Raw genomic sequence first — 214,779 nt, forward strand, 5'->3', positions numbered from 1 at the left:
ATATGTATTACACTGATTTGTGTGTAACGAACAAGAAAAAAAGACACACACAAGCTTTGTCTGTTCTCTTTTGGGTTCCCCTGTCTTGAGTAAAGACAACTTCAGCCTTAATTCAGGTGACAGAGTTAAATACACTGACAGACAGCTCTTAACACACACAAACAACAGATCCTTTTTATTACTGTCCTCAGCAGCGCAGGAGGAGACAAGCTTGCAGTTACTGCCTGTGTGACTCAGGGCCCTGTTATTGTTAATGAAGTGGCAGCAATTTCAGCTTCTAAGAATTTTGTCTTAATGAGACTTTTACAATCTAACTGATAGAGAGGAACCAGAATAACCATGAAAAGACAGTTTGCTTATTTTGCTTCTTGTGAAATAATGTATCCATCAGTATAGAGATGCCCTCAGCCGTGTGATCTGCACACAGTGGATCATCAGGTCTCCTTCAGATTTAAAGACACTTTCTCCCACAGGAGCCAGACTCTCGCAGTGTGAGAGCTCTGCACACGCTCACAGCTCATCTCAGCCGGGCTGGGCCTGTCTGTCCTGACCAACCCAGGAGAGCCCATTTCCACAGGTCCACCTGCCCAGTCTCTCCAGTCATATCAGAACACATCCAGAGCATCTGGACCGGTCCTGTCCACACTGTAATGTCCACTACACGCTGGCCACACAATACTGACACTTTCTGAAGTGTTTTCTTTATTTTTACCTGCTGCACACAAACAAGCGCCAGTGACTGCAGACGAGTTCAACCCAAACCAGTGATGTGAACCTGTGACTGCAGGCATCACGTGCAAACTGTACCAGAACAGTGGAGAAGAGGACAACGGGTTTGGTTTGATTAATTAATCACTCAGTTTTATCTTTGTCACTGAATGCCCTGGGTGTCTCAGGACAGGCAGGCCCAGTCCAGCTAAAATCAGCAGACTGAACAGAACTGTAGTTTACTGCAGTGAGCTTCCTGCTGGTGTGAATCCTGATACACACTCTAGACACCTGCATCTGTACTTTCATCTGAGAGAGGAGTGAGATACAGATCATTTCATCCTGTCTGTCTGCTCTCTGATCCACAGCTGATGTGACTCTGGACCCCAATACAGCAGCTCCATGGCTCATCCTGTCTGAGGATGGGAAACAAGTGAGAGATGGAAACACACGACAGGATCTCCCTGACAATCCAGAGAGATTTAATACTGTTGTCTGTGTCCTGGGAAAGGATGGGATCACCTCAGGGAGACACTACTGGGAGGTGGAGGTGGGGGAGAAGACTGACTGGGATTTAGGAGTCGCCAGAGAGTCCATCAACAGGAAGGGGGAGATCACACTGAGCCCCCAGTATGGTTACTGGACTGTGTGGCTGAGGAAAGGGAATGAGTACCAGGCTCTTGCTGGACCCTCAGTCCTCCTCCCCCTGAGCCAGAAGCCCCAGAAGGTGGGGGTGTATGTGGACTATGAGGGGGGACAGGTCTCCTTTTACAATGTGGACAACAGGTCTCATATCTACACCTTCACTGCCTCCTTCACTGAGAAACTCTTTCCATACTTCAGCCCCTATCTTCATCAGAGAGGTACAAACTCAGCCCCACTGATCATCTGTACTGTCAGTCACACAGACTGAATCAGCACATTGTCTGATTCTCTCTCCTGGAACGTAAATCATTTAGTCTTTTTCATTTGAAATTGTTCTTCTGTTTCTTCAGTGTTGTTTTCTCCACCCACTGCTGGGCATGTCCACATCTGCTCTCAACGCTACTCGTTCAGTCACCAGAAACAACATCACCTGTGGGAGGGGCTCTCTTGGAAAATGAAATTATTACTCGCTTGTGTCAAACTGTTCTGCTTTCTACTTTCAGTCCATGTCATTGCTCTATTCTATTTGCTCTGCATTAATCATGTCTTTCAGTAAATCAGTAAAATTGAGTCACAGGTGTTTTCTTTATCTCTCACCTGTAAATTCTCCAGATTCATGGCTGACTAGCTGGGTCACCATCAGACACAGACTAACACGTCAGCTGAATGCCAGTCGCTTTCTACATGATGGACATTGCTGCTTCACTGTCATGGCCTGGACTCAGATAGAACTATTTCTGTATTAAATAAACTCTGAAATTCTGAATATTTGACATTTGGTCTTCGTCTTCATCTTCATCATGATATAACATCAGCAGCTATATCACCCTGAAACTCACACCTGTCAGCCTCCTGAAGCTCAGCAGGTGTGAGCCTGGTCAGGTCCTGGATGGGAGACTCCTGGGAGAGGTGTTAGTGGGGCCAGTAGGGGGCACTCACCCTGTGGTGTGTGTGGGTCCTCATGCCCCAGTACAGTGATGGGGACACTGGACTGTAAAAAGGTGCTGGCTTTCGGATGAGACGTAAAACCAAGGTTCTGACTCTCTTTGGTGATTAGAAATCCCAGGGTGTCTTTCAGAAAGAGTAGGGGTGTTACCCTGGTGTCAGTTAACAATGACCTGCAGCTGCTCTTTACTTCCTGAACTGAGTCAGAACAATCAGAACACCAGCAGACACACTGACCAGCCCCACCAGGACCAGGACAGGACAGCCCTGCTGCAGACACACTGACCAGTTCTGGACTGGGAGTGGACAGGCTCACAGACACACTGACCAGTTCTGGAGCGGGAGTGGACAGGCTCACAGACACACTGACCAGTTCTGGAGCGGGAGTGGACAGGCTCACAGACACACTGACCAGTTCTGGAGCGGGAGTGGACAGGCTCACAGACACACTGACCAGTTCTGGACTGGGAGTGGACAGGCTCACAGACACACTGACCAGTTCTGGAGCAGGAGTGGACAGGCTCACAGACACACTGACCAGTTCTGGACTGGGAGTGGACAGGCTCACAGACACACTGTCAAGTTCTGGAGCAGGAGTGGACAGGCTCACAGACACACTGACCAGTTCTGGACTGGGAGTGGACAGGCTCACAGACACACTGACCAGTTCTGGACTGGGAGTGGACAGGCTCACAGACACACTGACCAGTTCTGGAGCAGGAGTGGACAGGCTCACAGACACACTGACCAGTTCTGGACTGGGAGTGGACAGGCTCACAGACACACTGACCAGTTCTGGACTGGGAGTGGACAGGCTCACAGACACACTGACCAGTTCTGGACTGGGAGTGGACAGGCTCACAGACACACTGAGCTGCAGGACAGCAGTGCTGTAAAGTGCCTCCTGTTATCAGCCCTCAGTGCTCTTGATAAAGTCATTTCCATGTCACTCAGGTTGTCTGTGAAACAGCAGCTTCAGCAGAGCTGGTAGCTCTAGCAGCTGAGAAACACAATAAACACAAAATACAATATTGTTACAAAGGGGGACATGAAAATGATGAATAACAGGAATTGACAGAGTGGTTTATTCAACAAGTAAAATAATTATCATAACCCCCAAGTTGTAAGTGATTTCTCTAGAACTGGGGTTCTTAACCTGGACGTCCTGACCCCCATGAGGGTCACACAATAGGCAGCAGAGACAGAATCAACCTAAGGTCAACACACACACTAGAGTGATAAACGGGACACGTCCGCAGATTCAGGGTGTTTACACATCAATGGACAGTAACAGAGGTAAACAGTTCGCTGTTGTACACACCTGCAGGGTTCAGACTGTTTCCACCAGCAGGGTGACTCAGTGGACCCAGCGAGGCCGCTACATTCATTCCTATCGGTGGGCCGTGACTGTGTTTATATTCGTAGAGCTTTCTTCTTCTGCGCAAGGTAGTCGTGATGAGCCCAGCAGTGGAGCGGTTTTAATAGGTGAGACTGGAGGAGTGAGAGCTGAAGATAATGTGGAGAAACGCACAGCAGAAAACAGTGAGAAAATCTGACGAACAGTCCCTAGAGTAGGGATTCACACCGTACGGTTTGTGGCGAAGTGTTGGCTCAGGAAAGCCTCAGGCCCTCCAGACTGCTACACCACCTGCAGACCAGACACTCAGCCTTGCAGTCTAAACCTGTTGAGTGTTTTGAACGAAAGCTACAGGAGCTGAGAGGCCAACAATCTGCCCTCCAAAGAGCTGTGAACTGTGAGCCAGAAGCCACTTCAGTGTCTTTCCTCATAGCTAACTGGACTGCCCAAACTGGGAAGCCACACGTTAGGTGGGACTTTTTCCCTACTGTGCGCTAAGGAAACGGTTTCACTCCTGTGTGGGAAAGTGCTGCAGAGCAGCTGGCAGTGATACCAGTGTCATTGATACCAGTGTCATTGGTACCAGTGTCATTGGTACCAGTGTCAATGATCCTGTGTCTGACCACATTGGGCGTATGGCAAGAGACGTGGAAGAGCAGGTGATCTCTAGGATAAGATCTAGTGTGTAGTTTTCTTTACAACTTGACGAGACCACTGGTGTCTCTGGAGATGCACACCTGCTTGTTTACACCAGACTTGTTGAAGAGGGAGACATGAATGAGGACTGTTTGTTCTGTTGTCCTCTTCCCGAGCGCGCCACTGTATCAACGTTTCCTTCTGCTGGACACATCTGTCCGTGAGCATGAAACTGACTGGAACAAGCGTGTGGGAATCTGCTCAGACTGGCAGAAAGAGGGCTAGTCTGAAAGTACAGCTGGTGATCCCTTCGCTCTGTGTGTGATTGTGTTGTGTAGAATATAGTCGAGAACAGTCAGATCAGTCGCTGTTGGAATAGAGAGAGACATGAATTATTTTTTCATTGGCACAGTTTTGGTGAAAAGAGTAATAATTCACGCACAATGGATTAAACAAATATTTATTCATTTAATTTTTTTTTATTATTTTTAATTTAAATAGTTCTCTCTGCAAATCCAGATGTCACAAAATAAATGTTACTGAGGTATCTTTTACCCAAGAGACCCAAGATCCCTAAGAACACAGAACAGCTCTCTCTCTCTCACTTCAGTCCCATATTTTTGTGTACTTTGCTCCTTCTGGTTTTCCTCCAATCCCACACATTCAGACCAACAGGTTCCAGTCTGGTCTGATCCCACAGCAGCCTTCTCCCCTGCCTGCAGGCTCAGGGAGCTGCTGGGCTGCAGGCTGCCTGCAGGGGCTGGATGTGTCTTTCTTCAGCCCCATACGAGCCCCCGGTGGACCCCCAGGACACTGATACCCACCTCCTCCCCTCCCAGCCACTCCGCTCTGTCAAAAGCACCACTGGCCTGACGGAGGCCCCCACGACCAGTCTAACCAGTTACCTCTTTGTGTGGCTGCCCAGTTTGGAGGGACAGTGGGGTCTGGGTGCTTACAGGACCTATTTAAAGTGGGAAAACAGGGAGCAGGGGGCTCCCAACAGGGCAAAACTGGGGAGTCAGGAAAGCCCTGGGCAGCACTAATAAACATCTGTTATATCTCAGTTCTTACAACATCAGCAATAGAGAGCAAGAGCTCATCAAGAGTCCATCATTACTGAGGAGCTGTGACGTTATAGGAGTTACTGGATCATGGCTGGGGAAGGATGAGCTGGATCAGTACAACATTGGAGACATTTCTTCAGAAAGACACGCTGGACAGAAGGGTGTTGGTTGGGCTGTTTATCCAACCGAACCTGTAACAAGACAGAGGACTGGAGCCAGATGACCCAGGAGTTTACAGCCTATATGGGTCAAACTGGTCGATAGGAACTGTAAGAGCTCAACACCAGCTGTGTGTTACAGATCGCTGCCGCACAAAGGGACACACAGAGCTCACTGTAGGAGGACATCAGGAAGGAGACGTGATGTTAATGGGGGATCGCACCCCTCTCATGTAAATGTGAGACATTTCTTGTATTTGTAATTTTATATTAAACAATATTTTTTAATTAAAATAATTTTATAAATATGAATAAATACTAACTATAAGTTTATATTATTTAAATATTAACTTACTGAAATTTAACATTAATTACTTGTTATTATTTTTTATTTATACAACACTTCAATGAAACAGGTCAGGATGTTTGATCAGTTGGACCAGCCTGTGGAAATGACCTCAGATCTCCCTGACCACCAGTGCGTCTGGACCAGTATTCAGACAAGCTGTGAACTGGGCCCTGTGCTGTGATTCAGGTCTGTAGGATGACGATGTTCTTCACCGTGACACTGAAACTCCAGGATCTGTCACCTGAACTGGTCTGGGGTCACTTTCACACTGAAATCAAGACAAATGCAGCTGAGCTCCTGGGTTTTTACACCAATATGTCTGCAGGTTCTCTGGTCATTTATCTTACAGTCTCTAGATAGAGACGAGATCAGGAGAGCATCACTGATCTCCTCTGTTTCCACCAGCTCTTTCCCAGGAGGTCATTTTAATGAAGACAGAGACCAGAAAGGCCAGTGCAGTTAAACTGGTCCTGCTGGTAGTGTTGAGGTGGGTGTGGACTGTGGAGGAGTGGGAGACAGAAGGAGTCACATTCGATCTGTGGGTTGAAGTGATCTGTCCTGTTGTCTTCAGGATCCCCTCCTGTATCCCTGTCCTCACTCACTGGTGTCAGAAAAGACTGCACAGTCCTCCTCTTCCTCTTCTGCTCTTCTCTTGACTCTTCTCCCTAACTCTTCCCTCTCTGGACACTTGAGGATTCAATCCAGTTCACTCTGTGTCTCCCACTTCTCTCTGCTCACGTTTCCACTGCATCTCCACTCTTCACTCTCACTCTTCACTGAGCACCAGATCTTCACTGGCTGTCCCAGCTGACCGGGTGCAGCCTGTGTGTGAACAGCTCTCATGTCCCTGACATGGCAGCGCAGGTCTGCTGGCTCCTCTCCCCTCGTGCTGAGAGAGCTCCTGTCTGTGCGGATGGGAGACCAGGGGCCTGTGGACTCAGCCTGTGCTCCCTGTCTCTCTCAGCTGTGGGGAGACGATACGCCGCTGCCTCACTCCTGCAGCAGCAGTGCCTCAGCTCAGTCCTGCTTGAACAGCCCCTCTGCTCCCTGCAGCACACTGGGAGCCTTTCATGGGGCCTGAGAAATGAGCCACCACACAGCCATCTGCCCAGAATCGAAGCTGTATCTCCTCAAGCAGCCCTGAATTTCAGACTCCCACAGGCCTGGAAGACAGACCAGCCCTCTAGCAAAAACACTCCTGTTCCTTCCTGCTGGAGCCGAGATGGAGACAGAAACCTTTGCTCTTCCCAGTGGATGAATCAGCCCAGAGGAGCAGGGTATCCTGACAGCTCCTCTCCCTCACTTCAAATCCCTCTTCATCACAGAGCAGAAGACTCACTCGGATCAGATGGGCCTCATTCAGCAGGGTGTCCCCATGAGCAGGCAGTAATATTGGCTCATGCTCACACACAGGCCCAACAGGAGCCTCTCTCACTGTCTCACAGGCAGCTGAGCTGAAGTGAACTCATCTTGTCTGTGAGGCTCCTTTCAGGGAGAGAGGAGCTGCCGTCTCACAGTCTGTGGACAAGGAGAGAGGGGCTCCAGGGTGGTATACTGATATGAGTGTTAATATTCTTATCTCCACAGAAATGTCCTTGAACACAGAGCTGTGAGTCACATGACTACAGCACAACCTGCCGCCACAGCCCAGTTTCCCAGAATCCTCTCCTGCACTCCTCTCTGTGTTTCACTGAGAACAGAAAGTGAAAATATTTCATTACTCTGGTAAACAGGGTGTGAGAGGTGAGGCGAACAGATCGTTTTTCAGATCTAGTTATTAAGAGGCCTCAGATACTCAAATATTTCTTTCAGAACAAGAGAGAGAGGAGCTCAGAGCAGCAGGAGCAGGTTGTCCAGTGTGTAAGTATCCTGTCTGTCTCCGAGCAGTTAACAGCACAGTGTGCTGCAGGGTTAGCTGCTGTCCTGTACACTCAGACAGTTAGTCACTAAACAGACGACTTATTGATGTGAATCATAATCTGATGGTGTCAAATGTTTGAGTTTTCTCCATTATTTCAACGTATCGGATCTGACAGACAAACAGTAAATTTCCTGTCTTTCCTGAAGGTTTCTCTTTCACTTTGTGCTTCCTGTAGTTGAACAGCATCACACTCTGTGAGCAACGACTCTCAACACAAAGAAGATTAAACTTTTCTCCACGATATAGACTGTAATTCACAGTGTGAACGTCCTGTGAGGTGAAACAGGTGAGTCCAGTTATTGTCCAGTAGTATAAGGAGTCAGGAAATACTGTCTGACTGGAATCCTGTCCCCTTGCTTTCTGTGTTAGGCTTCAGCTCACCTGTGACTCCAGACTGGATAAAAAGGAATGGATAGATATAATAATGCTTGTTTTCTATTTACACCAGGTCAGAGTCAGAAAACTAATTCGATTTAGTTGCTGTGTGCTGGAGTGACAGTGAGATCAGTCAGATACAGCAGTGTGTGAGTGATCAGTCAGTCAGGACTGAAGCTGCTGTGTGCTGGAGACAGTTAGTCACTAAACAGACGACTTATTGTTGTGAATCATAACCTGATGGTGTCAAATGTTTGAGTTTTCTCCTTTTTTTCAATGTATCGACTCTGACGGCAGACAAACAGATAAATAAATATATTTCCTGTCTTTCCTGAAGGTTTCTCTTTCACTTTGTGTTTCCTGTAGTTGAACGGCATCTCACTCTGTGAGCAACTTCCGTGAAAACTAGAAACATAAAAGTTTTCTCCACGATCTGGACTGTAATTATCATCCTGTCAGGAAAGAGACAGGTGGGTGTGAACCTGCTGTGAGTGTTGCTGTCCAGGACGCTGTGTATTTCTGGACCTTGTGCTGCAGGTTGAATTCAGGTCAGTAGTAAGTGCTGCTGGACAGAGCAGTGTCACAGTGTTTAACAATGCAGCCTTCCAGCACTGGAGCCCTGAGCCCAGCTCCTGGGCTCTCTCTGTGTGCAGCTTGTACAGTACTTGTCAGGGATGTCTGAAGGGACGAACTGTGGAATGGCATGAGGGTGAAGAGGACCCTTTGCGTGGCGGCGAGACAGGGGTTAGCCGGGCTCAGCTGTTCAGGAGAAGCCGTATAGAAACCTAGGCCCTCAAGTAGCGGACGTGGGGCGACCTGGTGCCAGGCGGGTCTCAGGACATCCGAACCTCAATGCTGAGCGAAGAGCAGAGCAGAAACAGGAAGTAAACAGGCTACACAGCAAGACACACCTGAAAGACAAGAATAATCACAGGGACTGGGAACAGGAGAGCAGCAGAGCGCCCTCTAGGTGTACTGGGCGTGACAGTATTGTTGCCAATGGGGGAACGAAACTGGTGAAGTGAAGATAAGGAACTGGCTGAGAGGCTGAGTCAGCTTGTAAGAGATTCTCCAGAATCTCCCCGAGCGGCTGGGAGAACTACAGGAACATGAATTCTTTGTTCTCTGGAACAGCTGTAGTGAAAAGAATAATAATCCAGGTACACTTGGTTCAACAAATCTGTCTGATCAATGACAATACACACACTACAGCACACACAACAAAACAGAGCTGCTGCCCTGTTTCCTCTTCATGAAGACATGAGCACCTGCTGGACTGGAGCCCTGGCCCTGTGTGAGGAGGACTGAGCTGCGGTGTGTCTGACTGGCAGAGGAGGGAAAGGACAGAGGGAATAAAGAGCTCAGGGAGGGAAAGGCTGGAGCTGGAGCTGGACTCTCTCTCCTGCAGCTTCAGCTCTGACACTGCAGGCTCCTTCACTACAATAGAGAGCAGAGCTGCTGTGCTGAGGACTGGGACAGGTCTGGACAGCAGGCAGCCTGTTCCTCTGTGCTGGAGGAGTGTGCTGAGGATTTAGGGACGGGAGGAACTGTTGAAGAGACACTGTAAGTGCTGCTCTTGCAGGAAGTTGTGTTTGGCGGGAGAATTAACTTTCAGTTTTGTTTCTGATTCAGACTTCAGTTTCCAGAGTGCTGTTCTCCAACAGTTAAAGCTCCCAGTGACTCTCCCAGTCAGTCCAGTCTGGGGTTTCCTGTACGGCAGTATTCTGTCCTGTCAGATGGTCCCTGGGTGTCACGATTGTAATCCCTCCCCAACTCTGTCATGTTGTCATTTGGATTTCCTGGTTTTTGGGTGATCGGACTTTGCCCTGGTTTTCCCTACGGACTCCCTCTGGATTGGCGCATGGAGCACGCCCCCCGAGCACCTGAGCACCTTCGTCACGCCCCCCGAGCACCTGAGCACCTTCGTCACGCCCCCTGAGCACCTGAGCACCTTCGTATCGCCCCCCGAGCACCTGAGCACCTTCGTCACGCCCCCCGAGCACCTGAGCACCTTCGTCACGCCCCCTGAGCACCTGAGCACCTTCGTATCGCCCCCCGAGCACCTGAGCACCTTCGTATTGCCCCCCGAGCACCTGAGCACCTTCGTCACGCCCCCCGAGCACCTGAGCACCTTCGACACGCCCCCCGAGCACCTGAGCACCTTCGTCACGCCCCCCGAGCACCTGAGCACCTTCGTCACGCCCCCCGAGCACCTGAGCACCTTCGTCACGCCCCCCGAGCACCTGAGCACCTTCGTCACGCCCCCCGAGCACCTGAGCACCTTCGTCACGCCCCCGAGCACCTGAGCACCTTCGTATCGCCCCCCGAGCACCTGAGCACCATCGTCACGCCCCCCGAGCACCTGAGCACCATCGTCACGCCCCCCGAGCACCTGAGCACCTTCGTATCGCCCCCCGAGCACCTGAGCACCTTCGTCACGCCCCCGAGCACCTGAGCACCTTCGTCACGCCCCCCAGTTCGTCTACCAGCCCAGTTCCTCTTCTCCTCCCCGTGTCTGTTCACTCCCCTCCGGATTCTGCAAAGGGTCCTGAAAAACACATCATAACACTGGGGGCTCAGGGGATTTAGGCTGGTCCAGATGGGAGAGAGAGGAAGTTTTCTTTCTTCTGCTGTGTTGTTTGGTGTGTGACTGGAGTTACTCACCTGTATTACTTTTTGCTGTTTGTGTTGTATTGAGATGGTGCTGATCTTCTCCTCTGATCGTCTCTGTTTCTGCTCAGGAATGGCCTCACCCAGCAGTGTCCTGTCTGAAGAGCAGTTCCTGTGCTCTATCTGTCTGGACACATTCACCAGCCCAGTGTCCACTCCATGTGGACACAACTACTGTCTGGCCTGTATTAGAGGATACTGGGACAGCAGTGATGTGTGTCAGTGTCCAATGTGTAAGAAGAAATTTCCTATAAGACCTGATCTCAGTGTGAACAGAAGCCTGGCAGAAATCACTGAGCAGTTCAAGAGGACCAGAGTCAGCAGTGATGAAGGAACTTGTTCTAAACCTGGAGAAGTGTCCTGTGATATCTGCACTGGGAGAAAACTCAAGGCTGTGAAATCCTGTCTGATGTGTCAGATGTCATACTGTTCAGTTCACATCCAGCCTCACTATGACCTTGTTAAACTGAAGAAGCACAGACTGATTGAGCCTGTGGAGAGCCTTGAGGACAGGCTGTGTGAGAAGCATGAGAGACTCCTGGAGCTGTTCTGCAGGACTGACCAGACCTGTGTTTGTCAGTTCTGCTCTGAGTCAGACCACAGGACACACAGTATTGTCCCTTTAGAGCAGGAATGCGGAGTGAAAAAGGTGGGTTTATGGTTATATATTAATTAAAAATTTAAACTTAAAAATTAAAATTCATTTAAAATTATTGTGAATTAAATTAGTATAATCACTAGAATATGGATCAGTGGCTATGATCAATACGTTCAGAAACTGATGGTATCTTAGCACAAATTCCCTGGTGTAAGAGCCTGTTGTCCAGCCCAGCATCAGTGTGAGAGTCTGTTGACCGGCCCAACATCAGTGTGAGAGTCTGTTGTCCAGCCCAGCATCAGTGTGAGAGTCTGTTGTCCAGCCCAGTTCAGTGTGAGAGTCTGTTGTCCAGCCCAGTTCAGTGTGAGAGTCTGTTGACCAGTGTCAGTGTGTGAGTCTGTTGTCCAGTTCAGTATCAGTGTGTGAGTCTGTTGTGCAGTGTTTGTGCACCAGCAGCAGTGATTTCAGTGTCTCTGTTCCCCTGTTTGTCCACAGACTCAGCTGAGGAAGACTGAGGCAGAAGTACAACAGATGATCCAGAACAGACTGAAGAAGGTGGAGGAGATCAAACAGGCAATGGAGCTCAGCAATGTGAGTCCTGTCAATCCTTCTGAGTGGGGTACTGCAGGGCTCAGTGCTGGGGTCACTGTTCTCTGCACAGAGAGAGGACACTTAGGAAGACTGAGTGCAAACGCTGTTCTATTCCTGTCATGCCCCACACTCTTCCTCACAAACACTGTTGCACTCCCAAACCCACTGTTTCACAATCTCATTCCCAACTGAACCCATCACATTCCCACAGGCACCAGATTCCACAAATTCTCACTCCCGGACCAATAATCCAACCACATCCCTTTCCCTTCAGTATTTAGAGTTCCCTCACACAGCAACCCTTGCTCACTGTTGAGAAGCCTCCTGCAGAACTCTCTTGTGCGCCTTTCTAAGCCTTTTGATTGATCTCCTGGTACCAAACCTTTGCTCCTGATTTTGGATTTCCCTCGTTACCGGACTCATTGCCTCCCTAATTGACCAAGCCCCTGGATTACGTCTTTTGGATTCTGTGGGATTCACGGTTACGCATAAGGATCCTCCTATTCTACCGATCGGTTCCCTGACAGAGAGGACAGTTAGGAAGATAATGAAAGTCATTATCCAGTTAACGGATGAGATATTCTGTGACCCAGGAGTGGAGTGACCCACATAGTGTTTCCCTTCTTTTTTGAACTGAAATGAATAATATACAAGTTATTAATTTGTTCACTCTCATAATATTTTTTTATTCCTGTTAACTCAAGAAGTCTCCTGGTGTCTCTTCAGAGTTCTGCAGAAAGAGAGATTGTGGACAGTGTGCAGGTCTTCACTGCTCTTCGAAACTCCATTGAGAGAAGCCAGGCTGAGCTCATCGAGCTGATTGAGGAGAAGCAGAGAGCAGCAGAGAGGAGGGCTGAAGGGATCATTAAAGAGCTGGAGCAGGAAATCACTGAGCTCAAGAGGAGAAACACTGAGCTGGAGCAGCTCTCCCACACTGAGGACCACATCCACTTCCTACAGGTCAGCACCCACTGTAGAGAGCAGATACAGTATCTACAGAGAGCAGAGAGTCCTACAGGTCAGCACCCACTGTAGAGAGCAGATACAGTATCTACAGAGAGCAGAGAGTCCTACAGGTCAGCACACACTGTAGAGAGCAGATACAGTGTCTACAGAGAGCAGAGAGTCCTACAGGTCAGCACACACTGTAGAGAGCAGATACAGTGTCTACAGAGAGCAGAGAGAGCTCACTGTGTGACTCTTAGTGATCTATACTGGGCTCTAGGTTTCAGACTCACAGGTGACTTATTGCCTTAGAAGGCTGTGACCCCCCATGACTCTGAGTCTCTCCTGCTGTAGAGTTTCCCCTCCCTGTGCTCCCCTCCACACCCCAAGGACTGGTCTGACATCCCTGTTCACCCTGATCTCTGTCTGGGGGCTGTGAGGAGGGCTGTGTGTCAGCTGGAGGACAGACTCATTGAAGAAATGGAGAAAGTACCTGGAGTCAGTGAGTATTACTGTGTGAACACAGCTTGTTTATGAGGTTCAAAACACCTGTCAATGGCACTCAATCAATCTACTATGAAGAATCAGGTGTGTCTCTTCTTCTCCATCTTTGTTATGAACAGATGTGTCTCACTCCTGTCTCTGTAGAGATCAGGTGTGTGAACAGGTGTGTCTCACTGCTGTCTGTGTAGAGATCAGGTGTGTGAACAGGTGTGTCTCACTGCTGTCTGTGTTGAGATCAGGTGTGTGAACAGGTGTGTCTCACTGCTGTCTGTGTTGAGATGAGGTGTGCAGCAGGGTGATCTTGTGTGTCAGGGGTGTGTTCAGCTGGAGAAAGTGCTGTGTGATGCTGCTCCTCCCACAGTGGAGTTTGAACTGCTCTCTGTCCCTGAGCCTCAGCTCTGCCTCAGTGCTTCACAGTCAGAAGCTCTGGAACAGAGAAAGGGCTCAGACTCCTGTGAGGAGGCTGCTCAGTCACTCCTGTCCTTGTCTTTGTACTGGAGGCAGTGGGAGGTGTGGAGCTGGACTGTGTGATAACAAGCTGGATGAGCTGTCAGTGTCTCTTACAGACCCACAGCTCCACTGGCCAGACAACACACTCCTGTGTGTTACTGTCCTGCCTGAGAGATCAGCACAGCACTACAACACACAACACTGCACACCTGGAGACCAGACTCCAGCAGGAATGTGCTCTCAGCTCTCTAACATCTTTCTCTCTGTTTGCAGAGTTTGAGAGGCTTCGCAAACATGCAGGTGAGTCTGTTGTCACTGACAGGAACTTGTCATTTACAAAGGTCACAGCAGGGTCACAGGGGTCAATACAGGCTCTTACTCTAACAGGGGGAGATGTTGTAACTCCTGCTTTATACACAGCTGATGTGTTTAATGTTGTGAGCAAAGTCCCTCAAATGGGCTTTGTCCTTATCAGGGTTGATGAGGAACTGGACCCCAACACTGTGGCATACTGTGGGGACACCAACACTGACCCATGTCTTGGGGTCCCCAATACACAGATTGAAGACCCCATCACTGTGTCAGGACTGCAGTTCTCTATTCCATCATTGTGAAACAGAGGATTGTAATCCTGTTAAACCTGTAAACTAGAATCTACACTGACAACTAGGAGCCTGCAGACACACAAGACACTGAACACAACAGTCTGAGACAGGAGCTCGAAATTCACTGTGAGAGACTAAGAGGAGAAGAAGGATTGTTAAGGGAGGAAGAGGGTGAAATGAGAGCAGAGAAGAGGGAGAGAGACAGGATGTCTGTCCCTCTGCTCCTCCAGATAGAGGTGTGACAGTGAAGCAGCCGGTCCCACTGAAGGACACCCACTGCTCTCCAGTCCACACTGGACACAGGCACACAGCCTCAGGCACTGGAGGATGAGCTCTAGAACAGACACCTTTACACAGAGAGTGGTGGGAGACTGGAACAAGCTGTCTAGAGTGTCTGCCCCAGTCCTTCTGGTGGGCGGCAGTGAGCTGTGTAGCAGGTGTCAGATTGAAGCAGTAACCCATCACTCTGGGGATGTACTGGAGTCTCCCAGTACTATGGATCCCTAAACACTGGCACACCTCCCTGAAGACAGCTGACTCTGAGCTCCTCCCCTGGTCAGTATGCAGCTCCTCTCGTGAACATGCAGCAGGGTGTGTGGTTTCTCTCAGCACAGCTGAGCTCCTGGCTCAAGTAGAGACGCCATCACTGCTGGTATCTGTGTCTGGGTTGAATGGGCTCTCTGGGTCCAGCTGAGCCAACACTGGAGACTCTGCAAGGACAGCTCTTGCTGTTCAAAAGCACATTGACAGTCTTCACCCCAGAGGGAAGATGCTGCTCTATGTGTGAGAAATATAAGGAGTTCAGCAACGTCAGCAAACTAGGGGTCAAACCAGCAGTAGTAGGAGGCCGGTCCAATGAAACTCCTCACATCCTGAACTGACCGGGGGGCTGGCCAGGAGTTTACTGTGGCTCCTCTTCAGGGCCTGTGGAGACCCCTTCTGGCTCAGAAGCTCCCAGGAAACGAGTCTCTTGCTGTAGGAGATTCATATCTTCAGTGAGTCTTGAGACCTGTCCTCCTCATGAGGTCCCTGACCTTTCTTCACTTGTCCAGGACCTGGAGAATGAGGGTCATCCAGGCACACCGGGCACTCTGACCTGGGCACGCCACTGAGCTCCCTTCCCATCAGCCGCTCAGAGCTGGCTGGGCAGGGCACAGTCCAGAAGGCTGGAGCGTGTGTTGCCACAGCCCCTGACCTCTGGAGAAGGCAGTCTCTGGCCTGACCTCTGGGCACCTCAACTTGCCGGTAGCTGCTGTACAGGTCCAGAGAGCTGAACCAGCGCTACCCTGAGACATAATCCAGCACCTCGTCAGTGTGGCTCAGGGGACAAGAGTCCTTCTTGGTGACGTTGTTGAGTCCCTGTAGTCTGTACAGACCAGCAGTGAAGCGTCCTTCTGCAGGGGGAGATCAGGGCCTGTCAGAGGGCTCGATCTCCCCTGCTGCAGTCAGACCCCGGACTGCTTCCTCTGCCTCGGCTCTCTTGTGGATGGCCAGGTGGGGGGAGGGATGCAGATGGGTCTTTGTTTTGCAAGTGTTGATGGTGCACTGAGCTTTGTGTGTATGAGTGCAGTCTTCCTCTCTTCTAGCAAACGCATCTGCAAACTCTCGTAGCAGAGTCCTTGGTTGTCCCTGCTCTGCCTCACTCAGTCCCTCTTTGCTGCGCTGAGAAAGCTCCTCCACCATTTTGTCTGATTTTGTTGTGGTCTTGAAGGCCGAGCCCCTGTCCTCAGTTTCAGGATGCTGCTCCCTCGCACCGTGGGTCAGTGTCTCCTGGCTCAAGGGGAGTCTCTGGGCTCCCTGCTGTATCTCCATGGTAACTCTCAGCTGCTCTGGAGCTGTTGCACTGGTACCCAGGAGGAGGTGTGGCCCCTCGCTGCTATTAGCTTGAGGGCCACTCGGCATTTCCTGCTGGCACTGCTCTCGAGACGCACGGTTCTGCACAGAGGAGTTCAGTACCAGTGACTCCATCCTCTCACCTGGCCATCCAGGGAAAGCTCTCTTCACTGGTCTGCAGCAGAACTGCCAGGTTCTCTCCTTCTGTAGTCTGTCTGAGCCAGGCGCTGCCTGTAGGAGTTATACTGTACCTGACCATCGTGATCTTCAGCATGAACACACACCTGCAGACTCACACAGCTGAGCCTTGAAGAGCAGGATCACCAACACATGGCTCAACAAATACAAACAGTGAAAACAGTGAGATCTGGAGGTAAATTAATTATTAGTCCAGCAAACTGATGTCGAAACGAGTAAGGACAGTTATTGAGGTTAATAATTCTGTGCAGTAATATCCACAGATGTCCTTCCATCAGCTCTTACAGCCATTCCTGCAGACTGCCTTCATCTAGAACTGACACAAATCATCACTTTTAAAAAGATGGTTATTACAGTATTTTTATTTCTTTAACCTTTACATTTGAATACATAACGCTTATATCTGTTCCCCCAATTTCTGAATATCCCTGCTTTCCCTTAAGAAATACAATTGTAGAGTCACATCACAACAAATAATTAACAAATCTGCTCAATTCACACCCAGATGTGACAAAACACATTTAAGACTTTCAAACTATTTAAATATTTTCTTATTTTCAGTTCTCTTCACTCCCTGGGATATCTGAAAAAACACTGTCGCATACAAGATATTTTACACACAGCTACTAATAAAGATGTATAATAAATTTCATTGTTAATAAATTACTTGTATTAATAGACATTAAAGACATTAATAGATACAATAAAATTAGTTTTTAATAAATTACTCATGAATAAACACATCAATAAAGTTCATTATTAATAAATGTGATTTAACTGGTAAGCAGTTTTAGTTAAACATTACAATCCTTTTCCAAGTGACGGACACATGACTTCCTGCCGTAGTGCTGGTGTTGTTTCCCCTCTATTCTCCTGTGATCCAGAGCTCCGCCTGTCCCACACTGAGCTGTCTCCCCATGTGAAGAGGCGCTGCAAGTCAGTCCTGTACTCCAGTCACCTCTAGAGGGCAGCAGCTCTCACTCTGGGCTCGTTGCAGTGGAGAGCAGGTTCAGCTCGGAGCTGCGGACTGATTTCAGCGGCCAAGTTCGTTGCTCTTGGTCTGAAGTTGGCGCGCTAGTTTAACACGGAGCTGTGTGCTGACCAGGGGCTGAGCTCCAGTTAGTGCGCTGTGTCAGTTCGTTACAACTGACCCACAATGTCTGTTTTTCAGGTTTCCATACGTATTACACTGATTTGTGTGTAACGAACAAGAAAAAAAGACACACACAAGCTTTGTCTGTTCTCACTCGGGTTCCCCTGTCTTGTGTAAAGACAACTTCAGCCTTAATTCAGGTGACAGAGTTCAATACACTGACGGACAGCTCTTAACACACACAAACAACAGATCCTTTTTATTACTGTCCTCAGCAGCGCAGGAGGAGACAAGCTTGCAGTTACTGCCTGTGTGACTCAGGGCCCTGTTATTGTTAATGAAGTGGCAGCAATTTCAGCTTCTAAGAATTTTGTCTTAATGAGACTTTTACAATCTAACTGATAGAGAGGAACCAGAATAACCATGAAAAGACAGTTTGTTTATTTTTCTTCTTGTGAAATAATGTATCCATCAGTATAGAGATGCCCTCAGCCGTGTGATCTGCACAGAGTGGATCATCAGGTCTCCTTCAGATTTAAAGACACTTTCTCCCACAGGAGCCAGACTCTCGCAGTGTGAGAGCTCTGCACACGCTCACAGCTCATCTCAGCCGGGCTGGGCCTGTCTGTCCTGACCAACCCAGGAGAGCCCATTTCCACAGGTCCGCCTGCCCAGTCTCTCCAGTCATATCAGAACACATCCAGAGCATCTGGACCGGTCCTGTCCACACTGTCATGTCCACTACACGCTGGCCACACAATCCTGACACTTTCTGAAGTGTTTTCTTTATTTTTACCTGCTGCACACAAACAAGCACCAGTGACTGCAGACGAGTTCAACCCAAACCAGTGATGTGAACCTGTGACTGCAGGCATCACGTGCAAATTGTGACAGAACAGTGGAGAAAAGGACAATGGGTTTTGTGTGATTAATTAATCACTCAGTTTTATCTTTGTCCCTGAAATCAGCAGACTGAACAGAACTGTAGTTTACTGCAGTGAGCTTCCTGCTGGTGTGAATCCTGATACACACTCTAGACACCTGCATCTGTACTTTCATCTGAGAGAGGAGTGAGATACAGATCATTTCATCCTGTCTGTCTGCTCTCTGATCCACAGCTGATGTGACTCTGGACCCCAATACAGCTCATCCCAATCTCATCCTGTCTGAGGATGGGAAACAAGTGAGAGATGGAGACACAGAACAGGATCTCCCTGACAATCCAGAGAGATTTGATCATTGTGTCTGTGTCCTGGGAAAGGATGGGATCACCTCAGGGAGACACTACTGGGAGGTGGAGGTGGGGGAGAAGACTGACTGGGATTTAGGCGTCGCCAGAGAGTCCAGCAACAGGAAGGGGGAGAACACACTGAGCCCTGAGGATGGTTACTGGACTGTGTGTCTGTGGAATGGGAATGAGTACGAGGCTTGTGATGACTCCTCAGTCCTCCTCCCCCTGAGCCAGAAGCCCCAGAAGGTGGGGGTGTATGTGGACTATGAGGGGGGACAGGTCTCCTTTTACAATGTGGACAACAGGTCTCATATCTACACCTTCACTGCCTCCTTCACTGAGAAACTCTTTCCATACTTCAGCCCTGGTCTTCATCAGGGAGGTACAAACTCAGCCCCACTGATCATCTGTCCTGTCAGTCACACAGACTGAATCAGCACATTGTCTGATTCTCTCTCCTGGAATGTAAATCATTTAGTCTTTTTCATTTGAAATTGTTCTTCTGTTTCTTCGGTGTTGTTTTCTCCACCCACTGCTGGGCATGTCCACATCTGCTCTCAAGGCTACTCGTTCAGTCACCAGAAACAACATCACCTGTGGGAGGGGCTCTCTTGGAAAATGAAATTATTACTGGCTTGTGTCAAACTGTTCTACTTTCTACTTTCAGTCCATGTCATTGCTCTATTCTATTTGCTCTGCATCAGTAATTTCTTTCAGTAAATCAGTAAAATACTGTCACAGCTGTTGTCTTTCTTCACAATCGACTGTCCTGCCAGGTGTAGAGGGTGAAGAGGAAGGTGTCGTGTGACTCATATTGAGTGTGATCTTCACACTGCTCTAACTAGAGAGGGAGAGAGCTGACACCAGACACACGGGTCATACAGGTCTCTGGGTCTTGCTTTGTGTGTTGTTCTCTGTTGTCATTTCTCTTACTTTTCATAAGAATATCTGTGGTTCAGACTTCATCATGGACCCTAGAGGCGATAAGAGAATGAAAATTGAGAGTGTGTGTGTAATTACACAAAAATCACTCAAAGTGGTTACTGTTCAGTACTGTTCTCTACTTAATGATATCTTACTAGGTAAGCAGTGTTTTTATTACTAAAAACACAAACCACAGAATGAAGGAATGTTATTATTTTTCTTTTGTAATTTTTGGGTGAAAAAAAGTAAAAGTAGAGGTGACTTTTCTGAGGTCCGGAACAAATTGTAATTTTTCCATATAAGAAATAATGAAAATACGTTTTTTTTACAGTCTATGAATTTTTGCTACACGGAAGGGTTTCTGGGAAGGAGTTACAGGTGGAAGAAGAGGTACAGCTGTTCGCTCCTGCGTATTCCTCACCCCTTCAGCTCTTCATCCATCAGTCCCTGGAAAGCTGCTGCAGCCCCTGTGATCCAGAAGGCCTGACCTTCAACTGTGTCCTGAGCCCCTTTCCTCGGGGAAAGAGAGCTCCGGGCGAAGTGACAGCGATACAGCGATTCCTTTTCCTCCTTCTTCCCTTTTTTTCCTTTCTGTCTTGCTCATTTTTTGCCTCATTTCCTTTTCATTTTTCTTCGCCGTCGGCTCATCAGCCTGATGTTCCTTTTTGTTCCTCTTGGACCCTTCTCCTAGTTTTCTCCTAGTTTCCTCACCGTTATCAGCCTCCCCTCTCTGTTTCCCAGCTGGGAGCCTGGCTTGTTTCAGCACGCTGCTCGCGAACTGTCCGCCTGTCCTTCTGTATCAAACCCCACTTGTATGTCCTGCTCCTGCCTCCAGCGTTTCTAGATCATCTTACCCAGCACACTGGAACCTGCGCCTGGGCTCCAGCCATCATCACGCTGCAGCAGCACAGCGAGCCCAGTGTCTGTTACTCGTCGCTCTGAAAGAAGGGGATTAGGGCGGGAGTCTGTTCTCAGCTCTGACTTGCAAAGTAGAACTGGACACAGGCAGGTCAGACCTCATCAGCTGGACCGTCCAGTTTCTAATCTGCCTCAGTGTGATGGAGCAAACTGAAGCTCAGTCAGAGCCTCTTCCTTCAGTGCACTGAGCTGGACTCTCCTGCCCTGACTGACTGACTGGACTGACAGGGATCAGCTGACTGGCCCTGTGCCTCACTGGGACTTTCCTCAGGAGAGCAGCGTCAGGTGCAGAGGGCAGGGAGCTGTGTCCCAGCTCAGTGTGGAGTCTCACTCCTGTGCTGTAACATCAGCACCAGCCAGCAGTCTGGAGTCCAGTTCAGGGCTGAGAAGTCCCAAAGACAGAAGGAAGACTGGCAAGGAGTTTGTTAGGTCTGGGGTTTAGTACAGATCAGTGGCTCCAGAGAGAATTCAGTCTTTCAGTGTTGCTGAATTCTCTGTAGTCTCCACAGTGGAGCAGACCAGTAGAGTTTATAGTAGGAAACTGGGAGCCAGAGGGTGAGGTGCACCAGCAGGTCTCGGAAGAGATGTGGATCGTCTCCCAGCGCAGGGAAGACCGGCCGAGGAAGTGTGAGCCCGCCTGAGGGTGCCAGGAGGTCCCAGAGCAGGGAGGGGACAGGCTTCTTCCTGGGAAAGGGAAGACTGGCCACGGGTGGGAGAGCCCTTCTGAGTGGGCCAGGGGCTCCAGGGAGCGGAAGGAACGAGTCTAGAGAGTGGGGAGGAAGAGGAATGGAGAACTCGGGAGTTCAGCAGGAATTAGTCTGTTCCAGCTTTCTCATGGAACAGGGGACTGCAGACTTGTTCCCTGTGGGAAGAGGAGCTGAAGGTCTGTTGGGGAATGAATCCCTCTGGGCAGGACTGGTTTCTGGTCATAGGGTTTGGGAGAGCACCTACAGGTGATGGGGTGAGAGAGTGAGGGGGTTACAGATGTTGGGGTTACAGGTGTTGGGGTCAGGGTGAGAGAGTGAGGGGGTTACAGGTGTTGGGGTTACAGGTGTTGGGGTTGGGGTGAGAGAGTGAGGGGCTTGGGAGTGGGGTTACAGATGTTGGGGTCATAGGTGTTGGGGTCAGGGTGAGAGAGTGAGGGGGTTACGGGTGTTGGGGTCAGGGTGAAGGGGTTACAGATGTTGGGGTTACAGGTGTTGGGGTCAGGGTGACAGAGTGAGGGGGTTACGGATGTTGGAGTTACAGCGAGCGCTCGGTTCTCTCCGAGACGAGAGTGTCTCGTTCCCCTCTTCTCTGCTGCTCTGATTCCTGTCGCGATACAGCGATTCCTTTTCCTCCTTCTTCCCTCTTTTTCCTTTCTGTCTTGCTCATTTTTTGCCTCATTTCCATTTCCTGTGAATTATTACCCACCCTTCAAATAACGAATGCCAACTTCGAAACTAGGAAGAAGCGACGTGAAGAATCATTTGGAAACGTCCGCCAGGTGTAGAGGGTGAAGAGGAAGGCGTCGTGTGACTCATATTGAGTGTGATCTTCACGCTGCTCTAACTAGAGAGGGAGAGAGCTGACACCAGACACACGGGTCATGCAGGTCTCGGAGTCTTGCTTTGTGTGTTGTTCTCTGTTGTCAGTGCTCTTACTATTCATAAGAATATCTGTGGTTCAGACTTCATCATGGACCCTAGAGGCGATAAGAGAATGAAAAAAGAGTGTGTGTGTAATTACACAAAAATCACTCAAAGTGGTTACTGCTCAGTACTGTTCTCTACTTAATGATATCTTACTAGGTAAGCAGAGTTTGTATTACTAAAAACACAAACCACAGAATGAAGGAATGTTATTATTTTTCTTTTGTCATTTTTGGGTGAAAAAAGTAAAAGTAGAGGTGACTTTTCTGAGGTCCGGAACAAATTGTAATTTTTCCATATAAGAAATAATGAAAATACGTTTTTTTTACGGTCTATGAATTTTTGCTGCACGGAAGGGTTTCTGGGAAGGAGTTACAGGTGGAAGAAGAGGTACAGCTGTTCGCTCCTGCGTATTCCTCACCCCTTCAGCTCTTCATCCATCAGTCCCTGGAAAGCTGCTGCAGCCCCTGTGATCCAGAAGGCCTGACCTTCAACTGTGTCCTGAGCCCCTTTCCTCGGGGAAAGAGAGCTCCGGGCGAGGTGACAGGGGCTAAGTGTTTAGATTGCTCAGTCAGTGCTGCCTGCCAGTATCCTTCACAGAGGTCCAGTGTGCGGATATGTGCGGCTTTTCCCAGCCTCTCCAGCACTGGGAAAGTGTCAAACTGGGATATTTTATCAAGTGAGGTAAAGTCCACACAGAACCTTAAACTCCCGTCTGTCTTTGTCCCACAGCTCCGGGACTGGACCGTTCACTCACGAGCGGTCTGTCATGTCCAGTGTTCACAAGGTCTCTCCTTCTTGTCTCACACCTGTACTAGATACACCGGAGCCCTGCGTGTTACGGAATATTAATGAGGACCCCGTGCAGAAAAATCAGGACAAACTCCAGAGGCGTAGTCGATTAAACATACCGAGGTCCGAAAATCGAAGGTAAACAAACCGGTGCAAAAGTACAAAATCAGGAAGCGGAGCAGTAAACAGTGAGGAAGCCGAGAGTCGAAGCCAGTACAATAATCAAAGTACCAAACCAAAACCAGGAGACGTAGTCGGAGAACAAACCAGGGTCAGGAAGCCAAAAACCAAGACGTAACTAATCGCAGAAAGACGGGGTGGCTCTAGCCAGGAAAAACCCTAATACTGAGCACAGGGGAGAGTGTGAGGCAGCCTTAAACAGGCTGGGGGAAATGGGCTAACTGGGAACCGTGCTGGAATGCGAGGTGGAATGACGAGTCCTCCGGGGGCCACATTTCGGCCCGGCCCCTCTTCAGCAGCTCAGTACGGGGTTGTATCACTGCCGTCCTCCCAGGAATATCTCTGAGCAGAGCAAGAGGCGTTGATCACGCCCTGTCCCTGCTCCTCGGGAAGGCGCTCTAGCGACAGTAGAGCTGGGGAATCCTCCAACGTCACTCCTGGGAATACCGCTGGGAAGAGTCTGCTGTTTCAGCTCCCGCTCCGACCCCTCTTCAGTAAATGAATACGGCAAGTTTGCTCTGTCTGTTTCCTGTCCGGCAGAAACACTTCATCAATCACAGGTCCTTCCTCAAGGTGACTCTGCCGCTCTGCGAGGAGGCTGCAGGCGGATGTTGGCGACAGCAGCAGGACTCGCTGAGCTGCTCAGTCCCACCTGCTCGTGACCAGAGACGCGGGCGTACTGAGCCGTTTGTTTTTGCTGGGACGACGACAGGTTTTCTAATGTAAAGCCCTGAAGGTCCTCAGGCTCAGCCCTCGTTTTTAAAACACGACTTCTGAGGTTCGGCGGCTGACAGGGCTGTTCGCTCTCCGATGCCTCTTTCAGGGCGGACAGGGGTCCTGGTGCTGTACGGCCACAGAGCAGTTCGGGAGCCTGAGGCTCCGCTCGCTATGCAGACATTAAATATCCAGTCAGATCCCATCTCAGGCATTTTCACAGCCTAGTTTTCAGGGTCTGACTAAATCGCTCGACCAAGCCGGCAGTGTCTGGGTGGTCATGTGATGTCTTTAATCCCCCAATTCCCAAGAAGGTATACACATGTCCTAACAATGTTGAAGTGAAGTTCGGCCCCTGGTCTGTTATAATAAGCTCATTCATGATCTGCTGGGTCTTAATTGTGTTTAAGGGGAAGGCTGTGGGACACTGGGTCACATAATCATGAATGACCTCAGCGTATCGATTCCCTGTTCTGCTCCTCTCCAGAGGCTGACGCTGGGCCCCGCTCTGTGAGAGGATGACCAGCAGAGGAGCGAGCAGGGCCCTGTCACCATGCTTGATGTTGCCTGTGCGCTGGCGCTCTGGACATGTCTGACAGGACTTATTGATGTCATTGCACCAGCCTGGACAGTAAAATCGTGTGGCAGTTTGAGCCCGGGTTGTTATCTGGCCCATATCCCCTGCCCGGGTACGCCATGGGGAGAGTACGCAGTGCGCCTCTCCCCGCAGGTGAGCTCTTCCTCCTGTTGAGCTCAGGCACAGCGCCGGCATCCTCCCTGGATCTCAGCCTCTCTCCCTGCTCCGTGCCTTGTCCTCTCTTTAGGGTGGTGCAGGTCATCTGCACAGGGAAAGGGAGTGGCTCCAGACTGTTTCTCTCTTTCCAGGAGCTGGTGCTTGCCCCAAGACCTGGTGGTGCCATGTGCTTGAGGGCTTCTATCTGATCATCTGGATGATTCTGCCAGAATAGGTGAACCTTGCTCGAGGATCACTGGGCCTGGTGAGCTCTCCGTCATGTGCCCGTGGCCAGACTAGAGCTCTGTCCACCGACTTTAACAGCAGTGTCTGCCTCAGAGTTCCCCCTCATCTCCATGAATGCCATGAAGCCACTCCTGTCAGGGGAACCGCACCCAGGCTGTTATCAGGTCTGCTCTGATCAGCGACTGTGCCCTGCCAGTCTAAAGTCCGCAGTTGTCCCCGGGATGATATAGTCCCTTGAGTCAGATGACTCAGGTGTGTGACGTACTGTACCCGAGTATCTTCACTGCAGGGACGGGACACTGGGGCCTTTCATGTTCCTTCTGTCTGCACTGTAACACACAGGCACTGCTGCCTTGCTTTCAGGGGCCTCTCATCTGCAGGGCCCTGCCCATTCCCTCGAGACTCTACCCAGCCAGAGAGCGACGGGCTCTGAGCTCTGTACGCTCACATCCAGACCTTTCCTCCTCACAGCCAGGTGAGTCCTGCCACTTGCTCAGAGGAGACGGGGCTCTGCTCTTCAATCCAGATCTTCACATCCTGTGGCAGCACACACAGGACCTGCTCCAGGACGAAGGCATCTTCAGTCTCCTCTTCTGATCATAACTGTGGCTGCAGCACTTGTTCTAGACAGAAGGAGCCGCTCAGAGTGAGTGTTAGCTGAACTTCTCTCTGACCATTGAAGAGTGACAGGTGGCTCTTGGGGTGTGTTAGATATTAGTGAAATGATGGCTTCATTCACACTGTCTGTTTCACTATTGTAATTCTTTAAATTCACTTAATAGGGAATATTAATATGGAATCATGTAACTAAAATAAAAAAAATTGGTACTGTGGCTAAAATATAAAATATATCTAAATGTAAATGTAGCTAAAAACCAAAAGTATAATAACTTATCTGAGTGTCATTAACAACACTGTTACAAACTGGGTCACAAAACTGGTGAGAATCACAAATTAATTGAGCGGCTTAGTCAATAAGTAAAGTAATTATTCAGATCCCCAACTTGAAAGTGATTCTCCAGAATATACCCAAGAGGCTGGTATAATTAGAGGCACGTGAATTCTTTTTTCTAGCAAACTGTCCTGGAAAGAGTAATAATCCAGGTACACCTGGTTAAACAAATATCTCTTAATGATAACAATACAAACACTACACTACACACAACAACACATACAACACACAAGTTACTCTATGTACAGTACTTACAGACAAGGCTTTTCAGAGGCCTAACATCCTAAAAACCCCAGACGTCTATTAATCCTGCTCCTTCAAGAGCAGAGGAGCCACACAGCACAGCAGCTCTGGACAGGGAGGAGCTCCCCTGAGTCTCTGTCCTGAAGTGAGAGAGACCTGCAGAGCTGCACCCTGTCGCTGGGAAGAGCTGCTGCCCTGTTTCCTCTTCATGAAGACATGAGCACCTGCTGGACTGGAGCCCTGGCCCTGTGTGAGGAGGACTGAGCTGCGGTGTGTCTGACTGGCAGAGGAGGGAAAGGACAGAGGGAATAAAGAGCTCAGGGAGGGAAAGGCTGGAGCTGGAGCTGGACTCTCTCTCCTGCAGCTTCAGCTCTGACACTGCAGGCTCCTTCACTACAATAGAGAGCAGAGCTGCTGTGCTGAGGACTGGGACAGGCCTGGACAGCAGGCAGCCTGTTCCTCTGTGCTGGAGGAGTGTGCTGAGGATTTAGGGACGGGAGGAACTGTTGAAGAGACACTGTAAGTGCTGCTCTTGCAGGAAGTTGTGTTACGACAGACGCTGGAGAGTTAACTTTCAGTTTCGTTTCTGATTCAGACTTCAGTTTCCTGAGTCCTGTTCTGCCCAGATTAAGCTCCCAGTGACTCTCCCAGTCAGTCCAGTCTGGGGTTTCCTGTACTGCAGTATTCTAGTTTCAGTCCAGGTGTGTCTGTGTACCAGTATCTCCAGGTGAGTTTCTTCAGGTGTTTTTCTGCTCTTGTCTGTAGTTTGTGTGTATCTACTGTGTGAGTAAATGCCGGTATATACTGTAATTGTGAAGAAGGGCTGTGTTATTGCTCTGGTCACCCAGCCTGTGTGGCCCTGCATTGTGTAACTTGATGGTGTATTTGTTGTAAATTTATAGATATGTGTTTTGTGTTTAATGTGTTACCTGTTGTGGATCCACTAACTTCTTGTCTTGCTATGTTGGGTCAGGTGACAGAAAAAATGCCTGATCCTGTCAGGCAGTACCCGGTTGGTGCAGAATATTTAGCCTAGCCTAGATGAGGGGACAGAGAGTTTTGTTTGTTCTGCTGTATTGTTTTCTGGAGTTACACACCTGTATTACTTTTTGCTGTTTGTGTTGTATTGAGATGGTGCTGATCCTCTCCTCTGATCGACTCTGTTTCTGCTCAGGAATGGCCTCACCCAGCAGTGTCCTGTCTGAAGAGCAGTTCCTGTGCTCTATCTGTCTGGACACATTCACCAGCCCAGTGTCCACTCCATGTGGACACAACTACTGTCTGGCCTGTATTGGAGGATACTGGGACAGCAGTGATGTGTGTCAGTGTCCAATGTGTAAGGAGACATTTCCTATAAGACCTGATCTCCGTGTGAACAGAAGCCTGGCAGAAATCACTGAGCAGTTCAAGAGGACCAGAGTCAGCAGTGATGAAGGACTTTGTGCTAAACCTGGAGAAGTGTCCTGTGATATCTGCACTGGGAGAAAAATCAAGGCTGTGAAATCCTGTCTGGTCTGTTTGGCCTCTTACTGTGAGACTCACATGGAGCCTCATCTGAGAGTCACAACATTGAAGAAGCACAGACTGATTGAGCCTGTGAAGAGCCTTGAGGACAGGCTGTGTGAGAAGCATGAGAGACTCCTGGAGCTGTTCTGCAGAACTGACCAGACCTGTGTTTGTGTGCTGTGTACTGAGACTGACCACAGGACACACAGCACTGTCCCTGCAGAGACAGAGTGGACAAAGAAGCAGGTGACCTTTCTTATTTCTCTCTGATAACTTGTACTAATTACTACCACTTTATACATACAGTGTATGACAATCCCAACATTCCCTCACTGAGCTCACACAGAATGACCCGAATAGACATTAATTTCATATTGACCAGTCCAGTGTCAGTGTGAGTGTCTCTTGTCCAGTCCAGTGTCAGTGTGAGAGTCTCTTGTCCAGTCCAGTGTCAGTGTGAGAGTCTGTTGACCAGCTCAGTGTCAGTGTGAGCCTCTTTTGACCAGCCCAGTGTATGAGCACCAGTAGCAGTGAATTCAGTGCCTCTGTTCCCCTGTTTATCCACAGACTCAGCTGAGGAAGACTGAGGCAGAAGTACAACAGATGATCCAGGAGAGACTGAAGAAGGTGGAGGAGATCAAACAGGCAGTGGAGCTCAGCAAAGTGAGTCCTGTCAATCCTTCTGAGTGGGGTACTGCAGGGCTCAGTGCTGGGGTCACTGCTCTCTGCACAGAGAGAGGACACTTAGGAAGACTGGGAAGATACTGTAATGTCATTGTCCATTTAAATGATGTTTGTGTCTCGATATCAGTTTCCCGCCAGAAGAGGGCACCTCAGTCACAGGTCTGTACCTCAGTCAGCAGGGGAAGGTGTAAACCATCTAGAATTAGATAACCAATCAGACACCTCCGTGAAGCTGGCCCCCTTACAGAGAGCACAAACGATGAAACCCACCTCATTCGTTAGTGCCATGTTTGCGCTGTTAAAAGTAGTTTGTGCTGCTTTCGTTTCCGAGAGATTGTGCCTTGTTTTTCGGGTGATCACGTGACCATGTCTGGTGACTTTCACCTCCAGTGACCCCGTCTGCCCAGTTCAAGTGCCCTGTTACTGGTGCGAGAGGAACAATTCTGCAGTTGTGTTTCTCTGTTTGCTGGAGTGGGAGGCGGCGGTGGACTCATCCTGAAACTCATCCTGAAACTCGGTTCACACCATGCCCCTTCTCTCAATGACTGACTTGATTTCGTGTGATCTTCTCTGTTCTCCTGCAGGTTTTGTCTTCACACCTTTCTTCACCCTTCTGCACTTGGCACTTCCTGAGTGGGCTCTCTGCTCCTCCTGCCTCCTCCCCTCTCCCAGCTTCTGTTCTCCTGTGCTCTTTAATCCTGTCTGCCGTCTTTCTCACACCTGAAGAAGGCTTCACAGACGAAACGTTGTGTTTTTTCTCTTCTCTTTTCAGCCTGGAATAAACCTATTACTTGTTCCTTTACATCTGCAACTGTTCTGATTAGGGTGTGATATCGGTGACAATTTCTAATTTTCCTGATTGCACAAACGCACAGAAGATACTGGTATTAAAACCAAAATCCATTGCCGCCCCCCACCCGGTCACACAGAGAAACACAACTGCAGAACTGTTCCTCTCGCACCAGTAACAGACGCTTGAACTGGGCAGACGGGGTCACGTCACCCGGCATGGTCACGTGATCACCCGACAAACAAGGCGCTATATCTCGGGAACGAGAGCAGCACAAACTCTACTACCTGTATCAACGGCTCAAACGCAGCACTAACGATTGAGGCTGGTCCGGTTCCCCTACGACGTTGTAGGGGGGCTGGACAAGGTCACCCCCTAAAAAAGAAGACTTTATAAATAAGGAACGAGAGCAGCTGGGAAGTTTCTTTCAACGGCTCAAACGCAGCACTAACGAATTGGACCGGTTTGGTTTCCCTTAAGGGGGCTGAGTGGCGTCACGACCGATAAAACAAGGCGCTATATCTCAGAAACAAAAGCAGCACAAACGCAGCACTAACGAATGAGGTGGTTTTCATTGTTTGTGCCGTCTGTAGGAGGGCTGTGCTTACCACCACACCTCCAGCTCATCTGTGATGTGGCCTCTGTAGGCATTAAGAGTTTACTGCTTAGTAGAAGTCTGGGGGGTTTCTGGGTGATTAGGATGTTGGGTCTCTGATACACCTTTTTTGTAAATATTTTAGAGAATAACTTGTGTGTTGCATGTTTTGTTTTGTGTCTAGTGTAGTTTGTGTGTTCTCATTGTAATAAATATTTGTTTACAAGAGGATTATTACTTTCCAGCAAATTTCTGCCAGAGAACAAGGAATTCATGTTATACAGAACAGTTGCGGATCCCAGCCGCTCTGTATATACATGCAAATAATTACTTATTTCTGACATGTCAATATTATTTCATTAATTCCTGTTACCTCATGAAGTCTCCTGGTGTCTCCTCAGAGCTGTGCCCAGAGAGAGATTGTGGACAGTGTGCAGGTCTTCACTGCTCTTCGAAACTCCATTGAGAGGAGCCAGGCTGAGCTCATCGAGCTGATTGAGGAGAAGCAGAGAGCAGCAGAGAGGAGGGCTGAAGGGATCATTAAAGAGCTGGAGCAGGAAATCACTGAGCTAAAGAGGAGAAACACTGAGCTGGAGCAGCTCTCCCACACTGAGGACCACATCCACTTCGTACAGGTCAGCACACACTGTAGAGAGCAGATACAGTGTCTACAGAGAGCAGAGAGTCCTACAGGTCAGCACCCACTGTAGAGAGCAGATACAGTATCTACAGAGAGCAGAGAGTCCTACAGGTCAGCACACACTGTAGAGAGCAGATACAGTATCTACAGAGAGCAGAGAGTCCTACAGGTCAGCACACACTGTAGAGAGCAGATACAGTATCTACAGAGAGCAGAGAGTCCTACAGGTCAGCACACACTGTAGAGAGCAGATACAGTATCTGCAGAGAGCAGAGAGTCCTACAGGTCAGAAATTACTGTAGAGAGCAGATACAGTATCTACAGAGAACAGAGAGTCCTACAGGTCAGCACACACTGTAGAGAGCAGATACAGTATCTACAGAGAGCAGAGAGACCTACAGGTCAGCACACACTGTAGAGAGCAGATACAGAATCTACAGAGAGCAGAGAGTCCTACAGGTCAGAAATTACTGTAGAGAGCAGATACAGTATCTACAGAGAGCAGAGAGTCCTACAGGTCAGCACATACTTTAGAGAGCAGATACAGTATCTACAGAGAGCATAGAGTCCTACAGGTCAGCACACACTGTAGAGAGCAGATACAGTATCTACAGAGAGCAGAGAGTCCTACAGGTCAGCACATACTGTAGAGAGCAGATACAGTATCTACAGAGAGCAGAGAGTCCTACAGGTCAGCACACACTGTAGAGAGCAGATACAGTATCTACAGAGGGCAGAGAGACCTACAGGTCAGCACACACTGTAGAGAGCAGATACAGTATCTACAGAGAGCAGAGAGTCCTACAGGTCAGCACACACTGTAGAGAGCAGATACAGTATCTATAGAGAGCAGAGAGAGCTCACTGTGTGACTCTTAGTGATCTATACTGGGCTCTAGGTTTCAGACTCACAGATGACTTATTGTCTTAGAGGGCTGTGACCCCCCATGACTCTGAGTCTCTCCTGCTGTAGAGTTTCCCCTCCCTGTGCTCCCCTCCACACCCCAAGGACTGGTCTGACATCCCTGTTCACCCTGATCTCTGTCAGGGGGCTGTGAGGAGGGCTGTGTGTCACCTGGAGGACAGACTCAGAGAGGAAGTGGAGAAAGTGCCTGGAGTCAGTGAGTATAACTGTGAGAACACAGCTTGTTTATGAGGTTCAAAACACCTGTCAATGGCACTCAATCAATCTACTATGAAGAATCAGGTTTCTCTCTTCGTGTCTATCTGTGTTATGAACAGGTGTGTCTTCAGTGCTGTCTGTGTAGAGATCAGGTGTATCTTCACTTCTGTCTGTGTAGAGATCAGGTGTGTGAACAGGTGTGTCTCACTGCTGTCTGTGTTGAGATCAGGTGTGCAGCAGGGTGATCTTGTGTGTCAGGGGTGTGTTCAGCTGGAGACAGTGCTGTGTGATGCTGCTCCTCCCACAGTGGAGTTTGAACTGCTCTCTGTCCCTGAGCCTCAGCTCTGCCTCAGTGCTTCACAGTCAGAAGCTCTGGAACAGAGAAAGGGCTCAGACTCCTGTGAGGAGGCTGCTCAGTCACTCCTGTCCTTGTCTTTGTACTGGAGGCAGTGGGAGGTGTGGAGCTGGACTGTGTGATAACAAGCTGGATGAGCTGTCAGTGTCTCTTACAGACCCAGAGCTCCACTGGGCAGACAACACACTCCTGTGTGTTACTGTCCTGCCTGAGAGATCAGCACAGCACTACAACACACAACACTGCACACCTGGAGACCAGACTCCAGCAGGAATGTGCTCTCAGCTCTCTAACATCTTTCTCTCTGTTTGCAGAGTTTGAGAGGCTTCGCAAACATGCAGGTGAGTCTGTTGTCACTGACAGGAACTTGTCATTTACAAAGGTCACAGCAGGGTCACAGGGGTCAATACAGGCTCTTACTCTAACAGGGGGAGATGTTGTAACTCCTGCTTTATACACAGCTGATGTGTTTAATGTTGTGAGCAAAGTCCCTCTGATGGGCTTTGTCCTTATCAGGACTGATGAGGAATTGGACCCCAACACTGTGGCACACAGTGGGGACCCCAACACTGACCCATGTCTTGGGATCCCCAATACACAGATTGAAGACCCCATCACTGTGTCAGGACTGCAGTTCTCTATTCCATCATTGTGAAACAGAGGATTTTAATCCTGTTAAACCTGTAAACTAGAATCTACACTGACAACTAGGAGCCTGCAGACACACAAGACACTGAACACAACAGTCAGACAGGAGCTCGAAATTCACTACTGTGAGAGACTAAGAGGAGAGGAAGGACTTGTTAAGGGAGGAAGAGGGTGAAATGAGAGCAGAGAAGAGGGAGAGAGACAGGATGTCCGTCCCTCTGCTCCTCCAGATAGAGGTGTTACAGTGAAGCAGCCGGTCCCACTGAAGGACACCCACTGCTCTCCAGTCCACACTGGACACAGGCACACAGCCTCAGGCACTGGAGGATGAGCTCTGGAACAGACACCTTTACAGATAGAGTGGTGGGAGACTGGAACAGGCTGTCTAGAGTGTCTGCCCCAGTCCTTCTGGTGGGCGGCAGTGAGCTGTGTAGCAGGTGTCAGATTGAAGCAGTAACCCATCACTCTGGGGATGTACTGGAGTCTCCCAGTCTTATGGATCCCTAAACACTGGCACACCTCCCTGAAGACAGCTGACTCTGAGCTCCTCCCCTGGTCAGTATGCAGCTCCTCTCGTGAACATGCAGCAGGGTGTGTGGTTTCTCTCAGCACAGCTGAGCTCCTGGCTCAAGTACAGACGCCATCACTGCTGGTATCTGTGTCTGGGTTGAATGGGCTCTCTGGGTCCAGCTGGGCCAACACTGGAGACTCTGCAAGGACAGCTCTTGCTGTTCAAAAGCACATTGACAATCTTCACCTCAGAGGGAAGATGCTGCATTGTATGTCAGAAATATAAGGAGCTCAGCAACGTCAGCAAACTAGGGGTCAAACCAGCAGTAGTAGAAGGCCGGTCCAATGAAACCCCTCACATCTGAACTGACCGGGGGGCTGGCCAGGAGTTTACTGTGGCTCCTCTTCAGGGGCTGTGGAGACCCTTCTGGCTCAGAAGTCTCTTGCTGTAGGAGATTCATGTCTTCAGTGAGTCTTGAGACCTGTCCTCCTCATGAGGTCCCTGACCTTTCTTCACTTGTCCAGGACCTGGAGAATGAGGGTCATCCAGGCACACCGGGCACTCTGACCTGGGCACGCCACTGAGCTCCCTTCCCATCAGCCGCTCAGAGCTGGCTGGGCAGGGCACAGTCCAGAAGGCTGGAGCGTGTGTTGCCACAGCCCCTGACCTCTGGAGAAGGCAGTCTCTGGCCTGACCTCTGGGGCACCTCAACTTGCCGGTAGCTGCTGTACAGGTCCAGAGAGCTGCACCAGCGCTACCCTGAGACATAATCCAGCACCTCGTCAGTGTGGCTCAGGGGACAAGAGTCCTTCTTGGTGACGTTGTTGAGTCCCTGTAGTCTGTACAGACCAGCAGTGAAGCGTCCTTCTGCAGGGGGAGATCAGGGCCTGTCAGAGGGCTCGATCTCCCCTGCTGCAGTCAGACCCCGGACTGCTTCCTCTGCCTCGGCTCTCTTGTGGATGGCCAGGCGGGGGGAGGGATGCAGATGGGTCTTGCTTCGCCAGTGGCGATGGTGCACTGAGGTTCATTTGTACGAGTACAGTCTTCCTCTCTTCCAGCAAACACATCTGCAAACTCTCGTAGCAGAGTCCTTGGTTGTCCCTGCTCTGCCTCACTCAGTCCCTCTTTGCTGCGCTGAGAAAGCTCCTCCACCATTTTGTCTGATTTTGTTGTGGTCTTGAAGGCCGAGCCCCTGTCCTCAGTTTCAGGATGCTGCTCCCTCGCACCGTGGGTCAGTGTCTCCTGGCTCAGGGAGAGTCTCTGGGCTCCCTGCTGTATCTCCATGGTAACTCTGGGCTGCTCTGGAGCTGTTGCACTGGTACCCAGGAGGAGGTGTGGCCCCTCGCTGCTATTAGCTTGAGGGCCACTCGGCATTTCCTGCTGGCACTGCTCTCGAGACGCACGGTTCTGCACAGAGGAGTTCAGTACCAGTGACTCCATCCTCTCACCTGGCCATCCAGGGAAAGCTCTCTTCACTGGTCTGCAGCAGAACTGCCAGGTTCTCTCCTTCTGTAGTCTGTCTGAGCCAGGCGCTGCCTGTAGGAGTTATACTGTACCTGACCATCGTGATCTTCAGCATGAACACACACCTGCAGACTCACACAGGTTAAATCATTCTGTGCAGTAATATCCACAGATGTCCTTCCATCAGCTCTTACAGCCATTCCTGCAGACTGCCTTCATCTAGAACTGACACAAATCATCACTTTTAAAAAGATGGTTATTACAGTATTTGTATTTCTTTAACCTTTACATTTAACTACATAACGCTAATATCTGTTCCCCCAATTTCTGAATATCCCTGCTTTCCCGTAAGAAATACAATTGTAGAGTCACATCACAACAAATAAATCACAAATCTGCTCAATTCACACCCAGATGTGACAAAACACATTTAAGACTCACACTAAATATTTTCTTAATTTCAATTCTCTTCACTCCCTGGGATATCTGAAAAACACTGTCACATACAAAATATTTTACATACAGCTACTAATAAAGATGTACAGTAAATTTCATTGTTAAGAAATTACTTGTATTAATAGACATTAAATACATTAATAGAAACAATAAAATTAGTTTTTAATAAATTACTCTTATGAATAAACACATCAATAAAGTTCATTATTAATAAATGTGATTTAACTGGAAAGCAGTTTTAGTTAAACATTACAATCCTTTTCCAAGTGACGGACACATGACTTCCTGCCGGAGTGCCGGTGTTGTTTCCCCTCTATTCTCCTGTGATCCAGAGCTCCGCCTGTCCCACACTGAGCTGTCTCCCCATGTGAAGAGGCGCTGGGAGTCAGTCCTGTACTCCAGTCACCTCTAGAGGGCAGCAGCTCTCACTCTGGGCTCGTTGCAGTGGAGAGCAGGTTCAGCTCGGAGCTGCGGACTGATTTCAGCGGCCAAGTTCGTTGCTCTTGGTCTGAAGTTGGCGCGCTAGTTTAACACGGAGCTGTGTGCTGACCAGGGGCTGAGCTCCAGTTAGTGCGCTGTGTCAGTTCGTTACAACTGACCCACAATGTCTGTTTTTCAGCTTTACATACGTATTACACTGATTTGTGTGTAACGAACAAGAAAAAAGACACACACAAGCTTTGTCTGTTCTCTTTCGGGTTCCCCTGTCTTGTGTAAAGACAACTTCAGCCTTAATTCAGGTGACAGAGTTAAATACACTGACAGACAGCTCTTAACACACACAAACAACAGATCCTTTTTATTACTGTCCTCAGCAGCGCAGGAGGAGACAAGCTTGCAGTTACTGCCTGTGTGACTCAGGGCCCTGTTATTGTTAATGAAGTGGCAGCAATTTCAGCTTCTAAGAATTTTGTCTTAATGAGACTTTTACAATCTAACTGATAGAGAGGAACCAGAATAACCATGAAAAGACAGTTTGTTTATTTTTCTTCTTGTGAAATAATGTATCCATCAGTATAGAGATGCCCTCAGCCGTGTGATCTACACACAGTGGATCATCAGGTCTCCTTTAGATTTAAAGACACTTTCTCCCACAGGAGCCAGACTCTCGCAGTGTGAGAGCTCTGCACACGCTCACAGCTCATCTCAGCCGGGCTGGGCCTGTCTGTCCTGACCAACCCAGGAGAGCCCATTTCCACAGGTCTGCCTGCCCAGTCTCTCCAGTCATATCAGAACACATCCAGAGCATCTGGACCGGTCCTGTCCACACTGTCATGTCCACTACACACTGGCCGCACAATACTGACACTTTCTGAAGTGTTGTCTTTATTTTTACCTGCTGCACACAAACAAGCACCAGTGACTTCAGACGAGTTCAACCCAAACCAGTGATGTGAACCTGTGACTGCAGGCATCACGAGCAAACTGTGACAGAACAGTGGAGAAGAGGACAACGGGTTTTGTGTGATTAATTAAATAATAAACCAATAAGTTTCATTTTGTCACTGAATGCCCTGGGTGTCTCAGGACAGGCAGGCCCAGTCCAGCTGAAATCAGCAGACTGAACAGAACTGTAGTTTACTGCAGTGAGCTTCCTGTTGGTGTGAATCCTGATACACACTCTAGACACCTGCATCTGTACTTTCATCTGAGAGAGGAGTGAGATAAAAATCATTTCATCCTGTCTGTCTGCTCTCTGATCCACAGCTGATGTGACTCTGGACCCCAATACAGCTCATCCCAATCTCATCCTGTCTGAGGATGGGAAACAAGTGAGACATGGAGACACACGACAGGATCTCCCTGACAATCCAGAGAGATTTGATCCTTGTCCCTGTGTCCTGGGAAAGGATGGGATCACCTCAGGGAGACACTACTGGGAGGTGGAGGTGGGGAAGAAGACTAAGTGGGATTTAGGAGTCGCCAGAGAGTCCATCAACAGGAAGGGGAAGAACATTCTGAGCCCCCAGTATGGTTACTGGACTGTTATACTGAGGAATGGGAATGAGTACAAGGCTTGTGCTGGACCCTCAGTCCTCCTCCCCCTGAGCCAGAAGCCCCAGAAGGTGGGGGTGTATGTGGACTATGAGGGGGGACAGGTCTCCTTTTACAATGTGGACAACAGGTCTCATATCTACACCTTCACTGCCTCCTTCACTGAGAAACTCTTTCCATTCTTCGGCCCTGGTCTTCATCAGGGAGGTAAAAACTCAGCCCCACTGATCATCTGTCCTGTCAGTCACACAGGCTGAATCAGCACATTGTCTGATTCTCTCTCCTGGAATGTAAATAATTTAGTCTTTTTCATTTGAAATTGTTCTTCTGTATCTTGGGTGTTGTTTTCTCCACCCACTGCTGGGCATGTCCACATCTGCTCTCAACGCTACTCGTTCAGTCACCAGAAACAACATCACCTGTGGGAGGGGCTCTCTTGGAAAATAAAATGATTACTGGCTTCTGTCAAACTGTTCTACTTTCTACTTTCAGTCCATGTCATTGCTCTATTCTGTTTGCTCTGCATTAATCACTTCTTTCAGTAAATCAGTAAAATTGAGTCACAGGTGTTTTCTTTATCTCTCACCTGTAAATTCTCCAGATTCATGGCTGACCAGCTGGGTCACCATCAGACACAGACTAACACGTCAGCTGAATGCCAGTCGCTTTCTACATGATGGACATTGCTGCTTCACTGTCATGGCCTGGACTCAGATAGAACTATTTCTGTATTAAATAAACTCTGTCATTCTGAATATTTGACATTTGGTCTTCATCTTCATCTTCATCATGATTTAACGTCAGCAGCTATATCACCCTGAAACTCACCCCTGTCAGCCCCCTGAAGCTCAGCAGGTGTAATCCTGGTCAATACCTGGATTGAAAGCTCCTGGGAAAGCTAAGGCTGCTGCTGGAAGAGGTGTTAGTGGGGCCAGCAGGGGGCGCTCACCCTGTGGTCTGTGTGGGTCCTAATGCCACAGTATAGTGACAGGGACACTAGACTGTAAACAGGCACCATCCTTCGGATGAGAAATAAAACCGAGGTCCTGACTCTCTGTGGTCATTAAAAACCCCAGGGTGTTTTTTAAAAAAGAGTAGGGGTGTTACCCCAGTGTCCTGGCCAAATTTCCCCCTGTCCTTTACAAATCATGGCCTCCTAATAACCCCACTCTCTGAACTGGCTTCATCACTCTGCTCTCCTCCCCACTGAGAGCTGGTGTGTGTGAGCAGACTGGAGTATCATCCAGGTGGGGCTGCACACTGGTGGTGGTGGAGGGGATCCCCATTACCTGTAAAGAGTTTTGAGTGGAGTGTCCAGAAAAGCACTGTATAACTCTAAGGAATTTGATGATGATGATGATGATGTAGATTCCTATGTCATGAATGTGCTTGTGATTTCTGTCATCTAACACAATGTTGAGAATCCCAGGCTCTCTCTGTAGGCTGATCAGCTGTCCAGACCCTGTGATTGGAGGAAGACAGAAAACAGCAGAAACACTTGTATTCTGTCCACTTTGTATCTTTGTAACAGTTGTGTCAATTTCAAGGTGCCTGTCCTGTCCCGGCACTGTAACAGGCGCCTGGTCTGTCTGTCAGTGTCCAGCTGTCTGTGGTCACTTGGCCACCCTACTGGGCTGCTTGTTCCAGAAACCTGCTGCTCTCGGTGTTGAGAGGATTGTCCAGCCCTGGTGCTGGAGGTCATGTCTGTCATCTGAGCTCAGTTAACAATGACCTGCAGCTGCTCTTTACTTCCTGAACTGAGTCAGAACAATCAGAACACCAGCAGACACACTGACCAGCCCCTCCAGGACCAGGACAGGACAGCCCTGCTGCAGACACACTGACCAGCCCCTCCAGGACCAGGACTGGACAGCCCTGCTGCAGACACACTGACCAGCCCTCCAGGACCAGGACTGGACAGCCCTGCTGCAGACACACCGACCAGTTCTCCAGGACCAGGACTGGACAGCCCTGCTGCAGACACACCGACCAGTTCTCCAGGACCAGGACTGGACAGCCCTGCTGCAGACACACTGACCAGCCCCTCCAGGACCAGGACTGGACAGCCCTGCTGCAGACACACTAACCAGCCCCTCCATGACCAGGACTGGACAGCCCTGCTGCAGACACACTGACCAGCCCCTCCGGGAGTGTCTGTGAGCCTGTCCACTCCCGGTCCAGAACTGCTCAGTGTGTCTGCAGCAGGGCTGTCCAGTCCTTACCCTGGAGAGGTCAGTGTTTATGCAGCAGGGCTGTCCAGTCCTGGTCCTGGAGAACTGGTCAGTGTGTCTGCAGCAGGGCTGTCTGGTCCTGGAGGGGCTGGTCAGTATGTCTGCAGCAGGGCTGTCCAGTCCTGGTCCTGGAGGGGCTGGTCAGTGTGTCTGCAGCAGGGCTGTCCAGTCCTGGTCCTGGAGGGGCTGGTCAGTGTGTCTGCAGCAGGACTGTCCAGTCCTGGTCCTGGAGAACTGGTCGGTGTGTCTGCAGCAGGGCTGTCCAGTCCTGGTCCTGGAGAACTGGTCGGTGTTTCTGCAGCAGGGCTGTCCAGTCCTGGTCCTGGAGGGGCTGGTCAGTGTGTCTGCTGGTGTTCTGATTGTTCTGACTCAGTTCAGGAAGTAAAGAGCAGCTGCAGGTCATTGTTAACTGAGCTCAGATGACAGACATGTTACATCGATAGGAATGGATGAAGCTGTTCGTCCGGTAAATTCCATCAAGGCCAGGGCAACAAGCACACGAGTTTGAAAGATTATTCCAAACAATTCAGCGCAGGATGACTGGAGAGGCAGCCTTTTTTACTACTAATAAACTTTATTTTATAATACACCTTTAAATGTGGCTTCTCAAAGCACTTTAAATGCTTTTAAAAAAGCACATTTAAAGTGCTTTAAACAAAGCACTTTATTTACTACGCAAAATATTAAATATTAAGAACGCCTGCTCTAGAATATAGTCGAGAACAGTCAGATAAGTCGCTGTTGGAATAGAGAGAGACACGTGAATTCTTTGTTCTCTGGTACAGATTCGTTGAAAATAGTAGTAATTCACGCACACTGGATTAAACAAATATTTACTTTTAAATTATTAAATTTGTATTATTTTCTAATTTAAATCTGTCTCTCTGCAAATCTGTATCATAATAAATAATACTGAGGTATATATGACCCAAGAAACCCAAGATCCCCAAAAACACAGAACAGCTCTCTCTCTCGCAGGGTTCAGATACTGAGCTCCAGTCAGGTTTGGTCTGGATGATCATGAAGTCGGGGCTCTCGCCTGGCGTGAGATCAAGTCCCAACTCCTCTGGACTCCTCTCTCTCTCTCGTGGTCTGACCTTCTTTGTCTTCTGTGAATTTACAAACTTACAGTATGTACAAGCATTTCATAAACTTAATATTTCAATCCAAACCTGAATCCACAAGCTGAGGACGTCTAAGAAAAGCTGCAGTAAGTGTCAGCAATGTCTGAAGAGAAGTGCATGTGATGCTGTAAGCTGATTGAATAAGTATTCAGACATGTGGGCTCAATATTTGTATCTTGGGCACCACTGGGCCACTCCAGGCCTCTGTCTTATTATGAAGCCCCTCCAGTGGAGCTCTGGCCTTGTGCTTTGGCTCAGTGTGCTGCTGAAGTGTGAGTTCAGCTCCAGCCTCAAGTCTTTAGGAGACAGAAACACACTTCAGTCCCATATTTTTGTGTACTTTGCTCCGTCTGGTTTTCCTCCAATCCCACACATTCAGACCAACAGGTTCCAGTCTGGTCTGATCCCACAGCAGCCTTCTCACCTGCCTGCAGACTCAGGGAGCTGCTGGGCTGCAGGCTGCCTGCAGGGGCTGGATGTGTCTTTCTTCAGCCCCATACGAGCCCCTGGTGGACCCCCAGGACACTGATACCCACCTCCTCCCCTCCCAGCCACTCCGCTCTGTCAAAAGCACCACTGGTCTGACGGAGGCCCCCACGACCAGTCTAACCAGTTACCTCTTTGTGTGGCTGCCCAGTGTGGAGGGACAGTGGGGTCTGGGTGCTTACAGGACCTATTTAAAGTGGGAAAACGGGGAGCAGGGGGCTCCCAACAGGCAAATCTGGGGAGTCAGGAAAGCCCTGGGCAGCACTAATAAATATCTGTTATATCTCAGTTCTTACAACATCAGCAATAGAGAGCAAGAGCTCATCAAGAGTCCATCATTACTGAGGAGCTGTGACGTTATAGGAGTTACTGGATCATGGCTGGGGAAGGATGAGCTGGATCAGTACAACTTTGGAGACATTTCTTCAGAAAGACACGCTGGACAGAAGGGTGTTGGTTGGGCTGTTTATCCAAACGAACCTGTAACAAGACAGAGGACTGGAGCCAGGTGACCCAGGAGTTTAAAGCCTATCTGGGTCAAGCTGAACGATAGGAACTGTAAGAGCTCAACACCAGCTGTGTGTTACAGATCACTGATGCACACAGGGACACACAGAGCTCACTGTATGTCTGCAGGTTCTCTGGTCATTTATCTTACAGTCTCTAGATAGAGATGAGTTCAGGAGAGCATCACTGATCTCCTCTGTTTCCACCAGCTCTTTCCCATGAGGTCATTTTAATGAAGACAGGGACCAGAAAGGCCAGTGCAGTTAAACTGGTCCTGCTGGTAGTGTTGAGGTGGGTGTGGACTGTGGAGGAGTGGGAGACAGAAGGAGTCACATTCGATCTGTGGGTTGAAGTGATCTGTCCTGTTGTCTCAGGATCCCCTCCAGCATCCCTGTCCTCACTCACTGGTGTCAGAAAAGACTGCACAGTCCTCCTCTTCCTCTTCTGCTCTTCTCTTGACTCTTCTCCCTGGATCTTCTCCCTAACTCTTCCCTCTCTGGACACTTGAGGATTCAATCCAGTTCACTCTGTGTCTCCCACTTCTCTCTGCTCACGTTTCCACTGCATCTCCACTCTTCACTCTCACTCTTCACTGAGCACCAGATCTTCACTGGCTGTCCCAGCTGACCGGGTGCAGCCTGTGTGTGAACAGCTCTCATGTCCCTGACATGGCAGCGCAGGTCTGCTGGCTCCTCTCCCCTCGTGCTGAGAGAGCTCCTGTCTGTGCGGATGGGAGACCAGGGGCCTGTGGACTCAGCCTGTGCTCCCTGTCTCTCTCAGCTGTGGGGAGACGATACGCCGCTGCCTCACTCCTGCAGCAGCAGTGCCTCAGCTCAGTCCTGCTTGAACAGCCCCTCTGCTCCCTGCAGCACACTGGGAGCCTTTCATGGGGCCTGAGAAATGAGCCACCACACAGCCATCTGCCCAGAATCGAAGCTGTATCTCCTCAAGCAGCCCTGGATTTCGGACTCCCACAGGCCTGGAAGACAGACCAGCCCTCTAGCAAAAACACTCCTGTTCCTTCCTGCTGGAGCCGAGATGGAGACAGAAACCTTTGCTCTTCCCAGTGGATGAATCAGCCCAGAGGAGCAGGGTATCCTGACAGCTCCTCTCCCTCACTTCAAATCCCTCTTCATCACAGAGCAGAAGACTCACTCGGATCAGATGGGCCTCATTCAGCAGGTGTCCCCATGAGCAGGCAGTAATATTGGCTCATGGTCACACACAGGCCCAACAGGAGCCCCTCTCACTGTCTCACAGGCAGCTGAGCTGAAGTGAACTCATCTTGTCTGTGAGGCTCCTTTCAGGGAGAGAGGAGCTGCCGTCTCACAGTCTGTGGACAAGGAGAGAGGGGCTCCAGGGTGGTATACTGATATGAGTGTTACTATTCTTATCTCCACAGAAATGTCCTTGAACACAGAACTGTGAGTCACATGACTACAGCACAACCTGCCGCCACAGCCCAGTTTCCCAGAATCCTCTCCTGCACTCCTCTCTGTGTTTCACTGAGAAGCGAAAGTGAAAATATTTCATTACTCTGGTAAACAGGGTGTGAGAGGTGAGGTGAACAGATCGTTTTTCAAATCTAGTTATTAAGAGGCCTCAGATACTCAAATATTTCTTTCAGAACAAGAGAGAGAGGAGCTCAGAGCAGCAGGAGCAGGTTGTCCAGTGTGTAAGTATCCTGTCTGTCTCCGAGCAGTTAACAGCACAGTGTGCTGCAGGGTTAGCTGCTGTCCTGTACACTCAGACAGTTAGTCACTAAACAGACGACATTGTTGTGAATCATAACCTGATGGTGTCAAATGTTTGAGTTTTCTCCTTTTTTTCAACGTATCGGATCTGACAGCAGACAAACAGTACATTTCCTGTCTTTTCTGAAGGTTTCTCTTTCACTTTGTGCTTCCTGTAGTTGAACAGCATCACACTCTGTGAGCAACGACTCTCAACACAAAGAAGATTAAACTTTTCTCCACGATACAGACTGTAATTCACAGTGTGAACGTCCTGTGAGGTGAAACAGGTGAGTCCAGTTATTGTCCAGTAGTATAAGGAGTCAGGAAATACTGTCTGACTGGAATCCTGTCCCCTTGCTTTCTGTGTTAGGCTTCAGCGCACCTGTGACTCCAGACTGGATAAAAAGGAATGGATAGATATAATAATGCTTGTTTTCTATTTACACCAGGTCAGAGTCAGAAAACTAATTCGATTTAGTTGCTGTGTGCTGGAGTGACAGTGAGATCAGTCAGATACAGCAGTGTGTGAGTGATCAGTCAGGACTGAAGCTGCTGTGTGCTGGAGTGACAGTGAGATCAGTCAGATACAGCAGTGTGTGAGTGATCAGTCAGTCAAGACTGAAGCTGCTGTGTGTTGGAGTGACAGTGAGATCAGTCAGATACAGCAGTGTGTGAGTGATCAGTCAGGACTGAAGCTGCTGTGTGCTGGAGTGACAGTGAGATCAGTCAGATACAGCAGTGTGTGAGTGATCAGTCAGTCAGGACTGAAGCTGCTGTGTGCTGGAGTGACAGTGAGATCAGTCAGATACAGCAGTGTGTGAGTGATCAGTCAGCACTGAAGCTGCTGTGTGCTGGAGTGACAGTAAGATCAGTCAGATACAGCAGTGTGTGAGTGATCAGTCAGGACTGAAGCTGCTGTGTGCTGGAGTGACAGTGAGATCAGTCAGGTACAGCAGTGTGTGAGTGATCAGTCAGGACTGAAGCTGCTGTGTGCTGGAGTGACAGTGAGATCAGTCAGATACAGCAGTGTGTGAGTGATCAGACAGGACTGAAGCTGCTGTGTGCTGGAGTGACAGTGAGATCAGTCAGATACAGCAGTGTGAGTGATCAGTCAGGACTGAAGCTGCTGTGTGCTGGAGTGACAGTGAGGTCAGTCAGATACAGCAGTGTGTGAGTGATCAGTCAGTCAGGACTGAAGCTGCTGTGTGCTGGAGTGACAGTGAGATCAGTCAGATACAGCAGTGTGTGAGTGATCAGTCAAGACTGAAGCTGCTGTGTGCTGGAGTGACAGTGAGATCAATCAGATACAGCAGTGTGTGAGTGATCAGTCAGGACTGAAGCTGCTGTGTGCTGGAGTGACAGTGAGATCAGTCAGATACAGCAGTGTGTGAGTGATCAGTCAGCACTGAAGCTGCTGTGTGCTGGAGTGACAGTAAGATCAGTCAGGTACAGCAGTGTGTGAGTGATCAGTCAGGACTGAAGCTGCTGTGTGCTGGAGTGACAGTGAGATCAGTCAGGTACAGCAGTGTGTGAGTGATCAGTCAGGACTGAAGCTGCTGTGTGCTGGAGTGACAGTGAGATCAGTCAGGTACAGCAGTGTGTGAGTGATCAGTCAGGACTGAAGCTGCTGTGTGCTGGAGTGACAGTGAGATCAGTCAGATACAGCAGTGTGTGAGTGATCAGTCAGGACTGAAGCTGCTGTGTGCTGGAGTGACAGTGAGGTCAGTCAGATACAGCAGTGTGTGAGTGATCAGTCAGGACTGAAGCTGCTGTGTGCTGGAGTGACAGTTAGGTCAGTCAGATACAGCAGTGTGTGAGTGATCAGTCAGTCAGGACTGAAGCTGCTGTGTGCTGGAGTGACAGTGAGATCAGTCAGATACAGCAGTGTGTGAGTGATCAGTCAAGACTGAAGCTGCTGTGTGCTGGAGTGACAGTGAGATCAGTCAGATACAGCAGTGTGTGAGTGATCAGTCAGGTCAAGACTGAAGCTGCTGTGTGCTGGAGTGTCAGTGAGATCAGTCAGATACAGCAGTGTGTGAGTGATCAGTCAGGACTGAAGCTGCTGTGTGCTGGAGTGACAGTGAGATCAGTCAGATACAGCAGTGTGTGAGTGATCAGTCAGGACTGAAGCTGCTGTGTGCTGGAGTGACAGTGAGATCAGTCAGATACAGCAGTGTGTGAGTGATCAGTCAGGTCAAGACTGAAGCTGCTGTGTGCTGGAGTGTCAGTGAGATCAGTCAGATACAGCAGTGTGTGAATGATCAGTCAGGACTGAAGCTGCTGTGTGCTGGAGTGACAGTGAGATCAGTCAGATACAGCAGTGTGTGAGTGATCAGTCAGTCAGGACTGAAGCTGCTGTGTGCTGGAGTGTCAGTGAGATCAGTCAGATACAGCAGTGTGTGAGTGATCAGTCAGTCAGGACTGAAGTTGCTGTGTGCTGGAGTGACAGTGAGATCAGTCAGATACAGCAGTGTGTGAGTGAACAGTCAGGACTGAAGCTGCTGTGTGCTGGAGTGTCAGTGAGATCAGTCAGATACAGCAGTGTGTGAGTGATCAGTCAGGACTGAAGCTACTGTGTGCTGGAGTGACAGTGAGATCAGTCAGATACAGCAGTGTGTGAGTGATCAGTCAGGACTGAAGCTGCTGTGTGCTGGAGTGACAGTGAGGTCAGTCAGATACAGCAGTGTGTGAGTGATCAGTCAACACTGAAGCTGCTGTGTGCTGGAGTGACAGTGAGATCAGTCAGATACAGCAGTGTGTGAGTGATCAGTCAGGTCAGGACTGAAGCTGCTGTGTGCTGGAGTGACAGTGAGATCAGTCAGATACAGCAGTGTGTGAGTGATCAGTCAGGTCAGGACTGAAGCTGCTGTGTGCTGGAGTGACAGTGAGATCAGTCAGATACAGCAGTGTGTGAGTGATCAGTCAACACTGAAGCTGCTGTGTGCTGGAGTGACAGTGAGATCAGTCAGATACAGCAGTGTGTGAGTGATCAGTCAGGTCAGGACTGAAGCTGCTGTGTGCTGGAGTGACAGTGAGATCAGTCAGATACAGCAGTGTGTGAGTGATCAGTCAGGACTGAAGCTGCTGTGTGCTGGAGTGACAGTGAGATCAGTCAGATACAGCAGTGTGTGAGTGATCAGTCAGGACTGAAGCTGCTGTGTGCTGGAGTGACAGTGAGGTCAGTCAGATACAGCAGTGTGTGAGTGATCAGTCAGTCAGGACTGAAGCTGCTGTGTGCTGGAGTGACAGTGAGGTCAGTCAGATACAGCAGTGTGTGAGTGATCAGTCAGGACTGAAGCTTCTGTGTGCTGGAGTGACCGTGAGATCAGTCAGTAAATGAGCTGAATTATCTGTCTGCCCACCAGCCCACCAGCCAGCAGAGATCAACACTTAAGATCATTACCAGCAGCAGATTACTACTGTATTAACAAGCGCCGCCGCACGAGTTAACACACCTGCAATTGCTCTACCGTGCGGCACACCGGCTTATTTGTACCATTCTTACCTGATTCCCGTTGCTCGGTATTGAGTTCACTACTTGTTGCTCTGCCTAGCGTTTCTTACCCCCTTTTGACTTCCTGGAATTCTGCCTAAACCTTTTGCCTTCGGACTTCGGATCTCGTCTCGCCCCTTGGATTGTTTGCCATCTTTGCCTGTTTCGGACTTGACCCTGCAGCCCTCTTTTCGACCACGATCGCGCTTGTTAATAGTAATCCGCTGCTGGTACTGATTAGCTCGCTTACGCGTTGATCTCTGCTGGCTGGTGGGCGTGACACTGTCTGCCTGTGTCTTTCAAAGAGCATTGATCTCCATCAGAGTGTTTATTTCAGAGATGAAGGCTGACCAGTCACAGTGGCTCTTTGTGACTCTGCTGTTTCTCCACCAGTCCTCTGTCTCAGGATCAGGTACAGTGAGACTCTTATTGGTGTTTTAATCAATAACATGAACAAGACCCTCATATCGAAGACTGGTTTCATTACAGTTTCTGGAAACAAAACATCTGAAACTTATAATTTGAACATTAGAACATTTTAAAATCTCTTAATTCTGAATATTCATTGATCAGAACGTGAGGGTGAACCTGTTCTTGCAAGAAGCCAAGACACAGGTTTCAGGAGCTTGACCTGACACCATGATCTACACTCCCACAGCCTTGTGTGCCTCCTGTTCTCAGGTTTCAATGCACTTTCTCATCATGTCCACTCTGGTTCATGTTTGACTGTTAGATAGATAGATAATACTTTATTAATCCCGTAGGGAAATTGATGTGTTACAGCAGTCCAGCCGAAGACAAGCAAAACAGACATCAGAATAGTTATAAAACGTAAGACAAACAAAATAAATAAATACATAGGTGTGTGCAAAATGTGCTGATCATAGTCACTGTAAAAACAATAAAATATGTGCAAAGTGTGCATAGGTTTATACAGACTGATTGTCCAAAAAGTACAATGGAGCAACATGCTGTCCATAGACGAGCAGACGAAGGGCTAACAGTCCTAGCCAAGGGCAGCGTTATACACCCTGACAGCCGCCGGGAGGAAAGACCTGCGGAAACGTTCCCTTGAACACCGTAGCTGGAGCAGTCTGTTGCTAAAAGTGCTCCACTGCCCAGTAACAGTCCCATGAAGCTGATGAGAGGTGTTGTTCATGATGGCTGTGAGCTTGGTCAGCATTCTCCTCTCAGCCACCACCTCCAGGGGGTCAAGGCTCATCCCCAGCACAGAGCCAGCCTTCTTGATGAGTTTATTGAGCCTATTTGCATCTCTTGTCATGATGCTGCTGCCCCAGCACACAACAGCATAGAAGATGGCCGGCGCCACCACTGATTCATAAAAAATGTGTAGCAGTGTTCCACACACACCAAAGGACCTGAGTCTCCTAAGGAAACAGAGTTGGCTCTGACCTTTCTTGAACAGGGCATCAGTTTTACCAGACCACTCCAGCTTATCATCCAGGTGTACCCCTAAGTACTTGTAGGAATGTACGCCTCTATGTCCTCACCCTGGATGGAAACAGGGTTCAGCGGAGACTTATTCCTTCGGAAGTCAAAGATCATTTCTTTGGTCTTGCTGGTGTTAAGCTGGAGATGGTTAAGATGACACCACTCCACAAAATTGGTAATCAAGCTCCTATATTCCTCCTCCCTCCCCTCTCTAATACACCCCACAATTGCAGAGTCATCCGAAAACTTCTGCAGAGGACATGCCTCAGAGTGTACCTGAAGTCAGAGGTGTAAAAGGTGACCAGGAATGGAGCAAAGACAGTCCCCTGTGGAGCCCCAGTACTGCTAACAACCTGTTCGGACACACAGCTCTGTAGCCATACATACTGTGGCCTGCAGGTCAGATAGTCTATAATCCAGGACACCAGGGGAGTGTCCACCTGCGCCGCCCTTAGCTTATCTCTCAGTAAAGGTGCATGGATGGTGTTAAAGGCACTGGAGAAGTCAAAGAACTCTCACAATGCTCCCCGTCTTCTCCAGGTGAGAGTTAGCTCTGTGTAGCAGATAGATGACTGCATCCTCCACTCCCAGGTGTGACCTGTAGGCAAACTGCAGGGGGTCCAGTGCTGTACTCACCAGGGTTCTGAGGTGGTCCAGTACAAGCCTTTCCAGAGTTTTCAATTGGTGTGATGTCAGTGCCACTGGTCTGTAGTCATTCAAGACTTTAGGGTGCCCCTTTTTGGGTACTGGCACCAGGCAAGATGTCTTCCAGAGCATCAGAACCTTTTCTAATCTCAGGCTGAGGTTGAAGATGTACTGCAGCACTGAACCCAGTTGGTCTGCGCAGATCTTTAGCACCCTGGAGCTGACACCGTCAGGACCCGCTGCCTTCCCTGCATGGAGTCTCCTCAACTCCCTTCTGACCTGGTCAGCTGTGATGGATAGGCCGAGGAGGGCAGGGGAAGATGGAGTAGGAGCAGGAGGGATCACATGATGGGGTGACTGAGGACATGAAGAAGGTGTCTGGGGTGAAGGCCTGTGAGGTGAATGGACAGTGGACCCTGTATCGAATCTGTTGAAGAAAAGATTCAGCTCATTGGCCCTCTCCAGGCCTCCCTCACTCTGTTGGCCGCCGGACAACTTGTATCCGGAGATCTTCCTCATGCCATTCCACACTCCTCTCACATTGCTCTCCCTCAGCCTGTCCTCCATTTTCCTCCCATAAGCCACCTTGCTCTCCCTAACTCTCACCTTCAGCTCTTTCTGTGTTCGCTTAGCTCCTTCTTGTCACCTGCCTGGAAGGCTTTTTCCTATTTAGGATGGCCTTCAGATCACTGGTGACCCAGGGTTTATTATTGGAGAAGCAGCGCACTTTCCTGGTGGGCACTGCACTGTCAACACAGAAGTTTATGTAGTTTATGTTAAGTCTGGAGAGCAGCACTGGATTGACTCTGAAGTCCCCTTGCAGTCTCTCTGTTAAAGCTCCTGTAGGTCATGTTTGTCTTTCCTGCCTGTAACACTCTGCTCTTGTCTGTATTCTCTACATTGACTGCAGCTCTTCTCCAGCTGCTGTCTTCCTGCACAGCTTCTCTCTCACAGCTAACATGCTGGTTTCACCTCCTGAGCGTCTGTGATGACAGCTCTCTGCTCTCCAGGCCAGGCTGCTCTCACACACAGTCGCCCCCAGACTGCTCAGCCTGCAGCCCTGCTGTCCTGCTGGAGGATGTGTTTCTCTCTCAGGCTCCAGTATCACTGTCACTGCCCCTCACACACTCTCTCTTCTGGAGACCTGCGGCCCACAGCTCTCGCCCAGCAGACTCAGAGCTCTTTACTCTTGTACCTCAGGAGCTCTGCAGCTCTCAGCTCTTCCTCATTGTCCTGGTAGAAATGAGACGTGTTTAAATGTTGAAAAGGATGACGTACAGGCTTGCTGGCTCACTGTACAGGCCTGAGGAAGAACCAGCCCTGCTGTATCCCAGCTGAAGACAAACACTGGAAACATCCCCACAGCTGCCAGCATCTCTCTCTCTCTCTCCTGCTGGACTGTGTATCAAACACACACTCAGTCCTGGTGGGCTGGGGAGAGCTCTCTAGTGATAAGCATCACTGTTCCAAGGAGAAGCGCTTTTCCTTCTGTCTCCACGGCCTGAGAGAGCAAGCAGTCCTCTCGAGAGGGCAGACAGGCTGTTTATAGAGGAGCCCCCAGCTGGAGCTCATCAAACCATCAGTCCCCTACAGCTGTGCCTCCCTGAGTGACCACTGACTGACAGAGCATCACCCTTCCTTCACAGCTCTATTACACTGAGCTGCTCCTCTGGAGGAGGGAGAGCAGCAGCAGCACAGGGACAGGCTGCTGAAGAGGCTGTACTGACTGGAGAATAACGGCCCCAGAGCTGTTCAGCTGAAAGGAGCTGAGTTTGTAAAATACTGATTACAGTCAAGCTTACTGTGAGGCAAGGAGGCAGAAATCTTCATAATGGAGATCAATTCCAAGGAAGTTGATGACAGGAGAGGGACCATGTTTTATCTGCACTGAATCGAAGCCCAGTGTGTTGTAATGAAACTCAGAGGAAAGAAGCTCCTGTCAGAGAGGCCTGGGAACAGTGAACACTGAACAGAACACAGGAAGGACTTTGCTCAGCTCTCCTGGGCTGGAGGGAGTGAGGAGAGTGAAGGAGGAGATGGACAAGATGAAGGTCTTCGCTTCGTCCAGACTGCTGCTGGAGGGAGAGGGAGCATCAAGGAACTGGGAGGAGCAGGGAGAGGAGTGATCATCCCGAGAGGAAGTCCTGGGCTTGAGGAGCTGGGAGAGCAGGGCTGGACGCAGGGATCTGAGACACTGCTGGCTGTGCTGAGGAGTCTGGGGCATGAAGCTGGAGGGAGCTGGGAAATAGGGACAACCCCTGAGCTGTGCTGGACAGCAGGGGGCAGCAGAGAGAGAAGATGTTGTGCGATACCTGTTTACTGTCCCAGAGGTAGGATGGAGGGAGCTGGGAAGAAACAGAGAGAGAAGAGGAAACAGAAAGAGGAGTATGGGCAGGGTGGTAGTTTACCAGAGAGCTTACCACACAGCAGCGGACTGGACCCCTGACTGGAATTGATTAATCAACAGACACAGAAGGAGACAGAGGACTTGTTTACTGCTGAATGTCAGTACCTTCTTTATAGTCTGCTTGATTAAATTGTTTATTTTGCACTGTAAGATGCTGACTGACCTGTATTTTTATACTTATATACTTTGTGAGAGTGGATAAGGAGCCTGAGAAACCAGACTGGGTGATGAAGCTTCATACAAGATACAGTACAATAGAGCTCATAGAAAACACTGAGGGGTCACTGAGCTGCTTCTCTTCACTCTGTCAGTATGAGTCTCCAGTTTGTCTCAGTGTGTGTCTGTGTAGAGGCTGAGACTCATGTCAGCTGTGTGCTCTTTCTCTTTCAGAGACGTTTCGGGTTGTTGGTCCAGCTGCTCCTGTGTTTGTTTTTCCTGGAGAAGATGCTGTCCTGCCCTGTTACCTCTCACCAGACATCAGCGCTGTGGACCTAGAGATCCGCTGGTTTAGAGATGATCATGATAACTTTGTTTGTTTATATGAAGCTCAGGACTATAACATTGATTTACAGAATCCAGCCTACAGGGAAAGGGTTGATTTGTTCCTGAATGAGCTCACCAGAGGCAATGTGTCTCTACTACTGAGAGATGTGAGGCGCTCTGATCATGGACAGTACAAGTGTATAGTTGTCTCTGGCCATGGAGATGATGACACTGGTATTGACCTGGTTGTGAGAGGTGAGTGTCTTTCAGTCTGGTTTACTGTCTGAAGAGAGTTATATCTGTGATGAGTCACTGATCACATCAATACTCTATTAGATGTCAGCTCAGTCCACACGGTAACACACTCAGTGTCAATACAGCACTACACAACACAGTACACAAGAATACACACTCCCCCAGTCTGCACAGGCAGAGTCTTTAGAGAGACTGAGGTACCTATGTTGTGACGCCCATATAGTAACACACAGTAACACAGTCAGTGTCTTGACTCCTGTCAGCTCCCTGCTGAGCAGCTTCATTATTTCACCTCACCGGGGTGTCTCATCATCTACACAACATAGTACAACACAACTCCACACAATACAGCACAACACTACTCAACACAGTACAGCACTGCACAACTCAATACTATTAAACATCAGACTATGACACATTACAGCACAGCTCAACACAACACAGAACAAAACAACACATTAAAGCACAATACAACTCAATACAACAACCAAATACAGAACTGCATCAAACAGCTCTACACAGTACTATACAAATTAACACTGCAAAACTCACTACAGCACTACAAAACACGACAAACTATTACACAGCTCAGCACTCATCCAAGTGGATCAGTTTCCATCTGTCACGCCCCACACTCTCCCTCGCAAACGACGTTACATTCCCGGAACCTCTGCTTCCCAATCTCATCCCTGATTGAACCCAGCACATTCTCACATGCATCAGATTCCTCAAATTCTCACTCCCTAACCAATCATCCAATCACACCCCTTTCCTTTCAGTATTTAAACCCCCTTCGCACACCTTCCCATGCTCACTATTGAGAAGCCTATCTTAGTATTCTCCAGTGTGTGTTTCCAAACCTTTCAACTGATCTCCTGTTACAAATCTTCTGCTTCCGCCTCTTGTCCTCGCCTTCTGGATTTTGCCTTTGTATTGTTTTGAATATCTCTCGTTACCAGACCCTCTGCCTCCCTTATCGACCCAGCCTTTGGATTTTGTCTTTCGGATTGTCCCTTTGCTACTCTGTGTCCTGTGGGATTCCGGTCACGCATAAGGATCCTCCTATTCCATGTATTGGTTCTCTGACACCATCCTTGTGTTTCTGTGATACTGATCCTGTCTCCTGTAAATACAGACTCACTGATACCTCAACACTCCAGTTCACCAGCTCACAGCTCAACTGTTGCCTTGAGTGGAGAAACTTTAAGAATGATAATATACAGATACTTCAAACTGTTGATTTAAACAAGTCTTTATCATTTCTGTGTCCTGAAATCACAGCACTGAGATAGCATTTTGCTACAGTGGGCTTTTATCAGCTGTGAAATATCTCCTGTTGTGTCGAACCCACAGCCCTGGGCTCCCAGCCCTCAGTGTCTCTCCACTCCCCTGGAGGAGGTCAGACCCAGCTGCTGTGCAGATCAGAGGGGTGGGTCCCTGCGCCTGCAGTGACCTGGACAGACAGGGATGGACATGATGTGACCTCACTGTCCAACAGCACAGTGGAGAGGGACAGTCAGGGGCTCCTCAGTGTCAGCAGCTCCATCCCAGTCCAGCAGGAGTCCAACATCTTCTCCTGTCTGGTCAGGAGTGCTCTGCCTGAGCCAGACTGGGGCTCTCAGCTCCACATTCCCAGTGAGTATTGAACACGAACAGTGGAGCTCAGCTGTCACACACCTGAGGTCTCACACACACCCAGGACATAACACACCTGGGCCACTGGGCACAGCCCAGAATAGGAACTAATGATGAAAGGACTCACCTCAACACTCAATACAAAGTGCTGAATCTGTCACGCACATACAATCAGGTGACAAACAATAACACCACTCTCAATAAAACACTTTCTGTAAGTACTTTATCTAATATTCAGAAAAGAAGTATCAATTCTGAAAGGTTCAAGATTAAATTAAAACAACCGATCCTTTCTCTGCTTTCTGTGTAACTAAAGAATCAAGAACATGAAGTATCTCTCATGCTTTATTGAATCTCAGCACTTGGTTTAAAACATGTGCCTGCAATGAATACTAACTACTTATTACATGTATTAGAGTCAGTCTCAATAAGAAACCTCTTATTTTTCTGTTTTCCAGGAGACTTTTTCCCTGCGTCCTCTGGGTGGATGGTGGCTCTTGTCTTATTAGCAGCTGTGACTGTAGCAGCAGCAGCACTTCTGGTGATCCAGTGGAGAAGAATGGACAGTATGTGCTCATTATAGATGTGTGTCTGAATGTCTGTGTCAGGATGGACTGTAAATGACAGTGTCTGAGCAGCACACCCTACTCTAGATAACAGGACTCAGTGCACAGACACCCTGTCAAGAGCTGTAGATCCCAGCAGCTCAGCTTCTCAGAGTGGGTTATAGAGGGAGATCTACACTGTGGGATGGGTTCCTACTAGTCAGAACCAGAACCGGCCCACAGCAGCTGTCCTTGCAGAGACAGACCCAGCTCCTCCAGTGTCAGAGCTCCTCTGTCTTCAGCTGTGTCTCACTGTGAGTTTCCACCAGTGGAGGTGAATCAGGGTGAAGTTACTCAGGAGCTGTTCCATCATCTATGGGCAACAGTGAACATCTGACCTTCTCCTCTGGGATGGAAACTCAGAGAATCCCAGCACACCCAGGATCTTCCTGCTGTGCTCCTTCCTGATTCTCACCCCCAGGAGAACAGTGCGTTAATGGTTATAGTGACACCAGCACTGTATCCAATACTCCCTAGAAACAATCAAAGTGTCTCTGTGTTTCCTTGTCGATGTAAATCAGTAACAATCTAATACTGTACATCTGATATTTTGTAGATTTCAGATCTGAACTCACTGTTTATCCCACTGCAGCTGTAATCCTAATATTCTGACAGCTGCCCTAAAGGAGATTAACATACAGCATCAAAGACAGCAGAGCTGATCCCTGAGAATCTCTCCTGCTGTGTCTGCACGGTCTCAGTGAGGTCATTCTGGAAGATCTGTACAGTCTCTCAGTCTCCAAGTGCCACAGAGTGAGAGACAGAGTGAGCTGAGGAGAGGAGCTGATCCTCAGTACTGGGTCTCAGTCTCCTCACAGGATCTTCTCCAGCCTGTCTGATACAGCTGCTGGTTAATATATCAGGGTCACACACTCTACTGAACACACCTGTCTAGACTGCAGTCAGTACAGGATCTTCTCCAGCCTGTCTGATACAGCTGCTGGTTAATATATCAGGGTCACACACTCTACTGAACACACCTCTCTAGACTGCAGTCAGTACAGGATCTTCTCCAGCCTGTCTGATACAGCTGGTACAGCAGGAATCAGCTCAGCAGATCCTACTGGAGCTTCACTTCACAACCAGCAGGTCTTCCCCACTGAAACCAGCAGTGTCTGTGTGGGAGAGTCTCTCACACAGCTGCTGAAGGGACAGGTAATCAGTGCTGAGCAGGACCAGGGCAGGAGCTGTTATTTATTACTCTGTACAAACACCTCCCTGAGCTCTTAATGACCAGTCAGGACACAGAGGACAGTGAGGACATCAGAAGATGGAAACACACTGGATTTGCACTCAGTTCTGGAACAAGTCCCAAGAGACAACAATACTGGAGCTGCTGAAAGGCACAACAATTTAGACTGAATCTAGATTGAGCAGCATTAATGATCAGGGAATTAAAACACTGTCCACTGTCTCAGCTCCATCTCCATGACAGGATGGTGTTATCACAGTGTTTAACCAGGAAGACTCCACAGAGAGAAGAGGGTTTTGCTCTGGACTGTAGAGACCCAGTTAATACAGGACATCATCACAGAGCTGCTGTTACCCTCATCGCTCTCACAGACCGGACTGCAGGGTGGGCTCAGTGCAGGAGCAGGGCTGACAGCAGACCCTGCCTGTAGGTGTGTCAGGTGTCTGTTCTATATCACATCTGCAGATCACCCTGTAGTCAATAAAGGAATAACTGCTGTAAATCCACATCACTGAATTCCTCATAACCTCCAGACTCCACTGCTCTGCTCTGTGAAGAACAAGTCTATCTACTGACACAGTGAAGTATTTTGTTTTCCAGTTCTTGCAATTTAAATAACCCAGAATCCACTCTGAGTTCTGAGTAGAGGTCTCTGCTCTAATCTAGACTCATATTCCAGCTTTACTTTGTGTCTGATACTCCTGGTGTTTCTTCAGGACAGGAGCCCTTTGTCAGTGTGAGGTTACTGCTGGACAGGGATGCTTTGTGATGTTCATGCTACTGTAGGAGTCACTGTGCTACTGATGTATGTGGTCTGCGGTCATGACTGTGTCCACTGTGTCACAGTTAGATCTACAGAGAGGATACCTGGAGTCCAGAGAGATAATGAGGTAGTGGGTACATACAGTACACTCTAATCACAGTGAGAATGGAATATCTTTTTCACCACAGTTACCCAACTTCTGTGATTAAACATTACAGAATGGGGTGAGGTGATTCTCATTTACTTTAGTGTGGCAAACATTCTTATCTATGAGAGATAGGAGGGATCAGTTTTGGGGATGTGGTTTCCATTTGCTGGGGGGGAAATACATTACAAACTGAGAGCAGGAGATAACGTCCTTACACAAAGGGTGGTGGGAGGGGGAACAAGCTGCCCAGCCAAGCTGTTGAAGCCGATACCCACTTCCTTTCAAGACACAGCTGGATGAGATACTAACTTCCACTCTGACTGTATGGGCCTCTCCCTTTCTGTTCTTATATCAAGTAAGATGTATAACACCTGTAATGGAGACAATGCCCCAAGTCGTTGTCCAGTTTCTCCAGCTCTATTCCTGTGTGTCTGACTCCAGTGTCTGTGTTTGTTTACAGGGGAGGAGAAGCTCAATGGTGAGTGACTGTGAGATGTGTCTGTATTGTCACCTTTCTGTAAGTGTCTGTAGATTTGATGTTAATTGTATTTGTATAGCTTTGGCAACACTGATGTATTCATTGGTCGTGCCAATAAAGCATCTTGAGTTGAAATTGAATCAGTTAGACTCTCTGTAGCTTCTCATTAATTTTCATTAATCATTAATTAAAGCCATTTTAGCAGGAGTTCCTCTGTAAAAGAACAATAACATAGTTTCTATGTATAGAACAGAGTAAAGAAATGATTTTATGAATAAAATGTGTATATAGAAGAATGTTATTTGTTATGTTTCTTGTCATTGATAGTTTAATTCTGGAAGGTGGTATTTGCTGCCTGTTTGAGTTTGAATATTTAAACTGATTTGAGAGTCATGAGTGACTGAGAGCCCCGATGGTCTAATAATGTCCTCTTGTTTCCAGCCATTCCTGTCATTCGCACAGAGCTGGGTAAGTACCTCCTGTGTCTGTTAGATCACAGAAGTGAAAATACAGATGAGGCTGAGCTGTGCTCTACTGTACTGATATGTGCTGACATGTACTGAGCTCCACTGTGATGAACTCTACTGCACTGATACACAGTAAATCCTTCTCTCTGATTCTCCACAAACACACACATGTTCATTAATCTGTAAAATACTCAGATTTCTGAAATCAATAGAAGCTACAGATGAAACAGATTCTGGGACAACAGGGTCTCAAAGAGGAATTTTCTCTCCTCTTGTCTAAAAAGTCTCCTTTCAGACTGACAACAGTCCATCAGCCCTGTCCTGAGTGAACAGCCTGTATTCTGGACACTGTGGGGTCCTGCCTGTGTCCTGCTGTCACACTCAGTGTCTGTAGTGCTGGAACAACACATCTGAACTGCCTGCTTGTGTTGGGCCAGCTGGGAGCCAGTCTGTGTCAGAATGATGTTATTCTTGAGTCTGTCTGGATCAGGTCTGGTGTGGAGATGTGCTCATCATGGTGTGTGACTGGTCATCTCTCACTGGCCCAGCTCACAGCCAGACATGAAGCAGTGTGAAAACCACATGTCTGTATCTCATCTCAGGGTGTGATACTGGTCACTGTGGGTTCAGGTCACTCAGGTAGTGATACTGGTCACTGTGGGTACTGGTCAGTCAGGGTGTGTGACAGCAGCTAGTGTTGTCCTTCATGACTTTGCAATGAACAGCTTTAAGTATCAGTATGAAATACCTTCAATGGCTTATTGACTGTCTTATTGACTTACTGACTGAGACACCAGTCTAACAGACACAGCTGTTCTCTCTCATTGACACTGTGATCCCCACTGCAGAGGACACTGAGGATCCTGAATCAACTTATTTCACACTGCAGTATAAACTCTAGTATGATATCCGGTAATAAGCAAAATACACTTTCAATACAATAACTTCCTCTTATCTCTCTACAGATGCCATGAAGAGAGATCCCATCCCTAAATCACGTATGTACTGTACACTGTGTGGAAAAACATCTCTGTGTTCAGACTGACACCACTGACTGTACTGATGTCTTATTCCCAATGTGGAGCCCAGTGTGTGTCTGTGATTAACAGTGTCTGTATCTCTGTGTTCAGTGTGTGTCTGTGATTAACAGTGTGTGTATCTCTGTGTTCAGTGTGTGTCTGTCATTAACAGTGTCTGTATCTCTGTGTTTAGTGTGTCTGTGATTAACAGTCTCTGTATCTTAGTGTTCAGTGTGTGTCTGTGATTAACAGTGTGTGTATCTCTTTGTTCAGTGTGTATCTGTGATTGACAGTGCGTGTATCTCTGTGTTCAGTGTGTGTCTGTGATTAACAGTGTCCGTATTTCTGTGTTCAGTGTGTGTCTGTGACTAACAGTGTCTGTATTTCTGTGTTCAGTGTGTGTCTGTGATTAACAGTGTCTGTATCTCTGTGTTCAGTGTGTGTCTGTGATTAACAGTGTCTGTATCTCTGTGTCCAGTGTGTGTCTGTGATCTCTGTGTTCAGTGTGTGTCTGTGACACACAGTGTCTGTATCTCTGTGTTCAGTGTGTGTCTGTGATTGACAGTGTGTGTATCTCTGTGTTCAGTGTGTCTCTGTGATTAACAGTGTGTGTATCTCTGTGTTCAGTGTGTCTGTGATTAACAGTGTGTGTATCTCTGTGTTCAGTGTGTGTCTGTGATTAACAGTGTGTGTATCTCTGTGTTCAGTGTGTGTCTGTGATTAACAGTGTGTGTATCTCTGTGTTCAGTGTGTGTGATTAACAGTGTGTGTATCTCTGTGTTTCAGAGTGGCAGTGGCTGTGCAGTGCTGCAGGTAGGTCTGTCTCCTGGTGAAGTTAAAGACACAGTTCAGCTATTGATTGTTAATACTGATGAGTTTTGAGTCACAGTGAGAAATATACTGATGAGAGAGGAAAGAGAAGGAGAAACAGTGTGAACTGAGGTTCACTGCAGGTTTAGTTTATACTCCTGTGAAGAACTTCAATATCTGTCACAGTGATCATGTTGTAGTTCAGCCAGTGGAATCATGTCAGTGCTGTAGTAATTGAGGTATAACTTCACACAAGTTCCTAAATTATAAACCATTTTTACATTAAGAGAAGCTGATAGCTTGTAGGAGACTAAATGTCATTTAGTATTTAGTATTTTATTACTCAGAGACACAGATCACATTATTACAGTAATTACACAACAGGTGATCACTGATCAATTAAGTACAAGGAAATACCTGTCAAATATCTAATAACAACTTAGACAGCGGTGCAGATTCATGTTGTGATGAAACCAAATACTTGATCAAATATTCCACACAGAGACTGGGCATTAAAATGATCCAATCAAAGTGTTAATTAACATGTGACACCAGGCACACGTCCTCTGTCACACCCTGTTTCTGTGTCTGTAGACAGTAGAATTGAAGAGACAGGACCCAGCGTCTCCCTGGAAAACACTAAACAGCCTCAATCCCCCAGATGAACAGGAGTCATGCTGAGTGTGTCTGAGTGCCTGTGAATACCCAGGCCATAACCCATAACAGACGAGCTGGGAGACTCTGAAGTAGTGAGGTTGTGGAGTGAATAGAGAAATACAAGTGTCTGTGACAGTGAGTTGAGCAGTGTCAGAGGGAGTGTGTGTTAGTGTGTTACTCTATCTGTGTGTGTCCATGTGAGTGTGTGTGTCAGTGTTCATCACTGCCAGTGGAATAACAGAAGAGCAGAGAGTGTTGGGGTCACTGGAGTGTGTGGGTATGCAGGGAACATACAGTAGGAATACAAGTGTGTGATTGTGTGCAGAGCAGTGAGTCTGTATTAGTGTGTTCCTGTATCTGTGTGTGTCAGTGCGAGTGTGTGTTCCTGTTTTACTGTCTCTGTGAGCAGTGTGCATGAATGACACTGTGAGTCTGGGTGTTCATCAGTGTAAGTGCATTTGTCACTGTAAAAGAACCCAAACTATTTGATTCAGATCTATTTTCACCCCTTGAGATGAAGAGACAGATTATAATGACACCAGAAAGAGAGTTAATGTACTTCACAGGTACAGAAATACAAACGTGTGAATGTGTCCCTGTGTTTCTGTGTGAGAGTTGGACTCAGTGGCAGTGTGATCTCTCTATAGATTATATATGGCCTCTGTATGTGACCTCTGTCCTTTGACCTTTTCACCTGTCCACAACACCACATCATACTGGCCATAATAACCCCAGTACTGTCTGTGCTGGACACAGTGTCCAGCAGGGCAGCACAGCTCAGTACTGACCTCTCCTTTCTTCTGTACAGGTATAGGAGGCCCTGTCCCTGACCTGAGTAAGTACTCTGTGTACACTCACAGCTCTGATGGGCTCAGGCCTCTCACTGCCAGTGTGGGGGAAGAGTGTGTGTGGAGTAGCTGAGGGGTATTTAAACTGGGGCACTGGGGGCAGGAAACTCAGAACAGGGCAATTCTGGTGGACCCAGGAAAGACCAGGGCAATATCAAACACAAAAGTAAACACACCTCAAGGAGGTCACTCTTAAATACTTATATATTACTACAATATATATCTCAACGTTCAGCATTACGTTTAACAGTTAAAGAGTTACCGAATCATCCCTGACATCACACATTTTAGACATTTCTTCAGAAAGACCAGCTGGACAGCAGGGGTGTTGGATGGGCTGTGTATCAAAACTAACCTGTAACAAGACAGAGGACTGAGGCCAGAGAGTCCAGACAGTTTGCAGCCTCTATATGGGTGAAACAGGACAGGAGAAACTAGAAGAGCTCATCAGCAGGAGTGTGATCGATCACTGATGAACACAGGGGCACAACAGCTCACTGTATGTGTGGTGTTCACACTGTGTTAAAGGTGATTGGGTAATAACTGGGGATCTCTCCTCCTCTCATGTTAATGTGAGACATTTCCATGGGGATAAAGAATCTGAAATCGATGTGATTACAACAGTTAATCTTTACTGGAGCTTTGTGCTGCCTCCATATATATACTGTGTTCCTGAATACACATATATTCTGAATAGCTTCTGTATCTCTGTGTTCAGAGTGCGTCTGTGATTAAGTGTCTGTATCTCTGTGTTCAGTGTGTGTCTGTGATTAACAGTGTGTGTATCTCTGTGCTCAGTGTGTGTCTGTGATTTACAGTGTGTGTATCTCTGTGTTCAGTGTGTGTGATTAACAGTGTGTGTATCTCTGTGTTCAGTGTGTGTGATTAACAGTGTGTATCTCTGTGTTTCAGAGTGGCAGTGGCTGTGCAGTGCTGCAGGTAGGTCTGTCTCCTGGTGAAATCTTACCCTGTGCTGAGGTCTCTGCTCACTCCTTCATGAGGGTCTACAGGCTGAACCTGGCAGATCCACTGACCTTGGATTTGGGAATAAGTGTGGAAAATCAGGATCACAGTGGTGCAGTGGAGAGCCATGCTGCCTCACAGTGCTGGAGTCCTGGGTTCAACTCCTGGGGTGCTGTCTGTGTGGAGTCTGCATGTTCTCCCTGTGTCCACATGGGTTTCCTTCCTGGTGCTCCAGTTTCCTCCCACAGTCCAAGATGTGCTGGTGTGTCAATTGGCTTTTGGGACAGAACTGGCCCTGGTGTGAGTGTGTGTGTCTGTGTGTTTAGATAATGAATGGTGACATAAAGTTCTAGGTGGAGCTACAATCACAGACACCCCCCACACACAGGTCTTTAACTTAAATGGTGATTTATTGCCCATATCTGACACAGTAACAGGGGAGGTCGATCCTCAACAAGACCTGAATATTGAGAACAAACCAGCAGTAGTAGGAGGCCGGTCCAGTGAAACTCCTCACATCCTGAACTGACCGGGTGGCTGGCCAGGAGTTTACTGTGGCTCCTCTTCAGGGGCTGTGGAGACCCTTCTGGCTCAGAAGCTCCCAGGAAACCAGTCTCTTGCTGTAGGAGATTCATGTCTTCAGTGAGTCTTGAGACCTGTCCTCCTCATGAGGTCCCTGACCTTTCTTCACTTGTCCAGGACCTGGAGAATGAGGGTCATCCAGGCACACCGGGCACTCTGACCTGGGCACGCCACTGAGCTCCCTTCCCATCAGCCGCTCAGAGCTGGCTGGGCAGGGCACAGTCCAGAAGGCTGGAGCGTGTGTTGCCACAGCCCCTGACCTCTGGAGAAGGCAGTCTCTGGCCTGACCTCTGGGGACCTCAACTTGCCGGTAGCTGCTGTACAGGTCCAGAGAGCTGAACCAGCGCTACCCTGAGACATAATCCAGCACCTCGTCAGTGTGGCTCAGGGGACAAGAGTCCTTCTTGGTGACGTTGTTGAGTCCCTGTAGTCTGTACAGACCAGCAGTGAAGCGTCCTTCTGCAGGGGGAGATCAGGGCCTGTCAGAGGGCTCGATCTCCCCTGCTGCAGTCAGACCCCGGACTGCTTCCTCTGCCTCGGCTCTCTTGTGGATGGCCAGGCAGGGGGAGGGATGCAGATGGGTCTTGCTTCACCAGTGTCGATGGTGCGCTGAGCTTTGTGTGTACGAGTACAGTCTTCCTCTCTTCCAGCAAACACATCTGCAAACTCTCGTAGCAGAGTCCTTGGTTGTCCCTGCTCTGCCTCACTCAGTCCCTCTTTGCTGCGCTGAGAAAGCTCCTCCACCATTTTGTCTGATTTTGTTGTGGTCTTGAAGGCCGAGCCCCTGTCCTCAGTTTCAGGATGCTGCTCCCTCGCACCGTGGGTCAGTGTCTCCTGGCTCATGGGGAGACTCTGGGCTCCCTGCTGTATCTCCATGGTAACTCTGGGCTGCTCTGGAGCTGTTGCACTGGTACCCAGGAGGAGGTGTGGCCCCTCGCTGCTATTAGCTTGAGGGCCACTCGGCATTTCCTGCTGGCACTGCTCTCGAGACGCACGGTTCTGCACAGAGGAGTTCAGTACCAGTGACTCCATCCTCTCACCTGGCCATCCAGGGAAAGCTCTCTTCACTGGTCTGCAGCAGAACTGCCAGGTTCTCTCCTTCTGTAGTCTGTCTGAGCCAGGCGCTGCCTGTAGGAGTTATACTGTACCTGACCATCGTGATCTTCAGCATGAACACACACCTGCAGACTCACACAGCTGAGCCTTGAAGAGCAGGGTCACCAACACATGGCTCAACATATACAAACAGTGAAAACAGTGAGATCTGGAGGTAAATTAATTATTAGTCCAGCAAACTGATGTCGAAACGAGTAAGGAAAGTTATTGAGGTGAAATCATTCTGTGCAGTAATATCCACAGATGTCCTTCCATCAGCTCTTACAGCCATTCCTGCAGACTGCCTTCATCTAGAACTGACACAAATCATCACTTTTAAAAAGATGGGGATTACAGTATTTTTATTTCTTTAACCTTTATATTTGACTACATAACTTTAATATCTGTTCCCCCAGTTTCTGAATATTCATGCTTTCCCTTAAGAAATACAATTGTAGAGTCTCATCACAACAAAAAAATCACAAATATGTTCAATTCACACCAGAATGTGACAAAACACACAACCTATTTAAATATTTTTTTATTTTTAGTTCTCTCTTCTCCCTGGAATATCTGAAAATTCACTATTGCATACAAAATACTTTACATAAAGCTACTAATAAAGATATCCAAAAAAAATCAGTTTTAATAAATTACTTTTATGAATAAACATTAACAAACTTCATTGTTTATCAATGTTGTTTAACTGGAAAGCAATTTTAGTTAAACATTACAATCCTTTTCCAAGCGACGGACACATGACTTCCTGCCGTAGTGCCGGTGTTGTTTCCCCTCTATTCTCCTGTGATCCAGAGCTCCGCCTGTCCCACACTGAGCTGTCTCCCCATGTGAAGAGGCGCTGGGAGTCAGTCCTGTACTCCAGTCACCTCTAGAGGGCAGCAGCTCTCACTCTGGGCTCGTTGCAGTGGAGAGCAGGTTCAGCTCGGAGCTGCGGACTGATTTCAGCGGCCAAGTTCGTTGCTCTTGGTCTGAAGTTGGCGCGCTAGTTTAACACGGAGCTGTGTGCTGACCAGGGGCTGAGCTCCAGTTAGTGCGCTGTGTCAGTTCGTTACAACTGACCCACAGTGTCTGTTTTTCAGCTTTACATATGTATTACACTGATTTGTGTGTAACGAACAAGAAAAAAAGACACACACAAGCTTTGTCTGTTCTCTCTCGGGTTCCCCTGTCTTGTGTAAAGACAACTTCAGCCTTAATTCAGGTGACAGAGTTAAATACACTGACAGACAGCTCTTAACACACACAAACAACAGATCCTTTTTATTACTGTCCTCAGCAGCGCAGGAGGAGACAAGCTTGCAGTTACTGCCTGTGTGACTCAGGTCCCTGTTATTGTTATTGAAGTGGCAGCAATTTCAGCTTCTAAGAATTTTGTCTTAATGAGACTTTTACAATCTAACTGATAGAGAGGAACCAAAATAAACATGAAAAGACAGTTTGCTTATTTTGCTTCTTGTGAAATAATGTATCCATCAGTATAAAGATGCCCTCAGTCGTGTGATCTGCACACAGTGGATCATCAGGTCTCCTTCAGATTTAAAGACACTTTCTCCCACAGGAGCCAGACTCTCGCAGTGTGAGAGCTCTGCACACGCTCACAGCTCATCTCAGCCGGGCTGGGCCTGTCTGTCCTGACCAACCCAGGAGACCCCATTTCCACAGGTCCGCCTGCCCAGTCTCTCCAGTCACATCAGAACACAACCAGAGCATCTGGACCGGTCCTGTCCACACTGTAATGTCCACTACACGCTGGCCACACAATCCTGACACTTTCTGAAGTGTTTTCTTTATTTTTACCTGCTGCACACAAACAAGCGACAGTGACTGCAGACGAGTTCAACCCAAACCAGTGATGTGAACCTGTGACTGCAGGCATCACGTGCAAACTGTACCAGAACAGTGGAGAAGAGGACAACGGGTTTTGTGTGATTAATTAATTAATCAGTCTACTCTGTCACAGTTTCTAACTAAATATTTACTGGCAAGGTATGTTCAGAACTGTAGTTTACTGCAGTGAGCTTCCTGCTGGTGTGAATCCTGATACACACTCTAGACACCTGCATCTGTACTTTCATCTGAGAGAGGAGTGAGATACAGATCATTTCATCCTGTCTGTCTGCTCTCTGATCCACAGCTGATGTGACTCTGGACCCCAATACAGCTCAACCCAATCTCATCCTGTCTGAGGATGGGAAACAAGTGAGACATGGAGACACACGACAGGATCTCCCTGACAATCCAGAGAGATTTGATTATGTTGTCAGTGTCCTGGGAAAGGATGGGATCACCTCAGGGAGACACTACTGGGAGGTGGAGGTGGGGGAGAAGACTAAGTGGGATTTAGGCGTCACCGGAGAGTCCAGCAGCAGGAAGGGGAAGATCACATACACCAGCCAGTATGGTTACTGGGTTCTTTATCTAAGGAATGGGAACGAGTATAAGGCTAATTCTGTCCTCCTCCCCCTGAGCCAGAAGCCCCAGAAGGTGGGGGTGTATGTGGACTATGAGAGGGGACAGGTCTCCTTTTACAATGTGGACAACAGGTCTCATATCTACACCTTCACTGCCCCCTTCACTGAGAAACTCTTTCCATTCTTCAGCCCCTGTCTTCATCAGGGAGGTACAAACTCAGCCCCACTGATCATCTGTCCTGTCAGTCACACAGACTGAATCAGCACATTGTCTGATTCTCTCTCCTGGAATGTAAATCATTTAGTCTTTTTCATTTGAAATTGTTCTTCTGTTTCTTGGGTGTTGTTTTCTCCACCCACTGCTGGGCATGTCCATATCTGCTCTCAACGCTACTCTTTCAGTCACCAGAAACAACATCACCTGTGGGAGGGGCTCTCTTGGAAAATGAAATTATTACTGGCTTGTGTCAAACTGTTCTACTTTCTACTTTCAGTCCATGTCATTGCTCTATTCTATTTGCTCTGCATCAATCATGTCTTTCAGTAAATCAGTAAAATTGAGTCACAGTTGTTTTCTTTATCTCTCACCTGTAAATTCTCCAGATTCATGGCTGACCAGCTGGGTCACCATCAGACACAGACTAACACGTCAGCTGAATGCCAGTCGCTTTTTACATGATGGACATTGCTGCTTCACTGTCATGGCCTGGACTCAAATAGAATTATTTCTGTATTAAATAAACTCTGTAATTCTGAATATTTGACATTTGGTCTTCGTCTTCATCTTTATCATGATATAACGTCAGCAGCTATATCACCCTGAAACTCACACCTGTCAGCCCCCTGAAGCTCAGCAGATGTGAGCCTGGTCTGTATCTGGAGGGGAGACTCCTGGGAGAGGTGTTAGTGGGGCCAGTAGGGGGTGCTCACCCTGCGGTCTGTGTGGGTCCTAATGCTCCAGTATAGTGACGGGGACACTAGACTGTAAACAGGCGCCGTCCTTCGGATGAGACGTAAAACGGATGATTCTGTAGTCATATAAACCCCAGGGTGTTTCTCAAAAAGAGTAGGGGTGTTACCCTGGTGTCCTAGCCAAATTTCCCCCTGGCCTTTACCAATCATGGCCTCCTAATAACCCCCCTCTCTGAACTGGCCTCATCACTCTGCTCTCCTTCCCACTGAGAGCTGGTGTGTGTGAGCAGACTGGAGCATCATCCAGGTGGGGCTGCACACTGGTGGTGGTGGAGGGGATCCCCATTACCTGTAAAGAGCTTTGAGTGGAGTGTCCAGAAATGCGCTGTATAACTCTAAGGAATTATGATGATGATGTAGATTCCTATGTCATGAATGTGCTTGTGACTTCTAGATAGATAGATACTTTATTGATCCCGTGAGGGAAATTGCAGTGCAACAGCAGCTTAACACACACAACACAGCCACAGTGTAACGAATTATATAATAATAGTACAATACATACAATACAATACAAGAGTTACTCACAGTCCAGACACACAAGAGGAAACTAGAGCAGAACAGTACACAGAAAATCGTATCACACGTATGAATATAAATATAGATGTAACCATAGATATAAATATAAATATAAATGTATTGCACAGGTCCCTGGCATATATTGCACAAAAGTGGTTGTAAACGGGAAAAAGAAAAAGAAAAAGAAAGAGAACAGATGTAGCAGTAGATGTGTATATGCGTTTAGTCCAGAAACAGGTCACTGTCGCTGTTGCCTCTGCCAAGACGCAAGGTGGATGAGTTGTACAGTCTTATGGCAGACGGCAAGAATGACCTCCTGTAGCGCTCCCTGTCGCACCGTGGATGAATCAGTCTATTGCTGAACGTGCTCTTCATTCCTGCAAGCCTGTCATAGAGGGGATGGGAGAAGTTGTCCATGATGGCCTCTAGTTTGGACACCATTCTCCTCTCAGCCACTACCTCCAAGGGGTCCAGGTCAGACCCAATGACAGAGCTTGCTCTCCTGATGAGCTTGTTCAGCCTGTTAGAATCCACTGCTCTAATCCCAGAGCCCCAGCACACCACTGCGTAGAAAATGACGCTCGCCACCACCGACTGATAAAACATGTGTAGCATCTTACTACACACATTGAAGGACCTGAGCCTCCTCAAGAAGTAAAGTCGGCTCTGTCCGTTCTTATAGATGGCCTCGATGTTCTTAGACCATTCCAGTCTATTGTTGATGTGCACTCCCAGGTACTTGTACGAGTCCACCATCTCCACGCCACTCCCATGGATGTAGACAGGAGTAGGTTTGACCTTTTTCCTCCTGAAATCTACCACCAGTTCCTTTGTCTTTGTAACATTCAGTTCCAAGTGGTTCACCCCACACCACTCCACAAAGCTGCTGACCAGTCCTCTGTACTCCTCCTCCTGCTCACCCTTGATACATCCCACAATTGCAGAGTCATCTGAGAACTTTTGCAGGTGGCATGACTTTGAGTTGTACTTAAAGTCCGAAGTATAAAGGGTGAAGAGGAATGGAGAAAGAACTGTCCCTTGAGGTGCCCCTGTGTTACTCACTACCTGTTCAGACACACAGTTCTGAAGTCTCACAGACTGTGGTCTGCCCGTCAGGTAGTCAGTGAGACTGTCATCTGTCATCTATCACAGTGTGGAGAATCCCAGACTCTTTGCAGGCTGATCAGCTGTCCAGAGCCTGTGATTGGAGGAAGACAGTAAACAGCACAAACAATTGTATTCTGTCACTTTGTATCTTTGTAACAGTTGTGTCAATTTCAACACACCTGTCCTGTCCAGGCACTGTAACAGGTGCCTGGTCTGTCTGTCAGTGTCCAGCTGTCTGTGGTGACTTGGCCACCCTACTGGGCTGCTTGTTCCAGAAACCTGCTGCTCTCGGTGTTTAGAGGATTGTCCAGCCCTGGTGCTGGAGGTCATGTCTGTCATCTGAGCTCAGTTAACACACTGACCAGCCCCTCCAGGACCAGGACAGGACAGCCCTGCTGCAGACACACTGACCAGTTCTGGACTGGGAGTGGACAGGCTCACAGAAACACTGACCAGTTCTGGAGCGGGAGTGGACAGGCTCACAGACACACTGACCAGTTCTGGACTGGGAGTGGACAGGCTCACAGACACACTGAGCTGCAGGACAGCAGTGCTGTAAAGTGCCTCCTGTTATCAGCCCTCAGTGCTCTTGATAAAGTCATTTCCATGTCACTCAGGTTGTCTGTGAAACAGCAGCTTCAGCAGAGCTGGTAGCTCTAGCAGCTGAGAAACACAATAAACACAAAATATAATATTGTTACAAAGGGGGGACATGAAAATGGTGAATTACAGGAATAGACAGAGTGGTTTAGTCAACAAGTAAAATAATTGACCATAACCCCCAAGTTGTAAGTGATTTCTCTAGAACTGGGGTTTTTATCCTGGGGGTCGTGACCCCCATGAGGGTCACACAATAGGCAGCAGAGACAGAATCAACCTAAGGTCAACACACACACTAGAGTGATAAACGGGACACGTCCGCAGATTCAGGGTGTTTACACATCAATGGACAGTAACAGAGGTAAACAGTTCGCTGTTGTACACACCTGCAGGGTTCAGACTGTTTCCACCAGCAGGGTGACTCAGTGGACCCAGAGAGGCCGCTACACTCATTCCTATCGGTGGGCCGTGACTGTGTTTATATTCGTAGAGCTTTCTTCTTCTGCGCAAGGTAGTCGTGATGAGCCCAGCAGTGGAGCGGTTTTAATAGGTGAGACTGGAGGAGTGAGAGCTGAAGATAATGTGGAGAAACGCACAGCAGAAAACAATGAGAAAATCTGACGAACAGTCCCTAGAGTAGGGATTCACACCGTACGGTTTGTGGCGAAGTGTTGGCTCAGGAAAGCCTCAGGCCCTCCAGACTGCTACACACCTGCAGACCAGACACTCAGCCTTGCAGTCTAAACCTGTTGAGTGTTTTGAACGAAAGCTACAGGAGCTGAGAGGCCAACAATCTGCCCTCCAAAGAGCTGTGAACTGTGAGCCAGAAGCCACTTCAGTGTCTTTCCTCATAGCTAACTGGACTGCCCAAACTGGGAAGCCACACGTTAGGTGGGACTTTTTCCCTACTGTGCTCTAAGGAAACGGTTTCAATCCTGTGTGGGAAAGTGCTGCAGAGCAGCTGGCAGTGATACCAGTGTCATTGATACCAGTGTCATTGATACCAGTGTCAATGATCCCGTGTCTGACCACATTGGGCGTATGGCAAGAGACGTGGAAGAGCAGGTGATCTCTAGGATAAGATCTAGTGTGTAGTTTTCTTTACAACTTGACGAGACCACTGGTGTCTCTGGAGATGCAGACCTGCTTGTTTACACCAGACTTGTTGAAGAGGGAGACATGAATGAGGACTGTTTGTTCTGTTGTCCTCTTCCCGAGCGCGCCACTGTATCAACGTTTCCTTCTGCTGGACACATCTGTCCGTGAGCATGAAACTGACTGGAACAAGCGTGTGGGAATCTGCTCAGGCTGGCAGACAGAGGGCTGGTCTGAAAGTACAGCTGGTGATCCCTTCGCTCTGTGTGTGATTGTGTTGTGTAGAATATAGTCGAGAACAGTCAGATCAGTCGCTGTTGGAATAGAGAGAGACATGAATTATTTTTTCATTGGCACAGTTTTGGTGAAAAGAGTAATAATTCACGCACAATGGATTAAACAAATATTTATTCATTTAATTTTTCTTATTATTTTTAATTTAAATAGTTCTCTCTGCAAATCCAGATGTCACAAAATAAATTTTACTGAGGTATCTTTTACCCAAGAGACCCAAGATCCCTAAGAACACTGAACAGCTCTCTCTCTCTCTCTCTCTCTCTCTCTCTCTCTCTCTCTCTTTCTCTCTCTCCCTCTCGCAGGGTTCAGATTCTGAGCTCCAGTCAGGTTTGGTCTGGATGATCATGAAGTCGGGGCTCTCGCCTGGCGTGAGATCAAGTCCCAAGTCCTCTGGACTCCTCTCTCTCTCTCGTGGTCTGACCTTCTTTCTCTTCTGTGAATTTACAAACTTACAGTATGTACAAGCATTTCATAAACTTAATATTTCAATCCAAACCTGATTGAGGCTGAGGAAGTCTAAGAAAAGCTGCAGTAAGTGTCAGCAATGTGTGAAAAGAAGTGCATGTGATGCTGTAAGCTGATTGAATAAGTATTCAGACATGTGAGCTCAATATTTGTATCTTGGGCACCACTGGGCCACTCCAGTTCAGCTCCAGCCTCAAGTCTTTAGGAGACAGAAACACACTTCAGTCCCATATTTTTGTGTACTTTGCTCCGTCTGGTTTTCCTCCAGTCCCACACATTCAGACCAACAGGTTCCAGTCTGGTCTGATCCCACAGCAGCCTTCTCCCCTGCCTGCAGGCTCAGGGAGCTGCTGGGCTGCAGGCTGCCTGCAGGGGCTGGATGTGTCTTTCTTCAGCCCCATACGAGCCCCTGGTGGACCCCCAGGACACTGATACCCACCTCCTCCCCTCCCAGGCACTCCGCTCTGTCAAAAGCACCGCTGGTCTGACGGAGGCCCCCACGACCAGTCTAACCAGTTTTCTCCTTGTGTGGCTGCCCAGTGTGGAGGGACAGTGGGGTCTGGGTGCTGACAGGACCTATTTAAAGTGGGGAAACGGGGAGCAGGGAGCTCCCAACAGGGCAAAACTGGGGAGTCAGGAAAGCCCTGGGCAGCACTAATAAACATCTGTTATATCTCAGTTCTTACAACATCAGCAATAGAGAGCAAGAGCTCATCAGGAGTCCATCATTACTGAGGAGCTGTGACGTTATAGGAGTTACTGGATCATGGCTGGGGAGGATGAGCTGGATCAGTACAACATTGGAGACATTTCTTCAGAAAGACACACTGGACAGAAGGGTGTTGGTTGGGCTGTTTATCCAACCGAACCTGTAACAAGACAGAGGACTGGAGCCAGATGACCCAGGAGTTTGCAGCCTATATGGGTCAAACTGGACGATAGGAACTGTAAGAGCTCAACACCAGCTGTGTGTTACAGATCACTGACACACACAGGGACACACAGAGCTCACTGTAGGAGGACATCAGGAAGGAGACATGATGTTAATGGGGGATCGCACCCCTCTCATGTAAATGTGAGACATTTCTTGTATTTGTAATTTTATATTAAACAATATTTTTTAATTAAAATAATTTTATAAATATGAATAAATAATAACTATAAGTTTATATTATTTATATATTAACTTACTGAAATTTAACATTAATTACTTGTTATTATTTTTTATTTATACAACACTTCAATGAAACAGGTCAGGATGTTTGATCAGTTGGACCAGCCTGTGGAAATGACCTCAGATCTCCCTGACCACCATTGCGTCTGGACCAGTATTCAGACAAGCTGTGAACTGGGCCCTGTGCTGTGATTCAGGTCTGTAGGATGACGATGTCCTTCACTGTGACACTGAAACTCCAGGATCTGTCACCTGAACTGGTCTGGGGTCACTTTCACACTGAAATCAAGACAAATGCAGCTGAGCTCCTGGGATTTTACACCAATATGTCTGCAGGTTCTCTGGTCATTTATCTTACAGTCTCTAGATAGAGACGAGTTCAGGGGAGCATCACTGATCTCCTCTGTTTCCACCAGCTCTTTCCCATGAGGTCATTTTAATGAAGACAGAGACCAGAAAGGCCAGTGCAGTTGAACTGGTCCTGCTGGTAGTGTTGAGGTGGGTGTGGACTGTGGAGGAGTGGGAGACAGAAGGAGTCACATTCGATCTGTGGGTTGAAGTGATCTGTCCTGTTGTCTTCAGGATCCCCTCCTGTATCCCTGTCCTCACTCACTGGTGTCAGAAAAGACTGCACAGTCCTCCTCTTCCTCTTCTGCTCTTCTCTTGACTCTTCTCCCCAACTCTTCCCTCTCTGGACACTTGAGGATTCAATCCAGTTCACTCTGTGTCTCCAACTTCTCTCTCCTCACGTTTCCACTGCATCTCCACTCTTCACTCTCACTCTTCACTGAGCACCAGATCTTCACTGGCTGTCCCAGCTGACCGGGTGCAGCCTGTGTGTGAACAGCTCTCATGTCCCTGACATGGCAGCGCAGGTCTGCTGGCTCCTCTCCCCTCGTGCTGAGAGAGCTCCTGTCTGTGCGGATGGGAGACCAGGGGCCTGTGGACTCAGCCTGTGCTCCCTGTCTCTCTCAGCTGTGGGGAGACGATACGCCGCTGCCTCACTCCTGCAGCAGCAGTGCCTCAGCTCAGTCCTGCTTGAACAGCCCCTCTGCTCCCTGCAGCACACTGGGAGCCTTTCATGGGGCCTGAGAAATGAGCCACCACACAGCCATCTGCCCAGAATCGAAGCTGTATCTCCTCAAGCAGCCCTGGATTTCGGACTCCCACAGGCCTGGAAGACAGACCAGCCCTCTAGCAAAAACACTCCTGTTCCTTCCTGCTGGAGCCGAGATGGAGACAGAAACCTTTGCTCTTCCCAGTGGATGAATCAGCCCAGAGGAGCAGGGTATCCTGACAGCTCCTCTCCCTCACTTCAAATCCCTCTTCATCACAGAGCAGAAGACTCACTCGGATCAGATGGGCCTCATTCAGCAGGGTGTCCCCATGAGCAGGCAGTAATATTGGCTCATGGTCACACACAGGCCCAACAGGAGCCCCTCTCACTGTCTCACAGGCAGCTGAGCTGAAGTGAACTCCTCTTGTCTGTGAGGCTCCTTTCAGGGAGAGAGGAGCTGCCGTCTCACAGTCTGTGGACAAGGAGAGAGGGGCTCCAGGGTGGTATACTGATATGAGTGTTACTATTCTTATCTCCACAGAAATGTCCTTGAACACAGAGCTGTGAGTCACATGACTACAGCACAACCTGCCACCACAGCCCAGTTTCCCAGAATCCTCTCCTGCACTCCTCTGTGTTTCACTGAGAACAGAAAGTGAAAATATTTAATTACTCTGGTAAACAGGGTGTGAGAGTTGAGGTGAACAGATCGTTTTTCAAATCTAGTTATTAAGAGGCCTCAGATACTCAAATATTTCTTTCAGAACAAGAGAGAGAGGAGCTCAGAGCAGCAGGAGCAGGTTGTCCAGTGTGTAAGTATCCTGTCTGTCTCCGAGCAGTTAACAGCACAGTGTGCTGCAGGGTTAGCTGCTGTCCTGTACACTCAGACAGTTAGTCACTAAACAGACGACTTATTGTTGTGAATCATAACCTGATGATGTCAAATGTTTGAGTTTTCTCCTTTATTTCAACGTATCGGATCTGACGGCAGACAAACAGTAAATTTCTTGTCTTTCCTGAAGGTTTCTCTTTCACTTTGTGCTTCCTGTAGTTGAACAGCATCACACTCTGTGAGCAACGACTCTCAACACAAGGAAGATTAAACTTTTCTCCACGATATGGACTGTAATTAACAGTGTGAACGTCCTGTGAGGTGAAACAGGTGAGTCCAGTTATTGTCCAGTAGTATAAGGAGTCAGGAAACACTGTCTGACTGGAATCCTGTTCCCTTGCTTTCTGTGTTAGGCTTCAGCTCACCTGTGACACCTGTGAGATAAAATAATGCTTGTTTTCTATTTACACCAGGTCAGAGTCAGAAAACTAATTAGATTTAGTTGCTGTGTGCTGGAGTGACAGTGAGATCAGTCAGATACAGCAGTGTGTGAGTGATCAGTCAGGACTGAAGCTGCTGTGTGCTGGAGTGACAGTGAGATCAGTCAGATACAGCAGTGTGTGAGTGATCAGCCAGTCAGGACTGAAGCTGCTGTGTGCTGGAGTGACAGTGAGATCAGTCAGATACAGCAGTGTGTGAGTGATCAGTCAGGACTGAAGCTGCTGTGTGCTGGAGTGACAGTGAGATCAGTCAGATACAGCAGTGTGTGAGTGATCAGTCAGGACTGAAGCTGCTGTGTGCTGGAGTGACAGTGAGATCAGTCAGATACAGCAGTGTGTGAGTGATCAGTCAGTCAGGACTGAAGCTGCTGTGTGCTGGAGTGACAGTGAGATCAGTCAGGTACAGCAGTGTGTGAGTGATCAGTCAGGACTGAAGCTGCTGTGTGCTGGAGTGACAGTGAGATCAGTCAGATACAGCAGTGTGTGAGTGATCAGTCAGGACTGAAGCTGCTGTGTGCTGGAGTGACAGTGAGATCAGTCAGTAAGTGAGCTGAATGATCTGTCTGCCTGTATCTTTCAGAGACCATTGATCTCCATCAGAGTGTTTATTTCAGAGATGAAGGCTGACCAGTCACAGTGGGTCTTTGTGACTCTGCTGTTTCTCCACCAGTCCTGTGTCTCAGGATCAGGTACAGTGAGACTCTTATTGGTGTTTTAATCAATAACATGAACAAGACCCTCATACCGAAGACTGGTTTCATTACAGTTTCTGGAAACAAAACATCTGAAACTTATAATTTGAACATTAGAACATTTTAAAATCTCTTAATTCTGAATTATTCAGTGATCAGAACGTGAGGGTGAACCTGTTCTTGCAAGAAGCCAAGACACAGGTTTCAGGAGCTTGACCTGACACCATGATCTTCACTCCCACAGCCTTGTGTGCCTCCTGTTCTCAGGTTTAAATGCACTTTCTCATCATGTCCACTCTGGTTCATGTTTGACTGTTACCTCTGGAGAGGAGCACTGGATTGACTCTGAAGTCCCCTTGCAGTCTCTCTGTTAAAGCTCCTGTAGGCCATGTTTGTCTTTCCTGCCTGTAACACTCGGCTCTTGTCTATATTCTCTACATTGACTGCAGCTCTTCTCCAGCTGCTGTCTTCCTGCTGTAGTGTGCTCTCACGAGGCACCAGTTTTGTAGGGGTTTGGGCATTTACTGGGACAATTATTAATTGTAGCAGTAAATCACGAAATTGATTCTTTTAATGGCCTTAGAATCCAACCATGCGATATAACTCAAACAACGCACACACACAGGTACTAATACACGAGGATACATTTATTAATACATAGAATATGCATATAAACCTAACAGATCTTATCGTGAGGGTTATCAGAATACAAAAGGTATATATTCAATCAGTTACGAAGAGTTACACATATCAAGAGGACATACGTTCAGTATATCTTTCATTTAGACCGTTTCGTAAGTGACCTTGGTTATAACTTCAACATTACATACTCAAAACAAGTACATAACTCTTAGGAATTAAATTGATATCAACTGGTTGGGATAACAATTGAATTCTCGAGCTGTAATGCATTGAAGTTGAATTCTCATCCAATCTCTGGGGATTCAGATCTCCTGCGGGCTCAAAGAAACAGTTGCAGGCTGTTGCTGTCCAATCCGCGCTCTCTGGCTCGGAGCCAGGCTGTGCTGTGCGGCTTGCGACGGTGCTCTGCTGATGCTCACTGACCAGCTAGTTAGTGTTGGCTTTAACTAGCAAAGTTTGTGCACAGGAGAAAAGATGACTGTGGGTCCCAGCAAGTCAGGAAGAGGACCGGTTCGTTCCTGATGAAGAGCTAGTTCTGAATAGTGATTCAGCTGTCCACAGTTCTGACCTTTTCACGAGGCCTGCTGCTGGTGCTAACCTCGGGTGGATCCTCTGGTTACTCTCTGGCAACCTCCGCTCTAGACTCTTAGAACAAAGGAAAGTTCTGGCACTCGACACACTGGCCGTTCCGTGGTTGTCCGGGCTGAGTCTCAGGATGGTCAGCAGGCGCGCTGCGAGGATGTCCTGCCCTTGGGAGCCTTTCTGCTCCTGGGCCGTCCTGCCCTGGAATTCTTCTCACATTCTCCTTTAGAATAGTCTTTCGAAAAAGATCACAGAATTCACTTGGAGCTCTGTGTTGCCTATTTTTACATGGAGGAACTTCAGCTCATTCATTGGCCGAAAGTTCCATGGGCATCAGAGTCCCACGTGGGTTACTCGGCCCTACCAGTCCCTGATTGGTTGATCAAGGTGAGATATGAGTCATTTACTCCTGACACCTAGGAATGCAGTCCAGATGTCCATCTGGCACTACCCAGACAGATAGGCGCCAATGGATGACCATTGATCATGATAGCCAGGCTTAGCTAAGTGCATCCCCATTTGGGAGCTGTCCCTTATCAAAAGAAAACATCTTTAAATCAGCCTGCATGAATAGTTTCTCTGTGGCTGCACCACAGAGATGAACAGAGAGATGGGGCCTCATTTGGGAAAGCACCACAACACTTAATTCTGTCTTATTAACAAGCATTGCTGCTACACTGCACAGCTTCACTCTCACAGCTAACATGCTGGTTTCACCTCCTGAGCGTCTGTGATGACAGCTCTCTGCTCTCCAGGCCAGGCTGCTCTCACACACAGTCGCCCCCAGACTGCTCAGCCTGCAGCCCTGCTGTCCTGCTGGAGGATGTGTTTCTCTCTCAGGCTCCAGTATCACTGTCACTGCCCCTCACACACTCTCTCTTCTGGAGACCTGCGGCCCACAGCTCTCGCCCAGCAGACTCAGAGCTCTTTACTCTTGTACCTCAGGAGCTCTGCAGCTCTCAGCTCTTCCTCATTGTCCTGGTAGAAATGAGACGTGTTTAAATGTTGAAAAGGATGAAGTACAGGCTTGCTGGCTCACTGTACAGGCCTGATGAAGAACCAGCCCTGCTGTATCCCAGCTGAAGACAAACACTGGAAACATCCCCACAGCTGCCAGCATCTCTTTCTCTCTCTCCTGCTGGACTGTGTATCAAACACACACTCAGTCCTGGTGGGCTGGGGAGAGCTCTCTAGTGATAAGCATCACTGTTCCAAGGAGAAGCGCTTTTCCTTCTGTCTCCACGGCCTGAGAGAGCAAGCAGTCCTCTCGAGAGGGCAGACAGGCTGTTTATAGAGGAGCCCCCAGCTGGAGCTCATCAAACCATCAGTCCCCTACAGCTGTGCCTCCCTGAGTGACCACTGACTGACAGAGCATCACCCTTCCTTCACAGCTCTATTACACTGAGCTGCTCCTCTGGAGGAGGGAGAGCAGCAGCAGCACAGGGACAGGCTGCTGAAGAGGCTGTACTGACTGGAGAATAACGGCCCCAGAGCTGTTCAGCTGAAAGGAGCTGAGTTTGTAAAATACTGATTACAGTCAAGCTTACTGTGAGGCAAGGAGGCAGAAATCTTCATAACTGAGATTAATTCCAAGGAAGTTGATGACAGGAGAGGGACCATGTTTTATCTGCAGTGAATCGAAGCCCAGTGTGTTATAATGAAACTCAGAGGAAAGAAGCTCCTGTCAGAGAGGCCTGGGAACAGTGAACACTGACCAGAACACAGGAAGGACTTTGCTCAGCTCTCCTGGGCTGGAGGGAGTGAGGAGAGTGAAGGAGGAGATGGACAAGATGAAGGTCTTCACTTCGTACAGACTGCTGCTGGAGGGAGAGGGAGCATCAAGGAACTGGGAGGAGCAGGGAGAGGAGTGATCATCCCGAGGGGAAGTCCTGGGCTTGAGGAGCTGGGAGAGCAGGGCTGGACGCAGGGATCTGAGACACTGCTGGCTGTGCTGAGGAGTCTGGGGCAAAGAGGGGATGAAGCTGGAGGGAGCTGGGAAATAGGGACAACCCCTGAGCTGTGCTGGACAGCAGGGGGCAGCAGAGAGAGACGATGTTGTACGATACCTGTTTACTGTCCCAGAGGTAGGATGCTGGGCAGACCTGGAGCTGGGCAGGTGGCTTCAAGCGCAGCTGGGGCAAAAGCAGAGGGTTGTGGGGTAGAATATGTGGGAGTGGGCCTGACAGCACGTCTGTGACAGAGACAGAGGGGAGGAGCAGGAGAGAGTAGGACATAGATTATAAACTGAGGAAGACGAGTCAGACAGATCAAGAGGACAGAATAAGAACAGAACAAGAGGAACAGGCAGGACATGAACAGATGGTGAAGAAACAGAACAACAAACACACAAGCTGAGAAAACAAGAATATTTACCTGGAGATTTGAGAAGAAATGTGTCAGGTAGTTTTCTGAGGATCTTGTGTGTAGCTGTGAATTCTGCAGGATGCAGAGGCAAACAATCCAAAATCGTAATCCAGAAGCAAGGTCAGTAGGAGAGCTAGAGATCAGATAACCAGAAATGGCTGAGACAAACTGAGAAGACAATCCAAAAGGCGAGAGACGAGATCGAAAAGGGAAAAGTTGAGTAAAAAAAACAGGAAATCCAACAAGACAAAAACACGCACTAGAAAACTCTAAAGGAGGCTTTTCAATAGTGAGCATGGGTTGGTGTGTGAGGGAACTTTAAATACTGAAGGGAGAGGGATGTGGTTAGATAACTGGTTCAGGAGTGAGAATCTATGGAATCCGGTGCCTGTGGGAATGTGGTTCAGTTAGAAATGTGATCGTGAAACAGTGGGTTTGGGAATGTAATGCTGTTTGCGAGGGTGGGGCGTGACAAAATGGCGAGAGAAGAGGAAACAGAAAGAGGAATATGGGAGGATGGACAGTTTACCACAGAAGAGACACAGGCAGCAGACTGGACTCCAGAGACAGTGGACTTGTTTACTTCTGTCTTCTTACTGTTGAACTCTAACTATCTTCTTCATCAAGGGTCAGCGTGTTGGAATTGTTAATTTTGCACTGTAAGATACAGACTGATTATGAACACAGTTAGATGCTGGATGAGGAGCCTGAGAAACCAGTCTGGGCGATGAAGCTGGGGCAGACAGCTCCTGAAGAAGATGCAGTGGCAGCCCAGTTAATATGAGCCAGGAGCTGAAGAGACCAGCATCAGGGCAGCACATCAGGAGATATTCTGTATTACAGCTAACATCAGGAATAAGATATAACATATATCATATACTAATACACTTTTGTAAATAACTGTAAAGAAGCTGGCAGCTAGAATTTTGTTTGAAGTTTAAACATGACAAATGCAAAAAGAGAGATATACTGTAAAATACTGTATGATGATTATATTTTTTGAGAAATCAGTGTCACAAACTATTATAGCTGGGGTAAAAGTCACCACCAGCCCTGAACCCCATTGTTTTTCAGACAAAATACAGACATTGAAATATTAAAGATAATATTCTTACACCTCCAGACAAACCTCCCCATGTCCAGGTTTCTACTTCAGGACCCCTATAACAGGTCAAACAGCTCCAGTGAACCCGTGAGACAAGACTCTGACTGTGTCTGCAGCTGCTCTGAGAGTCACTGGGACCTCAGCGGGACGTGCAGTGGAGACAGAGACTCTGGACGGTCAGGTCTGGCCTGATGCTGTAACACTCTCTCAGGGTGCAGGAGAGGGAGGAGCACTGATGGGCTGAACAGCTTGTTCTTCTCAACAACGTGTCTGCAGTTCATGGTTCTCTGTGCCAGTCTGGAGGAATGCAGAGTGAGAGATCTTCAGTTTAAACAGTCAGAGCTCCTCTCACTGAGGGCAGAGCTGCTCACTGAGTGAAGCTGAGAATCTGAGTGTCTGAGAATCTCTGGTGTGAGGAAGAGGAGATGAGACACTCACTGATCCTCAGTCCTCCTCTCTGGATCATTAATGATCTGTTTGTAGATCAGTGAGCTACTCTGTCAGTATGAGTCTCCAGTTTGTCTCAGTGTGTGTCTGTGTAGAGGCTGAGACTCATGTCAGCTGTGTGCTCTTTCTCTTTCAGAGACGTTTCGGGTTGTTGGTCCCGCTGCTCCTGTGTTTGTTTTCCCTGGTGAAGACGCTGTCCTGCCCTGTTACCTCTCACCAGACATCAGCGCTGTGGACCTAGAGATCCACTGGTTTAGAGATGGTTACGATAACTTTGTTTGTTTATACGAAGCTCAGGACTATAACATTGATTTACAGAATCTAGCCTACAGGAGACGGGTTGATTTGTTCCTGGGTGAGCTCCCCAGAGGCAATGTGTCTCTAGTACTGAGAGACGTGAGACGCTCTGATCATGGACAGTACAGATGTATGGTGCTCTCTGGCCATGGAGATGATGACACTGTTATTGACCTGGATGTGAGAGGTGAGAGTCTTTCAGTCTGGTTTACTGTCTGAAGAGAGTTATATCTGTGATGAGTCACTGATCACATCAATACTCAGTAATAATAAATAATAACACATTGATAGAGTAAAGACAGTTACTTTGCAGAGCGAATATGCTGAATATGGTATTTCTTCACAGAATTTTCACTGGTTGTAACTGAAATACATTCATATTTTCTATTTCCCTCATTCTAAACAGGCTTCACACTTAAAGATTACAGTATTACACATTTGAGATGTCACAGTCTAATTTCTCTTTCCTTGTCCTTATAAAGAGAAGATTTCAGGTGCTCTTAATTACTGAAATACAGTCCTCTCTTTCTCCTTACCTGAAAGTTCAGCTTTATGATATCAAATTGGACAGAACTGAAACAAACAACTTTACCTTATTTTTAATTCAAATGAAAGTCTAATGGCTGGAGAACAACAGTTACAAGCCAGAACCACACTACACACACATTAACACATTCAGTATCAATACAGCACTACATAACACAACCCAACAGAACACTACACACACACACCAAGTCTGCACAAGGAGAGACATTAGAGAGACTGAGGTACCTGTGTTGTGATGTCAGCTCAGTCCACACAGTAACACACTCAGTGCCAATACAACACTACACAACAGAGCACAACACTACTCAACACAGTACAGCACTGCACAATGCAATACTATAAAACATATCCTGTATATAAAACATAACACATCACAGCACAACTCAACACAGCACAGAACAACACAACACAAAACAACTCAATACAACCAAACTAAGTACTGCATTAAACAGTTCTACACAATATTATAAAATTAGTTTTTTGAAACAAAACTACAAATTAACACTGCAGAATTCAATACAACACAACAAACTATTACACAGCTAAGCACTCATCCAAGTGGATCATGTTCCACACTTATCTGTCTGTGACACTGATCCTGTCTCCTGTAAATACAGACTCACTGATACCTCAACACTCCAGTTCACCAGCTCACAGCTCAACTGGAACCTTGAGTGGAGAAACTTTAAGAGTTATAATATACAGATACTTCAAACTGTTGATTCTAAACACGTCTTTATCATTTCTGTGTTCTGAAATCAAAGCGACAGTGGGCTTTTATCAGCTGTGAAATATCTCCTGTTGTGTCGAACCCACAGCCCTGGGCTCCCAGCCCTCAGTGTCTCTCCACTCCCCTGGAGGAGGTCACACCCAGCTGCTGTGCAGATCAGAGGGGTGGGTCCCTGCGCCTGCAGTGACCTGGACAGACAGGGATGGACATGATGTGACCTCACTGTCCAACAGCACAGTGGAGAGGGACAGTCAGGGGCTCCTCAGTGTCAGCAGCTCCATCCCAGTCCAGCAGGAGTCCAACATCTTCTCCTGTCTGGTCAGAAGTGCTCTGCCTGAGCCAGACTGGGGCTCTCAGCTCCACATTCCCAGTGAGTATTGAACATGAACAGTGGAGCTCAGCTGTCACACACCTGAGGTCTCACACACACCCAGGACATAACACACCTGGGCCACTGGGCACAGCCCAGCATAGGAACTAATGATGAAAGGACTCACCTCAATACTCAATACAAAGTGCTGAATCTGTGACGCACATACAATCAGGTGACACACAGTAACACCACTCTCAATAAGACACTTTCTGTAAGTACTTTATCTAATATTCAGAAAAAACGTATCAATTCTGAAAGGTTCAAGATTAAATAAAAACAACCGATCCTATCTCTGGTTTCTGTGTAACTAAAGAATCAAGAACATGAAGTATCTCTCATGCTTTATTGAATCTCAGCACTGGGCTTAAAACATGTGCCTGCAATGAATACTAACTACTTACTACATGTATTAGAGTCAGTCTCAATAAGAAACCTCTTATTTTTCTGTTTTCCAGGAGACTTTTTCCCTGAGTCCTCTGGGTGGATGGTGGCTCTCTTCTTGTTAGCAGCTGTGACTGTAGCAGCATCAGCACTTCTGGTGATCCAGTGGAGAAGAATGGACAGTATGTGCTCATTATAGATGTGTGTCTGAATGTCTGTGTCAGGATGGACTGTAAATGACAGTGTCTGAGCAGCACACCCTACTCTAGATAACAGGAGTCAGTGCACAGACACCCTGTCAAGAGCTGTAGATCCCAGCAGCTCAGATTCTCAGAGTGGGTTATAGAGGGAGATCTACACTGTGGGATGGGTTCCTACCAGTCAGAACCAGAACCGGCCCACAGCAGCTGTCCTTGCAGAGACAGAACCAGCTCCTCCAGTGTCAGAGCTCCTCTGTCTTCAGCTGTGTCTCACTGTGAGTTTCCACCAGTGGAGGTGAATCAGGGTGAAGTTACTCAGGAGCTGTTCCATCATCTATGGGAAACAGTGAACATCTGACCTTCTCCTCTGGGATGGAAACTCAGAGAATCCCAGCACAGCCAGGATCTTCCTGCTGGGCTCCTTCCTGATTCTCACCCCCAGGAGACCAGTGTGTTACTGGTTATAGTGACACCAGCGCTGTGTCCAATACTCTCTAGAAACAATTAGTGTTTCAATGTTTCCTTGTCCATGTTAATCAGTAACAATCTAATACACCTGATGGATATTTAGTAGATTTCAGATCTGAACTCACTGTTTATCCCACTGCAGCTGTAATCCTAATATTCTGACAGCTGCCCTAGAGGAGATTAACATACAGCAGAGCTGATCCCTGAGAATCTGTCCTGCTGTGGTCTGCACCGTCTCAGTGAGGTCATTCTGGAAGATCTGTACAGTCTCTCAGTCTCCCTGTGTCACAGAGTGAGAGAGACAGAGTGAGCTGAGGAGAGGAGCTGATCCTCAGTACTGGGCCTCAGTCTCCTCACAGGATCTTCTCCAGCCTGTCTGATACAGCTGCTGGTTAATATATCAGAGTCACACACTCTACTGAACACAGCTCTCTGGACTGCAGTCAGTACAGGATCTTCTCCAGCCTGTCTGATACAGCTGCTGGTTAATATATCAGAGTCACACACTCTACTGAACACAGCTCTCTGGACTGCAGTCAGTACAGGATCTTCTCAAGCCTGTCTGATACAGCTGCTGGTTAATATATCAGGGTCACACACTCTACTGAACACACTTCTCTAGACTGCAGTCAGTACAGGATCTTCTCCAGCCTGTCTGATACAACTTGTACAGCAGGAAACAGCTCAGCAGATCTTACTGGAGCTTCTCTTCACAACCAGCAGGTCTTCCCCAGTGAAACCAGCAGTGTCTGTGTGGGAGAGTCTCTCACACAGCTGCTGAAGGGACAGTAATCAGTGCTGAGCAGGACCAGGGCAGGGAGCTGTTATTTATTACTCTGTACAAACACCTCCCTGAGCTCTTAATGACCAGTCAGGACACAGAGGACAGTGAGGACATCAGAAGATGGAAACACACTGGATTTGCACTCAGTTCTGGAACAAGTCCCAAGAGACAACAATAATGGAGCTGCTGAAAGGCACAACAATTTAGACTGAATCTAGATGGGGCAGCATTAATGATCAGGGAATTAAAACACTGTCCACTGTCTCAGCTCCATCTCCATGACAGGATGGTGTTATCACAGTGTTTAACCAGGAAGACTCCACAGAGAGAAGAGGGTTTTGCTCTGGACTGTAGAGACCCAGTTAATACAGGACATCATCACAGAGCTGCTGTTACCCTCATCGCTCTCACAGACCAGACTGCAGTCTGGGCTCAGTACAGGAGCAGGGCTGACAGCAGACCCTGCCTGTAGGTGTGTCAGGTGTCTGTTCTGTATCACATCTGCAGATCACCCTGTAGTCAATAAAGGAATAACTGCTGTAAATCCACATCACTGAATTCCTCATAACCTCCAGACTCCACTGCTCTGCTCTGTGAAGAACAAGTCTATCTACTGACACAGTGAAGTATTTTGTTTTCCAGTTCTTGCAATTTAAATAACCCAGAATCCACTCTGAGTTCTGAGTTGAGGTCTCTGCTCTAATCTAGACTCATATTCCAGCTCTACTTTGTGTCTGATACTCCTGGTGTTTCTTCAGGACAGGAGCCCTTTGTCAGTGTGAGGGTACTGCTGGACAGGGATGCTTTGTGATGTTCATGCTACTGTAGGAGTCACTGTGCTACTGATGTATGTGGTCTGTGGTCATGACTATGTCCACTGTGTCACAGTTAGATCTACAGAGAGGATACCTGGAGTCCAGAGAGATAATGAGGTAGTGGGTACATACAGTACACTCTAATCACAGTGAGAATGGAATATCTTTTTCACCACAGTTACCCAACTTCTGTGAATAAACATTACAGAATGGGGTGAGGTGATTCTCATTTACTGTAGTGTGGCAAACATTCTTATCTATGAGAGATAGGAGGGATCAGTTTTGATGATGGGGTTTCCATTTTCTGAATAAATGCATTAAAAACTGAGAACAGAAGATAACGTCCTTACACAAAGGGTGGTGGGAGAGGGAACAAGCTGCTGATCCAAGCTGTTGAAGCCGATACCTGCTTCCTTTCAAGACACAGCTGGATGGGATACTAACTTCCACACTGACTGTATGGGCTGCTCCCTTTCTGTTCTTATATCAAGTAAGATGTACTGTATAACACCTGTAATGGAGACAATGCCCGAAGTCGTTCTCCAGTTTCTCCAGCTCTGTTCCTGTGTGTCTGACACCAGTGTGTGTGTTTGTTTACAGGGGAGGAGAAGCTCAATGGTGAGTGACTGTGAGATGTGTCTGTATTGTCACCTTTCTGTAAGTGTCTGTAGATTTGATGTTAATTGTATTTGTATAGCTTTGGCTACACTGATTTATTCATTGGTCGTGCCAATAAAGCATCTTGAGTTCAAATTGAATCAGTAAGACTCTCTTCTCTGTAGCTTCTCATTAATTTTCATTAATCATTAACTAAAGTCATTTTAACAGGAGTTCCTCGGTAAAAAAAACATATGGTTTCTTTTTAAAACAGTGTATAGAAACTGATTTTATGATTAAAATGCTTACCTAGAAGAATGTTATGTGTTATGTTTCTTGTCATTGATAGTTTAATTCTCGAAGGTGGTATTTGCTGCCTGTTTGAGTTTGAATATTTAAACTGATTTGAGAGTCATGAGTGACTGAGAGCCCTGATGGTCTAATAATGTCCTCTTGTTTCCAGCCATTCCTGTCATCCGCACAGAGCTGGGTAAGTACCTCCTGTGTCTGTCAGATCACAGAAGTGAAAATACAGATGAGGCTGAGCTGTGCTCTACTGTACTGATATGTGCTGACATGTACTGAGCTCCACTGTGATGACCTCTACTGCACTGATACACAGTAAATCCTTCTTTCTGATTCTTCAGATATTGCCACATGTTCGTTCATTCGTTATTTGCTGGTCACTGTGGGTACTGGTCACTCAGGCAGTGATACTGGTCACTGTGGGTACTGGTCACTCAGGCCATGACAGTGGTGACTGTAGGTACAGGTCACTCAGGTAGTGACAGTGGTCACTGTGGGTACAGGTCACCCAGGCCATGACAGTGGTCACTGTAGGTACAGGTCACTCAGGCTGTGACAGTGGTCACTGTGGGGACAGGTCACTCAGGCTGTGTGAGAGCAGCTAGTGTTGTCCTTCATGACTTTACAATAAACAGCTTTCAGTATCAGTGTGAAATACCTTCAGAGGCTCAAGAGCTACAACAACAGACAGTTCAGTGGTGTCTCTGTCTGTCTTATTGAATTGTGCTGCTCAATCTTACTGACTGAGACACCAGTCTAACAGACACAGCTGTTCTCTCTCACTGACACTGTGATCCCCACTGCAGAGGACACTGAGGATCCTGAATAAACTTATTTCACACTGCAGTATAAACTCTAGTATGATATCCGGTAATAAGCAACATACACTTTTAATACAATAACTTCCTCTTATCTCTCTACAGATGCCATGAAGAGAGATCCCATCCCTAAATCACGTATGTACACTGTGTGGAGGAACTGCAGACTGACACCACTGACTGTACTGATGTCTTATTCCCAATGTAGAGCCAGTGTGTGTCTGTGATTAACTGTGTGTGTATCTCTGTGTTCAGTGTGTGTCTGTGATTAACAGTGTGTGTATCTCTGTGTTAAGTGTGTGTCTGTGATTAACAGTGTCTGTATCTCTGTGTTCAGTGTGTGTCTGTGATTAACTGTGTCTGTATCTCTGTGCTCAGTGTGTGTCTGTGATTAACAGTGTGTGTATCTCTGTGTTCAGTGTGTGTGATTAACAGTGTGTGTATCTCTGTGTTTCAGAGTGGCAGTGGCTGTGCAGTGCTGCAGGTAGGTCTGTCTCCAGTTGAAGTTAAAGACACAGTTCAGCTATTGATTGTTAATATTGATGAGTTTTGAGTCACAGTGAGAAATGTGCTGATGAGGGAGGAAAGAGAAGGAGAAACACTGTGAACTGAGGTTCACTGCAGGTTTAGTTTATACTCCTGTGAAGAACTTCAATATCTTTCACAGTGATCATGTTGTCGTTCAGCCAGTGGAATCATGTTAGTGCTGTAGTAATTGAGATATAAATTCACACAAGTTGTTAAATAATAAAACCTTTTTACACTCAGAGAAGCTGATAGCTTGTAGGAGACTAAATGTCACATCAGTGGAGTATTTTATTACTCAGAGATCACAGATCACATTATTACAGTAATTACACAACAGGTGATCACTGATCAATCAAGTACAAATTAAGAGCTCATTAGATCACAGTCACAACACTGTCTCACTGCTGACCTGATCCCTGTTCACACACCCACCCCTTATCACCCAAGGAAATACCTGTCAAATATCTAATAACAACTTAGACAGCGGTGCAGATTCATGTTGTGATGAAACCAAATACTTGATCAAATATTCCACACAGAGACTGGGCATTAAAATGATCCAATCAAAGTGTAAATTAACATGTGACACCAGGCACAAGTCCTCTGTCACACCCTGTTTCTGTGTCTGTAGACAGTAGAATTGAAGAGACAGGACCCAGCGTCTCCCTGGAAAACACTAAACAGCCTCAATCCCCCAGATGAACAGGAGTCATGCTGAGTGTGTCTGAGTGCCTGTGAAAACCCAGGCCATAACCCATAACAGACGAGCTGGGAGACTCTGAAGTAGTGAGGTTGTGGAGTGAATATAGAAATACAAGTGTCTGTGACAGTGAGTTGAGCAGTGTCAGAGGGAGTGTGTGATAGTGTGTTACTCTATCTGTGTGTGTCCATGTGAGTGTGTGCGTCAGTGTTCATCACTGCCAGTGGAATAACAGAAGAGCAGAGAGTGTTGGGATCACTGGAGTGTGTAGGTATGCAGGGAACATACAGTAGGAATACAAGTGTGTGATTGTGTGCAGAGCAGTGAGTCTGTATTAGTGTGTTCCTGTATCTGTGTGCATCAGTGTGAGTGTGTGTTACTGTTTTACTGTCTCTGTGAGCAGTGTGCATGAATGACAGTGTGAGTCTGGGTGTTCATCAGTGTAAGTGCATTTGTCAGTGTAAAAGTACCCAAACTATTTGATTCAGATCTATTTTCACCCCCTGAGATGAAGAGACAGATTATAATTAATGACACCAGAAAGAGAGTTAATGTACTGTCACGCCCTCTGCAGCCAGAGGGCGCTCCTTCTCTGTCCTGTCCCTAGTTGCCGGTCTGCTGTCCTTCCTGTCCCTCTCTTTCCCTTGGGCTATATATTTCCGGGTCTTGCACTCTGTCCTTGCTCAGCATTGACGTTCGGATGTCCTGAGACCTGCCTAGCACCAGGGCGCCCCACGTCCGCTCCCTGAGGGCATAGGTTTCTATACGGCATTCCTGAACTCTTTGCACTAATGAGCCCGGGCCTTTTTCCCGTCTCGCCGCTACGCATATGGGTCTTTTTCCGCTCTCCTGCTCCCCACGGTTAGTCCCTTTGGACGTCCGTGACATGTACTTTACAGGTACAGAAATACAATCGTGTGAATGTGTCCCTGTGTTTCTGTGTGAGAGTTGGACTCAGTGGCAGTGTGATCTCTCTATAGATTATATATGGCCTCTATATGTGACCTTTGTCCTTTGACCTTTTCACCTGTCCACAACAGCACATCATGCTGGCCATAATAACCCCAGTACTGTCTGTGCTGGACACAGTGTCCAGCAGGGCAGCACAGCTCAGTACTGACCTCTCCTTTCTTCTGTACAGGTATAGGAGGCGCTGTCCCTGACCTGAGTAAGTTCTCTGTGTACACTCACAGCTCTGATGGGCTCAGGCCTCTCACTGCCAGTGTGGGGGAAGAGTGTGTGTGGAGTAGCTGAGGGGTATTTAAACAGGGGCACTGGGGGCAGGAAACTCAGAACAGGGCAATTCTGGTGGAATCAGGAAAGACCAGGGCAATATCAAACACAGCAGTAAACACAAATCAAGGAGGTCACTCTTAAATACTTATATATTACTATATATCTCAACGTTCAGCATTAAGTTTAACAGTTAAAGAGTTACCGAATCATCACTGACATCACATATTTTAGACATTTCTTCAGAAAGACCAGCTGGACAGCAGGGGTGTTGGTTGGGCTGTGTATCCAAACTAACCTGTAACAAGACAGAGGACTGAGGCCAGAGAGTCCAGACAGTTTGCAGCCTCTATATGGGTGAAACAGGACAGGAGAAACTAGAAGAGCTCATCAGCAGGAGTGTGATCGATCACTGATGAACACAGGGGCCCAACAGCTCACTGTGTGTGTGGTGTTCACACTGTGTTAAAGGTGATTGGGTAATAACTGGGGATCTCTCCTCCTCTCATGTTAATGTGAGACAAATGTCATAGGGATAAAGAATCTGAAATCGATGTGATGACAACAGTTAATCTTTACTGGAGCTTGGTGCTGCCTCCATATATATACTGTGTTCCTGAATACATATATATTCTGAATAGCTTCTGTATCTCTGTGTTCAGACTGCGTCTGTGATTAACAGTGTCTGTATCTCTGTGTTCAGTGTGTGTCTGTGATTAACAGTGTCTGTATCTCTGTGTTCAGTGTGTCTGTGATTAACAGTGTCTGTATCTCTGTGTTCAGTGTGTGTCTGTGATTAACAGTGTGTGTATCTCTGTGTTCAGTGTGTGTCTGTGATTAACAGTGTGTGTATCTCTGTGTTCAGTGTGTGTCTGTGATTAACAGTGTGTGTATCTCTGTGTTCAGTGTGTGTCTGTGATTAACAGTGTGTGTATCTCTGTGTTCAGTGTGTGTCTGTGATTAACAGTGTGTGTATCTCTGTGTTCAGTGTGTGTCTGTGATTGACAGTGTCTGTATCTCTGTGTTCAGTGTGTGTCTGTGATTAACAGTGTGTGTGTCTCTGTGTTCAGTGTGTGTCTGTGATTAACAGTGTGTGTATCTCTGTGTTTCAGAGTGGCAGTGGCTGTGCAGTGCTGCAGGTAGGTCTGTCTCCTGGTGAAATCTTACCCTGTGCTGAGGTCTCTGCTCTCTCCTTCATGAGGGTCTACAGGCTGAACCTGGCAGATCCACTGACCTTGGATTTGGGAATACGTGTGGAAAATCAGGATCACAGTGGTGCAGTGGAGAGCCATGCTGCCTCACAGTGCTGGAGCCCTGGGTTCAACTCCTGGGGTGCTGTCTGTGTGGAGTCTGCATGTTCTCCCTGTGTTCACATGGGTTTCCTCCCCATGGCTTTTGGGACAGAACTTGCCCTGGTGTGAGTGTGTGTGTCTGTGTGTTTAGATAATGAATGGTGACACAAAATTCTAGGTGGAGCTACAATCACAGACACCCCCCACACACAGGTCTTTAACTTAAGTGGTTATTTATTGCCCATAATTTTGTCTTAACGAGACTTATATAATCTAACTGATAGAGAGAACAAGACCTGAATATTGTGAACAAACCAGCAGTAGTAGGAGGCCGGTCCAGTGAAACTCCTCACATCCTGAACTGACTGGGGGGCTGGTCAGGAGTTTACTGTGGCTCCTCTTCAGGGCCTGTGGAGACCCTTCTGGCTCAGAAGCTCCCAGGAAACCAGTCTCTTGCTGTAGGAGATTCATGTCTTCAGTGAGTCTAGAGACCTGTAGTCTGTAGAGACCAGCAGTGAAGCGTCCTTCTGCAGGGGGAGATCAGGGCCTGTCAGAGGGCTCGATCTCCCCTGCTGCAGTCAGACCCCGGACTGCTTCCTCTGCCTCGGCTCTCTTGTGGATGGCCAGGCGGGGGGAGGGATGCAGATGGGTCTTGCTTCGCCAGTGTCGATGGTGCGCTGAGCTTCGTTTGTACGAGTGCAGTCTTCCTCTCTTCCAGCAAACACATCTGCAAACTCTCGTAGCAGAGTCCTTGGTTGTCCCTGCTCTGCCTCACTCAGTCCCTCTTTGCCGTGCTGAGTAGCTCCTCCACCATTTTGTCTGATTTTGTTGTGGTCTTGAAGGCCGAGCCCCTGTCCTCAGTTTCAGGATGCTGCTCCCTCGCACCGTGGGTCAGTGTCTCCTGACTCATGGGAAGTCTCTGGGCTCCCTGCTGTATCTCCATGGTAACTCTGGGCTGCTCTGGAGCTGTTGCACTGGTACCCAGGAGGAGGTGTGGCCCCTCGCTGCTATTAGCTTGAGGGCCACTCGGCATTTCCTGCTGGCACTGCTCTCGAGACGCACGGTTCTGCACAGAGGAGTTCAGTACCAGTGACTCCATCCTCTCACCTGGCCATCCAGGGAAAGCTCTCTTCACTGGTCTGCAGCAGAACTGCCAGGTTCTCTCCTTCTGTAGTCTGTCTGAGCCAGGCGCTGCCTGTAGGAGTTATACTGTACCTGAACATCGTGATCTTCAGCATGAACACACACCTGCAGACTCACACAGCTGAGCCTTGAAGAGCAGGGTCACCAACACATGGCTCAACAAATACAAACAGTGAAAACAGTGAGATCTGGTGGGAAATAAATTATTAGTCCAGCAAACTGATGTCGAAACGAGTAAGGAAAGTTATTGAGGTTAAATCATTCAGTGCAGTAATATCCACAGATGTCCTTCCATCAGCTCTTACAGCCATTCCTGCAGACTGCCTTCATCTAGAACTGACACAAATCATCACTTTTAAAAAGATGGAGATTACAGTATTTTTATTTCTTTAACCTTTATATTTGACTACTTAAAATTAATATCTGTTCCCCCAGTTTCTGAATATCCCTGCTTTCCTTTAAGAAACACAATTGTAGAGTCACATCACAACAAAAAATAACAAATCTGCTCAATTCACAACCAGATGTGACAAAACACATTCAAGACTCACAATATTTAAATATGTTCTTATTTTCAGTTCTCTTCACTCCTTGGGATAAAGAAAATACACTGTCGCATACAGTATATAATATGCTTTACATACAGCTACTTATGTGCAATTAAATTAATTTAGTAAATGACCCTTATTAATAAGCATGTTAACTAAGTTCTTTATCAATAAATGTGGTTTCACTGGAAAGTAGTTTAAGTTAAACATTACAATACTTTTCCAAGTGACGGACACATGACTTCCTGCCGTAGTGCCGGTGTTGTTTCCCCTCTATTCTCCTGTGATCCAGAGCTCCGCCTGTCCCACACTGAGCTGTCTCCCCATGTGAAGAGGCGCTGGGAGTCAGTCCTGTACTCCAGTCACCTCTAGAGGGCAGCAGCTCTCACTCTGGGCTCGTTGCAGTGGAGAGCAGCTTCAGCTCGGAGCTGCGGACTGATTTCAGCGGCCAAGTTCGTTGCTCTTGGTCTGAAGTCGGCGCGCTAGTTTAACACGGAGCTGTGTGCTGACCAGGGGCTGAGCTCCAGTTAGTGCGCTGTGTCAGTTCGTTACAACTGACCCACAGTGTCTGTTTTTCAGGTTTCCATACGTATTACACTGATTTGTGTGTAACGAACAAGAAAAAAAGACACACACAAGCTTTGTCTGTTCTCTCTCGGGTTCCCCTGTCTTGTGTGAAGACAACTTCAGGCTTAATTCAGGTGACAGAGTTAAATACACTGACAGACAGCTCTTAACACACACAAACAACAGATCCTTTTTATTACTGTCCTCAGCAGCGCAGGAGGAGACAAGCTTGCAGTTACTGCCTGTGTGATTCAGGTCCCTGTTATTGTTAATGAAGTGGCAGCAATTTCAGCTTTTAAGAATTTTGTCTTAACGAGACTTTTACAATCTAACTGATAGAGAGGAACCAGAATAACCATGAAAAGACAGTTTGATCATTTTTCTTCTTGTGAAATAATGTATCCATCAGTATAGAGATGCCCTCAGCCGTGTGATCTGCACACAGTGGATCATCAGGTCTCCTTCAGATTTAAAGACACTTTCTCCCACAGGAGCCAGACTCTCGCAGTGTGAGAGCTCTGCACACGCTCACAGCTCATCTCAGCCGGGCTGGGCCTGTCTGTCCTGACCAACCCAGGAGAGCCCATTTCCACAGGTCCGCCTGCCCAGTCTCTCCAGTCACATCAGAACACATCCAGAGCATCTGGACCGGTCCTGTCCACACTGTCATGTCCACTACACGCTGGCCGCACAATACTGACACTTTCTGAAGTGTTTTCTTTATTTTTACCTGCTGCACACAAACAAGCACCAGTGACTGCAGACGAGTTCAACCCAAACCAGTGATGTGAACCTGTGACTGCAGGCATCACGTGCAAACTGTGACAGAACAGTGGAAAAGAGGACAATGGGTTTTGTGTGATTAATTAATCACTCAGTTTTATCTTTGTCACTGAAATCAGCAGACTGAACAGAACTGTAGTTTACTGCAGTGAGCTTCCTGCTGGTGTGAATCCTGATACACACTCTAGACACCTGCATCTGTACTTTCATCTGAGAGAGGAGTGAGATACAGATCATTTCATCCTGTCTGTCTGCTCTCTGATCCACAGCTGATGTGACTCTGGACCCCAATACAGCTCATCCTGATCTCATCCTGTCTGAGGATGGGAAACAAGTGAGAGATGGAGACACACGACAGGATCTCCCTGACAATCCAGAGAGATTTGATCCTTGTCCCTGTGTCCTGGGAAAGGATGGGATCACCTCAGGGAGACACTACTGGGAGGTGGATGTGGGGGAGAAGACTAAGTGGGATTTAGGAGTCGCCAGAGAGTCCATCAACAGGAAGGGGAGCATCACAGTGAGCCCTGAGGATGGTTACTGGACTGTGTGGCTGAGGAATGGGAATGAGTACGAGGCTCTTGATGACTCCTCAGTCCTCCTCCCCCTGAGCCAGAAGCCCCAGAAGGTGGGGGTGTATGTGGACTATGAGGGGGGACAGGTCTCCTTTTACAATGTGGACAACAGGTCTCATATCTACACCTTCACTGCCTCCTTCACTGAGAAACTCTTTCCATACTTCAGCCCCTGTAACAATGATGGAGGTAGAAACTCAGCCCCACTGATCATCTGTCCTGTCAGTCACACAGACTGAATCAGCACATTGTCTGATTCTCTCTCTGGAATGTAAATCATTTAGTCTTTTTCATTTGAAATTGTTCTTCTGTTTCTGTTGTTTTGTGTTGTTTTCTCCACCCACTGCTGGGCATGTCCACATCTGCTCTCAACGCTACTCGTTCAGTCACCAGAAACAACATCACCTGTGGGAGGGGCTCTCTTGGAAAATGAAATTATTACTCGCTTGTGTCAAACTGTTCTACTTTCTACTTTCAGTCCATGTCATTGCTCTATTCTATTTGCTCTGCATTAATCACTTCTTTCAGTAAATCAGTAAAATTGAGTCACAGTTGTTTTCTTTATCTCTCACCTGTAAATTCTCCAGATTCATGGCTGACTAGCTGGGTCACCATCAGACACAGACTAACACGTCAGCTGAATGCCAGTCGCTTTCTACATGATGGACATTGCTGCTTCACTGTCATGGCCTGGACTCAGATAGAACTATTTCTGTATTAAATAAACTCTGAAATTCTGAATATTTGACATTTGGTCTTCATCTTCATCTTCATCATGATTTAATGTCAGCAGCTATATCACCCTGAAACTCACACCTGTCAGCCCCCTGAAGCTCAGCAGGAGTGAGTCTGGTCAGGTCCTGGAGGGGAGACTCCTGGGAGAGGTGTTAGTGGGGCCAGCAGGGGGTGCTCATCCTGTGGTCTGTGTGGGTCCTAATGCCCCAGTATAGTGACGGGGACACTAGACTGTAAAAACTGTTTTATTTGAAAGACTGACTTTCAGATCAGGAGTAAAACTGAGTTCCTGTCTCTCTGTGGTCATTAAAAACCCCAGGGTTTTTCTTGAGGAGAGTAGGGGTCCTTTCTTTATCAATCATGGACTCCTAACAACCCCCCTCTCTGAACTGGCTTCATCACTCTGCTCTCCTCCCCACTGAGAGCTGGTGTGTGTGAGCAGACTGGAGCATCATCCAGGTGGGGCTGCACACTGGTGGTGGTGGAGGGGATCCCCATTACCTGTCAAGAGCTTTGAGTAGAGTGTCCAGAAATGTGCTGTATAACTCTAAGGAATTATGATGATGATTTAGATTCCTATGTTATGGATGTGCTTGTGACTTCTGTCATTTATCACAGTGTGGAGAATCCCCGACTCTCTTTGCAGGCTGATCAGCTGTCCAGACCCTGTGATTGGAGGAAGACAGTAAACAGCACAAACACTTGTATTCTGTCCACTTTGTAACTTTGTAACATTTGTGTCAATTTCAAGGCACCTGTCCTGTCCAGGCACTGTAACAGGCGCCTGGTCTGTCTGTCAGTGTCCAGCTGTCTGTGGTCACTTGGCCACCCTACTGGGCTGCTTGTTCCAGAAACCTGCTGCTCTCGGTGTTGAGAGGATTGTCCAGCCCTGGTGCTGGAGGTCATGTCTGTCATCTGAGCTCAGTTAACAATGACCTGCAGCTGCTCTTTACTTCCTGAACTGAGTCAGAACAATCAGAACACCAGCAGACACACTGACCGGCCCCTCCAGGACCAGGACTGGACAGCCCTGCTGCAGACACACTGACCAGCCCCTCCAGGACCAGGACTGGACAGCCCTGCTGCAGACACACTGACTGACCCCTCCAGGACCAGGACTGGACAGCCCTGCTGCACACACACTGACGCCACCAGTACCAGGACTGGACAGCCCTGCTGCAGACACACTGACCAGTTCTCCAGGACCAGGACTGGACAGCCCTGCTGCAGACACACTGACCAGTTCTGGACCAGGAGTGGACAGGCTCACAAACACACTGACCAGTTCTGGACTGGGAGTGGACAGGCTCACAGACACACTGACCAGTTCTGGACGAGGAGTGGACAGGCTCACAGACACACTGACCAGTTCTGGACCGGGAGTGGACAGGCTCACAGACACACTGACCAGTTCTGGACCGGGAGTGGACAGGCTCACAGACACACTGACCAGTTCTGGAGCGGGAGTGGACAGGCTCACAGACACACTGACCAGTTCTGGAGCGGGAGTGGACAGGCTCACAGACACACTGAGCTGCAGGACAGCAGTGCTGTAAAGTGCCTCCTGTTATCAGCCCTCAGTGCTCTTGATAAAGTCATTTCCATGTCACTCAGGTTGTCTGTGAAACAGCAGCTTCAGCAGAGCTGGTAGCTCTAGCAGCTGAGAAACACAATAAACACAAAATATTATATTGTTACAATTGGGGGACATGAAAATGGTGAATAACAGGAAATTACCGAGCGGTTTAGTCAAGTAAAATAATTGATTATAACCCGCAAGTTGTAAGTGATTTTTCTGGAATACAGACGAGCCATTGGAAAAGTCAGAGGCACAGCTTTGGTGAAAAGTAATAATTCACACACAAATATTTATTAATTGAATATTTTTACTATATTAAATTTAAGTCTTTCTCTCTGCAAATCCGGATGTCACAAAATAAATGTTACTGATGTATCTTTTACGCAAGATACCAAGTTCCCTAAAAACACAGAACAGCTCTCTCTCTCTCTCTCTCTCTCTCTCTCTCTCTCTCTCTCTCTCTCTCTCTCTCTCTCAATTCAATTCAATTCAATTCAAGGTGCTTTATTAGCATGACCGATGGGTACAATCAGTGTTGCCAAAGCAAATAAAAATAATAAAATTAACATAGAACAAAACAAAAAATAGAAGTAAAATAAAATCTACAGACATGTTACAGACATTTACAACAAAGACATATTATATAATATTGACATATACTGTAGGCGGCTGGAGCATTATTGGGAGACAGACTCACTGTTCCTCAGGCTGTGACAGGAGATCACATACTGGGCTGCCAGATCAACTGAGTTCCCTCCTCCCTCTCCCAGTAGGATTGGGACCTGTTGTGGTTTTGGCAGGTGTGGGAACTCTGGGATTAGATTTCTGAATTTCGGGAAGAATGTTTCTCTAATCCCAGAGTATCTGTCACAGTGCAGTAGGAAGTGCACCTCTGTCTCTATTTCTCCCCGCTGGCAGTGGGAGCACAGCCTGTCCTCTCTGGGCAGCCAGGTCTGCCTGTGTCGCCCAGTTTCTATGGCCAGGTTGTGGTCACTGAGCCTGTACTTCGTCAGGGTCTGTTTCTGTTTGTTATTTTTTATTTTGGTCAAATATTCAGCTAGTGTGTATTGTCTGTTTAAGGTTCTGTAGCATTCCAGTTTATGTTGTGTTTGTGTGTGTGTGTCCCAGTGTGTGAGATATTGCTGTTTGATCTGTGCTGTGATGTGGTTGAGTCTGGGTTGTGGTGCTCTAGCAGTGCTGTCCTGAGGCTGGTTAGTGTTGGTGTGGCTCAGGTCGGTGAGCCTCAGGACCAGCTGGCTCAGGGGGCTCTGTTTTGGGCTCAGCTCTTGGCTCAGCAGGGCTTTGTGGTGGTAGGAATTTTGGTCACTGTTTTTTAGGTGTAGCCAATACTTTAATATTCTTTTCTGTATGTTTATCAATAGTGGGTACTGGCCTAATTCGACCCTGCACCCGTTGTTAGGAGTTTTTCTCTGCACACGGAGGATGATTCTACAGATCTCCATGTGCAGAGTTTCTGTGGGGTGTTTGTCCCATTGGGTGTAATCCTGGTCTGTGAGGGGACCCCAAACTTCACTGCCGTATAGGGCAATGGGTTGGATTACACTTTCAAATATTTGGAGCCAGATTCTTGTTGGTGGGTTGATGTTGAAGAGCCTCCTTCTTATTGCGTAGAAAGCCCTGAGTGCCTTCTCCCTCAGTGCCTTCACTGCCAGGTCAAAACTCCCGGAAGAGCTGATGGTGAGACCGAGATATGTGTAGCTGGATGTGTGCTCCAATGTGTTGTTGTTCAGTGTGAATTTGTACCTGTTTCCCTGAGGTCTGGCTTTCTTCTGGAAAACCATAACTCTGGTCTTGTCCAGATTGACTGTCAGTGCCCAGGTCTGACAGTACTGCTCCAGCAGTGCCAGGTTCTGCTGCAGCCCCTGTTCTGTGGGCGACAGCAGGACCAGGTCATCTGCGTAGAGCAGGAACTTGATTTCTGTGTCGTGTAGTGTGAGACCAGGAGCTGCAGACTGCTCCAACATTCCTGCTAATTCATTGATATAGATATTGAACAGTGTTGGGCTCAGGCTGCAGCCCTGTCTCACCCCGCGGCCTTGGGTGAAGAATTTAGTCCTTTTGTTTCCAATTTTCACTGCACATTTGCTCTCTGAATACATTGATTTAATTATGTCGTACACTTTGCCCCCTATGCCACTTTGGAGTAGTTTATAAAACAATCTCTCATGCCAAATCGAGTCAAATGCTTTTTTGAAATCGACAAAGCAGGCAAAAATTTTTCCTTTGTGTTTTTGGTGGACGTGTTTGTCTATCAGTGTGTGTAGGGTGTAAATGTGATCAGATGTGCGGTGATCTGGCAAGAAGCCAATCTGACTTTTACTCAGGACATTGTGTTCGGTAAGGAAGGCCAGTATTCGTGTATTTAGGATACTGCAGAATACCTTCCCCAGGTTACTGTTCACACAGATGCCCCGGTAGTTGTTGGGATCGAGTTTATCTCCACTCTTATAGATGGGCGTGATCAGTCCTTGGTTCCAGGCCTCGGGGAAACATCCGGCTGTCATGATGAGATTGAGGAGTTTGAGCAGGGCTTGTTGCAACTTTGGGCTGCTGTGTCTCAGCATCTCATTTATGACTCCATCATGGCCACAGGCTTTGCGTGGTCTGAGGGCCTGGAGTTTGTCCAGTAGCTCCTGCTCAGTGATTGGGGAGTCTAAGGGGTTTTGGTTGTCTTTGATAGCCAATTCCAAAATTTTGAGTTTTTCATAAATGGTGTTTTGGTCTGATTGATTTGTATTTGGGAGCTTTTCATAGAGATTTTCAAAGTATGTTTGCCAGATTGTTCCATTTTGGATGGCCAATTCTTCTGGTTTTGATTTGTTTAAGTTGTTCCACTTCTCCCAGAAACAATTCTGATTTAGTGACTCCTCAATTTCTGCAAGTTGTTTGTCTATGTATGTGTTTCTTTTCTTTTTCAGTGTGTGTTTGTAAAGTTTTACCATGTCACAGTACCTGAGTCGCAGATCTGTGTTGTGTGGTTGTCTGTGTTTTTCATTTGAGACTTTTCGTGGTGCATTTCTGATGTTTTTGCACTCCGTATCAAACCACTTTTCTTTTGCTTTTGTTTTTTGGTAGTTTTTTGATGTAGTTGTTTTTAGCTTAGATTTTGATGCTAGTTTGTGGAATAGGTGATTTAGTTTTTGTGTGGCCAAGTTTATGCCTAATTTGTTGGTTTGATACGGAGTGTTTAGGAATGTGTCCATCAGTGTCTGAATTTCGTCATGGCCCAGTGCAGTTTGGTATCTGTCTAGGTTGTCTGTGTCCCATCTGTATGCCTGGCTGAGGTCATACAGCTGGCTGGGCTGTGTCAGTGTGTCTCTGTGCTGGTGTGTTCTCTTCATGTAGAGTGTGATCTGGCTGTGGTCGGAGAGGGGAGTTTGTGGCCTGACAGTGAAGGCACTGATACAGGAGGGGTCCAGGTCGGTGATGGCGTAGTCCACCACACTGCTGCCCAGACCTGAGCTGTAGGTGAACCTGCCGTTGACGATGTACAGTCTCTCTCTCTCTCTCTCTCTCTCTCTCTCTCTCTCTCTCTCTCTCTCTCTCTCTCTCTCTCTCTCTCTCTCTCTCTCTCTCTCTCTCTCTCGCAGGGTTCAGATACTGAGCTCCAGTCAGGTTTGGTCTGGATGATCATGAAGTCGGGGCTCTCGCCTGGCGTGAGCTTCAAGTCCCAACTCCTCTCCTGTGGTCTGACCTTCTTTCTCTCTCTCTCTCTCTCTTCTTGTCCTCTTCTTGTCGTCTCTCTTCTGTGCTCTTCATGTGATCTTATATTGTGTGTGTCTGTCCTGCTCCTTGACCATCATTAATCCTCCACTTCCCCAGGTATACTAAGGTAAACTTTACAATGGTTTCTGCTCAAGGGACCCCCAGACCTGTCATCAAGGAGAAAGTCATTTTTAATTATATAGACAATGTTTCTCTTATTTCTGCTAACACTGAATACATTACTCTCCTCAAACCACCAAAAACTGAAGACATTTTCAAATATTGAGCAACACATATTCCTCTAAGGACTTTCTCAGAAAACGGTTTCACTTTGACTGTAACACCTGTGCTTTTTGTGAATCAGATATTGAAACAACCAAACACATTTTTTTTCTCATGTCATCATTCAACATCTGTCTGGCCTCTGTATGTCCTTGGTTAAATAAGTAATGTTTGTGTAAATCTAACTTTTAAGGACATCGTTCTTGTTGTCCTGAATTCAAACAAAGAAGTCTGTATGATGTTAAATGTCATTCTCATGTTGGCAACATTTCACATACATATGTGTAGAGTAAAAACAAAACTCCTTTAAAAATGGGCTTTAAAGAATTTTCTCATTCATTTAAGCTATACTCAAATTCATTAAAAATATAAAAAATATTCTTGGTGAATTGGTTTACAGAAATCTTTTAGCATATGAATTATTATTATATTACATATAAATTATTATATAAACTTAATGATGCACAATAAATGATTTAATGTGACCCCTAACATCACACAACCTTTGTACTGTTGATAAGGTTCTGATTTGTTATTCTGTTTCATTCATATGATGTTGTGACATCAGTATACCCTTGTTGTATTATTTTTGTATATAAAAAAATACGTTTTTTAAAACAAATAGCAGAAAACTTGCAGTAGTGTAGAGTAGGAGTGCCTACTGCAATCAACTTTTAAAGCAATTAAGGTGTATCTTCTTGTAACTACATTTGTGTGTTTTTACACCCCTTTGGTTAATTTGTATTTTTTTAGGTGTGGACATTGGGAACCCAGCTCCTCACAATAAACACTTTGCACTTCTGAGAAAATGATCTCCGAGACCTCCATTGTCATCCACCTCAGCCTGTAACATCATCTACACACGATATAACTGCTGTATCGACTGATCACTTCCTCCTTGTTTCTCTGCTCACATTAAATTAGATACGTTTCCACAGTCTTAATGTACTGTAGCGGGTTTTTCTTGCAACTGCGTTTTTCAAAAACGTTCACATGTTTTCTAATATCACTGACTCTGGCGAATCACAGGGACTCGCAGATGTAAACAAAGACCGAGGAGGAAACGCCACTGGACTGATCCAACTTAGCAGTGCAAGGGGGGGACAGGTTAACCGGGTATTACACAAAAACAAAGGTCATATGCCATGCTGAGTTGGCAGATAAATACTTTAAAACAAGTTTATTGATTGTTTATCACTGTGTGATTTGACGATCGTTGTATGTTGTCAGAACCCCGTTTTCACTAATCTGAAGATCCGGTGTCACGATGTGTTTAAAATGACCCCCCTGCATCCACGGTTCTCCTGCCAGACCCGGAAGAGCGCGGCGGCTCGAGGCGACGCTGTAGAGGTTCTGACATCCGGGATCCGGACTGACCGACACCGGTACAGTAGAGATATAATACTGGTCCAGTCCAGTCAGGTCTGGTACAGGTCCAGTAGAGATTTAGCTCAGGTCCAGTACATGTTCAGTAGAGATATAGTACAGGCCAGTAGAGATATAGCACAGGTCCAGTCCGGTCCAGTACACATCCAGTAGAGATATAGTACAAGTCCAGTCAGCGGTGCCCAGTTACCAGTACATCCTACTGTACTGTAGGCGGAGAAGGACAAAACAGGGCAGGAGACGAAGAGGATCAGGACGGGTCGACAGACAGGGGGACTACGGTGATCCGGTGCTCGGGGACGAAGGCCTTCCAAGGGGAAATCCCAGACACAGCCCAAAGTCCAAAACCAGGAGATCCACCCAAGACGAATCAAACACAGTTAAAATTCGGAACGGAGTCCGGAACAAGGACAGGGATTAGAACGAAGGGGACAGGACCGGGCTCCCCGAGCCCCGGACTCAGACGGTCAGGACGCCGTCTCTCCTGGACCCGCTGGTAGGCGGGACTCCGGGCGTCCATCTTCCAAAGTTGAGCCAGGAATAGCGGGAGCACCGGGCTTAAATATTGAGGGGCAGAACTGGGGGCAGGTGCACATCATGAGCTAAAATCCGAAAGGGTCGGAGCGCCTTGAGAGGAGGGATCCCGATCGTGACGGAGTGCAACTGAGCATACTGAGCCTCTCACAGATCTGGCACAGCGGATCGGTGATGAGGGACAGAAGCACCATGATCCTGATGACCGGGGAATTGGCAAATGGCTTCAGTCTGTCTTCGGGTCTTGAGGAGGCACACTTGTGCAATACCAGTTCGTAGGTTTGATTTTATTGATCATCGTTTCTGTAATTATACTGTGTATTAAGTCCTTGTGTGGTAGGGCTTTTGCCTCTGAACTAATAATACGACTTAGAAGATCAAAGGAGGAATAAACAACTTTTCTAAAGTCAGAGCAAATGCAAAGGAAATCTATTGACGCTTATGTGTAGAAAATAGTGGTTTCCGCAGTATTTTGTAAAGGGGGACTGAGGGTATTATTCCCAATTCAGGTATATGTCTTTTATATTTTAAACACTTGTATCTTTTAACTTTCCACTCCAACGGTTGTGAAAGTATGTAGTTCTGCTTTTGTCTATATGTGCTGAATTGTCAACGTATGTTATGTTGCATAAATGCCATATGTTCCTGGCAGAGTTACAGAAACAATGAGGAACTTGCTTGACTGCTCTTCACGTGCACAGCCAATGTCAAATCCCTTCTATGGCAAGTTCTACAGACTTTACTGTATAAAACGACCACTCGTTGTAATACATCTTTGAGTCTGACCTGCAAGAGTTAGGCTCCCATATGCATATGTAATTAAGAAGATTTCTGCTACACCCGAATTGCTGTCGTTTGTTTGACACAACACTTTAACTAGAGAACTACTGTACTAGTACTTGTAGAACAAGAGGACTATTCTCCTGTACTGGACTGTAGCTCCTATTGTAACAGGACTGTTCTCCTGTACTGGACTGTAGCTCCTATTGTAACGGGACTGTTCTCCTGTACTGGACTGTAGCTCCTATTGTAACAGGACTGTTCTCCTGTACTGGACTGTAGCTCCTATTGTAACAGGACTGTTCTCCTGTACTGGGACTGTAGCTCCTATTGTAACAGGACTGTTCTACTGTACTGGACTGTAGCTCCAATTGTAACAGACTGTTCTACTGTACTGGACTGTAGCTCCTATTGTAACAGACTGTTCTCCTGTACTGGACTGTAGCTCCTATTGTAACAGGACTGTTCTCCTGTACTGGACTGTAGCTCCTATTGTAACAGGACTGTTCTCCTGTTCTGGGACTGTAGCTCCTATTGTAACAGGACTGTTCTCCTGTACTGGACTGTAGCTCCTATTGTAACAGACTGTTCTCCTGTACTGGACTGTAGCTCCTATTGTAACAGACTGTTCTCCTGTACTGGACTGTAGCTCCTATTGTAACAGACTGGTCTACTGTACTGGACTGTAGCTCCTATTGTAACAGACTGTTCTCCTGTACTGGACTGTAGCTCCTATTGTAACAGACTGTTCTCCTGTACTGGACTGTAGCTCCTATTGTAACAGACTGGTCTACTGTACTGGACTGTAGCTCCTATTGTAACAGACTGTTCTACTGTACTGGACTGTAGCTCCTATTGTAACAGGACTGTTCTCCTGTACTGGACTGTAGCTCCTATTGTAACAGACTGTTCTCCTGTACTGGACTGTAGCCCCTATTGTAACAGACTGTTCTCCTGTACTGGGACTGTAGCTCCTATTGTAACAGACTGTTCTCCTGTACTGGACTGTAGCTCCTATTGTAACAGGACTGTTCTACTGTACTGGACTGTAGCTCCTATTGTAACGGGACTGTTCTCCTGTACTGGGACTTGAAGAGACTCCTCAAAGTAACTGATTTTCAGGTGAATCATACATTGGATTCATTCTAAATGAAGAATGGCGACTTCTAAAGTTCAAATTAACCAAGCTATTATGTATTCAGTCTCATCGAAAAGAAGTTCAAAGAGAAAGGCAATCATGACAATGTGAAAAATAGTTCAGAAACCAATAGTGTGTTAGAAAGTTAAAAGATGATGAATACACCAACTAAAATTCTTTCAATGAAAAAAATCAACAGTGGCAGAAATTACAGACACTAGCAATGTGGTGATTTTGGAAGGAATACAAAATCTTACAACATGCATCTGCTCTCAGGTTGAAAAGCTCCTAAATTCACATGATCAAATGAAACAAAACACAGCGATGGTGGATTTGCCATCCAAATCTCTTGAATTCACTGCTGCAGGACTGGAGTACTGTAAATCATCTCAGATTCAGAGATGACGTGGCCTACTGCAAATTGAAAAAGAGGATTTAAAAAAATTGAGCTTGGAACATGAGAGAAACAAATGCTAAAAGGACTGAAAGAAGAGGACAAAAGTGACAGAGGTACTAAGTCGAATGGCTCCTGAGTGCTCTAAAAAAATTTCCAGATGCAGTGGACGCAGGTCGTCGGATGGGAAGAAGAGAGGACTCCAAACTGCCACAAGTCATTGTTACGGAGAACCACTAAGAAGTCTGCAGTCTGCAAAGAGCTGGGCCTTCGGTTTGCTGAGGACTGAGCTGAAGCAGACAGAGCCCCCAGAGCTGAACCCTGCCGCGGCTGGAGCTGGCGAGGAAGAGAGGTGAAAGAGCCTACTTCCACGATCCTGTGGCTTGTATCAGTGGCCGCCCTGTTTCAGTAAAAGAATAACTGAACTTGACACTTCCTATATTCTTGGCCATTGATATCGCTGAGGATGTTGAAAAAAGCCTGGGACACTTAGTCCTGCTTCAATCTACTGCCCTGCTGTACTAGGTGAGAGATTCCTTTGATCTTTATGGCTTAAAACATTTCTTTTGAAAACTCAGTAACTGTATCTTTAAGTTTTTAAAACGTAAAGCCATGTTTAACCCTCGGCAATTTGTTTTTGTCTTTCTCTATTTCCAGAGATGTCATCTGTTCTGTCGACCCTCTTAGGCGCCAGGAGTTGGACCACTGCATGTACTCTATCGCTGATCTTTCTGTTTGTTACGGTGGCTCTTTATTGTAGGACTACCACAAACACCACCGAGCTGTTCTCGCTGCAGATAATCATATTGCAGACTGGTCCTCTCCAGATACTGACCTTTTTGCCTGAGGTTTTAGTGGCCTCAGAGCCCACGCCTCCTGCCCTCTCCACCTCGTTCTGTCTAGAGCTGCAGCCTCTGCCTCTTCCTCCACCTCTTCTGTCTCTGACCCCCCTTCCTCTCCAGCTTCTATTCATTCTTCTGTTCCTCCATCTCGTTGCTCGTCTTTGGACAAATATGCACGCCCAGTTCCATGTTTTCGGTCTAAACAGATTTGCAGTAATTTTCACCGTTCTTCTTCTTCAGCTAAGATATGCTCCTATCAGCACATTAATAACTTGCTGCGGTGATGCCCACTCTAGACTCTTCTGTCCCGCAGCTCCAAAATGACTGTCTACCCTCTTCCAAGTCCAGACACCCGTCTGTATTCCCGCCCTGGAACGGCCCTTCGGAATCATCCCGATCCCCCTTTTATTCCCTCCCTTCTAGACGCCTTCTGAAACGGGTTTTCTACTGGCCTGTCTTCAATTCCAGATTCATCTCATTCTTGTGTCTCAGCCTTCGTTCCGCTACTCCTGAACCTGAGGGGGTCACTGCCTTGAATCACTCTCGGCTCCAAAAAGGGTTTCTCGTTGGCCCCTTCCTGGAGTCTCCTTTTTCACCATACTGGATCAGTCCTATTGGCCTTGCTACTCGTACTTTTCCAGCAAGAAACGCCTTATCATTGACCTTTCTGCCCCTAGAGGCCGTTCTGTCAGCAGCATCAAATCTCTCCTCCCTCATGACCAGTTTTCTCTTCACTATGTTACTTTGCTACAGGCGGAGCTGTGGCTCTGTGTCTCAGGATCTGCACCTGTGGCTGGCAGGTTGCTGGTTCAAGTCCTGTGGCTGGCAGAGGAATCCTACTCCGTTGGGCCCCTTAACCCCAGCTGCTCCAGGGGTGCTGTATAAATGGCTGACCCTGTGCTCTGACCCCCAGCTTCTCTCTCCCTGTCTGTGTGTCTCATGGAGAGCAAGCTGGGGTCTGGGAAAAGACACATTCCTAAAGCAAGAGATTGTATAGGGCCAATAAAGTGATCTTATCTTATCTAGGATGACATCTGTTGCATCGGATTGGCTGCCCACAGTGCCTGGCTAGCCAAAGAAGATATTTCAGATGCTCTCAAGCTCATGCCTGTCCACCCATCCCCCCATCATCTTTTCGGTGTCCAATGGGACAATAGGAACTGTTCTGCTACTCAGCTCACTCAGCTCACTCAGCTTTGGTTGCCGCAGTGACCCTAAGATCTTCGACAGGCTCTTGGAAGCTCTCTGCTGGATTTGACTTAACTGAGAACCTTTTCTCCTTCACCTCCTCAGCGACTTTCTTCTCCGCTCTCTGCCAGCTGACGCCGCCGTATCAGCTGACGCTCGGACGGATATCAGAATGTGGAGTCTTTTAATCCGCCACTGGAACGGCCTGTCTGTGTTTCCTGGTGATGGGTGTTCTGCTCCACGCAGTCTGTCTCTCTTCACTGATGTTTCTGCTGTCGGATTTTCAGGTATATTTGATGGTCAATTTCTTTGTATTTTCTGGCGCTCTTAATCCCTGGAGCTCTCGCCCCGTGTACGATCCTCGGCCCTTCTGGAACTCTGCCCTATTGTTGCTGCCGCCCACGTCTGGGGGCACCACTGGACCGGAGAATCAGTTCTATTTCACTGTGATAACAAATAAACTGTATATGGCTGGTATTGGTAGTTTAATTAAAAGATACACACCAGTATTCCACTTTCTTCCGAAACATTTTAAGCATCAAAGCTTCCAGATACTATTATCATTATTTACACAGTAAACCTGACATAACACTGCTTCTGCAGTATCTGGAGACACTGACAGGAGGACAATGTCATTTCCACACCACAGTGACTGACACCTCTTCACACACTCCTGGAGTTTGACAGTGTTCAGAGACCAAGTGTGTGTCTGTGAAAGAAAGAGTCCGGATACTGTTGTCATAACTGGGGTTATGACACGACAGACACAGTATGACGCAATATGACGCAGTATGACATGTTGTGACACGCCACGCCTACCGCGTTTCACCACAGCGTACTCCGTGCAATTTGAATGGCTGCATCTGTGTATACTGTACACACTAGTTATTTAAATTGAATTATTGTGTACATATACAGTAGTAATTAGAAAACAGGCAATAGTGATCTGTAATAGCAGTCATTACTGTATGTTATCTACATTTCTGCGTCGGAACAAACTGATCTTTTACTACAATTGCAATTCTACCTTTTCTCACCTACAGAAATATTGGAAATCAATTCACATATTGTACCAGTAATTGTGTATTTATAGTTCTCATTTTACTACCTGCCTGCAGAACCCAACGTTTATCTGCATTAACCATCACCTGACAGCTGTTCGCTCTACTCTATTAATGAGCTATTTCAAATTCTTTTTTTATTTCATTTTCTGTTTCTACAGTACTGTATGTGTTCATCCTCTTAAACTGGAGTGCTCTTTACACATGACTGAGTTACTACCCTTCTCTCTTTCAGTAGAGATGATCAGTTTCCTGAGTTTAAGAGTAAGTGAACCCTTTGTCTTATTCTGAGCACAAGAGTGGTTAACAATCACAAATATTCATGTTTTGATAAGAAGTCAGCAGCGGATGTGAGTGAAGTGATGGTCGTGATCGGAAGCCAAAACTGCTCAGCTTGTTTTGGAGATTTAGGATTTAAAGATTTGAAGAAATGGGTTTGACCGTTCCAGACGTCCAGATAGACGAGTGTAGATGCAGGTCTGAGCCCCTCAGCCACCTGCCTCCTCCTGACCGGAGCAGATCTTCTCCTCTGAGGGCTGTGCTGCTGTGATCCAGAGAGAAGAGTGGGGTGCCGTCGTCATGTCCCCATGTAAACAGCCCTCTCCTCCTGTGACGTAGTAGAGTGAAAATCAAGAGGGGAGGTGACTTTCTCCATCATCCTCAGTGCTCTGCAGTCTATGAGCCCTTCGCGTTTCAATCTGATCATCCTCTACAGTCTCAGTCCATTGGCAGCGTCCATGTCAGAAAACCAGTCGAACTGATTCCTCCTCTGACTCAGAGCTCAGACTTCTCGCCATCTTGTCCTGCAGCCCGATCAGTGGCTTTCAAGAGTCGCTTCCCTCCCGTCTCTCTGCAGCCTGCAGGCTGTCGACTCCTGAGCTTCTGCAGGGGTTTACTGAGCAAGCTGAAGTCACACTGACAGGCTGTGATCAGGTCGTTAGTGTTTTGTATTTGTGACGTATGTTACCTGTGAAATATCTGTGTCCTCCAGAGCCTCTCTCACACCTTGTTCAGCAAAATGGCTCTGCTAAGCTGCTCCTTGCAGAAAGTCTGTGAGTCTCAGAAGCTGTTCTTTACAGGGAAAACTTGGCTCCTGGCACCATCACAACTATCTTCCTGGGTCAAACTTGATCGACTGTTTAAAACAGAAGCTTTAAACTCATTTAAGTGTCCTGCTTCTGTAGAGACTTCAGCACACATGCCATGAGAGGGTCATGTAGTTTCTTGAATGTTCCTCTTTTAAATACATGATTAAGTGTATGTAATGTATTTAATTTCTAGGTACCTAAGCATATTTATTGTAGTGTTTGCTCACAACTCTCAACAGAGTTCAGTTGTGAAAAAGAACATAGCCCAGCCCTGCCTGGTTCAGCACTGCTCCATCCTGTACACTCGTACTGCCTTCATGCTCTGTTCAGGGGAGACAGTCCTGCTGGGGTCAGGAGGAAGGAAGAAATCGAAAAACTGTCTGTGAGAAGCATCTGATTACAGGTGAGTCTCTGGGATCCCCATGACACTGTCTCTGGAAGAGAGCTCAGTCCACAGCTCTGAGTGTCCTGTCCTGCTCACTGTCCTGTCTCTGGAAGAGAGCTCAGGCCACAGCTCTGAGTGTCCTGTCCTGCTCACTATCCTGTCTCTGGAAGAGAGCTCAGCCCACAGCTCTGAGTGTCCTGTCCTGCTCACTATCCTGTCTCTGGAAGAGAGCTCAGCCCACAGCTCTGAGTGTCCTGTCTTGCTCACTGTCCTGTCAGTATGATGGCAGATGGAAGATTGATTGATGAGATGTTCTTTATAGACAGAGCTGTCTGAGTTGATCTTTTGAGTACAGGTTGAGTATCAGTCAGAAGATAGTCGTACTGACACACATTACAGGATAAAGATACAGGGATGATATAGATTAATGCAGCAAGTTCAGGCACCTCAAAATGAATCTTAATTTTCATATAATTAAAATTGTATAAATGTCTCAAGGCAAAAGCATGATTCATCAATAAAAGAAGAAGATAAAGAAAGGAGAGTCAATCTCTGCGTGTTCAAGCCTGTGAACAGCGTCTCCTGTCCTTGTTCACTGTACAGACAGTCTCAGGCTCAGTGGGAGTGTTGCTCTGTAGGCTGGGTGAGTCTGTTCTGAACAAACAGGTCAGTTCAGGTAAAGTGAAAGAAGAAAGTAAATTGTTTTGCTGTAGCAGTCAAGACTGGAGACAGTTCAGTTAATAGGATTATTTACTTAATAAGTATTAAACAGGAAAGCAGTCCTTATTTTACAGCACAAATTCATCTACCTCAATTCATCAATTTCCCTACGGGATTAATAAAGTATTATCTATCAACCTGCAGACACACATCATTCAAGAGTGAAAGAGTTTGAGGTCAGTAATGAAGAAAAGTAAAGACTGTTTTTTGTGCAGTGTGTGATTCTGTGAGTGATCAGTCAGTCAGGACTGAAGCTGCTGTGTGCTGGAGTGACAGTGAGATCAGTCAGATACAGCAGTGTGTGAGTGATCAGTCAGTCAGGACTGAAGCTGCTGTGTGCTGGAGTGACAGTGAGATCAGTCAGATACAGCAGTGTGTGAGTGATCAGTCAGTCAGGACTGAAGCTGCTGTGTGCTGGAGTGACAGTGAGATCAGTCAGGTACAGCAGTGTGTGAGTGATCAGTCAGACTGAAGCTGCTGTGTGCTGGAGTGACAGTGAGGTCAGTCAGATACAGCAGTGTGTGAGTGATCAGTCAGTCAGGACTGAAGCTGCTGTGTGCTGGAGTGACAGTGAGGTCAGTCAGATACAGCAGTGTGTGAGTGATCAGTCAGTCAGGACTGAAGCTGCTGTGTGCTGGAGAGACAGTGAGATCAGTCAGATACAGCAGTGTGTGAGTGATCAGTCAGTCAGCACTGAAGCTGCTGTGTGCTGGAGTGACAGTGAGATCAGTCAGATACAGCAGTGTGTGTGTGATCAGTCAGGACTGAAGCTGCTGTGTGCTGGAGTGACAGTGAGGTCAGTCAGATACAGCAGTGTGTGAGTGATCAGTCAGATACAGCAGTGTGTGAGTGATCAGTCAGGACTGAAGCTGCTGTGTGCTGGAGTGACAGTGAGATCAGTCAGATACAGCAGTGTGTGAGTGATCAGTCAGGACTGAAGCTGCTGTGTGCTGGAGTGACAGTGAGATCAGTCAGATACAGCAGTGTGTGAGTGATCAGTCAGTCAGGACTGAAGCTGCTGTTTGCTGAGGCGCAGATGGTACTGTTGCTCAGGATGTCTGTAATTAAGGTTTCTGTTGATTGAAACTCAGCAGAGTAACAGTCAGGGTGTCTGTGTGCTTCAGTAAAGTGAGCTGACTGATCTGTCTGCCTGTATCTTTCAGAGACCATTGATCTCCATCAGAGTGTTTATTTCAGAGATGAAGGCTGACCAGTCACAGTGGCTCTTTGTGACTCTGCTGTTTCTCCACCAGGCCTGTGTCTCAGGATCAGGTACAGTGAGACTCTTATTGGTGTTTAAATCAATAACCTGACCAGAATCCATATCTCACACTGAGGACTGAAGAATTCATTACATTAGAACAGTGGTTTCTACTGTTTCATCTCTTAATTTTGAATTATTCAGTGATACGATCTTGAGGATATTCCTGATTAATCCCAGGATCCCATCCAGCCTTTTCTTGAAAGAATCCAGGATCCTGGTTTCAAGAGCTTGACCTGACACCACGATCTTCACTCCCACAGCCTTGTGTGCCTCCTGTTCTCAGGTTTAAATGCACTTTCTCATCATGTCCACTCTGGTTCATGTCTGACTGTTACCTCTGGAGAGGAGCACTGGATTGACTCTGAAGTCCCCTTGCAGTCTCTCTGTTAAAGCTCCTGTAGGTCATGTTTGTCTTTCCTGCCTGTAACACTCTGCTCTTGTCTATATTCTCTACATTGACTGCAGCTCTTCTCCAGCTGCTGTCTTCCTGCACAGCTTCACTCTCACAGCTAACATGCTGGTTTCACCTCCTGAGCGTCTGTGATGACAGCTCTCTGCTCTCCAGGCCAGGCTGCTCTCACACACAGTCGCCCCCAGACTGCTCAGCCTGCAGCCCTGCTGTCCTGCTGGAGGATGTGTTTCTCTCTCAGGCTCCAGTATCACTGTCACTGCCCCTCACACACTCTCTCTTCTGGAGACCTGCGGCCCACAGCTCTCGCCCAGCAGACTCAGAGCTCTTTACTCTTGTACCTCAGGAGCTCTGCAGCTCTCAGCTCTTCCTCATTGTCCTGGTAGAAATGAGACGTGTTTAAATGTTGAAAAGGACGAAGTACAGGCTTGCTGGCTCACTGTGCAGGCCTGATGAAGAACCAGCCCTGCTGTATCCCAGCTGAAGACAAACACTGGAAACATCCCCACAGCTGCCAGCATCTCTCTCTCTCTCTCCTGCTGGACTGTGTATCAAACACACACTCAGTCCTGGTGGCTGGGGAGAGCTCTCTAGTGATAAGCATCACTGTTCCAAGGAGAAGCGCTTTTCCTTCTGTCTCCACGGCCTGAGAGAGCAAGCAGTCCTCTCGAGAGGGCAGACAGGCTGTTTATAGAGGAGCCCCCAGCTGGAGCTCATCAAACCATCAGTCCCTACAGCTGTGCCTCCCTGAGTGACCACTGACTGACAGAGCATCACCCTTCCTTCACAGCTCTATTACACTGAGCTGCTCCTCTGGAGGAGGGAGAGCAGCAGCAGCACAGGGACAGGCTGCTGAAGAGGCTGTACTGACTGGAGAATAACGGCCCCAGAGCTGTTCAGCTGAAAGGAGCTGAGTTTGTAAAATACTGATTACAGTCAAGCTTACTGTGAGGCAAGGAAGCAGAAATCTTCATAACGGAGATCAATTCCAAGGAAGTTGATGACAGGAGAGGGACCATGTTTTATCTGCAGTGAATCGAAGCCCAGTGTGTTATAATGAAACTCAGAGGACAGAAGCTCCTGTCAGAGAGGCCTGGGAACAGTGAACACTGAACACTGAACAGAACACAGGAAGGACTTTGCTCAGCTCTCCTGGGCTGGAGGGAGTGAGGAGAGTGAAGGAGGAGATGGACAAGATGAAGGTCTTCGCTTCGTACAGACTGCTGCTGGAGGGAGAGGGAGCATCAAGGAACTGGGAGGAGCAGGGAGAGGAGTGATCATCCCGAGAGGAAGTCCTGGGCTTGAGGAGCTGGGAGAGCAGGGCTGGACACAGGGATCTGAGACACTGCTGGCTGTGCTGAGGAGTCTGGGGCATGAAGCTGGAGGGAGCTGGGAAATAGGGACAACCCCTGAGCTGTGCTGGACAGCAGGGGGCAGCAGAGAGAGATGTTGTACGTTACCTGTTTACTGTCCCAGAGGTAGGATGCTGGGCAGACCTGGAGCTGGGCAGGTGGCTTCAAGAGCAGCTGTATTACAGCTAACATCAGGAATAAGATATAGCATATATCATATACTAATACACTTTTGTAAATGACTGTAAAGAAGCTGGCAGCTAGAATTTTGTTTGAAGTTTAAACATGACAAATGCAAAAAGAGAGATATACTGTAAAATTCTGTAAGATAATTATATTTTTTGAGAAATCAGTGTCACAAACTATTATAGCTGGGGTAAAAGTCACCACCAGCCCTGAACCCCATTGTTTTTCAGACAAAATACAGACATTGAAATATTAAAGGTAATATTCTTAAACCTACAGACAAACCTCCCCATGTCCAGGTTTCTACTTCAGCACCCCAATAACAGGTCAAACAGCTCCAGTGAACCCATGAGACAAAACTCTGACTGTGCCTGCAGCTGCTCTGAGAGTCACTGGGACCTCAGCAGGACGTGCAGTGGAGACAGGGACTCTGGATGGTCAGGTCTGGCCTGATGCTGTAACACTCTCTCAGGGTGCAGGAGAGGGAGGAGCACTGATGGGCTGAACAGCTTGTTCTTCTCAACAACGTGTCTTCAGTCCATGGTTCTCTGTGCCAGTCTGGAGGAATGCAGAGTGAGAGATCCTCAGTGAAAACAGTCAGAGCTCCTCTCACTGAGGGCAGAGCTGCTCACTGAGTGAAGCTGAGAATCTGAGTGTCTGAGAATATCTGGTGTGAGGAAGAGGAGATGAGACACTCACTGATCCTCAGTCCTCCTCTCTGGATCATTAATGATCTGTTTGTAGATCAGTGAGCTACTCTGTCAGTATGAGTCTCCAGTTTGTCTCAGTGTGTGTCTGTGTAGAGGCTGAGACTCATGTCAGCTGTGTGCTCTTTCTCTTTCAGAGATGTCTCGGGTTGTTGGTCCAGCTGCTCCTGTGTTTGTTTTCCCTGGTGAAGACGCTGTCCTGCCCTGTTACCTCTCACCAGACATCAGCGCTGTGGACCTAGAGATCCGCTGGTTTAGAGACAATTACAATAACCTTGTTTGTTTATATGAATTTGGGGACTATAACTTTGTTAGACAGAATCCAGCCTACAGGAGACGGGTTGATTTGTTCCTGGATGAGCTCCCCAGAGGCAATGTGTCTCTAGTACTGAGAGACGTGAGACGCTCTGATCATGGACAGTACAGATGTATGGTGCTCTCTGGCCATGGAGATGATGACACTGTTATTGACCTGGGTGTGAGAGGTGAGAGTCTTTCAGTCTGGTTTACTGTCTAAAGAGAGAGTTATATCTGTGATGAGTCACTGATCACATCAATTCTCAGTAATAATAAATAATAACACAGTGATAGAGTAAATATAGATACTTTGCAGTGCTAATGTACAATATTTTTATTACACATTTGAGATGTCACAGTCTAATTTCTCTTTCCTTGTCCTTATAAAGAGAAGATTTTAGGTGCTCTTAATTACTGAAATTCAGTCCTCTCTTTCTCCTAACCTCAGAGTTCAGCTTTATTATATCATATTGGACAGATCTGTAGCCAACAACTTGCCATATTTTTAATTCAGATAAAAGTCTAATGGCTGGAGAACAACAGTTATTTCTCCTCACAAGCCAGAACCACACTGCACACACATTAACACATTCAGTATCAATACAGCACTACATAACACAATACAACACTACACATACACCCAGTCTGCACAGGGAGAGACATTAGAGAGACTGAAGTACCTGTGTTGTGATGTCAGCTCGGTCCACACAGTAACACACTCAGTGTCAATACAAAACTACACAACAGAGCACAACACTACTCAACACAGTACAGCACTGCACAACGCAATACTATCAAACATATCCTGAACTGTATATAAAACATAACACATTACAGCAAAACTCAACACAGCACAGAACAACACAACACAACAAAGCACAATACAACTCAATACAACCAAATACAGTACTGCATTAAACAGTTCTACACAATACTATTAAATTAAGTTTTTTAAACAAAACTACAAATTAAAACTGCAGAATTCACTACAACACTACAAAACACAACAAAACATTACACAGCTCAGCACTCATCCAAGTGGATCATTTTCCACACTTATCTGTCTGTGATACTGATCCTGTCTCCTGTAAATACAGACTCACTGATACCTCAACACTCCAGTTCACCAGCTGACAGCTCAACTGTCACCTTGAGTTGAGAAACTTTAAGAGTTATACAGATACTTCAAACTGTTGATTCTAAACACGTCTTTATCATTTCTGTGTTCTGAAATCAAAGCGACAGTGGGCTTTTATCAGCTGTGAAATATCTCCTGTTGTGTCGAACCCACAGCCCTGGGCTCCCAGCCCTCAGTGTCTCTCCACTCCCCTGGAGGAGGTCACACCCAGCTGCTGTGCAGATCAGAGGGGTGGGTCCCTGCGCCTGCAGTGACCTGGACAGACAGGGATGGACATGATGTGACCTCACTGTCCAGCAGCACAGTGGAGAGGGACAGTCAGGGGCTCCTCAATGTCAGCAGCTCCATCCCAGTCCAGCAGGAGTCCAACATCTTCTCCTGTCTGGTCAGAAGTGCTCTGCCTGAGCCAGACTGGGGCTCTCAGCTCCACATTCCCAGTGAGTATTGAACACGAACAGTGGAGCTCAGCTGTCACACACCTGAGGTCTCACACACACCCAGGACATAACACACCTGGGCCACTGGGCACAGCCCAGTATAGGAACTAATGATGAAAGGACTCACCTGAACACTCAATACAAAGTGCTGAATCTGTCACGCACATACAATCAGGTGACACACAGTAACTCCACTCTCAATAAGACACTTTCTGTAAATACTTTATCTAATATTCAGAAAAGAAGTATCAATTCTGAAAGGTTCAAGATTAAATTAAAACAACCGATCCTATCTCTGGTTTCTGTGTAACTGAACAATCAGGAACATGAAGTATCTCTCATGCTTTATTGAATCTCAGCACTGGGCTTAAAACATGTACCTGCAATGAATACTAACTACTTACTACATGTATTAGAGTCAGTCTCAATAAGAAACCTCTTATTTTTCTGTTTTCCAGGAGACTTTTTCCCTGCGTCCTCTGGGTGGATGGTGGCTCTTGTCTTATTAGCAGCTGTGACTGTAGCAGCAGCAGCACTTCTGGTGATCCAGTGGAGAAGAATGGACAGTATGTGCTCATTATAGATGTGTGTCTGAATGTCTGTGTCAGGATGGACTGTAAATGACAATGTCTGAGCAGCACACCCTACTCTAGATAACAGGAGTCAGAGCATAGACACCCTGTCAAGAGCTGTAGGTCCCAGCAGCTCAGCTTCTCAGAATGGGTTATAGAGGGAGATCTACACTGTGGGATGGGTTCCTACCAGTCAGAACCAGAACCGGCCCACAGCAGCTGTCCTTGCAGAGACAGACCCAGCTCCTCCAGTGTCAGAGCTCCTCTGTCTTCAGCTGTGTCTCACTGTGAGTTTCCACCAGTGGAGGTAAATCAGGGTGAAGTTACTCAGGAGCTGTTCCATCATCTATGGGCAACAGTGAACATCTGACCTTCTCCTCTGGGATGGAAACTCAGAGAATCCCAGCACACCCAGGATCTTCCTGCTGGGCTCCTTCCTGATTCTCACCCTCTGGAGAACAGTGTGTTAATGGTTATAGTGACACCAGCGCTGTGTCCAATACTCTCTAGAAACAATCAAAGTGTCTCCATGTTTCCTTGTCCATGTAAATCAGTAACAATATACATCTAATGTAGATTTTAGATCTGAACTCACTGTTCATCCCTCTGCAGCTGTAATCCTAATATTCTGACAGCTGCCCTAGAGGAGATTAACATACAGCATCAAAGACAGCAGAGCTGATCCCTGAGAATCTCTCCTGCTGTGGTCTGCACTGTCTCAGTGAGGTCATCCTGGAAGATCTGTACAGTCTCTCAGTCTCCCTGTGCCACAGAGTGAGAGACAGAGTGAGCTGAGGAGAGGAGCTGATCTTCAGTACTGGGCCTCAGTCTCCTCACAGGATCTTCTCCAGCCTGTCTGATACAGCTGCTGGTTAATATATCAGGCTCACACACTCTACTGAACACACCTCTCTAGACTACAGTCAGTACAGGATCATCTCCAGCCTGTCTGATACAGCTGCTGGATAATATATCAGGGTCACACACTCTACTGAACACACCTCTCTAGACTGCAGTCAGTACAGGATCTTCTCCAGCCTGTCTGATACAGCTGCTGGTTAATACTGTATATCAGAGTCACACACTCTAATCAGCTCAGCAGATCTTACTGGAGCTTCTCTTCACAACCAGCAGGTCTTCCCCACTGAAACCAGCAGTGCCTGTGTGGGAGAGTCTCTCACACAGCTGCTGAAGGGACAGTAATCAGTGCTGAGCAGGACGAGGGCAGGAGCTGTTATTTATTACTCTGTACAAACACCTCCCTGAGCTCTTAAAGACCAGTCAGGACACAGAGGACAGTGAGGACATTAGAAGATAGAAACACACTGTCCCAAGAGACAACAATACTGGAGCTGCTGAAAGGCACAACAATTTAGACTGAATCTAGATGGGGCAGCATTAATGATCAGGGAATTAATACACTGTCCACTGTCTCAGCTCCATCTCCATGACAGGATGGTGTTATCACAGTGTTTAACCAGGAAGACTCCACAGAGAGAAGAGGGTTTTGCTCTGGACTGTAGAGACCCAGTTAATACAGGACATCATCACAGAGCTGCTGTTACCCTCATCGCTCTCACAGACCGGACTGCAGTCTGGGCTCAGTGCAGGAGCAGGGCTGACAGCAGACCCTGCCTGTAGGTGTGTCAGGTGTCTGTTCTGTATCACATCTGCAGATCACCCTGTAGTCAATAACGGAATAACTGCTGTAAATCCACATCACTGAATTCCTCATAACCTCCAGACTCCACTGCTCTGCTCTGTGAAGAACAAGTCTATCTACTGACACAGTGAAGTATTTTGTTTTCCAGTTCTTGCAATTTAAATAACCCAGAATCCACTCTGAGTTCTGAGTAGAGGTCTCTGCTCTAATCTGGACTCATATTCCAGCTTTACTTTGTGTCTGATACTTCTGGTGTTTCTTCAGGACAGGAGCCCTTTGTCAGTGTGAGGCTACTGCTGGACAGGGATGCTTTGTGATGTTCATCCTACTGTAGGAGTCACAGTGCTACTGATGTATGTGGTCTGCGGTCACGACTGTGTCCACTGTGTCACAGTTAGATCTACAGAGAGGATACCTGGAGTCCAGAGAGATAATGAGGTAGTGGGTACATACAGCACACTCTAATCACAGTGAGAATTGAATTTCTTTTTAACCACAGTTACCCAAAGTCTGTGATTAAACATTACAGAATGGGGTGAAGTGATTTTGATTTACTGTAGTGTGGCAAACATTTTTATCTATGAGAGATAGGAGGGATCAGTTTTGATGATGGGGTTTCCATTTTCTGAATAAATGCATTAAAAACTGAGAGCAGAAGATAACCTCCTTACACAAAGGGTGGTGGGAGAGGGAACAAGCTGCCCAGCCAAGCTGTTGGAGTCGATACCTGCTTCCTTTCAAGACACAGCTGGATGAGATACTAACTTCCACACTGACTGTATGGGCTGCTCCCTTTCTGTTCTTATATCAAGTAAGATGTATAACACCTGTAATGGAGACAATGCCCGAAGTCGTTGTCCAGTTTCTCCAGCTCTGTTCCTGTGTGTCTGACTCCAGTGTCTGTGTTTGTTTACAGGGGAGGAGAAGCTCAATGGTGAGTGACTGTGAGATGTGTCTGTATTGTCACATTTCTGTAAGTGTCTGTAGATTTGATGTTAATTGTATTTGTATAGCTTTGGCAACACTGATTTATTCATTGGTCGTGCCAATAAAGCATCTGTAGCTGTGTGTTCAGTGTGTGTCTGTGATTAACAGTGTCTGTATCTCCGTGTTCAGTGTGTGTCTGTGATTAACAGTGTCTGTATCTCTGTGTTCAGTGTGTGTCTGTGATTAAGTGTCTGCATCTCTGTGTTCAGTGTGTGTCTGTGATTAACAATGTCTGTATCCCTGTGCTCAGTGTGTGTTTGTGACAAACTGTGTGTCTGTGTTCAGTGTGTGTCTGTGATTAACAGTGTCTGTATCTCTGTGTTCAGTGTGTGTCTGTGATTAAAAGTCTGTATCTCTGTGTTCAGTGTGTGTCTGTTATTAACAGTGTGTGTATCTCTGTGTTCAGTGTGTGTCTGTGATTAACAGTGTGTGTATCTCTTTGTTCAGTGTGTGTCTGTAATTAACAGTGTCTGTATCTCTGTGTTCAGTGTGTGTCTGTAATTAACAGTGTCTGTATCTCTGTGTTCAGTGTGTGTCTGTGATTAACAGTGTCTGTATCTCTGTGTTCAGTGTGTGTCTGTAATTAACAGTGTCTGTATCTCTGTGTTCAGTGTGCGTCTGTGATTAACAGTGTGTGTATCTCTGTGTTCAGTTTGTGTCTGTGATTAACAGTGTCTGTATCTCTGTGTTCAGTGTGTGTCTGTAATTAACAGTGTCTGTATCTCTGTGTTCAGTGTGCGTCTGTGATTAACAGTGTCTGTATCTCTGTGTTCAGTGTGTGTCTGTAATTAACAGTGTGTGTATCTCTGTGTTCAGTGTGTGTCTGTGATTAACAGTGTATGTATCTCTGTGTTCAGTATGTGTCTGTGATTAACAGTGTGTGTATCTCTGGGTTCAGTGTTTGTCTGTGATTAACAGTGTATTTATCTCTGTGTTCAGTATGTGTCTGTGATTAACAGTGTGTGTATCTCTGTGTTCAGTGTGTGTCTGTGATTAACAGTGTATGTATCTCTGTGTTCAGTATGTGTCTGTGATTAACAGTGTGTGTATCTCTGTGTTCAGTGTGTGTCTGTGATTAACAGTGTATGTATCTCTGTGTTCAGTATGTGTCTGTGATTAACAGTGTGTGTATCTCTGGGTTCAGTGTTTGTCTGTGATTAACAGTGTATGTATCTCTGTGTTCAGTATGTGTCTGTGATTAACAGTGTGTGTATCTCTGTGTTCAGTGTGTGTCTGTGATTAACAGTGTATGTATCTCTGTGTTCAGTATGTGTCCGTGATTAACAGTGTGTGTATCTCTGTGTTCAGTGTGTGTGATTAACAGTGTATGTATCTCTGTGTTCAGTATGTGTCTGTGATTAACAGTGTGTGTATCTCTGTGTTCAGTGTGTGTCTGTGATTAACAGTGTGTGTATCTCTGTGTTCAGTGTGTGTCTGTGATTAACAGTGTGTGTATCTCTGTGTTCAGTGTGTGTCTGTGATTAACAGTGTGTGTATCTCTGTGTTCAGTGTGTGTGATTAACAGTGTCTGTATCTCTGTGTTCAGTGTGTGTCTGTAATTAACAGTGTGTGTATCTCTGTGTTCAGTGTGTGTCTGTTATTAACAGTGTGTGTATCTCTGTGTTCAGTGTGTCTGTGATTAACAGTGTGTGTATCTCTGTGTTCAGTGTGTGATTAACAGTGTGTGTATCTCTGTGTTCAGTGTGTGTCTGTGATTAACAGTGTGTGTCTCTGTGTTTCAGAGTGGCAGTGGCTGTGCAGTGCTGCAGGTAGGTCTGTCTCCTGGTGAAATCTTACCCTGTGCTGAGGTCTCTGCTCACTCCTTCATGAGGGTCTACAGGCTGAACCTGGCAGATCCACTGACCTTGGATTTGGGAATACGTGTGGAAAATCAGGATCACAGTGGTGCAGTGGAGAGCCATGCTGCCTCACAGTGCTGGAGCCCTGGGTTCAACTGCTGGGGTGCTGTCTGTGTGGAGTCTGCATGTTCTCCCTGTGTCCACATGGGTTTCCTCCAGGGGCTCCAGTTTCCTCCCACAGTCCAAGATGTGCTGGTGTGTCAATTGGCTTTTGGGACAGAACTGGCCCTGGTGTCAGTGTGTGTGTCTGTGTGTTTAGATAATGAATGGTGACACAAAATTCTAGGTGAAGATACAATCACAGACACCCCCCACACACAGGTCTTTAACTTAAATGGTTATTTATTGCCCATAATTTTGTCTTAACGAGACTTATATAATCTAACTGATAGAGAGAACAAGACCTGAATATTGTGAACAAACCAGCAGTAGTAGGAGGCCGGTCCAGTGAAACTCCTCACATCCTGAACTGACCGGGGTCAGGAGTTTACTGTGGCTCCTCTTCAGGGGCTGTGGAGACCCTTCTGGCTCAGAAGCTCCAAGGAAACCAGTCTCTTGCTGTAGGAGACTCATTTCTTCAGTAAGTCTAGAGACCTGTAGTCTGTACAGACCAGCAGTGAAGCGTCCTTCTGCAGGGGGAGATCAGGGCCTGTCAGAGGGCTCGATCTCCCCTGCTGCAGTCAGACCCCGGACTGCTTCCTCTGCCTCGGCTCTCTTGTGGATGGCCAGGCGGGGGGAGGGATGCAGATGGGTCTTGCTTCACCAGTGTCGATGGTGCGCTGAGCTTCATTTGTACGAGTGCAGTCTTCCTCTCTTCCAGCAAACACATCTGCAAACTCTCGTTGCAGAGTCCTTGGTTGTCCCTGCTCTGCCTCACTCAGTCCCTCTTTGCTGCGCTGAGAAAGCTCCTCCACCATTTTGTCTGATTTTGTTGTGGTCTTGAAGGCCGAGCCCCTGTCCTCAGTTTCAGGACGCTGCTCCCTCGCACCGTGGGTCAGTGTCTCCTGGCTCAGGGGGAGTCTCTGGGGTCCCTGCTGTATCTCCATGGTAACTCTCAGCTGCTCTGGAGCTGTTGCACTGGTACCCAGGAGGAGGTGTGGCCCCTCGCTGCTATTAGCTTGAGGGCCACTCGGCATTTCCTGCTGGCACTGCTCTCGAGACGCACGGTTCTGCACAGAGGAGTTCAGTACCAGTGACTCCATCCTCTCACCTGGCCATCCAGGGAAAGCTCTCTTCACTGGTCTGCAGCAGAACTGCCAGGTTCTCTCCTTCTGTAGTCTGTCTGAGCCAGGCGCTGCCTGTAGGAGTTATACTGTACCTGACCATCGTGATCTTCAGCATGAACACACACCTGCAGACTCACACAGCTGAGCCTTGAAGAGCAGGGTCACCAACACATGGCTCAACAAATACAAACAGTGAAAACAGTGAGATCTGGAGGTAAACTAATTATTAGTCCAGCAAACTGATGTCGAAACGAGTAAGGAAAGTTATTGAGGTGAAATCATTCTGTGCAGTAATATCCACAGATGTCCTTCCATCAGCTCTTACAGCCATTCCTGCAGACTGCCTTCATCTAGAACTGACACAAATCATCACTTTTAAAAAGATGGAGATTACAGTATTTTTATTTCTTTAACCTTTACATTTGACTACATAACTTTAATATCTGTTCCCCCAATTTCTGAATATCCCTGCTTTCCCTTAAGAAATACAACTGTAGAGTCTCATCACAACAAATAAATAACAAATCTGTTCAAATCACACCCAGATGTGACAAAACACATTCAAGACTCACAATATTTAAATATTTTCTTATTTTCAGTTCTCTTCACTCCCTGGGATAAAGAAAATACACTGTCGCATACAGTATATAATATGCTTTACATACAGCTACTTATGTGCAATTAAATTAATTTTTAGTAAATTACCCTTATTAATAAGCACGTTAACTAAGTTCTTTATCAATAAATGTGGTTTCACTGGAAAGCAGTTTTAGTTAAACATTACAATACTTTTCCAAGCGACGGACACATGACTTCCTGCCGTAGTGCCGGTGTTGTTTCCCCTCTATTCTCCTGTGATCCAGAGCTCCGCCTGTCCCACACTGAGCTGTCTCCCCATGTGAAGAGGCGCTGGGAGTCAGTCCTGTACTCCAGTCACCTCTAGAGGGCAGCAGCTCTCACTCTGGGCTCGTTGCAGTGGAGAGCAGCTTCAGCTCGGAGCTGCGGACTGATTTCAGCGGCCAAGTTCGTTGCTCTTGGTCTGAAGTTGGCGCGCTAGTTTAACACGGAGCTGTGTGCTGACCAGGGGCTGAGCTCCAGTTAGTGCGCTGTGTCACTTCGTTACAACTGACCCACAGTGTCTGTTTTTCAGGTTTCCATACGTATTACACTGATTTGTGTGTAACGAACAAGAAAAAAAGACGCACACAAGCTTTGTCTGTTCTATTTCGGGTTCCCCTGTCTTGTGTAAAGACAACTTCAGCCTTAATTCAGGTGACAGAGTTCAATACACTGACAGACAGCTCTTAACACACAAACAACAGATCCTTTTTATTACTGTCCTCAGCAGCGCAGGAGGATACAAGCTTGCAGTTACTGCCTGTGTGACTCAGGGCCCTGTTATTGTTAATGAAGTGGCAGCAATTTCAGCTTCTAAGAAATGTTTCTTAATGAGACTTAAACAATCTAACTGATAGAGAGGAACCAGAATACCGATGAAAAGACAGTTTGATCATTTTTCTTCTTGTGAAATAATGTATCCATCAGTATAAAGATGCCCTCAGCTGTGTGATCTGCACACAGTGGATCATCAGGTCTCCTTCAGATTTAAAGACACTTTCTCCCACAGGAGCCAGACTCTCGCAGTGTGAGAGCTCTGCACACGCTCACAGCTCATCTCAGCCGGGCTGGGCCTGTATTTTCATCTGAGAGAGGAGTGAGATACAGATCATTTCATCCTGTCTGTCTGCTCTCTGATCCACAGCTGATGTGACTCTGGACCCCAATACAGCTCATCCCAAACTCATCCTGTCTGAGGATGGGAAACAAGTGAGACATGGAGACACACGACAGGATCTCCCTGACAATCCAGAGAGATTTGATCGTTGTGTTTATCTCCTGGGAAAGGATGGGATCACCTCAGGGAGACACTACTGGGAGGTGGAGGTGGGGGAGAAGACTAAGTGGACATTGGGAGTCGCCAGAGAGTCCATCAACAGGAAGGGGAGCATCACACTGAGCCCTGAGGATGGTTACTGGACTGTGTGTCTGAGGAATGGGAATGAGTACGAGGCTCTTAATGACCCCCCTGTCCTCCTCCCCCTTGGCCAGAAGCCCCAGAAGGTGGGGGTGTATGTGGACTATGAAGGGGGACAGGTCTCCTTTTACAATGTGGACAACAGGTCTCATATCTACAACTTCACTGCCTCCTTCACTGAGAAACTCTTTCCATTCTTCAGCCCTGGTCTTCATAAGGGAGGTGCGAACTCAGCCCCACTGATCATCTGTCCTGTCAGTCACACAGGCTGAATCAACACATTGTCTGATTCTCTCTCCTGGAATGTAAATCATTTAGTCTTTTTCATTTGAAATTGTTCTTCTGTTTCTTCGGTGTTGTTTTCTCCACCCACTGCTGGGCATGTCCACATCTGCTCTCAACGCTACTCTTTCAGTCACCAGAAACAACATCACCTGTGGGAGGGGCTCTCTTGGAAAATGAAATTATTACTGGCTTGTGTCAAACTGTTCTACTTTCTACTTTCAGTCCATGTCATTGCTCTATTCTATTTGCTCTGCATTAATCATGTTTTTCAGTAAATCAGTAAAATTGAGTCACAGGTGTTTTCTTTATCTCTCACCTGTAAATTCTCCAGATTCATGGCTGACCAGCTGGGTCACCATCAGACACAGACTAACACGTCAGCTGAATGCCAGTCGCTTTCTACATGATGGACATTGCTGCTTCACTGTCATGGCCTGGACTCAGATAGAACTATTTCTGTATTAAATAAACTCTGTTGTTCTGAACATTTGACATTTGGTCTTCATCTTCATCTTCATCATGATTTAATGTCAGCAGCCATATCACCCTGAAACTCACCCTGTCAGCCTCCTGAAGCTCAGCAGGTGTGAGCCTGGTCAGTACCTAGAGGGGAGACTCCTGGGAAAGCTAAGGCTGCTGCTGGAAGAGGTGTTAGTGCGGCCAGTAGGGGGCGCTCACCCTGCGGTCTGTGTGGGTCCTAATGGCCCAGTACAGTGATGGGGACACTAGACTGTAAACAGGCGCCGTCCTTTGGATGAGACATAAAACCGACTCTCTGTGGTCATTAAAAATCCCAGGGTGTTTCTCAAAAAGAGTAGGGGTGTTACCCTGGTGTCCTGGCCAAATTTCCCCCCTGTCCTTTACCAATCATGGCCTCCTGATAACCCCCCTCTCTGAACTGGCGTCATCACTCTGCTCTCCTCCCCACTGAGAGCTGGTGTGTGTGAGCAGACTGGAGCATCATCACACTGGGGGGGCTGCACACTGGTGGTGGTGGAGGGGTGGAGTGTCCAGAAATGTGCTGTATAACTCTAAGGAATTATGATGATGATGGGCTGTCCAGTCCTGGTCCTGGAGAACTGGTCAGTGTGTCTGCAGCAGGGCTGTCCAGTCCTGGTCCTGGAGGGGTCAGTCAGTGTGTCTGCAGCAGGGCTGTCCAGTCCTGGTCCTGGAGAACTGGTCAGTGTGTCTGCAGCAGGGCTGTCCAGTCCTGGTCCTGGAGGGGCTGGTCAGTGTGTCTGCAGCAGGGCTGTCCAGTCCTGGTCCTGGAGAACTGGTCAGTGTGTCTGCAGCAGGGCTGTCCAGTCCTGGTCCTGGAGAACTGGTCAGTGTGTCTGCAGCAGGGCTGTCCAGTCCTGGTCCTGGAGAACTGGTCAGTGTGTCTGCAGCAGGGCTGTCCAGTCCTCGTCCTGGAGAACTGGTCAGTGTGTCTGCAGCAGGGCTGTCCAGTCCTGGTCCTGGAGAACTGGTCAGTGTGTCTGCAGCAGGGCTGTCCAGTCCTGGTCCTGGAGGGGCTGGTCAGTGTGTCTGCAGCAGGGCTGTCCAGTCCTGGTTCTGGAGAACTGGTCAGTGTGTCTGCAGCAGGGCTGTCCAGTCCCGGTCCTGGAGGGGTCAGTGTGTCTGCAGCAGGGCTGTCCAGTCCTGGTCCTGGAGGGGCTGGTCAGTGTGTCTGCAGCAGGGCTGTCCAGTCCTGGTCCTGGAGAACTGGTCAGTGTGTCTGCAGCAGGGCTGTCCAGTCCTGGTCCTGGAGGGGCTGGTCAGTGTGTCTGCAGCAGGGCTGTCCAGTCCTGGTCCTGGAGAACTGGTCAGTGTGTCTGCAGCAGGGCTGTCCAGTCCTGGTCCTGGAGAACTGGTCAGTGTGTCTGCAGCAGGGCTGTCCAGTCCTGGTCCTGGAGAACTGGTCAGTGTGTCTGCAGCAGGGCTGTCCAGTCCTGGTCCTGGAGAACTGGTCAGTGTGTCTGCAGCAGGGCTGTCCAGTCCTCGTCCTGGAGAACTGGTCAGTGTGTCTGCAGCAGGGCTGTCCAGTCCTGGTCCTGGAGAACTGGTCAGTGTGTCTGCAGCAGGGCTGTCCAGTCCTGGTCCTGGAGGGGCTGGTCAGTGTGTCTGCAGCAGGGCTGTCCAGTCCTGGTTCTGGAGAACTGGTCAGTGTGTCTGCAGCAGGGCTGTCCAGTCCCGGTCCTGGAGGGGTCAGTGTGTCTGCAGCAGGGCTGTCCAGTCCTGGTCCTGGAGGGGCTGGTCAGTGTGTCTGCAGCAGGGCTGTCCAGTCCTGGTCCTGGAGGGGCTGGTCAATGTGTCTGCAGCAGGGCTGTCCAGTCCTGGTCCTGGAGGGGCTGGTCAGTGTGTCTGCAGCAGGGCTGTCCAGTCCTGGTTCTGGAGAACTGGTCAGTGTGTCTGCAGCAGGGCTGTCCAGTCCCGGTCCTGGAGGGGTCAGTGTGTCTGCAGCAGGGCTGTCCAGTCCTCGTCCTGGAGGGGCTGGTCAGTGTGTCTGCTGGTGTTCTGATTGTTCTGACTCAGTTCAGGAAGTAAAGAGCAGCTGCAGGTCATTGTTAACTGAGCTCAGATGACAGACATGTTACATCGATAGGAATGGATGAAGCTGTTCGTCCGGTAAATTCCATCAAGTTCAGAGCAACAAGCACACGAGTTTGAAAGATTATTCCAAACAATTCAGAACAGGATGACTGGAGAGGCAGCCTTTTGCTATTACTAATAAACTTTATTTTATAATACACCTTTAAATGTGGCTTCTCAAAGCACTTTAAATGATTTTAAAAAAGCACATTTAAAGCGCTTTAAACAAAGCACTTTATTTACTACGCAAAATATTAAATATTAAATATAAAGAACCCCTGCTCTAGAATATAGTCGAGAACAGTCAGATCAGTCGCTGTTGGAATAGAGACATGAATTCTTTGTTCTCTGGCACAGAATCATTGAAAATAGTAGTAATTCACGCACACTGGATTAAACAAATATTTACTTTTAAAATTATTTATTTTTTTTATTTTCTCATTTAAATCTGTCTCACTGCAAATCTGGATCATAATAAATAATACTGAGGTATATATGACCCAAGAAACCCAAGATCCCCTAAGAACACAGAACAGCTCTCTCTCTCTCTCTCTCTCTCTCTCTCTCTCTCTCTCTCTCTCTCTCTCTCTCTCTCTCTCTCTCTCTCTCTCTCTCTCTCTCTCTCTCTCTCTCTCTCTCTCTTGCAGGGTTCAGATACTGAGTCCCAACTCCTCTGGACTCCTCTCTCTCTCTCGTGGTCTGACCTTCTCTGTCTTCTGTGAATTTACAAACCTATGTACAAGCATTTCATAAACTTCATATTTCACTCCAAACCTGAATCCACAAGCTGAGGACGTCTAAGAAAAGCTGCAGTAAGTGTCAGCAATGTCTGAAGAGAAGTGCATGTGATGCTGTAAGCTGACTGAATAAGTATTCAGACATGTGAGCTCAATATTTGTATCTTGGGCACCACTGGGCCACTCCAGGCCTCTGTCTTATTATGAAGCCCCTCCAGTGTGCTGCAGGGTGTCCTGACTGCTGGTCAGTACAGATCCCAGGACACTGTCAGTAAGAGTAGGGGTGTCCTGACTGGTCAGTACAGAACCCAGGACGATGTCAGTAAGAGTAGGGCTGTCCTGACTGGTCAGTCCAGATCCCAGGACACTGTCAGTAAGAGTAGGGCTGTCCTGACTGGTCAGTACAGAACCCAGGACACTGTCAGTAAGAGTAGGGGTGTCCTGACTGGTCAGTCCAGATCCCAGGACACTGTCAGTAAGAGTAGGGGTGTCCTGACTGGCTCCTCTCCCCTCGTGCTGAGAGAGCTCCTGTCTGTGTGGATGGGAGACCAGGGGCCTGTGGACTCAGCCTGTGCTCCCTGTCTCTCTCAGCTGTGGGGAGACGATACGCCGCTGCCTCACTCCTGCAGCAGCAGTGCCTCAGCTCAGTCCTGCTTGAACAGCCCCTCTGCTCCCTGCAGCACACTGGGAGCCTTTCATGGGGCCTGAGAAATGAGCCACCACACAGCCATCTGCCCAGAATCGAAGCTGTATCTCCTCAAGCAGCCCTGGATTTCGGACTCCCACAGGCCTGGAAGACAGACCAGCCCTCTAGCAAAAACACTCCTGTTCCTTCCTGCTGGAGCCGAGATGGAGACAGAAACCTTTGCTCTTCCCAGTGGATGAATCAGCCCAGAGGAGCAGGGTATCCTGACAGCTCCTCTCCCTCACTTCAAATCCCTCTTCATCACAGAGCAGAAGACTCACTCGGATCAGATGGGCCTCATTCAGCAGGTTTCCCCATGAGCAGGCAGTAATATTGGCTCATGGTCACACACAGGCCCAACAGGAGCCCCTCTCACTGTCTCACAGGCAGCTGAGCTGAAGTGAACTCATCTTGTCTGTGAGGCTCCTTTCAGGGAGAGAGGAGCTGCCGTCTCACAGTCTGTGGACAAGGAGAGAGGGGCTCCAGGGTGGTATACTGATATGAGTGTTAATATTCTTATTTCCACAGAAATGTCCTTGAACACAGAGCTGTGAGTCACATGACTACAGCACAACTGGCCACAGCCCAGTTTCCCAGAATCCTCTCCTGCACTCCTCTCTGTGTTTCACTGAGAACAGAAAGTGAACATATTCCGTTACTCTCATTAACGGTGTGAAAGGTGAGGTGAACAGATCCTTTTTCAAACCTAGTTATTAAGAGGCCTCAGATACTCAAATATTTCTTTCAGAACAAGAGAGAGAGGAGCTCAGAGCAGCAGGAGCAGGTTGTCCAGTGTGTAAGTATCCTGTCTGTCTCCGAGCAGTTAACAGCACAGTGTGCTGCAGGGTTAGCTGCTGCCCTGTACACTCAGACAGTTAGTCACTAAACAGACGACTTATTGTTGTGAATCATAACCTGATGGTGTAAAATGTTTGAGTTTTCTCCTTTTTTTCAATGTATCGACTCTGACGGCAGACAAACAGATGAATAAATATATTTCCTGTCTTTCCTGAAGGTTTCTCTTTCACTTTGTGTTTCCTGTAGTTGAACAGCATCTCTCTGTGAGCAACTTCCGTGAAAACTAGAAACATAAAAGTTTTCTCCACGATCTGGACTGTAATTATCATCCTGCCAGGAAAGAGACAGGTGGGTGTGAACCTGCTGTGAGTGTTGCTGTCCAGGACGCTGTGTATTTCTGGACCTTGTACTGCAGGTTGAATTCAGGTCAGTAGTAAGTGCTGCTGGACAGAGCAGTGTCACAGTGTTTAACACTGCAGCCTTCCAGCACTGGAGCCCTGAGCCCAGCTCCTGGGCTCTGTCTGTGTGCAGCTTGTACAGTACTTGTCAGGGATGTCTGAAGGGACGAACTGTGGAATGGCATGAGTGTGAATGTTACGTCCCAGTGTGTGTTCTGTGTGTGTTTTTTCTGTTATGTCCACACTGCTGACCCTTGATTGTTCTCCCTTCCCCATTGGCCAACCATCACACCACTGTTTCAGTATGATGTCATCATCAATCAGCCCTCAGCCAATCAGAACACATTTTATTCACTATATAACACGGAGGTTTTCAGCAAAGAGAGGCCTTTTGTTTGACTTTGGTCCTGTTTGATTTTGGTTATTGCTTTGCTTCGCTTCTGGTTATTGCTTCCGCTTCGTTCGTTTGTTGGTTTGTTTTGCTTTGTGTGTGTGTATTTTCGTATAGCTTCGGCTTTGTTGTTTTGTTGGTTTTACGGTAGTATCTTTGTACTTTTGTTTGTTTGTGTGTTCATCCTTGTTTTCCCATTTCCTTGCCCCAGTGTTACATGTTCAACTTTTGTGTTCTTTTGTACCCTGCTCCTGTTTATTACTCTTGTTTTCCCTTATTTGTCTTCCTGGTTCACTTGTGTTTTTGTGTGAACTTTTGTATATAAGGTTAGTTTAGGTTGTTGGGTACACTTACACACTTAGTTGATTTTGTATTTGTACACTAGTTAGTACGGGTGAGTGCCGTTTGTCTTGTAGGGTTTTGGGTAGTCAGTGCAGGTTAGCTAGGGTGTTGAAGACCATGTGTTTCGGGTTTTCTTTTGTAGTCAGGTTAGCTTCCCCTCACTGTCCTAGCCAGCTCCATCTTGTTTGTTTTCTTTTCTTTGGCACCACTCTAGTTCCTTACCCTTGTTATCACACTTCCTAGTCCCTCAACAAAACCCCCCTGCTTCCAAAAGAACTATCCTAAATGTTACACCCCATTACCCCTAGACACTTGGGGTCGTAACAGTGAAGAAGACCCTATGCGTAGCGGCGAGACGGGGGTTAGCCGGGCTCAGCTGTTCAGGAGAAGCCGTATAGAAACCTAGGCCCTCAGGTAGCGGACGTGGGGCGACCTGGTGCCAGGCGGGTCTCAGGACATCCGAACCTCAATGCTGAGCGAAGAGCAGAGCAGAAACAGGAAGTAAACAGGCTACACAACAAGACACACCTGAAAGACAAGAATAATCACAGGGACTGGGAACAGGAGAGCAGCAGAGCGCCCTCTAGGTGTACTGGGCGTGACAGTATTGTTGCCAATGGGGGAACGAAACTGGTGAAGTGAAGATAAGGAACTGGCTGAGAGGCTGAGTCAGCTTGTAAGAGATTCTCCAGAATCTCCCCGAGCGGCTGGGAGAACTACAGGAACATGATTTCTTTGTTCTCTGGAACAGCTGTAGTGAAAAGAATAATAATCCAGGTACACTTGGTTCAACAAATCTTTCTGATCAATGACAATACACACACTACAGCACACACAACAAAACAGAGCTGCTGCCCTGTTTCCTCTTCATGAAGACATGAGCACCTGCTGGACTGGAGCCCTGGCCCTGTGTGAGGAGGACTGAGCTGCGGTGTGTCTGACTGGCAGAGGAGGGAAAGGACAGAGGGAATAAAGAGCTCAGGGAGGGAAAGGCTGGACCTGGAGCTGGACTCTCTCTCCTGCAGCTTCAGCTCTGACACTGCAGGCTCCTTCACTACAATAGAGAGCAGAGCTGCTGTGCTGAGGACTGGGACAGGTCTGGACAGCAGGCAGCCTGTTCCTCTGTGCTGGAGGAGTGTGCTGAGGATTTAGGGACGGGAGGAGCTGTTGAAGAGACACTGTATCTGCTGCTCTTGCAGGAAGTTGTTTGGCGGGAGAATCAACTTTCAGTTTTGTTTCTGATTCAGACTTCAGTTTCCTGAGTGCTGTTCTCCCCAGTTAAAGCTCCCAGTGACTCACCCAGTCAGTCCAGTCTGGGGTTTCCTGTACTGCAGTATTCTGTCCTGTCAGATGGTCCCTGGGTGTCACGATTGTAATCCCTCCCCATGAAGGGCGCTCTGGCTCTTTACATTTTAGTTGATTCTGTGCTCCTGCTCCCTGTTCCAGCCCACCTCAAAAGCCAGACGCTCCCTGTGTTCCGGGCTCTGCACTGGATCACGGACACCCGGAGGCCCGCCTGTCTCCGTGTCGCCCTCCGTCCGCGGCTCGAGGGCAGAGGCCTCCTATCGGCTCCTGAACCAGCCGAGTCCGGGACCTGGAGCCCTTTTTATCTCTGTCATGTTGTCATTTGGATTTCCTGGTTTTTGGGTGATCGGACGTCGCCCTGGTTTTCCCTACGGACTCCCTCTGGATTGTCGCATGGAGCACGCCCCCTGAGCACCTGAGCACCTTCGTCACGCCCCCCGAGCACCTGAGCACCTTCGTCACGCCCCCCGAGCACCTGAGCACCTTCGTCACGCCCCCCGAGCACCTGAGCACCTTCGTCACGCCCCCCGAGCACCTGAGCACCATCGTCACGCCCCCCGAGCACCTGAGCACCTTCGTCACGCCCCCCGAGCACCTGAGCACCATCGTCACGCCCCCCGAGCACCTGAGCACCTTCGTATCGCCCCCCGAGCACCTGAGCACCTCCGTCACGCCCCCCGAGCACCTGAGCACCTTCGTCACGCCCCCCAGTTCGTCTACCAGCCCAGTTCCTCTTCTCCTCCCCGTGTCTGTTCACTCCCCTCCAGATTCTGCAAAGGGTCCTGAAAAACACATCATAACACTGGGGGCTCAGGGGATTCAGGCTGGCCCAGATGGGAGAGAGAGGAAGTTTTCTTTCTTCTACTGTGTTGTTTTGTGTGTGACTGGAGTTACTCACCTGTATTACTTTTTGCTGTTTGTGTTGTATCTTCTCCTCTGATCGTCTCTGTTTCTGCTTCTCTGTGCTCAGGACATCACTGTTCACCCTGATCTCTGTCTGGGGGCTCTGAGCAAGGCTGTGTGTCAGCTGGAGGACAGACTCAGAGAGGAAGTGGAGAATGTGCCTGGAGAGCAGTTCCAGTGCTCTATCTGTCTGGACACATTCACCAGCCCAGTGTCCACTCCATGTGGACACAACTACTGCCTGGCCTGTATTGGAGGATACTGGGACAGCAGTGATCTTTGTCAGTGTCCACTGTGTAAGAAGACATTTTACAGAAGACCTGATCTCAGTGTGAACAGAAGTCTGGCAGAAATCACTGAGCAGTTCAAGAGGACCAGAGTCAGCAGTGATGAAGGACTTTGTGCTAAACCTGGAGAAGTGTCCTGTGATTTCTGCACTGGGAGAAAACTCAAGGCTGTGAAATCCTGTCTGGTCTGTCTGGCCTCTTACTGTGAGACTCACATCCAGCCTCACTATCAAGGAGCTGCTTTCAGGAGACACAGACTGATTGAGCCTGTGGAGAGCCTTGAGGACAGGCTGTGTGAGAAGCATGAGAGACTCCTGGAGCTGTTCTGCAGGACTGACCAGACCTGTGTTTGTCAGTTCTGCACTGAGTCAGACCACAGGACACACAGCACTGTCCCTTTAGAGCAGGAATGTGGAGTGAAAAAAGTGGGTTTATGGTTATATATTAATTTAAAATGGAAAATTTAAATAAATTTAAAATTATTGTGAATTAAATTAGTATAATCACTAGAATATGGATCTGTGGCTATGATCAATACGTTCAGAAACTGATGGTATCTTAGCACAACTTCCCTGGTGTAAGAGCCTGTTGTCCAGCCCAGTTCAGTGTGAGAGTCTGTTGTCCATCCCAGCATCAGTGTGAGAGTCTGTTGTCCAGCCCAGCATCAGTGTGAGAGTCTGTTGTCCAGCCCAGTTCAGTGTGAGAGTCTGTTGTCCAGCCCAGTGTCAGTGTGAGAGTCTGTTGTCCAGCCCAGTTCAGTGTGAGAGTCTGTTGTCCAGCCCAGTTCAGTGTGAGAGTCTGTTGACCAGTGTCAGTGTGTGAGCCTGTTGTGCAGTGTTAGTGCTCCAGCAGTAGTGACTTCAGTGTCTCTGTTCCCCTGTTTGTCCACAGACTCAGCTGAGGAAGACTGTGGCAGAGGTACAACAGATGATCCAGGAGAGACTGAAGAAGGTGGAGGAGATCAAACAGGCAGTGGAGCTCAGCAAAGTGAGTCCTGTCAATCCTTCTGAGTGGGGTACTGCAGGGCTCAGTGCTGGGGTCACTGTTCTCTGCAAACGCTGTTCTATTCCTGTCATGCCCCACACTCTTCCTCACAAACACTGTTGCATTCCCAAACACACTGTTTCACAATCTCATTCCCAACTGAACCCATCACATTCCCACAGGCACCAGATTCCACAAATTCTCACTCCCGGACCAATTATCCAACCACGTCCCTTTCCCTTCAGTATTTAGAGTTCCCTCACACACCAACCCTTGCTCACTGTTGAGAAGCCTCCTGCAGAACTCTCTTGTGCGCCTTTCTAAGCCTTTTGATTGATCTCCTGGTACCTAATCTTTGCTCCTGCCTTTTGACCACGCCTTTTGGGTTTCATTCTTGGATTGTCTTTTGGATTTCCCTCGTTACCGGACTCATTGCCTCCCTAATTGACCAAGCCCCTAGATTACGTCTTTTGGATTCTGTGGGATTCACGGTTACGCATAAGGATCCTCCTATTCTACCAATCGGTTCCCTGACAGAGAGGACAGTTAGGAAGATAATTAAAAAGTCATTATCCAGTTAACGGATGAGATATTCTGTCACCCAGGAGTGGAGTGACCCACTTAGTGTGTAAAGTGTTTCCCTTCTTTATTGAAGCAATTAATTTGTTCACTCTCGCATTTCAATAATATTTCTCTTATTCCTGTTAACTCAAGAAGTCTCCTGGTGTCTCCTCAGAGCTCTGCAGAAAGAGAGATTGAGGACAGTGTGCAGGTCTTCACTGCTCTTCGAAACTCCATTGAGAGAAGCCAGGCTGAGCTCATCGAGCTGATTGAGGAGAAGCAGAGAGCAGCAGAGAGGTGGGCTGAAGGGATCATTAAAGAGCTGGAGCAGGAAATCACTGAGCTAAAGAGGAGAAACACTGAGCTGGAGCAGCTCTCCCACACTGAGGACCACATCCACTTCCTACAGGTCAGCACACACTGTAGAGAGCAGATACAGTATCTACAGAGAGCAGAGAGTCCTACAGGTCAGCACACACTGTAGAGAGCAGATACAGTATCTACAGAGAGCAGAGAGTCCTACAGGTCAGCACACACTGTAGAGAGCAGATACAGTATCTACAGAGAGCAGAGAGTCCTACAGGTCAGCACACACTGTAGAGAGCAGATACAGTATCTACAGAGAGCAGAGAGACCTACAGGTCAGCACACACTGTAGAGAGCAGATACAGTATCTACAGAGAGCAGAGAGTCCTACAGGTCAGCACACACTGTAGAGAGCAGATACAGTATCTACAGAGAGCAGAGAGAGCTCACTGTGTGACTCTTAGTGATCTATACTGGGCTCTAGGTTTCAGACTCACAGGTGACTTATTGCCTTAGAAGGCTGTGACCCCCCATGACTCTGAGTCTCTCCTGCTGTAGAGTTTCCCCTCCCTGTGCTCCCCTCCACACCCCAAGGACTGGTCTGACATCACTGTTCACCCTGATCTCTGTCTGGGGGCTCTGAGCAAGGCTGTGTGTCAGCTGGAGGACAGACTCAGAGAGGAAGTGGAGAATGTGCCTGGAGTCAGTGAGTATTACTGTGTGAAAACAGCTTGTAAGTGAAGTTCAAAACACCTGTTAATGGCACTCAATCAATCTACTATGAAGAATCAGGTGTGTCTCTTCTTCTGTGTTATGAACAGGTGTGTCTTCACTGCTGTCTTTGATTAAATCACGTGTGTCTCACTGCTGTCTGTGTTGAGATCAGGTGTGTGAACAGGTGTGTCTTCACTGTTGGCTGTGTTGAGATCAGGTGTGTGAACAGGTGTGTCTTCACTTTTGGCTGTGTTGAGATCAGGTGTGTGAACAGGTGTATCTTCACTGTTGTCTGTGTTGAGATCAGGTGTGTGAACAGTGTGTTTCACTGCTCTGTGTGTTGAGATCAGGTGTGTGAACAGGTGTGTCTCACTGCTGTGTGTGTTGAGATCAGGTGTGTGAACAGGTGTGTCTTCACTGTTGTCTGTGTTGAGATCAGGTGTGTGAACAGTGTGTTTCACTGCGGTGTGTGTTGAGATCAGGTGTGTGAACAGGTGTGTCTCACTGCTGTCTGTGTTGAGATCAGGTGTGTGAACAGTGTTTCACTGCTGTCTGTGTTGAGATCAGGTGTGTGAACAGGTGTGTCTTCACTGCTGTCTGTGTTGAGATCAGGTGTGTGAACAGGTGTGTCTTCACTGCTGTCTGTGTTGAGATCAGGTGTTCAGCAGGGTGATCTTGTGTGTCAGGGGTGTGTGCAGCTGGAGAAAGTGCTGTGTGATGCTGCTCCTCCCACAGTGGAGTTTGAACTGCTCTCTGTCCCTGAGCCTCAGCTCTGCCTCAGTGCTTCACAGTCAGAAGCTCTGGAACAGAGAAAGGGCTCAGACTCCTGTGAGGAGGCTGCTCAGTCACTCCTGTCCTTGTCTTTGTACTGGAGGCAGTGGGAGGTGTGGAGCTGGACTGTGTGATAACAAGCTGGATGAGCTGTCAGTGTCTCTTACAGACCCACAGCTCCACTGGCCAGACAACACACTCCTGTGTGTTACTGTCCTGCCTGAGAGATCAGCACAGCACTACAACAAACAACACTACACACCTGGAGACCAGACTCCAGCAGGAATGTGCTCTCAGCTCTCTAACATCTTTCTCTCTGTTTGCAGAGTTTGAGAGGCTTCGCAAACATGCAGGTGAGTCTGTTGTCACTGACAGGAACTTGTCATTTACAAAGGTCACAGCAGGGTCACAGGGGTCAATACAGGCTCTTACTCTAACAGGGGGACATGTTGTAACTCCTGCTTTATACACAGCTGATGTGTTTAATGTTGTGAGCAAACTCCCTCAGATGGGCTTTGTCCTTATCAGGACTGATGAGGAATTGGACCCCAACACTGTGTCAGGACTGCAGTTCTTCTTTACATCATTGTGAAACAGAGGATTTGGATCCTGTTAAACCTGTAAACTAGAATCTACACTGACAACTAGGAGCCTGCAGACACACAAGACACTGAACACAACAGTCAGACAGGAGCTCGAAATTCACTAACTGTGAGAGACTAAGAGGAGAGGAAGGACTTGTTAAGGGAGGAAGAGGGTGAAATGAGAGCAGAGAAGAGGGAGAGAGACAGGATGGTCTTGTTTCACCAGTCTTGTTTCACCAGTTTCACCAGTTTCACCAGTGTTTCACCAGTGTTTCACCAGTGTTTCACCAGTGTCGATGGTGCACTGGGCTTTGTTTGTACGAGTACGAGTACAGTCTTCCTCTCTTCCAGCAAACACATCTGCAAACTCTCGTAGCAGAGTCCTTGGTTGTCCCTGCTCTGCCTCACTCAGTCCCTCTTTGCTGCGCTGAGAAAGCTCCTCCACCATTTTGTCTGATTTTGTTGTGGTCTTGAAGGCCGAGCCCCTGTCCTCAGTTTCAGGATGCTGCTCCCTCGCACCGTGGGTCAGTGTCTCCTGGCTCAGGGGGAGTCTCTGGGCTCCCTGCTGTATCTCCATGGTAACTCTGGGCTGCTCTGGAGCTTATGCACTGGTACCCAGGAGAAGGTGTGGCCCCTCGCTGCTATTAGCTTGAGGGCCACTCGGCATTTCCTGCTGGCACTGCTCTCGAGACGCACGGTTCTGCACAGAGGAGTTCAGTACCAGTGACTCCATCCTCTCACCTGGCCATCCAGGGAAAGCTCTCTTCACTGGTCTGCAGCAGAACTGCCAGGTTCTCTCCTTCTGTAGTCTGTCTGAGCCAGGCGCTGCCTGTAGGAGTTATACTGTACCTGACCATCGTGATCTTCAGCATGAACACACCTGCAGACTCACACAGCTGAGCCTTGAAGAGCAGGGTCACCAACACATGGCTCAACAAATACAAACAGTGAAAACAGTGAGATCTGGAGGTAAATTAATTATTAGTCCAGCAAACTGATGTCGAAACGAGTAAGGAAAGTTATTGAGGTGAAATCATTCTGTGCAGTAATATCCACAGATGTCCTTCCATCAGCTCTTACAGCCATTCCTGCAGACTGCCTTCATCTAGAACTGACACAAATCATCACTTTTAAAAAGATGGGGATTACAGTATTTTTATTACTTTAACCTTTACATTTGACTACACAACTTTAATATCTGTTTCCCCAATTTCTGAATATCCCTGCTTTCCTTTAAGAAATATAATTGTAGAGTCTTATCACAACAAAAAAATACTGTAAATAACAAATCTGCTCAATCTGAAAATCTGAAAATTCACTATCGCATATATAATATGATTTACATACAGCTACATACTGTACATACAATAAAATTAACTTTTAGTAAGTTACCCTTATTAATAAGAACGTTAACTAAGTTAAAAATGTGGTTTAACTGGAAAGCAGTTTTAGTTAAACATTACAATCCTTTTCTGAGTGACGGACACATGACTTCCTGCCGTAGTGCCGGTGTTGTTTCCCCTCTATTCTCCTGTGATCCAGAGCTCCGCCTGTCCCACACTGAGCTGTCTCCCCATGTGAAGAGGCGCTGGGAGTCAGTCCTGTACTCCAGTCACCTCTAGAGGGCAGCAGCTCTCACTCTGGGCTCGTTGCAGTGGAGAGCAGCTTCAGCTCGGAGCTGCGGACTGATTTCAGCGGCCAAGTTCGTTGCTCTTGGTCTGAAGTTGGCGCGCTAGTTTAACACGGAGCTGTGTGCTGACCAGGGGCTGAGCTCCAGTTAGTGCGCTGTGTCAGTTCGTTACAACTGACCCACAGTGTCTGTTTTTCAGGTTTCCATACGTATTACACTGATTTGTGTGTAACGAACAAGAAAAATAGACGCACACAAGCTTTGTCTGTTCTCTTTCGGGTTCCCCTGTCTTGTGTGAAGACAACTTCAGCCTTAATTCAGGTGACAGAGTTAAATACACTGACAGACAGCTCTTAACACACACAAACAACAGATCCTTTTTATTACTGTCCTCAGCAGCGCAGGAGGAGACAAGCTTGCAGCTACTGCCTGTGTGATTCAGGGCTCCTGTTATTGTTAATGAAGTGGCAGAAATTTCGAGCTTCTAAGAATTTTGTTTTAACGAGACTTATACAATCTAACTCAGTGGTTCTCAAACTTTTTGGACCAAGTACCACCCCTAATCCAACCAAAGCATCCAAGTACCACCTACAAGTCACCATCTCATAGGAACCCCAGAAATTATCACTGACCAACATGAGCGCATGTGCACACACACTCACATACATATAATAAATATTATAATAATAAACTTTGTTTGATATATTAAAATGTGGCTTCTCAAAGTGTTTTACAGAAAAAAAACCAACACATAAAAATAAAAAAGCACCATTTCAGTGAGAGGGGTGAGCCTGTTTAGTCGAGCAAAGCAGATGTGAATTAATTTTTCGAGCCTTGATACAATTCACAACAGTCTAGCAGATTTTAAATCGTCAGGCATTTTCTGAAATGCTGAAAAAAAAGCTGAAATATGTGCTCTCCTGTAGTTCCTGTTGGTAGCGGCTTACAGAACAGAAAGTCCCCACGGGACGTACCCTCAAACTCGTGTCTAATGTAAACGAGCAAATTGGCCAAATCGACTACAGACTCATCTAATTGCAGTGAAAAACATCTGAACTTGAACTTGAACTTTATTGCCATATGTAACCTCATCTTAACGCGCGCTGTCAGCGGACTTTTGATATAATCCTTCATTTCAATAATTCTATGAATGACTGTGTCTTTCGGGGTTCAGCAGCTTTTTCAAGCTGTTCAGCAGCTTTTTCTCCACACATAATAGTGTGGGGCTTACATGCTTTAGCAATCCGCAAGCTTGCATTTTTCCACGTTTCCGTTTTTATTTCAGTGTTTATTTTAAGTATTTATTTCATGCGCATGGGAGAGAAACACAGAGACGCTCGGTGTGTTTTTCTCAAATTAACTTAGAACAGTTCTTAAATATTTTTCTGTTATGTTTCACGCTTTCCTGTGCTCACAAGATTACCAGCGTTCATAGCACGCATTTCTATACATTCCTGTGTTTGCAACGTTGGCATTGTTCCAAAATCACGCACATTCTCCTTCCTCCCTATTTGCTGGAGATACAGTAGCTTTTTTTTTTTTAATACAATTGGTCACTTGTGTCCGTAGCACGCATTCCTATAGAGTGGTATAGAATTACAGAGTATCTCTTGTGTCCACTGAAGTATTAGCGCGCACTGTATCGTAGTGCATAGGCTGCGTATTCGACATGTATAAAAATACAAAACATGAAAACCTGTCCCGATTTTTTCAGAGCACACAACACAGTTCCAGTGTCATTTGACATACCACCTGGCGGCACGCCACGTACCACTGCCGGTACGCGAACCACAGTTTGAGAACCACTGATCTAACTGATAGAGAGGAACCAGAATAACCATGAAAAGACAGTTTGTTTATTTTTCTTCTTGTGAAATAATGTATCCATCAGTATAGAGATGCCCTCAGCCGTGTGATCTGCACACAGTGGATCATCAGGTCTCCTTCAGATTTAAAGACACTTTCTCCCACAGGAGCCAGACTCTCGCAGTGTGAGAGCTCTGCACACGCTCACAGCTCATCTCAGCCGGGCTGGGCCTGTCTGTCCTGACCAACCCAGGAGAGCCCATTTCCACAGGTCCACCTGCCCAGTCTCTCCAGTCATATCAGAACACATCCAGAGCATCTGGACCGGTCCTGTCCACACTGTAATGTCCACTACACACTGGCCACACAATACTGATACTTTCTGAAGTGTTTTCTTTATTTTTACCTGCTGCACACAAACAAGCGCCAGTGACTGCAGACGAGTTCAACCCAAACCAGTGATGTGAACCTGTGACTGCAGGCATCACGTGCAAACTGTACCAGAACAGTGGAGAAGAGGAAAACGGGTTTTGTGTAATTAATTAATCCATCAGTTTTATCTTTGTCACTGAATGCCCTGGGTGTCTCAGGACAGGCAGGCCCAGTCCAGCTGAAATCAGCAGACTGAACAGAACTGTAGTTTACTACAGTGAGCTTCCTGCTGGTGTGAATCCTGATACACATTCTAGACACCTGCATCTGTACTTTCATCTGAGAGAGGAGTGAGATACAGATCATTTCATCCTGTCTGTCTGCTCTCTGATCCACAGCTGATGTGACTCTGGACCCCAATACAGCTCATCCTGATCTCATCCTGTCTGAGGATGGGAAACAAGTGAGAGATGGAAACACACGACAGGATCTCCCTGACAATCCAGAGAGATTTAATACTGTTGTCTGTGTCCTGGGAAAGGATGGGATCACCTCAGGGAGACACTACTGGGAGGTGGAGGTGGGGGAGAAGACTGACTGGGATTTAGGAGTCGCCAGAGAGTCCATCAACAGGAAGGAGAACAAACCACTAAGCCCTGAGGATGGTTACTGGACTGTGTGGCTGAGGAATGGGAATGAGTACGAGGCTCTTGATGACTCCTCAGTCCTCCTCCCCCTGAGCCAGAAGCCCCAGAAGGTGGGGGTGTATGTGGACTATGAGGGGGGACAGGTCTCCTTTTACAATGTGGACAACAGATCTCATATATACACCTTCACTGCCTCCTTCACTGAGAAACTCTTTCCATACTTCAGCCCTGGTCTTCATCAGGGAGGTACAAACTCAGCCCCACTGATCATCTGTCCTGTCAGTCACACAGACTGAATCAGCACATTGTCTGAATCTCTCTCCTGGAATGTAAATCACTTAGTCTTTTTCATTTGAAATTGTTCTTCTGTTTCTTCGGTGTTGTTTTCTCCACCCACTGCTGGGTATGTCCACATCTGCTCTCAACGCTACTCGTTCAGTCACCAGAAACAACATCACCTGTGGGAGGGGCTCTCTTGGAAAATGAAATTATTACTGGCTTGTGTCAAACTGTTCTACTTTCTACTTTCAGTCCATGTTATTGCTCTATTCTATTTGCTCTGCATCAATCACTTCTTTCAGTAAATCAGTAAAATTGAGTCACAGGTGTTTTCTTTATCTCTCACCTGTAAATTCTCCAGATTCACGGCTGACTAGCTGGGTCACCATCAGACACAGACTAACACGTCAGCTGAATGCCAGTCGCTTTCTACATGATGGACATTGCTGCTTCACTGTCATGGCCTGGACTCAGATAGAACTACTTCTGTATTAAATAAACTCTGTAATTCTGAATATTTGACATTTGGTCTTCATCTTCATCTTCATCATGATATAACGTCAGCAGCTATATCACCCTGAAACTCTCACCTGTCAACCCCCTGAATCTCAGCAGGTGTGAGCCTGGTCAGTACCTGGATGAGATACTCCTGGGAGAGGTGTTAGTGGGGCCAGAAGGGGGTGCTCACCCTGTGGTCTGTGTGGGTCCTCATCCCCCAGTACAGTGATGGAGACACTAGACTGTAAAAAGGTGCTGTCTTTTGGATGAGACGTAAAAACAAGATCCTGACTCTCTGTGGTCATGGGTGTCTCTCAGAAAAAGTAGGGGTGTTACCCTTTGTGTCCGGGCCAAATTTCCCTGTCCCTTACCAATCATGGCCTCCTAATCATCCCCCTCTCTGAACTGGTTTCAAGAGCTTTGAGTGGAGTGACCAGAAAAGTGCTGTATAACTCTAAGGAATTATGATGATGATGTAGATTCCTATGTCATGAATGTGCTTGTGACTTCTATCACAGTGTGGAGAATCCCAGACTCTTTGCAGTCTGATCAGCTGTCCAGACCCTGTGATTGGAGGAAGACAGAAAACAGCACAAACACTTGTATTCTGTCCACTTTGTAACTTTGTAACACTTGTGTCAATTTCAAGGCACCTGTCCTGTCCAGGCACTGTAACAGGCGCCTGGTCTGTCTGTCAGTGTCCAGCTGTCTGTGGTCACTTGGCCACCCTACTGGGCTGCTTGTTCCAGAAACCTGCTGCTCTCGGTGTTGAGAGGATTGTCCAGCCCTGGTGCTGGAGGTCATGTCTGTCATCTGAGCTCAGTTAACAATGACCTGCAGCTGCTCTTTACTTCCTGAACTGAGTCAGAACAATCAGAACACCAGCAGACACACTGACCAGCCCTCCAGGACCAGGACTGGACAGCCCTGCTGCAGACACACTGACTGACCCCTCCAGGACCAGGACTGGACAGCCCTACAGACACACTGACTGACCCCTCCAGGACCAGGACTGGACAGCCCTGCTGCAGACACACTGACCAGTTCTCCAGGACCAGGACTGGACAGCCCTGCTGCAGACACACTGACCAGCCCCACCAGGACCAGGACTGGACAGCCCTGCTGCAGACACACTGACTGACCCCTCCAGGACCAGGACTGGACAGCCCTGCTGCAGACACACTGACCCCTCCAGGACCAGGACTGGACAGCCCTGCTGCAGACACACTGACCAGCCCCTCCAGGACCAGGACTGGACATCCCTGCTGCAGACACACTGACCCCTCCAGGACCAGGACTGGACAGCCCTGCTGCAGGCACACTGACCAGTTCTGGACCAGGACTGGACAGCCCTGCTGCAGACACACTGAGCCCTCCAGGACCAGGACTGGACAGCCCTGCTGCAGACACACTGACCAGCCCCTCCAGGACCAGAACTGGACAGCCCTGCTGCAGACACACTGACCCCTCCAGGACCAGGACTGGACAGCCCTGCTGTAGACACACTGACCAGTTCTGGAGCGGGAGTGGACAGCCCTGCTGCAGACACACTGACCAGTTCTGGACTGGGAGTGGACAGGCTCACAGACACACTGACCAGTTCTGGAGTGGGAGTGGACAGGCTCACAGACACACTGACCAGTTCTGGAGTGGGAGTGGACAGGCTCACAGACACACTGACCAGTTCTGGAGTGGGAGTGGACAGGCTCACAGACACACTGACCAGTTCTGGAGTGGGAGTGGACAGGCTCACAGACACACTGACCAGTTCTGGACTGGGAGTGGACAGGCTCACAGACACACTGAGCTGCAGGACAGCAGTGCTGTAAAGTGCCTCCTGTTATCAGCCCTCAGTGCTCTTGATAAAGTCATTTCCATGTCACTCAGGTTGTCTGTGAAACAGCAGCTTCAGCAGAGCTGGTAGCTCTAGCAGCTGAGAAACACAATAAACACAAAATATAATATTGTTACAAAGGGGGGACATGAAAATGATGAATAACAGGAATTGACAGAGTGGTTTATTCAACAAGTAAAATAATTATCATAACCCTCAAGTTGTAAGTGATTTCTCTAGAATACAACCGAGCATACAGCTGTTGAAAAAGTCAGAGGCACCTGAATTCCTTGTGCTCTGGCACAGCTTTGGTGAAAAGAGTAATAATTCACACACAAATTTTTATTAATTTGTATTATATTAAATTTAAATCATTCTCTCTGCAAATCTGGATGTCACAAAGGTACTGAGGTATCTTATAGCCAATAAGACCCAAGTTCCCTAAACACAGAACAGCTCTCTCTCTCTCGCAGGGTTCAGATTCTGAGCTCCAGTCAGGTTTGGTCTGGATGATCATGAAGTCGGAGCTCTCGCCTGGCGTGAGATCAAGTCCCAGCTCCTCTGGACTCCTCTCTCTCTCTCTCGTGGTCTGACCTTCTTTCTCTTCTGTGAATTTACAAACTTATGTACAAGCCTTTCATAAACTTAATATTTCAATCCAAACCTGAATCCACAAGCTGAGGACGTCTAAGAAAAGCTGCAGTAAGTGTCAGCAATGTCTGAAGAGAAGTGCATGTGATGCTGTAAGCTGATTGAATAAGTATTCAGACATGTGAGCTCAATATTTGTATCTTGGGCACCACTGGGCCACTCCAGGCCTCTGTCTTATTATGAAGCCCCTCCAGTGGAGCTCTGGCCTTGTGCTTTGGCTCACTGTGCTGCTGAAGTGTGAATTCAGCTCCAGCCTCAAGTCTTTAGGAGACAGAAACACACTTCAGTCCCATATTTTTGTGTACTTTGCTCCGTCTGGTTTTCCTCCAATCCCACACATTCAGACCAACAGGTTCCAGTCTGGTCTGATCCCACAGCAGCCTTCTCCCCTGCCTGCAGGCTCAGGGAGCTGCTGGGCTGCAGGCTGCCTGCAGGGGCTGGATGTGTCCTGTTGTCTTCAGGATCCCCTCCTGTATTCCTGTCCTCACTCACTGGTCTGAGAAAAGACTTCACAGTCCTCCTCTTCCTCTTCTGCTCTTCTCTTGACTCTTCTCCCCAACTCTTCCCTCTCTGGACACTTGAGGATTCAATCCAGTTCACTCTGTGTCTCCCACTTCTCTCTGCTCACGTTTCCACTGCATCTCCACTCTTCACTCTCACTCTTCACTGAGCACCAGATCTTCACTGGCTGTCCCAGCTGACCGGGTGCAGCCTGTGTGTGAACAGCTCTCATGTCCCTGACATGGCAGCGCAGGTCTGCTGGCTCCTCTCCCCTCGTGCTGAGAGAGCTCCTGTCTGTGCGGATGGGAGACCAGGGGCCTGTGGACTCAGCCTGTGCTCCCTGTCTCTCTCAGCTGTGGGGAGACGATACGCCGCTGCCTCACTCCTGCAGCAGCAGTGCCTCAGCTCAGTCCTGCTTGAACAGCCCCTCTGCTCCCTGCAGCACACTGGGAGCCTTTCATGGGGCCTGAGAAATGAGCCACCACACAGCCATCTGCCCAGAATCGAAGCTGTATCTCCTCAAGCAGCCCTGGATTTCGGACTCCCACAGGCCTGGAAGACAGACCAGCCCTCTAGCAAAAACACTCCTGTTCCTTCCTGCTGGAGCCGAGATGGAGACAGAAACCTTTGCTCTTCCCAGTGGATGAATCAGCCCAGAGGAGCAGGGTATCCTGACAGCTCCTCTCCCTCACTTCAAATCCCTCTTGAAGTAAGAGACAAGATGTAAAAAGGGTTAACTTAAGTCAGTTCTGCCTGAAAATTAGACTTCTAAGCAACAGGGGTTTATGGCAGGAAAGGGGGTTAACGGATAAGGATTCCAGATGCGAGCTAGGAACCCCCTGGGGGCGTAATCTTAAACTGACCATTTGGCCAGGGTCTCTTAACTGGCCAAATACCATGACCCCCCTCTTACCATAACACCGAATGACGTCTGAAGCAGCAAGCACGGACTATATAACCTAAAAGTTTGTACCGGCACATGGAACAATACTTCGGTTTTGTTGTTTCTTGCGGGAAACAAGACTTCGGCTTTATTGTTCCTTGCATGCAATAAACTCATCTGTTTTACTTCATCTCGGGATCCAGAACCTTATTCTTTCTGTTACAACAGCAGTAATATCCACAGATGTCCTTCCATCAGCTCTTACAGCCACTCCTGCAGACTGCCTTCATCTAGAACTGACACAAATCATCACTTTTAAAAAGATGACGATTACAGTATTTTTATTTCTTTAACCTTTACATTTGACTACATAACTTTAATATCTGTTCCCCCAATTTCTGAATATCCCTGCTTTCCCTTAAGAAATACAATTGTAGAGACTCATCACAACAAAAAAAATAACAAATATGTTCAATTCACACCCAGATGTGACAAAACACATTCAACACTCTCACACTAAATATTTTCTTAATTTCAGTTCTCTTCACTCCCTGAGATATCAGAAAAAACACTGTCGCATACAAAATATTTTACACACAGCTACTAATAAAGATGTACAGTAAATTTCATTGTTAATAAATTACTTGTATTAATAAACATTAAATACATTAATACATAGTTTTTAATAAATTACTCTTATGAATAAACACATCAATAAAATTCATTATTAATGAATGTGGTTTAACTAGAAAGCAATTTTAGTTAAACATTACAATAATTTTCTATGGACACATGACTCCCTGCCGTAGTGCCGGTGTTGTTTCCCCTCTATTCTCCTGTGATCCAGAGCTCCGCCTGTCCCACACTGAGCTGTCTCCCCATGTGAAGAGGCGCTGGGAGTCAGTCCTGTACTCCAGTCACCTCTAGAGGGCAGCAGCTCTCACTCTGGGCTCGTTGCAGTGGAGAGCAGCTTCAGCTCGGAGCTGCGGACTGATTTCAGCGGCCAAGTTCGTTGCTCTTGGTCTGAAGTTGGCGCGCTAGTTTAACACGGAGCTGTGTGCTGACCAGGGGCTGAGCTCCAGTTAGTGCGCTGTGTCACTTCGTTACAACTGACCCACAATGTCTGTTTTTCAGGTTTCCATACGTATTACACTGATTTGTGTGTAACGAACAAGAAAAAAGACGCACACAAGCTTTGTCTGTTCTCTCTCGGGTTCCCTGTCTTGTGTAAAGACAACTTCAGCCTTAATTCAGGTGACAGAGTTCAATACACTGACAGACAGCTCTTAACACACACAGACAACAGATCCTTTTTATTACTGTCCTCAGCAGCGCAGGAGGAGACAAGCTTGCAGTTACTGCCTGTGTGACTCAGGGCCCTGTTATTGTTAATGAAGTGGCAGCAATTTCAGCTTCTAAGCATTTTGTTTTAACGAGACTTTTACAATCTAACTGATAGAGAGGAACCAGAATACCCATGAAAAGACAGTTTGCTTATTTTTCTTCTTGTGAAATAATGTATCCATCAGTATAGAGATGCCCTCAGCCGTGTGATCTGCACACAGTGGATCATCAGGTCTCCTTCAGATTTAAAGACACTTTCTCCCACAGGAGCCAGACTCTCGCAGTGTGAGAGCTCTGCACACGCTCACAGCTCATCTCAGCCGGGCTGGGCCTGTCTGTCCTGACCAACCCAGGAGACCCCATTTCCACAGGTCCTCTTCTGTTCCACCTTATAAGCCAGATGCAGACGTCATCCGGCGCTTCTCATTGATTTTCGCATCAGGAGAGCTGCTGCGTCTGGCCCCGTTATGTTTTTAACCTTCAGTTCCTGATTCCCCTCCCTTCGCCGGTCCCGACCCGTTCATGGTTCATGGTTTTAACCCCCGGATGGATCGCCTGGTTAAGGACTCTTGCTTTTGTGTTGGATTCCCCGTTTGGACTTTACATGGATTGTTTGCCTCGGCCACACCTCCCCAGGTCTCCCCAGCACTCCCCGGACACGCTCCCCGTCTCCAGACCCTTCTCCCGCATGACCATTTTTCCCCTTGTGTCCTCACAATCCTGGATCGTGTCGTCCGCGTAGGGCCCAGAAAGAACCGGATCGTGACACTTTAGGGATGATAACAAGCGTGTTAACTGTGCAGCTGTGTCCCATAACAACGTTACTTCTACGTTACTCCCAGTGCAACGTAGAACAAGTTCCCTCTTGTTTCAATTCTGGGTCAAGCATAAGAAGGTTACAAGGGGGCTGTCTAGTTGCCGAGTCTCTATAAGTGAATCTAAACTCAGGGGATGTAAAGTTCTGAAAGTTAGAGCATAAGAGCTAATTTCCTTCAGAAATAAGACATTTAAATATCTACATCTGTTCACTCCTACATTTTATAGCCACTCTAGGCTTTTCTTTTCAGACAAGACTCTGCTGTCACCAACTTCTCATGTGGAGATAGCAAAGCTGAAGCCAAAACTCCACCTAAATCGAGTCAAGCTATAATGATGGAAGATTTCATCAGGGACCTTAAAGCCGAGAAGGAGTTTCTACAAAACGCAGTTCAGTAGCGGTTTGTTCTGGATTTTTATAATGCCTTACAATTGCGGTGTGTTTTTCATCCAGAGATGACGAAACATTCATGTTTCTGTTTTTACCCGATATTTTGGATTTCATTTTCTCAGCTGAGTTGAACGCTTTGCGTTAAAGTAAAGGCTACCGTTGTGGGACATTTCTACATAGGGATACTACAGATCATTTAACTTTATTCCTGTAAGATTGCCTGCTCTGAATGTGGTTTCTACCTTGTGCATACGAGTTGACAAAATGTCCAACGCACTGAATTCCATTTATTCGGTAAACTGTGATTTATCTCAGTAAGAGGTAATTAAGTGACCTGCCATTGCAGATCACTGGATAATTTCTGAAATGCCACATATACTGTATATCTTAAAACGTATGACAGGGGACCGAATTGAGCTAGACTCAAATGTAAAAACGTCCGATTTAAATGGGTAGGCAATTTGCTCTAGTATATCACTAAAATTTGTATCTAACATCTGACAAGCTAGTTAGTTCCACTGCTCTCGCGGGTTCATCGACAGTTAATACTGAAACTTCACTCAGAGCAGCTCTTCGGACAGCAGTGAGCTATCTTTCACGCTGTCCGATTCGTCAGATGACATGGAGAGGAAAAAGAAACATTAGTCAAGGAGCTGTCGGCCCACAAAAGAGAAGCAAGAGAAGACAAAGTGGGTTATAAGATGCACATTTAATATTTCCATTCATCCTGTTTGTCTGGCAGCACATTGATCTGCTATGTGTAATGCAAGTGTTAAAATGGTTATTGGGTGAAGTTAGTATTACTTGTTCCTTTTTTTTTTTAACACACTCTCTGCACTAGTCTTTCGAAAAAGCGCCGATTGGACCACCATCGCCCCAACAGCATCTATCGTGCTTGTGTTTAGCTGCCCCTGAAGTTTTTTTCTGCCTCCGAAAAAAGCGACGAGGACAAAGAAACGCGGACGTTGCCGCGCCGCAATTTATCCTGAGATGAAGGAAAAATTGACCCAACACAACAAAATGGAAAAATGTTCCCCACAGTCTGAGTCTGCAGTGAGAGTTACAGTAAGTCGAAGGTTGTAATCAGGACAGCACCAGCTGCAGCAAAGAACAGGACATTTAGTCAACCTACAGTAATAATTGTATTAACATTTTAATTGCATTGGTACATAAAAATAGCCACTGGGTTTGGGTAAAGAAATCCTGAGTTTCTTTTTTCTGATTGTACCTTCATTTCCAGTGCCTGCTAAGGCATTTGGATTGTTTAAAAATATGTATCCAGTAATGTTTTATGAGGGTGCACATTAATTTATTAATTTTATTAATTATTAGTGTATGTTTATTAAACAAATTATGTTTAATAAGTAATCAATCTGCAATAAAATATTCTATTAACATTCTCCAAACTGTCCATTAAGAAACCATTAGTGTCAAGTTACTGTAGATGAATGTCTCTTTCGTGATTAGTAAATAGCTATCAATGTGCGTAATGGGGAAGTGATCGAGTTAACATTGTTATCTTTATGTTCTGTTTGGTTTTTGATTTCTTTGGAAATGTTTGTACATTTGGTGCATTTCTCATAAACTAGCCATTTGGTTAAAGAAAAATAAATCATTTTTTTATTGCTTTTGTAAAAATTGTGTGGTAAAGTAATGAATTTGTTCATTCATTCAATGGAAACTTTTTTTTTATTCAGTTACAGCAATTTTCATGCAATACCTAGTTGTTTCAGCTACTTTAATATCATAATATTGTCAGTCACAGACATTTAATGTATTTTAAAGTCTTCATACTGTACATGTTTAGTTTTGTGTTATGTTTCAATAAAACATTGACCTTATTGGAAATGTGCCATTTTGTGGTTTGATATGAAACCTGAATCCTCTTTCTTGATTTTAGTTACACTAAACCTGCTATGTAGCTGTGATGTACCTGTGGCAGTATTTACAGCACTGGAATGAGGGTTTACGACAATGCTATGCTAGCTGAGTCCTATACAGTGCAAGAAAATAAGGACATTGCTGGAACGCACAGCCTGTCTAGTGGAGTGGGTGAGGTAATGTTATTCCATCAAAGGCTCTTTCAAAAATTCTGGCAAAGATCCCATTTTCAGAAACAATTATTAGTGTAATAACCTCACACAGAGAGAGAGTGTGTTACTGTGGACAGAATTGTGTCAGTGCAGTAGCCTCACACACAGAGAGAGAGAGTGTTACTGTGGACAGAATTGTGTCAGTGCAGTAACCTCACACAGAGACTGAGAGTGTTACTGTAGACAGTTGTGTGTCCCACTGGTACATGTTTTCTCAGAGCACAGTCACACAAAATCTCCCCCCCATGAGAACAGCTCTTGTCAACAATATTGCCAATTGGAATGAGGGTCATCTGTGTAACACCATCGGTAACTGTAACCATGATTGTCACAGTAGTGTGTTGGGGAGCAGCAGTATTCCCAGTTGTTGCTGTAATCAGTGTAGCACCAGTAATAGTCTTTAACATACTTGGCACACTGTTGATCGGGGCGACATGGGGTTCTCTTGACAGTAACAGTGGAGTACTGAGGGGAACAGGGGACATCTTTATAACCATTCCAGCACTGATAGTATGAGTCTTTCAGAGAGCACACACTAACACAACAGTAATCATTATTTTTCTCATCTGTAGTTGTGTAGCACCAGGAGTCACTATAGCCCTTATATCCACACTGATCAGACGCTGTGCAGAGATAACCACTGGCTGTGATAGTCTTGCTGGTGCCCTGGATGTCTGTGGTCAGAGAACATGTTGCAACTCCTCCATCAGACCTGGCCACCTCCCTGTACACAGCACTGGGGGCAGTGAGCACACAAGCCAGTTTGTCTTCCCTGTACAGTGGGGACATAGTGTTGAACCATTCCTTCAAACTCCCAAAATGATGGTCGTAGCCTCCACTTCGGAGGAGAAGATTTTGTTTCTTCAAGTGCTCGCTCTGCATGATCTCTTGTGTTTCCTTGTCAAGCTTGGCCCTCTTGCTCTCTGGGACCATTTGGGAATAATCATCTGTGATCTGGGCTTTAAAAGAATCAATGACTGCAGCCTTTATCAAACTCAATATACGATCCCTGTTTTTGGAATCACCAAAGCACTCATCAGCAAAGAGCTGGATAGTTTCATATTTTCCATACAGATCTTGGAGTCTACCATTCAGTTCTGGCACCAACAAGGGCTCAAGCTGTGATTCTTCTTGGTTTTCACCCAGAAAAGCAAACGAAAATTTTCTCTTCTTATCTGCATGGTCACAGCACACAGCTGTCCAGACGTGACTGGGCACAGACACTCTGTCGTAGTCCCGGGTCCTGTCTCCCTCCTCGTCTTCATGTTGAACAGGGATTTTCCTGTTCTGGTTCGGAACTGTGCCGGTGATCAGGTATGGGAAGCCTCCAAAATTGATGCACTCTTTCTGCAGCTGATCCTTCAGCGCCTTCTCCAGTTTGTACCAGCGCACCCTGTTGAAGCAGGGGTCCATGGGAGCAGCGTTGGTGAGGGTGAAGGTGGCCGTACGGCCCTGGTCACACTGGAAAAGAAAGGGGTTCAAGTGGCCGCGGTCGTAGGACGTGTCCTGGTAGTCTTCGTTGATGGCTTGGGTCGATTTGAGATCAGCGATGCTCAAGCCTGACTTCGCCTCGGTTGTCATCTGTGGCTCTTTGTCCAAGCTGAAAACCTGGGGGAAGGAAGGATTATGGGAAATTGAATGGGGAATCAAAGTTAAAGAAAGAGAGATGTGACAATCCTCTGGATCCCCAAATTGATGACACAATGAAGAGTTGATTTTAGGACAACAGCAGACTGTGATGGAGTCTCAGGTGAGAGGATGAACCGAATTGATCTAACGCTTCATCAACAGTTGCATCAAGTCAGCACTTGGATGTTTGTACAGTATGTTTCATATCTATACATGGCAAGGAGAAAGTAAAGAAAGTAGGGAGACTATAAGTGGCTCTGTGGTAAAGGTGAGGCTTTTTTTATCTTTTCACTACTGACCAATGCACCACAAGTGCCCCTGGCAGTCATTTTGGCCAGCCAATCACGTACCGCGGTACGCCACGGTGGTTTGTGGGTAGATGCGTGCAGTACAGGTTTGTACTGCGAACTTTGAATGGCTGCATCTGTATAGCGCTTTTCTGGACACTCCACCCAAAGCTCTTTACAGGTAATGGGGATCCCCTCCACCAGCACCAGTGTGCAGCCCCACCTGGATGATGCTCCAGTCTGCTCACACACACCAGCTCTCAGTGGGGAGGAGAACAGAGTGATAAAACCAGTTCAGAGAGGGGGGTTATTAGGAGGCCATGACTGGTAAAGGCCAAAGGGAAATTTGGCCAGGACCCTGGGGTTACACCCTTACTCTTTTCGAGAAACACCCTGGGATTTTTAATGACCACAGAGACTCAGGACCTTGGTTTTACATCTCATCCAAAGGACGGTGCCGTTTAACGGTATAGTATCCCTGTCACTATACTGGGGCATTAAGACCCACATAGACCACATAGGCCCCACTAACACCTCTTCCAGAAGCAACCTTGGTTTTTCCCAGGAGTCTCCCCTCCAGGTACTGACCAGACTCACACCTGCTGAGCTTCAGTGGGCTGACAGGGGGTGAATTGCAGGGTGACATGGCTGCTGGCCTAAAGGTTAAGATTAAAGGGCTGGTTTGATCCCAACAGCAGGCGACTCTTCCCTGAGAGAGTTAGATCACGTCATGTTCTGTATCCACACCTCATCCCCTCCACAAACCCTGAACAAGGACATCCAATGCTCGGCTCTACACTAGCTGCCCCAGGTTACCTGCGGCTCCACAAACCAGGTCTGTCTGCGGGCCGGCTGGGTGCTGCAGGACTTCGTGTCGAGTCTGTAGGCGGACCAGAGGGGAATCCTGCTCCCCGTGTCGTACTTGGTGGGAAGTATGAAGTGAAGCCGTCAAGCGACTGGCAGATATCCCTGTATTCCTGCTGGTCACACAAGTTATGGCTATTCATATAAAAAGAGATGTGTTTCAGGGTATCCAAATACAGGCTAGAGAGATAAGTGTTCCCAATTAGCTATTTTTAAGAAACCATGCAGAGATTGAGAAGGCAATTAAGTGTATAAAGGTTTTTTCCTCTGTTTCTGGTCCTTCTCTAAATTAAAAAAAAAATGTGAACTGATGGCTCTTGGGAATTGTGATGTCTCATCCATATGTAATATTCCTGTTAAAGATGTAGTTGAATATCTTGGTATTAAGATTTCCAAAAATCCAAAAATTAGAAATGATCTAAACTTTTCTCCAAATACGCATTCATTTGAGAAAAAACTTGACTTATGGTTGTTAAGAGACCTTTCTTTAAATGGTTGAATACTTTTATTTAAATCTGAGGGCTTATCTAGATTCGTGTGTGCTTCGCTGGTTCTGGATGTACCACCTTCAATTATTAGGAAAATTGACTCTAAACTTTTCAAATTTATCTGGAGGAATAAACCCCATTATCTCTAATTGGGCAGGTTTGTGGCCAACCTGCCACTAGAGGACGTAATTGGCCTTTAATCGATACAGTGGCTGAATATTAGTAAGTTAATTAGTTAATAAATGAAGGTTTTAAAGAGTGCGTTTCCTGCATGGTTATGATCAGTTTTGTTTGTGATGTAAAGGGTCTGACACAGTTGGTACTTAGGATTGCAATGATTAACGGTGGTTTTCACAACTTAAAGAATAAAGAATAATAATTCCTGCACTGTGCTTCTGGGTTCGTAACGTGCTCGTGCCCCTCAGCCCCCTGTCATAGAGTGGAAATACATGAGTGGACATGTACATATCTTATAGGAAGACAACAGAGTTTGGCATCACCGAGGAACAGGATTTATTGAGAGGCAAACTACAAGGCTCCCCGCCACCCCACATGAAAAGTGCAGAATCACTCCAAGGAAACAGGTACACAGCTGACAGTCACTGGTGGAAAATACAATGTATATGAAATTGTTAAACTAGAGGTCATTGGAGAAGCCATTTCTGAGAATGTCCGGCCACCACGCACACATTTGTTGATATTACGATCAGTTCAGCTGGGGTGTCGGTTCTTTTTGTTTTCTGTATGAAGAATCATCTCAATTCACTATTAGTGAGTTATTGAAGTAACCTCACGCAGACAGGAAGAGTGTAACTGTAGACAGAATTGTGTTAGTGCATTAATCTCACACAAAGAGTAAATTTGACTGTAGACAGAATTGTGTTAGTGCATTAATCTCACACAGATAGTAAATATGACTGTAGACAGAATTGTGTTAGTGTATTAATCTCACAGAAAGTAAATTTGACTGTAGACAGAATTGTGTTAGTGCATTAATCTCACACAAAGAATAAAAATGACTGTAGACAGAATTCTTAGTGCATTAATCTCACACAAAGAGTAAATATGACTGTAGACAGAATTCTTAGTGCATTAATCTCACACAGAGAGTAAATATGACTGTAGACAGAATTGTTAGTGCATTAATCTCACACAGAGAGTAAATATGACTGTAGACAGAATTGGGTTAGTGCATTAATCTCACAGAAAGAGTAAATTTGACTGTAGACAGAATTGTGTTAGTGCATTCATCTCACACAAAGAGTAAATATGACTGTAGACAGAATTGTTAGTGCATTAATCTCACACAGAGAGTAAATATGACTGCAGACAGAATTGTGTTAGTGCATAAAACTCACACAGAGAGTAAATATGACTGTAGACAGAATTGTGTTACTGCATTAGTCTCACACAAAGAGTAAATTTGACTGTATGTGTCAGTGCAGTAACTTCACAAACAGAGAGAGAGAGAGTGTTACTGTAGACAGAATTGTGTCAGTGCAGTAACCTCTCCCTCCATTAGAAAAGCTTGTTAACATTGTTGCCAATTGGAATGAGCGTCATCTGTGTAACACCATCGGTAACCGTAACCATGATTGTCACAGTAGTGTGTTGGGGAGCAGCAGAATTCCCAGTTGTTGTTGTAATCAGTGTAGCACCAGTAATAGGCTTGACCATACTTGGCACACTGTTGATCGGGGCGACATGGGGTTCCCTTGGCAGTAACAGTGGAGTACTGAGGGGAACAGGCAACATATCCATAACCATTCCAACACTGATAGTGTGAGTCTTTCAGAGAGCACTCACCAACACAACAGTAATAATAACCTTGCTTTGTGTTGCACCAGGAGTAACTATTGTTCTTATATCCACACTGATCAGACGCTGTGCAGGGATAACCACTGGCTGTGATAGTCTTGCTGGTGCCCTGGATGTCTGTGGTCAGAGAGCATGTTGCACCTCCTCCATCAGACCTGGCCACCTCCCTGTACACAGCACTGGGGGCAGTGAGCACACAAGCCAGTTTGTCTTCCCTGTACAGTGTGGACATAGTGTTGAACCATTCCCTCAAACTGTCAAAACGATAGTAGTATCCCTCACTAAGGAGGATAAGATTTTGTTCCTTCAAGTGCTTGCTCTGCATGATCCCTTGTTTGTCCTTGTCAAGCTTGGCCCTCTTGGTCTCTCGGATGATTTGGGAATCATCATCTGTGATCTGGGCTTTAAAAGAATCAAGCACTTTACTCCTGACTGATGCCAGTATATTTCCACTTTTTTCAGAATCGCCATTGCAGTCATCAGCAAAGAGTTTGATACTTCTGGATCTTCCATACAGACCTGGGAGTCTGAGATTCAGCTCTGCCACTGACAAGGTCTCCAGCTGTGATTCCTCTTGATTTTTACCCAGAAAAGCAAACGAAAATGTTCTGTTCTTCTCTGCATGGTCACAGCACACAGCTGTCCAGACGTGACTGGGCACAGACACTCTGTCGTAGTCCCGGGTCCTGTCTCCCTCCTCGTCTTCATGTTGAACAGGGATTTTCCTGTTCTGGCTCGGAACTGTACCGGTGATCAGGTATGGGTCACCTTCAATATCGTTGCACTCTTTCTGCAGCTGATCCTTCAGCGCCTTCTCCAGTTTGTACCAGCGCACCCTGATGAAGCAGGGTCCATGGGAGCAGCGTTGGTGAGGGTGAAGGTGGCCGTACGGCCCTGGTCGCACTGGAAAAGAAAGGGGTTCAAGTGGCCGCGGTCGTAGGACGTGTCCTGGTAGTCTTCGTTGATGGCTTGGGTCGATTTGAGATCAGCGATGCTCAAGTCTGAATTTGCTTCGCTTGTCATCTGTGGCTCTTTGTCACTGCTGAAAACCTGGGGGAGGAAGAGTTATGAGAAACAAAACTTATAACATAACATAACATTTGTCTTTAGTAAATGAAACAGGGATGGGACAATCATTCAAAGCCCTGAAGGAACGAGACAAGGGCAAGTTGATTTTAGGACAACAGCTGACTGTGATGGAGTCTTGGGAGAGAGGATTGACCAAATTAATCTACTGCTTCATCAGCAGTTGCATCAAGTCAGCAATATCACTTCCTGCTAAAGGACGTGACTGAGTGTGCCACAAGATCTGGTGCCTCTTCTTCACGATAAAAGAAACAAGTGGACGCTCTCTGATCTGCATCTTGTTTAGGGACCTGAGGTGAACTGTCTTGCAGCGTTAGATGTGGTATTATAAAGATTTGCTCAGTAGTGTTTGAGGAATCTGGATTTATGCGTTTTATATCTATCAGAAACAAGAGGAAAGTAAAGAGACAGTAAGTGACTCTGTTGTACAGGTAAGGCCAGACAACTGCAGGGCTGGTTTGATCCCTTGTACGCTATCTCATCCCTTCCAGAAATCCTGCGCAACTACACTAGCTGCCCCAGGTTACCTGCGGCTCCACAAACCAGGTCTGTCTGCGGGTCGGCTGGGTTCTGCAGGACTTCGTGTTGAGTTGGTAGGCGGACCAGAGTGGAATCCTGCTCCCCGTGTCGTACTTGGTGGCGAAGTATGAACTGAAGCCGTCAAGCGACTGGCAGATATCCCTGTCTGTGTCAGATGTGAACCACTCGGGAGTCGTCTTATGGTAGAAGAACTCCTTGCAGTTGCTGAAGCCCGGATCCACCTTGGACCCAGCCTGGTCCGGCCGGGCACAGAGACAGACCAGGGCGAGGAGGAGGCTGGAGGGGGACATGCTGGTGGCGGCGGCTCTGTCTCTCTGCATGAGGACCCGCTGGAAGAGCAGGACACAGATCAGATTGACAGGTCGCTGTGTGTCCCGGTGATCCCTACCACTGTCACCCTTCTGAACCTGCTGAAGAGAAGACCTGCGAATCCCCTGTGAGCCAGATCATGAACCGCCAGCGAGGGGAAAGTTACTGTTCGACCTAATCCGGTGCAGTGGCTGTCCACGTTCATAGTGTGAGGAAGAAGTGGCGAGAAAGTCATCTGAGAAGCTCATCAGCTGCACTGAGCTATGAGAAATTACTTACTGTATAACTGTTGAATCATTGCTCCCCAACCATGTATTAATAAAGCAACTTATTACTGTAATAGATTACTTTCATGAGTAACCGTCCCCACACTGGGTAGAGCACAATAAATCAGATCAGAGGATACTGATAGTGAAAACATGCAGTGATACCAGGCCTCTGTACAAGATAATAATTCAGAAAGATAATTCATGTACGTCAGTATTACAGCACACTAATGTTGAGGGATTCCTATCAGTATTACAGAATATAAACAGTATTACAGTATACTAATGTGAGGTATTAATGTTAGAGTTACAGTACAGTAACAGTGTTACAGTATATTAATGTGAGTTATTCATGTCAGTGTTACAGTATATTAATGTGCGGTATTCCTGTCAGTATTACAGTATATTACCAGTATTACAGTATATTAATGTGAGATATTCCTATCAGTGTTACAGTATAAACGTTTAAGGTTTCCCAAATGTAAGTCCGATACAAACATTCCTTTGTTCCATGATCCATTAAAGCTGTCAACGCAAATGTCAAAGATAAACACAATTTTGACTCTTACAACCCACTTGAGTGCAATATGTTTTGTGATGTGTTAATAATGTTACATGTTGTTATGTGTTATACTGTACATGTGCAATAGAATAATGTACAAGGTTTTTCTTTTTTTTGTAATACTAAAATGTTTTTCTCCTCCCTTTTTGTTTTGGCATTCTATTCTATTTAAATGTACATGAGTGCTGGGTGTCCATAAGCATTTTCCCTCAGGGGACAATACAAATTTCATCTTAACTTATTAATGTGAGGTATTCATGTCAGAGTTACAGTATACTAATATGAGGTATTCATGTGAGTGTTACAGTACAGTAACAGTATTACAGTATATTAATGTGAGGTATTCATGTTAGTGTTACAGTATACGAACAGTATTACAGTATATTAATGTGAGGTATTCCTGTCAGTATTACAGTATATTGATGTGAGATATTATTGTTACTGTTACAGTATATTAACAGAATTACAGTATATTAATGTGAGGTATTCATGTCAGTATTACAGTATATTGATGTGGGATATTAATGTTACTGTTACAGTATATTAACAGAATTACAGCATATTAATGTGAGGTATTCAGGTAAGTGTTACAGTACACTGTATATTACCAGCATAAAAAAAATAATGTGAGTTATTTGTGTCTGTACAATGATAGCTTATAGTGGTGATAAAATTGTCTTACCTCTATCTTCCTGAGTTTCTCTTTCCCACAGTGAAATTCGAACAGCTTTCTCTTACAGGTCACTTGTTCCAAAGCTCTCTGGAAGTGAATGTGAAGGAGGCGAGAGAGCAGACCTGATTCAACTCCCCACCCCAGACACAGAAAGTCCCCCAGACAATACAGATTGACACGGATTTCCCAGAACCCAACTGTTTATGTTCACTGCCCTGCGTGAGGGTGCCAATTCTTGCGCAACACACAATACTTGGACAAACCTGACTTATTTTTCCTGTGTGTCACCAAAATGTGTAAAATGGACTCACAGTGCACACAAAATACTTGACACACTCCATTGTTATAACATCTGTATGTTTTCTGTAACGATCACGGTACAGAAGGTACCTACATACAGTTTGTTCACAGTCACTGTACCAACACCAGATTGTCCTGACAGTAAGTGTGATATTTTATCACAGGCGTGTGGGTGAATACAGAGCCCTTGTGACGCTCAAGGCAGAAGAACTCAGCCGCATGAGGTGATTAAACTGGAAACATGAGTAGAAACTGTACTCAAAAAAATTCTGCAATTTCCCTCACGGGGTCAATAAAGTATCTATCTATTAGAAAGGCTTGTTCTCTAGCTCCTGTTCGGAATAACTGACCTCTGCACTGAGGCCACTGGAATAGTGACAAATATGGCTGAGCTGTGCAAACATTTCTGAGCTGTGCAAACATTGTCATGGTCCCAGCTGTGTGATTAAAGATTAAAAAAGGTCAAAGACACTGTGATAATATTAACTTAACCTTCATTAAGCTTGTTTTGCAGATATTGATATTGCAGTCTTCATTTATTTTAGAATTCAGTCACTAAAACTACAGTGTGTATTTAGATACTTTTACTTCACCCCTAATAAGTCTGTCACCCTGTGGGCAGGACACAAGAACTCAGCATGATCACATACAGATACTCTCATCACAGGCCTCTTCCCCTTCCTTCATCAAGATCTGTGCTGGGCTGCTCCAGAGAGGCCTTGTCTGGAGGAATAAGACTCAAGGAGGTGATCTTGATTGAACCTCGAGTATTCTTGGAATTTTCTCACTGGGAAGGAGAGGAGTAACAGATTTTTCATGGAGAATCCTGGCAGGAATCTTCTCGTTTGCCAGTGAACGATCCCTCCATCCATCTTGGAACACCTTCATCCAGTAAAGGGTTTGCAGGCACCACTCCTGGCAGGCACCAGGCACAAGGCAGGGTACACCCTGGGAGGGATGCCAGTCCACCACAGGGCAGGGGCAGACACAGACACACACATTCACACCAGGGTCAATTTTCCCAGAAGCCAATGAACGCACCAGTAAGTCTTTGGACTGTGGAGTACAGTGGAGCACCTGGAGGAAACCCACATGAACACAGGATGAACATACAAACTCCACACAGACAGCACACAAGGACCGGAACTGAACCCAGGGCCCCAGCGCTGTGAGGCAGCAATGCCCACCACTGTGCCACAATGGCACCCACCTAATGTCATGACTATTGTCCCCCCTCCTTAAGGGTGCTCCAGCCCTTTCACTAAAGACTTTATTCTGTGCACCTGTTTCCCAATTCCCAGCCCACCTTAAAAGCCAGGCGCTGACGCTCATCCGGGCTCTGCATCTGATTTCCATATCGTGCGAGTCCGGGACCAGGAAGCGCCTGGTCCCGTTAAGGTTTTAACCTCGGTTCCCGTTCCTGTTCCCCGTCCGCCGGTTCCGACCCGGCCTTCGTGGTTTTTAATTCCTTCCTCTGATGGATCTCCTGGTTTTGGACTTACCCTTGCGTTTTGGATTTTCCCTAAGGACTACTCTTTGGGATTGTTCGCCTCGGCCACACCTCCCCCGTGCACCAGCGCACCTTGGACACGCCCCCCTGTCTTCAGCCCCGTTTTCCTGCATGACGTTTCCCCAGTGTTTCCCCACTTCGTCGGACTGTGTCGTCCGCATAGGGTCCGGAAAGAACTGTTCATTACACCTAATTAGTGTTTGCCTTCCATTAACATTGCAAGTAATACAGTATATTAATGTGAGGTATTAGAGGAGTAAGATCCTTGAGTCTTACTCCTCCAGACAAGGCCTCTCTGGAGCAGCCCAGCACAGATCTTGATGAAGGAAGGGGAAGAGGCCTGTGATGAGAGTATCTGTATGTGATCATGCTGAGTTCTTGTGTCCTGCCCACAGGGTGACAGACTTATTAGGGGTGAAGTAAAAGTATCTAAATACACACTGTAGTTTTAGTGACTGAATTCTAAAATAAATGAAGACTGCAATATCAATACCTGTACCTTCTCACCTTCTGTACCGAGATTGTTACAGAAAACATACAGATGTTATAACAATGGAGTGTGTCAAGTATTCTGTGTGCACTGTGAGTCCATTTTGCACATTTTGCTGACAAACAGGAAAAAAAAGTCAGGTTTGTCCAAGTATTGTGTGTTGTGCAAGAATTGGCACCCTCACGCAGGGCAGTGAACATAAACAGTTGGGTTCTGGGAAATCCGTGTCAATCTGTATTGTCTGGGGGACTTTCTGTGTCTGGGGTGGGGAGTTGAATCAGGTCTGCTCTCTCTCCTCCTTCACATTCACTTCCAGAGAGCTTTGGAACAAAGTGACCTGTAAGAGAAAGCTGTTCGAATTTCACTGAAGGAAAGAGAAACTCAGGAGGAAAGAGGTAAGACAATTTCAAACATCTCAGGATGAACATACAAACTCCACATAGACAGCACACAAGGACCAGAACTGAACCCAGGGCCCCAGCGCTGTGAGGCAGCAATGCCCACCACTGTGCCACAATGGCACCCACCTAATTAGTGATAGGCCTTCCATTAACATTGCAAGTAAACCAGTCAGTGAAAGACCCTGTCAGGGATGAAGACAAGGCCAAGGAACCAGCTGAACAAACCTTTTCTTCTCCCGGCAAAGGTGACAGCAATCAGAGCTGAGAATAAATGCCAGGAGGACTGTAATCCCCAAATGGTCTGCTTTCTTTCCCTCAAATCAATAAAAACTTTTGTACCATGTGACATAACTGCCAATGGAACGTCTTTTCAAAATATTACAGAAACGCAACAACCAAAGTTCTAGATTTGAGCCAAACATTTTATTTCTTGGAACAATGCACAGAAGAAAAGGAAATATAGCCCCAATTGTACCCCACCTCTCCCAGCCCATCATCCCCACCATCAAGGTGACCCCCCTATTGTTGGTACCCAACAATAGTGGTACCCCAGACAATCGGAGGAGTCCAAGCCCCTCTGCTCAGCCGCAGAAGGAGGAGATACAGAGATACAAGGAAAGCAGAAGGGTTTTATTCTAATTCCTGCCCAAATCCACCACCACAGTGTCCCTGCACCCCCACACAGCTGGTCCGGAAACAACACCGTGTGCAGTTCACTGAGGTAACAGTCCACCAGAAAGCCCATACTTACCACTTCTACTGTAAAAAGAGCTTTGTCTTTATTACAGCAACTTTGTCAAGCTGGAGTCTTCTTCTCCAGCCTCCACTGACACAGCTTGAGATCAAAGGTCAGGGAAGGCAGGTCATTGAATGCAGGTTGAGCCTCAGGCCTGGCTCAGCAGCTCTCCTCCTGCTTCTGTGCTGAAGGAAAGCGCAGCAGGCGAAGAAGGTACAGGAACGTACAGGAACGTACAGGAACGTACGGCAAAGGCAGATCTCCAAATCTCTGATCCTAAAAACTAGGGAAAGGGAATGTCCGAAATTGTGACCATTCTTGTTGTCTCAATAAAGCTTCAACCAGCATCTCCATACCTAATGGGACCAATAAAGAGGGCAGCTCACTAACTCTGATTTTGGTTGCTTGAGGTGTTTCTGGTTGCGAGTTTCAATTTCTGCTTGAATAAAGTCTTTCCGAGAGAAAGATTTAAGTAGTAGATACTGTAGATGGGTAGAATCACACAAAATCTGGGGAGAGAAGGAGTTTGTCCATTAGCCACAGCTGTCCTGGCTAATGAACGCCTAAAGACAAGCCGCAGCTGTGGGGGCCCTTAAAGACACACTGAGTACCTCCCCGGAGGGACGAGCAGATCCCCGCAAGGGGAGAATCTTCCAGTGACAGGCCCACAGGGGACTCTCCGGTGGGGAGAGAGCGTCAAGGCCGTTGGTTTTTTGTTTTCATTTTCTTTTCTTTTCAGCGTGTCCCGCGGTGTACCTCCACGGGGGCAGGCTGACCTTTTCTCCCACTGTCCTGCCATGAACCTTTGGGTTGATAGGGTAAGACCAGCCTGGGCGCTTCTATGCCCCCTGAAACAGGGGCGGTCCAGTCTGCACCTGTCTTTTTCCTTTTAAATTGTTTTTTCCCTTTCTTGTGTTTTTTGTGGTTTCTGCTAGCCTCACGCTGGTACCTCCGCCCCCTCAGAAGGGGCATTGACTTTTACTGGCGTTCGCCGCGGCTCCTCCCACTCTCGCACTGCCACACCGCCAAGCGCCTGCGGACAAGTTCCAACATAGACTTACAGCAGCGCGATCTACACTAGCGCTCTGGACGCACCAGGGGAAACTGTTTCTCTGTTTCTCTGGTGATTTTTCAAGCTGCTTGACTGGCTAAAACTCTTCCCGCACTGGCTGCAGCTGAACGGCTTCTCACCAGTGTGGACTCGCCGGTGCTCTTTCAAGTGGACGGCACAGCTGAAGCTCTTCCCAGACTGTGGGCAGCTGTGAACTCACTGGTGCCGCTTGAGGTCGTTCGAGTAAACAAAGCTCTTCCCACCCTGACCGCAGTCACAGGGCCGCTCCCCCGTGTGGATCCGCTCGTGGCCCTTCGGGACCCCGGAGTGGCCGAAGCTCTTCCCACACTCCCCGCGGGTGTGCAGCCGCTCCCCCTTGTGGACGCGCCGGTGCTTCTTCGAGCTGCTCGAGCCCCGCCCGCACTCACCGCGGGTGAAGGGCCGCTCGCCGATGTGGGTCCGCCGGTGCTCTCTCAAGGTGCAGCTGAAGCTCCTGCTGCACAGGCTGCAGCCGTAGGGCCGATCGCCCGCGTGGGTCTGCCGGTGCTTCTTCAAACTGCTCACGTGCGAAAAGCTCTTCCCGCACCGACTGCAGCTGAACGGTCTCTCCCCGGTGTGAATCTGCTGGTGCTCCTTCAGGCTGCTGGAGCGAGTGAACCTCTTCCCACACTGACTGCAGCTGAACGGCCTCTCATTCCGCGTATTAATCCTCACCGAGTCGGTCTTCCTCCCTCTCAGGCCCTGCTGCAGCTCGGTCTCCTCTTTAATATACAATTTCTTGTATTAGCAATTTGTCTCTCAAAGATCCCTAATCGTTTGAGAAAACGAAACGAACACCCTTCAGAAAGCTAAGCTTTTACTCGAAGGCATCCTATGCTGTTAGGACGCAGACTCCACCGCCGCTGACCCCAGGAGGAGCCGCCTGTTCCCGGTCTGCTCCTGCCGCCGACTCCTTCTCCAACAGCCGGGACCTCAGCGCTTCGGTCTCCTGCTTCACTCAGGCTGTTTCCACCTCCGGACGCGCCAATCCGCTGGCAAGCCGTGTGATTTCAAGCTCCGCCGATCTGCTCAGAGATGCCTCCGAAAGGCGGGCCAGTCGGTTCTGCAAAGCGACACCAGAATCTGACCCCAGAAGAGATCTGCAGCTTCGCCCCTCTGGGTTCGTAAATTAGAGACAGATTCCGACATCCCGAGTCTTTCCGACGCGATTCTGGTAGGACAGTGATCCGTCCCTGAAGCTGTGTCGTTGTCCTGAGCTTGCACCTTCGTCACGCAGGTGACGTCATTCTGCCTTGTCACAGCGGCAACTCAGGTCAACCACCACTCAGCTTTTTTTTTATTATTTTTATTTTTGCTTAACAGAATAACAAAAATCACAATACAAACAAGAGGACATATAACAGTTCAAGACAAAAAGATTGTCAGGGGTACATATTACTACATAAATTCAAGTTATGAAAAAAGATTGAACAAATTAAATAAAAATAATGTCCGCACCGCTTTCATATTTTTGCACTTCAAAATAGTCTCCAAATACCCCCTTACATCCATTTTAAAATGCTCAAACAAAGGGGTCTTCCCAGACCACCTCATTTTATGTATATAATAAAGTGCCATTATAATAATTAAATTGATTACAAACAAAATTTTTACATTGTTTTCGATGGGGATGAAACTTAACATAACATCTTTTTCATCAAAACAAATATCAATATTGGTTTCTTTTTTAATATAAGTTTACAACTTTTACCCTGGGACATGCTGAATAGTTTCAGGGTATTGGCACAAAAAACACATTTGTCATCTATATTATTTTTAAATTAAGAGTCTTAAGAGTCTTAACTGGGTAAATTCGATGAATTCTTTTTTATGAAACCTCCTTAACCTTATCGGTTATACAATATTTATTGGGCATCATCCAAATATTTTTCCAGTCAATGCGTTTTCCAAATGAGGAATTCCAATATATTGTAACCGCAAGTACATTATCATTTTTCAACAGGGATCTGTCCCGATTGTAGTCCCGATTGTAGTCCCTCCTCCTTAAGGGCGTTCCGGCTCTTTCACTTCGGACCTGATTTTGTGCACCTGCCCCTTGTTCTAGACTCCTGCCAGCCCACCTTAAAAGCCAGGCGCTGATGTTAATCCGGGCTCTGCTCTGGTTTCCGCACCAGGCGAGTCCGGGACCTGGAAGCGCCTGGTCCCGTTAAGGTTTTATTTTCTGTTCCCGTTTCCCCTGCTGGTTCCGACCCGGTTCCTGTTTTTAATCTCCTGTTTTGGATGGATCACCCGGCCATGGACTTTTCCCCTGTTTTTGGATTCTCCTTTGAAATTCTCCCTGGATCGTTTGCCTCGGCCACACCTCCCCCAAACACCAGTGCACCAAGGACACGCCCCCTGTCTTCATCCCCGTATCCTGCATGACTTTTCCCCCCGTATTTCCTTCACTTTTCCTTGGATTGTGTCGTCCGCATAGGGTCCGGAAAGAACTGTATCGTTACAGGATCCCAAAAAATTGGTTATTCCATCCACAATTCAAAATGTCCTTTCCTTGTAGTCTAATGTGAGCTGTAAATTCTTCCAACGTTTCTAAAGACTACTATTACAATTCCTTAAAAGAGTTAATATTTCCCCAGAAATCACATTAATTACAGTGAAATACTGATTTAAATGAATAGAAATATTGTATCTATTAACAAACTCGGTGTAACTATATATTTCACCACCAGCATTGATTAATTGTTTAATCCAAATTATACCATTCTTGACCCAATTTTAAAAAAATAAGGTTTTATGTCTAATTTTTATATATCTGTTGTTCCAAATAGTAAATCTATAAGGGGAGAAGTTATGTTCATACATAAGTGACCACGTTAGAAGTACTTGTTTATGAAAACTAGCAAGTTTCAAGGGGATTTCTCCAATGTCAAAGTTACACTTCAGTAAAAACTCTATACCCCCTACTTCTTGAAATATCAAATTGGGGATTATATGCCATATACTTTGCTTATTTTTGAAATAGTTTTGTATCCATTTAATCTTAAAAGTAGCACTAGATGTCCTAAAATCTAAAACATTTAAGCCCCCTCCTGCCTGTGGACAACAATTAATCTCTTTTTTAAGATAATGGGGTTTATTCCTCCAGATAAATTTGAAAAGTTTAGAGTCACTTTTCCTAATAATTGAAGGTGGTACATCCAGAACCAGCAAAGCACACACGAATCTAGATAAGCCCTCAGATTTAGACAAAAGTATTCGACCATTTAAAGAAAGGTCTCCTAACAACCATAAGTCAAGTTTTTTTCTCAAATGAATGCATAATTGGAGAAAAGTTTAGATCATTTCTAATTTTTGGATTTTTGGAAATCTTAGTACCAAGATATTCAACTACATCTTTAACAGGAATATTACATATGGATGAGACATCACAATTCCCAAGAGCCATCAGTTCACATTTTTTTTAATTTAGAGAAGGACCAGAAACAGAGGAAAAAACCTTTATACACTTAATTGCCTTCTCAATCTCTGCATAGTTTCTTAAAAATAGCGTTGTGTCATCAGCTAATTGGGAGCACTTTATCTCTCTAGCCTGTATTTGAATACCCTGAAACACATATCTTTGTATATGAATAGCCATAACTTGTGTGACCAGCAGGAATAAAAATGGGTTTATGGGACATCGTCATCGAATTCCTCTACCAATTCTAAATCTATGAGAGGTTCCATGAGCCAATTTAACAGAGCTGTTACCCTGATTGTACAAAGTTCTAACTACCTTCTGAAAATACTCACCAAAGCCAAACAAAATTGAGAGTTTCAAAAATAAAAGATTGTTCAATTGTGTCAAAAGCCTTATAAAAATCCACAAATAGAATAAAGCTATCCTGACTTATAAGTTCACCCTAGTCTATAATGTCCAACGCCAATTGAATATTGTTACATATATGTCTTCCTTTCATAAAACCTGATTGTGACTCATCAATAATTGAGTCAAGGCCTGTTTTCAGTCTCTCTGCTAAAACAGACGCTAGAATCATTATTAATTAAAGTGATAGGTCGCCAATTGTCTGTCAACAAATGATCTTTATCTGGTTTTGGAATTATGGTTATTAAGCCCTGAGTCATTGAGCTTGGTAAAACTCCCTTGTCAATTGATTCCTTAAACACCAGAAGAAGAAATTCAGCCAAATCAAAAGGTTTTATAAAATTCAGTGGTAAGGCCATCATTACCAGGAGATTTGTTAACCTTGAGCTTACTAATAACTTTCTTAAAAAATGGATATCTCTTCATCACAGATGACTTTAAACCCTTCATCTATAGTTTTAAAGTCTTCTTTTAATGAATTAGGAAAATCACACATTTTATCCATAGAACATGCCTTACTAGTATATAACTTACAATAAAAATCTGATACATATCTTGAAATTGCTACAGGATTTTGAGTTTCACAGCCATCTATATTAAGTTTACTAAGTGATGTATAATCTCCATTCTTTTTTTCCAAATTATAAAAGTGTTTTGAGTTTTTTTCACCTTCCTCCAGCCATCGTTTTCTGGATCTAACAAAAGCTCCTTTTGCTTTTTCTATGTAAAGTTCATCCAGCTCAGCTTGCAGTCCAACTAATTTACAAGTATCTGCTTGATTGGTATTGCTGTCATCAGTAAGATCACAAAGTGCCTTAATAACGTCCTCTTCCTTTTAATATTTTATTAGAACGTACAGCTTCTTTACTTCTTTTTATGGCAATTAATCTTATCTTATTCCCAGTTTGGGCTATATGAATTTGTTAATTGAGCTCGCCTCCAATGTGTTTGTGTAATTTCCTTAATTTCCATTTTAAAGCTGTCATTTTCCAAAATCCTATTATTAAGTTTTGTGTGATTGCAAAGTAAAAGTCTTTTAACCTTCATCCAGAACTACATTGTTTCAACATAAAAGACCCCCCCCCACCCCCACCCAAACCTCAACCTTATTCTTGGTAACCCGCGAAGTTTAAAAAGGTTACGAGGGAGAGGTCACGAAGGAGCAATGAGAAGTACACTATTCCTTGTACCAGTTATAGTTTAATGTCATTCATATAACATTCAGAAGAATAACTCATACAGGTGACTATGCTACAGGACAAATGCACTATTGACAAAGCAGTTTGAATCAACAAATCTAACACAATAAAACCTTCAGTTCTGGTTGGATTTACTGAAGCAGATTCGGGAGGACTGAAACGTCTCTGGTGATTACGTGGAAGAAACATTAGATAAGATTTTGCCTTCTCAAAATAATAGAAGTATATATCTTTCACCATATCTTTTGTAACGCTTACGGCCACCAACGAGCGTGTAAGAGCCGGCTTACCAGAGCGGTGACGTCACCGCCCTTCCCTGTGATAGCAGGGCCCACAGCCGCTGGGCTGGGGGGGAGATCTCTCTTTAGCTCACCAGGCTGGGTCCCTGTTGAGTGACGCCGGAGGCCCGGGTTCGAGGCCCCGACGGTGGGGGGGCCGACCTGATGCAGGCAGCAGGCGAGGGCGCCCACGTGAACCCCGTAGCGTTGCACTTTTAATTTGGTGCATTTACGTGATTTCTATTTGATTCATTGCAACGGCATTTACTGAACCCCAACGGATCTTCAACAATTCTGGTTTCCTTATATCGCCTTGGAACTTTGACGACAGATGAGAGATGATCAGCCCTTCCCCCCCTTGGCAGATCAGATCACAACCTTGCCCTGTTTACACCACTATACGAGCCTATTGTCCAGCGCTAACCTGCGACCATGAGGACTGAGAGGAGATGGTCTCAGGAGGCTATGGAGGATCTACGTGGTGCTCTGGAAGTTACCGACTGGGATGTGCTGTGCGAGCCACATGGGGACGACAGACAGCATGGCGAACCGTGTCACTGACTACATTAACGTCTGTGTAGACAACACCATCCCCACCAAAGACGTACACTGCTTTCCCAATAACAAACCCTGGATCACCAGCGACCTGAAGGCTCTTCTGAATGACAAGAAGAGAGCCTTTAGGAGGGGGGACAGGGAGGAGGTCAGGCGTGTACAGAGGGAACTAAAGCAGAAGTTAAGAGAGAGCAAGGACGCCTACAGGAGGAAGGTAGAGGACAAGCTGCAAAGGAATAGGGTGAGGGATGTATGGAGCAGCATGAGAGAGATCACTGGTTTCAAACAGGCTGGAGGTGTAACAGAGGGGAACCTGGAGATGGCCAACGGGCTGAACCAGTCCTTTAACAGGTTTGATTCGGGGCCCTCTGTGGCTCAACACCCATCCCCCCACAGCCACACGCTCCCTAAGCCCTCACAGCTGCAACTGCCCAACACCTCCTCCATCCCCCCACAATCATGGCCGCCTACAGCTACGACCCCCAACAGCTACTCACCCCGCCATCCCCTGCAGCTGCCATTCTCCAACACCTCCACCATTAACACCTGCAGCACCTACAGCGCTCTGAGCACCATCCCCCAGGCCAGGCTGACCATCATGGCTGACCAGGTGAAGAAGGAGCTGAAGAGGCTGCACCAGGGTAAGGCCACAGGACCAGACAACGTCTGTCCCAGAGTTCTGAGGGCCTGTGCTGATCAGCTGAGTGAAGTGCTCCAGCGACTGTTCAACCTGAGCCTGCGCTTGGAGAGAATCCCTGTGCTCTGGAAGACATCATGCCTGGTTCCGGTACCAAAGAAAGGGCGCCCCTCTGTCCTCAACGACTACAGACCACTTGCACTGACTTCTCACGTCATGAAGACACTGGAGAGGCTGGTCTTATCCCACCTGAGACCCCCGGTTAGCTCATCACTGGACACCCTACAGTTCGCCTACCAGCCCAGTGTTGGTGTGGAGGATGCGATCATCTACATGCTGCAAGGGGCCTACTCACACCTGGACAGGGCTGGCAACACCGTAAGGATCATGTTTTTTTACTTCTCCAGTGCCTTCAATACCATCCAGCCCTTACTACTAAGGAGGAAGCTGGAGGAGATGCAAGTTGATGCCTCCATGATCTCATGGATCACTGACTACCTGACAGGCAGACCACAGTCTGTGAGACTGCAGAACTGTGTGTCTGAACAGGTAGTGAGTAACACAGGGGTTCCTCAGGGGACGGTTCTTTCTCCATTACTCTTCACTCTCTATACTTCGGACTTTAAGTACAACTCAAAGTCATGCCACCTGCAGAAGTTCTCAGATGACTCTGCAATTGTGGGATGTATCAAGGGTGGGCAGGAGGAGGAGTACAGATTAACAGCTTTGTGGAGTGGTGTGGGGAAACATGGCAAAGACTAAGGAGTTGGTGATAGACTTCAGGAGGAAGAGGGTCCAACCTACTTCTGTCTGCATCCATGGGAGTGGCACGGAGATAGTTGATTCACACAAGTACCTGGGAGTGCACATCGACGATAGACTGGAATGGACTAAGAACACTGAGGCCATCTACATGGTCAGAGCCGACTTTACTTCTTGAGGAGGCTCAGGTCCTTTAACATATGTAGTAAGATTCTACATATGTTCTATCAGTCTGTTGTAGCGAGTACTAATTTCTACGCGGTGGTGTGCTGGGGCTTTGGGACTAGAGCAGGGGATGCCAACAGGTTGAACAAGCTCATCAAAGAGCAAGTTCTGTCATTGGGTTTGACTGGACCCCCTGGAGGTAGTGGCTGAGAAGAGAATGGTGTCCAAATTAATGACCATCATGGACAACGTCTCCCATCCCCTTTATGACATTCTTGTGAGAATGAAGAGCACGTTCAGCAATAGGCTGATCCATCCACGGTGCGACAGGCAGCGCTACAGGAGGTCATTCTTGCCTTCTGCCATAAGACTTTACAACTCGTCCACTGTGTGTCTGGGGAGGGCAACACTGACCTGTTTTGGGACTAAACCTGAATCCTCTGTTTACAGCTGGTTTTCTGTTTACAACTGGTGTGCAATATATGCTTGTGGATAATGTGCAATATATTTATACTGTGCAATAGATCTTCTTGTGTACTGTACACTCTGGTTTGTTTTTGTATATTCTGTACTGTGTGCAATTCTCTATACTACATTTTATTGCACTTCTCACTGCCTGTGCTTACTGTATTGTACTGTTGTATTATTGTATTGTTACATTACACTATACTGTGTTGACTGTGCTTGGCTGTTGTTGCACTGCAATTTCCCTCAGGTGATTAATAAAGTATGTATCTAGTGTTTTTAGCGTTTGTTAGCTTCAATGCTGCTTCTGAAAGTGGGCTGTCGGTGATGGAGTTTCTGACTCATACGAGCAAATAGCAGGAAAAGGCATCAGAAAAGATTTTCCTGATCTCAGTCTGGAAATATCTTTTGAATTCTTTCCGTAATGATCCGTCCAGCAAGCAGTCTCATGCCTTATTAGACAAGACATTGATTCCAAAAGGACAAATTCCAGTTCTTTTTGGATGCGAGCTGGAATCGGAGGAAAAACAAACGTCGATCCTGGGGAAGTGTGTAAGTCTGGCAGAAGAGCATGTAGGACCGTGGTGTTAGAGCAGGTCTGTGGCAGACACACGGCGACGTGGATCTACGCTGGCGCTCCGAGCCCGCTAGGTGCAGCTGAGTGGCCGCTCGCCCGCGTGAACCCGCCGGTGCCCTCGTAAACCGCTAACATGTCTGAAGCTCCTCCCGCACTCGTCGCAGCTGTAGGGTCGGTTCCCTGCGTGAACCTGCTGGTGCTTCTTCAGGGTGATGAGCTGAGCGAAGCTCTTCCCGCACCGGGCGCAGGTGTAGGGCCGCTCCCCGGTGTGCGCGCGCAGGTGAATCCTCAAGCCCAAGCGGCTGAAGCTCTTCCCGCACTGAGGGCAGCCGTAGGGCCGCTCGCCGGTGTGGGTCCTGCGGTGCTTCTTCAGGTCGCCCGAGTAGCTGAACCTCCTGCCACACTCGTCGCAGCCGAAGGGCCGCTCCCCCGTGTGGACGTGCTGGTGCGCCTTCAAGCTGCTCGGGCGGCTGAAGCTCCTGCCGCACTCGTCACAGCTGAAGGGCTTCTCGCCCGTGTGGCTCTGCTGGTGCCGCCGCAGGTGGCTGGAGCAGCTGAAGGTCCTGCCGCACTGGGGGCAACTGTGACCCGCCAAGGGCCCCCCCGCCGCGCCGTCGCCCGTCTGGCCGGCGGGTCTCCCCCCCGGGTGGGTCCGCTGGTGCCGCCGCAGGCTGCTGGAGCAGGCGAAGCTCCTGCCGCAGTCGCCGCAGCCGTAGGGCCGCTCGCCGGTGTGGACGCGCTGGTGCTTCTTCAGGTTGCAGAGCTGAACGAAGCTCCTGCCGCAGTCGCCGCAGCTGTAGGGCCGCTCGCCCGTGTGGATCCGCAGGTGCTTTTTTAAGCTGCTCGAACAAATGAACGTCTTTCCACAGTGGACGCATTTGAACGGTCTCTCGCCTGCGTGAGTCTGCTGGCGGTTTGGCGAATTGTTGGAGAGACTACAGCTCCCGCCACACTGATTACGGCAGGAATGAAGAGCACGTTCAGCAATAGACTGATTCATCCGCGGTGCGACAGGCAGCGCTACAGGAGGTCATTCTTGCCTTCTGCCATAAGACTTTACAACTCATCCACCTTGCGTCTGGCAGAGGCAACATTGACAGTGACCTGTTTCTGGACTGAACAGTAAACTGCTACATCTGTTCTTTTTCTTTTCCCGTTTACAAGCGGTTTTGTGCAATATATGCCAGGGACCCGTGCAATACATTTATATTTATATTTATATCTATATTTACATCTATATATTCATATGTGCAATACGATGTTTCTGCATACTGTTCTGTTCTAGTTTGTTCTTTGTGTGTCCTGGACTGTGAGTAACTCTTTTAGTGCACTTCTCACTGTACTGATTGTATTGTATTATTATTATTATTATTATTGTATCATTCGTTTCACTGTGGCTGTGTTGTCTGTGTTAAGCTGCTGTTGCACTGCAACGGGATCAATAAAGTATTTCTCTATGACGGGTCGGACTTTTATTCTGAAATAGCGCAGCTCCCTGGTTTCGAACGGTGTGTGTTGGGGGCGGGAGCAGTGTCTGCCCATGATGACGTCACACGCGCGACAGGCGCCGCAGTTCGGCGACACAGCTGCACGGAGAGATGTGTCTCATGACGGACTCGCTTCTCGCCGATGGCGAGTCAGTGTTCCCGTGATTTTTAAACCCTTCTCCCGATAGCCGTGAAGCAGGAGAGGGAAGCGCCGAGGCCCCGGCTGCTGGAGAAGGAGTCGGCGGCAGCAGCAGTCCGGGGACAGGCGGCGGTGGGGTCCGGGTCTGTCCCGGGTCACAGAGGAGCCGCTCTTGTCTGTCGGCCGGCGCTCTTTGGTTGTTTTGAACCGGCCGTAGCTCCAGGAAGTACGTCCTGAGAGGGGCTGTCGGCGTTTTATCAAACATTAAATAAGAAAAGAAAAGTTAACAGAAAAAAAAAAACATAACTATTTTTGCCGGACACAATCTGAAGGCAGCAAGTCATCGTTTTACATACGACAATTGTACTTTTTTTGCACGTTTTGATGGACTTCAAATATTGCATTTCCACCGCCAAGAGAGCTCTGGGTTAGGGGGGGCGGAGGGTGCAGACGCCGTATTTGGCCGGCTGACCCGTTAGCCGAGTCGTGGACAGTGTGGGCTGCTGGAGAAGGAGTCGGCGGCGGTGGGGTCCGGGTCTGTCCCGGATCACAGAGGAGCCGAGAGGGAGAGGGACAGGGGCCGGTAAGTGTGGACGAGCTGCGGGCTGGAGTCACCCGGACTGAAATACCGGCCCTCCTGTCGGATAAAACCCCTCCGGGTCCTGTCCGCTTTGCTCATGGGGCCGGATTGATTTCCTTGGAAGGGGAGATGAGGGCTCGTGTATTTTGTTAGCCTCTTTTTCACGTGAGAAACGATTTACTGAATCTGACTGCAAGGCAGGGCTGACACACGCACAGGAACTCACACCTTACAAGACTCGCTTCAGAATACCGCTTTTCCAAACGCAATGTTGTCAGATTTCAACTGACGGTTCCCGACAGTACTGGAGTCCCCGCGCGTAATAATTAGAGATTGGTGCTGGTAACAAGCGTGTAAAAAAGACCCAAGGACCATCATCATGTACAGTTTAAGTAGATTTGTAGCTAGTCGCTTTTGTCTTAAAACCTAATCTTTTCCACAAGCGTGGCACCTGGAAACCTTAGTCAACAACAGCTCGGTAAACATTAGCAACCGTAGTTTATCACCTGCGTTCCAACTCGCACAGTTTTCAGTATTACTGTGAGTATAATGTTATTTTGTTAGGTTCATTATTGGTTTGACTTCAACTAAAACCCCCGGGCTACATCATTAAATGTAGTAACTAAATAAGTAACCTGAAATTCCAGGCACACATTAGAAGTTCAGTTTATTTATTTTGAATCAGACGATTTGAATTACACCCATCTGTCCATCTTCGAACCACTTCTCCCAGCCCAGCATCACAGGGGAGCTGGAGTCTATCCCAGCAAGCACCGGGTGCAAGGCAGGGTACAGCCTAAAGGGGACGCCCGTCCACCGCGCAGCGCACACACACCAGGGCCAGTTCTCCCAGAAGCCAATTAACCAGCAGTATGTCTCTGGACTGTGGGAGAAAACTGGTTCACCCAGAGGAAATCCCATGAACACAGGGAGAACATGCAGACTCCACACAGACAGCACCGCTGGAACTGACCCCAGGGCCCAGGGCTGTGAGGAGGCAATGCTGACCACCACCACCATTGTTGTATATGTTTTTTGAGAGACAGGGACTTCGTTATAAATGTTTTCCTTGGAAAAATAATGTCAGCTGTAGTTAAGATACATCCACACACTCTTAACGCAGATTAATACACTGAGAGCTTTTTGATTTTTAAGACTGACTCTGCCACTAGGTTTGTGTGATTAATTCTTTTATGCACCAAACTTTAATAATAAAGTTATAATAATAATAAATAATATTTTATAATAATAAAGTTTGGTGCATAAAAGAGCTAAAGCTCCCATGCTACTGCATTTCCCGCTAGCCTGTTGTCTTTGTGTGTCATCTCATCTTGCAGTTTCAGCCGTGTGCATGTGCCCTAGACAAGGTAAAATACCAAACTGTGATATTTTGTGGTTTTGCTACTTAATGTACCACTGCTGTGGGATTGTCCTGATTCAGTATAGCAGAACGTGTGTGAATGTGGAGTAGTGTTACTTCAGATTTGTCTTGTACTTTTTCCATGGACTCTTGCAAAATGCCAAAAAAAGGCACAGCTTTCCTCGGCTGAATTCTTTGTGATGTTTTCTCTGGGTGTTTCACATTAAATAATGCTTTTATTATCACAAACTACACTTCTTCCCTGGTTGAAGAAGGAAAACTCAGTTGTCTATTAAGCTTTCTAAACGAGTCGGTATGTGTGAGGAAGTAAATGAATGAGTATATATGATGGAGTACTGTGTATGCATGCCTATAACTGAGGGAGTATATGTTTGAGTGTATATATGAGGAGGAATCTTTGAGGGAGTTTTTTGAGGAAGTGTATATACAATAAAAGCTTTTTTCTATAATTATTTCTCTGACTGTTTGTGCTCAGACTCTGTAAGAATGACCTAATTGTCACTATCCCATATTTTAAACATACATCCCTATTTTGTGTTTATCCTAGTCCAGTGCTTGTTGTGTGTGCTGCAGGGCTGGTCGGAGGCTCTCAGCTGAGTCTCCCAGTGCAGCTCAGTGCTCTTCTCTTGTCCTGTCTTCTGTCCAGGGGCTGGAGGAGCCCTCAGTCTCCCTGGCGCTGGGGAAAGTGCTCCTGTGGGGCAGCTGCACTGGGAGGAGGAGAGGGGCTGTGCTGGGATACAGGGGGCACAGCTCACTGCTCCTGGAGGCCCCGAGCAGCTCGCTGAGCAGAGCAGGAGCAGACAGAGGCAGGAGGAGCTCAGTGGACTGGAGTCTGAGCACAAGATGGAGTCGGGGGCTGTCAGTGATTCCCACAGTCTCAGTCTGCCAGGGCCTGGCTGTAGTACAGAGTGTCTTCATCTGAACACTGCAGAGAGGCTCAGTGGGCCAGAGTCTGCCACTGAACAGGGATATAAAGAAGAGGAGCTGAACGAGCTTGATTCTGGTGGTGTTACAGGACACGACTGTAAGCCCTTGCTGATTCACAGTACAGAGCAGCACACTGAACTGCAGTCGGTTCCTGCTGGGAATGAGCTCCATGGGTCTTGTATTGGATCCCTCTACATAAAACCAGAACTTGATGGTCTGGATTGTGTCCATATTAAAGAGGAGACCGAGCTGAAGTCTATACACAGTGAAGAGAACACAGCTGAGTTCGATCACACCCAGCAGGGACAGAGCAGGGGAGAGTGTGCAGGAGAGGAGCAGCAACAGAGTCAGAGGATCAAAAAGACCGATGCTCAGGAGTTCCCAGTTCTGCGTCCTTGTTTAGTGAGGTTGCAGAGACTACCGCTACAGCAGCAGCAGGTCACAACCCCCAGTACCCTCACTTCACTGTTTGTGACTGAGGACACTGCTGAGGCCAGTTCAGGAGCTGACAGTCAAGACAGCCTCACAGCAGCACAACTCACTCACACAGGAGAGAGACTCTTGAGCTGTAATCAGTGTGGCGGGAGCTGTAGTCTCTCCAACAATTCGCCAAACCGCCAGCAGACTCACGCAGGCGAGAGACCGTTCAAATGCGTCCACTGTGGAAAGACGTTCCTTTTCCCGAGCAGCTTAAAAGTTCACCTGCGGATCCACACGGGCGAGCGGCCCTACAGCTGCGGCGACTGCGGCAGGAGCTTCATTCAGCTCTGCAACCTGGAGAAGCACCAGCGCGTCCACACCGGCGAGCGGCCCTACAGCTGCGGCGACTGCGGCAGGAGCTTCGCCTGCTCCAGCAGCCTGCGGCGGCACCAGCGGACCCACCCGGGGGGGAGACCCGCCGGCCCCCGTCAGTGCAGGAGGGGCCGGGGCCAGACGGGCGACGGCGCGGCCGGGGGGCCGTGGGCGGGTCACAGCTGCCCCCAGTGCGGCAGGACCTTCAGCTTCTCCAGCAGCCTGCGGCGGCACCAGCAGAGCCACACGGGCGAGAAGCCCTTCAGCTGCGACGAGTGCGGCAGGAGCTTCAGCCGCCGGAGCAGCCTCAATGCGCACCAGAGCATCCACACGGGGGAGCGGCCCTTCGGCTGCGACCAGTGCGGCAGGAGGTTCAGCTGCTCGGGCAGCCTGAAGAAGCACCGCAGGACCCACACCGGCGAGCGGCCCTACGGCTGCCCCCAGTGCGGGAAGAGCTTCAGCTGCTCCAGCAGCCTGCGGCGGCACCAGCACATCCACACGGGGGAGCGGCCCTACACCTGCGCCCGGTGTGGAAGAGCTTCGCTCAGCTCATCATCCTGAAGAAGCACCAGCAGGTTCACGCAGGGGACCGACCCTACAGCTGCGCCCAGTGTGGAAGAGCTTCGCTCAGCTCATCACCCTGAGGAGGCACCAGCAGGTTCACGCAGGGGACCGACCCTACAGCTGCGCCCACTGTGGAAGAGCTTCGCTCAGCTCATCATCCTGAAGAAGCACCAGCAGGTTCACGCAGGGGACAGACCCTGCAGCTGCGCCCAGTGTGGAAGAGCTTCGCTCAGCTCATCACCCTGAAGAGGCACCAGCAGGTTCACGCAGGGGACAGACCCTGCAGCTGCGCCCAGTGTGGAAGAGCTTCGCTCAGCTCATCACCCTGAGGAGGCACCAGCAGGTTCACGCAGGGGACCGACCCTGCAGCTGCGCCCAGTGTGGAAGAGCTTCGCTCAGCTCATCACCCTGAAGAGGCACCAGCAGGTTCACGCAGGGGACCGACCCTGCAGCTGCGCCCAGTGTGGAAGAGCTTCGCTCAGCTCATCACCCTGAAGAAGCACCAGCAGGTTCACGCAGGGGACCGACCCTACAGCTGCGCCCGGTGTGGAAGAGCTTCGCTCAGCTCATCACCCTGAAGAGGCACCAGCAGGTTCACGCAGGGGACCGACCCTACAGCTGCGCCCAGTGTGGAAGAGCTTCGCTCAGCTCATCACCCTGAAGAACCACCAGCAGGTTCACGCAGGGGACAGACCCTGCAGCTGCGCCCGGTGTGGAAGAGCTTCGCTCAGCTCATCACCCTGAAGAGGCACCAGCAGGTTCACGCAGGGGACCGACCCTGCAGCTGCGCCCAGTGTGGAAGAGCTTCGCTCAGCTCATCACCCTGAAGAAGCACCAGCAGGTTCACGCAGGGGACAGACCCTGCAGCTGCGCCCAGTGTGGAAGAGCTTCGCTCAGCTCATCACCCTGAAGAACCACCAGCAGGTTCACGCAGGGGACCGACCCTACAGCTGCGCCCAGTGTGGAAGAGCTTCGCTCAGCTCATCACCCTGAAGAACCACCAGCAGGTTCACGCAGGGGACCGACCCTACAGCTGCGCCCAGTGTGGAAGAGCTTCGCTCAGCTCATCACCCTGAAGAGGCACCAGCAGGTTCACGCAGGGGACAGACCCTACAGCTGCGCCCAGTGTGGAAGAGCTTCGCTCAGCTCATCACCCTGAAGAGGCACCAGCAGGTTCACGCAGGGGACAGACCCTACAGCTGCGCCCGGTGTGGAAGAGCTTCGCTCAGCTCATCACCCTGAAGAGGCACCAGCAGGTTCACGCAGGGGACCGACCCTACAGCTGCGCCCGGTGTGGAAGAGCTTCGCTCAGCTCATCACCCTGAAGAGGCACCAGCAGGTTCACGCAGGGGACCGACCCTACAGCTGCGCCCAGTGTGGAAGAGCTTCGCTCAGCTCATCACCCTGAAGAGGCACCAGCAGGTTCACGCAGGGGACAGACCCTACAGCTGCGCCCAGTGTGGAAGAGCTTCGCTCAGCTCATCACCCTGAAGAGGCACCAGCAGGTTCACACAGGGGACAGACCCTACAGCTGCGCCCAGTGTGGAAGAGCTTCGCTCAGCTCATCACCCTGAAGAACCACCAGCAGGTTCACGCAGGGGACCGACCCTACAGCTGCGCCCAGTGTGGAAGAGCTTCGCTCAGCTCATCACCCTGAAGAGGCACCAGCAGGTTCACGCAGGGGACAGACCCTACAGCTGCGCCCAGTGTGGAAGAGCTTCGCTCAGCTCATCACCCTGAAGAGGCACCAGCAGGTTCACGCAGGGGACCGACCCTACAGCTGCGCCCAGTGTGGAAGAGCTTCGCTCAGCTCATCACCCTGAAGAGGCACCAGCAGGTTCACGCAGGGGACCGACCCTACAGCTGCGCCCGGTGTGGAAGAGCTTCGCTCAGCTCATCATCCTGAAGAGGCACCAGCAGGTTCACGCAGGGGACAGACCCTACAGCTGCGCCCAGTGTGGAAGAGCTTCGCTCAGCTCATCACCCTGAAGAGGCACCAGCAGGTTCACACAGGGGACAGACCCTACAGCTGCGCCCAGTGTGGAAGAGCTTCGCTCAGCTCATCATCCTGAAGAGGCACCAGCAGGTTCACGCAGGGGACAGACCCTACAGCTGCGCCCAGTGTGGAAGAGCTTCGCTCAGCTCATCACCCTGAAGAGGCACCAGCAGGTTCACACAGGGGACAGACCCTACAGCTGCGCCCAGTGTGGAAGAGCTTCGCTCAGCTCATCATCCTGAAGAGGCACCAGCAGGTTCACGCAGGGGACCGACCCTGCAGCTGCGCCCAGTGTGGAAGAGCTTCGCTCAGCTCATCACCCTGAAGAAGCACCAGCAGGTTCACGCAGGGGACAGACCCTGCAGCTGCGCCCAGTGCGGGAAGAGCTTCAGACATGTAAAATGATTCACGCGGGCGAGCGGCCGCTCAGCTGCACCTAGCGGGCTCGGAGCGCCAGCGTAGATCCACGTCGCCGTGTGTCTGCCACAGACCTGCTCTAACACCACGATCCTACATGCTCTTCTGCCAGACTTGCACACTTCCCCAGGATCGACACGTGTCCGATTCCAGCTCGCATCCAAAAAGAACTGGAATTTGTCCTTTTGGAACCGATGTCCGCCATCCTCCCTCTTGTCTGTCCAATAAGGAACGAGGCTGCTTGCTGGAGCTGTATTGAGACGGATCATTACGGACAGCATTTAAAAGATTTTCCCAGGCTGAGATCGGGAAAGTCTTTTCTGACGTCTTTTCCTGCTGCTTGCTGGTATGAGTCAGAATCTCCATCATGGACAGCCAACAATTCCACTTACAGAAGCAGCATAAAAGCTGACAGACCCTACAGTAGATTTTCCTGAACTTTGCTCAGAATTGTTTCCTAAAATATAAACAAAACCCGATTTGTGTGTCAATCTTGTTTTTTAATCCTTCTATATTTTAGAAGAGGTTGAGTAGGGAGCCACATCAGTATCTGAGCTGTGCAGGAACCAAGAGAGATACCATCTCTGATCTTAAATCTTAAATCTCTCTTTTTCCCTGTTTCTTGGCATCGAAGTAATCTGAACTTCTTCCTATGTCAATAAAATGTTTTTATCTTAATCATGGTAAAAGATGTATAATATAGTAGCAATATATTAGTGGTAATACCTATGTTAATTGCCACCACTATAGTGGTGGATCTGGGTGGGATTTATCCACATTTTATACCTTCTGAACATGAGCTATACAGTCTGTGTAGATTTGGTAACTTTTTTCTGAATTGTTTACAAAAAACAAAGTGCAATTTTGTTTGTCATTTTTAACATTTTTGAAAATCATTAAATGGTTTAACAAGATCGTTTACAATACCTTCACAGTGCCGTTAACGTGTTTTTATTGATTAAAGGTAGAAATGTCAAGCACTACTGTTTTGTGATTGGCTCATGGAAGTTAGGTGAGCCAATCAGAATCTGATGTGTACGCATTGCTCTTCCTGGTGAACCCATGTGTTCGCACTGACTTTGTGCAGTAGCCTTGTCATCAGTCCTGTGGTAAAGAAGAGCTTTATTTGACATTGTGTCATAGAAAATAACATGACAAATATTATGTACAATAATATTGTCGCCACTGATGCTGCATCCACATTTGGTTCGTCACTGAAATGTAGCTACTCTTCAAAATTTTGACATCGTGCACAGAGAATACACACAATCGAGCCCCTGGAGGAAGGTCAGGAAATCTGCCACTCTTCTGATGCCCAGCCTGGGACTGTATTGATTTTTTCAAAACAAACGCTTAATTCATCAATCAGTGCATTCATATAACAGACAAGGTAAGGTAAAAAAAAAAAAGGTTTTAGTCATTTGAAATGTCAAAATCATGGAGTTTTGAAACATTTCCATTCCAATGAACCTTCATTCTTCAATTGTCTAAGTGCTTCTTCCAATTCAAGGTTGTGGGAGAGCTGGAGCCTATTCCGGCAAGGAACGGGAGTAAGGCAGGATACAGCCTGGGTGGGACACCAGTCCATCTGATGAACCTTTTGTTGGGAATATTACAATTTCACAATCTGATTGGAAAACAAACTATCAGATGAAGTTTAACAATGCAGTCTGTACATAGGTGCACAAGATTTATATTAACAGTACTACTGACACAAATGTAGTCCCTGCATGTGACTGAAATAATTATTTGATTTGCTTATGTATGAAGAATCTTTATTCATCAATGGAAATAAAAGCTGCTGTAATAGGACGCCTGTTCAAACTCAATCCTGAAGCTGCTGCTCTCGTTTGCTTAGTGTTTAATTACAATTGAGTATTGCATTATTAGTTCAGGTAGGTGGCTGCGTCAGTTAACTATCGCGTTATTGGTTACATAGACGTACCTGGTTATTTTAACATAAATGCTGTTCTCACATTAAATATGAAATTGCCAGGAACATTCACTTATATACTGACCCGAGAGAGAAAAAGTAATAATAAGGGCCTAGATGTTAACTTACTGATCAGACTAATTGAAATGTTCTGATCCAGAGCCCCTGCACTTCGCGCTAAGTAGAACCACAGCAATGCTGAGCCTCAGCACTGCACTGAGCACACGTACAGCCTGGTTTCAGCACGTTTTTTCATTGCAGTTGAGCTCAGAGCTGCAGGTGATCTCCAGATGGTCCTGCAATAACTAGTCGGCAAGTCAGTGCACCCCGTGTGCTAAATTTGTTCAGTCGTTGTAACTGACCCGTTGTGACGGGACCTCTAGTTAAGCAGGCTTGATTACCATCACTAATACACATCGCCACCTAGTGGCACACCAGAGTTGGTCCTCCACTCTGTATCGCAATGTACCTCTATTATGCGAATGTGGCATGATAATGTATTTGAATCATTACCTACTCTCCACCGTCTGTGAGTACCTCTTTTGCTATATTTAAAAGTTTGAATTAATTTGCTTATAGAGTGTAACGCATACGGCCACCATTGAGCGTGTAAGAGCCGGCTTACCAGAGCGGTGACGTCACCGCCCTTCCCTGTGATAGCAGGGCCCACAGCCGCTGGGCTGGGGGGGAGATCTCTCTTTAGCTCAACAGGCTGGGTCCCTGTTGAGTGACGCCGGAGGCCCGGGTTCGAGGCCCCGACGGTGGGGGGGCCGACCTGATGCAGGCAGCAGGCGAGGGCGCCCACGTGAACACCGTAGCGTTACAATACTATAATATATCCTTATAAAAATGTTTATTAACCTATTATAATCCGGACATAATACCAAGGAGAACAAGCATTACGCACCCCTCCATTGTGAATTTACACCTCCCGACGGCTGTACGGCTGACTCAGGAATTTCTTCAGCCTGGCTGCGATCTCACTCGGAGTCAAGTAAACTCTCCTACTTCCAGAAACACCGTCGTCTTTGTCGGTAATGTTGCTCTGTCTTTGCCTGTGCTGCACCGCTGTACTGGACTGCGGCGTGAAACAAATTCTCCGCGGGGGACAGTAAAGCTCGGACTGAGCACTGGCGGCGCAACTCGCGGGCGTTTCCACCCGCACTCGCTAGGTGGCGCCAGGCGGTGGACGGAGGACTCTAGCCGGGTACAGACGCTCTTGTCTGTCGGCCGGCGCTCTTTGGTTGTTTTGAACCGGCCGCAGCTCCAGGAAGTACGACCTGAGAGGGGCTGACGGCGTTTTATTAAACATTAAATAAGAAAAGAAAAGTTAACAGAAAAAAAAACATAACTATTTTTGCCGGACACGATCTGAAGGCAGCAAGTCATCGTTTTACATACGACAACTGTACTTTTTTTGCACGTTTTGATGGACTTCAAATATTGCATTTCCACCGCCAAGAGAGCTCTGGGTTAGGGGGGGCGGAGGGTGCAGACGCCGTATTTGGCCGGCTGACCCGTTAGTGTGGGCTGGTGTGCGCCGGGGTCCCGGCTGCTGGAGAAGGAGTCGGGGGCGGTGGGGTCCGGGTCTGTCCCGGGTCACAGAGGAGCCGAGAGGGAGAGGGAGAGGGAGAGGGGCCGGTAAGTGTGGACGAGCTGCGGGCTGGAGTCACCCGGACTGAAATACCGGCCCTCCTGTCGGATAGCGCTCGTGTGTTTTAGCGGTTGGCCGCACCTGGAGCGGGGTCCACACGTTCTCCGACCTGAAATTGCAGGATTAGCCCCAGGATGTTACTTGTTTCCGAGCAAAACTCGACGGATTGCAGCCCGCGGTAGCGCTGTGTCAGGGATGCGGGATCACAGCTTTCTGGCGTGGGAGAGGGGAGTCCGCCTGTGAGCTCCAGTCATTTCTCCGTCAATATAAAGAACGGTGATCAGACAAACTAATTATTGTTTATGATTTTACATTATTTTTAGTTCACAGTACTTAATTTCAGAAGATAAGATCGCCCCGGCTGTTGTATCACAATGATGTGTGTGGATATAAAGGCTCTGTAGCTGAACAATGTGTAGTGCTGGGTATTTCAGTGGATGTATTGACTCTTAGTTCCAATATTTCCCACATCAGATGATCAAAACACGTTCTATAACAAACGCTGGCTATGTTTATTTAAAAAGGAACACACGATACTATCTTATCTATGTTTGAAAGCTCCCTTAATGTCTACACAATATATTTGAAAGTAATCTGAAGTCCCAGTGTCTCAATCTAATTTTCAGTTTCGATTCATAGCAATCAGACAGTTAAAAAGAAACATCGTCATATATGAATATTGAAACTCTGTAACCATTAATGCTTTGTGGAAAATCTGACATAAAATCTGGTAAATACAGTTAATTTCTTTTCTTTTTGTTTTTTAAAAGTTTCATAATTTTCATAGTAAAACAGGGCATTTGTGTTAAATTTCTGGGGAGTTGTATGAAATACATTTGAAAAGAGCCTTCTTTATAGTGAAATGTTTGTGATGAGGCTCATGTGAACTGAATTTACCCCTCGGTCTTGTGACGTTGTGAGTCAGGTTGTGTTGAGGTTGAAGTTGTGGATGCAGATTTGAACCACAATTTGTGAACATCAAGAAGATAGTTTTTCTTGCAGTTTTATGTTTAGCTTTTTCCAAAGACCTTCGCAAAACACAAACACTCAAAGCTCTCAGCTAAATTCCTATAGGTTGGAAAGACAAGCTACAGAGAAAGTCAGTTTTACATTACCCAGGAGAGCTACAGACACTGGAGCACCTGCAGCTTGAGCTGTAGTTCATTTCCTGAGCTGTGATGTGCTTCACACCCATCCCGAGCTCAGGACCTGATCCAGCTGTGGTGAAAATGAAGCAGAAACAATGGAATAACTGGCGTCTCTGTGAGAGAGAGAGAAAGCAGCTCTCGTTCTGCTGCCTTGGTGATTGATTGTAAGTTTCCAACATCCTGCATATCCTCCCTCAGCTGGGAAAGTCCAGAAAGCTTCTAATTCTTCATCTTCACCCAAGAGTTATATTCTGGATTGTTTTCAGAACTGTGATGTTAGGATTTAGACGAGCAATACTGAATGTCAGAAGACTTCATTAAGAAATAGCATCTTTGCACATGTTACTATCTTATATTTTTAAGATGTGTTTATATTTTTGGTATAATATGTATTGAATTATTTTGATTTGTTAAATTATTTTTGGTGGTATTTCAATTATTTGATTATTGTTTATGATTTTACATTATTTTTAGTTCACAGGACTTAATTTCAGAAGATAATTTAGTTACAATCTCATTTTTAGCAGCTCCAGTGTCTCCTGTGTTTCATTCTTGTTCCAGTGCTGGAGGGGTGGTCAGCTGAGTCTCCCAGTGCAGCTCAGTGCTCTTCTCTTGTCCTGTCTTCTGTCCAGGGGCTGGAGGAGCCCTCAGTCTCCCTGGCGCTGGGGAAAGTGCTCCTGTGGGGCAGCTGCACTGGGAGGAGGAGAGGGGCTGTGCTGGGATACAGGGGGCACAGCTCACTGCTCCTGGAGGCCCCGAGCAGCTCGCTGAGCAGAGCAGGAGCAGACAGAGGCAGGAGGAGCTCAGTGGACTGGAGTCTGAGCACAAGATGGAGTCGGGGGCTGTCAGTGATTCCCACAGTCTCAGTCTGCCAGGGCCTGGGTGTAGTACAGAGTGTCTTCATCTGAACACTGCAGAGAGGCTCAGTGGGCCAGAGTCTGCCACTGAACAGGGATATAAAGAAGAGGAGCTGAACGAGCTTGATTCTGGTGGTGTTACAGGACACGACTGTAAGCCCTTGCTGATTCACAGTACAGAGCAGCACACTGAACTGCAGTCGGTTCCTGCTGGGAATGAGCTCCATGGGTCTTGTATTGGATCCCTCTACATAAAACCAGAACCTGATGGTCTGGATTGTGTCCATATTAAAGAGGAGACCGAGCTGAAGTCTGTACACAGTGAAGAGAACACAGCTGAGTTCTATCAAACCCAGCAGGGACAGAGCAGGGGAGAGTGTGCAGGAGAGGAGCAGCAACAGAGTCAGAGGATCAAAAAGACTGATGCTCAGGAGTTCCCAGTTCTGCGTCCTTGTTTAGTGAGGTTGCAGAGACTACCACTACAGCAGCAGCAGGTCACAACCCCCAGTACCCTCACCCCACTGTCTGTGACTGAGGACACTGCTGAGGCCAGTTCAGGAGCTGACAGTCAAGACAGCCTCACAGCAGCACAACTCACTCACATAGGAGAGAGACTCTTGAGCTGTAATCAGTGTGGCGGGAGCTATAGTCTCTCCAACAATTCGCCAAACTGCCAGCAGACTCACACAGGCGAGAGACCGTTCAAATGCGTCCACTGTGGAAAGACGTTCATTTGTTCGAGCAGCTTAAAAAAGCACCTGCGGATCCACACGGGCGAGCGGCCCTACAGCTGCGGCGACTGCGGCAGGAGCTTCATTCAGCTCTGCAACCTGAAGAAGCACCAGCGCGTCCACACCGGGGAGAGGCCCTACGGCTGCGGCGACTGCGGCAGGAGCTTCGCCTGCTCCAGCAGCCTGCGGCGGCACCAGCGGACCCACCCGGGGGGGAGACCCGCCGGCCAGACGGGCGACGGCGCGGCGGGGGGGCCCTTGGCGGGTCACAGTTGCCCCCAGTGCGGCAGGACCTTCAGCTGCTCCAGCCACCTGCGGCGGCACCAGCAGAGCCACACGGGCGAGAAGCCCTTCAGCTGTGACGAGTGCGGCAGGAGCTTCAGCCGCCCGAGCAGCTTGAAGGCGCACCAGCACGTCCACACGGGGGAGCGGCCCTTCGGCTGCGACGAGTGTGGCAGGAGGTTCAGCTACTCGGGCGACCTGAAGAAGCACCGCAGGACCCACACCGGCGAGCGGCCCTACGGCTGCCCTCAGTGCGGGAAGAGCTTCAGCTGCTCCAGCACCCTGAAGAAGCACGAGCAGACCCACACGGGCCGGAGGCCCTGCACCTGCCCCCAGTGCGGGAAGAGCTTCAGCCGCTCGGGCTTGAGGATTCACCTGCGCGCGCACACCGGGGAGCGGCCCTACACCTGCGCCCGGTGCGGGAAGAGCTTCGCTCAGCTCATCACCCTGAAGAAGCACCAGCAGGTTCACGCGGGGGACCGACCCTACAGCTGCGACGAGTGCGGGAGGAGCTTCAGACATGTTAGCGGTTTACGAGGGCACCGGCGGGTTCACGCAGGCGAGCGGCCACTCAGCTGCACCTAGCGGGCTCGGAGCACCAGCGTAGATCCACGTCGCCGTGTGTCTGCCACAGACCTGCTCTAACACCACGGTCCTACATGCTCTTCTGCCAGACTTACACACTTCCCCAGGATCGACGTTTGTTTTTCCTCCGATTCCAGCTCGCATCCAAAAAGAACTGGAATTTGTCCTTTTGGAATCAATGTCTTGTCTAATAAGGCATGAGACTGCTTGCTGGACGGATCATTACGGAGAGAATTCAAAAGATATTTCCAGACTGAGATCAGGAAAATCTTTTCTGATACCTTTTCCTGCTATTTGCTCGTATGAGTCAGAAACTCCATCACCGACAGCCCTCAAGTCCACTTTCAGAAGCAGCATTGAAGCTAACAAACGCTAAAAACACTAGATAGATACTTTATTAATCCCCTGAGGGAAATTGCAGTGCGACAGCAGCCAAGCACAGTCAACACAGTACAGTGTAATGTAATAATACAATAATACAACAGTACAATACAGTAAGCACAGTCAGTGAGAAGTGCAATAAAATGTAGTATAGAGAATTGCACACAGTACAGAATATACAAAAACAAACCAGAGTGTACAGTACACAAGAAGATGTATTGCACAGTATAAATATATTGCACATTATCCACAAGCATATATTGCACACCAGTTGTAAACAGAAAACCAGCTGTAAACAGAGGATTCAGGTTTAGTCCCAAAACAGGTCAGTGTTGCCCTCCCCAGACACACAGTGGACGAGTTGTAAAGTCTTATGGCAGAAGGCAAGAATGACCTGCTGTAGCGCTGCCTGTCGCACTGTGGATGGATCAGCCTATTGCTGAACGTGCTCTTCATTCTCACAAGCATGTCATAAAGGGGATGGGAGACGTTTTCCATGATGGTCATTAATTTGGACACCATTCTCTTCTCAGCCACTACCTCCAGGGGGTCCAGGTCAAACCCAATGACAGAACTTGCTCTTTGATGAGCTTGTTCAACCTGTTGGCTCTAGTCCCAAAGCCCCAGCACACCACCGCGTTGAAATTAGCACTCACTACAACAAACTGATACACATATGTAGAACATATGTAGAATCTTACTACATACATTGAAGGACCTGAGCTTCCTCAAGAAGTAAAGTCGGCTCTGACCATGTAGATGGCCTCAGTGTTCTTAGTCCATTCCAGTCTATCGTCGGTGTGCACTCCCAGGTACTTGTGTGAATCAACTATCTCCGTGCCACTCCCATGGATGCAGACAGAAGTAGGTTGGACCCTCTTCCTCCTGAAGTCTATCACCAACTCCTTAGTCTTTGCCATGTTTCCCCACACCACTCCACAAAGCTGTTAATCTGTACTCTGCCTCCTGCCCACCCTTGATACATCCCACAATTGCAGAGTCGTCTGAGTATGTCTGCAGGTGGCATGACTTTGAGTTGTACTTAAAGTCCGAAGTATAGAGGGTGAAAAGGAACGGAGAAAGAACTGTCTCCTGAGGAGCCCCTGTATTACTCACTACCTGTTCAGACACACAGTTCTGCAGTCTCACAAACTGCTACTTGCATCTCCTCCAGCTTCCTCCCTAGCCGTTAGGGCTGGATAGTATTGAAGGCACTGGAGAAGTTAGAAAACATAATCCACACAGTGCTGCCAGCCTTGTCCAGGTGGGAGTAGGCCCTTTGCAGCATGTAGATGATTGCGTCTTCCATACCAACATTCCAGTCCAGTGTCCAGTGATGAACTACCCAGGGGTCTCAAGTGGGCCAAGAGCAGACTCTTCAGTGTCTTCATGACGTGAGAAGTCAGCGCAACTGGTCTGTAGTCATTGAGGACAGAGGGGTGCCCTTTCTTTGGTACCGAGACCAGGCATGATGTCTTCCAGAGACTCTCTCCAGGTCGAACAGTCGCTGGAGCACTCCACTCAGCTGATCAGCACAAACCCTCAAAACCCTGGGACAGACGTTATCTGGTCCTGTGGCCTTAGCCTGGTGGAGCCTCCTCAATTCCCTCCTCACCTGGTCAGCCTGGTCAGGGGGATGGTGCTCAGAGCGCTGTCAGGGCTGCAGCTGTTAATGGGAGGTATGGGAGAGTGGCAGCTGCAGGGGATGGCGGGGTGAGTAGCTGTTGGGGGTTGTAGCTGTAGGCGGCCATGTTTGTGGGGGGATGGAGGAGGTGTTGGGCAGTCGCAGCTGTGAGGGCTTAGGGAGCGTGTGGCTGTGGGGGGATGGGTGGTGATCCACAGAGGGCCCCGAATCAAACCTGTTAAAGGACTGGTTCAGCCCGTTGGCCATCTCCAGGTTCCCCTCTGTTGCACCCCCAGCCTGTTTGAAACCAGTGATCTCTGTCATGCTGCTCCATACATCTCTCACCCTATTCCTTTGCAGCTTGTCCTCTACCTTCCTCCTGTAGGCGTCCTTGCTCTCTCTTAACTTCTGCTTTAGTTCCCTCTGTACACGCTTGACCTCTTCCTTATCCCCCCTCCTAAAGGCTCTCTTCTTGTCATTCAGAAGAGCCTTCAGGTCGCTGGTGATCCAGGGTTTGTTATTGGGAAAGCAGTGTACGTCTTTGGTGGGGATGGTGTTGTCTACACAGACGTTTATGTAGTCAGTGACACGGTCCACCATGCTGTCTGTGTCGTCCCCATGTGGCTCGCACTGCACATCCCAGTCGGTAACTTCCAGACCACCACGTAGATCCTCCATAGCCTCCTGAGACCATCTCCTCACAGTCCTCATGGTCGCAGGTTAGCGCTGGACAATAGGCGTGTATAGTGGTGTAAACAGGGCAAGGTTGTGATCTGATCTGCCAAGGGGGGGAAGGGCAGTGGAGCTATAAGCATCCTTAACATTAGCATTTAGTAAGCCCAGTGTTTTATTTTCCCTGGTTGGGCACTTAAACTGGTGGAAAGTGGGCAGAGTGGTGGAAAGAGAAACGTGATTAAAGTCCCCTGAAATAGCCATGAAAGCGCTAGGGTGTTGCATTTGTAGCCTGGCTGTGACTGTTTGACATCACACGCTGCCTCTGTGTTTGCCGTAGGCGGAATGTAAACAATAACATTGACTTACAATCATAAGCTCAATGCCCGGGCTACAGAAGCGCTCCTTAGCATGAATATGTCCAGGATTACACCATCTGTTGTTAACAAGCACCGCGAGACCCACTCCTTTCCTCTTAATTCTCTCCGTGGTGTTTCTGTCCCTCCACGTCGTCTGAAAGCCACCGATGGTAACGTTCGAGTCCGGAATATGTTCTTGCAGCCACGTCTCGGTGAAACACATGATACTGAATTCTCTGTACTCCCTCTGACTCCTCACCAACGCCCCCAGCTCGTCCATCTTGTTCGCGAGGGACCTCACGTTCCCCATAATGATCGAAGGAAGATAGGGCTTAAATCTCCTTCTCTTCGCCTTTCGCGTCGCACCGGCCCTGCAGCCTCGGCGTTTCCTCCTCATATCCTCCTGAACTGATGGCTTCTCCCCGGGGAGTGGAGTCGGACGCACTCGCACGATCGGCTGCTCACACGTGTAAACAGTGCCTCTGCAGCCGTCGGCATAGCAACCCGAAGTAAACAGTGGTCCGAGTAACAGAAAAAACAAGAAGTATCTCGGCTCCTTAATATCCCTCATATTGTGATTGAAAAGCTAATTGCCGGCAAAAAAAATAAGAAAGAAGAACGCTAACACTAACTACAACAGAAACGAAAGACAACAGAAAGACACAGAGCTGCTGTAACAGGCTGCCACTAGCACAGCGCCATCTTGGGAGAGAATCCCAACACTACTCTACAAACACTACAATGGATTTCCCTGAACTTTGCTCAAAATTATTTCCTAAAATATAAACAAAACCCAAATTTCATGTTAATGTTGTTGTTTTCACCCAGCCACATCAGTCTCTGAGCTGTGCAGGAACCGAGAGAGATACCATCTCTGATCTTAAATCTTAAATCTCTCTTAAAATGCTTTTTTTCCCTGTTTCTCGACATGGAAGTAATCTGTACTTCTTTCTATGTAAATGAAATGTTTTTATCTTAATCATGGTTAAAGATGTATAATATAGTAGCAATTTATTAGTGGTAATACATATGTTAATTGCTTTTGGTGTAACCTTAGTGAACTGCACGCTTAGTGCTGTTTCTACACAGCTTTCAGCAGGATATGGGACACTATAGTGGTGGATCTGGGTGGGATTTATCCACATTTTATACCTTCTGAACATGAACTATGCAGTCTGTGTAGATTTGGTAACTTTTTTCTGAATTGTTTCCAAAAAACAAAGTGCAATTTTGTTTGTCATTTTTTACATTTTTGAAAATCATTAAATGGTTTAACAAGATCGTTTACAATAACTTCACTGTGGCGTAAATGGGTTTTTATTGATTAGAGGTAGAAATGTCAAGCACTACTGTTTTGTGATTGGCTCATGGAAGTTAGGTGAGCCAATCAGAATCTGATGTGTACGCATTGCTCTTCCTGGTTAACCCATGTGTCCACACTGACTATGTGCAGTAGCCTTGTCATCAGTCCTGTGGTGAAGAAGTGCTTTACTTGACATTGTCACAGAAAATAACATGACAAATAGTAAAATAAAATGATCACCACTGATGCTGCCTCCACATTTGGTTCATCACTAAAGGTAGGTACTTTTAAAATTTTCGCACTGCGTCTGTACAGATTGTGACATCGTGCACAGAGAATACACACGATCGAGCCCCTGGAGGAAGGTCAGGAAATCTGCCACTGTTCTGATGCCCAACCACGGACTGTATTGATTTTTAAAACCAGGGCTTAATTCATCAGTCAGTGCATTGATATAGCAGACGAGGTTATGTGAAAGTTGGATGGCCGGAAGCCCACCTACCAGCGAGTCCAGGAGTGGCTTGACGGCACAGGCTTCACAACGGCGACCTGACCATCTGGGTCCGGGGCTGGGAGCGCCTGGCCCCATTACCCCCCTTTAAATCCCCCGACTCTATTCTGGATTTCCCTACGGACCCCCTTTGGGCTTTCGCCTGGACCATGCCCCCCCAAGCACCAGCGCACCGTCGACACGCCCCCCTGTTCGTCTACCAGCCCCGCTCCCAGTCCTCTCTCCCCCGTGTTTGTCTCACTCCCTCCCGGATTCTGCCGCCTGCATGGGGTCCTGAAAAACGCTTCGTCACAGATATTGGATGACCGGGCAGATATCGCAAGTCCGGAGTTGAGTGCAAAGAAACCAAAGTATGTTCTATGTGTCGTAGAATGAAAAAGGTTGTTCCGAAAATCAACAATACATCTGGTTAAAAATCAATGAGCGGACAACTGCCAAACTGTTAAGAATTAATGTGGGAAGGGATTAAAAAAGCTCTTGAAGCTATTCTGAAGAATGTAAAGAATAGGGTATATAACTCATCAAAACTGATCAGTTTTGACGATTCCACACAAAGATGAAGGGATGTCCCTCAATATCGGAAGATATTACTAACACAAAAGAGTGTGAATTAGAGGATGACAATTACTTATGAAAACTCATTATGGTGTATGTAGTTGCAACAAGATGTTTGGAAATGATGTCACTATTAGAGGACCTCCTGAACTGGGAAGATTGTCGGCCACACTGTGGTCTCATGAGGAACAGAGACACCCAGATATATGGGACTCCGTTATAATCAGCAACCCCACACCCTCTGGATGCAGGTGACAATGTGTGGATAGTGTTGTGGAGAAATGAAGAAACTCCACATTCATTTCATGATACAGTACTGTGCCTGCCGGAGTGAGAGAGGCTGAGGACAGTGCAGTATGTCCATACTCACACAAAACCTGAACAAAACAGATGTGGAGGAGGTTGAACTGATACACAAAGCAGCAGAAATGCTGGAGGCCTTTCAGAGGGGTTAAGATGATGGAGATTTCTAATTGCACCCAATACAACTGACATCCGCAATAGCACCAACGTGTGTATCCAAGATCATACCGATTATATATTTGTGATGGAAATGTCCAAATTTTTCTCAAGATGGCTAAAACCGTAACTGCTCCATGTAGATTACTAAGGTGTTCTTTTTGTACAACTTTAAAAATTGTCCACAAAACTGTGACTGGGGTCCTAGTTCCTGACCTGGCTTTGCAGAGTTGTGAAGAGACACCACACAAATAGCAGAAAGGCGGGACAGCAGCATCACGAATAGCCACTGGAACAAAAGGAGAATGCGGACCCTTAAACCCCCGTTCATGGGAATAACAAGCCTGGGCTCAGACCATAAAACCACCTGTACCACTGCCGCACTTCAGGGCACTGAGGGAAATACACCCCATGTGTGTCTCCTTCAGTGTTCTGCAGAAGTGGACATTTTCATTGCAATTAAATTCACCTCGAACCTTAACGGGCTGTGCTGTGATACTCCTTGCATCCCTACAGTGTCGGCAGCTGAAGGAAGGGGAAGAGAGCTGTGATGAGATTATCTGTAAGTGATCCGGCTGAGTGCTTGTGTCCCGTCAAACAGGGTGACAGACTCATTGGCAAGGTGTAAAGAAAGCCTAATGATCTAAATGTAGACTGAGTTAGTTCAATTGCGAGTTACAATAGTGCACATTGAATAGATAAAGAGATTAATGAAGGTGAACTTAAAGTTGCTTATTACTGTGTGTCCCTAACCTTTTTTATCTTTCAACACACAGCTGGGATACATGAAAAAAATAACCCTGACAATGTTTGCACAATTCAGACATGTTCTTCATTATTCCAGTGGCCTCGGTACAGACATCAGGAATTCCGAATAGGAGCTGGAGAAGAAGCCTTTCTAATACAGTTTCTAGTCTGGGTCCAGTTTAATCACCTCATGCGGCTGAGTTCTTCTGCCTTGAATGTCACAAGGGCTCTGTATTCACCCACACGCCTGTGATAAAATATCACACTTACTGTCAGGACAATCTGGTGTTGGTACAGTAACTGTGAACAAACTGTATGTAGGCACCTTCTGTACCAAGATTGTTACAGAAAACATACAGATGTTATAACAATGGAGTGTGTCAGGTATTCTGGGTGCACTGCGAGTCCATTTTACACATTTTGCTGACACATAGATAAAAAGCCAACTTTGTCTAAGTACTATATATTGTGCAAGAATTACCACCCTCACACACACACCCAGTGCATAATGACAGATCATCAGGATGGACCCCCACCACCCTCGGACACGCACACACACACACGCAGTGCACAATGACAGATCATCAAAAAGAACCACAACCACCCTCATAAACACACACACCCAGTGCGAAATGACACATGCAGCAGCCCAGTGTCGAAACACAAAAATGCACATGAACAATTTTATTCTGAAACATCAGTGTCAAAATATTGCCATATCAACTGTGGGACTTTCTGGGTATTTGGGGAGGGGGGGTGGAACAGTTATAATCAGCTCTGCTCTCTCCCTCTTCACTTTCACTCCAAGAGAGCTTTGGAACAAGTGTTAAAAAAATATTAAATAGAAATTCCCCACAAGAAAGAGAATTCAGGAGCAAACAGGTAAGTCAGTTTTATCAACAATATCATTACAATAATCAACCGATCATTTATATACTGTAATACAGTTAATATTGTAACGCTTACAGCCGACAGGGCGCTGTGTAAGAGCCGGCGTACCAGAGCGGGTGACGTCACCGCCCTTCCCTGTGATAGCAGGACCACAGCTACTGGGCTGTGGAGAGATCTCTCTTTGGCTCACGGGGCTAGGTCGCTGCAGAGAGACGCGGAAGTCCCGGGTTCGAGCCCCGGAGGGTGCAGGGGCCGACCAGATGCGGCAAGGGCGCCCGCCGGAGCCCCCGTTGCGTTACATTGGTGTCAGAAGTGGGATGGGATAGCCCTTCGCCGGGGACGGCGATTTAAGCGGGGGAGAGTGTAACGCTTACGGCCGACAGGGCGCTGTGTAAGAGCCGGCGTACCAGAGCGGGTGACGTCACCGCCCTTCCCTGTGATAGCAGGACCACAGCTACTGGGCTGTGGAGAGATCTCTCTTTGGCTCACGGGGCTAGGTCGCTGCAGAGAGACGCGGAAGTCCCGGGTTCGAGCCCCGGAGGGTGCAGGGGCCGACCAGATGCGGCAAGGGCGCCCGCCGGAGCCCCCGTTGCGTTACAATATATTGTAACTCTGACATGAATACCTCACATTAGTATACTGTAATACTGTTAATATTCTGTAATACTGATAGGAATCCCTCAACATTAGTGTGCTGTAATACTGACGTACATGAATTATCTTTGTGAATTAATATCCTGTACCGAGGCCTGGTATCACTGCATGTTTTCACTATCAGTATCCTCTGATCTGATTTATTGTGCTCTACACAGTGTGGGGACGGTTACTCATGAAAGTAATCTATTACAGTAATAAGTTGCTTTATTAATACGTGGTTGGGGAGTAATGATTTTAACAGTTATACAGTAAGTAATTTCTCATAGCTCAGTGCAGCTGAGGAGCTTCTCAGATGACTTTCTCCCCACTTCTTCCTCACACTATGAACGTGGACAGCCACTGCACTGGATTAGGTTGAACAGTAACTTTCCCCTCGCTGGCGGTTCATGATCTGGCTCACAGGGGATTCGCAGGTCTTCTCTTCAGCAGGTTCAGAAGGGTGACAGTGGTAGGGATCACCGGGACACACAGCGACCCGTCGCTCTGATCAGTGTCCTGCTCTTCCAGCGGGTCCTCATGCAGAGAGACAGAGCCGCCGCCACCAGCATGTCCCCCTCCAGCCTCCTCCTCGCCCTGGTCTGTCTCTGTGCCCAGCCGGACCAGGCCGGGTCCAAGGTGGATCCGGGCTTCAGCAACTGCAAGGAGTTCTTCTACCGTGAGACGACTCCCAAGTGGTTCACATCTGACAAAGACAGGGATATCTGCCAGAATTACGACAACATTTTCTACTTTGCCACCAAGTACGACACTGGGAGAAGGATTCCCCTCTGGTCCGCCTACAGACTCAACACGAAGTCCTGCCCCAACCAGCCAACCCGCAGACAGACCTGGTTTGTGGAGCCGCAGGTAACCTGGGGCAGCTAGTGTAGTTGCGCAGGATTTCGGGAAGGGATGAGATAGCATACCCGTACAACAGAGCCGCTTACTGTCTCTTTACTCTCCTCTTGCTTCTGATAGATATAAAACGCACAAGTCCAGATTCCTAAAACACTACTGAGCGAATCTTCATAATACCACATCCAACGCTGCAAGACAGTTCACCTCAGGTCCCTAAACAAGATGCAGATCAGAGAGCGTCCACTTGTTTCTTTTATCGTGAAGAAGAGGCACCAGATCTTGTGGCACACTCAGTCACGTCCTTTAGCAGGAAGTGATATTGCTGACTTGATGATATTGCTGATGACGTTTTGATTAATTTGGTCAATCCTCTCTCCCAAGACTCCATCACAGTCAGCTGTTGTCCTAAAATCAACTTGCCCTTGTCTCGTTCCTTCAGGGCTTTGAACAATTGTCCCATCCCTGTTAGATTTACTAAAGACATATGTTGTGTTGTGTTGTGTTGTGTTGTGTTATGTTATAAGTTTTGTTTCTCATAACTCTTCCTCCCCCAGGTTTTCAGCGGTGACAAAGAGCCACAGATGACAAGCGAAGCAAATTCAGACTTGAGCATCGCTGATCTCAAATCGACCCAAGCCATCAACGAAGACTACCAGGACACGTCCTACGACCGCGGCCACTTGAACCCCTTTCTTTTCCAGTGTGACCAGGGCCGTACGGCCACCTTCACCCTCACCAACGCTGCTCCCATGGACCCCTGCTTCATCAGGGTGCGCTGGTACAAACTGGAGAAGGCGCTGAAGGATCAGCTGCAGAAAGAGTGCAACGATATTGAAGGTGACCCATACCTGATCACCGGCACAGTTCCGAGCCAGAACAGGAAAATCCCTGTTCAACATGAAGACGAGGAGGGAGACAGGACCCGGGACTACGACAGAGTGTCTGTGCCCAGTCACGTCTGGACAGCTGTGTGCTGTGACCATGCAGAGAAGAACAGAACATTTTCGTTTGCTTTTCTGGGTAAAAATCAAGAGGAATCACAGCTGGAGACCTTGTCAGTGGCAGAGCTGAATCTCAGACTCCCAGGTCTGTATGGAAGATCCAGAAGTATCAAACTCTTCGCTGATGACTGCAATGGCGATTCTGAAAAAAGTGGAAATATACTGGCATCAGTCAGGAGTAAAGTGCTTGATTCTTTTAAAGCCCAGATCACAGATGATTATTCCCAAATGGTCCCAGAGAGCAAGAGGGCCAAGCTTGACAAGGACACACAAGAGATCATGCAGAGCAAGCACTTGAAGGAACAAAATCTTATCCTCCTTAGTGAGGGATACTACTATCGTTTTGACAGTTTGAGGGAATGGTTCAACACTATGTCCACACTGTACAGGGAAGACAAACTGGCTTGTGTGCTCACTGCCCCCAGTGCTGTGTACAGGGAGGTGGCCAGGTCTGATGGAGGAGGTGCAACATGCTCTCTGACCAGAGACATCCAGGGCACCAGCAAGACTATCACAGCCAGTGGTTATCTCTGCACAGCATCTGATCAGTGTGGATATAAGGCCAATAGTTACTTCTGGTGCTACACAAATCAAGGTTACGATTACTGTTGTGTTAGTGAGTGCTCTCTGAAAGACTCACACTATCAGTGTTGGAATGGTAATAAAGATGTCCCCTGTTCCCCTCAGTACTCCACTGTTACTGTCAAGAGAACCCCATGTCGCCCCGATCAACAGTGTGCCAAGTATGGTAAAGACTATTACTGGTGCTATACTGATTACAAGAAAAACTGGGAATACTGCTGCTCCCCAACACACTACTGTGACGATCATGGTGACGGTTACCGATGGTGTTACACAGATGACCCTCATTCCAAAAACCAAAAATGTTAACAAGCTTTTCTAATGGAGGGAGAGGTTACTGCACTGACACAATTCTGTCTACAAATTTACTATTTGTGTGAGATTAATGCACTAACACAATTCTGTCTACAGTCAAATTCACTCTTTGTGTGAGATTAATGCACTAACACAATTCTGTCTAGTGATATTTACTCTTTGTGTGAGATTAATGCACTAACACAATTCTGTCTACAGTAACACTCTTCCTGTCTTCGTGAGGTTACTTCAATAACTCACTAACAGTGAATTGAGATGATTCTTCATACAGAAAACAAAAAGAACCGACACCCCAAATGAACTGATCGTAATATCAACAAATGTGTGCGTGGTGGCCGGACATTCTCAGAAATGGCTTCGCCAATTACCTCTAGTTTAACAATTTCATATACATTGTATTTTCCACCAGTGACTGTCAGCTGTGTACCTGTTTCCTTGGAGTGATTCTGTACTTTTCATGTGGGGTGGCGGGGAGCCTTGTAGTTTGCCTCTCAATAAATCCTGTTCCTCGGTGATGCCAAACTCTGGTGTCTTCCTATAAGATATGTACATGTCCATTCATGTATTTCCACTCTATGACAGGGGGCTGAGGGGCATGAGCACGTTACGAACCCAGAAGCACAGTGCAGGAATTATTATTCTTTATTCTTTAAGTTGTGAAAACCACCATTAATCATTGCAATCCTAAGTACCAACTGTGTCAGACCCATTACATCACAAACATAACTAATCATAACCATGCAGGAAAAGCACTCTTTAAAACCTTCATTTATTAATTAATTAACTTACTAATTAATATTCAGTCCACTGTATCAATTAAAGGCCAATTATGTCCTCTAGTGGCAGGTTGGCCACAAGCCTGCGCAATTAGAGAGCGCCAGTAATCATTTATTCTTTCCTGGCCAATCAAGAGTCCCCATTGATCATTTATTATCATCATGATTAGATATGACCAATCAGGAATCAGTTTTTCTTACTCTCACCTGTCCAGTCAGGAATCAGTGTTTCTTACTCTCACCTGTCCAGTCAGGAATCAGTGTTTTTTACTCTCATCTGTCCAGTCAGGAATCAGTGTTTCTTACTCTCACCTGTCCAGTCAGGAATCAGTGTTTTTTACTCTCATCTGTCCAGTCAGGAATCAGTGTTTCTTACTCTCACCTGTCCAGTCAGGAATCAGTATTTCTTACTCTCACCTGTCCACTCAGGAATAAACACTTCTTACTCTCACCTGTCCAGTCAGGAATCAGTATTTCTTACTCTCACCTGTCCAGTCAGGAATCAGTGTTTCTTACTCTCACCTGTCCAGTCAGGAATAAACACTTCTTACTCTCACCTGTCCAGTCAGGAATCAGTATTTCTTACTCTCACCTGTCCAGTCAGGAATCGTGTTTTTTACTCTCACCTGTCCACTCAGGAATAAACACTTCTTACTCTCACCTGTCCAGTCAGGAATCAGTGTTTCTTACTCTCACCTGTCCAGTCAGGAATCAGTATTTCTTACTCTCACCTGTCCAGTCAGGAATCAGTACTTACTCTCACCTGTCTATCAGGAATCAGTACTTCTTACTCTCAATTAGGAATCAGTTTTTCTTACTCTCACCTGTCCGGTCAGGAATCAGTGTTTCTTAATCTCACCTGTCCAGTCAGGAATCAGTGTTTCTTACTCTCACCTGTCCAGTCAGGAATCAGTGTTTCTTACTCTCACCTGTCCAGTCAGGAATCAGTATTTCTTACTCTCACCTGGCCAGTCAGGAATCAGTGTTTCTTACTCTCACCTGTCCAGTCAGGAATGGCGGACTCTGCCTGTGTATTCTGGTACCTGGGGACAGGGGGGTCGGCAAGATGGCGGCCGTGTCAGACGTATTTTTGCAGTTGATGAAAATCCTCGGGTCTTACTTCCCAATATATTGGTGAAGGGAGAAGTTCTTTCGAATCGTACACTATGTACACTATCCACAGTATACTAACTTCGTTAATGTGTGAGTGTTTCACTTTATTTCCCAACATTAATCGTCTTGACTTGGATGACTTGCTGAGATGACATTTCCTGAATGAACCTTGGATTCATTCTTCCTGCTTCAGGATGGAGACCCCGGCCGGTGAAAGCACTGGAGCAAATCAAGCGAAAGGAGAAGGTACAGCGGCCGTCAGGAGGGCAGGAACACTCTGCAACGGGTCCGAGCCGCGGAGCCGGGGCGCCCCCCCGCGCCAGACAGCCACCGAGCTCAAGCGACCCGCAGCCGGAGCAGCGGCTCGGAACCGACTCTACTGACTCCGACCGCGATACTCCCGCAGACCCCGCACGAAGGAAAGGACAGAGGGGCCGCCCCCAGCTGGAGCTGCGGAACGACATCGGGGTGCTCCTCTCCTCTCCAGGACAATCGACGAGGGAGCAGATCGACCGGGGGGGCTTGATTAGACACAGCTCGACGAGTTTCGACACGTAGCGCTCTCGGGTTCACGTGGGTATGCGCCCTCGCCGCTGCCGCCTCAGGTCGGCCCCCCCACCGCTGGGGACTCGAACCCGGGCCTCGGGCGTCACTCAACAGGGAACCAGCAAGCTGATCTAAAAAGGGGGATCTCCCCTCAGCCTGGCGGCTGGGGACACTGCTATTCACTGGTGGCCGTATGCCGTGGGCGATACAATATTCTGTATTGAACAGCAGACAAGACAATAGACAGAAATACAATAACTATAAGTGTAAACAACAGTAGGGTGCCAGTGCAAAACTGTCAAAAACTGTGCAAATACATGACATTTCCATAGGCGAGCTACCTTGACACCACCTGTGATTCTGTCAAATCCACTGGGAAAAACTTGTCCAGTTTTTACTTTTGCGACACTCTATCCACCCTTGAGAAGAACTGACCAAATACGTCCGCTTTTTTATGTCTGCGTTGAAGGGGTTGCCGCATTTTATTGTGTGACTGAAAGAGGAGCTGGAAATCCTCCGCTGAAATCCCAGGTGAGAAACACAGACCGCAGCCCGCGAGAAACAGCGCCGCCTCGGAAGTCTAACCCCGCGTAACAGTTGAACAGCGCTCCTCTTTCCCCATTTTTATACAAACAGTATTTATCACACACACACAAATACAACGGGGAAAAAATGTCACTGCTCTGTTTGCCAGATATAACAACTTTTGTTAGAATGACGCAGAAAATAATTTACCGTCACGAAGTGTACAGCGGTCTTATTGGAGGCGGAAGGAGCTACAAAGTAACTGAGCACTGTACTTAGTGGGAAGGAGAAATGAACAGAGCCGAGAGAAAAGGACTTGTTTCTTTTATCTGACGATAGATTTTTGGAAATGACCATTTGTATCCACCCGGTTACAAGACACGCTCATTAAACAAGGGCTTGCAAACACGGGAAGACAAACACGTTTACTGGCGAAAGGTGTCAGGGAACTCAGGGAAGAGAGGACCGACATGCCGGCGACGGGTGGGTAGTTTTTGCTCCGCAAACTCTTCAGACTTGTCTCCACGGCCTCCTCCAGCTCCCCCTGTCTGGACGTGGCCAGTTTGGACTGGTCGTCTCCCACAATACGGTCCGTGCTTTGAGCACCCCGTTTCTGTGGGACAGCTCCTGTGAAACCGGGCTCCAGCACCCAGGTGCAGGTGCTGGGGTCCCCCTCCCCGCGTGTGCGCCGTCAGGAAACGCCCCTGGGCGAAAGCCCACCTCGACCCTATCAAGTCGGAGCGCCCGCTCGGCGGGACAGAACAGCGCATGCGGCGCTCTCTGGGTGTGAGCGGGAGCAGGAAGATCTGTGTGTCTTTTTGTCGGAATGAAAGGGAGCCCTCGCTGCATTTATGTGCTGGGTGCATGTCTGTGAGGGTGTTCTGGAAGGACTTTCAGAGTTTTGTTTGCAGGCAGTTTAAGGTGCTTTTTAGATTTGAGGATTTTGATATTTTATTGTACCGTTTCATAGAAAATTTGGAAACAGGGGCATTTATTTATAGTAAATGTATTAAGTCATTCTGGGTAAATTTCACATTCATAAATCAAAGTGGCCTAATAATACTCCCCTTTTAGTACTTTTTAGGGTGGGGTTGAAACTTTTTTTTTTAATGAAAAATGCTAACGTGAGGAAAACATTTGATTTTTTTATTAAATACAATTTGATCACATAATTTATTTCATTACCTCTGGCGGTTAATTATTTTTTTCTGTTTGTGTTTTTTCTCTTGTACCCGTTTCTGATCCCCTGTTTGTATTTGTATTTGTAAATTCTTGACACGTTTAATAAAACAGTTCTAAAAAAAAGACAGAACAGCGCCCTCCTTCTTTCCGCACGGAAGTCGTCATCAATCGGCGTCGGTCTCGCCCCGAAGGCAAAAGGGGACGAGTTCCGTTCCGTATAACAACGTCATCGCAGTGAGCCGGCTCCGCTGCTGTCCATGTGAGTTGGGAATGTGATTTTGTGGTTCTCATCGGGCTCGGGATTTGGAGAGATTTATGTGTGCCGTAGTGAGGTATGTAGAGTATAAACTAGCACCAACATTTCGGTGTCCGCTCCGTAAAACGTCGGTTGAACTGGTGAGAAAAACGTGAAGTTGAAGAACTAACATGAAAGTTCATTTTAGTGAACTTTCTGATTCCGACTCCTTTCTGCATCGTGTGCTTTTAACACAGCGGCTCCTCCTGTTTATATGTGCCCCCCCTACTGTAGTATTACTTCACTACGCTCTACGCTACGTTAAAATGAAAATCCAGGACATCATTCGGCTTTGTGAAAAGTTTATTTCAGTTTTTCAGTAGTTTATTTACACGCATCTCGTGTCGTTCATCTAGAAGAGGTCCATTTGTGCGATACAAACATGACCAACACTGTCTCGCCCAAAGAGTTTTTCCTACCGTTTCCCGTTAGCAAATCAGGATAAAATGTTGATGTTTGCTACTTAATAAAACCTCTTCACCCGTAAAAAGTATCTTGTCAAGTGAAAAACACAGCGAGACCCAGTCTTGCCTTGGTCGTAATGTGTCGTGTGAAAACATGTCATCGGAGTTCAGTCGTGAAGTAAAACTGCACATCGGAACTCAAGAATAACCGAAGTATGATGATTGATCATCTTTATGAAATTGTACACTACTGTAAGTGGAAATGCAGAACAAAAACTAAAAAGAGTTAATCCAGTTATAATCAGGAGTATATATGAGAAGGTGTACTCACGTGTATATATGTCCAAAATTAAAAATCCCAGGGTGTTTCTCGAAGAGAGTAGGGGTGTTACCCCAGCATGCTGCCCAAATTTCCCCCCGGCCTTTACCAGTCATGGCCTCCTGATAACCCCCCTCTCTGAACTGGCTTCATCACTCTGCTCTCCTCCCCACTGAGAGCTGGTGTGTGTGAGCAGACTGGTGCATCATCGCACTGGTGGTGGAAGAGGGGATCCCCAAACCTGCAAAGAGCTTTGAGGGGAGTGTCCAGAAAAGCACTATAGAAGAGTAAGAAGTGATTATTATAATAATAAAGAGGCAAGCTGCTGTGGTCTCTGACGGCTGGAGTGACAGGGTCTTTAGGGCAGACTGTGATGTTTAAAGAGAGGGTGAACGCTGACCAGCAGACAGGGGATTATAATAATAATAATAATAATTGCTTACACTTATATAGCGCTTTTCTGGACACTCCACTCAAAGCGCTTTACAGGTAATGGGGACTCCCCTCCACCACCACCAATGTGTAGCATCCACCTGGATGATGCGACGGCAGCCATAGTGCGCCAGAACGCTCACCACACATCAGCTATCAGTGGGGAGGAGAGCAGAGTGATGTAGCCAATTCATAGAGGGGGATTATTAGGAGGCCATGATTGGTAAGGGCCAATTGGAAATTTGGCCAGGACACCGGGGTTACACCCCTACTCTTTTCGAGAAGCGCCCTGGGATTTTTAATGACCACAGAGAGTCAGGACCTCGGTTTTACGTCTCATCCGAAGGACGGCGCCTGTTTACAGTATAGTGTCCCCATCACTATACTGGGGCATTAGGACCCACATGGACCACAGGGTGAGCGCCCCCTGCTGGCCCCACTAACACCTCTTCCAGCAGCAACCTTAGTTTTTCCCAGGAGGTCTCCCATCCAGGTACTGACCAGGCTCACACCTGCTTAGCTTCAGTGGGTTGCCAGTTGTGAGTTGCAGGGTGATATGGCTGCTGTAATACAGTAATGACCGCAGGGGAACTCGCACACTCCATACCAGCTCAGAACCCCAGCCCAGTGGGTGACCAGTTCCTCTTGGCGGTTCTCCAGCAGGAAGAGGTCCTGAAGACTCGGAGGCAGTAAGGCTGGGGGCCAGTCCGGCGGTGATTGATCAGGTGATTGATCAGGCGCGCGGAGAGACATGGAGCCGGCCAGGGGCGCAGCAGCGGAGAAGGAGGGACAGAGCCAGAGGAGGAAGGACAGGAAAGGAGGGAAGGGGAAGATGAGGCCGGAGGGCAGAGGGGGAGACGGAGGGAAGCCAGAGCGAAGATGGAAACGACTGGACGCCATGAGTGTGGGGTATTTCCGCAGAGTGAGCGCCAGACTGGAGGAGGAGTTCAGCACTGAGGAGGAGAGAGGTCAGTACATTAACACTGACTGGACACTCCAGTACATTAACACTGACTGGACACTCTAGTACATTAACACTGCACTGAGAGAGAGGGGTTCATACAGACACACTGACTGACTGGACACTCCAGTACATTAACACTGCACTGAGCGAGAGGGGTTCATACAGACACACTGACTGACTGGACACTCCAGTACATTAACACTGCACTGAGAGAGAGGGGTTCATACAGACACACTGACTGACTGGACACTCCAGTACATTAACACTGCACTGAGAGAGAGGGGTTCATACAGACACACTGACTGACTGGACACTCCAGTACATTAACACTGCACTGAGAGAGAGGGGTTCATACAGACACACTGACTGGACACTCCAGTACATTAACACTGCACTGAGAGAGAGGGGTTCATACAGACACACTGACTGACTGGACACTCCAGTACATTAACACTGCACTGAGAGAGAGGGGTTCATACAGACACACTGACTGACTGGACACTCCAGTACATTAACACTGCACTGAGAGAGAGGGGTTCATACAGACACACTGACTGACTGGACACTCCAGTACATTAACACTGCACTGAGAGAGAGGGGTTCATACAGACACACTGACTGGACACTCCAGTACATTAACACTGCACTGAGAGAGAGGGGTTCATACAGACACACTGACTGACTGGACACTCCAGTACATTAACACTGCACTGAGAGAGAGGGGTTCATACAGACACACTGACTGACTGGACACTCCAGTACATTAACACTGCACTGAGAGAGAGGGGTTCATACAGACACACTGACTGACTGGACACTCCAGTACATTAACACTGCACTGAGAGAGAGGGGTTCATACAGACACACTGACTGACAGGACACTCCAGTACATTAACACTGCACTGAGAGAGAGGGGTTCATACAGACACACTGACTGACTGGACACTCCAGTACATTAACACTGCACTGAGAGAGAGGGGTTCATACAGACACACTGACTGGACACTCCAGTACATTAACACTGCACTGAGAGAGAGGGGTTCATACAGACACACTGACTGACTGGACACTCCAGTACATTAACACTGCACTGAGAGAGAGGGGTTCATACAGACACACTGACTGACTGGACACTCCAGTACATTAACACTGCACTGAGAGAGAGGGGTTCATACAGACACACTGACTGACTGGACACTCCAGTACATTAACACTGCACTGAGAGAGAGGGGTTCATACAGACACACTGACTGACTGGACACTCCAGTACATTAACACTGCACTGAGAGAGAGGGGTTCATACAGACACACTGACTGGACACTCCAGTACATTAACACTGCACTGAGAGAGAGGGGTTCATACAGACACACTGACTGACTGGACACTCCAGTACATTAAAACTGCACTGAGAAATGTTATTGTTTGTTACAAAGCTCTCTCTAACCGTCTTGTCCTCCTATTTCTCTTACCCATCCCTCTCACTCTTGTTCTCTCTTCCTTCTCCAGACATGTTTGTGGAGAATGTCCTGTCAGAGGTCAGAGGACAGGCTGTCTCTGTGGCCACTGATATCACCGGCAGCGTGGCTCTCCAGAAGCTCCTCCCCCTGGCTAGCCCCGCCCAGGTGGGCGGCGTCCTCACTGAGCTGGGCGGAGACTCGGGGGCACAGTTCAAGGCTGTGTCATGTGACCGCTGTGGAGCACATATCGTAGAGACCGCTCTGCGGCAGACACACAGACTGCGAGGTGAGAGGCTGGACGCTGGGAGGGACAGAGACAGATAACCATACAGTTCAGTACTGACAGAAACAGACAGACTGAGAGTCGCACAGACACGAGAATCAGAATGAGTATTCATAGGTCTGCTCGTGGACAGAGTGACAGGTTAGCGCCACATGAACCACACAATGAATACATAACGCTAAAAATGGTTGTATGTTTCTGCTGACCTGTGGTTTCTCCATGGACAGTGGAGGATCCAGAAGCTACCACAGAGAACAGGAGTGAGGCAGACGGGCAGGCAGACGGCGAGGAGGATCATGGGATGCTGGAGAAGCAAGTGCTGGCACTGAGTCGCGCAGTGGTGGACAACCTGCTGGAGTTCGCCCAGGACGCGCACGGCACCTTTGTTGTCCGGAGGCTGGCCGAGACGCTGGGGGGCAGGCTGACGCAGGGCCGACCTGACCGACAGACAGGTGAGGGGTCAGAGGTCACACTGTGAGCAGAGCCAGTTCTGCTGTTTGTGCGTGACGCTTTGATGCTGTTCAAATATACATGGAGCTTGTCTGCTGCAGTTGAAGCATTTCTTTCCTTGGGGTATTAGCATAGTCACACATGTCAAATGTACTGCCTGCATTAAATTGACGATGGTCTCTAGCTAAACTCTTGGAGCCTGAGGACGCTGCTCTCAGGACGACAGTCAGCCGGGTCTCTGATGGTGTTCTCTGGAAACCTACAGGTCGGAAACCTAGAGATTTCAGCACCCAGGTCATCGACTTCCAAGTCCCACCGTCATTTGAAGAGGCTCTTGACAGGTTGTCAGACTGCCTGCTGGACAATATCAATGGTGAGGCTGACCACACTCTCTCTCAGTGCAGTATTATTGTACTGTGGTGTCCAGTCAGTCAGTGTGTCTGTATGAACCCCTCTCTCTCAGTGCAGTGTTAATGTACTGGAGTGTCCAGTCAGTCAGTGTGTCTGTATGAACCCCTCTCTCTCAGTGCAGTGTTAATGTACTGGAGTGTCCAGTCAGTCAGTGTGTCTGTATGAACCCCTCTCTCTCAGTGCAGTGTTAATGTACTGGAGTGTCCAGTCAGTCAGTGTGTCTGTATGAACCCCTCTCTCTCAGTGCAGTGTTAATGTACTGGAGTGTCCAGTCAGTCAGTGTGTCTGTATGAACCCCTCTCTCTCAGTGCGGTGTTAATGTACTGGAGTGTCCAGTCAGTCAGTGTGTCTGTATGAACCCCTCTCTCTCAGTGCAGTGTTAATGTACTGGAGTGTCCAGTCAGTCAGTGTGTCTGTATTAACCCCTCTCTTTGTCTTGTAGTGTTTGTCACTCACTCTCTGGCCTGTCCGGTGCTCCAGACAGTTCTCACTGTCTCTCAGAAGAAGAGGCCAGAGCTCTGCCAGCGCCTCACAGAGGGCATCATGGGATACTTGGCGTCTCTCAGCGCTGCCCCTGGGACGAGGTGTGTGCTCCATCTCTCTCCTCCGGAACCGCATCAGTTGGGATGATTATGTCCGGTTCCCTTAGTCGAACTGGACAGATTGTGTGGCCAGATACAGATGTGTCCGGGTCAACACCAGGAAAAACATCTGGATGTTGAATTGAGTGATGTTCTTCATTATGCACTTGTTCCAGCACAGCAATGGAAGGCCAGTCTTTGTCAGGAATACTGGGAGAAACTGTGAGGTCCTGATTAAACCCAGGACTGTGTGGACATAGTGAGAACGTAACAGAGTGCTTACTGACACCGAACAAGGGGCAGGCTGTGGCACCGCTGGTGAGAGACGGCACAGCGCCCCCTGCTGGTTGATGCAGCTGGCAGCTCAGAGCAGTACGTCACAGCAGCTGTGTTTCTTTTTGTTCATGCATTACATATAGCTATATATATAGATCGATATATCCAGATGAGTTAACATAGCGATATAGAAAGCTGTGCATCGTCACACTGGTTTGTGATGTAGCAGCTGAATTGTTCATGAGATCTGTGATGACTTCAGTCAACGCTCATGCGCTGATAATTGTCTGATTGACTCTTTCCCAGCCCCCTCCTGGTCTTCCTGAAGGACCAGACCTCCAGTCGCCTCCTCGAAATGCTCATAGCCGCGTGTGGCAAGCCCTTGCTCCGCGACCTCTACAGAAACCACTTCCGGGGTCATTTGGTCTCCCTGGCACTTCACCCAATCGCCAACTTCCCTGTGCAGAGACTGACAGCTGCTGCCGCCAAACACAAGCTGGTATAACAGTTTTGTCAGTCAGTGTGTCTGTATGAACCCCTCTCTCTCAGTGCAGTGTTAATGTACTGGAGTGTCCAGTCAGTGTGTCTGTATTAACCCCTCTCTTTCTCTCTCTCAGTTCCTGAAGATCTTTGATGAGCTCTCTGAGGGTCTAGAAGCTATCCTGGCGACCGGTCACATGGGTGTGATTGTCCAGTTAGCAGAGAGCTGCTCTCAGCAGGAGGAGAGACAAGCTCAGTGTACTCAGGCACTCCTGGAGGTAGGTCAGACCCCGACCAGACAGCGAGATGTAGTATAATTTATCTTCAGTAGTCACGCTTTCCATTACAATGTGGATGGGACAGTCAAGTAAACTCTGAATTGATAGTAAATCTGAAAAGTCACGATCAGATTTTGGGCTTTGAACGGCTCGAGCCCCAGTGTCCCAAAGCCAGAGGTTCGAACCCAAGTCAGGCCATGAGCCGACGGCACTGAGCAGTGCCTTGGGGCAGCACACGATCAGACGAGCTCTGTTGGGACTGGGCTGTGGTTCACTAGCTTGAGGGGTTGTGGTGATGTCATCACGAGAAGTGTCTCTTCTCCAGCGGCACTAAAGCGGTGATGTCATCGGGAGACGCAGGGTTGTGGTGATGTCATCAGGAGACACGGGGTTGTGGTGATGACGTTGGGAGAAGCATCTCTTCTCCGGTGGCACTAACAGGCCGCTCATCCGCGACAGGGACTGGAACTAGAGCGGTCACTCGTGTAGACTTTGACCTCTGACCTCTTCATCAGGTCGCCAGTGGGAGGGGCTACGGCGGGTGGGCTCGTCTGTGGCTCTGAGGGGCCACAGTGTGATTTAGCCCAACCCTGGCCAGATAAACCCACTTTCTTTACACCTGTGACGCAGAACGATCACCGAGGGTGACGCGCTGCTATGTCTGGGCGTGAAATCGAAACAATGCACTCTGGGTAGTCCGTTATCCCGGCCTCCCGCTCCGGGATTTGTGTGCAGCCGGCTCTTTAATCGGACTCTTACTCCAGGGCATCCTGCGCCACGCCACCCCAGTGTCTGCCGGGAGCAGCCCTCTTGACCACGGATCTGAGCCCCGCCTTTAATGACTGACTTACTACCAGACACCTCTGTAAGGGTTTGGCTGTGGTATTACTGTCAAACTGTTCTCTTTAGAAGAGAACAGCCTTTCCGGACTCCAGGGAAACAGTTTGAAAAGGCTAATTCATGGAATTGTTTAAATTGAGAGTTCAATTGAGCACCGGAGAGCCCCTCCAGACTGAACCCCAGCGGATACTGGGGTCACCGGGTCATGGACTGGAAAATCCCTAGGGAATTCTCTTTCTTCTCTGATGAAGAGGCCGGTTGCATCAAAGACCTGCACTGCAATGGGCTGGAGTCTGCGCTGGTGGTGGAGCCCTGCAGCACGCAGACAGACAGGGGTGCAGCTCCTGACTGACTGTGGTTACACTGTCGTCTCCCCCCCCACCCCAGGCATTTCACTGCTGGGACCCCCCCTCGAGACGAACTTCCTGTGCACCCCTCCTCCTCTCCTTGCTGGCTTATGAAGTGTACTACCACACTGACAGCCCAGGGGGCGACACTGAGACATCCCAGGTAATAATAATAATAATAAACTTTATTTTATATAGCGCCTTTAAAGGTGGCTTCTCAAAGCGCTTTACAGGATGACAATAACAATAAATAAGAAGACTACAACAATAAATAAGAAAAATTTCACAAGACAGGACACAATTATAATTACAGCAATACAACAATAACAATAGAGGAGACCGTGGAAGATGGTATTAAGAAGAGCAGAGGGGTGAAGAATGGAACCAGTTAAGTAAAGGCTTTTCTGAAAAGGAGGGTTTTGAGTCTGGATTTGAAGGAGTTTAGAGAAGGTGACTCTCTAATATCCTTGGGCAAGGAGTTCCAGAGCTTGGGGGCATAGCAGGAGAAGGCCCTGTCGCCCATACAATGTAGACGGGCTTGGGGGACAGTAAGGAGGGCAGAATTTGAAGAGCGGAGGTTGCGAGGTGGGGAGTAGGGCGATAAAAGTTCAGACAGGTATTGAGGTGCCAAGCCATGTAAAGCCTTGTAGGTGAGCATGAGGATTTTAAAGTCTACGCGGAATTTGACCGGAAGCCAGTGCAAGGACTCCAGGATAGGAGTAATGTGAACACTTGCACTAGATCTGGTCAGGATTCTGGCTGCTGAATTTTGGACATACTGCAGCTTGTTCAGAGTAGATTTAGATACCCCAGGGAGCAGAGCATTGCAGTAGTCAATTCGAGAGAATACAAATATGTTGATCAGCTTTTCAGCCACAATTAATGATAGCATAGTCTTGCGATATTTCTAAGGTGAAAAAAAGATGTTTTGACAGTATGCTGTACATGTGGGTCGAATGTTAAGCCAGAATCGAATATAACCCCAAGGTTTTTCAATTTTGATTGGAGCTCAAGTACAGAGCCATCTACAGACAGGGTTACAGGACTGGCTTTGCGAAGTTGATGGGGGGTACCAATAAGCATGACTTCAGTCTTGTCACAGTTAAGATGAAGGAAGTTTTGGTACAATTTCTCTCACTATCTGTTGAGTCAGTGTGTGTCTCTCTCTCTCTCAGTGCAGTGTTAATGTACTGGAGTGTCCAGTCAGTGTGTCTGTATGAACCCCTCTCTCTATGTGCAGTGTTAATGTACTGGAGTGTCCAGTCAGTCAGTGTGTCTGTATGAACCCCTCTCTCTCAGTGCAGTGTTAATGTACTGGAGTGTCCAGTCAGTGTGTCTGTATGAACCCCTCTCTCTCAGTGCAGTGTTAATGTACTGGAGTGTCCAGTCAGTCAGTGTGTCTGTATGAACCCCTCTCTCTCAGTGCAGTGTTAATGTACTGGAGTGTCCAGTCAGTCAGTGTGTCTGTATGAACCCCTCTCTCTCAGTGCAGTGTTAATGTACTGGAGTGTCCAGTCAGTGTGTCTGTATGAACCCCTCTCTCTCAGTGCAGTGTTAATGTACTGGAGTGTCCAGTCAGTCAGTGTGTCTGTATGAACCCCTCTCTCTCAGTGCAGTGTTAATGTACTGGAGTGTCCAGTCAGTCAGTGTGTCTGTATTAACCCTTCTCCATTTCCCTCTCTCTCTCCACAGCGCCCCCTGTCTGAGATCTGCTATCACGGCTCTCTCCTCGTACAGTCGCTGCTCAGGTTCTCCGATTGCTCCGTTGTCAAGACCAGTCTGAATTCCCTCCCCGCGAGTGACCTCCTGACCCTGGCCACTGACCCCTCGGGGAGCCACGTGCTGGAGGCCCACCTCAGGTCCCTGAACAAGGGGAAGAACAAATTCCTGAAGAAGCTGCAGGTCAGTGGCAGGTCGTGTTCGGCCGGAGAGGCAGGCTGCTGCTGGTCCAGCAGGTGGCGCTCCTCCCCCCGTCTCTGAACTTGCGGTGCGGTACCTCAGAGTGAACACAGGGGGCGCTGTGCTGCAGGGGGTATTAATGTGGGGTCCTGGTCAAGAGTGAGGATTAAATGTCTCATAAGAGTAGGGATTTAGTGTTCAGTCTGGTCATTCTCAGACATGACACACCCGTGTGGTGAATGTTTCTAAAGAAATGACTTTTCTTATTTGTTTGTTTGGAGAATCGGTCCCTCCCTGTTTGAAACTGCCAGTTGTTAGTTAGGTTTGCTCTGTGCTATAGCCCCCAGTGCCGCAGGGGAGAGAGTGTTGAGCTGCGCACTCTGGTCCCTCGCACACCCTCCTGCAAGATCTGCTTGTCCTGATTGGAGGTGCGTGGTGTCTCTCACTGCCAAAGTGAGCCCTGATTGGAGGAGCAGTGTGTCTCTCACTGCCAGAGTGAGCCCTGATTGGAGGAGCAGGGTGTCTCTCGCTGCCAGAGTGAGCCCTGATTGGAGGAGCAGGGTGTCTCTCACTGCCAGAGTGAGCCCTGATTGGAGGAGCAGGGTGTCTCTCGCTGCCAGAGTGAGCCCTGATTGGAGGAGCAGGGTGTCTCTCACTGCCAGAGTGAGCCCTGATTGGAGGAGCAGTGTGTCTCACTGCCAGAGTGAGCCCTGATTGGAGGAGCAGTGTGTCTCACTGCCAGAGTGAGCCCTGATTGGAGGAGCAGGGTGTCTCTCACTGCCAAAGTGAGCCCTGATTGGAGGAGCAGTGTGTCTCTCACTGCCAGAGTGAGCCCTGATTGGAGGAGCAGTGCGTCTCTCACTGACAGACTGAACCCTGATTGGAGCAGCAGTGTGTCTCTCACTGACAGAGTGAACCCTGATTGGAGGAGCAGGGTGTCTCTCACTGGTAGCAGTACAGGATTCCTACTGCCCTGGGCAGATACAGGGCAGCTGTACTGTAGAACAAAAAGCCAAGGAAGGCTTTCAAACCCACAAAATCCCTGGAGCACCTGACCAGTTCTTCCACTCAACCCCAGTGGGCTAGTGCCGAATCTGTCTCCCTCTGTCCACAGTCTGTGTCATACCCTCTGTGTTCCTCTGTCACAGGGTCACTTGGTCAAGATTGCGTGTTCAAAGCATGGCAGCCGTTTTCTGGAGAGTGTGTGGAATAACAGCCAGCTCAAACACAAGAGGGAGATTGCACAGGAGCTGGGTGAGTCTCTCTGCAGTGTTAATGTACTGGAGTGTCCAGTCAGTGTGTCTGTATGAACCCCTCTCTCTCAGTGCAGTGTTAATGTACTGGAGTGTCCAGTCAGTCAGTGTGTCTGTATGAACCCCTCTCTCTCTCAGTGCAGTGTTAATGTACTGGAGTGTCCAGTGTGTCTGTATGAACCCCTCTCTCTCAGTGCAGTGTTATGAACTGGAGTGTCCAGTCAGTGTGTCTGTATGAACCCCTCTCTCTCAGTGCAGTGTTAATGTACTGGAGTGTCCAGTCATTCAGTGTGTCTGTATGAACCCCTCTCTCTCAGTGCAGTGTTAATGTACTGGAGTGTCCAGTCAGTGTGTCTGTATGAACCCCTCTCTCTCAGTGCAGTGTTAATGTACTGGAGTGTCCTGTCAGTCAGTGTGTCTGTATGAACCCCTCTCTCTCAGTGCAGTGTTAATGTACTGGAGTGTCCAGTCAGTCAGTGTGTCTGTATGAACCCCTCTCTCTCAGTGCAGTGTTAATGTACTGGAGTGTCCAGTCAGTCAGTGTGTCTGTATGAACCCCTCTCTCTCAGTGCAGTGTTAATGTACTGGAGTGTCCAGTCAGTGTGTCTGTATTAACTCCTCTCTCTATCAGTTCCCAGTGAGGCAGTGCTCCGAGCTGATCAGTTTGGGCGTCATGTCTGTCGAAACTTTGCTCTGCCTCACTTCCTGAAGAGGCGGAGCCAGTGGGAGGAGCTCCAGGGTGCCCAGTCGAAGAAGAGGAAGATGTTCAGTGATATTCTGGAGGGAGTGTGAGAGAAAAGAGGAGGAGGAGAGAAGAGAGTGATATTGTGTCCAAACGTCCTTACCTCCCCCAATTGTCAGGGTCTAATCAATCTGAGCGATTTGTATTCTTCTCTAAAACATTTTTGTATGCATCTCTACAACACTTTATGTACACAAAGTAAAGACCATTATTAAATGGTATAAATGTTGAGCCCTTTATATTTTTTCAGAGAAGGTAAATGATTGTCATGTCTTTGAAGAGCAGCTCTTGTTTTGGAGATGTCTGTGACCTTTTTCTAAATGAAACTGTACTCCTGTGGGCGTGGCTATGAACCACAGACGAGCAGCACCGTCTTGTCCTGCACTGTATCATTTAGCAAGATGTCCGATTAGCCTGTGCACAGGAGTGACTCTGTCATTAGTCCTGGATATACAGTGTACTGAACCCTGGAAGGCTGTCCAGTCCTGGTCCTGGAGGGGTCAGTCAGTGTGTCTGCAGCAGGGCTGTCCAGTCCTGGTCCTGGAGGGGTCAGTCAGTGTGTCTGCAGCAGGGCTGTCCAGTCCTGGTCCTGGAGGGGTCAGTCAGTGTGTCTGTAGGGCTGTCCAGTCCTGGTCCTGGAGGGGTCAGTCAGTGTGTCTGCAGCAGGGCTGTCCAGTCCTGGTCCTGCAGGGGTCAGTCAGTGTGTCTGCAGCAGGGCTGTCCAGTCCTGGTCCTGGAGGGGTCAGTCAGTGTGTCTGCAGCGGGGCTGTCCAGTCCTGGTCCTGGAGGGGTCAGTCAGTGTGTCTGCAGCGGGGCTGTCCAGTCCTGGTCTTGGAGGGGTCAGCATGTCCACAGCAGGGTCGTCATCATCTGCTCCTGGAGCGTGTCTGTATGGGGACTGTCCAACCCTGTTCCTGGAGGTGGGGGGTCACAGTGTCTGGTGCAGGTGTCCCTTGTCCCACTGTATCTAGTCCCAACACCCTGAATCGCCTCCTTACTGGAGTAACTGGACAAGGGACACAACTCCTTTGCTTTAGAGAGAAAACCCCCTCCAGGACCGGGACTGGACGGCCCCTGGCCCCACCC

The 214,779-nt window shown here is 47.7% G+C and overlaps 10 protein-coding genes, 2 long non-coding RNA genes and 5 pseudogenes across 30 annotated transcripts; 14 read left to right on the forward strand and 3 right to left on the reverse strand.

Annotated features, from left to right (window-relative positions):
• Positions 1–1,069: 1,069 nt before the first annotated feature.
• On the forward strand, positions 1,070–2,119 carry LOC148660441 (zinc-binding protein A33 pseudogene; annotated as a pseudogene).
• Positions 2,120–10,521: 8,402 nt separating this feature from the next.
• On the forward strand, positions 10,522–20,115 carry LOC148660442 (E3 ubiquitin-protein ligase TRIM39-like). Its single transcript, XM_088637834.1, has 7 exons — positions 10,522–10,800; positions 10,900–11,477; positions 11,922–12,017; positions 12,744–12,977; positions 13,317–13,464; positions 14,190–14,216; positions 18,764–20,115. Exons 1-7 carry the CDS (start codon positions 10,758–10,760, stop codon positions 19,306–19,308), a joined length of 1,671 nt encoding a protein of 556 aa, XP_088493960.1. The 5' UTR covers positions 10,522–10,757; the 3' UTR covers positions 19,309–20,115.
• A 6,005-nt stretch (positions 20,116–26,120) lies between these two features.
• On the forward strand, positions 26,121–37,730 carry LOC148660443 (E3 ubiquitin-protein ligase TRIM39-like; annotated as a pseudogene). The gene is made up of 6 exons (XR_015939778.1): positions 26,121–26,936; positions 27,384–27,961; positions 28,283–28,378; positions 30,186–30,419; positions 31,397–31,548; positions 36,638–37,730. The product of XR_015939778.1 is annotated as an E3 ubiquitin-protein ligase TRIM39-like (transcript).
• A 4,141-nt stretch (positions 37,731–41,871) lies between these two features.
• Positions 41,872–90,075, forward strand: LOC148660444 (butyrophilin subfamily 1 member A1-like). Of its 6 annotated transcripts, none has more exons than XM_088637824.1 (12): positions 41,872–42,998; positions 43,236–43,346; positions 74,687–74,795; positions 80,075–80,422; positions 81,600–81,881; positions 82,340–82,447; positions 85,133–85,150; positions 85,593–85,619; positions 86,359–86,391; positions 86,711–86,737; positions 88,623–88,649; positions 89,827–90,075. In XM_088637824.1, exons 3-12 carry the CDS (start codon positions 74,723–74,725, stop codon positions 89,871–89,873), a joined length of 990 nt encoding a protein of 329 aa, XP_088493950.1. In that variant the 5' UTR covers positions 41,872–42,998; positions 43,236–43,346; positions 74,687–74,722; the 3' UTR covers positions 89,874–90,075. The 6 variants fall into 6 exon arrangements, 5 of the variants coding, with proteins under 5 accessions (XP_088493950.1, XP_088493951.1, XP_088493952.1 ...); XM_088637825.1 differs by lacking the exons at positions 41,872–42,998; positions 43,236–43,346 and adding exons at positions 73,430–73,586; positions 73,826–73,936 and having other exon boundaries at positions 74,721–74,795; XM_088637826.1 differs by lacking the exons at positions 41,872–42,998; positions 43,236–43,346 and adding exons at positions 73,430–73,586; positions 73,797–73,936 and having other exon boundaries at positions 89,827–90,072.
• A 3,234-nt stretch (positions 90,076–93,309) lies between these two features.
• Positions 93,310–94,363, forward strand: LOC148660445 (zinc-binding protein A33 pseudogene; annotated as a pseudogene).
• Positions 94,364–100,957: 6,594 nt separating this feature from the next.
• LOC148660446 (uncharacterized) lies at positions 100,958–105,247 on the forward strand. The gene is made up of 3 exons (XR_015939782.1): positions 100,958–102,139; positions 104,337–104,701; positions 104,834–105,247. It is a non-coding gene; the product is annotated as an uncharacterized LOC148660446 (long non-coding RNA).
• Positions 105,248–109,430: 4,183 nt separating this feature from the next.
• LOC148660447 (butyrophilin subfamily 1 member A1-like) lies at positions 109,431–118,675 on the forward strand. Its single transcript, XM_088637831.1, has 6 exons — positions 109,431–109,636; positions 110,624–110,732; positions 113,516–113,863; positions 114,969–115,250; positions 115,709–115,816; positions 118,402–118,675. The coding sequence occupies exons 2-6, from the start codon at positions 110,660–110,662 to the stop codon at positions 118,425–118,427; spliced, it is 837 nt and encodes a 278-aa protein (XP_088493957.1). The 5' UTR covers positions 109,431–109,636; positions 110,624–110,659; the 3' UTR covers positions 118,428–118,675.
• Positions 118,676–120,298: 1,623 nt separating this feature from the next.
• On the forward strand, positions 120,299–124,362 carry LOC148660448 (zinc-binding protein A33 pseudogene; annotated as a pseudogene).
• A 4,176-nt stretch (positions 124,363–128,538) lies between these two features.
• LOC148660449 (uncharacterized) lies at positions 128,539–132,070 on the forward strand. 2 transcript variants are annotated; one of them, XR_015939781.1, is made up of 3 exons: positions 128,539–128,666; positions 128,915–129,016; positions 131,246–132,070. It is a non-coding gene; the product is annotated as an uncharacterized LOC148660449 (long non-coding RNA). The 2 variants fall into 2 exon arrangements; XR_015939780.1 differs by lacking the exon at positions 131,246–132,070 and adding an exon at positions 130,132–131,237 and having other exon boundaries at positions 128,915–129,261.
• Position 132,071: 1 nt separating this feature from the next.
• LOC148660450 (E3 ubiquitin-protein ligase TRIM39-like) lies at positions 132,072–141,463 on the forward strand (the record flags this gene model as incomplete). The annotated part of the gene is made up of 6 exons (XM_088638163.1): positions 132,072–132,719; positions 133,186–133,281; positions 134,015–134,248; positions 134,704–134,851; positions 135,957–135,983; positions 140,421–141,463. Coding segments are annotated over 6 exons (1,698 nt in total), but the record flags the coding sequence as incomplete, so codon positions are not given.
• A 7,093-nt stretch (positions 141,464–148,556) lies between these two features.
• On the reverse strand, positions 148,557–152,927 carry LOC148660451 (uncharacterized). The gene is made up of 2 exons (XM_088634339.1): positions 152,692–152,927; positions 148,557–151,567 (listed from the first exon to the last, which is right to left on the reverse strand). Exon 2 carries the CDS (start codon positions 151,538–151,540, stop codon positions 150,221–150,223), a length of 1,320 nt encoding a protein of 439 aa, XP_088490465.1. The 5' UTR covers positions 151,541–151,567; positions 152,692–152,927; the 3' UTR covers positions 148,557–150,220.
• A 789-nt stretch (positions 152,928–153,716) lies between these two features.
• Positions 153,717–158,838, reverse strand: LOC148660452 (endonuclease domain-containing 1 protein-like). 4 transcript variants are annotated; one of them, XM_088634342.1, is made up of 3 exons: positions 158,491–158,838; positions 156,659–157,078; positions 153,717–156,095 (listed from the first exon to the last, which is right to left on the reverse strand). In XM_088634342.1, exons 2-3 carry the CDS (start codon positions 156,989–156,991, stop codon positions 155,850–155,852), a joined length of 579 nt encoding a protein of 192 aa, XP_088490468.1. In that variant the 5' UTR covers positions 156,992–157,078; positions 158,491–158,838; the 3' UTR covers positions 153,717–155,849. The 4 variants fall into 4 exon arrangements, with proteins under 4 accessions (XP_088490468.1, XP_088490467.1, XP_088490470.1 ...); XM_088634341.1 differs by having other exon boundaries at positions 156,659–157,081; XM_088634344.1 differs by having other exon boundaries at positions 156,659–157,094.
• A 2,172-nt stretch (positions 158,839–161,010) lies between these two features.
• Positions 161,011–198,361, forward strand: LOC148660453 (uncharacterized). Of its 3 annotated transcripts, none has more exons than XM_088637907.1 (3): positions 161,011–161,176; positions 195,531–195,950; positions 196,496–198,361. In XM_088637907.1, the coding sequence occupies exons 2-3, from the start codon at positions 195,621–195,623 to the stop codon at positions 197,831–197,833; spliced, it is 1,668 nt and encodes a 555-aa protein (XP_088494033.1). In that variant the 5' UTR covers positions 161,011–161,176; positions 195,531–195,620; the 3' UTR covers positions 197,834–198,361. The 3 variants fall into 3 exon arrangements, with proteins under 3 accessions (XP_088494033.1, XP_088494031.1, XP_088494032.1); XM_088637905.1 differs by having other exon boundaries at positions 161,015–161,176; positions 195,612–195,950; XM_088637906.1 differs by lacking the exon at positions 161,011–161,176 and adding an exon at positions 194,369–194,438 and having other exon boundaries at positions 195,612–195,950.
• On the reverse strand, positions 162,856–172,472 carry LOC148660454 (uncharacterized). The gene is made up of 4 exons (XM_088638164.1): positions 171,562–172,472; positions 163,239–163,657; positions 163,014–163,184; positions 162,856–162,932 (listed from the first exon to the last, which is right to left on the reverse strand). The coding sequence occupies exons 1-4, from the start codon at positions 172,470–172,472 to the stop codon at positions 162,856–162,858; spliced, it is 1,578 nt and encodes a 525-aa protein (XP_088494290.1).
• LOC148660455 (uncharacterized) lies at positions 173,154–180,687 on the forward strand (annotated as a pseudogene). Its single transcript, XR_015939792.1, has 3 exons — positions 173,154–173,253; positions 173,646–173,681; positions 175,706–180,687. The product of XR_015939792.1 is annotated as an uncharacterized LOC148660455 (transcript).
• Positions 182,614–191,274, forward strand: LOC148660456 (uncharacterized). 4 transcript variants are annotated; one of them, XM_088637913.1, is made up of 2 exons: positions 182,614–183,329; positions 185,123–191,274. In XM_088637913.1, exon 2 carries the CDS (start codon positions 185,320–185,322, stop codon positions 186,943–186,945), a length of 1,626 nt encoding a protein of 541 aa, XP_088494039.1. In that variant the 5' UTR covers positions 182,614–183,329; positions 185,123–185,319; the 3' UTR covers positions 186,946–191,274. The 4 variants fall into 4 exon arrangements, with proteins under 4 accessions (XP_088494039.1, XP_088494040.1, XP_088494037.1 ...); XM_088637914.1 differs by having other exon boundaries at positions 185,135–191,274; XM_088637911.1 differs by having other exon boundaries at positions 182,615–184,654; positions 185,052–191,274.
• Positions 198,362–202,097: 3,736 nt separating the features above from the next.
• Positions 202,098–213,924, forward strand: nop9 (NOP9 nucleolar protein). 3 transcript variants are annotated; one of them, XM_088637895.1, is made up of 12 exons: positions 202,098–202,240; positions 204,092–204,399; positions 205,903–206,139; positions 206,364–206,588; positions 206,852–206,959; positions 207,440–207,581; positions 208,161–208,353; positions 208,472–208,612; positions 209,840–209,962; positions 211,492–211,701; positions 212,847–212,952; positions 213,583–213,924. In XM_088637895.1, exons 2-12 carry the CDS (start codon positions 204,183–204,185, stop codon positions 213,741–213,743), a joined length of 1,863 nt encoding a protein of 620 aa, XP_088494021.1. In that variant the 5' UTR covers positions 202,098–202,240; positions 204,092–204,182; the 3' UTR covers positions 213,744–213,924. The 3 variants fall into 3 exon arrangements, with proteins under 3 accessions (XP_088494021.1, XP_088494020.1, XP_088494022.1); XM_088637894.1 differs by having other exon boundaries at positions 202,162–202,313; XM_088637896.1 differs by having other exon boundaries at positions 202,186–202,313; positions 204,095–204,399.
• Positions 213,925–214,779: the final 855 nt, after the last annotated feature.

Source organism: Lepisosteus platostomus, chromosome 6 (assembly GCF_059453375.1).
Source record: "Lepisosteus platostomus isolate fLepPlt1 chromosome 6, fLepPlt1.hap1, whole genome shotgun sequence".
NCBI classification, from domain to species: domain Eukaryota; kingdom Metazoa; phylum Chordata; class Actinopteri; order Semionotiformes; family Lepisosteidae; genus Lepisosteus; species Lepisosteus platostomus.

What these genes read in the sequence shown, in the direction of transcription:
- LOC148660442 (XM_088637834.1), top strand. Translation starts at nt 10,758, where the DNA reads ATGGGAGAGAGAGGAAGTTTTCTTTCTTCTGCTGTGTTGTTTG. An exon ending in TTCTTCTGCTGTGTTGTTTG is followed by an intron (nt 10,801 to 10,899) that starts GTGTGTGACTGG and finishes GTTTCTGCTCAG; the next exon opens with GAATGGCCTCACCCAGCAGT. An exon ending in GGAGAAAGTACCTGGAGTCA is followed by an intron (nt 13,465 to 14,189) that starts GTGAGTATTACT and finishes CTCTGTTTGCAG; the next exon opens with AGTTTGAGAGGCTTCGCAAA.
- LOC148660444 (XM_088637824.1), top strand. Translation starts at nt 74,723, where the DNA reads ATGAAGGCTGACCAGTCACAGTGGGTCTTTGTGACTCTGCTGTTTCTC. An exon ending in TATTGACCTGGATGTGAGAG is followed by an intron (nt 80,423 to 81,599) that starts GTGAGAGTCTTT and finishes TCGAACCCACAG; the next exon opens with CCCTGGGCTCCCAGCCCTCA. An exon ending in GTGGCTGTGCAGTGCTGCAG is followed by an intron (nt 86,738 to 88,622) that starts GTAGGTCTGTCT and finishes TCTTCTGTACAG; the next exon opens with GTATAGGAGGCGCTGTCCCT.
- LOC148660447 (XM_088637831.1), top strand. Translation starts at nt 110,660, where the DNA reads ATGAAGGCTGACCAGTCACAGTGGCTCTTTGTGACTCTGCTGTTTCTC. An exon ending in TATTGACCTGGGTGTGAGAG is followed by an intron (nt 113,864 to 114,968) that starts GTGAGAGTCTTT and finishes TCGAACCCACAG; the next exon opens with CCCTGGGCTCCCAGCCCTCA. An exon ending in CTCTCAGCTCCACATTCCCA is followed by an intron (nt 115,251 to 115,708) that starts GTGAGTATTGAA and finishes TCTGTTTTCCAG; the next exon opens with GAGACTTTTTCCCTGCGTCC.
- LOC148660451 (XM_088634339.1), bottom strand. Translation starts at nt 151,540, where the DNA reads ATGACAACCGAGGCGAAGTCAGGCTTGAGCATCGCTGATCTCAAATCG.
- LOC148660452 (XM_088634342.1), bottom strand. Translation starts at nt 156,991, where the DNA reads ATGCAGAGAGACAGAGCCGCCGCCACCAGCATGTCCCCCTCCAGCCTC. An exon ending in CCTGGTTTGTGGAGCCGCAG is followed by an intron (nt 156,096 to 156,658) that starts GTAACCTGGGGC and finishes TTCCTCCCCCAG; the next exon opens with GTTTTCAGCAGTGACAAAGA.
- LOC148660454 (XM_088638164.1), bottom strand. Translation starts at nt 172,472, where the DNA reads ATGAATCAGTCTATTGCTGAACGTGCTCTTCATTCCTGCCGTAATCAG. An exon ending in CGGGTTCACGCGGGCGAGCG is followed by an intron (nt 163,658 to 171,561) that starts GCCACTCAGCTG and finishes GCGGAATGAGAG; the next exon opens with GCCGTTCAGCTGCAGTCAGT. An exon ending in GGAGCGGCCCTGTGACTGCG is followed by an intron (nt 163,185 to 163,238) that starts GTCAGGGTGGGA and finishes GGCACCAGTGAG; the next exon opens with TTCACAGCTGCCCACAGTCT.
- LOC148660456 (XM_088637913.1), top strand. Translation starts at nt 185,320, where the DNA reads ATGGAGTCGGGGGCTGTCAGTGATTCCCACAGTCTCAGTCTGCCAGGG.
- LOC148660453 (XM_088637907.1), top strand. Translation starts at nt 195,621, where the DNA reads ATGCAGAGAGACAGAGCCGCCGCCACCAGCATGTCCCCCTCCAGCCTC. An exon ending in CCTGGTTTGTGGAGCCGCAG is followed by an intron (nt 195,951 to 196,495) that starts GTAACCTGGGGC and finishes TTCCTCCCCCAG; the next exon opens with GTTTTCAGCGGTGACAAAGA.
- nop9 (XM_088637895.1), top strand. Translation starts at nt 204,183, where the DNA reads ATGGAGCCGGCCAGGGGCGCAGCAGCGGAGAAGGAGGGACAGAGCCAG. An exon ending in GCAGACACACAGACTGCGAG is followed by an intron (nt 206,140 to 206,363) that starts GTGAGAGGCTGG and finishes CTCCATGGACAG; the next exon opens with TGGAGGATCCAGAAGCTACC. An exon ending in CCTGCTGGACAATATCAATG is followed by an intron (nt 206,960 to 207,439) that starts GTGAGGCTGACC and finishes TTTGTCTTGTAG; the next exon opens with TGTTTGTCACTCACTCTCTG.